The 288,358-nt window shown below is 43.7% G+C and overlaps 2 protein-coding genes across 3 annotated transcripts; one reads left to right on the forward strand and one right to left on the reverse strand.

Moving 5' to 3' along the window:
* The first annotated feature begins 250 nt into the window (after positions 1-250).
* OTULIN (OTU deubiquitinase with linear linkage specificity) lies at positions 251-38,546 on the forward strand. The gene is made up of 7 exons (XM_010374089.2): positions 251-560; positions 12,111-12,187; positions 17,931-18,025; positions 20,781-20,924; positions 27,180-27,305; positions 30,009-30,278; positions 32,792-38,546. The coding sequence occupies exons 1-7, from the start codon at positions 409-411 to the stop codon at positions 32,984-32,986; spliced, it is 1,059 nt and encodes a 352-aa protein (XP_010372391.1). The 5' UTR covers positions 251-408; the 3' UTR covers positions 32,987-38,546.
* A 6,127-nt stretch (positions 38,547-44,673) lies between these two features.
* ANKH (ANKH inorganic pyrophosphate transport regulator) lies at positions 44,674-208,505 on the reverse strand. 2 transcript variants are annotated; one of them, XM_010374091.2, is made up of 12 exons: positions 208,035-208,503; positions 106,248-106,464; positions 95,396-95,514; positions 92,782-92,865; positions 87,955-88,125; positions 85,736-85,870; positions 82,490-82,582; positions 78,404-78,499; positions 56,731-56,860; positions 53,472-53,595; positions 52,784-52,883; positions 44,674-51,230 (listed from the first exon to the last, which is right to left on the reverse strand). In XM_010374091.2, exons 1-12 carry the CDS (start codon positions 208,128-208,130, stop codon positions 51,117-51,119), a joined length of 1,479 nt encoding a protein of 492 aa, XP_010372393.1. In that variant the 5' UTR covers positions 208,131-208,503; the 3' UTR covers positions 44,674-51,116. The 2 variants fall into 2 exon arrangements, with proteins under 2 accessions (XP_010372393.1, XP_010372394.1); XM_010374092.2 differs by lacking the exon at positions 87,955-88,125 and having other exon boundaries at positions 49,669-51,230; positions 208,035-208,505.
* Positions 208,506-288,358: the final 79,853 nt, after the last annotated feature.

The following is a 288,358-nucleotide window of genomic DNA, read 5'->3' on the forward strand; positions in this document are numbered from 1 at the left end:
TTCCTCCTCCTCACTCAAGACGCTCCCCGCCACTCGTCTGGTAGTTTCCAGCTCTCACACCCTCTGCCAGTCCCCACACACACCTGACGAGAGACGCAAGCCAGGGGGGCGCGGGGACAGAGCATGCGCAGCAGCCGCATCGCGCGGTTCCCCCTCCATGCCCCGGCGGCTCAGCCCGCGCACGTGTGTGCGCATGCGCCGCGTCCGGGCCCCTCCGCCTCCGGCCGCACCTCCTCGCGCAGGGTCGGAGGCCGTGGGGCGGGGCGCGCTGACGCGCGCGGAAGCAGCCTGCGGACCCTCGAAAACCGCTCGAGCAGCTGAGCGGCTGCCACCACTGCCTGGCACCCCGACGGGAGGGGCTCCGGGTCGTTCGGAGCCGGCTGAACCCCTTCGGCCCCGAGCGGCCGCATGAGTCAGGGGACTATGCCCCAACCCGGAGCGTGGCCAGGCGCGAGCTGCGCCGAGACGCCGGCGCGGGAGGCTGGGGCCGCGGCGCGGGAGGGCGGGAAGGCGGCGGCCAGCGGGCAGCAGCTGCCCGGGATGCAGTGCCCGACCGAGCAGTGAGTGCGCGGGGCGCGGGCCGTGGGCGGCGGGCTCGGTCCTCTCCGGAAGCCGGGCTGGGGTGGGGAGTCGTCAGCAGAGGGTCCCTGGGCGTCCTCAATTCTGAGTGAGGCCGTTGGCGACAGGGAGGAATTGGCAGACAGTTTTGCCCAGTGTCCGAGTGCAGATTTCTTTCCAAGGGCCCCTCACAATTCTGGTCACACAGTGTCTCCCCTCCCGTCTCATTTTTGACATCTGCACGTCTGAAGTTAAAGAAAGTTCCAGAAACTTGGGAAGCAAACCCGAGAAGTGGTGTGTTTTATTACTATTTCCCTCTAGATCTTTCCTCCAGCCTGGCACAGGGAGGAAGTGAGGTCGCCCCTGCAGCAGCCGCGGGAGAACGGAGCCGCGCGACATGTTCTTTGAGGCGACGTCCCACCTGTTGGACAGACTTTGGACTGACCCATTCTTTTTGACCCTTTAACGGCCTGACTAGTATCCCTTCCCGCATTTCCTTTTAAAAAGGAAAGTCAGTGCTAGTTACATCAGTTCCTTACTGTATTGTGAAGAAGACGATTTGGAAAGAGTTCCTGATTTCTGCAAGGGTCTGGGGGTACGCGTGGAAGCAGAATAGAAACTCGAGTGAAACTTTTCTACACTCTCAAGTTCTAGGCACCTATAAATGCCCTTGGAATTTAAGAAATTATGAAACCACTCAGCCAGCCAGTTTGACAGATATTTTAATTGGCTGGAAAGTTAAATTTAAGATGTGTTTAAATGCCAAAAGCACTGCTAGAACTTTCGAAAAAAAAAAAATTCCTGAAAAGGGGTCTTTTGGGGCCCTGTTAGATAGATACTGTGTTATAATAACGTATTTGCGTAGTACTTAGACATTCTTATTTGTCGAGAACCGCCTTGGGATGGTGTTATTCACACTTAATGGGTTAATGGCCACTGGAAAATAAGATTGAGAGTCAGTGGTCTCAAGCTCCTGCCTCCAGAGCTAGGCAGTAAGTGAAGTAGTGAAGTTGGCTAGGACCTGGAGAGCTTGTCTCTGTTGAGAGGCAGGGTCCCCTAAGCTCAGGCCTGTAGTTGCTGCATCTTCTGTATTTAAAGAATCCAGCTATTTGGGCCTTGCATGAAATACGCTGCTTTTTAAATAGTGGCACCTTTTTTTTTTTTTTAAATTGAAGCCACTGTACAGGCCCATGTGTGAGCTGATGTGTCCTGTGGCGGCCAGTTTGCTCTCTGGGTTAGAGTCTGTATTAGGCCATTTTTGTGTTGCTATAAGGAAGTTCCTGAGGCTGGGTAATTTATAAAAAGAAAAGAGGTTTAATTGGCTCATAGTTCTGTAGGCTTTACATGAAGCTTGGTGCCTGTATCTGTTTGGCTTCTGGTGAGGCCTCAGGGGGCTTTATTTAACTTACCTCGGAAAGCCAAGTGGGACCAGGCAATCACGTGGTGAGAGAGGGAGGAAGAGAGAGGCTAGGGGTGCCACAAACTTTGAAACAACCAGATCTGGTGTGAACTTGGAGTCAGCAGTTGTCTGTCACCAAGGGCATGGCACTAAGCCATTCATGAGGGATCCAAATACCTCCCACCAGTCCCCACCTCCAATACTGGGGTTTATATTTTAATGTGAAATTTGGAGGGGACAAATATCCAGACTATATCATTCTTCTCCTGGCCCCCCAAATCTCATGTCTTTCTCATGTTGGTGAATATAATAATCTCTTTCCAGCCATTCCCCAAAGTCTTAACTCATTCTAGCATCAAGTCCAAAGCCCTAAGTCTCATCTATGACTCATCTCTTTCCACCTATGAGCTTGTGAAATCAGACAAGTTATTTAATTCCACAAATTCCTGGGACATGGACACAGTGCAGCCAAATTCTTTGCTAGGACGTAGCAGGGGTGATCCTTACTCCAGTTCCCAAGAACTTCTTCATTTCCATCTGAGCCTCATCAGCCCGGCCTTTACTGGCCACATTTATTTTATTTTATTTTAATATTATTATTTTTTATTGAGATGGAGTCCTGCTCTGTCACCCAGGCTGGAGTGCAGTGGCGCAGTCTTGGCTAACTGCTACCTCTGCCTCCCAGGTTCAAACAATTTTCCTGCCACAGCCTTTGGAGTAGCTGGGATTACAGGCGTCCACCACCATGCCTGGCTAATTTTTGTTTTTGATTTTAGTGGAGATGGGGTTTCACCATGTTGGCCAAGCTGGTTTCGAACTCCTGATCTCAAGTGATCTGCCCGCCTCGGCCTCCCAAAGTGCTAGGATTACAGGCATGAGCCATCGCGCCCAGCGCACTGTCCATATTTCTATCAGCATATTGGTCACAACCGTTTAGCCCATTTCTAAGAAGTTCCAAACTTTCCCTCGTTTTTCTGTCTTCTTCTGAGCCCTCCAGACTCTTCCAACTTCTGCCCATTACCCAGTTCTAAATCTGCTTCCACATTTTCAGGTGTCTTTATAGCAATACTCGAGCCCTCAGTACCAATTTTTTGTATTAGACTGCTTTCGCATTGCCATAAAGAAATACCCGAGGCTGGGTAATTTGTAAAGAAAAGATATTTAATTGGCTCATGGTTCTGCAGGCTGTACAGGAAGCTTAGTGCCTGGATCTACTTGGCTTCTGGTGAGGCCTCAGGGAGCTTTCACTCATGGCAGAAAGCCAGGTGGGACTAGGCGATCACATGGTGAGAGAGAGTGAGGTGGGGGTGAGGTGCTGCAGACTTTTTAGCAACCAGATCTTGCATGAACTCAGTAAGAACACACTCATCACCAAGGGCATGGTGCTAAAGCCATTCATGAGGGATCTACCCCCATGATCCAATCACCTCCCACAAGGCTCCTCTCGAACCATGGGGATTACATTTTAGTATGAGATTGGAGGGGAGAAATATCGAAATCATATCAGAGACTTAACCTCAGACTCTGCAGAGGGTTAAATAGGGGGTCTCTTGCCCCTAACGCCTGCTCCCCGGGCCCATGCTGGTTCCTAATTGCAGCTTCGCCTTCTTTCTACCCTGGTGGTGAGAACCATGCGCTTAATTTAATGCGCTGTCTCACGTGCTGCACCTTAGCCCCAGCCATGTCATGCTTCCTGAGCAATGCAGAAACTTTGAAGCTAGACCATGTTCTCAAAAGTATACATAGTTATTTGGCAAGTTTTCTGGTGGATGTGATTCTCATTCAGAACACCTATGAAAATAGACAATGGTAGGAAGAAGTGCTCTTTCTTGAAAAGTTTTTGTGGCACAGGTGCCTCTTCTGTCTGCTGCTAGTATAACTATATAGACTTAGAGCTGAAAGGAATGTAAAAAAAAAACTAGCCTAGGTTTGTCATTTTACACATTCACAGATTTTTTTAAGTGTAGCTTGATTGGAGAGACCCTGATGCGTCGATGGGAACCTCCCCCTACCTCTTCTGGGCTTCCTCAGCATAACCAGGCAGAGAGACATGATTTATAGTGACAGCCAACTTCACTTTTTTTTTTCCCTTGGTTTGCTTCCCACGTTTGCTTCCCAGTAGATGTTCCGGTTTGTTTGTGTTCCGGTTTTTCTTTTTTAGTAGGTTAATTTTGTTTTCTCTTTATTTTTGTTGTGTTTGATTATCTCATTCTCTTTCACATCTAAAGATGGGGCAGAACAAGAGAGGTGAGTTTAAGATGTCACCTTTTATTTATTTATTTATTTATTTATTTATTTATTTATTTATTTTTGAGACGGAGTCTTGCTCTGCCGCCCAGGCTGGAGTGCAGTGGCCGGCTCTCAGCTCACTGCAAGCTCCGCCTCCCGGGTTCACGCCATTCTCCTGTCTCAGCCTCCCGTGTAGCTGGGACTACAGGCGCCCGCCTCGTCGCCCGGCTAGTTTTTTGTATTTTTTAGTAGAGACGGGGTTTCACCGTATTAGCCAGGATGGTCTCGATCTCCTGACCTCATGATCCGCCCGTCTCGGCCTCCCAAAGTGCTGGGATTACAGGCTTGAGCCACCGCACCCGGCCAAGATGTCACCTTTTAAACATCATGTCTCAAGTTTTGGACTTTCTAGCCTTTTTCCATCTTTCTGACTCGGCAGTATCTGGGTAGTGAACTGTTTCTCTATGGTATTTTCTCATGGGCTAGAGAAACTGTACCATGGGTGTCATATAAACAAAGTTTGCAATATAAGGTGTTCATGTCAATTTCTGCATGATGATATATATAGCTTAATAGTTGAGTATCAATTTAAATAGTGTAATGTCCATTTTTAGTCTCCTTTTTTTGTCATTGGAGCCGAGGCCTTTCTTTCCACCCAGATAGTTGGGTTTGCTATGAGGAGGAATCATTTAAAATGTTTACGCTTAGAAGTATGAACACTGTAAGACTGTAGAAGTTTTGGGATATCCTATAGAGTCATTTGTAATACATTCAGTGGACAGTAATTACAAGTACAGAGCATAGCCCAACTTCTGCAGCTGAATTAGACATTCGGGATATGTCTCTGAAGGCTGTGGTGATGGGTAGAGAAAGAGATGGCTTATTTCCTAGGCAGCACAGTAGGTTACTCTGATTCCTTTCCACTAAGCTCATCACATTTCACAAGTGAGAGAAGGGGAAAAAAAACATAGAAACCACATGGATAAGCTGCTTTGTTTTCTTGTTTGTTGAGACAGGGTCTCTCTCTGTTGCCCATTCTAGAGTGCAGTGACAATCATGGCTCACTGTAGCCTCAACCTTCCGGGCTCAAGCGATCCTCCCACCTCAGCCTCCTAAGTAGCTGGGGCACCAGGTGCACGCCATCATACCCAGCTAATTTTTTTTTTTTACTTTTTGTAGAGACAGAATCTCACAATGTTGCCCAGGCTGGTCTCTAACTCTTGGGCTCAAGCAATCCTCTTGCCACAACTTCCTGAAATCCTGGGATTACAGGCGTGAGCCACAGTACCCAGTGATGAGCTACTTTGTATACATCTCATTGCAGTTTTTCTTTCCCTCCCTCCCTCCCTACCCTCCTTTTTTCCATCCACCCATCAGCCCATTTAAGAGCTGTGGTTGGCTCACATCTCCTAGACAAGCCCTAAGAATGGCTTGAAATATAACTTAGGGTCACATTTGAAGAAATCTTTTGTCAGACCAGATTACTTGGCCTTCTTCAAGCTCCCTCTGCTGCTCTCCTATGCTCTATCCCCTGCTCACTCCACCCCCAACATCTGACTCCTGCTGTATCTGGTCCTGGGACATGGTTGGTGACTAGGCCAGAAATGCTTAGGGAATTGAGAAGAGACTACTCCATGGCCCTTCTCTGCCTGTCTGAGGGTGAGACAGGGTTTGAATCTGTGGAGGCATTCTGTCGGTGAACCCCTCTGAAATTGAAAGCAATTTTATATATGTTTCTGGGCTTAGGTTCTGATGAAATCTGCATTCTCAAAGGGGCTGTGAACAAAAAAAGTGGCACACTGTTGTTCTTGTGGATGTATTTTCTGCCCCACCCCACCCCCAGATGCTGCTACAGTTTGGAGTAGGGATAAAGTCCACTTTCTCCCAACCTGATGAAGAGCCTGCTTTGGGGTCCAGAACTAGGATGTCTCTAAGAATCAAACCTTATTGAGAGTGGCTGCATTGACCCCAGATACCTCTGGAAGTCACGTGGAGTAGCATGAGCCAGTCGTGGAAAGTCCACTTGCGGAAGAGGGGTGGAATTTTGGCCTGGGTGCCGGTACTTTCCTGTATTTGATGTGTTGTTCACCCATGTCTGAACCACCGGAGAACGGCTGGGTTGGTGGTCTTTGCTTTTCCTGTGCCTGTGTGGGAAGGTGTGTTAGTGTCATATTGGTTGACACTGTCTCACCAACATTGCCTTAGTGTTGCCATTAGTCTCAAAGGACAGGCTAAGTTAAGTATGAACTGCAGGGTTCAAGTCCAGAGAGTTGAATTAAAAAGAGCCATACTTAGTTCTTTTAGACAAGTAAGGGGAACAATTTTTAAAAGGTTCATAATGGTGAGTGATTAAAATATTCTGTCTTGTTAGCTTTGCGTATGCATTAGAATTAATTTTTTTCCTATTACGTATTTACTTGAATCAAAAATTGAAAAATTGGCTTCACAGAAATGCCTTCTGCTTCACTAAGCTCTGCTTTTAACTCACGGCTTTTGCTCTTGGGAATAGTATAATTTTGTGTCTGTATAGTGAGCATGTTTAAAGTAAGTTTTCAAAAATTGGTTGGTATGCAGGTCTTTTTGAACAGAGCAAGTGGTACCAGTTATAATTTAGTATGTAATGTTATATAGCTTACTCAGTTGGATGTGTTGTCTTCATATCAAAAATAAAATATTTTATCTCTAGGTTAAGAGAAAATAGGTAAATAAGCTGGATGTGGTGGCTCATGCCTGTAATCCCAGCACTTTGGGAGGCCAAGGCAGGCAGATCACCTGAGGTCAGGAGTTTGAGAACAGCCTGACCAATGTGAAACCCTGTCTCTACTAAAAATACAAAAATTAGTTGGGCATGGTGGCACATGCCTATAATCCCAGTTACTCAGGAGGCTGAGGCAGGAGAATCTCTTGAACCCAGGAGGCGGAGGTTGCAGTGAGCCGAGACTGCACCATTGCACTCCAGCCTGTGCAATAAGAGCGAAACTCCGTCTCAAAAAACGAAAATAGGTAAATATTGTTTAATAGGAACTTGAAAATATACACTTTAAAATAATGCCATGGTGCAAAACTTAAGTATTTTCTAACTAGGAATTGTTAGCATTTGGTTTTAAAATTTAGGCTGAGGGGCCGGGCGCCGTGGCTCAAGCCTGTAATCCCAGCACTTTGGGAGGCCGAGATGGGCGGATCACGAGGTCAGGAGATCGAGACCATCCTGGCTAACACGGTGAAACCCCGTCTCTACTAAAAAAATACAAAAAATTAGCCGGGCTAGATGGCGGGGCGCCTGTAGTCCCAGCTACTCGGGAGGCTGAGGCGAGAGAATGGCGTAAACCCGGGAGGCGGAGCTTGCAGTGAGCTGAGATCTGGCCACTGCACTCCAGCCTGGGCGACAGAGCGAGACTCCGTCTCAAAAAAAAAAAAAAAAAAATTTAGGCTGAGCACGGTGGCTCACACCTGTCATCCCAGCTATTTGGGAGAGCAAGGTGGAAGGATCTCTTGAGCCCAGGACTTTGAGACCATCCTGGACAACAGAGTGAGACCCTGACTGTATAAAAAATTTTAAAAATTAGCCAGATGCGCTGGTGCATGCCTGTGGTCTCAGCTACTTGAGCCTGAGGTGGGAGGACTGCTTGAGTCCAGGAGATTGAGGCTGCAGGGAGCTGTGGTTGCACAGCTATAGTCTAGTCTGGGCAACAGAATGAGACCCTCTCTTAAAAAACATATATATATATATAAAATTTTTTAAATCGGCTTAATTATTTTTAAGTTGTATGTATTTATGGGGCACATAGTGATGTTTTGATACACGTAACTATAGTGATCAGGGTAATTAGCACGTCCATCATCTCAAACATGTATCATTTCTTTGTCTTAGGAACACTTAATATCCTTCTCCTAGCTGTTTGAATCTATGTTATAGATTATTAACTGTAGTGATCCTACAATGATATAGAACACTAGAACTTACTCCTTCTATCCAGCTGTAATTTTATCCTTTATTTGTATCCTTTAACAAATTTTAACTGTGGAATTGAGGGTGACTGCCAGAAAATCAAGTCGTTTAGACTTGGGCTTAACTTTATCACAAAACTGTTTGCTGTGGTGATCACCTGAGTCTCTGAGCTTCAGTGGTTTCTTTTGTGTCAGAGTGGGTACCTCCCCACTGCCACACCAACCTGACACACAAAAGGTTGCCAAATCCCTTTTCCTCTCATTGTTTTATTATCGTCCCATCCCATAACAAAAACTTAAACTTAACCTCTACTTGTTTCAGATTCCCGGCCTTTAGTATAATTTCATTTTGTCATTGTTTTCAGCTTTATTATTTTAATACATAAAAAATTAAAGCAAAAGTTTATTGAGTGAAGTATTTTTAAAATAAAATTATTATTTTTTGCTTTGTTTCTTCCTCTCTTTCTGTTTGCTTATCTTTTTTTTTTTTTTTTTTTTTTTTTTTTTTTTTTTTTGAGACGGAGTCTCGCTCTGCCGCCCAGGCTGGAGTGCAGTGGCCGGATCTCAGCTCACTACAAGCTCCACCTCCCGGGTTCACGCCATTCTCCTGCCTCAGCCTCCCGAGTAGCTGGGACTACAGGTGCCCGCCACCTCGCCCGGCTAGTTTTCTGTATTTTTTAGTAGAGACGGGGTTTCACCGTGTTAGCCAGGATGATCTCGATCTCCTGACCTCGTGATCCGCCCGTCTCGGCCTCCCAAAGTGCTGGGATTACAGGCTTGAGCCACCGCGCCCGGCCTGTTTGCTTATCTTTATATTAGACGGGTAACTATTTCATTCTGCCTGTGAAATGTCCTCCTTCCTGAATATATTGATTGAGCTTCATTGCTCAAACTTAAAACTTATTCTTCGGGATTGTTTTTAAAAATTTAATTAATTAATTAATTAATTTTTTTTAGTAACAGGGTCTCACTCTGTTGCCTGGGCTGGAGTGCAGTGGTGTGATCATAGCTCACTGCAGCCTGCAACTCCTAGGCTTAAGTGATCCTTTCTCCTCAGCCTCCTCTGTAGAGGGGATTGCAGGTGAGTGCCAGCATGTCCAATTAAAAAAATATTTTTTCTTTTTTTGTAGAGGCGGAGTCTTGCTTTATGCCCAGGCTGGTATTGAACTCCTGGCTTTAAGCAGGATTATTTTTATTTTAGTAGTGGCCTTTAGTAAAGGCTATATTACATTTTCTGTATGTTTGTGGTGACCATGAAGTTAGCAGATATTTGTGCACAGGATCTGAGTGAAATCCAGTTGTGGTTAAAGCAATTTGATTATACTCTGATTCTCTTATTCTTCCATTTCTGCTTTGCTTTTTTCATATATCTCGAGTCTCTTCTCTTTATTCCCAGTAATTTCCTGTTCAGCTTCCCTTTGTGTTTAGTTCTCCTGTTTGTTCTGCTGTTCGTTTCTTTCCTTTCCTTTCCTGTTGGCCTTTGTAGGAATTTGTACTTGTGGGACGGAGAGTTGCTTGTTTAGAGAACCTCCTCTGGGGATTGATGTTGGATTTTGGTTATTTTGTAGATTAAAAAGAGAACAAAGTGGAGCCAAATGTGCACACAGTATAGCCACAGATTTTGCTCGAAGTACAATTTTCATGACAAATTTATTCACAAACTTAGACTAAAGAACTGGAAGAGGAACCATTTATACGGCCTCTTTCAGTCTTCTCATTTTGAAGATAAGAAAACTGAGGCCTTGGGGAAGTGGTTTGCCCAGAGATATATGCCTCCAATAATGACACTGTGAAAGTGCTCTGCTTAAATGACTGTTTTACAGGATTAAAATTGTCTCTTATTTTATAAAGCCAGGAAAGAGGCTGAAAGATGTTGTTAAATGATTGAGAGAAGAACGAACACATTTGGTCACTTTTTATTTTAGGCGTTTGATGTATGGTCCCCATGAATCAGGTTTCTGTTTGTTTTTAACTCTGGCATGGGCTCTAAGGGTGACCTCACACTTTTTACTTGAAGTCTCACTGGAAGCAAGAGCACATGGAAAGTACCTTTTCCTGATACTTGTTCCCTCACCCCCACAACATTAAAATACACACAGTTTACACATTTATAGAGAAAAAAAGAAATAAAAATTGATAATTGGTCAGACTGTTCATTAATACTTTGCACCAGTGGATATAAAATGAGAATTAGAATAGCTTACTTAATTTTGAGTGCTAATTATTTTCCATGTATCTGTTCTTAAAATAGCCCTTTGAGGTGAATACTCTTACTGCCCTTTTGACAGGTAGTTAAATCTAGATGCCGAGAGGTGTAGTTACTCTAGTCATAGTTATACATACAGCTAATAAGGACCGGAATGAGGGCTAGGTAAATAAACCCTGGCAGTCTGATTCCCCACTCCAACCATTGCACTCTGCAGAGGGCTTACCCACATGGCGTGTATTGTGACATATTAGGCAGGGGCAGGTCAGGAGTTGTGGGCCATTCAGGAAGAGGGAACATCTGAGCAAATCACAGATGTACGGGCACACGATAGTGTTGGTCAGGCATTTGGACTGAAGTGTGAATACTGCATAGGGAAATAATGGGATACAGGCTAAAGTGGTGGGTAAGGTCCTAATTTTGACATTAGTTCCCTGAGTGTTTGGGAACCACTGAAAGGTTTTAGTGGGACATATGAGACTTCCTCAGTCTACCCCTCCCAGTACCCCTTCTTCATCTGTCTCTTGCCCTCTGACTCCTTCATCTTGCCCCCAGCTGTACTAGGCCATGTACCAGGAGCTGGGGTGATAAGGGAATTGGAGGTAGGGGTATCTCAGTCATTCACTGAAAAATTTTTTTAAGCCTGGCACTTCCTCCTTCCTGTGTTCCATTGGGTCTGCAGTCTTGTGTGAGGATGGGATATGCTCTCATGAGGCAGGAGTTTGGGGGAATCAGGGGTCTGATCATTGCTTATGTGAAGGTCAGCTAGTCTCCTTGTTTTCCGCTCAGTGTGTTACTCATGCTCCTGAAGGACTTGATGCCTCCAGTTCCTGAGCCTTTCTGGGGTTCTGCCAGGTTTTCTGGCTTGCCTGCCATGGATGCCCATCCACCAGCCTTGGCTTCCCTGTCCTGTGTCATTTACCATTCCATCTGCTTTCCAGCTTTTTGGACTTTCACCTGTCTTCTGGTTTCATGAAAGATAGAATTGGGGTTTCTGTTTCCCTTTATTGTCATTTTGGGGTGAATCTTGAAGGAAAAAGGGGGCATCTTCAAACCAGAAGTCCCATTCTTCATCTTTGTCTAGCATCTAGTGGATTTTTTCCCTTTGTAGTACTTAGTGGGCTCTTTAAACTAAAGTACTGGAGACTAGGAAGCTCGAGTAAGAAGTCGGTAGTAGTGGACAGTGGGAATATATGTAACAGCTGCATGTGTGGCTGGTTGAATGTGGGGTCAGGAAGCAGGAGGATTTCGAGGAGGCTTTTTAGCTTTGGCGATTTGTAGTAGTAACTGATAGTCTCTTCTTGTTTTTAAGGTAGCTGTTGTCAAGTTTGCTTGTGACATGTTACAAAGGTCGGCAGTGGGCCTGCATTCCTTTATAAATACTTTTATCAGCACTATCTCCATTCTTGGAACTTGACAGAATCAGTTCAGGAGCTTCATTAATAAGATGCATGCTGTGATGTCTAGGTATATAGTTGAGACATTAATAGGCATTGCAGTTAAAATGGCCTCAGAGCCACTTAGCAAATGAAGTGATGTAACTTGTCCTATTGAAAGTAAGAAATTCTGAAGTAGAAGAAAGTGGTGAGATAGAAACATAAGCATCTTTATTCTTAAGATATGAGACCCATATTTTATCAGGTTATCATCATGTAAAGTGAAAAAAGTTAAACCCTTAGTGTGTTATGCATTTTATAAGCAGCTGTATAATAGGATGGAAAATGTCAGTGCAACAAGTGTTTGAAAATGTCTGCTTTGGTGTGATTTCAGTGAGGAGGACATGTACCGTGCTGCAGATGAAATAGAAAAGGAGAAAGAATTGCTTATACATGAAAGAGGGGCATCAGGTATGTTTGGAATTGTTTTATTTATAGAGTTCTTATTGTTTATAGCAGAAAATGCAGTTAAATCAGTATATCCATTTTCATAAAATATCAATAAAATATTCTTATGTATATAGTCTTATCTACATTGATTGTTTTGCCAAAGTATGTTTAGAGACTGTTCCCTGAGGTTTTTAAATGTTCATGCAAGCATTCCCTCTGCATTCTTTACATTCATGTCATTTTTCACACCTATGAGGATTGTTTTGTTTAATCTCTTGACACCGTCCTCTCTCGGTTCTTGATTTCCTTATATTCTTAGAGGGAGAGTTCAGATTTGAAGTGCATTTTTCATTTCAAATGGAAAGACTTAACTGAGAAACTGGCTGTGTACATCTTTGCATGCAGATGGCTATATAAATGTGATTAATAAGAAAGACAGTGATGGGATCAGTAGCACAGTCTCATCGTTTTGTGATTTCATGTCTGTGTATTTCTTGTCTTGCCTGATCTTACCCCGACCAGGACCCATTGCTGCTGGAGTGAGGTGTTGCTCCTGGACCCCCCCACTGGTCCGTGGAGACTTGGCTGGCAAGGTTGCATGTGGTGCACATCCTTAGTTCCATGACTGGTCTCATGCAGGAGCTGCATAGGGATACTCTGATTTTGGGATACCTCATGAATAATCACAAGTAGCATGTTCTCTCTCATTACCTGTGTAATGTATCATTACCTGTGTAATGTATAAGGGGACTTCAAAAAGGTTGTGGAAAAATGGAATTAAAAGATAGAAGGCTGGGTGTGGTGGATCATGTCTGTAATCCCAGCACTTGGGGAGGCTGAGGTGGGCGGATTGCTTGAGTCCAGGAGTTCGAGACCAGCCTGGGCAAACAAGGAGACCTTGTGTCTACAAAAAATACAAAAATTAGGCGTGATGGTGCACATTTGTGGTGCCAGCTACTCAGGAGGCGGAGGTGGGAGGATCGCTTGAGCCTGGGAGTTTGAGGCTGTAGTGAGCCGTGATCTCATTACTGCACTTCCATCCTGGGTAACAGCAAGACCCTGTCTCAAAAAAAAAAAAAAAAAAAAGATAAAAATAAAAATGTAAACCTTATTTTTCAACATAAGCTCCATCAGTTTCAAGCCACTTTTAAATGATGATACCGGCCATTTGTTGAACTCATCCCTAAAGAACTGACAGGCCTGGGAATTTAACAGTGTGAATGCAGCAGTCTGTTTTGCATTACAAGCTGAAGAAAAATGTGTGTCCTTTAAGGGCTTCTTAAGATTAGGAAACAAAAGGAAGTCAGAAGGAGCCAGATCAGTACTGTAAGGTGGATGCCTAATGATTTCTCATCAAAATTCTTGCTGCTGTTTGAGAGGAAGGAGCAGGAGCATTGTTGGAATGCAGAAGGACTCTCAGTGAAGCTTTCTCTGGCATTTTTCTGCTAAAGCTTTTGCTTTCTCAAAACAGTCTCAGATATTAATTGTTGTTTGGCTCTTCGGAAAGTCAACAAGCAAAATGCTTTCAACATCCCAAAAAACTGTTGCCCACACCTTTGCTCTTGACCAGTCTGCTTTTGTTTTGATTGTACCCCTTCCGCCTCTTGGTGGCCATGGCTTGGAATGTGCTTTGTCTTCAGGATCGTACTGGTGAAGCCATGTTTCATCTCCCATTAGAATTCTTCGAAGAAATGCTTCGGGCTCTTGATCCCAATTGTTTAAAATTTCCCTTGAAAGCTTTGCTTCTGTTAGCAGCTGATCTGGGTACGGTGGTTTTGGCATCCACGGAGTAGAAAGTTTGCTCAACTGTAATTTTTTGGTCAGAGTTGTGTAGCTGAACCAGGTGAGTTGTCTGTGATGTTGGCTGTTGTTTCTGCTGTTCATTGTTTGTCCCCTTCAGTTAGGGCACAAACAAGATTCGTATTTTCCTCCTGAGTTGATATGGATGGTCTGACGCTGCAGGTTTCATCCTCAACATCGTCATGTTCCTTCTGAAAACGAGTTATCCATTTGTAAGCTGCTGATTTCACTGGGCCACTGTCCCTATAAACTGTTTATAAATCATAAGTGATTTCACCATTCTTTCACCTATGCTTCACCGTAAATTCAACATCAAATTTTAGCAGAACTCACGTTGCTCTATTAGGGCTCTTTTCAAACTGATGTCTTATCCTTCTTAGTGCGTTAGATGAGATCCTGTTCATACATGTTATAACAAGTTTGTATGAGTTTATCATGGTGCAAAAAAAAAAAAAAAAAAAATTGAAGTCCATCCATAGCTTTTTCGTAAAAGTCATTTTCCATGAACCTTAGAAGACCCTTGTCTGTGCTCTTCTGGTTTTGAGAACTGCCTTCTGTTTATGGTGAACAAAAGCATTGTCATGTGTGATTAGGAACAAATGATACACAGTGTGGTTTTTATAATACTTTTTGAGCCCTTCTCAAGGAATTGGTGAACTCTTCACTGTGGTAGCCACAGGAGATATTCTTTGTAGTGGTGTGTTCCGGGTCTGCACCGTTCCAGTCTTCCATGAAACTTCAGAGAATACTCTGTCTCTACTGCTGTGGTTGTTCAAAATTTCCTGTAGAGTGCAGTGTCCTCATTAGTCAGATTCCTAAGAAGAAAGTGCATATTCAGCTGGTGTTTGTTCCCGCTGACAGTCCTCCACCCTATAGGCTCTCTGTTGTGATTCTCTTCTGTCTGGCATTGTACCCCACACAGGCTATGAAGCTTTTTAGTGGGTCTTGTAACTCCTAGCTTTACTCTGAGAATGAAATGGATCCCTTTACACTTCTCACATCATCTCAGACCTTCTGGGTTCATTGTCCTTCCTGAAATAACATTTGCTATCCTCTCCCCTGAAGCAGAGCCCAGACTGAGGCAGAAAGTTTTCTTATCCTCTCTGTTAGTGAAAAGATTTTTTCCCACCTCGTCTGAGAGTCAGCAAACTATGGTTTCCAGGCCAAATTTGACTTGCCACCTGGGTTTGTAAATAAAGGTTTTTTTTGAAACGTATTAGTTTACATATTGTCTGTGGTGGCTTTCGTTCATGGTAAGGTTGAGTAACTGTGACAGAAACCTTATGGCCCTCAAAGCCTTAACTTATTTCCTATCTGGCCCATTACAAAGATTGAGATTCCTGTCCTATTCCACCCTATTTGAGAGTCCCTGCTTTCCGGAGGGGTTTCAGTTTTAACTTCCCACCTTCTGAGGGTCTGATTCTTGTCTTTATCACCCATGTGGTGGCTAAAGATCAAGCCTCTTGGTTACTTCAACTCCTGGCTTACCACTCTGGTTTTCAACTTCCCTATTTTTGTATTTTTTATTTTTTTGCCATTAGAAATGCCCTTTTTTGAAAACAGCAGAGTCTCTGTAGTTTGCAACTAAAGAAAGTTGCTTTTGAACTCCATAGTCTGCTCGAGGTCAGGTACTGCCTTGTCCTGCATCTCCAGCTCCTAGCCTGGTACCTGGCATGTAGTAGCCATTGGAGTCCTCCTCAGAGGACCACGGTAGAATGGGAATTCAGGTATTTGATGCTGCCAGCTGTGCCGGTACCCGTTTTCCCAACCCTCACTGCCCTACGTAGGCCTCCGATTCAGCACTCGACTGTGGCCTATGGCTTGATCTCTTGGCCTGTGTGAGGCTTGCACCTTCTCCCCTCAGTCATGGGGTGCTGGGCTTGCCCCACCTTGCCCAGGAGGCCAGGTCTTGTCCTGGTGTGCACAAGAATGAGGACTGCAGGGAGGAGAGCAGGAAGGTAGATTTCCTTCCCAGGAGGCCTCTTCTGAGCTGGACATGTGCTTTCTGTTCAGGCTCATAACCCTACCTGGAGGAAAATGTGAACCAGTAAGTGTCCTGACTCTGGATATTTACATTTCTTCCCTTTTGGGCAGGTGAATGGAAAGACAGATACATGAGAATGCTTCCATCCACTAAGTAGACACGCAAAAAAATAGTTCTCGAATTAAAAAAATGAAGGTTTTTTAAGGATTGGCTGTGCAGCATTGGTCTTTGTGGTCCCTGTATATTATACCTCAGGAGTCTGCTTCATTTTTAAGTGAATCCTAAGGTGTGCCACAGATAAATATGTCTATGTTATCTGTATATGTGTTATTTTCCCTTTTATGTAAAAGGTTACTTTTCTTTGTAAAAGGATTCACAATGAGATTTTTAAAAATCGGCAGTTCTTAAGAGTTTACTTCATTTTTTTTTTTTAATTTACCTAAACTGCAAGAAGGATTTAGGGCCTCTTTTGTGCTCCTAATCATCCTGGCACCCATCACACCCTGGTTTATAAGTGCTTGTTGTCTTTTCTTCTCCAGCAGTCCATAAGCCCCTTGAGGATAGAATCCTGTCTTCATCACCTTTGTATCCCCAGTTTCTAGCTCAGTGTTTGGTACATTTTAGACACTCAGTAAATATTTGTTGAATTTAGTTGAATAAAACATTTTTATTTTATGTACAACTTGCTCAGGAGTAAATATGTTGTCAGGTACTTCTGTATTTATATTCTAAAATCATCACTAGCATCTATGTCTTCAGTAATTTAAAAAGGAAGTGAAGATATGCCTGAGAATTTACCTCCTTTTCTTCCTGAAACATACACGCTAATATGTGCATGTGCGTGTATATGCACCTACCACAAAATCAAACCCCAAACCATATATATTAAACTAGGGAAAATATAAAGGCCATTTTGTTTTTTGCTGTAACATTTGTCTGATGGTGAGTTGTATTTTTAATTTTCGGGGATATGTTATTGTTAGAGTCAGATGAGGTCTGTGGATTAACAAACATGGAGAGTTCTGTTAGTTTCTGGTTTATTATCGACTACTTTTAGCTTTTTGGGATCAGGGAAGGACATAAATACATTAAGATAATTAAAAATAATTTTTGTTATAGTAGATGTTATTTCTTTGTATAATGGTTATAAAAAACTGATTACTCATTGTTAGAAGTGTTTTCTCATAGTTCAGACTGTCGCATCTTTAATTTGATTAGAAAAGTATTCATGAGCACCTGTGTGTCAGTGCAGCTCCAGATCCTGAGGACACAACACAACTGAGAAACAAAACAAAGTCCCTGCCCTCAAAGAGCTCGTGTTTTACTGTATTTTTGTATGGGTGTGTGTGGGGTGGGTGGGGCAGTGGTACAGAAAAATATGTCAGGCGTCGAGTTTAGCGCTAAGAAGAAAAACCAAATGGTATAAGAGGAATAGAGAGCAAAAGTGTATGTGATATTGTGATACAAGGTGCTAGCTGACCCTGGAGCAGAGGCCTGCATGGAGCTGGGGAGCAGCCCTGCAGGTGCGGGGAAAAGCAAGCCAGGTGTGTTGGAGAGTATTGGGAGGCTATAGCTGGGGCAGGAGTCTAGTCAGTGTGAGGAATGGTGGGAGGAGAGACCAGAGAGGCAGAGAGGGGGACTGTATGAGGAATAAGGCCATGAGGCAGGAGTCCCTGGAGCTCTCTGAGCCCAGGAGTGATCAGTACCATCTGTTTCATGTTTAGATGGATCATCCTGGCTAGCTACCATGTGGAGAATGGTCTGGAGAGTGTGGTGACAAGGGACACTCATTGGGAGACCCCCGTGGTTATCTAGGGGTGAGGTGATGGTGATCTGGACCAGTGGGTAGGCAGTGGTTGAATTCTGGATTTTTTGACATGAAGAAAGAAAATGAAGAGTGAAGGGTAACCCCCAACTGAAGCAATATTCTGATTATGCTTTTATTTATTATTTGCTTTTTTTTTAAAAATTCTTTAACAGAACCGAGATTAAGCGTAGCTCCTGAAATGGATATCATGGACTACTGCAAAAAAGAATGGAGGGGAAATACACAGAAAGCAACATGTATGAAAAAGGTACGCCACAGAGGTGCACGTATTTCAGGTCTTTCAAATCGTCTGTCGAAAGTTGTTTAATATGTCGTTTGATATTTTTAGACATTAGTTAAAATGACTGCTATAGACTTTATTATTGGTGTTCTAATCTTAGAGATAAGGAAATAGACTCCAAAGATCAGGATTTTGTTTTAAGTCACAGTGTTAATATAGAATCAGCATCAGTTATTCAGTGATGCAATTTCTTTGAAAAACACGTAAACGACTCTGCTGTTCAGAGTTGGGCCAGCCATTGGTTGTCCTCTTGGGGCCATTTGGGAATATCTTTTTTGGTCTGGTGCTGTAAAATAAAAGCCTCAGGGATGCCTCAGGCCGATTCTACACTCCTGCTTTCCACAGCACATTGGGTTTGCTTACACACCCTCTGGTCCTGGGGCCTAGAACCTTCTTGGACTCCCTACGCAGGGGAGTCAGGAACTGCTCTCTTCACTTAAGGTGTCCCAGGAGTTGCCCCCTCCCAGTCTCATTGCATAGACTGGTGATATGAAGATAGTCTCCAAGGCTGTGGGATGACATTGGGGATTCATATGATCTGGTCCTGCTGTGGCTGTTTGGGCCGGTTCATTACTCAGCTCAGACACCATGGCCTGCATATACTACGCAGCTGATCAAGTAGCAGGGCCTGTGGGCTCTACCCTCAGATGTATACCAGATCCAGTATTATCAGTAGGATGAAGCATGTGAATTGCTCAAAAACAGTCAAATAGCAGATTGAACCTAAGACTTCCTTGACCTCTTGAAACCTTTGCGTTTATTTTTTCTCATTTTTCTCTTGGGATTATTTACTAATATTATGAATTTGAATGAACTTCTTATATATTAGAGATACTGACCATCATATTTAATAGAAATATCTTTAAAATTTTTTTGGTTAGGATTTTAAATTTTTAAGTATTTGAATATTTAGCCTTTTTCTCAGAGCTCGTTTTTATAGAAGATAATTGCTTATCTTTCAGCATGTACCTCAACTGCCCATGGGCTGACCTTAGTAAAAATCTAGCTGCCACTTGTAAAGCTCTGAGAGCAGATGATAGCTCTCTGCAAATCCGAAATGTAGATGCTTTGTGTTTTAGGCGTTTGTTGGAGAACTCAATTATGAAACACCTGGAATTCTTAGTTCCTGCCAAGGTTAAGAACATTTATGTTTTTGCTGAACATGCTGTTGGTCACTTGCGGATTTTCCAACCTGTAGCCCATCACGACCCATGGCAGTAATTAGAACATCTCAGATGCCTGAAAACAGCTTCCACCTCCATTCTGTTTTAGTCGTTATTTGCGTAATTGTCTATTTTTGTTTCTAATATTCTTTTGGAAGTAAGTTTCCATAAATTCAGATTTAATTTTATTCTGAAATAGCGTGAGTAATTTATGCATTTGGAAAGGTACAATTGCAATTGAATTTGCCATCTAAGTATTCTGGGGTAATTGAGGTTTACCATAGGCAAGAAGTACATAATTATTAGTAGGTGTGATTCTGCCTGATGGAACCTTATGTGTTACAGTGGTTGGACCACTAAATAAAAATGCAGTCCTCAAAATGTTGTTATTGGGGGAAAAAAAGTACTTTTGTATTCACTTAAAATATCATCCTATGACTTGAACCTTGCAAATAGCTAATAATGAGGTTTTAGTACCTGGACACACAGGACAGGTGGTCTGCATTGCGCCCACTCCACAATGAGGGTAACACTTCTTTCTTTGTGTGAGTGCAGGGCAGGAAGTGGGTCTTCAGTAACTATCAAGGAAGAGTGGGATGAGTTAAGGGGCTGGCTGGACCCAGGGCCAGGGAGGTGGTGGGCAGCTCAGTCAGTCTCAAGGACTGTATGTGTCTAGCTGGAGAAGCCAGGCATCATGCATGCTGGGGAATCAGAGTCACTAGGATTTTATGGTGTCTTTTCAGGGTATGTTTCAGAATGGTCCATTGGATGGCTGTTTTTGAGTGCCCAAGCATGTCGCTGAACATTTTCATTTCCTTGTTTCACTTCCAGACTGAGCAAGAGTGACACTTCACTTAAAAGAAAAGAAGGCGGGGCATGGTGACTCACACCTGTAATCCCTGCACTTTGGGAGGCAGAGGCAGGTGGATCACCTGAGGTCAGGCGTTCAAGACTAGCCTGGCTAACATGATGAAATCCCGTCTCTACTAAAAATACAAAAAAATTAGCTGGGCGTGGTGGCTCATGCCTGTAATCCCAGTTACTCAGGAGGCTGAGGCAGGAGAATTGCTTGAACCTGGGACGCCAAGGTTGCAGTGAGCCGAGATCGCGCCATTGCACTCCAGCCTGGGCAATAAGAGCGAAACTCCATCTCATAAAAAGAAAAGAAAAGAAGCCTTACAGAATTATTCAGCCATCTCCTGGCATATAAACTTTTATATATACATGCACATACACAAAGCACCCCCGCCCTGCTTTGTGTTTTGGAAACTTGAGGTTTTTCTGTATTTTTTAAATATGAAAATATAAACTTAGTTTAGCTCTCTTTTTTCTTGCCTTTTTGTTAAAGAGTTTAGGGTTAACTGAAACACAGATTAAACTCTTCAAAATGTTGGTTGCCAGTGAGTAAGTGTTAAAACATTTGCCTAGGAAGGGACATAACACTCCAACTTTGGGTTTCCCAGTGGTCCCAGGCCAAGTTTTTTTCCACAGGAATGAAACTTTCTCTGCTATCTCAAGTCACTAACAACCATTTTGAATTCTTTCATACCTTTTCCCAGGGCTATGAGGAAGTGTCTCAGAAGTTCACCTCCATACGGCGAGTCCGTGGTGATAATTACTGTGCACTGAGGGCCACGCTGTTCCAGGCCATGAGCCAGGCTGCGGGGCTGCCGCCCTGGCTGCAGGATCCTGAGCTCATGCTGGTACGCTGCTGCTGCAGGTTTGAGTCCAAAATGTTTCAAACAATTTTTGTGAGAAAACTTTCCCTTTCTGTCCATGCCACCTGCTATTATCTTCTGCAGTATGATGTCAGCATGTGCATTTATTCAGTTTTGTGTGGCTGGGATGATTTCACATAGTTAAATGACCAAAAATAATTCGTATTTCCTAGAAGAGAAGAATGATAAAATTTATGTGAACAATTTAGTTGAATTAGAGAGCAGATGTTTGTGTAAAGCACTTAGGAACAGTTTGATTTCGATTTTGGTGTTTGTTTTAAGTAGGCTGTATATGTTACTGTTTGAGAACCTGCTGGGGTTTTAGAATACACATTTCTTCCGTTTCTAGCTATAATTCAAGAAATTAGTACTTTTGGCAAAGTGAAGATTGGCTTAGTAGGTGGCAGAACAGCAACACTAGAAGAGAGATGATAACTGTCACATGGAGAGGGACTTCCTGAGGAGCTGAGACTCAGCCTGTCGCAGGCCTGGCCCTCTTTAGCATTTTAAATGTACCACATGGCAGACCTGCACTGGAAAGTCATGTGTCTGCATGTCCTGACACAGATAAAGTCCTATAGTCGGGTGGGTGATAGACGACTACCTGAAGGATTTTTTGGTCAGGAATGGTTGGTCAGAGACAGCAATATACCCAGGTAACAAGTCTGCACATGTACCTTCTGTATCTAAAATAAAAGTTGAATTAAACAAAAGAAATGGCCACAGCCACCCAACCTTCAGCAGTCACCACCCTGCTCAGTCAGCAGCCGTCAACATTGAAGCAAGACCCTCTGCCAGCAAAAAGATGACAGCTTGCTGAAGGCCCAGATGATCATTAGCGTTGTTTTTTTTACCAACAAAATATTTTTAAATTAAAAAATAAAGGAAAGAAATGGCAATATGACATTAACTGGAAGAAAATTGAAAGTCTTGTGCTTAAATTTAAAAAATCCAAAACCCGGAAATGCCAGCTCTGGGAGATTGGCCTTATAGCAGTTTATGAAAAGAAGGAAAAAGATGTTAGGATTTTAATTGATTGCAAGCCCACTGTGAGCCTGTATGAAATGCGATGTCCAGCAATGATCACAAAGCCCTAGCTGCATTTTATTTTTATTATTTTTATTTTATATATTTTTAAAAAGACCAAGCTGGCTGCGTTTTAAAAGGAATGATTCTAAGAATTAGACTGTGACAGCCCCACCTTGAACTGGGCTGGTCAGAGGCCATCTCGAGCTCGGTATCTGTATCCTCAGCAGATGGATATGTGGCCAGGATGCTTCATCGCATTCTGGGAGCAGTTGAAGGAGCTGGGGCATTTTCCTAGAATAAAGAAGACCTTCAGAGGAACTTGTTGTTGGCTAAGGTAGAGGTCTTTTAAGTGGATGAGAGATCACATGCTCGGAAGGGCAAAACCAGGACTGGTGGGTAGAGGATACTCCCCGTCTATTCCACGATTATTTAATAAACCAGCATAAAATCACCAGACCTCTATCAACTGTCAAAATGACACCTGGAGCCAAGTGTGGTGGTGCCTGTAGTGTTAGCTACTCAGGAGGCTGGGGTGGGAGGATCACTTGAGCCAGGAGTTCAAGTCCAGCCTGGGCAACATAAGGAGGCCCCTTATGTTGGGGAGTCTATTAAAAAACAAAACCAAACCAACATCTGGGAAAGATATTTTCTTCTAAGCAAAGATGTATGCCATCTTAAGCAGATTTTTCAGCATTAGCTTATTTCTTTCATATAGAGGCACGAGAAATGGATATACTAGGCTGTTTTTTCTTTTGTAAATGATGCCATTTATTAGTAAAGTATTTCAGAATTGCTTGTCAGTTGGCAAAAGCATTCCTATGGTTGGATATAAGACCCAGCTAGAGAAGCAAACAATGATTTCACTGTTTTTGCTTTGCCTTGTTTTAACTTCTGTACATGACAACTGTAGCTCTATATGACACGATTTCTAGATTGTGGTGGTGTGTGCCTTTGTTCTTAGCTACTCAGGAGGCTGTGCTGACAGTTGTAGCTATATTATATTAATCCACAAATCTATATTTCTAGGTTGTGATGTAATATCCCCCTCAATTTAAGCAAAATTTTCCTTTTGAGGCTTTACCTTTAAGGAGTTATTTAGATTTATGGACTCACTTGACACTAAATTTGTATTTTTATTCTTTCTGAGAGTCTGGGGTAAATAGTGTCCTAAGTAATTAATTAAAGTATAAAATTGCTTTAAACAAAGTAAAGTACAGAGGCTGGGTGCGGTGGCTCATGCCTGTAATCCCAGCATTTTGGGAAGCTGAGGTGAGCGTATCATGAGGTCAGGAGATCGAGACCATCCTGGCGAATGTGGTGAAACCCTGTCTCTACTAAAAATACAAAAAAATTAGCCGGGTGTGGTGGCCGATGCCTGTAGTCCCAGCTACTTGGGAGGCTAAGGCAGGAAGAATGGCATGAACCTGGGAGGCGGAGCTTGCAGTGAGCGGAGATCACACCTATGCCCTCCAGCCTGGGCGACAGAGTGAGACTCCGTCTCAAAAAAAAAAAAAAAGTACAATGTCCCCCCCCCTTTTTTTGGCAGCGGGATATATTTGGGTAACATTATCTGCCATATTAAAAATAGTCTGAGTAGATTACATTCAAACTCTAATCGCTGTTAGAATGTGTTGCAAATGTGAGTGATGGGGTTTTAAGGTGGTTTTTCTGACTTAATTTGAGTAATGTGAAAACAGTTTTAAAATTCTTAAGTGTTCTTTCCAGTTTCTTTCCTTTTCTGTGTGTATCAGCTATTATATTTTTCTGGGATCATAATTTAATTAGTGGTCAGTGTGGTTTGGTTTTTGTCATCTAACTTTTATTGAATGCCAAGAGGCCTCGGTCAAAGAGAGAAAACACAGTGTACCTGCCTGTGGGTTTGGTATATATGTTTATTAAACGTTGGGTCTAAATGTTAGCTGAAGAATGTCTTTGTTCTTTCCTTGCTGTCATCCAGCCAGAGGACTTGTCCTTGTGTTCCTGTTCCAGTCCTCAGCAATTTAACATAGTTTGAAAACTTCCTTTACCCAGTTCGTTTTGTGGTATCATGTCTGAGACATGATTGGATGACAAATTCAAATTCAGCACATGCTTCGTGTTTGAGGGGCCCGTGAAGGAAGGAAGGGACCCATAAGCTTAGTCTGGCTGTGCAGATCTCCCAGGTGACCCGCAGACCCTCTTGTGGATGCCTTTCCACTCCTGTTCTCATTCTGGCACCCCTCGCCCCACAGCCCTTCCCTTGGAAGGTCCACTGTGACAAGGGCTTTGTTGAGTGAGCGTTTCTTGCAGTGTGACCGAAAGAAATCAGGGGTGGAACCTTTAGCTAGCTTTATCTGCTTCTGTTTGCAGATTGAGAGTTGTTCTCTGTGGCATGTTGCTGTCTTCTCTGTCTTTTAGAACATCATTTGGATTTAGGATATTAAAGGGAACTGGGAAAGCTAGACTAAGTGACCCTCCCCTTAATCTGTGGTCGGTGAAGGAGATCCGGGCTTCCTTTCTGCTGTTGCTGAGCTTTGCTGGCCTTGCTCTGTTCCCTGCCTGTGAGGCAGAGCTTTGTCCTTATTGCCCCTCTGACAGTTTGGCTGCCCCTCACCTGTCATCCTGCCCAGGCATCCTGTTTGTTGTTCCCATTTCTGCCCAGATCCCAGTCTCTGTGTTTGGCTGCAGCCAGATCACCTGACCCTCACCCCAGCTATGGAGATGGCCTAGTCTGGCTCTTAAATGTGGGACAGCAGTTTGGTCCCTGAGAGGGGGTGTCCTTTAGAGCAGGTGTCCTTTGGTTTCCAAGTTCGCTACGTTTTATAATGTCTCTGAACTGGTTAGACTGTGACAGTGTTTGCTTAGAGTGAGATAGACTGTGTATCAACATTTTTTTGTGAGTGAGTTTTGGGGATGACACATTTTTATTATTTGCTGTATGTTGTGGTATCAAGAATTACCAGCATATGCTAGAGAAAACAGGCTGTTGTATAGTTTAGTCACAAGCGAAATGACAGCTAAGCTAATTACCTACTTCATTCTTGAATATTTCCAATCACTGTTTCTTATTTAAATCTGGTTTCTTGCTTAAATTTTTTTTTTTATTCTATTAGAAGTCCAGTTTGTGCTTAGTGGAAAACTAAGGCTATTTACATGTGTTCCATGTGCTGTGACCTCTGAAAGCATTTAAAGTTGTATTCACTTTTTTCTTCTGAATAAATTTGACTTCATTCTTTTCTGATGGCTTTTTTCATGCTTCGTTTTTTAAAATTGTCTTAAGGATTTCTGCATTTCCTGGAAGTCTACAACCCTGAACTGTTTGACCAGTGTGTGAAAGGAATCAGAAACAGTTGTTTCTCTTTGTGTAGTTAGGTCTTCAGGGTCTCCTGAGTAATTCAGTTGAGTACTGCACCTACTTTTTAGGTAACTGTATCGTGTCCCCAGATGCTCAGCCTGTCTTCTGGGCTTCCCTTCACCTCGTTTCCCAGCTCACGTCTGTGTAACCAGTATTCTCTGCGCATTTGTAGTTCTTTGTGCCCAGCTGTAATTTTAGCTTGTTGCCACTTGAGGGCATGTGAGGTTCTTGTGATAAATCTGAGAGACCGAATTGAGGGTTTTGCCGCAGAGTTGCCACATGTTGCCTAAACGCAGGGCAGTGTGGGCACAGAGTGGGCTGGTGTAGCCCTTAGGTGAGTGGTCATTTGTTATTCTAATAAGATGAGGAGGAGAAGGCCCTCTCCACCCTTAGTGAGTGATGTAGTTCGCCATCACTGTGGTCACAGTGAAAAGTAATTTGCATCCCAATCGTGGTTCTGTGTTTTGTAGAAACCACCTTAGTTTCACATTGCTGTAGGCTGAGAAGGTACAACCAGAATTACTATTTATGAAAGGGTCTTTTAGTCTTACATTCCAGTTGAATGGAAGATTTGGCCTCATTTAAAACTGTATTTATTTTATTTTATGTATTTATTTTTATTCATTTCTTTCTTGCTATGTAAAGTTTGTAATTTTTTGGAGATGAGGTCTTGCTCTGTTGCTCAGGCTGAAGTGCAGTGGTACAGTCATAGCTAACTATAGCCTCAAACTCCTGGGCTCAAGTGATCCTCCTGCCTCAGTCTCCTGAGTAACTGGGAATACAGGCACATGCCACTGTGCCCAGTGAAGTTTTAGATTTTTTTTTTTAAATAGAAATGGGGTCTTGCTATGTTACCTGTTTTGGCAAAACTGTATTAATAACTGCTAAAGAAGGTTCCTCATAGGATATTGTAGGATTTAATTATTCTTTAATGATCTGTTGACTTGGAGGTGAACCTTTTTTCCTTTCTAAATTTTATAGCAGTGAAGTGACACACCTGTGCCCAGCCTAATTCTAGGATTTTTCTCCTGACACACCCAAGACTGTTGGAAGAGTCTTACTTCCCATGCTGTCATCAGGCTGTGCCTCAGCTTGCCTTTCAAACTGCAGATTCTGTTGATAACTAGAGGGAAACAAAGTAACAAATACTCCAGGAATTTAAAAAAAAACAGAAACTAGCAATGTAGTTCAGCTGTCACTTCTTTCATGAACTAAGTGAGCACAGCTCCCTTAACCCCTGCCTCTGATTTTCAATGTATGTTTTATCTTAATATTTCGATTAGACAGTTAAACTAGACATAGTATCATTTCTCTGAATGTTAAAACTTTGAGTATATGTGTTAACATTATTTAACAAACTTTTTCTACCTTTTTTTGGTGGATTTTTTAAATACCAGAAACTAGGTTTTATTTTTCTTATTGGGAAAGGAGCAGGTTTGGCTTCACCCTGGACCTTCTCACATGCTCAGAAGCACTGTCCTGAGCCATGTGTTAGGTGGTGGTTGAGAGGCTGCAGTGAGTCCTATAGCCTGAAGGTGGTTGGTGTGAGGACGTGCTGTGGGCATGGCCTTAGCTCATCTGTACAACTGCTGTGGAATGTCCTGGCCGTGGGTGGAGTCCTGCAAGGCAGATTGTGCTTTGGCATCTCAACCAAAAGCACCATTTCACTCCAGCAGCCCTCCTCAGGATGGTACTTTCTAAGTTCCTGACTTCTAGATTTAGGTCCTCCATCCTAAACCCACATGACAGATTTGCAGAATTAATTCTGGAAGCAAAGGTAGGTTTTATAGACTTTGTGGTATCTTATAGTTTGGATCGTGTGGTAGATTTCTTGGAATGTTAACACCTCTTTATCTCTTTGTTTCTTGATGTTGTAGTTACCAGAAAAACTCATAAGCAAATACAACTGGATCAAGCAATGGAAACTTGGACTGAAATTTGATGGGAAGAACGAGGACCTGGTTGATAAAATTAAAGAGTCCCTTACTCTGCTGAGGAAGAAGGTTTGGAACCTGTAGTGTCCTGTCTGATAAGGGTGAAGCTGTCATTCCTGCTTGCCCCAGAAGACCAGTTTTTAGTCTTCACTCAGTGGATTTTCAAATGCTCTTGGCTGATTTTTAGGCAAAATGTTTTTAAATGAACTCAAACTTTTCCCACAAGGGCTTTGGTAAAATGGGAAGTACCAACTTTATATATTCTTAGAGCAGATGCCATGTACTAGGGTATCAAATAATGAAGTGTTTAACTTTCTTAAAAGGAAATCTTAACAAATATAGTCTTTGGTCCAAGTCATATTTATGTTTCAAGAATATCATTTGGTTCCTATTTCTTATACTAATATCATTAGTAATTCACATTTATTCTTTCCAATTGTGCTCATGTTTTAAGATTCTGCCCATATTTATCAGACTTATTTTCTTTCTCAGTGATTTTCCAGTTAGTAGATTTAGTAACTTGTCTTTAGAAAACTGTCCTGAGAGTTTTTCTGAAACAGAATTGTAGGGAGAACTTGGTCTTCTGATTCCTATTGATTTGGCCTTTAAAATTCTGCCTTTCTGTGGCTTTCTGCTGTCTCCTCTGGGTTGGATGTCCTGCCTGCACACTGGCTTACATGACCCCTAGCTTGCCTGCATTGAGCAGCTTGGCGCTCTTCTCACCAAGAACCCTGATTGAGGGCCTGTCACTTGCGCCAGGGTGTCAGTGGAGGGTGGTCAGGTAGAGAGGGGGTCAAACATGGACTTTTCAAGGTCCTTCCTAGCACGTTTCAAGCAGTGATTTTTTACTCACATATGGTCTGCTGCTCCCATTAGACTTTCAGCTCCACGAGAGACTGTCCTGTGCATTCCTTGACACCCTGTGCCTAGCAGCAGGCCTGGCACATAATAGGTGTTCATTTAGTGCTTTATTGAGTTAGTGAACTGAGGGCCCTGACTTCTTGGAACCTAGTTTTTGCTTAGAAAGGTAAGAAATGTTTACTGGAAAATATACTGTCAAAGAAAGTCCAGTAGTTTTATCTTTCTTCTACTATAAAGAAATGGGAGCCAGAGAAGGGAAGGGGGAAATACTGTTCTTGTTACCTGTTGGACTAGAACGCAGGATTTTGTGTTCCTCAGTCCTTGGGTTAGTGGAAGGTTGAGGGCGGGGCTCTAGCCCTGTGGGAGTGAACGAGAGGGCCCTTCAGCGCAACCACAGGTCATCATTTCGTTTTCATTTTTTTAAGGTCTTGTGAAATTGCTATTTCTGCTTTATTAGGTGTTTCTACTATAATTAGACCCTCATTTTTGGGAATGCTTGAGTGGCGCCAATTTTCAATAAGATTAAAATTACTCACTAATAAGCTGAGCCACTTCTATGCCAGGCTCCAGACTAAAATTGCATGTGTTACTTAATTCTCACGACTATGAAGGTGGTGTTGCTGTGGTCATTCCTGTTTTTTTAGTTGAGGAAACTGAGGCCAGGAGCTCAGTTAAATGCCCTGCAAAAGCCACCGGCTGCTCTGTGGTGAAGCCTTGATTCCATCCCGACTGACTCTAGAGCCATGTCCATGATTGGTAACTTGGTCTAGTTTGGAAAATATGAGATATAGACAAACATGTACCAGCCTTCAGCCCAAATATTAGAGGGAATTGTATGTGGTCATTACCATTAAAATTCACTGTTGGATTTACAAATCCATAATGGTGTTTGAGAGGGGCACTAGTCATTGTTTATTCATAAGGAACGGTATTTATGTTGGCATCTCTTATTCTCACTCACTGTAACTTAAAAGCACATACATGTATAGGTTTTCTTTTTTTTTTTTTTTTTTTTGAGACAGAGTCTTGCTCTGTCGCCCAAACTGGAGTGTGGTGGCCGGATCTCAGCTCACTGCAAGCTCCGCCTTTCGGGTTCACACCATTCTCCTGCCTCAGCCTCCCGAGTAGCTGGGACTACAGGCGCCCGCCACCTCGCCCGGCTAGTTTTTTTGTATTTTTTAGTAGAGACGGGGTTTCACCGTGTTAGCCAGGATGGTCTTGATCTCCTGACCTCGTGATCCGCCCGTCTCGGCCTCCCAAAGTGCTGGGATTACAGGCTTGAGCCACCGCGCCCGGCCTAGGTTTTCTTTTTTAAAGAGTTTGCCTATATTCACTGAATACCTAACACATGACTTTATCTTAATCTGGAGTCAATAAGAGTTTCCTAAATGGATTTATTCATTTGAAGTTCATGTATATTTTTGAGGTTAGAGGGATAAGTGTAGTAAATTATTATTCAGGAGCCCCTAGGCTCTTCCTTGCCTCTCTTCCATTTTGGTGGGTTGGCTTTGTGTTTCTGGGTGCTAACCCTCCTGTAAGCCCCTTGTAATGGTAGCTGCCCTTCACAGCTTCACACACAGGCTTCACACATGTGTGTTAGCTCTTCTGTAAGTGTCTCTGATTGGCTAGTTCAATCTCATTGCCTGGGAGGTTAAGGGAGTAAAAATTTCCACAGCCTCAGTGCTTCTTACTGCATTGTATTTTTCTTTCAAATTAATGGGAGAAAAAGCTGAATAAGGAGTTTGTGTGCTTTAAAGTGTACCTTTTTTTAATCTGGAAACCTGAATATTGTAAGCATTGGTAAGTGACCCATGGTCACTTTTTAAAAATAATTTTGTGCTCGTAGTATGGTACTATACCAGGGATTTTTAGAACAAAAATTCTAATTATTACATAACTTTCTTATTGTAGTGGGCAGGCTTGGCTGAAATGAGAACTGCTGAAGCAAGACAGATAGCTTGTGATGAACTATTCACAAACGAGGAGGAGGAATATAGCCTCTATGAAGCTGTAAAATTTCTAATGCTAAACAGAGCCATTGAACTATATAATGATAAAGAGAAAGGAAAGGAAGTACCATTTTTCTCTGTGCTTCTGTTTGCTCGGGACACATCGAATGACCCAGGACAGCTTCTGAGGAACCACCTCAACCAGGTGGGACACACTGGTGGTCTTGAACAGGTAAGTTGTGCTTTTGAGCATGTATTACCCCAAAATAAAGCAGCTTTACCGATCAAACTTGATGTCATAGTTTTTGTAGGTTAGAAATTCAGGGGCAGCTTAGTTGGATGGTTCTGGCTCAGGATCTCATGCAGTTGTATGTTCACGGCTGCAGTCATCTGAAGGCTTGGCTGGGGCTGGGCTGGGGCTGGAAGATCTGCTTCCAATGTTGTTCACTCACGTGGCTGTGGGCAGGAGGCTTCAGTTCCTTACTGGTAGGTAGTAGGAGGGTTCAGTTCCTCACACATAGGCCTTCACAGGGCTGCCCGAGTGTACTTACAACATGGCAGCTGGCTTCTCAGAGTGATCTAAGCAGAGAGCAAGAAAGAAGCCAAAATGCCTTTTGTGACCTAATCTGGGATGTCACACACTGTTACTGTTTTCTACTTTTTAGAAACAAGTTACTTAATGCATTCCACTCTCAGGAGGGGAATTTGGCTCCACCTTTTGGAGTGAGGAGTAGCAAAGAATTGTGGACGTACTTTACAATCACCACTATTATCTCCACCTGGGCTTTATTCTTCAGCGGGGTGGATGGGATTAGTACTCTTGGCTCTGGGAGGCTACAAGTAAATGAAGTACTTGGAAGAGCCGTTCGAAGGATCTTGTTTAATCTTGACAACTGTAGCTGCATTAAAAAGAGAAATGGAGTCACCTTAGCCAGTAGAGTTCAGCCTGCTCTTGGATCTTTTACAGATAAGTGTGGAGTTTTACACAGAAACCCAGTGCAGTACTATCTCTAAGCCAGTATAGTTGAGTCACCACACCTTGTACTATCTTTGATGTGTTCATTTTCCTAAAAAGTCTTAATGAGGTTTTTTTTAGTGGAATAGTCAACCACTAAAGTAGCATTAAGGCTGTTCATCAAAGGGCCACCCTCCTACTTACATAATTGACTCTTGTACCAGCTTTTTTCTAAAAAGGACCAAGTGCCAGGACAGATACTGCAAGGATTAGAGAGCTGAGTTAGGTTCCATTCTGAGCTGTCCTGGAGTGTGAAGCTCTTCTTCTTATTGCCAAGTGTGTAGGAAGGAGTGTAGACTGATGGTCACTGCTGGGTCAGGCAGGGCTGATGATAGTTACTTTCAAAAGTTATCTGTACTCATAATGTGGGTTACTTATGTCTCCTGAACCATAGCAAGTACCTTGCAGTCAAAAGGCTTATAGAGGATGGTTTGCATATTAGACTAAAGTTAGTCTTTTCCGAGACCCTGTAAGGTCTGCTGTGACGGTAAGTTCATTCTTTTTTTTTTTAATAAAATATTTTCAATTTCTTTTTTGAAGTATATATACCATAAAGTTCATTCTTTTAAAGTTTCGCAGCCATCACTACAGTCTAATTTTAGAGCATTTTGTCAAAAGAAACCCCATGCCCATTAGTGACCACTTTCTCTTACTTCTAACCTTAGGCAGCCACTAATCTACTTTCTGTCTCAATGGGTTTGCCTGTTCTGGACATTTCATATGAATGGAATCATATAATATGTGGTCTTTTGTGTATGGCTTTTTGATTTAGCATAATGGTTTTTAAGATTTCATCCATATTGCACCATGTATTAGTACTTCATTCCTTTTTATTGATAAGTAATATCCCATTGTATGGATGGATCACATTTCATTCATCTGTTCAATAGTTTGATGGGTATTTGGATTGTGTCTACTTTTTAGTTCTGTGAATAACCCTGCTATGAACATTCATGTATAATTTTTTTATGTGAACATATGTTTTTAGTTCTCTTGGGTATACACTGAGAAGTGGAATTGCTGGGTCATATGGTAATTCTTTAACATTTTGAGGAACTGCCAGACTGTTTGCAAAGCAGCTGCACCATTTTACATTCCCACCAGCAGTATATCAGTGTCCTGTTTCACCATATCTTCACCAACACTTCTGACTTTTTTTTATTGGGGTGAAGTTCATGTAATATAAAATTGACCATTTTAAAGTGTACATCTCATTGACATTTAGTACACTGCCAGTGACCGCCACCTGTATAAAGTTCTAAAACATGTCACCAAAGAAAATCCTGTGCTCATGAAGCAGCCACTCCCCGTTATCATCTTATTGGTTATAGTCATTCTAGTGGGTGTGAGGTACTATCTCATTGTAGTTGGATTTGGATTTCTCTGATGACTCACAATGTTGAGCATCTTTCCATGGTCAGTTCTTTGGAGAGAGGTGTCTGTTCAGATCCTTTGCCTAATTTTTAAGATGGTTATTTGGTTTTTTGTTTTGTTAATTGTTGTAAGAGTTCTTTATTCTGGATACAGGACCCTTATCAGACATATGATCCATTCTTCGTTCTGCCTTTTTTTTTTTAGTAGAAAAGGATGGGGGCTGGGCCCAAAGCAGGAGGAAAAAAGGTTGTGGCTTCACCATTGCTGTGCACTGTGGGATAATGGGTGGAACATGGTGTTAAGCCACATCTTTCAGTGTGATCTTCCTCAGAATACCCATTTGTTCTTCTTCCCAGGTTGAAATGTTCCTTCTTGCCTATGCTGTGCGCCACACCATCCAGGTGTACCGGCTCTCCAAGTACAACACGGAAGAATTCATCACAGTCTACCCCACCGACCCACCCAAGGACTGGCCAGTGGTAACGCTCATTGCCGAGGATGATCGGCACTATAACATCCCCGTCAGAGTGTGTGAGGAGACCAGTCTATGAGAGACGCATGCTCCTGACAGCCTGGCGACGTGGTGAAGGTGCACAGGTGGCTCCTGGGCTTGGGCTGCAGGCTTGGGGGTCTCTCAGAACAATCACTGAGAAGAACCCTTGGGCCCTTGGGAGCCAAGTTGGACAGGATGTCCTGAAGACTCGCTTTTGATAAGAGAAATTAACCAAATCTTTCCCCTCATCTATGATGCGATATATTTCAGTGGGGGCCTTCAGAGCACACCTGTTCGATGGTGCACACCATATCTTCTCCAGAAGGCAAATACTTTTGTGTCAGAGGAAACTCAGTTTTGGAGAGGAATATGTTCTTTATATCTCACATCAAAACTCTCTGTAATGGTAAACTGGCTTCTCATTTTTTTTAAGACAGTATTGTTTTTCTTCTCTAGTAGTAATGGGTTTCTATAGATCTCCCTGTACAGTCTGCTTTAACTCAGGACCTTGAGGTTATGAGACTGACGTGCTGCCCACTGCACTAAGGGGGCCTCTAACAGTCTGCTTTAAGAGGTATAATTCTGGGATGGATCTGTTACTGGCATAGTCATGACAACCTCTGGTAATCTTATCTTCTCCTTCTTATGAGGAGAAGAGCAATAGTTTGGACTTGCATCTTAGTTAAGCCTATTTTAGGTTGATTGTTTTGCAGCAGATTAAGAATCGGGTCCCAAAGTGGGTTATTTCAAGGCATTTTTGAAGACTGGAGGAGCCATAGGAGGGAGTAGTGAGGGAACCTAGAACTTCTTGCTCCTTGTGACTATGACAGGTGTCTGATACCCCCAGCACACTGGAGTCTGGGGCTTGGTGCAGGTGGTGCCCCATCAGTGTGGACAGACACTACTTGCCTTTGTGGTTTAGTGTTGGAAACTTTAATTATTCTACAGTTCCATAGATTCACGATTTTATAGCCAGACAGTTTGTATCCACCTGTTTTCAGAGCAGGGCCCCAAGGCCGAATTACTATGAGGTAGGGCTTAGCTGGAGCTGGGTTTTCCTGTGCTCTTTTCATGCTGTGTTGAAGGGTGCGTCCATTGCCAGATCTATGTAACCCATCTGGGGCAGGGGTTGAGTGACAGCAAACCATCTTAAAATTTTTCATGAGTATTTAAGCAGAAGCATGTAGGAATATGAGTACAAAAGTGTGGCTGAGCCACGTATGCCCTTGATTGGTTTTGGGAAGCCTGAGGGAGGCAGCCTTCTTGGCTACGAGCCATCGCCTGCCCAGTCAGGCTAAGGGTGGTGGCTGGGGTGGTGAAGGGGCAGCTCTGCTGAGCATGGTCTGCCTTATGGCCTGAATTGTCCTCAAGGGGTGTGGACTGCAGATGGTGTTCACACGAACCGGAGACATCACTGTTTAGGATTCTACTGGCAGCCTCTGAATTGGCTCGACGTTCGTGGAGGTAGTGTTTCCCTGAAGTACTGAGCTTTGTTTTATAATAATTAAAATCTTTATTTGGTTCAATTTAATATAGTTTAGAAGCTATCTTTTTTTTTTTTTTGAGGCAAACCTTTTTTGAAAATGTAAATTTTGTTTTTAATTAAAAATAAAGTCTTAGTTAAGAAAACTCAGGATGCACAAAACTATTCAGACTGTTACTTTAGCTTTCTCCCATTACCTCATCAGTAATATTCACCACATTTTGCTAAATGTTTATTGATTAGAGTGTCGGAATCAAATTCTGCTCTAAGTGTGCGTGAATACATTGGAGAGGCTTCGTGTTTTTCACTGTGAAATGCAATTGTGCCTTGAATAGGAAGGTACCTAGAAGCCAAATTAAAGTAATAATAACTTCTTCTTGGCTTTGATTTTTCATTGTAGTATATGGGATTTTACAGCAGGAAATGCTTACCATTCATTTCTGATATTTTTTAAAGCACAACTCAAAACATTCAGATTGTACATACGTAGCAGTAGGGATCTGTGCCCTTCAGGTACATTGAATCTGACCATTAGTTCATATATGTCATCAAATTTTAAGAATTCTCATGTTAATAATAGTCATCTATCCTTGCAATTTGAAAATGTTCTTGTCTTTGTGAATTTGAATTGGATTTCTGGGCAAAAGAATGTGTTTCTTTTATGTGGCTTTCTGTCTGAAGGCCTTGTCAGAATCTGTCAGGCTCTTGTTTAAGTTTAGTGGGATCATGGCGTCAGAGAAGCAAAGCTTTCAAAGATACAGTACTTCAGGAAATAGAAATGATTGACCAACTTTAAAAATAAATATGCAGCTTCAGTTGCCCAGAATCTGAGTTCCATTTCTCATTCTTAGTCTTGAGCTGGTCAGGTGACATCAGCAGATTAGAAGTTGAATGGAGATTAAATGGATTCAGGAGGATGTTCCACTTAGAGCAGTCTTCAAAATGATAAGGTGTTCTAGAAGAAACGAATATAGTAGGAACTATACTTTGCCTAAGTTTCTATCCCAGAGTTTCTTGCAAGAGTTTAGGAGTTTTGGACCTTGTGTATTGGCAGAAAAGTTATCTCCATCTTTTGCAAGCATGACTTTTATACCTGTGAGCTCATTTAAGGTGCATTTAAACCTGAAATAATTTCCCTGTGTCATGCTTCATGGAATTAACATTGCTTTTCCAGAACATTTTCAGATTCCCCTCGTTACATCCTGAGCTGCTTCTGCGTATACATCTGTTGATTTTACCCATCCACGAGGAACAATGATAGTCACATTAGAGAACAAGAAACCAGTAATACATGGTCTCTAACTGATGATTTGGGCCTGGATTTGATTGAAAGTGTTTGCAGTTCCTCTTCCTTAGAATACAGAGTGGATGAAAATGTTTTCAATGCACAGAACAGGATGAATCCTTTTTTCTTTATATAGCGATTTACACTTTTGTTACTCTATTATATATTCAGTTAGTGTCTGATAAGATTTTCTTTGCTTAAGGAGAACAGACATTGCTTTGGTATGTTTTATTTTTTTCCCGCCACTTTTGGAGCTTAGGTAAAAATCTCAAGCCAGATGAATTGTTAACACCTCTGTTGGGAAAAGCCTTATTGAGTTTTTATGTACTAGTTCTTTGTTTTTGTTATTCATCCTGTGTTGTTATTCGTCGTGTCCTCCTTCTCTTCCCAATGTGCTGTTTTACCTAAGAGTTAGTCTACTTTCTGAAGATCTTTTAGAGAGAGGCTCTGGAGTGCTGAATCACCTTTAATGATACAGCACTCGTGCCATCTTGGCATCTACGTAGGAATTCCATAGACTTCCTGAATGTGTCTTCTTCAGACACTACAAGTACAGTTGGATCGTTTTCTTATCTCTTTTTCTTAAGCAGTACTTTGCAGGTACTCCCCTTTGAAAGCCAGAAGCATAAACCCTTGGGGAATCTAACTTGTAGACATGCAGAAAAAGAAATGCCTTTATGTGAGATCTGTGAGTACTTAAAAAGAAAGCCCTCAGTGTGTGTGAAGTGTATGAGAAATACATGGAATTCCCAAATAGTTTAGCAAAGGCAGGGCACAATATTAGATAATTTAAAAGTGGTCCAAGGAACTGTAAGAAGAAGGAACTAATTCTAGAAGAAATGTTAAAATGCCATTCAAGAACAAAACCATAGATGCCAGACAAACCTCCTGTGCTTAAATTATAGAAGAATAAAAATCTGAATGAATGGAAAGCCTTACGTGTATACAGTTTACAAATTCCTATTTCTAAAATTTAAGTCCCTGATTTAAAAGAAGTATATATTTTAATGCTTAACTGTCTTGGGAAACCTCATTTGTGACATCATCTAAGATGGAAGGACCAGGGAGCCAGTGCCACGTTGAACAGAACAGTGGTTTAGTGAATGTGTGAGGAAAGACACGGGCAACTGATTACTAATGTTTTTGTAATTCAGTTTATAACTTGGAGCCATGAAAAGCAACAAAACTAAACTGTTTTGACAGCCTGTCCCCTCTGACTTTTCCTGTAAGTCACTAGCAGTAGGTGTGAGGTGGGCTTGCCCATTACCAGAAGGGGTGTGTCTGTGTGTGTGCACGTGCATGTGTGTGCATGCATGTTGGTCTGCAGTCACAGCATAACCTTTATGTGCATGTGTCCTCGCAGCTTGGAACTCAGCAGTATTCTGGGAGGGTGGAGGTGAACTGTCCCATGTATTGTATTATATATTTTTTGAGATGGAGACTTGCTCTGTTGCCCAGGCTGGAGTGCAGTGGTGCGATCTCAGCTCACTGCAACTTTTGCCTCCTGGTTCAAGCAATTCTCCTGCCTCAGCCTCCCGAATAGCTGGGATTACAGGCATGCACCACCACTCCCAGCTAATTTTTGTATTTTTAGTAGAGATGGGGTTTCACCATGTTAGCCAGGCTGGTCTCGAGCTCCTGGCCTCAGGTGATCCACCTTCTTTGGCCTCCCAAAGTGCTGAGATTACAGGCGTGAGCTACCGTGTCTGGCCCCATGTATTGTATTTTTTTCAGGGTATTTTGAAATCTACTACTGGGAATGGTGGAATGGGTTTTGGTATGTATAATGGAAATACATAGAGTGGTTATTAAGTCTAGAAACACATACATTAATTGTATTGAAATGTTATATCAATACATGATTTATGATGTGTATCTGGTCCCAGATCTCATGGCCACCAGTTTGTTTAAGCATTTTGAATGCTTTTTAATAGCATTCAGTAGCATTAATGGAGGAGGACACTGTATTTTCTCAGTTAATCTCATTGATTGGTTTGGTATAACTTTGGGTCAGAAATGAAACTGCCAAAACATGGATCAGTACAAGGAAGGGACACAGGGCTTAAAATGTGCCACAGTCTAGGCAGTGGACTTGGCATTTCTCCCAGTAAGCAGAAGTACTTGAGCTTAAATCTGAATTTCAAAATAATATTTTATACTTAATTTTAGGAGCTTTCATTTACAGATTGAAAAATGCCTTGACTGTATTCACATAAATGGTGCTCAAACACTGTACCCCTTATAAGAACCACAGCAGTCCGCAGTAATGTTGGTTACTTCTGAGTATTTTGGTAAAGGAACAAAGTTAAAATGAATGTATTTAATAAGCTTCTTTATCATTTCCATTGTTTTTATAAAAATATTTTGGTATTGTTGCCTGCATTTTAGCCACTTCTAACTTTTTGTATTATGAATTCGGAGAGGACAACAAACCAACTTTAGACCTTCTGCTAGGGGCGATGGTGTTTTTCTTCCGTGGGTAAGCCATTGTGAATGGAGGCCGGCGGAGCAGCACACTGTGTGAACCTGGCAGTGCTCATCTTGGCTTGTTTAGCAGTCCCTCTGTTTACACCGTAAGATGTTCAGCATGGTTCCAAAATTTTGCCTGCTCTGAAAAACATGCCCCCGAGGCTCTGGGCAGTTTGGGGCCTTGGTTTCCACCTGCAGATGCGGTCAGATGCCTGGCTTCTGGGGCCAGAGTTCCCTTTGTTACTTGTTGAGTCTCTTGTCTTCGCTGTCAGAAGCTGAACCGACTTGGGGGCTTTACTGTTGATCCACTTTAGCAAACCCTGCTGCAGAGGACTGTAAAAACAAATAACTAAAAATAAACTTAGAAAATACAACTCAGAAGCCTGGCTGTGTTGCTGTGGTCAAATGCTTGCCTTTGAGGACTTTGGCAGATTGTGCTATTGCGTTGGGCTTTAACTTTCTGGCACCCGCAAGGCAGACCTATGATGTCCACATGGCTGACTCTTGACCCCTGGCTATTGTGAGCAGAGGAATCAAGGGTTTTGGGAGGCAGTATTGGGCAGTGCGGAAGAGTTAGATGAGATGAAGCAGTTAGCACAGTGCTTAACCCATACTAAGTGTCCCCAACCCTGCCAGCCAAATTAGGTGCATAGTTACCAGCTTGGGTCTGGATTCAACAGCATTCCCACTGCCCACTGAAAGGGTGGGCTTGGACAGTTCCTGAAGCTCCCTAAATCTGTGTCTTCATCTTTACCCCACATGGTCTGTCTCAGTGGTGGTGTGGATTAAGTGAGGTGCTAGCACTTATTAGGGGAAGATCCCCCAGACCTGCAAAGCAGGACCGCTGCTGCAATTCTGACCCAGTCTTGCTGTGTGTTTGCCACAAAGAGGTGTGGTGTGTGTGAGACATTTCTTTATGAACCATTTACACTGCTGGAAATGTACCCAGCAACGTGATGGCAAGAACTTCAACAAATTGCTAATGAATCAGGCTCTCACTGGAAGAAGTTAATCATCTGAAGATGGGGGAAGACTGGGCTTTCAGAGGTATCTTGGGGCTAGAGAATGAAGTTTGAGTCAGCCGAGCTCTGCCTTCCTGTTTGTCTAAGAACTGGAGTCTGGGAGTCTTGCAAAATGGAGCTGGGCTTCTGAAGAACCCACTGGGTAGGTACTGGGCATGCATTAGACAGCAGTGCTACGTTGGTCATGTGTAGCAGAAAGACCTCCCCACTGTGAACAGTAAACCACTTTCCTCCTCCACTGGCCCATTCATTTGGATTGATACACTTTTTCAGTGTCAGAAATGCACTTTCTCCCTCTGCCTCTCTGAATTACGGTGCTCTGCTCAACTCGGTGGCCAGTGTTTCTTGAATTTCCTTTTCCACCGCCTTCTCCCACTCAAGAAAGTAGAGAGAAAAACAGGGATGCAGGCTGTGGGTCTTGTGGAAGCCCTTTACAACCATTAAATAAAGAACACCAGCTGCATTATGTGTGTTTAAAACGAGAGGTTGTTTATACAATACTTTTCTATTGACCACTTCCATCTTGCCTGAAACCTGGGCATTCTTTCTGTAGTTTCTCTGACTTTTCTGTCCCACGTCCTCACCCCTACCCTTGCCTTTTGTCTGGGCTCGGTTCCCTGTTCGTATTCTTTTCCGACATTAAACTCTTGCTAGTGGAGTGTGTGCTTGAAATGTCTTACCAAGTTGTCCTCTAAGTGGTACCGTTGATGTACAGTCCCATTGGAGAGCACGTGTATGTTTCCTTAGGCCCTTCCAACACTGGCTTTATCAAACATTTTGATCTTTGCTGAGCTGATGGTTGGAAAAGTCTGATTTGCATTTCTTTACTTGAGAAAGGCTGAGCATGTTTTCATTTGTATAAATCATTTTCAGGTCCTTTCCTGGGAGCCATCTGTTCATGTCTTTTATAACCACTTGTGAGTGTTCTATCTGAATTTCACAGAAATGAGATAGACGTAGGGTGGGGGCAGCAGGAAGGAAAGGCGGACCAAGGAGTGTTAGGGATTCCATGTCAGGCCCTTTGGTTGCAAGTAACAAGAACTCAAGAGTATTTTAGTTCAAAAAGGGTTTGGCCTTTTGGTCACGGGAGGGAGGGCTGTCGTGCTGGTGTCCTAGAGTCGCCATGTTCAGGGTAGGAAGATGAGAATGCCTGCATCCATTCACCAAAGAGTGCCGACTCTGGGGCCAGGCATGGTTCCAAGCTTGGGGATGTAGGGGTGAGCTGGCTGAGGCACAGTCCTCCCAGCCCTCTCCATCCTCACCCCAGCCCTCCCCATCTGCACCTCCCGCTGTGCCCACCTTCCCCAGCCCTCCCTTCTGCAGCCCTCCCCACCTTTCACAGACTCTTGTGTATTTGTCACTGGTGAGCAGAACTGGCATGACTCCAGGATGGAGTCACAAAGCAACTATTTTTGTCTTTTGCTGTTTAAGACATAATTCAGTCGGAGACCTTCTCCTATCCCTGGTGAAAACTCAAACACGGGGCGACCCATCACCTTTTTGAGTGCTCTGGGGTAATAGACTTTATAGTCCTCTTAGGTCGCCAAATGCTTTCCTAACTCAGAAATTGGAATATCGCATCCGTGTGGGTGAAAGCTGTGACAGTTGCTCACTGCCCTGTCTAGCCCCCCAGAGTTAGAACAGGAAGAGGGAGCCAAGACAGGGAGGGAGCAGAGATCTCAGCCCTCCATAGGAACTGTCCTAAGTCGGCCGCACTTCCTGAGCTTCCAGGGTTTCGTTCTCTTCTCTTCTCTCATGGGGTCCTTTCAGGAATCTTTGAGGCCCCCTCTGCCTCCCCACTTCTTGTCCCCGGCTCAGGGCCTTCCCATGTGCCTTGACCAAGGCAACTCCTGGGATGTGCTAATGCTGTTGCTTCCGACCACCGCTTCCTCCTTTGCAGCTCCTAGGAAGCCAGTGATAGCTCCAGCTTCTTTCTGCTGAGCCCTGTCCACCCTGCTAGATGGCCTTTTGGGGCAGGCCTTAAGATGACTCCAGGCAAGCTTGTTGATCTGTGAGGCCAGGGTCTGGGCCAAGGGAAAGACTTTTGGACCCCCTGCCCTGTCAAACTCGGGATTTGCCAGTCGGCCCCAGTGCTCTTCTATTAGATTTGATGGGTGAGTCAGACACCAGCCCACTGAGTCTCCAGGACCCCATTTCAAGCTTTGAGTATTGCAACCCCCTGCTCCGGAAGGAGTGGGACTCAGTGTCGCTCTCTGCAAAGAAACCATCTCTACAAAGTCTTTTCAAATATCTACTCTTGGTCCTTTTTTGCCCTCCTCATGGTGAGGGATGGCAGAGTCAGGGATTTCAGACTCCTGCAGCAGGAGGCCGGGTGCCATCAGGAGTCCTCATTTTGTGGCCACGTTCTCTGGTGTGAGTGTCGTCCTGTCTAGCTGGGTTCTGATTTTCTACACAGTAGCCCAGGCGTAACCTGGTGCCCACCCGTGTTAAGTGTCAGACTGGTCCTGCAGCAGCCCAGTGCCTACAGTGAAGAAGGACCTGCCGGGCAAAGCAGGGTCTCTAGAACCATATCCCGGGCTGCTGAGAAAGGGTGTGTGGGTTGCGTGATGCAGAATTCCAGGAGATGTCATTTCCATCATAGTCCAAGGAAACACTTGAGCCTGGTGGAGGGAGATGGTTCTGGAGGGAAGCTTCTGTAGCATCCAAGCCCAAGGTGGGCCGGAGCCCCTGAGCCGAGCTGCTGGGACTGAAGAGGAAAGGGAGGGAGTGGGAGTGAGATGCTAGGAGGCAGCGCTGATGGGACTGAGAGGAGTGGGACATGGAGTGGGTTTCTGGGTGGGTGCCCCTGTGACTGCTCTAGATGGGGGAGACTGGAGAAAGTGTAGAAGGGGTGAGGAAAGAGTGTGCAGGGATGGGCTGAAGGCCACGGCCCTTCTCGGACCCTGAGGAGATGTTGGGAGGTGACTGGATACACCCAGTGACTGGTCTGAAGATTGGGAACAAGTTAGGGCTGGAAAAACAGACTTGGGCATCACTGCTGTATTTGGAGCTGGAAATAGGCCCAGATTAGGGAACCTGGGTGCATGAGGACTGGATTCCCAGTGAAGGTGGAAGTGGGCTTGCCAGCCATTTATATGTTTTTCTGAAGAGCATGAAATTAAATAGCATTGGGCGGGTTGGCATTGGGAGAAAGAGAAGAACCAGGCGAGGTTAGGACATGGCCTTGCTGGCATGATGGAGGAAACGCTCTTTACCTCAGACCACACATGAACTGCCAGCATCTGCCCTGATGGTGCCAGGGGCAGTGGAGATAACAGGCCACTCTTCTCAGCCATTTCCTTGAGACCAAGAGAACATTTATTGTGTAGCAGATGAAAGACCCGATGGAGAATTGGAGATTTATAGTATAATGTAAAGTTTGGAAATAATGATTGCATTTGTTAATTCTATTTTGGTCTTTGGAATCAAGGGTTTCTGAACCTGAGATAAGCCGGTTTTTCGTTTCATAAAAGCTCTAGTCATTTTTCTTTGTTGAAAGTGAACCACAGTAATGTTCATGGATTTGTTGGCTGAAGCACTTCCATGTGGCTTAGAAGCTTCGCAGACACAGCACCCCCGCCTTCCTGAACTGCCGTTGGCCACTCTGCAAATCCTGGTGGTACCGGAGATTAGAACGGTGTAGAAAAGATCTTGTTCTAGAGGAGAGGAGGCTGATCCAGAGGCATCTAGTCACTTGCCTGAATCACAGCTAATAAGCAGCAGGCGGATTGAGGACTCGCAGCTCCTGATTTGTTTTTTCCTTTTGTTCGAAGCCCAGTGTATTGAACTGGGCAATCGGCATGGTATTTACTGTCTTATATTGTCCAGGTAAGAAACCTGGAGCTTGTTGGAAGCAGAATTACAAATATATATATTTTATACTGACTGCTGTAGTTAATTTTAATCAAAAACTACGCAAATATTTTATTTGTATTTTAGAGACGGGGTTTTGCTCTGTTGCTTAGGCTGGATTCCAACTCCTGTGCCTGGAATTCCAGTTACAGCCTTCCCTGCACCTAAGCATTGCCTTTAATAGTGTCAAAAAAAAAAAAAAAAAAAAAAAAACTTAGAAGAAGGCATAGTTTTCTCCACGATTTTTGAGAAATTCTCCATGATTTATCTCCTGAGCTAAGCAAGTGAGACTACAGAGGATACAGAGGAAGGTGTGGAAGGCAGAGATACCAGGGGGCAGGGCTTGGTGGGACTCCACTGGCAGTGGGGGGTCGTGGAGGAGGTTTCCAGGTGGGAGGTAAATGTGCCGCCTCTAGATGGAGATGTCAGGGGAAAGCATGGGTTGGGGTGTAGATTTGCCCCTTGTGGTATTAACAGTACCACTCCCCACAGGGACAGTCAGTGATGCTGGGGCCAGCGCAGCTCTGCACTGTCTTTAAGGCAACCAGGAACTGAACACACCTGACCCGATAGCTAGGCCTGAGGACATGGCAAAGCCAATGCACTGGGGCCAGGAGCACAGCCCTGAAGCCTTCAAAAACATGGTTGGTGTTAGAGGCAGTAAGAGAGAAGCACAGTGGAGGTAGGACTGAGTTCTGGGATTTTAACAAAAGGAGCAGTAAGGAAGGATATAGGCAATCCCAAGTGAGTCTGTAGGATGCCTAGAATCTTACTGACTACAGGTATGTAATGAAACACTTTCTGTAATGTCTTATGAGGAGCTAAAAAAGGGTAGAGCCATCTTTCTTTGAGGTTAAAATGTGATGCTTTAAGAAAAGTGATGCTGGGCAGGCGCGGAGGCTCACGCCTGTAATCCCAGCACTGTGGGAGGCAGAGGTTGGTGGATCACGAGGTCAGGAGATTGAGACCATCCTGGCCAACATGGTGAAACCCCGTCTCTACTAAAAATACAAAAATTAGCTGGGTGTAGTGACGCATGCCTGTAGTCCCAGCTACTTGGGAGGCTGAGGGAGGAGAATCGCTTGAACCTGGGAGGCAGAGGTTGCAATGAACCGAGATCATGCCCTTGCACTCCAGCCTGGCAACAAAGCAAGAATCTGTCTTAAAAAAAAAAAAAAAAAAAAAAAAAAGTGATAGAAGAGTAATGCTTTTCCCATAAAGACTAAGAAGAGTAAGAATCTCTTAGATGTAGGCAGGAGGATTGTCGGGCTCTGCCCTTCTCAGGCTCACCAAACATTTGCCTCATTTTGGCATTCCCATTTGAGAAGGTGTATAGAGAAGTTGGAGAGGGTTCAGAGAAGCATTTTCAATATTACTGAAGTTATGGGAAGTAAAAGTAATTTTAATGCAGAATAAAATCTGAAGAAATAGGTTATATTTAAGACAGGGAGTTTTGAGAAATTTCCCAGTGGTTAGAAGTTTTAGCAACCAAGGCAAAGGGCAAAATGTTAATATCTCAGGTAAATTTGATTAAAAGGGAAACTAATTAGGATTAGAAAACCAAGTAATTGCAGTGAGTAAACAGATGCATGGTTAGAATAAAAAAAAAATCAAGAAACTAAAAGCAATCTCAATTGTATGCCAAGTGTTTTAGCTTTACTTAAAGTAAAATTAGAGTATGAAACCTATTTGACAATATATGAATACAAATCGATAAACCCTGAAACAAAGCATATATAAATGCTCTTACCAATGCAAAAAACTTCCATCTGTTAGATACATGAACAGCACTTCCTTAAAAGCGACATATATTTTATACTGACCGCTGTAGTCAATTTTAATCAAAAACGACACAAATATTTTATTTGTATTTTAGAGACGGGGTTTTGCTCTGTTGCTTAGGCTGAATTCCAACTCCTGTGCTTAAGTGATCCTCCTGCCTCAGCCTCCCGAGTAGCTGGGACTACAGATGCACACCACTGTGCTCAGCTAAATATTTTAGTGTGATTGGTTTCAACAGTTTATACCCACAGTTTTGATGTGAAACTGACAAACTATGAGCTGACAGCCACAGCCCATGTAGAGGAATGACTCTAAGCTCACTTAATTTTGTTTAAAAAAAAAAAAAATCTAGATGACTGCTAATGTTCAGATCTGAAATGAAGAATGAGGTAATTTTATTCTTCCATTGTAGGATCTCATACCACGTTCCAAATCCTAGATCATACATAGTGTTAGACCAGGAAGGGACCTTAGCAATAATGGCTTAAGCCTCCCACTGGACAGATGAGCGAGGTGAGGCCAAGAAGCGTGAATGATATGGAAGCCTCCAGCTTGAATACATTCCTTAAATGAATGATTGTTGGCATGAAACAGAATCACGCGCGTGGCTCTTGTCCACTTTCCCAAAGCCCTTCGATTAACTCCTTGGTCCTACTAGCTTCAGACAGTTCCCTGATCAGTACATCGTTAAGCAACCAAAATATCTCACTGCATCCAAGGAGCAGTGTATTTGCCACTGCAAGGCTTGTGGATGTGGCAGCCCTGGGGTAAGGGGCCTGCCGCAGTGACATGACCAACGCTGTGGGGTGCTGGGTGATTGGTGTTGATGTGTACCCTGTACTCCTTTGTTAGGCAAGGGTGGTTTGAACTTAGCTTTCAGAGGCTGGTTCATTCAAACCATGGGTCCCCGCATGTTTATGGCCCCACACTTCAGGGAACCAGCATCTACCCAGTTGTTATGTTCCCCAAATGTTCCCTAACTCCAGAGGTGCCGTTTCTTGCCCTGGCTCATAGCTAGGGAACGTTGCTCTAAATCTTATAGTAAGAATTTCCATGAGGTTGTACAGTGAGTAGTACAACCATTTTTAGCTGGTCTGTCCCCTTCTTTAACCTAAGGAAACCACCACTTAAACTCTTGGAGAGAGAAGGGTGCCTAGTTCTTGTGTGCTTTTGTTTACGTATACATATTGTAGACGCTGATGTCAAGTCTTGTTAGTGAAGTGCACTTTAAGTTACATAGTCTAACTTAAAACAGGTACTACATAAAAAACATTTGCTGAATCTGTGTGTAGCTGACAGCCGTCTATAAAAGTGCATATATCTTATGCAGTCTTTTAGAGATCCTGGTTGTTTGCAAATGAAGCCGAGAAAAACATTATCACTAAAATGAAATATTTTAAGAGATACTGGCTATAATTCTCCTGGAACCACTTGGACTTGACAAAGATTTTTCAAAAATGATTTAGGAGGCCCACCTTTGATGCTCTTCCCAGCGGAAAGTTGCAAGTTAATAGATTGAATGTCCCCTCGAGAAGAAAATAAAGTCTAAACTTACGGTCTCGTCAATCTCCTTTTTCCCTTTTGAGATCAGATAGTAGACTATGTATTTGTGACTTCTCTGACTTCTGAGTGCAGTTTGGGTTGATTGCACAATGCAGTTTCTCTCATTTTGAACATTTGCATGATTTTAGACATTGTGCCTTTAAAAGGGCAGGCAACAGGCCCTTTTACGTTTCTCTTCAGATTTTTCTCTACATCCTGTTTTAAGTGTGGTTAGATCAGTGGATGAGTCACATGATGTTTTTTGCTGCTTCAATGACAGAAATAGAGATTCAAAATAACCACACAGAAGAGTATCCTGAATGGTTACCAAACACATAGCTCAAAAACATGCTTTCCTACGGTTCCAGTGCTTTATGTGAGAGCCGTCAGAGGGCTGTGTGTGAGGGCGCTGTCTACAGAATGCAGGCAGGAGCTGCTGGCTTTGAACTGGCTGAATATGCAATGCAGACATCTCAACACCCCATGTCTTTCAAAGCCCTTCCTCACACTCCACTGCAATTTTGGTTCCAAAAGAAAGATGGGGAGCAGAACTTAGAAGATAAAGGACCCCTTTTCCTGGACGTGCAATGGTCTGATCGATGAAGACGTCATCCTAAGTTTAGAAGTCAGCTCACCTGCAAAGCTGGTACTAACCGGCACATGCTGTCCTGGGCACTGTTCTGCTGAGAGAGTTACTGAAGTAGAAAGATTTTTAAATACGAGAAAATATTTCTCAAGGAAATGTAATTACAACACTATAAATACTTGCTATTTTGCAAAACACACACTCTCTCCCACTTCAATTTGAAGGGGAAGAAAACCATTCAGCTACTGAGTCTGGAAATCGATGTGTTTCTAGAAACCAAGGGTATGGAAAAGTTACTCTCCCCTGCCCCTTCCCTCCAGAAGATCCCCAAATGGGGAACAAGAGCAGGGAGCTGTTAACATTTCACACTTCTTATTCTGAAGATTTAAGTGAATAAATTTTCTGAGAGTTATGATATGTAATGATTATTCCAACCAGGAGAGAGATCCAGAGGGCTGGGAGTGAGCACTCCTGAGCTGGCCCTGCTGCGATGCACCCTGGTGTCTGGAGAACTCAGCCCAGCTCTGTCATTACCCTGGGGGCTCCCAGGCCTCCCCATCTGGGCCCCCCCCACCCCCACCCCTTGCACCTCCCAAGGTTATTTATTGGGAAGACTGAGGGAGTGAAGTATAAAGTGCTTTTACTATTGTAAAGCAGTTTTATTTGGCCCCCTCTGATACGTCCTAAGCCAATATTAAATGTTTCAGTTTCTTAGGGAATCGGCTATCCAGGATATTTCCAAGCCAAACTACTGGCTAATGCTAAAAATCAAGGCAAAGTGAAAACAAGGGAAGAGTAACTTTGGTACAAGATAAACCCGATGCAGTCAGTCATGGGGGATGACTGGTTTTTACCCAGAAATGCAAACAAGTGGCCTTCCGTGCCCCATTTGAAGAATCTCAGATGGGAGAGTTTCCTGCCAATGTGCAAATCCGTCAATACTCCGTGAGCCATGTGGCCGGCAGGTCCAATCCTACCATGACTTTCCGAGTGCAAGCCTCGTCTAGTTCTTTTTGCTCAATTGTTGAGTGTCTCACTGACGCCCTTTGCCACTGAGATCCCTGTAAGTCACTACAGAACAAATGGCAACTGCACATTTAGGATGACCTCCCTTGTTTCCCTCAAATAGGCCACCAAAGGAGGAGCTCTAGCCTTGGCTTGCTCAGAGAAAATCCTCACTCTCTATTTTCTATGCTTTGAGTTGCCCAAACCTGTTTCTCAGCATCTGAATGAAAAACTACTTCATGGCCTTGTATTTTTAGATTGTATTCGTCCACAAGCAGTCACTCAATTTTGGAGAAAGTCACACCTGGTCTTTCCATGGTCTTTGACATGAGAATCTCACAGGTATGGTACCTTTCTAAATGCAGCTGTCAGCTGAACACCCTGCAATGAAAAATAAATGTTTTGGGGGAATGTTTCTTTGGTCACAAAAGTCAAAAGGTTGCCCGTAATGACTCTGAACAGTGGGAAGAAGAAAGGTCACTCTCCCTGGTTTGATCTCCTCTCATGTCTAGCTGGATGATGGGACTTGGTTAGAACAAATGCAGGAGAAAATGCCAATTCTCAGTTTTGCCTCAGAAGTTGTTAGGCTGTGACTTAAGCAGCCCAAGTGAAGAAAATGTATGAAGAAGGATCACGTGCTTTAAGGTGAACGGTTTGGACAAGCCCTGCCAAATCAGCTCCGTTGTGGTGGCCTGAGTGTGGCATTGCTTCCTGTGTTCTCAAAAACTCTTAACCAATATTATGGCCCACTGATCTTGATCACTGAAGGGATCTCTGGAGTTATATTTCCTCATCTCATAATGAGGAGGCCCTTACTGATCCTTCCTGGATTTAGAGGGAAAGGATTTGCTTTCTTTTTTTTTTTTTTTTTGGGACGAAGTTTTGCTCTTGTCACCCAGGCTGGAGTGCAATGGCGCTATCTCGGCTCACTGCAACCTCTGCCTCCCGGGATCAAGCGATTCTCCTGTCTCTGCCTCCTGAATAGCTGGGATTACAGGCATGTGCCACTGTGCCCAGCTAATTTTTATATTTTTAGTAGAGATGGGGTTTTGCCATGTTGGCCAGGCTGGTCTCGAACTCCTGACCTTAAGTGATCCACCCTTCTCGGCCTTCCAAAGTGCTGGGATTACAGGCGTGAGCCACTGTGCCTGGTCTGCTTTCTCAGTTTGGATCTTTAAGCTCCAACCCCAGAATCATGAAAGAGTCACACATGTTAAAAAATATTGGTTTAATTTTCTAGTAATGTCCTTTAAAAAAAGCTGATACATTGAGATTTTTTTTATCTTCTCAGATCTGCCTCTGAAACCACTGCAAAGCAGCTATGCAACTTAAGTTTTCAGCACTCATATATATATATTAATGGAGGAAAAGCCACTCTGAGGAAGCACACCAAGGACGTGTCCCCATGTGGGCACACCCCGTCGGCACTGGGTACCCAGGAATGTGAATGCAACCCTGGCATGCTCACAGCTAACTTCATGCCCTTGCATTCTTTTTCGCTCTGAGGAACAATATGATCACACAGCACTGAAAATGGTAGACACAAAGGGCCTACCTTTTTCTTTCTTTCTCATTTTTGCCCTTCCAGCTTACACTTCTATTCCTATTCCAGTGACCCGTTTATTCCCCAGTTACCCATAATGAAAAATAGTTCTGTCATTTACTAAGCCTTACATTCAAATGCAAATGACGGACTTTATAAAACTGCTGCAAATAAGGTACAATGTTCATTGATACAATACGTTTCAACTGCAGGTATGTTGAGCACACAAGCAATCACCGTATTGTATTAGAGACATTTTATTGAAAATGCGAAAATAGGAAATGTATTATAGCCTAAAATAAATTACATAACATATACAGCATATATTTATATCTTTAAAATATTTTTTTGTTTAGGTTCTTCAGTCTAGGAATTTTGACTAAATCAACAATTTAGTGAACTGTGTCTATAATTTTTTAAAGGAAAAAACCTGCTTTCCAAAACTTAGAAAAATATACTGCACTGCATGGATTTCGAATGCGTTATTTCAGGAAGGACCACATAGTGACTCTGGTATCATTATAAAATGTCTTGCTTTATCGTATGGTGTGCGAGGGAAGTACCGTAGTACATTCTGAATTACCTGTACCACAGAGTTATGACTTAAGGATGGCAGAACCAGGTAATACATCTACTTCAAAAGTTACCCTACAGCAACCTGGCATTAGAATGCTGGATGAGACTTAAAGCTTCAGTTCACTGTAAAAACTAAAATGCAAAGTTAGAATGCTCCATGTGACTCGCTCTAGTGCGACCTTCAGGAAAGGCGAGGGAAAAGCAAGCCTTCAGGAAAAGTCATGCGGCAGGGGCTGGAATCTGGAGATGCGCTTTTGTGACAACTTAAAAAAGTTAGCTCATGTATATACACGGTGGGGGTGAGAACTGACAGCTCGCTCGGATCTAGGAGAACACAGAGTGATATGCTATCATTCAACCGTGTCAGTTTGCTGCCCCCGGGGCATTTCAAACCTTTCTACAGGAGATTATGTCCGTCTGTCAGCCCGCTGTGGTCACAGGTCTCCCCGTTCCTCAGTGTGAACGGGGACTCTGGGCTGCAGCCTGCCGCCCACCTCCTGCATGTGTGGAGTAGATGGGTTCGAACTCTGTGGCGGAAGGGAAATTTAAGAGGCCACCGGGGCTCCATCTCTTTGTACAGCCATGTGACCGGGAAGCAAATCAAAGGAAGCCGAGTTTTAACCTGTTGATTCTTAAGAGCGATGAAGAGGGACAGGAGAGTCTGTGGCCTGCTGTGCGGGGTGGCCGAGAGGCGACGGCACAGCTGCATTCCTTTGGTTCCAAGAGGAGATTGTCCAGGGGAGGAGGACACACCGTCGAGCATGAGGCAGCTGTGTCTTCCGGGTTTTCGTGAGGCAGGGCATGAAGTCCGTTGTTGCGCTTGTTTTTACATAGCAACAGTGAAGACCATTCACCAGGTCCCCCCGTCAGTGTGAGCATACTCAGTATGCTAGAGAATTGACACGAAACCTTTAAATCAAGGCCTCTTTCATCACCAAAACAAAACAAAACAAAAAAGGGAACAAAATAACGACGGAAGAGGGAAGAGATGATGCCAAAGTGTCATCCTGACTGTCCCTGCAGTGCCCATGGCGTCCCATGCCTTATTCATTCTCCTCTCTCATTTCCACGATGTCTGTCACCTCCTCTGTGGGAGGCATGTCCGTCATGGCGGAGTCTTCCCCCTCCGTGGCCGACTCGTTCTCCATCTTCTTTTTCTAGACCAAAGAAGACTCATCAGTGTGGGGCTGTGGACGGGACAATGCACAGCAGAACCACGAGCAGGGAGACACCACCAGGGTCTTGGGGGACCCCCCGCTGTAGGCTTAAACCTTCTTATGGTTGGGGTGGCCTCACCTCTTTTGCATCTTAGTTCAGCGTGTTCCTTGCAATTTCGTGTCTGTGCGCCTGCCACTGAGCTAGGCAGGCACTTGGGAGGACACTGTGTCCCACCGCCCCGCCCCAGACAGCCCACCCCTGCTGCCCTTTCCAGTGAGGGCTCTGCTCTCCCCGACTCCTCAGTCACCTGCAGACTTCTTTTCCTTCCTCCTCCCTCAAGCCTCAAGCTTGGAATCTCACGTTATCAGAATATTCCACCTTGTACAGCCTCCATCAGTCACCTCTGGGACAGCTCCAGGCTTGCTGTCATTCTCTCCCACTTACTGCCTGTCCTAATTCCTGGTCACTTCCCTGCCATGTTGCCTGTTCTTACAATAAATGGCCTCTCAGGGATCAGGTTCACAGCCCCAGCCCCACTTCAGCCACTCCTGGGTCACTGCAGAACTTGCCATTATCGACACATTGGGCACCACCAACAGCCAAGGCAAAGACACTGTCCTCTGTCTGCTAACCCCGCTGGTCCCCCATCCACGGATCCCACCAGCCCTTCACTGTGGCCACCTTCTCGATGTCCTCCCTCCCCTGTCTCCTCAGCTTACATGACATGCTCAGTAATGACCATTTCCCTACCCTGCTTTTCTTCCATCATATTTGCCAGGCAAAGCCCCACCTGTGCTGAGGTTCAGATCTCTACCATCTCAGCCCACACCACTCAGCTGCCATGGCTGGGGAAACCCAACAGCAGGGGACAGCCAGTGTCCTGAGATGCGCGTCACGCACCGTGAGCAGGCCCTCTGAGTGGCCTGGCCGTCACCCTGCTGCCCCGGCCTGTTCACTCTGCCATTCTCCTGACCAACTGCTTCCCCACCCATGTGTCCTCGTTCTTCCACCCTCCAACACCTCCCTTTTCTCAGACGACGATCTGGCTTCCTACTTCACTGAGAAAAACAAAAGCGATCAGAAAGGCCCTTGCGCAAGCTCTCGGACTGCATCTCTGCTCCGCCCGTGACCGGAGAGGCCGCCTGAGTCCTGGCTTGGGCTGCCTGGTCCTCGTGTGCACAGACACATTCGTATCACTGTCCCCTCTCCCATTGGCAGCATCGCCTGTCAGTGGGTCATTTCCCCGAAGCAAGCCATAGGCTGAACTTTGCCCCGTCTTCGCTGGCTTTCTGAAATCCATGTCCACACCTCTCTCTCCTTTGGAGCAAAACTCTTCAAAGGGACTGCCTCTACTTGCTGCCTTCAGCTTTTCCCCTTTTCCCTTACCCCACTCCCATTAGGCTTCTAGCCACCCCAAGCCACGAGACTGGGCAAGGTCACCAAGGGTCCCCCACTGATGAGTGCCACCATCAACTCTGGTCAGCGGCTGCTCAGGTTCTCATGCACCCAGGAGGATGCACCCGGGAGGAGGCTCCCGGCGCAGCTGTCTCACCTGCTTCCGGTAGACATAGCACGCGGCGATGGCGACCATGGTGGATTCTCCCACAAAGCCCGCCAGGAGGGAGCCCACACCCAGGGTTGCACCGTGCACCCTGCAGATGAGAACACAAAGGCGATTTGTCTGTTAAGGCCAAGTCAAGGCACAACCATCCATGCCAAAACCCAGGAAAGTAAGTGTAGCCTCGAGACGGCTGAGACCAGCGGTGTTCTCCATCTGTTGGCTTCGTAAGGGCCGCAGCTAATAACCTAATGTGTGAGGGGAACCGGGAACTCGGGGTTGGGCTGCCTCCCTCCCGCAGCACATGGATCCTACAGCACACAGGACCCCACAGCCCTTCCTACCCTCCCAGGACACTGGGAGCTCCTGAGCGCGGGGACCATATCCTTATTCTCTTCTGGTTTTCACGTCCAGCATACGCTCGAGCCCGTGCAGGGCCAGCCACACCCCGACAGGAGCTCAGTGGCTATTACTCGTGTCTGGGCCTGACCCCAAAAGCCCTTTTCTAGAATGGATCCCAAGAGCCTCCACCTGGTGCCTGGGCAGACACACAAAACATCATTCTGAATTTCCGATTCTAGACAGGCCTGGGGATTTCCCGTGGAAATGTAGATCTTAAACCTCTGGACACAGTATTGAAGGGGCAGAAGGACCCACAGCCCCAAACTCCCTGACGACATACCCCAGGTAGGGCAGGACCACGAGGCTGGTGATGAGGACAATGATCCGCAGCACAGAGCTCGGGGCCAGGACGAAGGTTTTCTTCAGCGTCATCAGCCACCCAGTGAGATGCGCCCTCACTGTGACTGTGGGGAGGAGCAAAGGACTCGTCAGGCGTGCCCACGTCCCCTCCCCATCCTGCTGCCTCTGGACCAGGGCAGCACGTCCGAGAGCCAGAGGCTGCCTGGGACCCTGGTCTTGCTGCTGAGCCTCTAGCCACCCCGTCTTCCTGCCAGGGCTCCCCATCCCTGCTCCTGAGCCTACGCCCGCCTCGGCTCCCCGCCTCCTCACAGCCCTTTGGGTCTAAATGGCTGGGGACCGGCCGGCTCCTTGCTCCACTGGGATAGCATCTTCCAGGCAGCCTAGCTGCTCCTGTCCAGTCCTGTCCCCACACTTGCCCAGCCTCGCCCTCGATCATCCACCTCTAGAAGAGAACACTCAGAGAAAGGTGGCAATACGACGGCACTCTGGTGTGATGCTGGGTGAGCAGAAAAGCTGGCACCAGAAGTCATCTTCCCTGCCTGCGGTCAGAGGTATGGAGACCAGAGCAGTGGCGTAGGAGGAGGAAGCTGCACGTCCCCACTTCCCTTTGTTCCTTCCCTGAGCTGGTCCTGACCACTTCCACCGAGGTCACTTCCCTTTCTCCCTCTCCTGATGCTGTGGCCCTCGTTGGTGCGCTGCCATTGCACCACAGGCTGCGTGGCCTCCCCGTGCCTGCCTCCTCACTGGACCTCTGAGCTGCAGGAGGGCCGTGGGTGGACAGTGGGCAACTGTGGAGAGCATGGGGCTCGCCCTTGTCAGTAGGAAGGCCCTGAGCATCTAGATTCCATCTGAAACTGGAAAGGCTTGAGGAAGCGCAGGGCAGGGCCTGCTCCTTGAAGAGAGGGGCCTGTCACCTCCCTGTGGACAGCACCAGACAAAGGCTCTTGGAGGAGACAGTGCTCATTCCTGGGATACAGATTCCTTTCCAGGATATGCTGGTTTGGAAGGAAACCTCTGCCGTCTGCTTGGTCTAACAGTATGTCCTGCCTTCCTCTGGGTGGAAACCTTATATTAATACTAACAAGGCGAATTTTCTTCTCTTAGGCAGGCAGACCCACTGAGATTTTTGACCAAAGGAGAGAGTCGGTCCCAGGCATATGCTAAACTCGTTAGCCCAAATCCAACAGATTGCCAAGAGTGGCAGGGCCTGGCAGCCGTCTGGAAGCCCTTCATCTTAACAGACAAGAAAGTGGAGTCAAATGGAGATTAAAGGTGAATCGCATACCCAGCTATAGCCTGCTCCCAGCTGGGGCGCTCCAGGCCCCTCCTCTGGTCACTACCATAGGAAATTAGCTGCATGTGTCTCAATCTGCGAGTGCAGCTCCTTCTGGATGGTGACACCTTCCAGAGCTTGGTTCACCCTGTGTCTACCCAACAAGTCCAGATGCCATCCCGGTGCTGTGATCTTCCAGCCACTTCTCCATTTCTGCCACAGCCCAGAAAGTGATGCTGCAAGGCCTTAGAACAAGGGCTGCTCCATCAGCTCTGGCCTACCTGGGCTCCATGGCTCCTTTCTTTTTCTCTTTTTTTTCTTGTTTTTTTGAGACAGAGTTTCACTCTTACTGCATAGGCTGGAGTGCAGTGGCATAATCTCGGCTCACTGCAACCTCCGCCTCCTGGGTTCAAGCGATTCTCCTGCTTCGGCCTCCTCAGTAGCTGGGATTACAGGCATGTGCCACCATGCCCGGCTAATTTTTTGTATTTAGCGGAGATGGGGTTTCACCATGTTGGTCAGGCTGGTCTCTACCTCCTGACCTCAGATGATCCACCTGCCTCGGATTCCCAAAGTGCTGGAATTACAGGTGTGAGCCACTGTGCCCGGCCCATGGCTCCTTTCTTAACATGTGGCTTTGTAGATTCTGGCTTCCCAGTTTAATGACATAAGTGGATCTTTAGGGGAAACTGATATTTGACTAGGTGACACACCTGGTACAGAATTTAAAAGGTACAAAAGGGAATAGAGTACAAAGGTCTTCTTCCCAGTGGTGACTTCCCAGGCCCTTGTCCTGCTTCCCACAGGCAACCACTGTTAGCAGCTTGGTGAGTTACTTATAGAAAAAGAATGTAGCTATGCAAGCACTTAGCACATCCATATGACAATACAGACATACATGTGCTACATATTTGCTATGGAAATGGTTGCATACTAATCAACCATTCTGCAACCTGCTCTTCTCATTTAATCTAGAACGACCTCATTCTTGTCTGGCATACCTCACACCACTATATCGGCTTGGTGTAATAACTTTCCAACTGGCTTTTGTCTCAGCCATGAGCAGTTTCCTTTCTGACCATCCATCATCTGGCCTCAGGCTGCCCTGGAATCTTCCTTTCTCCAGCAGTCCTTCTCTGTCTTTGTATATCCCCAGGCTTTAGCAATATGCTCACTCTATTTTTCTTTTTTCATTTCACTTTTTAAATTAACATATTGTAAAACTGGCTTTTTGGTGCACGGTTCTGAGAATTTTAATACATGAACACATTTGTGTAACCACCACCACAATCAAGACAGAGGGCAGTTTTATTTTCTCCAAAACTCCACATGCTATCCTTTCGGGTCTACTTTCTTTTTACTGTTTTTGCAATCACTGCACTTTTAAAAACAAGTTATACGGCCAGGTGCAGTGGCTCATGCCTGTAATCCCAGCACTTTGGGACGCCAAAGAGGAGCACTTGAGGCCAGGAGTTCGAGACCAGCCTGGACAACGTGGTGAAACCCCATGTCTACTAAAAATACAAATATTAGCTGGGTGTGGTGGTGGGCGCCTGTAGTCCCAGCTACTTGGGAGGCTGAACAGGAGAAGTGCTTGAACCCGGGAGGCAGAGGTCGCAGTGAGCCGAGACTGCGCTACTACATTCCAGTCTGCATTCCAGACAGAGACTCTGTCTCAAAAAAAAAATATATATAAATATCTATAAATATATCTATAAATATATATAAACATATAAACATAAATATAATCACATATAAATATATAAATAAAAATATATAAAAACAAGTTATACCTATTGATTCATTTCTTGAACTTTCACCTTACTGGCTAATGTTTGTGCATCTTTCTAAGTCACAATGACATTTTACATTTGTGTTGGTGACATGATTGCAAACATTTCCAAAGAAAGATTTAATTAGGCGTGAGGATGAACAGGAACGTTTCTCTCATTCTGTTTTTCTTTACCTGGAACTGGGAAGAAGGAGAAGATCCGCAAAGGAACAACACAGAGCTCCGCGAAGGCGAAGTCCACTCCAATGATGTCGATCAAGATCTTCTCGGACACGTTGGGCGTCCAGAACATCACGAAGCAGAGCTGGGGGGAAAGACATCGAACAGGGCTGTGAGGAGAAGGTGGAAGCGAGTGAAATGAGCAGGTCAGGTGTGGCACAGTCCTTGGAGAGTTACGAAAGGGGGACAACGGGCCCGACTGGGTGGTGGGCATGCTGGTCCCAGATCTGCCACCTGCCTGCTTGGCTGTCTCCTGACCACAGAGGCCCTGGTCCATGAGCCAGGGCTGTACCCAGGGGACTCCCATGGCAGAGCAGATGTGGCTCCTCCAAGAGTGGGTCATTTATTTCTGAATGGGTGAGCAGGCCCGTTCAGAACCAACATGCTTTGGGGCAAGGCTTAAGGAGACTGCCACACAGCTTGGCCAGTTCCGCATGGACATGTTTATTCATATAATTTTTACAGCTTTAACAAATAAAAAAAAAGACCCGAAAGTTCTTGGATATGTACAGAACCACACAGAATCAGCACACATCATGAAAAGGGAAATGCTAGTGTTTAGAGTAGGGATCAGCCTATGAACCTTTTAAAGTCTGGTTACAAGAATAAGAGATGAGACAGCAACAGAATTGGCACACTGGAAAGCAGATGGGAGGTGGTAAACTGATGTAACAGATGCAGGAAAAGGGAATCCTGAACCCAATGGGGAAAGTGGAGCTCTCTCCCCACCTCCCTTCCCCGCAGATCAGAAAGTGAGGCACAGGTCCTTCCGGAGACGGGGTGAAGGCGGGGTCCAGAGCAGGATGGCTGGAAGTCAAGTTAGTAAGCAATCCATCCACAGCTCCCCTTGCACAGCTGGTGACTACATCTCCCCGAATTTGATAGGAAACAGGAGTTTAGTCTCCGGATGAGGTAAAACAGAGGGGTACCTGGCATGGCCCAGGGCAGACCTACTACAGGTTGAGTAACCCTTATCTGAAATGATTGGGACCAAAAGTGTTCTGGATTCTGAAGTTTTCAGATTTTAGAATATTTGCATTATATTTACAGGTTACGCATCCCTAATCCCCAAATACAAAGTCCAGAATGCTCCAATAAACATTTACGTTGAGAGTCATGTCAGCACTCAAAAGTTTCAGATTTTGGATTTTCCATTTTTGGATTAGGCATACTTAATCTGTAGTACATGGAAAACGGGGATTAAGAGAAGGATGACATTTGCGTGTTTGGGCTTCCTTCCTCTTCTATGCCCCCAGAACATGGGAAACTAGTTGAGGCCTTCCCAGGTAGGAGACCGGAAATGGTCTCTGAGGAATCTGACCAGCCCAAGAGAAAAGACGTCAAGTTCCTGAAAATTAGAGTCTCCCAATGAAGCAGCCATCAGTGAGGCCCTCACAGGTGAGAAACCTCATCCTGGTGTTCACAGCTTCCAATCAACTCCTAGTCTCTGGATAAGGTAAAATGGGTGGGGTGGGGAGTACCTGGCATGGTTGAGGGCAGAGTTACTACAGCTAGTAACCAGAGCCCCACTTATCAAAATGAGCAGGCAACCAGGGAAAAGCAGGCTTTGACAAAGGCCTCCAATGTGAGATCAAAACTATGGAAAAACCTGCAACTTAAGAGGAAAAAAAGACAATACAGAGAAAGAGAGAGGGAAAAAAAAGAAAACTTTTCTCCACTGACATCCCCAGAGAGATGGGAGAAGACACTGCACCTACGAAATAAGAACAGAAGGAGAATGTTATAAAAAAGACATTCACGCTGGACGCTGTGGCTCATGGCTGTAATCCGGCAGTTTGGGAGGCCGAGGCGGGTGGATTACCTGAGGTCAGGAGTTCAGGACCAGCCTGGCCAACATGGAGAAACCCCGTTTCTACTAAAAATACAAAATTAACTGGGCATGGTGGCGCATGTCTGTAATCCCAGCTACTTGGGAGGCTGAGGCAGGAGAATCGCTTGAACCCAGGAAGCGGAGGTTGTGGTGAGCTGAGATGGTGCCACTGCACTCCAGCCTGGGCAACAAAAGTGAAACTCCATCTCCCCCACCCCCGGGAAAAACAAAGACATTCACAGAACAAAAAAGATAAAAGCAGAAAGTAAAATTCATGAGTCAACGGTGAGATAAGTTTAGGGAAGCCTACCACAGAGACAGAGCAGAAGGGCGAAGGCGTGCAAATGAAGCACAGGAGAGGAGTTAAAGAAACAAAGTCCAACACCCAAATAACAGGATTTCCAGAAAGAGGCGACAGCGAACGTCTGAGACGGAAAGATACCAGTTTCAGAACTGAAAGGGCCCATCGTGGGAGGTGCTGCAGTGCGTGGGAAAAGCCCCATCAGGGCATGTCACCAAACACTACTGGGGACACAGCTTCCTATGGGCTTCCGGCCTCAGGCTTCTCAGTAGCACTGAAAGCTAGAAGACAAGGAGCAGTAAGTTTCGAAGGAAGATGATTTCTACCCTAGAACTCTAGGCCAAACTATCACTCAAGTGCGTTTAAAAGAAAAATATTTTCGATATTCAAGGCCTCAAAAGTTTTACCTCCCAGCACACTTCTTCAAGAAGCTATTGGTGAGGGTTGCTCTGCCAAGGCAAGCGAGTCATGGAGTGGAAAAGAGCAAGGCATGGGTGAAGCACAAGACAAAAGCCAGGGAAATCTCCGGGGCGGAGGGGAAGGCTGCGGTAGGCCCACAGGTCAGTTGATCTTTACTGGAGCAGGAAGAAAAAGGCTACGAGAGATGCTAACTACCTAGTGTGCTTGAACACTTGAAAAGAGATTTACACCACGAAGGGAAAATGTGGGAATAACTTAGTGAGAAGTACCCAGAAGGCTAAGAAAAATGATAATTGAGACAATTATTAAGTCCAGGAAAAACCAATGCTCTTTGAGAAAGGAAGGGCGTCAGGGCTGAGTGTCAGAGTTTATCATAGTCACAATCCATCAAGAGTTGGGGGTGCCTCTGGGAGCAGGAAAGGGACAGGGTGGAAGTGAGCAGCGCTGAAGAGGTGGGCTGGGGACATGCTACTGCGAGTTACAATCCTTACAGAGCTGACTTGGAAAACTTGGTGCTAATTTTAAAAACCTGAATTTTAAAATCCAACAACATCACTTTGGAAGATTCTGTTAAAAACTTGCCAGTTTCATCAAATATTTATCTCCTTTACTTAAAATGCAAGTGATTCTTCTCTAAAATAAAACTGAATACATTCTAAAATGAATTACAACAGTGTAAGAACAGAACACTGAAATTTCAGAATATAACATTCTTTCAGGCTCTGAGTACATTAAGTTTCATGGAATTAGCCACACTTTATTTACTATATCATGTTGAAATATTAAAAAAATACGCTGGAGATCTATTATAAATATATTTCACTTTATAAGTGCAATAGAGCCATTCCCCTATGTATTTTCTGCATCTGGCAAAGTATATTCCACTGTTTTCAAAAATGGCAGAGGTACTATCTCATTTAATCCTACTGCTTGATGACAGTACTCATACCCCATCTTTGACATGAAGGAAAAAATACTTCCTTAGATCTAGCAACTTGGAGCTCAGGGACTTTATTGCCTAAATGCCCTGGATAAGTGGCCCTGTCATCTTTTCCTGTACGGCTGAGACATCACACACAGTCATAGCCCTGGTATGGTGGCAACTTCACATTACAATTCTAAACAACACTGAGCATGGAGTTGGAGCACTATTTCCCTGTCCATGTCCTACCCCTACAAATACATGGATCATCCCCGCTTCCAGCTTTGCTTTATATTGGGCCCCCAATATATCCCATAGCAGTAAAACTGTAAAGAATTGAGCTAAGGGTTGACTGCCTTACAGGCTGGGCTGGCTCTGTGCCTTAGAAGCTACAGAAAGTGAGCCATTCTGTGTGTATCTAAGGGTTAGAGAGACCTAGGCCACATACTGCTAAAAACCTGAAGCTTCCAGGGGAACCATGAGCATGCTTTATTTATTTGGCAGCCAGCAATGATCTGAATGTGAGATAATGCCTCACACAAATGTTGCAATTCTCTAGGCTTTGCAAAATCCTTGTAAAGTGGCTCTTCAGTTATAAGAACCAAGGAAAAAGGAGGGTGTAACTGCAAGTCAGAGAGAAAGACGGCAGAAATGGGCCACTGTGGCCCTGCTCTGGGATCCCCAGTCAGGTCATGTTCACCCAGAGGCGTTTTCCCATCTTGTAGAAGATCGGTTAACCTTTGCAGCAGGGGGGGTCTAGTTTGAGGACACAACGATAGTGAGTGTGCCCACATCACCTGACACATTGACATCAGTATCAGCCAAGCTGTGTAGGTGACCACAGTTCTGGTACCTTGAACACAACCATGGAGTTAGGTAAGGTTTGATGGATTTCCAGTAGGAGCTTCCTGAGATGACGGCTCAATATTCCATTTCTAAAATTCCACAGTATGATCCAACTTGGCACCACTCAGTCACTCTGTTCTTTATCTGGCTCTGTCTCTGCTGAGCACACCCTACACGCCCCTTATCAAGGCCATGTGCCAACAGAGGTGCATCTTCAGTTTCAACCACACACACCTACAGCCCAGACTGGGTCTTCATGGGGTATCGGAACTGGAAGCGGTTAGTCTGATCCGGGGTTTGAACAATCACAGATAACTAAAGGAAAGGAATGCCACATTTATCAATGTCTCCTTTTTCTTCCTCCCTGAAGCTCTTGCTATGCTTCCAGTAGGAAAATGCCACTTCACTTTTCAGCAAGCTTTTCAATGAGTGGTTATTTCTTGCATATATAACTTAGGTACACATATAACTTACAAAGGAATACATTTAACTTAGAAGTGGATATGGTGGGCCAGGTGCATTGGCTTACACCTGTAATCCCAGCACTTTGGGAGGCCAAGGCGGGCGGATCACAAGGTCAGGAGATCGAGACCATCCTGGCAAACACGGTGAAACCCCATCTCTACAAAAAATACAAAACATTAGCCGGGCATGGTGGCAGATGCCTGTAGTCCCAGCTACTCGGGAGGCTGAGGCGGGAGAATGGCGTGAGCCTGGGAGGCGGAGCTTGCAGTGAGCCGAGATCGCGCCACTGCACCCCAGCCTGCGCGACAGAGCAAGACTCCGTCTCAAAAAAAAAAAAAAAAAAAAAGTGGATATGGTGTTTATTAAAAGCTGTAATACCTATCTTCAGGTGAGCTTTCCCGAAGCAAACTACTGAGCCCTAGCGTAATAATCAGATTACATTTAACCAGTCCATTTGAAAAAACAGGAAACTTTACAAGTTCCCTTGACAAAGAGTATTTCAGGAACAGTGTCATTTTAATGAGTTCACCCAGAGTAGTCTCAACGTAGAACATGCCTCCCAGTTGACTATGACGTGCTGTGTTCCTCAAATATTTGCAGAGCCTAATGACGTGGACTTTTCCAAACCAGAACACAACCCTAATAATCTCCCATCAATGAACAAGAGTCGTTCCTCTGAGCAGCTGCAGAGGTGGGTTTTCTGCTGTCGAGTTTACTGTCAACATTCCCTCATCAGGACGCAGCCTTCAAAATAGAATAGTCCACCCAGTGCCCAGATCTCGGTTTTTCTATTTATTCTTCAATAAAAGGAACTAGGACTCCTTGGAGAAATGACTCATTCTAGGAGCAAGGCAGAGAAAATGCAAGATGATTCGCTCGGAGCATCTGTGGTGTGAGAAGGAAGGGCGTGCCCCAAAATAAAACGGGAACACGGCAAAGGGACACAGAAGCCAGGCAGAAGGAGCTTCCGAATGGCCAAAGCAAAAACACTTTGGGCAACAAAATAAGTACCGTAGTATTGAATTATATCCCCAAGCAGCAAATAAATATCCATGGGTCCACAGGGATAGAAATTAAAAAATGGCAGAGAAGGGACAAATGTCCTGCACAGAACCCTAAATAATTCATTGGCTGCTCCCCTCTACGGTGGGCGGGAGCAGACCTTCCCGCTCCTTCGGAGGAACTTCCTTCTGAAGAGCGCAATGGGGAGACGGGAAATGCGTCCTGGCAGCAGAGGAACGCGGCAGACATGAACCCAGCCATGCAATCAAGGTCAACATCCACAGCGGTAAGTCGGGTTGACAGTCTGTGCCCTCGATAAGATGTGAGGACAGTGGCACTTTGTCTCTGTGGTCTTCCTTCCCAAATCCCTAAGCCCAGTCTTAACCATGAGACCAACCCCAGACAAACGCACACTGAGGGGTCCTCTACCAAATACCCGACCAGAACTCCTCAAAACTGTTGAGGCCTTAAAAACAAGGGAAGTCTAAGAAACTGTCAGAGACCAGAGGAGGCTATGGAGGCATGATGACTAGACATAATGTGGTGTCTTGGATGAGATCCTGGAACAGAAAGAGCTCATGAGAAAACAAACCAGTGAAATCCTAATAAATCATGGAGTTTGGTTCACAGTCGCGCACCAGGGCTGGCTCCTTGGCTGTGACATGCGTGCTGCAGTGAAGTAATGTGAGTGAGGGTGAGGGGTCTATGGCAACTCTGCGCCATCTCCACAAGGTTTCTATAAATCAGAAGTTATTCTTAAAAAAAAAAAAAGGTTAATTAAAAAAAGAAGGGCTGGGCATGGTGGCTGATGCCTATAATGCCAGCACTTTGGGACGTCAAGGTGGGAGGATTGCTTGAGGCCAGGAGTTCGAGACCAGTCGGGGCAACACAAGACCCCATCTCTACAAAAAAAATTTAGCCCTGTGTGGTGGTGCATGCCTTTAATCCCAGATACTTGGGAGGCTAAGGCAGGAGGGTTGCTTGAGCCCAGGAAGTTGCAGGCTGCAGTGAGCCAAGATCGCGCCACTGTACTCCAGCCTGAGTGACAAGATTCTGTCTCCAAAAATTAAAGGAGAAAAAAGGAAGAAGGAAGAAGAAGGAGGAGGAGAAGGAGGAGGAGAAGGAGGAGGAGAAGGAGGAGGAGAAGGAGGAGGAGAAGGAGGAAGAGAAGGAGGGAGAAAAAGAAGGAAGAAGAAGGAAGAAGAAGAAAGAGGAGGAAGAGGAGGAGGAGGAAAAAAATGGAATGACATGGAATTCCATCAGGACACACTCTCAGATTCCCAATTTAGAAGGAAAAACAATGTCATTTTACCAGGGTGAATTGCCGAAAGCAGGCAACGTGTGAAAGTAGCCAGTGACTCCCATTTCTGGGGATCGGCGCTTAAGGGGTGCATACCTGTAGCAACTGCCAGAAGGAATGGGCTCTTGGGATTGACTGACCTGTCCTTAGAAGGGTGAAAAGCCACATGTTTCTGAGACAGCATGTGAGGGGATGAGGGAGAGAGGGACGCTTCCACGTCCGCATCTTGCTCAGTGAGAGAAAGTAGGGAACCTCATAGGAGGGTTAATGATTATTGCCATCACAGGCAGTGGGGACACGGGGAGGACTTTTTACTTAAGGTCAGGCTAGAAAAATTCTAGTTGGCTAACGCAGGGGTAGCAAACCACAACTTACATTTACAATAGATGAAAGTAAATGACATCTATTACTGAGAGAAACAGAGCTTGGTTTTCTAGCTAAGGAGCTTGGAAGAGCATATTACAAAGTGTTTATGTAGAATTTGATACCTTCCATCTGGCTTGTTGATAATCATAATAATTATTATAAATCTATCTTGAATATTTAGAGTTGATGCAATCATCAACTGTTACAGCATATTCATGGTAAAAAAAAAATCAACATTTTTCACATGGAGTTTTATAATCAGCTTTTTGAAGAATATGAAAATTAAATCATCCCTGCTATCATCTAGGTTTAATGAAATTGCCAAATGCACACACTGCAGGAAAGCAAACTGTCTTTCAGGTATCTAAGATGACTTACTAATTCCTAGTAATGCCGCGTTGGTGGAAAGAGATGACATACCTCAAACAGCAGGGGGCGCCATGCACCAAGACCGCAGAGGGTTGTCCAACTCCTATTCCTTTTCTCTGCAGCTTTAATCCTTTCCTGGTTTTTCTCACAGGATCTGAAGACTATTGAGAAAGTTCCACACTCCAGCTTCTGTTTAGCCTTTCCTTCTCCTTGACTATTAATAGTCAACTTGGAATTTGTTTGGGGCTGGGGGAAGGGGACGTGGGGAGTGACTGTTTAATGGGTGTAGAGTTTCAGTTTTGCAACCCAGTTATGGACAGATGGTGATGACAAGCAGCAATGTGAATGGACTTCACTGGCCCTTTAAAAATGGTGAGGTTGGTAAATTGTATGTGTATTTTTCTACAATTAAAAAAAAATTAAAAACATTTGGAACCTGCTTATAACAGCACACTCTGTTCATTTGCTCGTTGTTTAAATGACACGTGTGCATCTGCCCTGGTGTCTTCTTATGAGGGCTTAGGTGGAGTTTTAGGGACTAGCCTTTATTGTCTTCATCTCACCTAAATTCCCCCAAAATAAACCAATCAACCCCTCAAATCTGCTATACGTGCTGACATAAAGAGCAAATGCTGGATTCCTGAAGCTTCCAGACAGAAGTGCGGAGGGAAGGCAGAGGGAAGGAACTCATTCTCACCAGTCACTCACTATGTGCCAACAGCGCTCCACATGTGATTCCATTTCATCTTCATACACTCCCCAGATAGATGCCTTATTGGTTGAGGAGGACACAGGGCCTACAGGGACTGCGTGACTTGCCCCAGGTCACTGGCTGGTAAAGAGGCAGGGGCAAGAGTTCAATCCAGGCCTTGGGGCCACAGAAGCCCTGCTTTCTCCCTGTTTCCGAGATGCCCTAGGCTGTTGAAGCATTCAGGCCCAAGGGTACTGTGAGGGGCATCAGATGGGAAAGTGGTGAATTCCATTAATTCACCTTTGGTTCTTTTTTCATCCCCATGCACAAGAGAGTCATTTTCTTCCAGCGGAGCCGGGAACAATGGGGCGGCAGTCTCCACCTCATGTTGTGGGGGTTGGGTGGCCCAGCATTAACAAAGCCTCAAACAGGCCGTCTTTGTTCCAGACAAAGGGTCAGCATGGTACCACCGCTGGAATATGGCCTGTAGGATCCGCCCAAGAGGGTTGAGTGACAGCTCTGGCTGGAGGGAAGGTTGCCACAGGAAGGTGAGACAGGGTCATTCTCATGAACGGAATTTCTAACTTGGAACACAGGGCCAGCCGGACAAAGTCCTGTTGGATGGCGAGTTTTACTACAGGCTCAGATTCTGTTGCCTTCTAGCACATGACAGGGGGACTCAGAACTAACACCCTTTACTGAGATGCAGCTGCAAATAATGGTGTGCAACCAAGAAGATGGAATCCTTGGGGTGCTAGCCCAAGCAGTGGCAAGACAGGAGCAGGACAAGCTCACCAGGGCACAGAAGGCCTCTCCATTACACATGGACAGTAGGTAAAAATGGGAGTGGAGGAGCCCATCTTGACCTGCAAGGTGCAAAATTGGCCCCGAAATGATGAAAAAAAAAGTCTTTTTTTTTTGAGGTAGTCTCGCTCTGTCAGCCAGGCTGGAGTGCAGTGGCACGATCTTGGCTCACTGCAACCTCTGCCTTCCGGGCTCAAGCAATTCTCCTACCTCAGCCTCCTGAGTAGCTGGGATTACCATGCCACCATGCCCGGCTAATTTTGTATTTTTAGTAGAGATGGGGTTTCTCCATGTTGGTCAGGCTGGTCTCGAACTCCCGACCTCAGGTGATTCACCCGCCTAATGGCCTCCCAAACTGCTGGGATTACAGGTGTGTGCCACTGCGCCTGACCAAAAAAAAAAGGTATTCTAATTGAGGAAACTGAGGATGCGAGAGGCAGTGCCATACCCAAACCTCTGACTTCTAGGAGGCGGTTCCTTTCCCTGTGCCTCCACCTCTATCTGCCAGCTGCACCTTCCAAGAAGAGGTGTCCAGAGCCTGGGTTCCACTGGGATGGGGGACACGGTGAATACTGAACCCGTCTGTGACCTGCCACCTTGCAGTGGTGGGGCAGGCTCTGGTGGGGAGAAAAGGGGCGGAGCCAGAATTCTGGTTTCTAGCTTTGGGAATGGCACTTCCCAGCAAGCACAGAGAGGTGTTAGCTCAGTGTGTCCAAGAGAAAGACCCGGACAGAGTGGATTCTTTAGGCTGCTTCCTTTTCTGATGCCGCCGCTCTTTGTTTTCTTTCCCTCCCGAGTTGCTTTCTCTGCGGCCTGAAGTTCTGAAGCTTTAGGACGAAGATGTTTTAAACACTAAACACCTTTATCCTCAGTTCCACGGGGGCGCCTGCTCTGGGATGGCACCTACTTCCCTCCGACAGGCGGTGGAGCCCAACAGAAGCAGCCCGCTGTGCTGTGATCCATGCTGGGATTCTACAGAAACAGCACGCAAGGAGAGGATCTGACCATGCTGGGTTCTACAGAAACAGCAGCAAGGAGGGGAACTGACCAGGCCACTAAGCCCCTCTCCTCTCTGGCAGCCTCCAACCTAATCCCTTCTCCCTGACAAAGTTTCTCCCTGGAAGCTAGAGCAGGGGGGCTCACAGCCTTGCCGGCGGGGACAATCCTGGGCTGCTGACAAAGAGAGTGGCCATGGCTTTTTCGCATTCACAGGAATCAGGGAATTTTTTTTTTTTTTTTTAAAGAAATTAAGGAAAACAGATTTCAAAACTTATGGAAAAGAGACAAATATGATTGAATAGCACCAAAGATTCTAAAAGAGGTTGACAAACTCTCAGAAGACAAATTCTCTCCCAACAACCAGAAAACAGGCCCCGAGGAGGAAAACAGAAGGCATCTGAAGGCCTCGTGGTCCCCAGGTGTGGAAGAGGGTACTGGGGACAGCAAAACATGCATCCATGCCTGCAGCTACCCTCTTGCAGGTCTTCCTCACCCAGGTCCTGGGACGCCTCATGCAGAGTCTACCTTCAAGGGCTTGCAGCCTTGAGGATGGCGCCGACGTGTATGTAGATGTGCCCAGTGTACTTGCCAGCAAGAAGCAGGTGCCAGGAGTGCAGGAGAAGGGGTGCCTGTCTGTGCCAGGGAAAGGTTGATAAGGAAGCACCTGCCTGCCAAGAAGCCCGACGGGGCACTCAATGCCAAGGCAGCAGCCACCGAGGCAAAACACAGAGCAAGGGGACACCGCTGCATGGGGAGCTGGAGAGGTGGCCCAACACGGGTGAGAAAAGCGGGCAGCCTGGTGCACACAGGTGTCATGTCTATGGCAGGGTCTATGGTGGTACCACACGATGTATCCATAAGAACGTAAGAACCCCCATAAGAACAAGGTCAGGAGGTGAAAGCCCGAGTGCTCAGATCAAGAAAAACAGCTGTAAAAAAATGTGCCACGAGAAAGAAGGGAAAAGGGAAAGAGCTGCCAGGGGCTGGGCGTACCTTCCAAACCCCCGCTCTCTGTCTGCCTTCTCCAACAAGGACAGTCACCTCTAAACTCGCCAGGGAGCGCAAACCTAGCCAAGTGGGATCTGAAGACTGACAGTGACAAGAGGGAGCAAAGCATTCTGTTGATAACGGTAAAAGCGTGCAAGGTTCCCAGCATGAACGCATCTGTGGTGGAAAGAAAGCTTAGAGAATCAGGGAGAGGCCGGGAGCCTCGAGGCTGGAAATCCTAAGGATGGATTCTAGAAGGGCCTAGTCCTGGACTGGAGCTTATGGGTCTCATGTTTATCCTGAGAACAGTGCCAGGCAGCTAATTTAAAAAGCGGATATAGCCTTAGGCTGCGTTAGTGAAGGTGATGGGCTGACGTGTCCTGCTCCACTGCCTAGGCGTTCGATGACTTCGGCGATGCATACGGCCACACCTGTGTGGGACAGGGCAATGTGGGGAGAGACGAGACACACAGGAGGCCCAGGGAGCTGTGAGTGTCATGCGAACAAGGGTCGTGAGGGGTCCCTAGGAAGCATCATGTGTGCCCCACAGGACCCAGGTTTCTGCGGACACACAGGTGTTCTTTCTCATCTGAGGACTTCCAAATGTGAACACGCTTCCTAGGCCCAGGTGCAACTTAAAATTGGTCCTTACTGGCATTTTCTACTATGTGGTTGTGTCTGTGGTTCTATCAGATGTCTAGTCAGAGGACTCAACCTATTCATTCCCCTTTATGTGCTCACTACAGCTTGATGGAGAACTGGCATCTCTGTGTTAGCAAGAAGATGGGGCTCGGGTAGCGCCATCTGTGCCTGGGGTTGGGAGGCTGTAAACAGCAGGGGGTGATGGCTCAACCAAGGAGCTTCCGCAGGGAGAAGAGTGGTGCATACAGGGGTCATGACTGTGGCAGGGTCTGTCTATTGAAAGTGTGTGTAAATCTAACAATCAAGAGACTGGCTTTTAAAAAAACAATCCCTCCCAACAAAACCCACAAAAATGTGAAGACTATAAACTTTATATTTATCTATAAGATATAGATATAATTCATAAAATTATTCCTTGGCATAAAATATACCCCTAGTCACTTAGGTACATGTGCAGCCCTCTTTCCCTGTGTTAGGGACCACCGAGTGCCCCGGTGGTGGAGCTGGTGGCCGAGGACAGCTGGCATTCTTTGCTTATAGCACATGCTAGGTATCTCACTAAGCTTTTACTCCTTTTAAAATCTTAAAAGGTGAGCAATTCTTATTATCTCTGTGTGGCATCTGGGGAAACTGAAACTTGCAGTTTTGAGCGACTTTCCTGAAGCCACTCAGCTAGTGAGTGGTGGAGCTTGGATTTGAACCCAAGCCCTGTGGCTCCAGGGCTCACGCCTATAAGCACCAAGCTATGTGGCCAATTCCAGCTTGATCTAAATCCCTCTGCCTCCATCCCTCTTCCCTCTTTAAGTCAACAGACACAGACAGGGCAGTCAGCTGTCATGAGAGCCACAGGCGTGACAGGCAGCCCCCCATCTGAACTCATCTCCAGTTTCAAAGGTGGGAACTTGAAAGAGATCAGTGGTGTCAGCTCCAGTGCGTGCACCCTGGCCCTCTGGAAACTTCTTTTTTGGTAATCATCTGTTCATTCTTCAAGCCACATCAGTTAAGAGCCATCTCCAGGGAGGACTACAGGCCATTGAAAACTGTCTGGTGCCTGATTCATAGTGAGCAGGTTTCAAGGCACTGTTGTTTGCCATATGTGCTTTCTCGGCAGCGCTTTGTGGTTCTTTTAGCCTTGCACTGGGCTCAGAAGATACAAAAAGACCCTAGAATAATTTCATGGCACCATTCAAACCCGTTTACCTTACTGTGCCTGAGCAAGTGGGACATCTGACCCAGAGATAGGGATACAGTAGCGAGCCTTTAAGAGAAAATGAAGACCCTTTTGAGAAAAGACCACAGACTAGCTAAAAGCACCTAACGCGTGCTGCCCAGAGATGCAGGAGACACCCAGGCCTGGGAGAGGGAAGCCAGTGAAGTCTCTCCTGTGATCAGAGTGTTTTTTTGATTGTTTTCTTTTGTTCCTGTGTCAAATGATAGGTTACTTCATTAAACTTACACAACGGCCACTTAGCATGCTAATCAGCTGTTTTAGATCCTCACTGTGCTCATTTCACACACTGCTTCATGTAATTACCTCTATTTGGTAATTTTTGAGGTATTTTGAGATCATTTACATGGGGTTTGCTGGGCTCCCTGCCTGCTGCACCCAAGGGAATAGCAGGCCATCGGGTGTTTCAGGCCGTGGAGAAGGTGCTCGTGTGCGGAGCCCGGGGTGCCTCAGCGCCTCCGAGCTGGTGCTGGGCTTGGAAAGCCGAGAGGCCAGGGGCACCGCATCCTTGCTTTCTCCACGTTGATGGTGCGTGCATGTCGGGAGGGTCTGGACTAAGCACCCGGTCAAACTGATGTCGGGTTTCTGTACACTGTCTTTAAGCTGAGACTAAGAAAACCAATTTTTAAAAAACCTGTAGGGAATCATAAGGTATTAATCATGGAAATCGATCAATGAAGCCCTACTGAGTGACTTCACCATTAGTGTGGGATGGCAGTTTGTGACTGACCTCTCCCTATTGCTAGATATGAGTTCTAAACTGCTCTTCAAAGAATCAGTATGTCAGTATGTTCAATTCTTTGCCTTCTACTTTTAAACTTAAATTCCTTGTAAAGCAACCTTTTCTGATTACCTGCTCCACCCTGACTCATTCCGATTTCCTGCTCTGCCATAACCATTTTTTCCAGCAAACCACTCACCCGCGTCACTCTCTTCAAATTAGCCAATCGGAATTAGTTTAGCCTGTGTGGTCTAACCCTAGCCAATAGGGGAACAACACAGCAGCAGGGGCCATGTGCGTCAGGGATAAGAACCCCTTCCCCTCCCTTGTCCAAGTGTGCGCTCACCATTGCTCCACCTGTAAGGGCGCACCCTTCTATAGAAGTACATTGCCTTGCTGAGAATTAAAAAGAAAATTTTATATTCGAGTGCTATGTCTTCTTCGGCACTGAAACTTTGTTTATAACACTGTGATAGCTCTGCTTCCACAGCAGTGAAAACCGAAAGAGCGGGGTTGGGCACCTGCCTCTTTGAGGTGGGACTTGGGTCAGGCGGCACTCAGCAGGTGCAGGGATCCGTGGGGCCCAGGCTTTACTTCCTTAAGGGATTGGAGGGGCTGGTGAGCAGTGAGTGTCTGCAGGCCCAGGGTATAAACAAGCTGTCTTCCCTGTTGCTTTCAAACTCATGCAGGTGGTGGGCCCCACGTGGGTTCTTGGCAGAACACGGGTGTGTATTGATACGTTAAAATGAAAAATGAGTAATTTTTATAATTTTGTGCCAAATTAGATTATCCTTTATAAGGTTCAAGTGGTAAATAGTAGAAGAGATCAAGATTTTGAGGCAATCTGGTGGGGGGGATAAATACAAATGAATAAAATTCTAGCAACTTATTTTGTTTCCTGAAAATTGGAAAAATATTTCAGTTTTTGAATGTTTGTAGTGGCACAGGTTAGTCCTGGGCTCTGCAAAGACCTTGTTGAGGGGCACTGCATTATTCGATGAATAAAAAGCAGAATAAAAATAAGAAGCAAAGTAACTTAAATCTAGTCCTGGTACTTCTATCAGATGCTACAATGTCAATACCCCTGTCCCCAAAGAAACCTTTGGCAAAAATATCATTAAGCACGTAAGTGCTGGCACAGGTTACCTGTATCAAAATAGCGCATGTTCCCTATAAATATGTACACCTACTAGGTACCCACACAAAAAAATTAAACTAAAAAAATGCAGACACAGGGCCACACTGCATAAAGTATTATATTTCTAAGCAAATCCTCTACTCACATGGAGAATCTGGAAATAAAATAATAGAGATGTCTCAAGAAACTAAAAGGAGATAGACTCTAGCAAAAAACAAAAACAAGTGAGTTGAATTGTCAGAAGTCTGGTTCATCAATCCATGTGGCCTTAAGTGACAAGAAGATTCATTGCTTTCAGAAATCATAGTTGTTAGCTTGCCAGGCACCCAAAACAAAATAACACAAACTGGGTGACTGAGCAACAGAAAATTACTGTCCCACAGTTCTGGAGACCGAAATCAAGGTGTGAGCAGAGCCACGGGTCCTCTGAAGGTGCTAGGAAAGGGTCTGTTCCAGGTCTTTCCTGGCTTCTGGTAGCTCTTGGGCTGAGGCAGCGAAACGCCAACCTACACATGGCGCTTCCCCTGTGTGCATGTCTGTATTCAAATTTCTTCCTCTAAAAAGGCACCAGTCATATGGGATTATGGGCCCACCCTACTCACCTACCAGAACCTCATCTTAACCCTATTTCCAAGTAAGGTCACATTCTGAGGTACCAGGGGTTAGCACTTTAACATAAGAATGTTTGGCGAATCCTATTCAACCCATAACAATAAAGATAGAAGGTTCCGGGTTGAATGCAGGTTCACAGTCTCCCTTTAACTGCCCACTGACTGCAAAAAGCAAGGCTCAGAAACATCCAGAGTAAAAACCTATTTTAACTTTTTTTTTTTTAAAGAATCAGATCCTTAAATACAAACAGCCACTGACCTCAGATACCCTTGCACTCTATTGCGTGAGGCCACGTGGTTTGATTGGCACACTGTGGCAGCGTGGCCAGGCTTCCTTCTCTCTCTGCCTCAAGTGACAGCAACACCTCCACATCAAGCAGCCTCCATGTGTTGAAGCCAGTGAAGTCAGTTATTCGGGGGCCAGTGGATGCAGTCTGGGGGTCCTGGCATAGTCCCATGACCTCAGCGTAATCGGAATATGGGTGTGCGGGGCCACCTGCCATCTCGAAACAGGTCAGCTCACCAAAAATCAACCGTTGGATAACCAATTTGACCAACCAACAATCTGTCAAATTTTCTGAGTTTTAAGATCTTGTCTCTTTTAAACTCTTCTAAAATATATAGCAATTTTTTACTGGAAGGATTGGCAGGGCCCAAGGGCTGGGAGGGCCCCAGGGTCTCTGGGACCTCCACATTCTCCCTGTCTGTACCCCCACCTCTGCCATTCCGCTCCAGTTTTCTCTGACTCGTCACCTCCCCTCTTTTTCTGATCAGTCTCTCTTCCGTCTCCTTCTGACCTTCATGCTACTCCACCTCTCTGACCTTCAGTCACTCTCCTTTCCCTGATACTCGTTCTCCCCCTTCTCTGACTTTCTCTGAATGTGGCATCCCAGGGGTGCTGGGTATGGTCGTGTAGGTTGTGCACTGCACAAAAGTGCCCAGTTGGCTCTACTTGCCAAGATCCGTCTGGAGAGATGCCCATTTCTATTGTGTGCTAATGGTTTGGGGAGACCTTAGCAGAGGCCAAGTCTGTGCTTTGCATGGATCCTTCTCTATGTCTCCTCAAGCAGAGGGCCCCCTTTTGGCACTAACTCCCCAGAGTAGAGCAGAGCAGGGAGCTTGAGAAGAGAAACACCAAATGTTCTGAAAATGTGATTGTGAAATCAAAATGGAAACTAGTCAACTAAAAGCATCCAAAGGTGTTAAAAACTTCTGTTTATTAAAATATGATTGGCTATGGACTTCAGAAATGGTTTTTAAAAGTCATGTTTTGGGTAAATTGGCACATTTGGTAAACTTAGCAGCCTGATGGGCTGGCTTTCACCACTGGGCCTGGCATCCAGGAATAGGGAGGTCCGTTACTCTTTTGGGACAATTCTTCACCACCAAAAGGACTGTTGGAAGATATAGCCCATGACGGTGAGTGGTTTCTATCTTATCGCCACATCTAGAGTCCGGGAGGGCACCATGACAGGTCCCAAGGGTTTGGAGGAGGTTGGGTTTCTGTAAGGTCAGCACTGCCGGCTGCCTTCCCCACCTAAGAGGAAGGACTGTGGTGCCTGCTCCTTTCTGTGAGCTCACTGCCGGCTCAGCCTGTGGCTCCAGGAGTGTCTACCTAGAAAAGCACAGCCTTTTAGGGCACTCTCACTGTCACTGTGTTTTACAGCCGGTCACATGAGAGACAGCGGCCACAGCTGTCCGGGAAGGCTCAGGGCAAGGCGGCCACCGGCTCTGATTCCAGCACTGGCGGAGGCACCTTGCATGGCGAGGCTGTGGCGCAGTCTCCTCTGCCTGGCTGCAACCCCGCTCGCTTCCCGTGAAAGCAGACCCTCTGAAGCTGTTCTTCCAAATGGCTTTCAGCCGCATTTGAACTGTGCTTCCCTTCACCCCAAACAGCTGCTTGTCAGTCCGCAGGCGCCTTGCTAACCTGGGTTTACACTGTGTCTGCGCCCTCATTGCTATCAAGGGGATTCCGTTTCATCTGACAGTTCTACTGTTTTGAAGTTAATCTTTTGGATCAACTAAAGGTACCCCCTTTTCTCATCCTCATGCCCATCAGACGGTTTAGAGAGACCAATCCATCAACCTCCGGCTGAGCATGCCTAACCGCAGCTCTGAAAGACTGAAAGCAAGATGCTAATGGAAAACGCGAACACTTCCATTTTCCTACTCCACACCCCTCTGACTTCAGCCCTTCTTCCACACTGGGCAGAAGACATCTGCTGCTTTTCTGAAAACTCAGTGATCAACAACACTGCTGGATAAGAGTACAAGGGCAGAACCAACTTCTGGAGTAGGACAGATACTCTAAATTTAAATAGAAAATGTGTAATAGGGAATAAACCAACACATCATTGTAGCATGCTGAAATGAGCCTCTTACTAACGGTCAGCAGTGACACCGCGGTGTTTTTCACAGGCAAAGGCAGGTGTTGAACTCCAAATGTCAGGGCCTGGAGAGGGGGCCGTTCTGAGGGAAGGACGCATTTTGATTCTGGACCGTATACGTTTTCTTTTGAATCACTGAGTCATTGGGTGTCTACAGGATCCTGGGGGTCAGCTCTTCTCAAAGACTCAGGGACAAAAGTTGATTTTCCCAAAGCAGCCGAGTGCAGGAAAGCGTGCTAACGTTGGGCAATGTGTGGAGGGCTGTGGCATCATCATGCAGCTCCTACTGTATACACAGAATCATCTGCTGAAATAAACACTAAGTGTGCTGCTTTCAAGTGTTTCAATGACCTCTGCTTCATTATTTCCTGACATTAAGAAGTTTCAAAATTCAAAAAACAAAAACAGGCCAGGTATAGTGGCTCATGCCTCAGATCCCAGCATTTTAGGAGGCCAGGAATTCGACATCAGCCTGAGCAACATAGTGAGACCCCTTCTATACAAAAAGTTAAAAAAAAATAAACTCCAAAACCAAGAAAAAAGAAAGTAGACTAGAAAATCAAGGGCCTTTTAAAAGCTTTTAAGATAGTACAAATGGAGCATAAATGAGAAGATAGCCGTTCACAAGGGTGAATGCTGTTGGTACCTTACCGACCGTTGTCTCATAATTAAGGATTAGTTGATTCCTGTGTTTGTTAACCTGTTACTGTGACCTTTCTCAGTGTCAAGAAGGATGCTAAGCCCTGGGGATAAAAGATGACATTGTAGACCCTGCCTCATGAAGTTTGGGGCCCAAGAGCAGCAAAAGATGTACAAGAATGAATACAGTAAGAGATAAAATAAGGTGTGTACTCATTACAGGGACAGTTTAATGTTTAATTTAGAAAGAAAAATCTCCGGCTGGGCGTGGTGGTTCATGTCTGTAATCCCAGCACTTTGAGAAGCTAAGGCGGGCAGATCACTTGAGGTCAGGAGTTCGAGACCAGCCTGGCCGATATAGTGAAACCCCCATCTCTACTAAAAACACAAAAATCAGCCGGGTGTGGTGGGGGGCGCCTGCAATCCCAGCTACTCGGGAGGCTGAGGCAGAAGAATCACTTGAACCTGGGAAGCAGAGGTTGCAGTGAGCCAAGATCATGCCACTGCACTCCAGTCTGGGCGACAGAGTGAGACTTTATCGCAAAAAAGAAAAAAAAGAAAGAAAAATCTCCCTCTATATATTTTTTTCTATGTGTCTTTCAGTGAAAATTCCTTTAGCCAAGATGTTGGATCAACTGACTGAATCATCGTAAGGATGGTGTATGTGAGACTCTTCCTAAACCACAAACTCAAATACTATGGTTTTTAATGGGCAAGAAACCACCGCTTCAGGCATGGTGGTGAGTGCCCCGATCTGGAGGCCTAAGGGCCAATATTTGTTCCTACTCTCTGGGAACAGTGAGGTTCAGAGGACAGGGTCCTGGAGAGCACGCCCTGAAGGCTGGGCTGTAGCCGGTTCTATTACTGGATACTTGGACGAGTCACTTGTCCGGTGTGAATCATTTCCTCTTCTGAAAAATTATGGGTTTTGACTAGTTCATCTCCAAGTTCCTTTCCGACAAAGGGTTCTGAATCTCTATTTCTAGAAGGTGAAAATTTACCCTGAGAAACTTCAAGTCACAGATGGTTTTCAGATAGAGGATTAGAATAATAAATAAAGCCTCTACCTGGGAAATGTAAGCACTTTCCCAGATTATAAGTCATCATCATTTCAAAATAAACTTGCTGCAGAGTAATTTTTTTAGAAGTACAAATTACTGCCTGTGAACTGAAAGAGAGGAGAATGTCCTTAAGCTCAATCCGGTAAAGCTCTCCATCAGATTCAACTCTAGCTGCGGGAAGGTGTTAGTTAAACAGTGTGAAAGAAGAGAGAGGAGGCAAGTTTCTGGACTGCAGAGCCAGCGGCAGCCAGGAGTTGTCAGCTTTATAAGCAGGTGAGGTCCAAGTCATAGGGCCTCACAGCAGTCAGTCCAACCTTGGACTTCTAGCCATTAACACAGTCTCCAAATGCTGAGGCCTGTTCCTGGAATAGAAACCTGCTCTGTTCTGCCTAAAATGCTCTTCTAAATGGTTTCAAAGTTGCTCAGTGTTTTGCTAATGTTTTAGGGAACTATGGAAAAGCTTAAACACCACAGAGAGAAATCATGCTAACAGGGGAGCAGGGCTGCCTGGGGAACCGGCCCCACTCAAACAGGCATTGCTATCAGAAATTCTTCTGCAGTGAGGCAGTGCTGGAATAGGTTCCCAACGCCCCCATGTTCCACAGGGACAGGCTGGCAAAAGGGGCTGTGTTGGTGGTGACAAGGGCAGCTGAGGACACGAGGTCATGACTTGGCAGTGTCAGAGGTCTTCTGTGATGGGCACTGCCCTTGTGACAATCTAATTAGGTGTTGGATCAACGGATCAAATATTAAGCTGCAGGCTTTCAAAATGTCCATTAAAGGTTTAAAATGTATGCAGGCCTTGATTTTAATGGCCCACTAACAGAGCTCATCAAGCTCCACGGTTCTTGTGATGATGGTAAGAAGGACCCAGCTCCTGTGTTCCCGTTACTGGCATAATCCAACGTCTTCATGGCCTTCGGTCCTCTTTATTAGTTATTGACAATGACAACTGCACACATCTTGACATTTCTGCAAGTACTTCTATTGTATATGTGAATGTATGTTTCTACAGGATTTCATAGGACATGTGTTGTCGCAACAATAAACATAGAAAGCAGAACCAAGTTCAAAAGACCTTTATTTCTTTTTATCCTCTTCTCATCTCCATCTTTATAACCCAGAGGGCACAGTCTCCAATGGAAGGCTGTTTATAAACGGTAGGTTTTTTGCCACTGTTGATAAATACTCTAAATAACCTTAAATTATATACCACGTCCTTTGGACTATAAAGCATGCACCTAATTTCTCCATGTTTTTTGAACATGAGCAATGTTCAAACACACCTGAATTACTCGCAGGGGCTTGATAATGAAGGATTTGTGTTGTTTATTTAAGGTTGTGCATAGAAATACTGACAGGCTTTGCTGCTGACACACTGTCACACATGCTTGCTCACAGCTGTATCCTCAGCAGATAGATGGGCCTGGGATCCCACAGGGGCTCAATGCCTTTGGGCATGCAATGGCCAAGTAAGTAGGCTATGTCAGCACAAACATAACTGGAAAGGAATTTTCACTGGGGAAAACTGAAATAATGCTGATTAAATTTGGAAAAGAGACAGGGATGGTTGTAAAGTTGACTCTTGATGTTTAAAAAGTGGGCTGGAAATTTTTCAGCAAGACAAGTGTATTATTCCAATTAAAGACAACCTCTTCCTTTCTGCAGCATTTGAGAAGTCCCAAGAAACGCCTGAAGTAGGTCCTTTATTCTAGACTCAAGGGCCTCCTTGAATAACAATTGTTCACATTTGAAGAAGAACATGTATTGAAGAGGTTGCTAATTAATCTAGCATCACGTTACATCGTGGAAAATAAGATTTCCCCCTTTAAAATAGCAACTTGCCCCTTCACAAAAACCAAACAGAGAGAAGAGACAGAGAGAGCCTCTGTCCTTACCGTGAGTGACAGAGCCATGCAGACAAACGTGAACTTCTTGATGTGGGCTGCGGTGACTGTGTTGCTCGTGCTCACCAGTTTGTTGCTGGGGTTATTCTGGGGAAAGAAAACCACAGTCATGAATGGGCCCGGCTTATCCTTGGCTGAACCCACCAGGGGATCTTGAAGAGCATCTTGCTTTTGTTTTATCTGATGTGTCTGAATTAGAGGTTTCAAGTGACAGCTTGCCAGGCGGCTGTCACGTTGAGTGTCTCTCGGGCAGCTGTCAGGTCCCTGCACAGGATCATTAACCTGAGAGAATTCTCGACTCAACACCCTGCAGCATCGTCCAACTCAGTCACCTCCCCTAGGCCTGGGCAGCCCACCTCGCCCAGTCCTGGAGCTTCAGCTCTGAAGCCTGCTCCTGCCCCATGCACCCCACTTCTGGTCTCAGCAGACCCTGTATCTGGCCACCATCGGCATCTCCCTAAATGCCGTGGCCCTGCTCAGGGGCCTCCAGGGCTCCTCTCCTCCCTACCAAATGGACTGTAAATCCCACCGGGCATTCAAGGCCTTGTGCAATCTGACACAGACTCACCTTCCAGCCGTGACTTCTCTACTTCTAGCCCAAATGGGGCTTCCTGCTCTTCCCCGACACACCTGGGGCTTTTGTTCCTCCTGCCATTGAATCCTGATTTTCAAAAACATCCCTCTTTCGAAGGCCCATCATCTTCACAGCCCATCTGTTCCCTAAAGCCTCTCTGACCTTTGACCTCCAAGCTGGGCCCTACCTCCTGTAAAGCCCGATGACCCTGGAGCTCTCTGAGGGCAGGCATCACGTCCTGTCATGCGTCCAACCCCGGTGAGGCTGTGCTTGCTGAGATAACGCCCTGCATGTCTCCCCTAGAAGCACTCAGCACAACATTTGAGTAGAAGAGACACCCCAAGAGCATCTGTTGCACTGGATTTCAAGCAGGACTATGGGGGGCTCAGATGTCCCCCAGTTTAGCAGTCAAAGGGGCCTGCCGAGGCTCTCCAGTTGCAATGCTAAGCGTGCTTCTCACCTCCGCAAAATGAGGGTCTGGCCCCCGGACCACAAAAACTGGCAGAGAAAAATAACCCTGGCCTCATTATGGACCTAATTAGTCCCAGAGCCGACTCACAAAAACAAACCCTGAACACTTGGCTCCGCATCCAGCCTCGTGAAACACACACCCACAGCTACTACAGGATCCACTTGGAAAAGAGCTTGTGATTTTCCTTTAGTGGGAGGCTAAGGTCATTTCTCAAATCCCTGCCACCACCAGGACCAACCTCTGAATGAGTATACGTTTTCTTAATTCTAGTCTCTAAAACATATCTGTTTTCTAGACTGCTCTGTGGCAAAGTACAAGTCCCAGTGGTTGGAGACCTCCATCTCCATTCACCCTGGATCTGTTAAGAGGACCACTCTCTGTAAGAGCAGTGCCCTGCTGGGTACGATGAGAAGGCGGCCTATGTTGGAAAGAATTAGGGAACCTCAGCAAAACACACATACTGCCATGGGGAGAGCAACGTACCACAGGTCCTTCAGGAGCACTGTGATTTGCAAAATGGCACATATTCACATGAAGATCGTTGGAATAAACCAGCAGGTATCATTAGATTAGCACTGGCGTTTCCGTTTGTTTGCCCAGTTGGCTCAGAAGCATCATTTTTTGCAGATAACTGAACATTAGAGAGAATCTGCACTAGTGGAAACCTCTCTCAGCTCATACTTAGCTAGAACTCCCAGAAGGTATGTGAGAAATTTTAAATCTCTGATTCTGGAGCCCACAAAGAAGCTAAGGATTTCAACTGTCAATGCAGCAAATTCTGGAAGTCCACATGGAGGTGCCTGAGATTTTGGTGAATAGACGGTATTCACATAAATGGCTGGCGTGGCTCGCTGGAATGCTTGGAAACAATGGGCGAGGTTTTAAAAGGATTTGGAGTAACTTGAAGTTCTGGCTAGAGGTACGCTCGTTAAAGGAATTTCTTTTATAGCTCCTAGCCTCTGTGATCAAGAATAAAACAATGTTTTTGTTGGACGCTCTTACTGAAACCATACACTGTTGTATTGTTAAATTTTATGATTTCAAGGTGGCCAGAAATAATCTCAGATGAGACCTAGGCAGCCAGAAGGTTCTAACACTTCAGCACTTGCCCTTCTCATCAGTTTCATCAGATGATCACCTTATTCATCAGGAGCTAGAAGTGAAATTTAGCAAAAAGACATACATTCATGCTGGTTTTCTAGTATTTACTTCTATACACACGTGCCTTGAAATGAAAACAATGATTTCTATCTATAGACTGAATTAAACCCACTCAAACACAGTGTCTGCTCTCTCCAGCAAGTGACTCATGCCTTCTGAGTCCACTCTCAGAGGCCTATGAAGCAGGAACCAAAAGCATTTCTTGGGAGATCTCTGCATCCTGATGCTGCAACAGAATATTCCCAGTAGGTGACGGGTCCTAACTCACAGTCCAGTAGGTGAGGGGTCCTAACTCACAGTCCAGTAGGTGACGGGTCCTAACTAATGGTCCACTGAGGAAATTCCACACTCAGTACAGGGTTCGGGGCCTATTGCCCATTAGCTTAGGCAGGGAAATCCCTCACTGGTTTTCAGGTGGGTTACCCTTCCCATGTGATCCTCTATCTCTAGGGAAATACAGGATGCAAGTGATAGAGACAGGGAAGAGTGGCCTGGGCGCTGGCAGTGGAAGAATGTCCTGATGGGGAAGTGGGAGCAGGCTGTGTGTGGGGGTGGATGTGTGTCTGTGTTTGTATAAGCATGCCCTAACAGAGAAACTGCTCGGGAACTGCAGGAGCAGAGGAGGAGGAGGGCAGATGTGGGTGATACTCCAGACTTGATCCTCCGTCCCCATCTCACACTTTCAGAGATGCTTGGGGGGATGCCCTTGGGCCACGCTGTAAGGTGTGGTGGGGGAGAGGGGGTCCCCCAGTCCCTGCTCCACAGGCCTCGCCCCTCCCAGAACCCACAAACGGTCTCAGGGGGGCATTCTGGAAGCTGGTGGCCATGTGAAGAAAGGAGGGAAGCCCGCAGCCTGTGGCCTAGCCTTGTTGTGTGGCTTCCCAGGGCTTCCTGTGCCCAGGAGAGGTTAGGCCGGTGGTGGGGGAAGGCGGGAGGGGCCAGCATTATCCAGGGTCCAATGCCAAGCTGCCCATTCTGCCAGAGTTGAGCGCTGTGGCTAGGAGGTTTCCTTTCCTCACTTCACAGGCTCTGGCTGGGATAAGACAGCGTGATGCCGGCAGTGGCTGCTAGTTCTGCCGACATTCAAGGCACAACAGGCGCCCTTCACGGTAAGAAGTGGCAGCCTGTTTGCCTCTTTCCAACGTATCATTTCAAAACACTGTAGACTATTTTTGGAGTATATTTCACCAGCCATTTGTTTTAGAGTATTAATAAAAGTCTATAGGTTTAAATCATAACGCTATAAAATAGACTTTTATTGAATGACAGCAGGACAGTGCTGACTGGGTCACAAGTTACAGGGCAGAAGGGTTATGTGACTCTTGTGGCTGGGGAGACACAGCAGCTGTCAACAGAGGCTTTCCACTGGAATACATCTGCCATATCAAAACACTGGACCCAGGTCTTGCTACAGCCAGCTTGAGCACGCAGGTAGGCCAGCCCACAGAAAGAGAGCCACATCCCCATGAAGCCAGGAGCACGGCTTCCTGCCTACACCTCAGTCATCTGGTAGGGGGTCAACAAAGTATTCGTTTAAAGAAACAAACCACAGAAATAAAATTCCATAAATTGATTTTGGGGGAAGTTTTTTTTCCCTTTCGCAAACAAATCATTTCTCAATGAGAATAACCTGAAAGTAACTACAGACGCTCACTTTGGAAAAGCATCGTGGGATCAGTGTCAAGGCAAGCTTCAACTTGCCCCTGTTATTTTCTGAGGAAAATATTCCTTCAACGCCCCCAACGTCACATTAACCTTACAAAGGGAAGCAGGACTGAGGAGCAACAAAGTGTCCCTTGTCAGAGAGCCCTGTCTATCAAGCAGTCATTTCAAAAGCGTGTTTCAGACACGACACCGCACGGGTTCTCACCTTGTCGAAAGCAGGATAGACAGCACGGATCTCCGTCAACCAGCCGTATGGCATGTGACCCACGGGGTACGTGGCTGTCAAAATCGCCACGGCCTGCAACAGGAAGAGGTGTCAGAGTTAGCAGGGTATCAGCAGAAAGTCCTCCAGGAGCTACAGTAGGTGACAAAGCACGCCGGCTCAGGTGCAGCCACTGAGGACAGAGCCCCCCACACTGGGGGACACACATCAGGCAGGCACAGGACAGCCCGGGACGGGGGGAACTGACAGCAAACTGGACTCCTAGGGGCAGGCACTCCACCGCATCCCTGGGAGTAGAATGAGCCAGCCAACATGGACGCGAAACAACGGGGATGCATCATGTTTTACGCGGATGCAACGAGAAACAGGTGCAGACCACTGGCTGGGAAGCCAAAATTCCTTTTATTTTTTCTCTCTTTTTTTTTTTCTTTTTGAGGGAGACCAGAGTTTTATTATTATTCAAATCAGTCTCCCTGAGCACTGGGGTCAGAGATGAAATCATAGGAAGTCAGAGGTGTCTTCTTGTGCTCAGTCAGTTCCTGGGTGAGGGCCACAAGCTCAGATGAGCCAGCTGATTGATCTGTGTGGGGCCAGCTGATCCATCAAGTGCAGGGTCTGCAAAGTAAGCACTGATCTTTGGAGCAGCTTAGGGAGGGTGAGAATGTTGTAGCCTCCAGATGCATGACCCCTAAAGCATAATTTCTAATCTTGTGGCTAATGTTAGTTCTACAAAGGCAGTCTAGTCCCCAGGCAAGAAGGAGGTCTGCTTTGCTCTTACCATCTTTGTTTAAACTATAAACTATAAGTTTCTCCCAAAGTTAGTTCGGCCTATGCCCAGGAAAGAACAAGGATAGCTGGGAGGCTAGAAGCAAGATGGAGCCAGTTAAGTCAGATCTCTTTCACTGTCTCAGTCGTATTTTTGCAAAGACAGTTTCAATCTTTCCCTTTGGGTTTTATTACACCTTAATCTTAAAGTGTAGGCTATGAAGATGGGAACAGACCATCCACTGCTCTGAGACGCCAAGATTTCAACCCAGGTCCACCCGACTCCAGAATCTTTGCTCATTCCATTGAGCCACACAGAACCCTCTAGTCTAGCCCTATTTATTCTGGATTCTCAAAATGAAACTGCGAGCCCTCCCTCCTCTCCGGAGGGTCTCTTCCTTGGGATCCACCTCTAAGCCTCCACTCCATCCTTCAGGGATGCTGACATTTTGCGTGGTTGTTGATGGCTCTGTGCTACTCTCCTTCCAACCCAACTCACTCCCAGTCTGTTTGGTCAGTAAGGCTCAATTTAGATTTTTAATTTAAGAAAATTAAATACACATTTTGTGCAGAAAGCTATCAATGTGTTTCCATGAAAATATGAGTTTCTGACCAGACATGGTAGCTCATGCCTATAATTCCAGCACTTTGGGAGGCTGAGGTTGGAGAATTGCTTGAGCCAAGGAGTTTGAGACCACCCTGGACAACAAAGCGAGACACCATCTCTACAAAAGAAATTAAAATATTAGTTGGGCATGGTGGCTCAGGAGGCTGAGGTGGGAGGATTGCTTTAGCCCAGGAGATCGAGGCTGCAGTGAGCTATGATCGTGCCACCACTGCACTCCTACCTGGGTGACAAAGCAAGACCCTGCCTCTTAAAGGAGAAAAATACAATGACAGTTCCTTCCCTACGTGAATGAAAAGGAAGAAAAGTGAAAACAAAGCATCTAAACCTACAACCTGGCAGTGTTCAACTCTCTGCCTAGCCTGTGAAGGAGGAAAGCGAGCTTCATCTGTTTTAATTAACGAAACGGCAATGCCCAGAGGTTCCAGGAACATGAAGCAAGTCCCCAGCAGTGTGACGAAAGTGTGGTGTGGCGTGGTGTGCTAGAACAAAAAGGAGCGCTGGGATCAGGCAGACCTGAATCCAAACCTTCACCTCATCGCTCCCCAGCTGTGCAAAGCACCACGTCTCCCATAGCTCCCCTTCTTGCTCCTCTGGTGGAACAGTAAGGAAAATATCCATCCCATAGGGTTATCGGGGAGTCAAGGAAATGTACATAAATGCCTGGCACATGAGCAGATGACCAATAAATGCCAGCACTGTACCCCACGTGCTGTTCCTATATGCCATCGAGGGCAATTTTCAGATGGTTCTAACGTATATTTGTCCTTTTTCTTTTGTTAAAGGGGAGGATGGAATTCTAGCACCCGGGGGTCCCATACTTTTTATGAGAAACTTGAACTGAAGTATTCAAGAACAAAAACCGTGTGTTACAGTAGCCACCCAAGATGACGCTCATGACTCAAAAAACAAAATCCAGGAACACACTGAAGCAAGAGAAAGTGTTCTGCTTTGGATTTATGTGCTTCTCTTTCCAGGAGAACATGAGCAGCTTCCCAGGACATGGAAACTGGCAGGGACTCTGGCTGGAGACATGCTGACAGTGCAGTTAGGGCTCCAGACCGCTCCCCGCAAGGCAGCCCCTGGACAGGGGGCCCTCGTGGGCAGCCATCAGGCTTCCTCAGGAGCAGCAGTTCCAGAGTTGGAATTAATTCTCCAGAGGGCAGTGGAGGAGGAAGCCAATGAAGTAATTCTATTTGTTCAAACCCAACTTGAAAGAGGGAAAAATGAGTCAACTCTTTCTTTGGAGTGGCTGCCAGTTTCCAGAGAAAGTCTGTTCAATCAAGGAGCTCCCCATCTGAGGTGGGCAGGCCAGGCGGGTGTGGTGGTGACAGGTGGGGTGGCACATGCATGACGATGAAGGGCAGGTAAGGGCAGGCTGGGTCAACACAGAGGCAGCGGCCCTGCAGCCGCTGGGTGCGTCCCACTCGGCTGCCACGTGGCATGCTCCATTGTCCTCTGCCACCACGGTGAAGAGGCCGGTGCCGACTCCGTGGACATGGAAAACGGAGTAGGAGTCAGAAAACCTGGATTCTAACACTAGCCCCGCTTCCAGCGAGTTCTGTGTCTTTAACCTTTTCTTTCTGTGCCTCAGTTCCTCATATGATAAGCAAGAAGGATGTATGACACGCACGACAGGTTTTCTCCCATAATCATAAAAATACACAATTACACGATTATACGTCACTGAACGAGATCTTTATGGTTTCCTAGGGTGACTGTCATGTAATTTAAAATTGGAGAATTACTTGAGCTCTCAAGAAGAACTGGAAATCAGTTTCAGCACCCCCTGCCCCACCAGGACGATTATAAGCCCACATCCCCGAAGCATGGCCTACCTCTGTGGCTGCAGAACTGCCACCAAGGTCCCGGGAAACAAACAGGTTGACAATAGGCCGACTGATTCTCTGTGTGGCCAGAATTAGAGCCAAAGGCCACCAGAAGCTCAGCATCTTTCTTATTGTTGCATCTCCCTACATTAAGAAATGAAGATAAAAGTTACCTAAACTCTACAAGTAGAATGGAAAAAAAGATTCAGAATCAAAGCTTTTACTTCGTATGTTAATCACGAGCCAATTCATTATACTTGAAATATAAGGAAAAGTGTCTGTAGACAAGCCAAGTTGAATTAAAATAAAATGTTCAGTCTTAATAGAAATTAACTGAGACAGCTGGCAAGCTGCTCTGAAATTAAAACACACACTGAAATTTAATGGATCCCAACCACTCTTTTCCATACGGGGACTCAGGGAATCTCTGACCAAGGTAGAACCCACATCTAGGGCCTGAGAAACAGGTTTGAAATTAAGTCTTTGTTAATCTCATCAAATGGGCTGGCTAGAAGCCATGTCAGGAAGAGGTAACTCTTAGAAATAAAAAAGTTATTATAATTTATTTTGGAATCAGCTCACAAAAATGTGCCTAATTATTTTGGCAGTGTAGAAATTGACTACAGAGGTTCTTATTCTCGGAGCTCTCATAGACGTCAGGTAAACTGTTCAAAAGCATAACCAAAATAAAGGCGTGTAAAGAACAAGGGATTTCTAAGACTTCTGCGGCAAAGGTGTGGGATATCTTTAAAGCCTGGCTTTCATTATGCAATTTTGGTTTTGATTGTTCACAAGGGTGAGAATTACATCACAGAACCATCGTGGCCACTTTATTTCCTTTTGCTGGTGGCTAAATGTTAAGAGACGGATTGTTACCATCAAGACCAATTTGTGGTTGGCCTAGTGATGGGATAACTAGATAGGATTTCACTGACAGCCTGACCTTGGATGGAGGTAAGTGGTCAAAACAATTACTGCTTGATACGACAAAGTAATGTGTGGCCCAAGTGGGGATCAGGGTAAGGTGAGGGGATGAATTTAGGGCTGTAGATGCCTTACAGCTAAATGCAGACGAACCGAATGATGTCTCATACCTATGGGAAGGGAAAATTAGCACACACAGAAATCAGATACGGTTTATACTTACAACAAACAGAATGCTTTGGTCATCTCTCTAAGGTTCTCTGTCTCACTCCTACTTGTTTCTTATTCAACTTTCAGGGCACAGCAAGATCAACCTCCTCCAAGGAGGCATCTTACACTACATCACTACGATCCTTCTCCCAGTGTTAGTGGCTCCTAAATCCTCATGCAGGTGATGTGCTGTCTCAGATGACTGTTTAATTGTTGCTACTGTATTGTTCTGAACTGCCAAATGGGATATGGTGCTGCTTGAGGGTAGAGACCATATCTCAAAATTTTCTGTGTTGCCCTATGGTACCTAATGTTGTACTTGGTCCCCAGGAGGTACCTGAATAAGGGACTGGGATTGGTCATTGAAGAAAGTATAAACAAAGCCTGGATCCCTGCTATAAAATTAAACACAGTGAAATGTAAACTCAAAGGTAACGTGGGCCCTGAAACCTTTGTTGACTGCATAATAACTTAGAAGAGCAAAAGAAACCACGAATGTCGTATCTATTCCTTGGCCACAGATTCTCTGTGCCTCTGTCTCCTCCTGTGGGATAAGGAGACTGGACAGTGACATCTCAGATCACATCCATCTGTTTGAGTTCATTAATTCTCCAACTGTCTTTCCCGGCAGACAGCTAGCACTCGGCCTCTGGGTATGACATCCTGGCTAATTTCATGTTTTGACGTCACTGATTTCTCATTTTCTTTTTCTTTTTTTTTTTTTTTTTTTGAGACAGAGTCTCACTCTGTCACCCAGGCTGGAGTGCAGTGGCCAGATCTCAGCTCACTGCAAGCTCCGCCTCCCGGGTTCACGCCATTCTCCTGCCTCAGCCTCCCGAGTAGCTGGGACTACAGGCGCCGCCACCTCGCCCGGCTAGTTTTTTGTATTTTTAGTAGAGACGGGGTTTCACCGTATTAGCCAGGATGGTGTCGATCTCCCGACCTCGTGATCTGCCCGTCTCGGCCTCCCAAAGTGCTGGGATTACAGGCTTGAGCCACCGCGCCCGGCCTGATTTCTCATTTTGTACAGAGTAGAACACAGCTTTATTCTACTCCGAGTCTCAGACAGACCGCGGTTGGGTTGGCAGACGTACCCCCAGCTCCGGGCCACTTCTGTCGGGGATGATGTCGTGGATGTTCTTGTAGTAGCCCAGGCACAGGGTGGTGCAGCGCACAAGTGCGCCCATGTACAAGGAGAGGATGGGGATGAGCAGGGGCTCCCGGCATTCCAGGTGGCTGTGAAGCAAAATGGCTACAAAAACAACCTGAGAGAAGGGAGAACGGGAACAGGTCAGAGGGGAGAAGCGGGAACCGATCGGCAGAAGCACAGGGCCACGCTCTGGAACCTGAGACAGACCTCCGAGCCAAGATCTTGACTTTTAGGCAGAGAGAAGCGAAAACTGGATGATGGCCTAGTGTCGCTCTCATGTAACTCAGGTGCCGATGTTTGCAGTTCACTGGACGGACACACTGATCATTCTGTTACACCCACCATGAAAATTCTTTCAAGCAACTACAAACATCTTTCAAGGCATCGTTTTTAAGGTTATTGCTTAAAAAACAATCTCTGCAATATGTTTTCACAAATCCCTTGGCAATGACTGACTGGAACATGTAACTTAAAATAATGACGGCACAGAAAAGCACTGCATGTTTGCACCAAACCAAGAGATTTTTTGTACTATTGTGTGAAACCCATTAACTTAGTAAAATTAAACAAAAACAAAACAAAAAAACACCCCTCGAGAATTGCCACTGAAATTGGAGGCATTATAAATAATTTCCATTTTACCTTTGGTGATTGGTGATTACTTGCTATTTATGCCAAGATGGTATTTCAAAGTACTGTGCATGGAATCTATTTACTCATTACCAACTTAATGTAGCTTTTCCCTCTCGAGGCTGGACACTCAGGTGTGTATGTAACACACACCAGAGAACTAGGCTACATTTAACAAAGAAAAACACACAAGTGATCAATGATGTATACAGGAAAACACACATTAATGTTTATGGGATCGAAGGCACTAAAAATGGGCTGGGTGCCATGGCTCATACCTGTGATCTCAGTGCTTTGGGAGGCTGAGGCTGGAGGATTGCTGGAGGCCAGCAGTTCCAGACCAGCCTGGGCAACATAGTGAGACCCCATCTCTATAAAAGATTTTTTAAAATGAGCCAGGTGTGGTGGTGCACACCTGTAGTCCTAGCTACTTTGGAAGTTGAGGTGGGAGGTTCACTTGAGCACAGGAGTTTCAGGTTACAGTGAGTTTTAATTGTGTCACTGCACTCCAGCCTGGGTAACAGTGAGACCCTACCTCAAAAACGAGCCACTGAAAATGCTGCCAAGAAACACCAACAGTGATAATTATAAAACAACTTACATTAACATTTAAAATAGTAACCTATAAAAGTAGAATAGGTTGAAATAACCAGAGTCAGGAGAGAATGAAATTACAATAATGTTTATATCTCTATTCAATGGTACAGTCTCTAAAGCAAGCTTCACAATGTATTAACTTCCCTGTCCTGCAAAAATCAGAGAATCAGCCCAGCTTTTGTCTAGAGTCCTCCTGGGATCCAGTCATTCCAAAGACCTCACAAGCATACTGAGAAGAAAGGTAGGACAATGCCTATTCCTGAGCTACATCAACCTTAATGGCCAAGTATCAATGGAAAAAACAAGCTGAAGCACGTAAAAAGCAGGACTGCAACGGTGGGAGGGCCGGTGGGAAGGAGTGTGTGACTGAGGAGGGGGTAGTCAACAGAGAGAAGATCAGGGAAGCTGCCTGCTGCGTTTAATGGCAGGAAAGTCATTAGTAAGAACCATCTAGGTGGACTGATGGGGGTGGAAGTCAGCCTCGAGTAGGTAGAGAATGAAAGGGAAGTGAAAAAGTGAGTAGAAGCCACCCACCCAGGAAGTTTGGCTATAAAGTGATAGAGAAGTGTAGCTAAAGAGTTAGGTGAAATACACAGGAAGCTTCTTGTTGCTGTGTTAACATGGCAGAGATTTGAGCACGACAGGACAAGTGAAACGATGCATGAGAAAGCAGGGAACAAGTTCCTGAGAAAGCAGCACAGGCCAGGACCCAGAGGAGTGGCCCTGGATGGGGGGAGGGACACCTCACCTCCTCCCTTACAATGAGAAGAGAATGGGGAGGATGCAGGGCTGGAAGGTAAGTGTGTAGGTTTGTTGGCTGGAAGGTGATGAATTTGGTTGCTGCAACTGACTCTGTGAGGTGGGAAATCAGGTTATAAGTTGGGAGGTGAGAGGCAGAGAAACACCCTCTGAAATAGTTCCTACAGAGTCAGCAGAGGTGAGGGATAAGATTGTGCATTTACAGTTTGATCAGTTTGTTCCATGGTGTAACCTTTTGCAGAAGCACCACAGAAGTGGAGGAAGATGCGTAACACAGGGTTGGTTCAGAGGAATTTTCTTGGAAGGCTGAGATGAAAAGGTAGGAGATAAGGGAATTTACAGGAATGCAGGGGATGTACACATTATGATCTGACCAGTCTTGGAATGTCAGCTGACCTTGAAAGGCAAGGGCTGATGATAGCAGAGGAGTTACAGGATGGAAAGTCTGAAGACGGCAAACAACCTTGAGATTTCTCACCTTGATATCAAGCAAGCTAAGAAGGTCCAGGTGACCAGGGAATAAAACAAAAACAGCAATATGTTTTCACAAATCCCTTGGCAATGACTGACTGGAACATATAACTGTTAAAATAATGACGGCACAGAAAAGCACTGCATGTTTGCACCAAACCAAGAGGTTTTTCGTACTATTGTGTGAAACCCATTAACTTAGTAAAACTTGAAAACAAAACAAAACAAAACAGCCCCCCCTCCCTCGAGAATTGGCATTGAAATTTGAGGCATTATAAATGATTTCCATTTTATGACTGGTGATTGGTGATTATGTGCTATTTATGCCAAGGTGGTATTTCAAAGTACTTTGCATGGAATCTATTTACTCATTACCAACTTAGGTATGTTTTCATACCTAACAAATGTTTTCAGGTAATAAGCACAAGCCTGAGGGTAAAACACTTTAAAAAGAGAATTTATTGTCCTAGCCAAAGTGTGGTAGGAACTCAAGCAACAAGGTTTAAAATAACTACACCACCAGGCACAGCCTGAAGCCAGATGGCATCTGAAGTTGGCTTCCACGCTCCCACTAACCAGATCTGTTTATTCTGAACTTGCAGGCCTTCCCTCAACAGGCAAGGGCCAGGATCAGGTTTAAAACAGAGGAGGAAAATGGCTGTAGGTGTATTGGCAAAGTCTTTTTCAGAGATACGCTTTTCTTCTTCTGTCCTTGGATGGCTACTATGTTTATTTCAGGCAAAGTTAAGGGTTTTTTTTTTTTTTTGCCTTTAAAGAAACACACATCTACAAATGTGTACTCACAAATGCTCACCAACTTGCTGATGCCAGTGTTTGAAATTAGAGAGGCTTACTGAATTTCAAATGAAGTGATTAGAGTGAATAAGGCAGTCTAGTTCATCTCCCAGAGGATACAGACAGTAAGACTGGGACAAAATTCTCTACTCACTCTTAAGAAACTTAACAAAGACATACCAAAGAATGATGGTTGGTAGTATTGCTAGTATTTACACACACACACACACACACACAATGTGTTAGTAGAAATCCATTTAAACTACTTATAATAGTGATCCATGGAGTAAACATAATTAATCTGAAAATTACTGGTCTTTATACTAACAGTTCAACGGTAGATTATTTCAAGAAGGTGGCTAAGAGATCAGGGTGTTCAAGAAAGGAAAAATGTATGGAAATGTTCATAGAATAGAAATGAGACTGGGCGTGGTGGCTCACGCCTGTAATCCCAGCACTTTGGGAGGCTGAGGTGGGCAGATCACCTAAGGTCAGGAGTTTGAGACCAACCTGGCCCACATGGAGAAGCCCCGTCTCTACTAAAAATACAAAAATTAGCTGGGCATGGTGGCAGGTGCCTATAATCCCAGCTACTCAGGAGGCTGAGGCAGCTACTCAGGAGGCTGAGGCAGGAGAATCACTTGAACCTGGGAAGTGGAGGTTGCAGTGAGCCAAGATCATGCCATTTGACAACAGTGAAACTCCATCTCAAAAAAAAAAAAAGAAAAAAAAGAAAGAAATGAGAATTTGGAAGGGCATGTAGGGATATAGTCTAACCTCCTCCTCTATGAAGAAATCATTCTCCCAAATCCCTGACTGTAGGAACTTAGTCTAACTTATAAATCATAGGAATTCAATCTAATTTGCCACTAAAATTGTTCATGCGCTATCCTTGGTAAAAGAAGAAAGGACAGAAAGCCAGGGCTGAGTGCCAGGGCTCAGAGAATTGGACCCAACAGAGAGTGGGATGTAGGCCTTCTTCTCAGACAGCGTGGAAAGGTAGCTGAATCAACTTCCTGGTTCTTTCTACATGTGGGGAAGTGACCTGTGAATGGCAGCCCTGTATGGTAACAACAGAGGATTATAAGAACATTTAAGAATAATTCCTAAGAGCCCTCTCTCTAGAACAGAGTGACAGACTTCATAGTGTTAAGCCACGTAGAGGGCACACCCAGGCAAGTGCACAGTGACCCTAAGACATGCCAAAAGGTACTAGACATGACTTTAGAGTCATCTCACATGCATGCTCTTTAAAAATAAAGGTCAAAACCCCTGTATTTAAATTTAAATTCTTACAACTGGTATTCTAGCAAGATTATACATACTTTTATTACAGCGAGTTTCCTTTTCTCATTCATTTAACAAATATTTATTGAGGTCCCTATGTGATATAACAGTGCTGGAAAACCAGGTTGAATGCAGAATGTACTGCACAGTGAATGAATGTAAATCACACATCAGTTACACATGCCAGAAGGTGACTCTGAGGAGCTCTGATTGACACACAGACCATATTTACCTGAGCTATGACATCTGAGATTGAGGCACATCCCACCAGGAAACTGTATTTGTGTTTTAAGAGAATGCCAGCATGGGTCCATGCCTGCCAGAAAGAAAAGAATTTGGCATGAGATACACCTTCAGGATTATGCTGTTTCTGGTTGATGCGATTTACTGGACATTCCTGAAATACACTTTATAGCCCCTCAAAGCCTTAGCGCCAAGGTCTGATAAATCTTTGGTTGGTAAAATTACTGTAACTTGATCTGGTGGCTGGCTCCACGTTAGAGTTTTCCAGTGGAGTGAAGGACTGCACGCAGGTATTTATTTAGCACCAACTGCATGCAGACTAGTGTGCTATTAGGTTTGTATGCCTGGCAGGAAAGCTGAAGGAATACCAAGAATGGAGGAAACGCAATCTCTCTCTCTCAAGCATCTCAGTCCCAAAGCAGCATCCTTCCCACGTGATGCACGTCACCATGAGGGCTCTCATTTGGGTCTGAGTTATTACAGTCATTACCGGCGCTCACTGACTGATTAGGGTCTACTGTTTTCTTGCCTTCAAGTTTGGGCAGGATCTGACCTGACACTTTGGGAGATGAGGAGGAAGGTGCTATGACGGCAGCAGATGAAAAGCCCGGGGAACAGCAGGTCTGGAGAAGGTTTCAAGTTCATGACGGGCTCTGTTTAAGGATCATTCTTCTTACCTTCAAAGTTGATTTGGACTGACACAGAAATGACATTTCATCTGAGCTACGCACAATGCGACAAGCAGGGTCTATTCCTCAGGTCCCTATCAAGACTTAGCAGAGCAACAGCTAATTCCCTGCCCATCTGCAAATCACGGCTGTGGGCTGGCTTTGTTGTCTGACAGCCACCATATAATAAGCTTCCTGGCTTTAAACATTCTCTCTCCAACCAATACATCAGCGCCATGCTGCCACGGGTGAGGGGTTGGGGAGGGAAGAGTTGATCTGGTCCTTATAAATGTTCATTATTTTCATTTTTATTAGCCATCTCGTGCTGTTATGCCAGGGTTTTTGGGGGAACTTACAGAAGAAACATGGAAGAAAAGGGTACCAATTACAAATGCTCTGGTGTTCTGTTTGATTTCAGAAAGTCTCTTATGGCAAATAAATACAGCTGAAGGGACATGGACTACCAGGTCCTTAAGAATCTGCAATTCACTTTTACTAACAGTCCTGAGTTCCTGGAATTCACCGTACAACTGTAATTCTTCTATGTGTGTACAGTCCCACTTCCAACACAGCTTGGAGGACAGACCTCAGAGCAACAGCATGGACCTGGCCAGGAAGCTGGGCTTCGACACTTTAGGGATGTCAGAAAGGCCACTTCCTTCAGTTCTCTAACTGGGCTACCACCAAGGGCTGGTTCAGGCACTGCAGGGAAGCCAGTTATGCACTTACATCATGCATCTAACTGCATATAAACTTGAGGTGGGGGTGGTAAAAAACTATACAGACTAACATATTTTTAAGTCTCCTTCCAAGAATAATTCAAAATGGAGCCAAAGGAAAGGGTTTACTTTCCAGCACTGGACCTTATTGGAAAACATATACATATATCTATGTTTTTCGTTTTTTGCTAAGTCTTTTTTATATTTATAAGACAGCAGAAGAGAATGAAAGCACTGTTTAAGCACTCCTCAGTATCATGACAAAGAATTTATGGAAGTGGGCAGCCCTGAGCTAACGGGGTAAAGCTGGTTATTAAAATAATGAATCCCTGCCAGTATGTTCAACAGATTCTTACTCTGAAACTGTGGGTGTCTGTGCCACACAAGTGGTAAGTTTATCAGAAAGTGATTCTGATCCTTTGATCCTGAGTATATCAGAAAAGAACTGTGTATCTGCATCAAAATTTTCAAATGGGCTTTCCTGCCACCTACCAGAACTTGTGGCAAAATTAAATAAATTGACAAGATGGACTGGTTAAAAGTTAACAGACAATTGGAACCTGAATACTCTGCTGGTGGTATAGCTGCTATGAAAATCAGTCTGCTAATTCCTCAAGAAATTAAAAATAAAATTTCCATATGATCCAGCAATTCCACTTCTGGGTATATACCCCAAAGAACCAAAACCAGGGACTCAGATATTTGCACACTCATGTTTATAGCAGCATTACTCACAAGAACCCAAAGGCGGAAGCAATGCAAGTGTCCATCAGCTGATGAACGGATATACAAGATGTGGCCTAGACATTCCCTGGAAAGTGACTCAGCCTTAAAAAGGAAGGAAATTCTGACACCTGCGACTACATTGATAAACCCTGAAGACATGCTCAGTGAAATAAGTCAGTCACAAAAGGACAAGTGCTGTATGATTCCACTCTTTTGAGGTATCTCAAGTAGTCGAATTTCTAGAGTTACAAAGTAGAATGGAGGTTGCCCAGAGCTGGGGAGGGGGCAGATGAGGATTACTGTTGAATGAGGACAGAATCTCAGTTTTGCAAGACAAAGAGTTCTGAAGATTGGTTACACAACAATGTGAATGTACTTCTTGCCATTAAGCTGTACACACAAAAATAGCTAAAATGGTAAATTTTATATTATGCATATTTTACCACCAGCTAAAGAAAAAGAAAGAAAGCCAATGATCTTCTCTACTCACCATTGCATCCATGAAAGGAAAGGCGGCGAGGTACAGGAAGGCCCTTCTCGTCTTGCTCCCCACCGACTCGTCCACATGGTGCAGTTTATTGATAATGTAGTATCCTAAATCACTATAAGCTGCAACGGGTCGAAAGGCATATGTGGAAATATTTAGAAAAGGATATCTTTATATTCTTTTTATTTCAAAAGCTTAAAAACAATTTTAAATGTATTTGTTCGTTGCAGAAAAATGAGATACGCAAATAGAAAAAAATGGTCTATAATCTCATCCCTCTACCCAGAGTGCGTCACAGCCAACGCTCTGGGTTCTAATCACCAAGCTATTTTATTGTTCTGTGTTTTAACATAAAAATGAGATTGTATCACACACACTCTTTTGTAAACCATGAACATCTTTCCACGATATGCTTCTACATTTTATTTCTTTGAATTCCCTTCAATGAACTGAATTTCTTTTTGAGAGTTTGCTGAGTATCAGCTTGCCCAGTCTCCTCCTGTTACACAGTTAGGTGGTTTCCACCATTTTGATACTACAAAAGAATGCTTGGTGGCTAGGTTTGAAGCTAAATGTTTACACATATTCTTAATTATTTACTAAGAGAAAATTTCTAGATGTTAATATGCCTTTCCATAAAACTTTAAAGCTAGCTTTTTCACACTTGCCAGTTCTTTTATTTCACTTTTTGGGAAGAGGGTGGCAGCTTAGGGTATAGTCCTGCATGCTGGAAAATGACATTGCGGAGGTGCTTTTGTAGTCCTTCCAATATCAGAATTTGTTACCAGTGACTAGAACATAGTAGGCAGTAAGCCAGTACGGGCTGAATGAATGCATATGTGTCAGATAGGAATAGGGAAGAAGGAGAAAGGTCTCCTAATGTATTCGTCAGGAATCCTGACAGATCTTATTACCAAAGGTTAAATACAATATTGAGCTATTTTTTTACCTCACTGATAGAGGTTTAGATTATATATAAAAATAACAGGCCAGGCAAGATGGGTGACGCCTGTAATCCTAGCATTTCAGGAGGCTGAGGTAGAAAGATTGCTTAGCCTCAGAGTTCAAGACTAGCCTGGGCAACATAGTGAGACTTGGTCTCTAGCAAAAAAAAAAAAATTTTAAATTAGCCAGGCATAGTGGGACATGCCGGTAGTCCCAGCTACTTGGGAGGTGGAGGCAGGAGGATTGCTTGACCCCAGGAGTTCAAGGGTACAGTGAGTTATGATCGTGCCACTGTCCTTCACCCTGGGTGACAGAGTGAAACCCTGTCTTTATAAGAAAGAAAAGAAAAAGGAAGAGGAGAGGAGAGGGGAGGGGAGGGAAGGGGAGGGAAAAAAACAAAAGGAAAGGAAAGGAAAGGAAACAGGAAAGGGAAGGGAAGGAAAGGGGAAAGAGAAGAGAAGGAAAGAGAAGGAAAGGAAAGGGAAGGAAAGGAAAAGACAGACAAGAAAATAATAATCTTCATGTTTTTCACAGTGTCTTATGAATGTTGTAACAGTAGGTGTGCCTACAGTTTTCATTCTCTTACAACTATGGATATTAGAGGTGTGAGTAAGTGGTTTCAAGAGGTGGGAGGCTGGAATGACTACAATCTTCAGAGAGCGAGGTGGGACAGGTCGAGGAGAGTGCAGGAGGAAAGCTCCTAGTCCTTCCAGGCAGGGTAGAGGTGAACAACCAGAAGGTCAGCTGCCAGGTGAACAAAGGTGCCAGGTGTCATGGTAGCAGGGCCATCAGAACCATTGAGGCATCAAGAAGAGAAATCCAAGAGAGGACATGTCACGTGGCAGAAAGAAAACAGACCTGGGAAGATGGGATTAGTTATAGCAAGGGACATGGATGGAAGGAGGCAGCTGTGACGTCCCTGCCGTTTGGATCAGAAGCTGTGCAGAGATGAAAAGGGGATTAGTAGAGGTTTGACCTGGGAAGGCAGGGAGGGATAGCTCCTGTCTGATTTTTGCAGCCAGGTAAGAATTGCATTCAGACATGAGCTAAGCTGGCTTAAACACAAAGCCAGAATGAAGATGTTACTTAATCATACAAATGGTCTACTTTGGGTGCTGAACTGTGGAAATTTTGTTCAAAGTTTATTGTTGCCGCTGCTGTTTATTTGTACATGTGTTTTCATTCAGTGAACAAATGTTCACTGTGCAGGGATCTGCAAGGAGACCATCCTGACCTTGCCCACATTGCTGTCCCCACACCCACCTCTCAGCTGAGGCCACTGGCAATGGTAAAGGCAGCTGTGCCAGGCGAGTAGAGCAACGAACACAATGCCAAGTGCAAGAGCACGGGGCTGGCTAGGAATAGCTCATGAGCTCAAATCCCCCGGTGAAGGTTACAGCCACTCTAAAACACCAGCTGAGGGGACCTGACTGCTGTGGCTGAAGCTGGGGACTATGGAATTCGTGAAAGGGCGGTGTTATAAGCTGAACTATGTCCCTTCAAAATTCAGATGTTGAAATCCTAACCCCTGGCGTCTCAGGATGTGACCTTATCTAGCAATAAGGTCATTGCAGATATAACTGGCTAAGATGAGGTCATACTGGAGTAGAGTGGGCTTTCAATCCAACGACCGATGTTCTTACAAAATGGACATTCAGATACAGAGATAGATGCACACAGGGAGAACGCCATGTGAAGATGAAGGCAGAAACCGGGGTGAGTCTTCTACAAGCCAAGGAATGCCAAAGATTGCCAGCAAACACCCAGAAGCTAGGGGAGAGGCCTGGAAGACAGTCTTCCTCATATCTCTCAGAAGGAGCCACCCCTGCAACACCCTGACCTCAGACTTCCAGCATCCAGAACTGTGAAACGCTCAATTTCTGTTGCTTAAACCACCTGGTTTATGATACTTTGTTACGGCAGCCCTGGAACACAGGTACAAGTAGCTTCTGAGAGAGGGAGAGAGAGGCTTATTTTCATGTTAAACTCTGGGGTGGCAGGAAGATCAGATGGGACATGTGAGTTTCAGCAGCTGAGAGGAGGGCATGCAGTCTGCTTGAAGTACCCAGAAATACAGAGATCAATATACATAAGCTTCCCCCTGCTGAGAAGAAAAAGAAACTCATCTGAGGAAGGGCAGCCCCTTTAATTATCAGGCCTAGAGATGCACTGAAATGTGACAATGTGTGACAGCGGTCACGTCTCACTCCCACCTTGAGCTAATAATGACCTTGAAGCCACTTACTATGTGGGCTCCAGATGAACTGATGCCAAGTAGCCATAAAATGCCATATGCTGGACACCACAATCCATACCCTATACCGTAAATCAATGAGTATTCCCGTCAAGCGACTTCGTGTCGGCCCGTTCCTTGTCCCCTTTTGCCTTTTTTCTTTTGAGACGGAGTCTCGCTCTGTCTCGCCCAGGGTGGAATGCAGTGGCACAATCTCAGCTCACTGCAACCTCCACCCGAGTTCAAGCAATTCTCCTATCTCAAGTAGCTGGGATTACAGACATGCGCCACCACACCTAGCTAATTTTGTGTTTTTAGTAGAGGTGGGGTTTCACCATGTTGGCCAGGCTAGTCTTGAACTCCTGACCTCAGGTGATCCACCCACCTCAGCCTCCCAAAGTGCTGGGGATTACAGGCATGAGCCACTGTACCCAGCCCCTTTTGCCTTTAAAAACCTGCTTGTAACAAAGGTTGAAAGGAGCACTCCCCAAGGCCACTGGGAAGTGTGTCCCAGGTGGCGATCCTCAATCTTGGCCCAAATAAACTCTCTATATAATTTAACCTCAGTTTCTTAAATGTAGCTACTTATTACAATAGTTTAACAGAAACATCAAAAACTATGCCTTCATGCAGAGTAACAGGGCTAAACATGTAATATTTACAGGGTCTAAGGACTGCTGGGGCATTTGCCATCCATTCTCCTGGGGATGAGCCCAGCCCAGCTTTCTGGTTCTGTGGGAAGGTGTCCCCAAACTCTTGCCTTCTTTAGCATCCAGGGCTTGTCCTAGCTCCCTGGGTTTCAGAGTACTGTGGGACCTATGAAGCTTGAGGCTGCCTTTGCTTCTTTTAACTTCTTTTTATTTCAGTCTCTTCCTCTTTCAGTTACTCCAGGAGAAACCTGAAGGCCATGGGAAGAAGCTTTTCCTCCCAGGTTTTCTAACTTCCTTCTACACTTCCCCTACATGATAGAGGAGTCTGATTATAACTACAGAGGTTACTTTACCCTGGGAGCTGTGAGTAGAAAATCCCAACAACTGTTTTCACCCACTCTCTTGGGGTGACTCCCTACCTCCCATGCCCCTGAGCTATTTCCAGTTAGAGCTATTAGGGGGGTGAGGGGCAGGTAATTTGTTTAAAGTGCTTTGCATAGAGTCCATAATTACCAGGCTAGCTGCCTTAGCAATATTTAGCAACCTTCAGTTTCTATAAACTGACTTACCAAGACTGTTCTAAAACAGCTTGTATTCCTTATGAAGAGCAGAACATTACAAAAAAAATTAAACAAGGTTTTTGAACAGATGTAAACAAATTTTATGACACTGCAACAGCAAGAAGACAGTGACTTGACCTGTTTACAGGTTGACAGTTTTGACCCTCCTAAACAAGGGACACAGAAAGTGCCCTTCAGATTCACGGGTCCACTGACCTCAGCCAGCCAGGGCCATGGGCCCTTTCTGAATCAGTGGTTCTCAAACCTGTTCATCCAGGAGCTATTACAAACCATAAAATGTCAGTATTAACCGAAATAAGTCTAGATACATTTTTCCACATCCAATAGGCAAATTTGAGAACCATTATTCTAATTCAAATTCCCAAGTTCTCAATGTTTAAAAGTCTCACAGGTGCTGTTACTGACCCACTGTGACCAGCTTGCGAGGCTTTTCATGGGAGCAGGTAATTTCACCCCAGTGCTTCTAGGGTATTATTTCCAAGGTATGTGTGTTTATATGGCTGATAGGCCATATTTAAATCACTTCAATAAATACGTGTTGAGTAACTTGTATGCATCAGGTACTACACACACTAACACAGCTGTGAAGGGGACAGTTTCCTGCATCTGGGCTGGGATACAACATTTAATATCACCCATCTATAATCTATACTAGGCAACACGTGTCCAGTGTTGGGGATGGGAGGCATAAATATCACATAGGTCTTGAAGAGATACCATAAACCCATGCACAATGTAAGTAAAGTAACTGTGAAATTTTAACGCAAGAACAAGAATTCTGTCTCACCGGCATCAAGACTTGGTGGAGTGGGGTTCAGAATAATTTATTGCAGGAGATCTGCTTCTTTCTAGAGAACATTTCTTATTCATGTTTGAATTCTCAGGATCTAGCCCAGTGTGCTGATCGAATAAATGCTGAAATCCATAACCCCTAAAAGAAGTGACTGGGAGGCTGGGTGCGGTGGCTCACGCCTGTAATCCCAGCACTTTGGGAGGCCGAGGCGGGCGGATCACCTGAGGTCTGGAGTTCGAGACTAGCCTGGCCAACACAGTGAAACCCCGTCTCTACTAAAAATACAAAAATTAGCCAGGTGTGGTGGCAGATGCCTGTAATCCCAACTACTTGGGAGGCTGAGGCAGGAGAATCACCTGAGCCTGGGAGGCAGAGGTTGCAATAACCCGAGATCACACTACTGAACTCTAGCCTGAGTGACACAGCAAAAAATAAAGAATAAATAAATAAATAAATAAGTAAGTAAATAAAGTGACTGGGATATACTGGTAGCAAAAATATCCCTGAGTCTTCCCTCCTACTTATATCCCCACTCTTTGTCACATGATTTGGCAGCTCCTCATACCAAAAGTCAGGGTCTGTTCCCTACCCCGTGAATCTGGGCTGGCCTGTGATTTGTTTGGGTCAGCAGTGTGGGTGGGAGTGACGGTGGGCCGGTTCTGATTCCTGGCCTCAGGAAGTCATCAGGTGTGCTTCTGTCCCTTCACCTGGAGCATCACCACAGCCGTCTAAAAGAGCCGTCTAAAAACGCCCAGGCAAAGCTAGTGGAGGATGAGAGACTATACGGAGGAGAGCTCAGCTGTTCCAACAGAGGCCATCTAGGTTGGCCGGATGTTTGCTAACAAGGAGCCCACCAAGGTCAGCAGAGCAACCTCCTGACCCCCAGTTGACCACAGAGGCATGAGCCTCGTCAAATTCCAAAGATCCACCCAGCCAACCTATAGTCTTGCAAACAAAAATAAATGCTTGTGTTTTAAGCTGCTGAGGATCGGGTGGTTTTCTACATGGCAATAAATTGTAAGACTATACTGACACTTTCTGTTCACTCCTAGCACCCTCGTTGGTTTAAATTATGGCAAATTATACTAATTTACTCTTTATAGAGCTGGTTAATAACCCATGAATAATGGAAAAGTTTGAAAAGAGAAGTCTGGCAAACAGAACTGGGCCAGAAATTACTTCAGTGGCTCACTGGAAGGGCACAGGAACATGCAGTTTTGTTCCCCTGAATTCTGCTGCCTACCCAGGCAGCTTCAGAACATGGCAAGGGCCTCACAGGTCACTGTTAAGAATAAACGTGTAAAGAAAGTTAAAATCCACAGCAGCGGTTTCGACATCTTCGTGAATTAGGAGGTTAGGCAATACTAATTTCCATGCACACGAAATTAATTTGGACCCAAATGGGGTCAAATGCAAGGTCAGCATGCTTTCCTCCATGCACCACAACCACTGGCCTAAATGAAGGTGTGGTGATGGCAAACCCTGGGCTCTGTACTCTTGGTTTCTGTGTAACTGAATCTAGCAGGACAATGCAGTTTTAAAAAATGGTGTCTATGACAGATCATGGCTCTAGTTAAGCTAAAAAAGAGATACTTGCAGCTGCTCAACAAGGGCCAAGAAACACTCCCAAGGCTTGTGCACTTTGGGTATCTCGAGCCAGGCTATGGGTGTGCACAGAATGGACAGTAACTCTTGTCCGGTAGACCTTCTAGACTTCAACTCTCTCAATCCAACACAATTCCAAGTGTCTGCTCTATTGGCTTATTGCACAAGGTTTGGCTGGGTGGGAAGAGTTGCTGGACACATTCTCTGGGGCCATCTCTCCCTCGCAATCTCCACCAAGCATTCCCAGGGAAGTGTCTGAGTGGTCAGTGGAATCTACCCCAGCCTTGTCTGGGGAAATCCATTACCAAGTGCAAAGTTTTCAAAGATGGGAGAATGCCTAGCTCAATAGTGGGGTCAAGAAAAAAAAAAAAGAAAGAAATGTAAGGAAAAATAATTCCTTTTTTTTTTTTGAGACGGAGTCTTGCTCTGTCGCCCAGGCTGGAGTGCAGTGGCCGGATCTCAACTCACTGCAAGCTTCGCCTCCTGGGTTTACGCCATTCTCCCGCCTCAGCCTCCCGAGTAGCTGGGACTACAGGCGCCCGCCACCTCGCCCAGCTAGTTTTTTGTATTTTTTAGTACAGACGGGGTTTCACCGTGTTAGTCAGGATGGTCTTGATCTCCTGACCTCGTGATCCGCCCGTCTCAGCCTCCCAAAGTGCTGGGATTACAGGCTTGAGCCACCGCGCCCAGCCGGAAAAATAATTCCTTAACTACAGTAAATCTAATGAAAAGGACCTAGTAAAAGGTTCTTTCCTTCTTTCCTTTATTGGGGCAAACCCAATGAATGAGGGATGACACTACAAAAGCTTTTAGTGCTCTTTGACCTGAGCCTATTTCAATCATCCTACTGTGACCCATTAACTGATGCACAGAGGGGACACCGCGTTAGTGAAAGTGAGAAGACACATCTGCAACTGATTTTTCAGAGATGGTAATGTCCACACTGAAAATCCCTTGTAAGTGAAGAAGATCCTCCAGGGATTGGTAAATTGTTAGTAAACAGTGAAAAGTACGAAGTGTTGAGGTTCCTCCAGACTGGGGAGAAAAAGTCTAACATAGAGAACATCACGTTGGGATGATTTTAGATGACTGTAGCAAAATATTCATTATAGCGGGCAGGGCAAATTCTTGACTCCGTTCTGTAACAAAGATAAAGAAAAATTAGACAGTGTTGTGCTGGCTGGGTGTGGTGGTTCATGCTTGTAATCCCAGCACTTTGGAGGGCTCAGGTAGGCAGATCGCTTGAACTCAGGAATTCAAGACCAGCCTGGGCAACATGGCAAAACCCCATCTCTACAAAAAAAAAAAAAAAAAAAAAAAAATTAGCCAGATGTGGTGGCGTGCAACTGTAGTCCCAGCTACTTAAAGAGGCTGAGGTGGGAGAATTGATCAAGCCCAGGAGGTCAAGGTTGTGGTGAGTTGTGATCGCACCACTGCACTCCTGGCTGGGCAGCAGAGCAAGACTCTGTCTCAAAAACAAACAAAGAAACAAACAAACTGAAGAAAGTGCTGAAATGCACCTCATCCTTCAGAGGCGGTTAGAAATAACTCAATTCATGAGGCCTGTCCCAACCCCAAAAAGAAAATTTCTTCCTGCTCTGTGCTCTCACATGTCAAAAATAAATGCCTTTGAAAAATCAGAAGAATTTGCTAAAGGAAATACATTCATTAAGGTGATGGGAAACTAGCACTTAAAGAAATGTTGAAGCCAATTCAACTACTTTTGCTTGGACAAAAGACTAGAAAGAAATCAGTTTAAACCTCGATGTATCTCATTTATATTCCCACTCTGAATTCAGCATGATGAATTTATAATACAAGGCTTCCTGTACTTACTGTAGGCCCCACCCAGGAGCTGTACATGTAGGGAATATATGCTCATTTCAATATCAGCCTAAGCAAATATAATTGGAAGACTGCTTGAAATCATACAATGGCTTTTCAAGTCAAATATACTGGGAGTATTTCCTTTCCTGTTTTATCTACGTCAGTGTTCCCCTGTCACACACATAGTTATCCAGGAGCTGATTGCTGAAGTAGAAATATAAGTAGCTGTTTTCAGGATTACTAGGAAGTGAAAATGGGAGCAAGCGTCAAATATACGTGGTGCATAGAGACTGCCATTGGAAGGGCAACGTTCAATGACGTAGGAAAGCGGTGGGAAGAATGGCTAGGGGGTGGAGAGACAGCAACATCCCATCATGGAGCTTGTGGCCATGATTACGGGAAAGAAAACGGGCAGGATCTGGATATAGAAAAGCTTACAGGATTACTAAAAACAGAAGGAGGCAGAAAGGTGAGCAAAGATGCCCGACGTAGCAGATGGCAGAGGCAGGAGAGTGGCTAAAGACTTAGGCAGAAAACAGTAAGGAGGCCAACACTCTAGAAAAGGGTACGTCATTAAAATCTGATTTTCAAATGTTCCAAAGAAATTCATATGTGCTTTCATAGCAACTGTGGAAAACATTTGTTTGGTGGATGGAAAAATGCTGTGATTGCAAAAGTATAAAAACAAATAATGACTATTAAATATATATGAGATATAGAAAACCATTAAAATTTTGTAATTATATTTTAAAATTGAAAAACTAAAATGACACTGATTTTTATTTCAATGACCATCTTTTCTTCCTGACAACTGCAATAACATGGGATGCTTAGCTTTTCTCTTCCAGAATTACTGACAACTGATAACTAGCTGTTTAGTCCCAAAGTCTCATTCAACCACGGCTAAATAGGGAATGTTGGATTATTTATAAGTCCAAGTAAAAAAAGAGCTAGCAGCAAAGGGAACTCATTTGCTCATTTAAGGAAGCCCCTTATTTTACAAAATATATGGCTTTTTTTTTTTTTCAAATACTATACATGTACTCTTCGAAAACGGCTCACATCAAATGTAGCAGAAATTTACTTCAAATACAGGTACCCGTGCAAACACTCAGTCCACAGTCAGCATTCAGGGCATAAACTGAGGAAATCAGAGGCAGCTCCTCTTTACTCCATGCCCTGAAGCTCTGAGCACAAATTAAAGGATCAATATCAACGCTTTGGCTGAATGTCTGGTCCATCAGCAGGCACACTCTCTTCCACACTGTTCTTAGCACAAAATTTTATGCCACATTAAAAAGGAAAACCACAAAGGTCTTTCCTTATTTACATTCAGATTTGCAGTTATGTGAGTAAGCATTAGCTGCCATGCAAACACATTGCAAATGGTCTGGGTTAATCTTTTGGTTCCTTTATTCACCACTGACAGCCATGCGTTTTATACAATCAGCAGCAATTTTAAGGTACACAATGGGTTTATGAGGTGTCATTCACAGTGTTTTATGTAACTGGCTTCAATAGAGGTACCACTCAATTTTTATGCCAGGTAAGCAAAGCTGCTTTAAAGCCACGACATTCAGAAATCATGCCCTTAAGGCTTTATTCCCACCAAGAAAGCAGCAGCAGCAGAAGTCCAGCCCTGAAGGAGAGCTGCTTTTCCAGGGTCTTGGTTAAACTGGAGGCCAGTCATTGTATGTATGATACAGCTTTCCTGTTGTTTCATGGAAAGAATGCTATGACGAAAGTATTTAGTCTTGTCTTTGAATAAAATGGAGTAAGATCCTAGAACAAATTAATTTAATAAATAGAACAATCTGACATTTGTTCTCACTGCTAATAAGCATTAATTCTAAATAACAGTCATTCTATTTTTATTCTTAAGATTCAATGACCCAGTACAGTGATGCACACATATCTCTAATTAAAGCACCTGCTATTTTATTGGCCTTACCAAATGTTATTCCTAGGTGTAATCGCCCACTAATGAAATCACTCCCTTTTACTTTGGGAATCAGAGACACAAAAACTACAGCTCCCCAGAAAAAACACATTATTGTCTTAAGCTAGGAGCACAAGCACTTTCCTTCTATTCCCTGAAAATTTCATAAGAAATGTGATAATTAGTGAAGAAACCACTTATCTCAATAAATATATTTAAATCAACGAAAAGGAATAAGAAATTGCCAAAGCTAGATTCGTCAGTGGCAGTAGGCGGCCTCACCTATCAGTGTGTGAAAGACGGCAGCGATGGCCCCCGCCACGACCATACACAGGACGGCTTTGGTCCTGTCTCGCTTGCTGTTCACAAACACCAGGCCCACATTTTTGAAGTCACTCATAGGACCCGTGAAGAACTTCATGAGGGAGTACGCCAGCCCGTAGCTGGCCAGCATCTCAACTGCATCCTCCTTGACAGCAGCAATGCCCCGGTTCAAGGCCTGGGAAGGGGGAAAAAAACCCACAAGTATTAGAAATGTCGTCTCTTCTCTGGGGAATCATACCTCTAAGATGAAACTTAGCAGATCACGTTTCTATAGAAACACGAAGAACTTATAGGGTACATCTCATGTAATTGGATAAAGGTGATTGGTTTTCATTTTCATCTACATCAGCTTCAGTTTGAGTTTCTTTTTGTGAAGGAGATACCTGTCCACTGCCGTTAAAATAATAGCAAAACACCAACAAATATTTTATGCTAATATTGAAAAATAATTCTAAGAAGCTTTGGTAAAAAGTTGATTTTTTTAAAAAAACTAAAATGTTAAATTTTGTTTGCAGGCTGAATCGACATAATGGCAACAGACACTCTGGAAGTGAGTCTAATGGTTTATATCAAGGGGATGGGTTCTTTTTTCTTTAAAGAAGGGGTGTATGTGTGTGTTCATGTGTGCACATGTAATTTTTTTTTTTTTTTTGAGACGGAGTCTTGCTCTCTCGCCCAGGCTGGAGTACAGTGGCCAGATCTCAGCTCACTGCAAGCTCCGCCTCCCGGGTTCACGCTATTCTCCTGCCTCAGCCTACGTTATGTATTCTTCATAGCAGAGTTCTATGCTACGAAAAAAGTACTGAAGGAATGTATTATATTCTTCATGAATGCATGTTGTTTACCTGATTCCTGCATTTTGACCTGAAATACATTCCTGAGCTCTGTGCAGACACATGTGAAAAGAACACCTTTAGACTAAAAAACACATGTTTTTGGATAATGGTTATACAGGAAGATGCGGTCGTAAAATACCCTGACTACTTTAGACATCCTCCAAGACAGACCCTCTTAGGCACTGCAGGCCTTGTTGGGATGGTACTTCCAAACTAACTTTCCCACCCCGGAGACAAATCAGTAACAGCAGACCAGTGGGAATGGATGTCCAGGTAGAGACAGCTTTCTGACTAAAATGCCTCTAGAACACTGCCTCTGTCATGAGGAACAGGCAACTAAGCAGAAGAGTGGGCTTTCTGTATAGTTATATATTTGTAAAAAATAGACTGTTTTTAAGGCAGTTTTAGGTTCATAGTAAAATTGAGCAGAAAGTACAGAGCGTTCCCATATATCCTTTGCCCCCCACAAACATGGAGCCTCCCCTGCTATCAACATCCCACACCAGAGTGGTACATGTCTTACAATCAATGAATCTACGCTGATACATCATTATTACTCAAAGACCAGACAGTAGTCCCCTCTTATCCTTAGGGGATACATTCTAAGACCCCCAGTGAATGCCTGAAACTATGGAAAGTACCCATGTTTTTTCCTATATATACATACCTATGAGAAAGTTTAATTTATAAATTAGGCACAGTAAGAGATTAACAACAATAATCAACAGATTATAACCATATACTATAATAAAAGTTATAGGAATGTGATCTTTCTCTCAAAATACCTTACTGTACTCCTTGTGATGAGGAAGAGAGGAAGCAAGATGGTGAGAGACTTCATTATACTACTCGGAATGGCGTGCAATTTAAAACTATGAATTGTTTATTTCTGGAACTTTCCATTTAATATTTCTGAACCTTGGTCAACCACGGATAATTGTAACCATGGATAGTAAAACTGTGGATAGGGGTGACTAGTGTAATGTAGTTTACATTGGGGCTCACTCTTGTTATATTGTACATTCTGTGGATTCTGACAAATGCAGAATGACATATATCCACAACATATTTTTAAGAAAAAAGATATGCTAAAGTCTTGGCCTGCCATTTGTCACTCATCCAATAGAGACACGATCACATTCACAGAATTCACACTCAGTCTCTGCTATGTAAACTGAAAGAAGAAGAAAGAAATTCACTTTTCCTATTTCTATTAATCAAGACAGCTGTTGATAATTTTCCCTACAAATACATGGTTATAGCCATAGTCTGAGAGCTACCTTGCTATACTGGGTAAAGCTAATCTCAACAATACCAAAGGAGCCAATGGCTGCTTGAAAGAGGAAAGACTGAATACAACAAAAGATTCAAGAACTAATCTTCAAACATATAGGAGAATCATACTACATTATAACAAAACAAAGTAAACTCAATCCACCATTATGTTTCACTGAATCTGATACTATAGACTGTAAGCGTATGGCAGACACATCTGATAGCAATAACTTCAGCATACCCTGAGAATGACCCTGCATGGTAGATGCACCTGATAAGAATAATAACTTAAACATATCCTGAGAATGCTGATGCACCTGATCTACGTAAACTGCATGCTTTTTACAAATGGTAGCAGCTCTCCTGTCGGGCCTGCCACCACTGGACTTCCCTGTATGTAAGTCCCCTTGGTAAACAGGGTTTAGGTCTCAATCACTGGCTCTGGGTCTCTTCTTTGGCCTCTTGAACGTGGTGTCATCCCTACTGAAGTCAATATGGGTCTGACACAACAGTAAGGTACATTATTAGTTATATGCCACTAAGAAAGAAAAAAATGTTCCAGCCGGGCGCGGTGATTCACGTCTGTAATCCCAGCACTTCTAGAGGCCGAAGTGGGCAGATCCCTTGAGGTCAGGAGTTCAAGACAAGCCTGGCCAACATGGTGAAACCCCGTCTCTACTAAAAATACAAAAATTAGCTGGGCGTGGTGGCGCGAGCCTGTAATGCCAGCTACTCTGGAGACTGAAGCAGAAGAATCAGTTGAATCTGGGAGGTGGAGGTTGCGACGAACTGAGATCGTGTCACTGCACTCCAAAAAAAGAAAAAAGACAAAATATTCCCAATTGTAATCGGATGTCATTGATTATAAAATGTATCCAGATTTCCAAGTTGCTAAAATATGGAGGTGGAAGGAGTGTGCCTCAGAATCTATGAAAGGAGGTATTTCATTTTACTCTTCATTTACTTTATTCCTTAGTTTCAAGGGGTGATGTAGTTTGTGGGCCCTACATGTAATCCAGTGTCAGCAGACTTTGGCAGAAGCGCTGGCAGAGCTACTCGGCAAAACTCGAGGGCTTCACATTCTGTGCCTTTGTTTCATTCCTTTACCAGGAGACACAGCTGACTGGTAGAATGAAAACTTAAGGGTTGACATTCTCTGCAAAGCACTGTTAGGAAAAAATGCATTTATAGGAAAATACCAATGTGAAAATACAATTAAAAAAAATCTAGAATAAAAATGTATGCTAGCCGTAGGAACTCATTATCATTTTTCTCACTCAGTTGGTATTATATAAGCTAGCTTCTGATAATTGTTTCCAATTTTATCTCTAATTGTTTTCCTTTTTTCCACTAATAACGGTGAAAACTTCCATAAGAACCTTCTTAGCCTCTGCAGAGCACACCTGCCGTGATGCCTTTCTTAGAAACAAATTTTCCCTGATGGAATACATTAACATCCTAAAACAAAATAAAAACCAAAAACCTCCTTTATATCAAGTGCCTGTGTTTAATAAACATCTCTAGTCTACGGGCTCCTCCTGTCTATGTGCAAAACTTACCACTTGACAATCTACCAAATTAACTCCCTTTCGCCTTCTGCAGGGGACACTGTTGGTGTCTCACCCAGATCCCCTATCTTTACCTGGCAGGGCACCCATCCCCAGATGCTGGGAGCTGGCCACTAATGGCTCACAGCTGTCTTCTTGTCAGGGCGAAGTACTCCTAGCCACTTTGCCTCAGTGAAACTCATCTGACGCGTCCACCATAGATCCAATCAGCACGCAGCCACTGGCTGATCTTACACACTTGGGTGATAAGATCAGTGTCCTGCCTCCAAGCAGGACCACTGTGGTACAATTCATGCTCCAGAGTTCTCCCTGGGATCAGCGTGAAGCCAGTCTCCAGTGGGGACCACATCGTCGCTTCACTTTTCCCCACCGCCTACCCTGCTTCCTCCCATACACACAGGTTTTGCTTCTAGAGAACTCCATTTAGGACAGCTTCTAATCACCTATTTGTCAGACGTCAAGAATAGTGTATGGTTTGTTTTCTTTCCTATCCTTCCCCAAATCTAGGATTGTGAATTGTTTACTTGTTTTTATTGCTCGAATGTGTTAAATCTTGGATGATATCTATTATTTAGCAAAATTTTAAAAGCATCTCATAGGGCACCTAAAAAATGGAGGACTAGACATTTTATGTGTCTTCTTGGCAAAGCATTCTTTATTTTATTTTTTTGCTAAAAACACACCAGCCTGGGCTGAGGCATCCACTGAAATGCTTTCTATTTCCACCAACAGTTCCCAAACTTGAGTCCTCAAGCCAGTGCTGAGGCAGTTGGGAAGAGAGAGGGCCCAGGTAATGATAGCTCTGTCAGTGAGACGAAGTGAGTAAGTTTCATTTAGCCTGACAATTACGGTAATTTGAGGAAAGAGCACAGGGTTTAAAGCCATGCAGGCTTGAGTTGGAATCTGCTTCTATCACTTAACCGCTGAGTGGCCTTGGCTAAAGTACTTATTCTCCCTAAAATAACCCAACTGATTTGAGAAGCAAGGTAGGTAGTGCGCAGGGCATGAAGCAGTGGCTGGCTGACAGGCGCTTGAAAGCAAGGATTTTTGCCGCTTTTGTTTACTGCTGTTCACCTACCACCTTGTTGCCAAGGCGACATTGTAAACACTCCATTATTTGTTGAATGAACGAATGAAATGGCTATTTTCTAAGGAGAACTTAAGAGTACATATTAATTGTATGAACTAATTTTTAAAGAAACACTTCTTAAAATCACATTTTAATTGCAAGATATTATTGCTTGTAAGAGATGCCATTGATTTCATGTTTTTAATGACTGTATTAAATATACACATTATTTGAAAATCATCCTGATTTCAAGAAACATTCAAAAGCATGAAAAAAGCTGCAGAATTGAGGACATGAGCTACATTCATATTACTAGCACTTTGCTATCCCCATCTGGAGCAAATGTTTCCCCCAGTGTGTTCACTGCTTAGTTCCATGTTTTCTTTTGATACCAGAAACATTGTTATGCAGTCTGTCAATCATTTTATGGAGTTTTTTTCTATGCTTTTGGATTTGCCATTCTTACCCCGCCATAGATAGGATAATTTTGTTCTAATTTACAGCTTCATTTGCACACTTTTTAATCTTCCTGAAACTTATGAAGTGAGTTATGGATTAAAACTAATTGCCTCCAACTAGTTTATTACTTCAAAAACACTTATTGAATAAAGCACCTGTGGCCCATTTATTTGTGGTGATTTCTTCCCATTCATTAAGGTTTTTTGTTTTGTTTTGTTTTTTCTCCTTGAGACAGAGTTGTGCTCTGTCGCCCAGGCTTGGAGTACAGTGGTGTGATCTTGGCTCACTGCAATCTCCACCTCCCAGGCTCAAGCAAATCTCCTGCCTCAGCCTCCCGAGTAACTAGGATTACAGAAGCCCGCCACAATGCCTGGCTAATCATTAAGTTATTATACATCCTTCAGTTACCTACAGTTTCCTTTATCTGTCTGTTTGCTCACCCTGTTTTTCATCGTCACATGTTCACTTCCTAACGTTGTATCACAACTTTGTTATTTATTTTCTTGCCTGACTGCCCTACCTGAATGTAAGCTCCAGGAAGCAGAGACCTTCGTTTCACTGCTACATCTGCAGACCTACAACCTGGGGGCAGGGGGCATCTCAAGATAGATGATCAATAAATATTTGGAAGAATGAAATAAAATGTACACAAATAGAATAAACATTTACTGTGATATGTACTGAAGACAAAAAAGTACATAGGTGCCCCTTATTCACAGAAAGTATGTTTTAAGACCCCAAATGGATGCCTGAAACTTTGGATGGTACCCAACTCTATATATACTATGTTTTTTCCTACACATACACACACCTGTGATAAAGTCCCTTTTTTTTTTTTTTTTTGAGATGGGGCCTTTCTCTGTCACCCAAGCTGTAGTACTGTGGCAAAATCACAGCTCACCCTGCTGCCTCAACCTTCTGAGCTCAAGTGATCCTCCTGTCTCAGTCTCCCGAGCAGCTGGCACTACAGGTGTGCACCATCACACTCGGCTAATTTTTTATTTTTATTTAATTTTTTTTTTATAGAGTTGGGGTCTTGCTGTGTGGCCCAGGCTGGTTTTGGCTGAACTCCTGGGCTCAAGTGATCCTTCTGCCTCTGCCTCCCAAAGCATGACAAAGTCTAATTTATAAATTAGGCACAGTAAGAGTAACAACAACAATAATAAAATAGGACAATTATAACAATATACTGTAATAAAAGTTATGTCAATGTGGTCTATCTCTCAAAATACTGCACAATTTTCAGACTGTGGTTGACTGCAGGTAGCTGAACCTGCAGATGTGAACCCATGGATAAGGGGGCCTGCTATATGCCAATGGCTGGACATTTTTTGCAGGAGCTCATTTAGGTAGACAAGGCAACCCCTCTAAATAGGTGATGTTTGAGCTGGGACCCAAAGACCAAGAGTGAGCCAGGTGCATAAAGAGGTGGAGGCAGGTTCAGGCCTGCAGGAGGGCTTAGTATGTTTAAGGAACAGAAGGGAGGCCAGTAAGAGAAATAGAGAGGGGTAGAAGGTGGATCTGGAAAAGCAGGCAATGGTGAGATCATTCTAGGTGGCGGTGAAGAACATGTATGTTACTGCAAGAGCAGTAGGAAGCCATTAAAGGTCTGGGCAGAGGCGGGACAGGGGCTGCCACTGGCCTTGGTGATAGAAGTGGGTTGGAGAGGGATGTGAGACACAGAGGCCAAGGGCCCCACGGTAACCCAGGCCAGACAAGGTGCGGCTTGGGCGAGGGTGAGTAGTGGAGAGGGAGAGTGGCCTGACTGGAGAGCTCGTGGGAGGGAAAGCAAATGGGTGTGGCAGGAACTACACTTGGCTTGGGTCCTGATGCCTGCCTGGCTCATGCTTCCCACGTTTCTTCCCAGGGAGCAGAGTGTGGGCAGGGGGCCGCCCCCCGCATCCTCCCAGGCATGAGAAAGAGGCAGAACTTGATGATGACTGTGGAGCTTTCTGGCTTGAGTCACTCATCAAGTGCTGCAGCAATTCTCTGGGTTGAGGAATTGAGAGAGGGAAGGTTTGAGAGGAAAAAGCAAGAGCTCCACTGGCAGCCTCATAATGGATTTGAGATTCTAAAGAGCGAAGTTGTGTGAGAGACTCAGCTCTGTGAGTCTGGAGTCCGGAGGGTCTGTCTGGGCTGTGGATATATATTTGGAGGTCATCGGCCTACAGATAGAAATTAAAGCCAGGGGACTGAACAAGATCATGTAGAAAGAACTGAGATAGGAAAAAAGAGTCCATGTTTCAGCCCCCCAGCGCACTAGGAGTAAATCTAAACATACGAAGGATGTGGGGAGCCTTCTAGGTCATGCCGGTGTTGTGAGTGTGCTGTAGTTCAGTCAGTTAGATAGGAAGTGTTCTTCGGTTAATGTCAATCCCAAATACTGCTGCATCTCTAGCCAACACCAGGAAGAAGTTGCTGTGTCTGGTAAAGAGGAATAGCTATGGTCATGAAATTCAGCTAAAAAAGTGTCTAGGATGTCTCCAGCATGTATTAGGCCTTGAGGCAGATGGCCAAGACATTCACCAGGGCAGAGGTTCACTGTTTAAAGGCGAGTCTCTAAACATTCATGGGGCTTCCAAAGTAAAGACACTTTAGATTAGAGCCAGATTTAACAGCACTCCAACAATTGTAAATATGAAGCTGCCCTTTAATCACAGCCTGGGTCTGGCCCCAGGTGCACGACATAAGGCATTTCAGATCAGTCTTCTTTACACAATGGGTACTTAGCAACATGGAATGGCTGACTTAAAAACATATCTGGGGTCGGGGCAGTGGCTCACGCCTATAATCCCAGCACTTTGGGAGGCTGAGGCAGGTGGATCACCTGAAGTCAGGAGTTTGGGACCCGCCTGCCAAACATGGCAAAACCCTGTCTCTACTAAAAGTACAAAAAACGTTAGCCGGGCATGGTGGCGGGAGCCTGTAATCCTAGCTACTCTGGAGGCTGAGGCAGGAAAATTGCTTGAACTCGGGAGGAGGAGGTTGCAGTGAGCTGAGATTGCACCACTGCACTCCAGCCTGGGCAGCAAGAGCAAAACTCCATCTCAAAAACAAAAACAAACAAACAAAAAAACCCAAACATATCTGGGTCCAGAAAGCACTGAGTGGGTCATGCAAGGCTTTGTATCTCCCAGTATCTACCAGGTTCACTGTGTTCTGTTGCCTGATTTTTTTTTTTCCACAGTAAGTTAACAAAACCACAGGATATTAAAAAGTAAAAAATATAACCTCCACGGAAATGTTTACCAAATCCCACAGATATGAACTGATCTCCCTGGTATGAGCTGTCTAGATCATTAAATCCTAAAAGAGATGCCAACATTGTAAACTTCAGATCTAGAGACCGGAAATATCTTTATACTGCAGTCTGAGATTCCTCAGGACAGGAGGCCCAATTCACCCCCGATCCTGCCAGTCATTTTATGCTCATGCTAGCAACAAGCATTCCTTGCCAAGTGGGAAGGAGTGCTGTGCCCCTGGGGCATGGGTTCAGGTGGTAACCCATCCTCCCTGAGAGGTCTGGTGTACAAACTGCTCAGCTCATCTCCTGTCTGGGAAACCTGCGAAGCACTGATGTGTAGACAGGTTATCTTTTGGGGTTCAATACATAAGTTGGGCCCATGAGCCCACCCCGGCCACAGTAACAGAGTGGTCACCTAGTCTGATTCCTCTGGGCCTTTGGAGGAGAATGTTCCTTTCCATGCTTCCTGCAGGTTCCATCGTGGTTATAAGGCCCTGGGCAAAAGCCCTGCAGTCCTGCTCCAATGAACAGCACGTCCCTGCCTCTGCCACTTGTGTCACCTCCACCTGAGATGGCACTACGTGGGCCTTTGACTGCTGCTGTCCACCCAGCAGCCGAAATTCCTGGCAACCCCAGAGCTGGGCAACAGGAGGGTGAGGGCACCTGTAGCACCCGGCCAGGGGTCCTCCAGATCCTCGCAGTCCTAGAGGTAGGTGTGCATTCTTGCTGTCCACACCATTCCAGCCGATGCATCTCTACTCTCCTGTAAACTCCCTGCTTTTTTGAGATTCATACCCCTAGCCATATTCCTCTCTCATCTTAGAGTTCCAAATGGAGAAGTCAATCCCTTCTGGTCCCTTAGATTTTCACTGGGGACCCTGCCACTTGGCTCAGAGTCTCCTCTGCATCTCAACTCTGCAGGGAAGGCAATTCAGTATCCATCTGGTCAACCCACCCAACGCCCTCTGAGTTCTTTGACTTCATGCATGCCAGTGTCCTTCTCTACTCTGCTTCAAGCACCCACTCTTGTGGCCACACCTTTGCCTTCATCATCCAGAGTTGCTCCACTTGTCAAATTTCAGTTAAAATCTCCGGCTGCAATTTCTGCCCTTTCAGCTCTCTCTGTTTCTCCCACTCCCTCAATTCTAAACTTCATTAAGCTTGGCACTCTCTTGACTCCCCACTTTCCCTCTCATTGCTCCTCCTGTCTTCCCTTCCTTACTATTGCAGCCCGCACTTCTACCCTTGCCAAAACCCACAACTCATTGCCTGCAAATCTCTAGCCTTGGATTCACCTGACTGACCTATTCCACCCTTAACTGTATTTGTAGAATTCTACTTGGGCTTTGAGAGTTGCTGGAAATGAATACACAGTCACACAGTCTGCTGCCACTGCACACTCACGGTTTCCAACGCCCCCCACATGCTGTCAGCTGCCCAATTACCTCTCTAGTCTTTCCCATTCCCGGCTCTCAGTAGTCTTAAGCTGGGAAGACTTTGAGATGTGCTCCTTCTTACTCAGCAGATAACCTCACCTCTTATTCATCTGGAATGTGGAACCTATCTGGTAGAAACTAAATGTTTTATTGCTTCTCTCTCTGAAACTGCAAAACTCAACGAAGCACATCTGACCTAAGCTCTTCCTCACCTCCTCCCTCCTGTCACAAAGGAAAGGTGGGCCTGACCAGGGTGAGAGTGGGGCCATCCATCTGGGGCTCTACCTTTATGTTCCTCTGACCGTTTCAGGAGCCTTGTTCAAATCCACCATCTTCCTCTTTTTTTTGTCTGATCTTTGCTACTTGACTGGCCTTCCCACCAATGTTTACACAGGCAAAAGTCTCTTCCATCGTATTAAGAAACCCTCTCTTGACTCCCAATATCCTCTAGGTCCCCCGCTCTTTCCTGGCTTCCCTCCTCTGTGCTCTGCAGCCCCCTGTGCGGATCCGAGACCCTGTTATTGCCCTCATCAGGTGTACAGCGGTTACCTGCTCACCTGACCACCCATATCACCAGTCTGTTACCTCCTTGAGGCAGGGACTAGGCTTATTTGTCACCAGTTTTTCTGCATTTACTTAGCACAATGCTTGAAACCCAATACATGTACAAATGAATGTGTATTAACTGTGATACAAAACTTATATCTGGCCATTCGTAAATAAAGTCTTCTAACTGTAGGTTTAGACTTCTGGATGAAAAACCCATACTTTTTTTGGGGTGGAATCTATGAACTTAAAATATGCAAAGTGCTGACAATGTCACTGTACCTATTCATGTAGTTCTGATCGTTTCTCAATAGATGGGTAGGTCTTCCATGACCATTTCCACCAAGCCACGCTAAACACCCAGGTTGCTTAACTGCAGACACACGGACATGAACAGAATGCAGCAATGGGCCACATAATTAGCCGCCTTGGTGTAAAGTGAAAGTAAAGACTTTTTTCAACTCTTTTTGGATGTCAACTGGGACAGAGGACAAGCTGTTCCATTATGGAGTCAAATCTTGTAACAGAAGTTGGTCGCCATGAGGAGGAAATCAGAAGTTCACATTCAAAGGATAACAGCTTTTTTTTTTTTTTTTTTCTGACCAGACCCTGGAGAAGCTGAGTGTGCTGCTGACAGAGAACCACCTTTCACTGTGAATGATGTGTGCCTGGACGGGCGACAGGGCGTTCAGGAGAGGTGGCCATGCAAGTCAAGACCTGCCAAGGGCTGCAATTTCTGCCCTTTCAGCTCTCTCTGTTTCTCCCACTCCCTCAATTCTAAACTTCATTAAGCTTGGCACTCTCTTGACTCCCCACTTTCCCTCTCATTGCTCCTCCTGTCTTCCCTTCCTTACTATTGCAGCCTGCACTTCAGGGTCATCACTTAACCCCACCCTTGCCAAAACCCACGACTCATTGCACCTTGTTATACACATTCATAACCACATGGTTAGAAAATAAAATCATAGGCCAGACACAGTGGCTCACGTCTGTAATCCTAGCACTTTGGGAGGCCGAGCTGCGTGGATCACATGAGGTCAGGAGTTCAAGACCAGCCTGGCCAACGTGGCGAAACCCTGTCTCTACTAAAAATACAAAAATTAGCTGGGCGTGGTGGCACATGCCTATAATCCCAGCTACTCATGAGGCTGAGGCAGGAGAATTGCTTGAACCCAGGAGGCAGAGGTTGCAGTGAGCGGAGATTGCACCACTGTACTCTAGCCTAGCCAAAAGAGTTAGACTCTGTCTCAGAACAAAACAAAACAAAACCATGTTTCTCATATGGAAACATCTTTTCAAATTCTTCCACAAAAAAAGGGTGTCCAGTTGGAAGCTGATACTGTTCCCTAAAATAGCAAGAGATTATTATGTGAAATGTTGAAAGTTGCATTTTTGACTTTCAGTAAGATGAATACTTCCTTCACTTGCTTCATCCTGGACTAGAAAAAACAATGATACCTAAGAGCCAGGTAATTATTTTATCTCGTTCGGAACCAGCCTGGGCTGCCATCTAATCTTTTTGACAAAAGACAACTCTTCCATCTACAGCTTCAACGGTCTCATTATACTTATGAAGACATCAAGGAAACGGACCATTGTAGTAGATGAAATCTAGTTTTAAAATCTGCCTTACACCCTAAGTCCTCAGAAAATGTACATGTGTGGACCTGTGGAAAAGTCAGAAGTACATGTGCAGGCACAGTTACCTGTGGGAAGAGCTTCCTCCAAAGATGAGGAGAATCAGCAATTTTGGATTTCGGTCCTCTCAAGGAGCCTGGGTTCCTGTAATTTTCCACTGTTATTGTTCTGCTGGTCTGAGTTTTGAAAAGTGGCTTGGGTTAAATTGGATCATTTGTCTTCCCGGTAGTTTTCCAGCCATGCTTTATTTTCCCAGGGATCTATACAGCTCTAAATGAGACTCCCTCACTCTGTTTAGCTAGAGCTTCAGCCAAGAACTTCACGCCCACACATGAGGTTGTGGTTCAGGGGGAGCAGCAGTCAAATGGAACCTGGTCCCTCTAGGAGTCAAAGTGACTGCTCTGTGTGGTGCTGTCCATATTTAGTGCTTCCTGAAAACCCCAAGACAACATTGGGCAAGTCCAAAATACAACACTGGTGTTTTCAGTCACCTCCCACACCTGGAGAGGAGCTTCCATAAAGAACAGGGACAAACAACTAGGCAGGGTATGACGACGTTTGGCTAACTCACCTTTCTCCTGTTGGTGTCTTCAACATGTCAGGAGAAAACAAAAAGCATTTTCCTGTATGACCTCTTAATATGAAAATATGTTCCATCATGAAAGGCTAGACTTAGTGTCCTAAGACCCTCTTTGAATCCTCCTGATCTCTCATGAAACATGAAGCTTATTCACCCAGCTACATTTAACTTCAATTCAAGATGGTAGAAGGCCTAACAAGAAAGGATTGCTACCATGAAAGTTGTAGTGTATTTAAACCCCCAAAGCTTCCTGTGCCATTTAAGAATGCTTATTCCCCACCTCAATCTCGCAGCTTTCCTGTTAGTGAAATGCTCACATATCCTGATTTTTATACTTATAAAGAGAGATGGTTCTCAAATGGTATTGCTTAGTTAATATCTCAAGATTCTGCCCAAATTTTGAAACACTAGCACCAACTCCATAAACAACAATCTGGAATACAGGTTTACGTCTGGGATCCTGGGAGTCTTTTAACCAACTCTCTCTACCTACTGTCTCCCTGCTTGGTGGTAGACTTTTTTCTTGATGACCCCAGTGCCTTAACTGTGGTTATGGATCCTGAGCAGCTCAGAATCTCCATTCCTTCTTCTGACTCAAGTGCAACTTCAAGCTGTATCATCTACTGCCTTCCATGGACATTTGTAAGTGTGTTTATACGAAGTAAAAAAAGAGTGAAGGCCCATTTGCATTTGGACCTTAAGAAATCCAGTGACCATGATAATGATGATGATGATGATCTCAGCAGCTAGCACTGACTGAGTGCTCACCCTGTGGCAGACTCTGTTCTAAGATCTTACCTTCCCCTGACAACACGGTGAGGGAGATATTTTTATTCCCCAGTTTACTGGGGAGGAAACTGATGTATGGAGAGGCGAAATCACTCATCCAGGCAGACACAAAGCTCAGAGAAAAATCCAGAGAGCCTGGCTTCACAGCTAGCGATCCTAACCCTCATTCTATTATACTAAAACCAAAGTAAAATGAAACCCTTTACTTTGAATTAGAGATTATAGTTGGTGCTGAATTCTGCCTACTAGCAATACTTTAAACAGAGAGGACTAGCTATCAGATCAAAGAGAACTTTTGACTAAAGACTATCTTTACAAAAAATTCCAAAGATCCTAAAGTAAAGATTATTTTTTAAACAGTACTATACAACAGGCATTACGGCATAGATGTAAAGGCTGAACTGAGTGTGACTAAAGACGTATTTAATATATCTGAGCCATGCCAAGAAAATGAGAATAAAAGAAATCAGGTCAATTATATTGTGCAATCATGACTGTGAAGCTTGGTGAAGAGTTTGAAACCTGTAAATCCAGCACCACACAGGTCATCTTGCAAAGCTCATGCACCTGCTCACCATCACCAGAGCAGTGGGGATGCCAAGAAAACCCCTATAGCAGCCTACTGAAGATAAGGACAAGAACCTTTAGCAGCTCCTTTTGTATATGGCAGAGCATATTATACAAGGATGTTTAATTTGTCCAAAGTTTTCTTCACTTCTCAGCTGCAGGGTTCATTTACTTCTGCGTGAGGGATCCATTAGAACTCATTGTTGATATTTATGTAACTGGCACACATCAAGTTTTGTGAATGAGTTCTAAGGGTCTGGGGTGCTTGATCTGGTTGTTTTCAGGAGGTGAGAGAGAGTTAGAAGCAGTCATTAAACAAAATAATCTGCTCAGCCCATGACTAGTCTCACTGAGCCAACTGTTAGGAATCAGTAACACCGCCTACAACTATCAGGACAAGAGAAGACACCGCGGCACAGAAGAGAGTCTCCACCATTCTAAACACACACACACACACACACACACACACACACACACACACACACACACACGGAGATAGGAATCTCAGCAAAATAAAAATAGCACTATTTTACTTAATTGTGACAAGGCTGTCTTCAGCATTTGCTTTGCTGTGTGCAAGTAGGAATGTCATTACCTCGCCATCCCACGCTGCTATTATTGGTTTAAATTATTGATGCATGGTATTCCAGGTGAAGTAAAATTATCTCACTGAATTAAGCTGTTCAGAACACAATACAAGAAAGGACAAAGGATATGATCATGGCACCCCAAAAATGTGCAGAGTCAACAGTGTCACTGGTTGCAACAGCAATTTGAGAATTATATGTCCTGAATTTATTTTGTCTTTATGATGATATCCATGCTTTACCTAAGGTTTTTCACCTTAAAAAGTGACATGATAATGTAATAAGCTAGAGAATAATGTGAATAAAATTAAAGTGCTTTGAAAATTGCTAAAGATGGGAAAATGAATTCATTTTTATCACTTGCTATTTCATGCCTACATGATACAGGAGGTATAGTAAGTGCCCATGCTGTGCTTCACTCTGTAAATCCAGATTCACTGTGACTCAGACCTTGTTTCTGAAAATTAGAGTAGCCGAAGAGGTGTCTTGCTCCAGCCCTTTCATCTACATGGGTAAGGGGACCAAGGAGACCCAGTGAAAGGAGGAAGCTTTGTCCTCCACCTTGCCCTCAGGGCCCTGGGGGGACGCTGCAGCATCAGAAGGCGTATTTGTTGGTGGAGTACATGAATTCATCCAAGAAACATTTACAGATCCCATGAAGAGTAACAACCTCTTACATATGCAGTACTGCACATTCTTGAACATGACTTCACATTCTTGGACATGACTTCACATGTTACCTTACTGGTTTTTTCTAACAAGATAACAAGGTAAGTTTTATCTAACAACATAACAGGGTAAGAACTGAAAATTCCCATGATGTGGATACGGAAATTGAGGCTCAAAAAGATTCCACGCCCTGCCCCAGGTTCCTGGTTAATATATGGTACTGCAGAATAGAACCAGTGAGACTGCCAGCCTGCCTGGTGCTCCTTCCTCCTCACCTCAACACTGGACTGAAGAAGGTGGGGTGGTGGGGGTAGGATAAACAAGTCCCTACCATTATCAGGCTGGCAAAGCTGGTGAGCAGCAGTGCATGGCCTCACAAAGAAATGCTTTATTACCTGCCCAGGCAATTAAGTATGAAAAATAATTATCATTAAAAGAAGTGGTTATTTTAATGTCATGGTTACCTAGTTTGGGGAACTGGAGTGCCCTCATAAAGAATGTAAGTCATGCTGTTGGAGACATTTCCCTCTAAACAGAGTAAGGAGCAGGGTCATGGTATCTAGTGACAGAGTGTTGGCCTGGCCAACCTCTACCTGGAAGTCTGGGTAAAGAAATCCTCCAGGACAAGCAGCTCAAGAACACTCCCAGGACTGAAGCTTCCAGGGAGATCTCCAAAGAAAAGGAAGGTATCTCAGTGATGGATTACTCTTCTCTGCCTCCTAATTCTCACCTAAAATGAGCAAGTGAAGCCCTGGAAAAGGCACTTGCTGAAGTTAGCACAATGTGTGTAACTGGCACACATCAAGTTTTGTGAATGAGTTCTAAGGGTCTGGGGTGCTTATCGAGGCCTTAACGATTCCAAACAGAGGAAGATTTGTGATGTGCCCACTGACAGCAGGACAGTGGACTGTGGAAAGCTCCATTGGTCAGCACCCTTCCAGTGATTCTGAATACCACCTTCAATCTGCCACGTGTGGTGGCTTGGACTTTTCTTTTTTTTTTTCCTGGGTTTATGCCATTCTCCTGCCTCAGCCTCCCAAGCAGCTGGGACTACAGGCGCCCACCACGTCGCCCGGCTAGTTTTTTTGTATTTTTTTTTTTAGTAGAGACGGGTTTCATCATGTTAGCCAGGATGGTCTCGATCTCCTGACCTCGTGATCCGCCCGTCTCGGCCTCCCAAAGTGCTGGGATTACAGGCTTGAGCCACCGTGCCCGGCCGGCTTGGACTTTTCCTTCATTTCTGCTCAGTTTTCTGACAGCTGAGGGTTGAGAGTAGACAGTGAAGCTCTCCCCCAAAATATCCACTGCCCAAACACAGTTATTTAAGCCTTTTTGAGATCTGTGAGATTTCTACTCAGAGACCCCAAAACAAAAAAAGACAAATATCCATAGGTACAAATACTAAATCCTACCAGGTGATATGGTTTGGATGTTTGTTCCTTCCAAATCTCACACTGAAATGTGATTCCCAGTGTGGGAGCTGAGGCCTGGAGGGAGGTGAGAGGATCTTAGGGGTGGATCCCTCAGGAATGGTTCAGCACCAGGGTGATGAGTGAGTTCTCGCTCAATTCATGCAAGATCTGGTTGTTTAAAAGTCTGGGGCCTTCCCCTCCTCCCTCTCTTTCTCTCACCATGTGGTTAGACTACTCCCCCTTCACGTTCTGCCATGATTGGAAGCTTCCTGAGGCCTCCCCAGAAGCCAAACAGATGTCAGCACTATGCTTCCTGTACAGTCTGCAGCACCATGAGCCAGTTAAACCTCTTCTCATTATAAGTTACCTAGTCTCAGGCATTTCCTTACAGCAATGCAAAAACTAATACACCAGTTGAAACTGAAATTGTTATTTTAAAACATCATGTAAGAAAATTTTAATATAAATATGTTAAGAGAAAAACTCTCTTTGTATTCCAATAAAACTCCTTAGTATATGTTTATTATTTAAAAGTAATCTGTATCGGCCAGGCACAGTGGCTCATGCCTGTAATCCCAGCACTTTGGGAGGCAGAGGCAGGTGGATTATGAGGTCAGGAGTTCAAGACCAGCCTGGCTAAGATGGTGAAACCCCATCTCTACTAAAAACAAAAAAAAAAATTAGCCAGGCGTGGTGGTGAACGCCTGTAACCCCAGCTACTCAGGAGGCTGCGGCAGGACAATCGCTTGAACCCAGGAGGCGGAGGTTGCAGTGAGCTGAGATCACGCCACTGCACTCTAGCCTGGGTGAGAAAGTGAGACTCTGTCTCAAAAAAAAAAAAAAAAAATTCGGTATCAGGGAGAAAAAGAAAAAAAGTCTATTTTTCTTTCTCTTTGATGGCACATTCTTGGGTCTTATTAGACTGATATCAGACTCATAAACTGTGTCACTCCCAGTATAAAAGAGAGAAAACTATAAAATTCCTGGAAATAAATTAAAGAAGTAGTTCCTAAATAAAGAAAACCACAGCATTTTATTAAAGTTCATAAAATGAGACCTGAATAAATGGAGAGGCAAACTATGTTCCTTGATGAGAAGACATAATCTCATAAACATGTCAGAGTTCTTTCTGAACTCATTTGTAAATTTGATGGCGTTCCAGTCAGAATTCTAGCGATTCACATTTTTATTTGGACTTGGGCAGAATGAGTTTTAACTCCACATGGGAGGAAAAAACAAGAAAAATGTGATTGAGGAGACTAGTGAGGGATGCTTCCCTTAGCAGATATTAAACTAACTACAGAGAAGGCAGCTCCCAGAAGGAAGTAATGCTCACAGGGCACAGACACATTAAAGACACTGCCTCAGCCAAAGTCAGAGAAGGAAAAACTGAAACAAGATTGCTGTCGAATTTTAAAAATTAAAATAACTGGTAAAACCTAGCGCTAGCAAAGGCAAGGAGTAATGGGAAATGTCAGATAGTATTGATGGGTGTGTAAACTGCTATAATTGTGTGGAAAAGGAATATATCAAGAGGTATTACAATTAAAAGTGTGACAACTCCTTGACCCAGTAATCCCCCATGAGAAATCCATCTAAACAAAAGCCCCAGTACACAATGACATGTACAAATAGACATTCACGAAAGCTTTCTTTGTCATGACACACAACTGATAATCCATGTGTCCACCGACATAGGAAAGGTTAAATAATTATGGTTCATCCAGAGGGCAGAAGGTTACCCACAAAACATGAAGTGAAAGTCAATGTTCTGAAGTAGAAAGAGGTCCAAGAAACAGGCTGGGCATGGTGGCTCACGCCTGTAATCCCAGCACTTTGGGAGACTGAGGCGGGTGGATCACCTGAGGTTAGGAGTTCAAGACCAGCCTAACCAACATGGTAAAACCGTCTCTACTAAAAATACAAAAGTTAGCCTGGCATGGTGGCACACGCCTGTAATCCCAGCTACTTGGGAAGCTGAGGCAGGAGAATTGCTTGAACCTGGGAGGTGGAGGTTGCAGCGAGCCAAGATAGCACCACTGTACTCCAGCCTGGGCAACAGAGGGAGACTTCATCTCAAAAAAAGAAAAAAAGAAAGAGGCCCAAGAAATAGTATCAAGTAGAAGTAAGTTGCAAGTCAAGCAATATAGAACATTCTCATTCTGTTAAAAACATAAAAAAAAAAGACCCTAAAAAATGTGTGAGTATATTTGTATGAGCAGAGAGACAGCTGGAGACTAACATACACCAAGCTGTTGATCCTGGTTATTTTAGGAGAAGTGGGATTAAGAGGGGCAGGAATGGGACAATTATTAACTTGATACACTTCCATATCGTTTCACCTATGACAAAGAGCAGAGCAGATGCTACTTTTATTAATTTAAAATGAAAAAAATGAAAGCACCTTTATCAAGGCAGACAAAATAAATGAAACGCCTAATTTTCTAGGGTGCAAAGCCGAGGAAGCACCCGGCAAAGCAAAGATTAACAGGTCACTGCCATGCTTTGAGTAATCACCTGCGATGGGATCTCTAAGCAGAAGCCTCTCTGCTCATCTCACTTGAAAAACACTATGAATCCTGACGGTTTGAAACACAAGGCTACATATCACGAGTTATGTGCCGGCCAAAAGACAGCCATGAGGCTCCCAAACCCCCAACTTTGGCCATGAGAAAAGAGGAATCTTCTCCCTGTTGGACTTACTTTCCTGTTGGTGCTGGTTTAAGCCCTTCATGACTTACTTCCCTTTTTTGGACTTTAGCACCTAAATCATGATTGGTTTACAAATAGGTACAAATAGGTAAAACAACGCTAACAGTCTGATTAGAGCATGAAGGCACTGAGTCCAGTCTGCTGGGTCCAAGAAGGCTTCTTGGAGCCCTAAAAACTTATCAGGACTATTAGTGCTGCCCCTGTTAGAACTCTAAGTTATCAAGTCCAACCTCTGGATTTCCTGGCTGTGCTATCTTCACCCAGACGAATGCCAGCAGAATGGCTTCTTCTTGTCTTCTACCCATCCTCTGAGAACAAGGTCAATTCCTTCCTCCCTCAGGAAACTTCCTTAACCCGCCTGAGCCACATGATTGCTCCTATCCCAGGGATTATCACTGTCATGTATTGACTCAAAGAACTACTTCATGTATTCAAATATACTTCATGATTGTGGCGTATCTGCCTGACACCATCTCTTGGTTGATGAATGTGCATGACGTGGTGGCCAAACAAACCGTTAATTTTTTATGGCTATCACATCATGTACATTGTTCATGAAAGAGCATGGTGCCAGGCAAATACGCCACACACACTAAGTATATTTGAACATTTCTTTATATCCCTCAAAGCCTTAGAATTAGGGGCTTGCATCTGTTCATTACTGACGAATTAACTGCCGTTAGGATTAGGCACTTTCATATGACAAGAAGGAGGATGAACTCAGGAGCTGAAGATGGAAAAAGTGGTGGAGAAGGCAGTAGAAAGGCAGAGAGAAATACACAGAGAAGGACTGTCACTGTAACAAAGGCTAAGACAGAAACACAGGAGGATAGCTATGCAAGTCACACAGGTTAACAACGCTGACCAAAATGAGTGGAAAGGGAACTTTAGAACGAAGGTATGTGGAATGCTCCCTGAGCAGCTGTGCAAAAACGAAAAAAAAAAAAAAAAAAAGGTGCTTCACATGCCTTAGTGCCACTTGGATTCTTCGGACGTAACTACATCTAAACTTACTGGGGCCAGATGCAGTGGCTCACATCTGTAATCCCAGCACTTTGGGAGGCTGAGGCAGGTGCATCACCTGAGCCCAGGAGTTAGAGAGCAGCCTGGCCAACATGGTGAAACTCCATCTCTACAAAAATACAAAAATTAGTCAGGCATGGTGGTGCGTGCCTGTAGTCCCAGCTACTCGGGAGGCTGAGGCAGAAGAATCGCTTGAACCTTGGAGGCGGAGGTTACAATGAGCCGAGATTGCGCCACTGCACTCCAGCCTGGGCGACGGGAATGAAACCCTGTCTCCAACAACAACAACAACAACAACAACAACAACAACAACAACAACTCAGTTAGCATATATACCATAGTGTTTACATAAGAATGTAAGAATGGATCCAACCTCAATGTTAGAATTGTTTTACAAAGTCTGACTTTTGAGCTTCCCTATGAGTTAAATGCATTTTTTAAAAACAAATTTAATATCCTTGCATCACATTGAGGTCCCATTCAACTATCCTAAATTCATGTTGTGCTTCCAGAATGGTGGTGATTAAAAAAAAAAAAAAAAAAAAAAAAAGCTAGGCTCCATTTCTAAGCTGTGTTTATCTAGAAATTTTCTAAAGTATTTAGTGTTTGGCTTGGTAACCTCTCTTTAACAGTAAGGAATAAACCACAGTAAATATTTCTTTCTATTTGACTGAGAGTAAAAGAGAATCTCCTAAAATTACTTGTTAACTTTCAAGATGGCAAAGTGTAGATTTTTAAAACTGTACTTTAAGAATAAAACAATGATAATTTTGGATTTTGAGCAGTACTCTTGCTCTCTCTCTCTCTCTCTCTCTCTCTCTCTCTGAGACAGGATCTCACTCTGTTGCCTGGCTGGAGTGCAGCGGCGCAATCTCAGCTCACTGCAACCTCCACTTCCAGGGCTCAAGTGATTCTCCAGCCTCAGTCTCCCCAGTAGTTGGGATTATAGTTGCATTGTCACCACGCCTGGCTAATTTTGTATTTTTAGTAGAGATGGGGTTTCACCATGTTGTCCAGGCTGGTCTCAAACTCCTGGGTGCAAGTGATCTACCTGCCTCGGCCTCCCAAAGTGCTGGGATTACAGGTATGAGCCACCACACTCGGCTCACATTTACACATTTTGTGTAAAATTAACAGCTCTGACAATACAGTTTAGTGTGCTTTAAAGTAAGTCTTATGATACCTTCCAATTCCCCAGTATCGAATATGATGCTTCTTCACAAGCTGAAATGCATTAAGATTTCTATTCCGCCTCTCTCCCCACATCATTCTAAAAGTACAGAACAAAAATGTTTCTCCATAATTACTTACTACCATATGAAGATAAAAGTACACTAAACAGATAAAACATGACATAAACCACTATATCACCTAATTTTTAAACCCCTCAAACATACTTGGAACTTAAGACTAGTCGCATATGAATGTGTTCTTGGCTGATGCAAAAAATGAAGAATTAAAGAAGAAAAACACAGATCGGGAAAAACAGGAAGTCCTAACTTTGAAAAACACTCAGTCCACCTTCTATGCAAACCTCAAAAAGATTAGACAAACCAAGTATTTGTTGACATTGGCTGTAAATTTTGAAAAGGGAGAGAACATTAAAATATATCTGGAGTGAGACTCAAATCACTTATCCACTGGTTCTCTTCTTTTTCTTTCTTTTCGTAAAATATATTTTAAAGAAATTGCTCTGTGGAAACCTAAAATTAATTTCATATTCATCCCTGAGTCTCACTCAGTCCCCCAGGCTGGAGTGCAGTGGTGCGATCTCGGCTCACTGCAACCTTTGCTTCGGGGGTTCCAGTGATTCTCCTGTCTCAGCCTCCCTGAGTAGGTTGGACTACAGACGAGCGTCACCATGCCCAGTTAATTTTTTGTATTTTTAGTAGAGATAGGGTTTTTGTCATGTTGGCCAGGCTGGTCTTGAACTCCTGACCTCAAGAGATCCGCCTGCCTTGGCCTCCCAAAGCACTAGGATCACAGGCGTGAGCCACCACGCCTGGCCAAGATCCAACTCTTTTCACTCACCGTCCTGTGTGTATTAGGGTCTGTGCTGGGCATTTTCTCATGAGGTACCACACTTCATTAATCCTCCTGAAAAATCTAGCAAGGTAGAGAGTCTTAGCTCTTGTGAAGGACAAGATGATTGAGACTCACAGGGGAAAAAACAATTTACCCAAGGCCATAAAGCTATTAGTGGCAGAAGTGGGACTTTGGCCTCTAAATCCAGCCACATAAGTTGGAAATCATGTGGACCATCAGGCTGATATCTGAGTTTCCCCCTACTACCTGTGTTATCTTAGGCCCCTTCAGGTGCCTGGAGAGGGATGTGAAGAACCTTAACTCCAGGGTGGGTGCATGAGCTCAGTCTTAAAGAGGCGGCCATGCTGACCCAAACTGCCTGAGATCTCATGACTCCTCATTCAGCAGGGAGGTGAGGAACAGCAAAATGAGGAACTGTGGTAGTTGCTTAGTGATCTCCATAAAAAATGCAAAGATCTAGACTCAAGGAAGTAGTTTCAAAAGCACCTTCTACACCAAGTCCGTCTGCTGCCTACCCAAGCTCCTACGGCTGTAATAAGCCTTTTCTTAGCTTCGTTTTCTTTTTATACAAATGGTTCCCTGACTGTAAAAAAATGCATAAAAATTGGTTTCGAATAAATCAGCTACCCCAAAGTCAGCTTTTGACTTTTGCCTAGTCAAAAGCTAAGCAAAATCAAGCCCACTTATTTCTCAGTATTTATCCTCATTGAATTTGACAGCTTTGGAAGGAAAGCACCCAGTGTGTACAAAGAATGCCAGTTTTGCATTTTCAAAAGCAGCTTCCAGTGATAGTTCATGAAGTCAAAAGTCTACCCCAGCCTCTCCCTGGGGAGCCCTCCCAACTTTTACCTTCTACTCCAGCAAACCTCTGCCACGCAGATGCTATCCTGGAAGGGGCTCATCCAGCAATTGCTTGGCTAAGAAGGATTTGTTCAGTACCTGTTGTGCCTGGTACTGTACTAGGCAAGAACCATGGACCACACACAAGACGTTTAAAAGCTGGTCCCTGCCTTCAAGGAGGTCATGATGAGAATATGGAACAGGCACAGGAAAAAAATGGTGGTACCGATTCGATCAGCAAGAGTAAGCTGCCTGTGCTGAAGATGGTGAGGGTCCTGGATCCCTTGGGAAGAGGGCGGAGGGCTCTGAGGGGGTACAGGGAGTGCCCGGGCTCAGCGTGCTCTGGGCTCAGAGAGGAACAGAGGCTGGCTCAAGGAAGGGTCCATGGAGTGGAGAGAAATTAGGTCAGGTGTCTAGAGTCGAGTCCCATTATACTGGGCAGGGGAATTGAGATTGGATATGACTGCGATAGGAAAGGCTGCAAGCTTGTGAGTGGAGGATTTATGAAGACCGATCTGGGAAGAATGTGCATAGTGGACTAGAGTGGCAAAAAACAGAGTCAGGAAACCAATTATTGCCAGAGTGGCAGGGAAGAGGTGCTAGGTCTGGGACCCAGACTGGTGATGATGGGACAGGAGGGTGAAAGCCAACATTTATTTGGACTTGAGAACTAAGATCTGTTTCTTGTCTGCAGCCAGTGGCCCTCCTCTCCAGGTGAATCTCCCTCACAGTGGGGAACGCACCTCCTTCACCGCTCTATCTAGACTGATGAACACTGATGAAAGGAAAGAACCATCTGGGGTTTTCTAGCTGAGAAGGCAGCTGGGTGCTGGCGAACACAAGCTAAAAACACTACCCCGAACTGACCACGCATCCTTGAAGTTACGTGAAATAAAAATAAAACAGGGCTGGGCAAGGTGGCTCATGCCTGTAATCCTAGCATTTTGGGAGGCTGAGGCAGGTGGATCACTTGAGTTCAGGAGTTCGAGACCAGCCTGACCAACATGGTAAAACCCTGACTCTACTAAAAAAACAAAAAATTAGCCAGATGTGGTGGCAGACACCTGTAATCCCAGCTACTCGGGAGGCTGAGGCAGGAGAATCGCTTGAACCCGGGACTCGCAGGTTGCAGCGAGCCGAGGTTGCACCACTGTACTCCAGCCTAGGCAACAAGAGAGAAAGTCTGTCTCATGTATGTGTGTGTGTGTGTATATATATATGTGTGTGTGTATATATATATAAATAAAACAACACTTAGTTACAACAAAGCCTAAAATAAGAGAGGTGGACACTCTTACCAAAGTTTGAGGAGGGAGGGATGCATCAGCAAAGCCAGGCTGCCTTGGACTTGGTCTGCTCTGATCCTGATATCTAAGAGTTCTGGGGCTGGAAAGAGGCCCACAGGGACACTCTGGGCTGCTGTAGACCCAGCGAGGACTCACCTCTGCCACTCAGTCATAGCCAAAGACCTAACCCCTAAATGTCCCTCAGCCATGGTGGCTTTGCCCAGTAGCTCTTGGGTATTTCTCCAATTCTCAGGGGCTGTGCCCATGTTAAACTGGCAGCGTGGTGAGGACTGCAGGGGATCAGAGGCAGTGAGACCACCACACACCCGGTGGCTGGTTCTCTGGCCTCCGGAGCAGCAAGGTAAGTGGGAAGAGGCTGAGTAATGGGAGATGCACCAGGGTGAAGAGGCAGAATAAACAGGCAAAGGGCAAGCAGCCAGGCCGGGAGTCTTGCAGGAATGGTGGCTGCAAATCTCAATGGGGCTGTTCTCGCCTTCACTGCTGCAGCTCCTCTTGCCCTGGAGAAACCCAATCCCAAGTGAGTTTGTCCTGGAAGTTTGCAAGTGACACCTAACGGCCCAGCCAGCTGTATGGCCTTGGGTGGGGGCAGTAAGCGAGGCCCTGGCAGGATCATTTCCCTGCCCTGTTTGCTCTCTCGTGGGGCAGTAAATCCTCTCCCTTTTCATTTGCTATCACTGCATTTCTGTGTGGCTGACTGCTGAACAATGAATGGGACGACCGCCCACTGGGAGAAAAATGTTTTTCTGTAAGTAGAAGAAGTAATGCTATCCACTGATCCATTCTGGCCTGCAAAGCAAATGTGTTTGCTAAGCCAACACTTATCTGATGGCGAACTTCTGTTGGGATAAACAGAAATATCACTAAGATCTCTTTACACTGGTGAGAACCAAACCTCGTAGGATGTAGACAGAGTCAATGCAACTAACTGCATGGCTTTATTCACTAGGATGTCCTGACGGCTTTGGGCAGTGAGGCATTGTTGGGAAGTGTACTGGGAAAGCCAGCCTATTCTAGAGCAGCAGAGTCTATTTTCAAAGGACACTTATTTTAGCCACAGAGGAGACCTGGAAAAAGCTGAATTTCTCATACTGGAACTATACCCTGCAGCTTCCTGTGTGCTCAGCACTGACAGTGAATCCATGATGTAGCTATAGTGGGGACCACAGAAAGGAGGCAGGTGAAGTGCAGAGAGGGGCCCTGGCCATGAACGTGGGCTAAAGACAGCTTGGGGAGCACAGGGAGCATGTGTAAGAGGCTCTGGGGATGTTCCATTGAATGCCTCTTCTCTCCCTCTCGTTTATTCTTTTGTATCCTCATTATCTGATAGTTCTACTATCAAAGAAAACCCTTTTGCTTACTGTTGGATCACAGTCTTAAGATAAATGTCCCTAGGTTTACTAACTGCTCTAATTTGGAAATGTGCTGTGGTGAAAAGCTGACTCCCAAAGGCAGAGTGCTTCTTCCAGTACTGTTCAATTATTTTTCCCACAGAGGTGACCAGCTTCAGAAGCAGATGAGAGAGCTTGCTGCAAGTCATATAAGAAGCTTGCTCCTGAACAGATGGGGCCTTGAGATTGGTAAACCAACATGTGGATTGTTTTCTTTCCTAGAATGATGTTAGGGTTGCACTGAGAACTGCACTGCCCTTTGAAGATATATATATATGGCATTTGCCTCTGCACGAGGTGAGGCAATGAAAACGGAATTCTGTTGGTGCTTTGTAAGGCATGGTCTGGTGTTTTCCTTTGCTGTACTGTGTATGTTCTGAGATAATGGAAGTAGGAGGTGGTACACAGAAACAACGTGTGCTTGGCACTACTTGTCTGAGTGACAGAAAAATGCCTGGATGCAAGTCTGGTCCAACGTGCATCCACCCACAGTATCTCACTCATCACACATCACTGCAGGCAGCTGCTCTTTTCGGAAGCTGATCCTTCACGTGTGTGCACAGAAACATTTTCCATTTTCTTGGTGGCATGCTAATAGCAAAGCAAAATCCAGTTGCTGACTTGGAGCCATTACCACCAGCCATGAAAAGGGAGTCAGCAAAAAGAGAGTGGAAAAAATGTATCTTCAACAATGGTAGTAAAATCTAATTGTGACCTACTAAACACTGGTGTTTATTACTTGAACAGTGAACATTTTCTGCATTTGGGAAAAAAACAGATGCAGCTTTTATTCTGAACTAGAGAGATTCCTATAATAATACGTTGTGGTTCTTAAACTCATCTTAAGTTAAAATAATCCCCAAATCATGTGCAATTGATTGATAGGATATAAAAAACCAAGAAGAAAAAATTCTGGATTCCTTCAGCAAACCTTCACCCTTTTCAAATGAGAACTATATAAAGGACGCTGTAAAAGCAGATTAAAAGCTGGGTGCGGTGGCTCTCGCCTGGAATCCCAGCACTTTGGGAGGTGGAGGCAGGTGGATCACTTGAGGCCAGGAGTTTGAGACCAGCCTGGCCAACATGGTGAAATTCCATTTTTAGTCTCTACTAAAAATACAAAACAATTAGTTGGCATAGTGGCACATGCCTGTAATTCCAGCTCCTCGGGAGGCTGAGGCACAAGGGCCAGTTGAACTTGGGAGGTGGAAGCTGCAGTGAGCCAAGAATACACCATTGCACTCCATCTTGGGTGACCGAGTGAGACTGTGTCTCAAAAAAAAAAAAAAAAAGCAAATTATAGCCCAACATATATAAAAGCGAATATCCTAAGATGAGCCCTGAGACCGTGAGACTGGTTAATTATTCCTTTAGCAACGTGACACCTTATTAGTGTCCTGTTCCTTGGAGGCTTTGATAGTTAAAATTATTTTGAACATAGTTTCCTTCCCAATTGTTAGAGTAGATCTTAGCTGAAAAAATTCTTTTTGACGTGATATTTTTACAGAGAAATTTGTATCTGTGTCTTTTGGGTACAGACATATTCAGACCTTGTTTTATTGAGCTTCACTTTCTTGTGCATTGCAAATGTGGGTGTTTTGTTTTGTTTTGTTTTGTTTTGTTTTGTTTTGTTTTACAAATTGAAGGTTTGTGGCAACCCTGTGTCAAGCAAGTCTATTGGCACCAGTTTACCAAAAGCACATGCTCACTTTGTGTCTCTTTGTGTCACATTTTGGTAACTCTTACAATATTTCAAACTTTTTCATTATTATTATATCTGGTATATATGTGTGATAGGTGATCTTTAATGTGACTACTTTAATTGTTTTGGCACACCACAAACTGCACCCATATTAGATGGCAAACGTAATAAACGTGTGTGTCCTGACTGCTCTACCCACTGGCCTCTCCCTTCTCCCTCGCCTCCAGGTCTCCGTGTTCCCTGAAACAAAACAATACTGAAATTGGGCCAATTAATAACCCTACAATGGCCTCTAAGTGTTCAGGTGAAAGGAACAGTCACACCTCTCTCATGGTAAATCAACAGCATTGCTTAGTGAGGAAGGCTTGCTACAAGCTGAGTTAGGCCGAGAAAGCTAGGCTGCCTCTATCAGCCAAGTTGTGCATGTAGAGGGAAAGTTCTTAAAGGAAATTTTAAAATGTTACTTCAGTGGATACGAGAATAATAAGAAAGTGCAACAGCCTTATTGCTGATACGGAGAAAGTTTGAGTGGTCTGGATGGAAGATCAAACCACCCACAGCATTCCCTTAAGCGAAAGCCTACTCCAGAGCAAGGCCCTTGCTCTTTAATTCCATGAATGCTGGGAGAGGTAAAGAAGTTGCAAAAGAAAAGCTGGAAGCTAACAGAGGTTGGTTCATGCGGTTTGAGGAAAGAAGCTGTCTCCAAAATATAAAAGTGCAAGGTAAAGCAGCAAGTGCTTATGAAGAAGCTGCAGCAACTTATCCAGAAGATCTAGCTAAGATCACTAACGAAGGTGGCTACATTATACAACAGATTTTCAAGTAGACAAAACAGCCTTTTATCGGAAGAAGGTGCCATCTAGGACTTTCACAGCTAGAAAAGAGAGGTCAATGTCTGGCTTCAAAGTTGCAAAGGACAGGCTGATTCTCTTGTTAGGGGCCAATGCTCATTTACCATGCAGAAAGTCCTCAGGCCCTTAAGAACTATGCTGAGTCAACTCTGCCTGTGTTACAACAAAGCCTGGATGACAGCACATCTGTATACAGCATGCCTTACTGAAAATACTTTAAGCCCACTGCTGAGACCTACTGTTCAGAAAAAAGATTTCTTTCAAATATTACTGCTCATTGACAATGCACCTGGTTTCCCAAGAGCTCTTATGGAGAGGTACAAGGAGATTAATGTTGTTTTCATGCCTGCTAACACAACATCCATTCTGCAGACCATGGGATCAAGGAGTAATTTCTACTTTCAAGTCTTATTATTTAAGAAATACATTTCACAAGGCCACAGCTGCCATAGACAGTGATTCCGCTGATGGATCTGGGCAAAGGATAGTGAAAAATCTTCTGGAAAGAAGTCACTATTCTAGATGCCATTAAGAACATTCCTGATTCATGGGAGGAGGTAAAACTATCCACATTAACAGGAGTTTGGAAGAAGTTGATTTCGACCCTCATGGATGACTTTGAGGGGTTCAAGACTTCAGTGGGGAAGGTAACTACACATGTGGTAGAAATAGCAAGAGAACTAGATTTAGAAGTGGAGTCTGAAGATGGGACTGAATTGCTGTAATCTCATGATCCAACTTCAACAGATGAGGAGCTGCTTCTTATGGATGAGCAAAGAAAGTGTCTGAGATGAAATCTATACCTGGTGAAGATGCTGTGAATGTTGTTGAAGTGACAACAAATGACTTAGAATATTACATAAGCTTAGTGGATAAAGCAAAAGCAGGGTTTGAGAGGACTGATTTCAATTTTGAAAGAAGTTCTACTGGGAGTAAAATGCTATCAAACAGTATCTCATGCTATGGAAAAATGTTTCATGAAAGGAAGAGTCAACTGATGTGGCAAACTTCATTCCTGTCTTAAGAAATTGCTACAACCAGTCCAACCTTCAGGAACCACCACCCTGATCTCAGTCAGCCCCCATCAATACCGAGGCAAGATCCTGTACCCGCAAAAAGATTACAACTCTTTGAAGGCTCAGATGATCATTAGCATTTTTTAGCAAGGAAGTATCTTTTAGTTAAGGTACATACACTGTTTTTTAAGTCATAATATATTGCACACTTAATTGACTATAGTATAGAGCAAATGTAACTTTTTTTTTTTTTTTTTGAGACAGGGTCTTGCTCCTTTGCCCAGGTTGGAGTGCAGTGATGTGAACACGGCTCACTGCAGCCTTGACCTCCTGGACTCAAGCAATCCTCCCACCTCAGCCTCGGGTAGCTTAGATCACAGGCATGCTACCACCACACCTGGCTAGTCACATTATTTTTTTGTAAAGATGAGGTCTTGGCATGATGCCCAGGCTGATCTCAAACTCCTGGGCTCAAGCGATCCTGCTGCCTCGGCCTCCCAAAGTGCTAGGCTTATAGGCATGAGCCACCACACGCAGCCCAAACATAACTTCTATATGCATTGGAAAACCAAAAAATGTGTGTGACTTGCTTTCTTGCAGAGGTGGTCTGGAACCAAAGACACAATAGCTCCAAGGGAGGCCTATATAATTTCATGTATGTATCTTGGAAGATTTAACAGAATTACTGGACTAAAAGGTTTCTTACCTGATTTAGTTGTCGCTTATCTTTATATAGAACCCTATTAGATGCCTTCTTGATCTTTAAGTCCTTAAATTCCCTATGACCTCCCTAAAAATAAATCCCACTGCTTCCAATCCTTTCCCAGTGCCTACCATGATGATTATCAACACTCATTCTAAAACAGTCTAAGTCTGGAAATGGACAAGCTAATGCTATGTTACTGAAAGTATACTCTAAGGAACACTATTTCTTCCAGATGTTAATAGGTGTTGTGTATAAAAAACTCTTTACATTGAAATAACTTTAGAAAACAAAGTTAAACTCCTTTTTTTTTTTTTTTGCTATAGAATTTCTCAAAGACTTTGTCAATGTATGCTAAAAATCTCCAAAGGGACAATGGCATTAGAGAATTTCCCAAATGTTTTTGTCTACAGAACCTTGTTTTTGAGGTTCATGTTACAAAGTCCTCCGTGGGACATTCTGAGAAATGCTGCCAAGACGTCACCTCTACTGTGACATGAAGCAGGGTGTGGTTAAGTGGATCCAAAAGGAAAACAAGAAAACAGAACATCTGTGTCAGTCCTTGAAAGCTCAGCTCTTGACTTTCACCTCTCTTCTCATTCTGCATATTCCCTAAGACATTAGTGTGTCCTGAAAACAATTTAGAATATTACAACCAACAAATTTTATAAACAGAATAGAAAAATGCCATCATGCATGCAGTGGGGATATGCCTGTTGTAGGAGTGTGTGTGCACTAATGTGTCTGTAGACTGGACTGCAGGACAGGATGCATTTCCTACTGTGCACTGCTGGCAGCCATTTCCTCCGGAGATCTCTCATCTACTCCTGCAGTTTTTTTTTTTTTTTTTTTTTTTTGAGACGGAGTCTCGCTCTGTCGCCCAAGCCGGAGTGCAGTGGCCGGATCTCAGCTCACTGCAAGCTCTGCCTCCCGGGTTTACGCCATTCTCCTGCCTCAGCCTCCTGAGTAGCTGGGACTACAGGCACCTGCCACCTCGCCCGGCTAGTTTTTTGTATTTTTTTAGTAGAGATGGGGTTTCACTGGGTTAGCCAGGATGGTCTTGATCTCCTGACCTCGTGATCCGCCCGTCTCGGCCTCCCAAAGTGCTGGGATTACAGGCTTGAGCCACCGCGCCCGGCCCCTCCTGCAGTTTCAATTCCTTTCTTCCTGTTGACAGTGCCAACACGGGGTCAGTGTTCCTACCTGAGGCTTCTCTCCCTGGCCTGAAATAGGCAAAGTCAACTGCCCACCAACTAGCGCTAGTTGGGTGGCTGGCAGGTGCCTCAGTCTCAGTGTGTTCAGAAATGAATACATCATTTAGCCTCCACAAGGCTGCTCCTTCAATGGTCCATTTCTTAATGGCTCTCCTCACCAAGACTTGGCATTATCTCTCATGCTTCTCTCGCCCCTATTCCTCCATTTTCAATCAATCACCTTGTCCAGTTGATTCTGTCTTCTAAATATCAATTATATCCATCTATCACTTCCCAGACCCACTGCCTAGTGCAGACCAGTATTACTTCTCATGGAGTTTGCTGAATCCCTATTACTACTTGATCTCTCTTGACCTTATCGTTGTCCCCTCTGGTCCATTTTGCTTCACAGCTGGAGGGATCCTCTGAAAATGTGGCTCTGACCCTGTCTCTCCTCCACAGCTTCCCATCATCCCTTGGCCAAATCCCAGTCTCATTTTTCTTTTGAGGCCCTCCATGGTCTGGTCCTCACCTCCTCTTCTTCCCCATTCTAGATTCTGGACACACGGCGTCTCCTTGAGAGCTGCAGATTCTTCCCTCCCCCTCAGCCATCCCATTCTCCCTCCCACCTGCTTCCCCCTGGCTGCTCCTATGCATCCTCGTCTCAATGTCAGCTCTTCTGAAGCCTTTCTCTGATCCCTGGGCTGGGTGAGCTCCCCACCCCCGTTCCTTCTCCCACGATGTAAGCTGCCCATCGTGATCCAATCATAGCTTACTTGGCACAGAGCAGGTGCTCAATAAAGACTTGTTGAATGGGAGCATGACTCTCACCCATCTTCCAGCAGGGATGTTAAAGTAAGCAACTTGTTGGCTCTGGAACCAACGTGCAGAGTGATGTCTGATAAATACTGTAATCCTCTAGTTTGGTGTCTTCCATACCGTGAATTGCAGTCCAAGGTGGATCATGAAATTGGTTTGACAGGTCACATCCAGCATGTAAGCATCTTTTAGTTGTTTGAATGTTGGTGTGTGTATACTGGGCTGCAATGAAAGATCTATTACTGTGTCAGGTGGTGGAAAAGTTTGAAAGTCCCTCCTGCAAATCTCTTTCCTTAGATACGGGCTGAAGGCCATGGACTTCTCTAAAGGTCTTTTAGTCTCTATCTCTATTGTATTTTATTTTTATTTGTTTGTTTATTTTTTTGAGAAACATTGTTGCTCTGTTGCCCGGGCTGGAGTGCACTGGCACGATCTTGGCTCACTACAACCTCCACCTCCTGGGTTCAAGCAATTCTTGTGCCTCAGCCTCCTGAGTAGCTGGGACTACAGGCACGCACCTCCACGCCCAACTACTTTTTGTGTTTTTCATAGAGTCGAGGTTTTGCCATCTTGGCCAGGCTGGTCTCAAACTCCTTATCTCAAGTACCCGCCTGCCTCAGCTTCCCGAAGTTCTGGGATTACAGGCATAAGCCACCATGCCCGGCTGCCATCTCTTTTTTAATTTTTATTTTTCTCTTTGGCCTTAATTTTTTTTTTTTTTTTTTTTTTTTTTTTTTTTTTTTTTGAGACAGAGTCTCGCTCTGTCCACCAGGCTGGAGTGCGGTGGCGCTATCTCAGCTCACTGCAGGCTCCACCTCCTGGGTTCCCGCCATTCTCCTGCCTCAGCCTCCCGAGTAGCTGGGACTACAGGCGCCCACCACGGCGCCCGACTAACTTTTTTTTGTATTTTTAGTAGAGATGGGGTTTCACCGTGGTCTCGATCTCCTGACCTTGTGATCCGCCTGCCTTGGCCTCCCAAAGTGCTGGGATTACAGGCGTGAGCCACCGCGCCCGGCCTTAAATTTTTATAATTTACACTTCTTCTTCTTCTATACTCCCTTGATCTTAGCGAAATCAAGGTTTCGGTTCATTCTATGATCTTGGCGATGTGCACATCTAGCCCCTCTCCAGCCACGTGCTGTTTCCTGAGCTCCTCACATGACGTCTCTCACTCTACATGTCTAGAATCAACAACAGCAGCAACCGTAACTATCATGTGTTATTGCCAAGGAATGTGGGGAGAGCTTTATCATTTGGTCCTGTGATAATCTTACAAAGCAGATTCTATTAGTTCTCTCTCCTCAACTTTGTTTTTTTAGACAGAGTTTCACTCTTGTTGCCCAGGCTGGAGTGCGATGGCATGGTATCGGCTCACCGCAACCTTCGTCTCCTGGGTTCAAGCGATTCTCCTGCCTCAGCCTCCCAAGTAGCTGGGATTACAGGTGCCCGCCACCAAGTCCAGCTAATTTTTGTAATTTTAGTAGAGACAGGGTTTCACCATGTCGGCCAAGCTGGTCTCAAACTTCTGACCTCTGGTGATCCGCCCACTTCAGCCTCCCAAAGGGCTGGGATTATAGATGTGAGCCACCGGGCCCGGCTAGTTCCCATTCTACAGATATGAACGAACGGAGGCAGAGAGAATTTCATTAATCACCCCAGGTCACACAGCGAGGGCCCATCTGCAACCTGGTCTGCAATGTATGTCCCCAGCTCTGCGCCTCCAGCATCAGAGCAGCCCTCCCACCACACCGTAATGGGTCGCTTGTGTCCCTCGGTTAACAACTGCAAGTTCCAGGAATGCAGGCGTCCTCTTTCCTTTGTGCTCCCTGCACCCAGAACAATTCTAGGCCCCAGATAAGCAGTGCTGAATGGCAGAATGAATGAATGAATGTGTCAAAGTCTATGACTGACTGGCAGGTAAGAGGCTGGGAGAGTCTATGTCTACTTTATGCTTCCTTTGTTTCTTCTGTAAAAATAATGTGATTGTCAGTGATGGACTGAAAACTGTTGCTGGAGTCTCCCAGGGGTTGAAAATAGAATAAAATGTTGTGAAAGTCCTGCTGACTTCTCTAATTAAGGTATTACTCTTGCTAGGTTTATATCCAGAGTTGAGGAATGGATATTTTCTATGTTTTTTAAGCAGAGAAATAAAGACTCTATCAGCACTCACTGGCATTTCAAACAGGGTGAGACTGGATGGGGAATCCCCAGGCATAGGATTTAGTTCTTTCTCTGGCACAACTGGCTTTGGGATATTAATCACTGGGTCGCCTTGTGTGAGTCTGATGGCCTCTAAGGTCCTCCAATGACGTGATTCTCAGTGTATTTGTATGGCAGCTTGAAGAAGCTGGAGATGACCAAGGTTTGACTCTACTCTTTCTTGCTGAGATGGTTAACACTGAGTGTCAACTTAATTGGACTGAAGGATACAAAGTACTGATTTCTGGTGTGTCTGTGAGGGTGCTGCTGAAAGAGATGAACATTTGACTCGGTGGCCTGGGGAAGGCAGACCCATCCTTAATCTGGTGGGCACAATCTAATCAGCTGCCAGTGAATATAAAGCAGGCAGAAAAATGTGAAAAGGAGAGACTGGCCTAGCTTCCCAGCCTACATCTTTCTCCCATGCTGGACGCTTCCTGCCCTCAAACATTGGACTCCAAGTTCTGCAGTTTTGGGAGTTGGACTGGCTCTCCTTGCTCCTCGGCTTGCAGATGGCCTATTGTAGGACCTTGTGATCACGTAAGTTAGCACTTAATAAACTCGCCTATATATGTGTGTGTGTGTGTATATATGTCTGTGTGTATATATACATATATATCCTATAGGATACACACACTTGTGTATATATACACACACATATATCCTATAGGATATATAGACACATACACGCACATATATATACACACACACATATATCTATATATCTCCTATCAGTTCTGTCCCTCTAAGAGAACCCTAATACACTTGCTTTAGGTGTTTAACCTAAGGTATCTTTTTTATGTGAAACTTGTCTTATTTTTCTTAGTTACCTTGTTGTTGTTCACAGACCCAATCCATACATTTCTTTCTCTGTTAGACAGTAGCTCACACTGATTACCTGACACAATGTTATTAAAGCTGGATGCCTAACGGCCCTGCAGATGGTTCCAACCCATTGCAGAGACATTCACCTTCTCTTGCCACTCGAGAGTATGACCACTCATCCTCACACTGGAGAGCACGCACTGCTGCTGCCTTGATAAAGCCGGACTCCTGGACTCACCAGGTGTCACTCAAAAGGCCATTTCGACTGCGCTTCGAAGTCTGTGCTTGTAACTACTCTGCTGAGCACCAAAGGTGTTTTGAGGCGATACACAGAACATTAACAGGTAACTTCTGATTTGTTCACAATTGAGATGGGAAGACAAGATAATTGTATAAAACTTGTACACGTGAGGAGACATGAGCAATATACAACTCGGCGCAACTGTGCAAGAATAATTTTCAATTCTTCCACCTTCTGCCACTTCAACACATTTGTTCTGGAAAACACTAAAGGCACAGACTGCCTAATTCAATAGTTGTTGAATAAAGTGAAAACATTAATCAGTTAAAGAGAATTGTCTCCTATGCAGCACCTCTTGCCCCTCACAACCTGCACCATCCCCAACCCCCCCAAAACACTCTAAACATCTCAACATAAAACATATTTAGGTGGGTAAAAAAAATACCCAATCCAGAGAAGACTACTGCTTAGTCAGGGCTAAATAAAACAAGAGACTTTAATGCTTTAAATGGAATGTTGATCACAATTTCAATAATTGCCACTGAATAATTATCTTGGAGTCCAGCAGAACCCTCCCTGCACGGCAGTCTCTGATGAGTGTTTGCTATTTTATCCCCATTCACGCTACAAACCCTTTTTCTAGGTGGTCAGGGGAGTGGCTGTGGCTGTGGCTGTGGCAGGAGGTCACGCTCCTCCTGCTCGAAGGGCAAGGGTAACTGTGGACCATCAAGAGAAGAGCAGGCGAGTTCCTGTGTGTGTTGTTCTTGGAGGCCCTTCTAATGGGAACCGGCTGCGGCGGCTCTTCTATTACGTGTGATCAGTCCTTAGGCGTCATCAGTTTTAACTGTCCTCTTGTGACCTCTTGCAAATATCAAAAGGAGATGCTGGGAAAGACACAATGAATCCCTGAACTGATGCCTATGCAGTCACAAAGGAGAAACACGGCATGCAGTGTCTGCCCTGGAGAATCTCCACTCCAGGATGCCCACTTCATTTTAGGTATAAAATGAATTATCCACATTCTGAACAATAGTGGTTGTCATAAATTCAGAAAATACAGTTCTAATTTTTAAACTCCTTTTTAACGTTTTAATCTCACATGATCAAACGTTTCTTGTGTCTCTTTCTTCCTGACCAAGTATTAAACCAACTGCCACAAAGAGTCGTAGCTAATCAGTTATAGTTACAGATTGTACTGTGTGGTTTACCATGATATTTCTTTTTCTTTTTCTTTTTTTTTTTTTTTGAGGTAGGGCCTCACTCTGTCCCCTAGTCTAGAGTGCAGTGGCATGATCTCAGCTCACTGAAACCTCCACCTCCTGAGCTCAAGTGATCCTCCCACCTCTGCCTCCGAGTAGCTGGGGTTATAGGCACACGCCATCATGCCTGGCTAATTTTTGCATTTTTGGTAGAGAGGGGGTTTCACCATGTTGGCCAGGCTGGTCTCGAACTCCTGAGCTCAGATGATCCACCCACCTTGGCCTCCAAGTGCTGGGATCACAGGCATGAGCCACAGCACCCAGCCTGCCATGATATTCCTTACAGTGTTGTGGAGTCAGCACAGTGAGTTTGTGAGGGTTTAAGAATTCTAATACTTCTTGAGCATTGTTTCCCTAGGTACTGATCCTTAACCTGAACTGCTGTGAGAACGGTAAACCTATTAAAATACAATGTTTGTATGCATCATCTTACAAGCACCTGCACTACTGACACCTGTTTTAGATTATAAATCTCTGAGAGGTAGACCCTGTGTTCCCCTATAGTAAGTCTATATGTCAGCAAAGTGGCACATGCAAGGGGAGTGATTTCATGAGATGTGTAAATATAACAGGGCTACAATCTCAACCTGACGTCATTGGGTTCAAGTCAAGGAGGTCTGAGTTACAGAGTTCGAGAACTGGATAACCTTAAACATGATCTTTTATTTTGCCCTTTGCTGCAGATGTTCCTTGATGACGGGTCGGGGGGGTTACTTGAATCCATTCATTTAAGATCAATTTCAGAAAAAACGGTAAATTAGACATGTATGTAACTTTTAGTCTCTCTTTCTGCATTAGCTCCTTTAAAAAATTGGAGTTAATAATTTTAGGCACCAAAATGATATTGCTGGTCATTTATGAAATTGTTTTGCAAAGAGTAACTTTCTCCATGCTCTGAAATCAGTGCCACCTTGCACTTCCAATAAAGTTTTATAAATTTTTTTAAAAACTGTTTTTTTGAATAAACTTATATATGCCCACTGCGTTAAACACAGAAAAGTATACAAAGGAAGGAATAATCAGCCATATTTATACCACTCAGCAATAACTGTCCACTGTGAAGAGTTGAGCATATTTTCTTCCAGCATTTTTTCCTACATGTACGTATTTGTTTTTACACTATTGAGTGTAGAGTTTGTAAATCTTATAGTGATCTCTGACCAAAAGCCATCAAGTTTAAGACTTTATAAATAGAAGATAAAGCTGTACCTTCCAAAAGGAAACACCCAATGATTTGGGGATGTCTTTTTGGCTTCTGGGTAATTAAAAAAATTTTCTACTCATTCTCTTCACTTATATTCTGAAGTTACCTTTTCAAACAGCAAAGTTTAAAAAGAGAGGCCGGGTGCGGTGGCTCACACCTGTAATCCCAGAACTTTAGGAGGCCGAGGTGGGCGGATCACTTGAGCCCAGGAGTTCAAGACCAGCCTGGCCAACATGGCGATACCCTGTCTCTACTAAAAACACAAAAATTAGATAGGCGTGCTAGTGTGTGCTGTAATCCCAGCTACTTGAAAGTTTCAGGCAGGAGGACGACTTGAGTCCAGGAAGTTACTGCAGTGAGCTGTGATTGTGCCACTGCACTCCAACCTGGGAGACATAGTGAAACTCTGTCTCAATCAATCAATCAATAAATGTCGTAACAGAAAGCTCTGAGTTTTTTCCGCCACAGCTTTCTATCTCTCCTTGACATAAACTGTTCATGGGATGAAATGATGCCTTTCTATAGGTACGAAATGTAGAAGCAAATATGACCTGAAAATGTTCAATTCTCACCTTTCTGCATTTCCCAGACCTTTCAGGCTAAGGCCAGGGACCACTTGAATGAGAAGTCTCCAAAGAAAACTCTGGACCCACAGGAAGTAGGCGATGACTCAACAGGAGGGATCCTTCCTCTGAGTCAGACCCGTCTCGGTGACCCTAGAGCAGGCACTGGGCTCTCAAAGCCACAACAGAATTAAGATCTAAAACCCAGATTTTGCTCATGAAGGAGTCTACACAGGAAGTTAGTTTCTGGGTGCCAGCTGAATTCAAGCCACGGACACGGACTCTTTGTGTTCCCTGGTGGCACTGGTGCCTGTTTTCCTGACTCTGATTTCCTGGGTCTCGGAACCACAGACAGCTTCTGCGTTTCTTTATGGGAGGGAAGAAGCAATCTGCAATTCTGAGCTTCGTGAGGGAGGAGAATAACTACTATGAAAGCATAAAAACGATTCATTTTTTTTTTTTTTTTTTTTTTTGAGACAGAGTTTCAGTCTTGTCACCCAGGCTGGAGTACAGCGGCATAATCTTGGCTCACTGCAACCTCCTCTTGGGCTCAAGAGATTCTCCTGCCTCAGCCTCCCAAATAGCTGGGATTATAGGTGCCCGCCATGAGGCTGGCTAATTTTTCTGTATTTTTAGTAGAGACAGGGTTTCACCATGTTGGGCTGGATGGTCTCAAACTCCCAACCTCAAGTGATCCGCCTGCCTCGGCCTCCCAAAGTGCTGGGATTACAGGAGTGAGCCACCATGCCCGGCCAAAAATTGATTGACTTCTAAAGTAGAATAACAATGAACATGTTTGTACATGCCTGCACTGATAAGTCAGTTCACAATTAACCTTCATTGATTTAGAGTTTAAAGTACCCAAGAGACATGACTAATTACAGTCACCATGAATTCAGGGCCTGGCCATTTATCCTAGCAATTCCAAGTTTCAGGAATCTCTTGCAGCACTAAGAAACCAGAGAGACAACTGTATGTTTAGCTTCTACCTTCTGTCCCCTGAGAAGCCACTACTCATCTTGCTTCCCTCAGGATGAACTTTTTGTTTCTATGTTTAAAAGTCTGCAAAATAAATTAAAAAAAAAAAAAAAGCAGACTCAGTATGAGATCAAACCTTACGAATCACTGTCAAGGTCATTTTTTATCTCTTCTATACCTAGACTACGGGGTGGGATAGCGCATTCATAACATTCCAGATTCAATGCTATCATTTCCATCATGACAAAATGCCACTTTATGAAGAATTATGATTTCTCCAGGGTGCTGTGGGGTGAAGAAGGGGGGGGGGATAAATAGACCATAAAAAGCAAAAGATAAATCATGTTCCTGCAAGTGCAGATCAGGGTCCCTCCAGCAGACCGTACAGACTCCTCACTAAGTTAACCTCATTGCCCCAAGCAGCATATTGCATTCTGAACACTTTACTTTGGCTGGTAACAAAACAGTCACTCGGCTTTCAAGAGTCTCGGCTCTGCCAGTGAAACAAGCTCAGTCACTTCATATTCCTTCACATTCCTTATTCATACACGACAAAAAGACAGCGCTGACCAATAACTACAGCACAGCGACAGGGAAGGGGGAAAAGAAGAGAAACCTGTGGGGTCTTAACAGGCACCAGGACTGTTCTCTGACCTTTCCACTGGCCACTCAGACACACACTTTCCACACGAAGCCTCCATGTGCAATTGTATGACGTCAGTGGGAGGCAGGATAGCTGGTTTCAGCTAATAAAAATCTCAGTATACTGTAGGTCCTTTTCAATTGCCTGCTGGTGTGTACTATTGGAACTAACCGCTTAAGAGCATTCCAATTATGGTACACGCTGTCCCCAAGTACAAACAACCTTGTGTGATATGACAACAACAAAAAGAATACTGAAATACGGATGTTCAATCCCCTTGATTTTTAGTTTCCTAACATTTTAACATATTTCAATTTCAGACGAAACCTCAGAACATCTTTCCTTGTAGTCTCCTGGGTCTAACTCAAAGAAGAACTTGACTGCTTTCTCTTCAGTTCCTGTTTTCTACTAAAAAAATTCCTGAGCAATTAATCCTTTTCCAAGCAAAACAATGAAATTAGCCATGGCAGCAAGGCACCCGGGCTGGGATGTCTCATTTACCTTTTCATAAAGATTCCACGCTTGATATTATCCACCTTAATTCAGTTCTCCTACCCTTAAGCCTTCAAGGTCTGAAGACCACAGGACAAATTAATAACACCACTGTGGCTCATTAGAAGCAACTTTTAAAAGTCTCAACGTAGAAAATAATCTATCGTCCTACTTCAATTCATGGCACTATCATAGTCCATTCTTCCCTCTCTATTTTCCTTTATAAAATTCTTGCTGAGCTACTTTTAATCACTGGATCCTGAAGGTAGTTGTTTCTGTTAAAAGTATTTATCTTAAAAAGCAAACAAACAAACAAACAAAAAAACAGAATAAAAGAAAGGATCCTAATAAGGTTGAAAAACTACCAAGGGAAAACCGATTTACCTTTAAGGGTTAATGCATTCTCAAATTAAAACCAAAACCCCAAACTTAATATTTTTTTTTTACCAAAATATAAGTAAATTGAGTAGTCCAGTTTGGAGCAAATGTGTCTGATGGGGACCATGCTCTCAAAATCCCCTTTCCTCTGCACCTGTTAACGCACTGGCCGCCTCCTTCACTGAGGGTCCCCCTGACTATGATGACACAGTCTCTCGTGAGGCTTCCTGATCTGGAAACAAATTTTGCATGGTCATTACAGAACACTCCACCCCGTAACTACATGTTTTCCAGTTTTAATACATGTAACAAGCAGTGGTTTGGGGGTGACGAAGACTCTCTTCCTTGAGCAAACCTTAATGGGGCCCCTCTGAGCCCTCTTCCTTGCCCTTGAGCCCTGTCTTCAGCCTGCTTATTCATAGCAATAATCCTGCTAAGTCAGTACAGCCAGAATCCCCGCACTCCTGATATCTGATCACCCTTGATAACTGATCAAGTTCCTTATCTTCCACCCTTGGTGTCTATGCCCTTGGCCTGCCTTCAGCAAGAATCCTGTTAATAAAGTCTTCCTTACGGTTTTAGTAAGTGTCAGAATAATTTTTCTTTAACACAGGAACCGTTCGAAAGATAAATAAAGTACAATCTTTGTACTCAAGTAACTGACTATCTAGAAACAGACATGCAATAAACCAACATAAATACAAGGCAGCCTCAAATGCGTGCTACTACAGTAATAAAATAAGCAGAGTACTACATTTTCTTTTTATTCAATGTAATCATCCTGGTCATATTAACATATGGTTGAAGCACTCTGGGAGGTTAGGGTGGGAGGATGACTTGAGGCCAGATGTTTGAGACCAGCCTGGGCAACACAGTGAAACCCCATATCTACCCCATATCTACTGGGCATGGTGGCACATACCTGTAGTCCTAGCTACTCATGAGGCTGAAGCAGGAGGATCACCTGGGGCCAAGAGTTCAAGGTTATAGTAAGCTATGATCAGACCACTGCACCTCAGCCTGGGCGACAGAGAGAAACGGCAATTAAAAAAAAAAAAAAGCAGGGTTGAATGGGTCTTTATTAGCAGAACCTATTTCTCAATGCAGTAAAGGTTTTGGGATGATACAGGATGGTGTTAAAGATAGGCCCATAGATACTCACAGGGTATCGGCAAAAGTACTTGCAGATTAGTAATGTGAATTGTTACCTGAATGCCACAGAGAAATGTTAAGTTCCAATGGCTCTTAAAGAGTTATTTTGACCAAAATATAAATACAGAAGAGTCACACACACACACACAAAAAAAAAAAGGAGGAGAAAAACAAATTAAAACGTGCAACAGTGTCCTCAGCTTTGTAGTGTGAAGGTGATCCTGGAAACCCCCAATGTGAAGATGATCTGTACTGACGTGTGCCACAGTGACCGTCAATGCCTGGGTCCTTACTGCAGCCCCTGCCCACGGCGTCTATCAGAGGCTAAGCTTCACTGGGACCTGGTCCCTAATCTGTGTCTGCCACAGCCATCAATCCAGCTCTACCTCTCAGCTCTCCGTTGCTTCTCGCCATTGCTCCAGCATCATCTTCTTAAAACATGGACAAGATCAAGCCACCTCCATCTTCAGAACCCATTAAGGACTCTTACCCCTATAACATGAGGCTAAACTCCTGCCACAGATGATCTGTGCCATATTCTTCCAGCTTCCTCTCCCACCAATGTTCCCGCATCCTATGTTCTGGCTTCCCCTGACAACTTGCCAGTCCCCAAGCATCACCCCTGCCACTTCCCCTCTCCCTGGCTCAGATTCCTCAGGCTAGACACCCCTCCCTCCTAATTTCCACCTTATCCCAGTTCTTCTTATTCTTCAAGGTCAAGTTCAGATGCTAACGTCCTTGAGACAGCATTCCATCTCTCACACCAGAATCAATGATCCCTTTTCCCAATGTTTTCATAGACAATTGTTATTCTCTGCATGACATTTTGACATTTATTTCATTCTCATATAGCTTTATCGTTAGTTATTTATCTTTGTCTCCTCCACTAGATCATAAATAATGTGAGGGCAGGAGACTGGTATATGTCATCAATGTATCAGTTCAGCTTCTGGCGAAGAGCAGGTATTAAAAAATGTAAATAGGCTGGGTGCGGTGGCACACGCCTGTAATCCCAGCACTTTGGAAGGCTGAGGCAGAAGGACTGTTTGAATCCAGGAGCTTGAGACCAGCCTGAGCAACATACCAAGACCTTGTCTCTACAGAAACAAATGTTTTTTAATTAGGATGCATGCTGGGACACATCTGTGGTCCCAGCTACTCAGGAGGCTGAGGTGGTAGGACGGCTTGAGCCTGGGAGGCTGAGGCTGCAGTGAGCCATGACTGTGCCACTGTACTCCAGCCTGGGCAACACAGTGAGACCTTGTCTCAAAAAATTAAAATTAAAATTAAAATGTAACTAAATGGACCCAGAGTGGATAAATTAAGTCAGACGCTTTTTATTTTATTTTGCAATTCAATAGTCTGTTTCCAGCACTAAGTTGTGTCTTATGGCATTCCTTGACTCCGACTCAAGGATATACCTTGGACCAATCCATCTCAGAATCTATCTGAAGAGTGCACACTGTCAACCTACAGCACCTCTTGGAGTCAATCCGGTTTTCTCTCCCTTCCTCCTCTCTCTAAATAAAAGTTTTACTTTCTTCAAATTTCACAAGTTTGGGAACAGGTGTCCTAATTTCAGAAAGCCAGTATTGTACTAAACAAGGCTCTTTTACTCTATCCATATTTCAAAACAGAGTTGGAATGTTTAACAGAGCCTTCGCCTTTCCAGTCTGAGGAATCCTGAGCCTTGAAATTGGTTCTTACCCACCAGCATTGTGTCTCTGTCCTTTTGAACATGTCACCTGTCCCTCTCTGAAAATTCTGTAATTCTGTAAACTGTGTAGAATATTCTAGGTCTGTGGCTTTCTAGAAAACTAAGTGAACATTTTGTTTCACTTGCAATATCCTCCATCTAATGATACCTACTGAACTGTAGCAGAAACTCTGGGCTGATGTCTTCAAGAGACCACAGGCAAGTCTCCCGATTTTTCTGCATATGAGGATTTAAAAATTAATGCCCACTGTGCGGTAATGAGAGAGATTTCCCCCCATAAACCCACTAGTTAACAGGTGTCTGGGCTGCAGCTCATCTGTATGCATGTCAGTGTGTATGGATATACTTGTTTGAGTAACAAGAACACTGCCACTGCCTTGAAATTGTTCATTCATAGTCATTCTTGTCACCTGCAATCTTAGCTATTTTACTACTTACTTTCTCCCATCGATCATTCTAAAAATATGGATGATGTGGAGGTCTACCAGGGCCTCCAGGGAACTCCATGGTTTCTACACTTCCCCAGTGTTGTGCTATTTCTTTGCTTCTTGTGCCTAAGTCAGTTCTCATGGATGACAAAGTACTCATTAGTCCCTATGAAGGAGTATTCTTTATGCAATAATAACCACACCCAGGCCATCCCAGACAAATAGAAAAAGGAATGCCAAAGTATACATACAAAGATAGGGCCCATGAGCCACACAGACACCATGACCACAAGTGTCCAGGAGCACAGAGGCATTGGCCAATGCAGAGACTTAATACTGCCAAATACAAGCCAAACACGATTGGGAATTTTGCATGGCGGAGTCTAGTGACTCTTAAGGCACAGATCAAGGGTGCTGGCTAGTAAGCCAGACCAGGCCAAAGTGGGCAGTTATTGTTGTGAATGACCATTCTGAATTCCAGCCCCTATTTTTCTGTTTGCTCATCCTTGTTTACTTGATTGTCCAATCCTGGTTTCCAGCTAAAGACATTTTTTGGCATATCAGTTTGACTAAGCATTGGGGAAAAGCTGAAGAATAAATATTCCTGACCTACAAAACATCCTAGTTGCCATTCCAATGGGGAGAGCACATTAGGCTAAATTCCTTTCTTTTCCAAATCCAAAAACATTTTTTTTTACTTTGTTGATCTAAAGAGGTTGAAGGGCAGAGGACAGAGGTCACTGTCTTAGGAGAGGATGCCTGAGCGTCACCTTTAGTGAGTGACCTCTGCAGGACTCAGTATCCTCACATGCAAAATCAAAGAAGATTGGTTTAGAAGCTTTAAGAAAAGAGAGAGAAGCCACTTCAAATGGGTGTAACTGTAATTTCCTCTAAACCTCAAAGTGTTGTGTGGATGATTCTTTTTTCTCACAATCCTTTTATTTGAACGACCTGATGTAGCATCGGAGAGTGACTTGGAGTGTCAGAGAGGAACAGGACCCAGTATGAGAGGAAGGGGATGATTCCATTAGAACTTGTCAAGCTCAGAAGGGAGAATAAATCACGATCATCTTATAAAAGCGACATAAATGCCTTGGAGATGACTCCTGTTTCTGGCTCTATTCTCTCACAAAAGGTTTTTATTTGGACATCAACATTTTCAGGAGGCCAGTGTTTCAGCGGACTTTCTTGGAATGTTCATGTCAAGTACACCTGACTGTTCTTCAGTAGAGTCTCTGGAACAGGTTGGTCTGGCACCAAGAGAAAGCTTCTCAAAAATTCACCCAACCAACAGGCAGGACAGTCAACACTGCAAGCTATGAGCTTTGGCCAGGATGAACACGATGGCAAACTCTCCCACGGAGAAAAGAAAAACACTCATTTGGGATGTGACCAAAGGAAGGACCAGGGACTGGGAGCTCGTACTTTTACCTCGTTCCACAGATCTCAGCCTTTTTAGATGGATTGCCGTGAGTTGCTGTTGGATACAATTTTTAAATTAAAAAATAACATAATCGCTTTGATGATCCCATACCATGGCATTTTCTAAGTTCAAATACTTCACTGAATAAAGTGTTTCAATTCTTTTAGACAAGAGCTCCCATTTTTTCTGTTGTTTTTGCCAAATAGGCAGATGGAAAGGATGTATCGTGCAAGAGTCTAGGATTGGGCACCACGGGGTAGAAATGATGAATCAAAGCTTACTGATTCTGTTTGGCTTTCTGTGGTGCATTTTGGCAGCCCTGTGTGGATGTGTCAGAGGCTGTCTGACCACACGTGAGGCTCGTTGATGGTGATAGGTTTCTACATGTGACACTAAAATGCCAGGAAAGAAAAGGATAGAAACTGCTAGACATGAGTGGAAATGAGTGAAATGGAAGGATGAAAATAAGAAAGGCTAAAAGGGGTGAAAGAAAAAACAAAAAATCTGGTGAATTTAAGAAGGAATATAGGTGTTTCTGAACTACCATGAGATGGATGAAATGGAATACAATTGTCATGTTAAATGAATCTTCTCCCAGTCACATACTCTGTGCTCCCCAGAGACCAGCTTTCTCCTTACTCCTCAATCCTCCTGCTGTATACAGAACCAGTCAAGAAGACAGACTTGACTTGATAAAGTGTGACACCTGCTATTACTTCTGATGTTTAGGTTCACAAGTGTGAAGAAGTAAAAGGCTGTGAATTTTCCCAGGGTATTCTATCTAGAGAATGTTCCCTCTGACATGGCTATATAACCTACAGATATAGGCTTCACCTGGAGAGAGCTGTGTCAACCCTCTCTTTCATTGTAAAGAATAAAGGGTTCACTCTAAGAGGGGAGTTAACAATTGTAGTGTAAAAGCTAATGCAAAAACGAAAAAGTAAGATTTAAAGTAACCAGTGGACTTGGTCAACACGGCAAAACCCCATCTCTACTAAAAATACAAAAATTATCCAGGCATGATGGTATGGGCCTGTAGTCCCAGCTACTCGGGAGGCTGAGGCATGAGAATTGCTTGAACCGGGGAGGTGGAGATTGCAGTAAGCTGAGATTGCATCACTGCACTCCAGCCTGGGTGACAGTGCAAGACTTTGTCTCAAAAAAAAAAAAAAAAAAAAACCAAAAGACAAAAAAAAGGAAAAAGAAAGGAAAAAACCCAATGGCTAGGAGTATCTGTCACTTATCTCATTAGTCTACCCATACTGGTTATAATTCACCACGCATCCTGATGAAACCTTTAGTTCTTTTCTCTCACCTACCTTATTCCACGTGGAAGCCCAGGATTTGCCCATACTCCATATTTAAGTCTTAAACTCTCCAGCAGGATCAAGTAGGAGGAGAAAGTCCTACCCTCCCTTCTCCTCCTCTCCCTCTTAGTGCTATTTCATCTTTTTTTTTTTTTTTTTTTTTAATAAGGCAGAAGCTGCTGGGCACGGTGGCTCATGCCTGTAATCCCAAAACTTCGGTGGGCTGAGGCAGGTGTGGATCACCTGAGGTCAGGAGTTCGAGAGCAGCCTGGCCAACATGGTGAAATCCTCTCTCTACTAAAAATACAAAAAATTATCCAGGCACGGTGGCGGGCACCTGTAGTCTCAACTACTCAGGAGGCTAAGGCAGGAGAATTGCTTGAACCCGGGAGGCAGAGGTTGCAGTGAGCTGAGATTGTGCCATTGCACTCCAGCCTGGACGACAAGAGCGAAACTCCATCTCAAAAAAAAAAAAAAAAAAAAAAAGGCAGAAGCAGAAAAAAGAATTAGACTCCTGTGTGCACACTGGGCTTCCACATCAACCCTAGTCTCAAGGTTGCCACTTCTAATGGAAACAGCAATTCTGCCCTTGATTCTTTTACAAAGAAATAAAAAGCTTCACTGAAACCTCATCTTTCTGGTCTCTGACTCTTTGAAATGTGCACACAATGGACACTTAGTAGAGGATACCTTCAGCAAAGACCTTAACCTAGAACTTATATTGAATCGCTGCTGAAGAGCTACTTTTGAAAAAAGCTAATTTTCTGAAATAATACAACACTGTGTTCTAAAAACAATTAAACAGAAATCTACTGAGGTTTTGACATAGAGATTGAAAGTGGCTTCACCATAAAGCGTCAAAGGCTCAACTCTGAATATGGAGTTAATGACTGAGTTGCCAGCATGAGCTACCCCTCGTCTGGCATGAATGGCACTGTGGTCCAGTGTCCAGAAAGAGCTGATGTCTTCCTGGAAAGTAACTCTCTGGGGAGTTTCCAAAATTATCTTCAGAAAAAATGAAACCCTGGAACTGCCTTTTATTCTGCTGTCTCAACCTTTCTCTTTCTCTTGCATAACTCATAAAATAAGCATTGAGGAAAGACATATGGGCAGAAAACAGGTTGATACACAAGTCCAGGAACCCATGTGGGACTACACTGCTGTAATGCAGTCATGAAAATCTGCGGTGAGGGCCTGGACTTTCTTAATTCAATAAGCCCTCTGGGTGGGAGCCAACATTTCTACAAGGAGGTCCTCTCTGCAGTAAAAGTGGTTCGATAATGTTACAGAGTAATTCTGTATCACCTTTATTTCAGTCTGCTATAGAAAGAGCTACTTTCGGTGCAAGCTCCCATTGCCTTCTTACAAGTGGATTAAAATACATTAAGCCTCCGCTGGGCACAGTGACTTATGCCTGTAATCCCAGCACTTTGGGAGGCCAAGGACAGCAGATCTCTTGAGCCCAGGAATTGAAGACTAGCCTGGGCAACATGGCAAAACCCCGTCTCTACCAAAAATACAAAAATGAGCCAGGCATGGTAGTGTGCGCCTATAGTCCCAACTACTTGGGAGGCTGAGGCAGGAGGATCCCTGGAACCTGGGAAGTCGAGGCTATAGCAAGCTGAGATGGCACCACTGCACTACAGCCTGGATGACAGAGTGAAACCTTCCCTCAAAAAACAACAACAACAACAACATTAAGCCTAATCTCTAACAACCTTTGCAACTCAGTATATAATGCCAACAGGAGATACATGCCCACATATTTTGGACCAAACACTGTGGTGTAAATTAAGATCTCACGCCTGTAGAAATAATTCTGACTACAGAGAAACCAGTATTTTATAAGAAAGTATTTTATAAAATTTTAGGCCAGATTTTGCACTTTGGTTGTAAGCATAATAAAACGTCCACATAATATAACAGTAATAAACAATGAATTTTCTAAGTAAATATAAACTTCAGTTCTAACCAGAGTTTATTTTAGCCTGCCTAATATAGTGTTTTTTTTAGTTTCATGAATGAGATGAAATAAGAACTTACTCTGCACCATTTTAAAATAAAATTGTCCCTAAAGTGCTAATACATGGGCTTCCTACGCAACTTATTATTTTATCATAGAAAAAAGTTACTCTGACACTTGTTAAAATGGTAAGGAAGGACTTTATTTGGGACTATTGCGATAGGGGAAAGAGATGGAGCTCAACTCTGAGTACAAGAACAAGGGAGAATGACAGCCAACAAGCAGAGTGAGGGGATTGGTGGATGGAAAATTACTAAGAGGAGACATCACAAGTAGGGAGATTCTTACAAAACTCACCTAACAGGACTCCTGCTGAGGGCAGGCCAAAGGCCTAACATCAAGGGTGAGGGAATGAGGAACTTGATCAGATATTAAGGGTGATCAGATACCAAGGGTAGGAGGATTCCCACTAAACTGACTTGGAAGAATTCTTGCTAAAGGCAGACCAGGAGGGAGAGACAAGACGGTAAAGAAGAAGGCTCAGGGGAGCCTAACTAAAATTTGGTAAAGGAGAGAATTTTTGTCAGTTTTGACCATATGGAAAATTTAAGTTATTACAGCCGGGTGCAGTGGCTCACGCCTGTAATCCCAGCATTCTGGGAGGCCAAGGCAGGTGGATCTCTCAAGCCCAGGAGTTCGAGACCAGGCTGGGAAACATGATGAAAACATGTCTCTACTAGAAATACAAAAAAATTAGCTGGGGGTGGTGGTAACACTGTCAAGGGGGCTGAGGTGGGAGGATTGCTTGAGCTTGGGAGATGGAGGCTGCAGTGAGCCCCGATCATGCCATTGTACTCCAGCCTGGGTGACAGAATGAGACTCTGTCTCAAAAGAAAAAAAAAAAAAAAATTCAGTTATTAAATTTCAAAACATGCCAAGACCTCATTAAAGCCCAACATCATATAAATGATAGATGTGTGAGTTTGTAGATACCTTCCAAGTTAATTCTGAGAACATGCCTCTATTACCAATCCCTTGAGGGTAATAATCTAGCAAAACTTCCTTCTCCAATCAACAGTAATAAACCCAAAGGTCACAGCTTCTTCAAAATGAGGGCCATTTGGTTGACAATAACCTGTTTAAATTGGCCAGGAAGACACAGTATGTTATCATCTCACTTAGAATTACAGTAACGGCTCTTTTACTCTGAAAATGGAAAGACATAAAACAGTTCGTATTCCAGATCAGAGGGAGGAAAATCCAATCAGACAAAGACTCTGTGACATGTTCCCGTTATGAATTAACACTGACTGTTTCTGGTAATTATGGTTTATACTTGCTGTAAGGGCTTTGAAGCATTTGAAATGGCATTAATGTGCCATCTTTCCACTGCCCATACGAAACCAAAACATAAACATTCACTAAGCAAAACTTCCACATTTTCAGGGGAAAAAGCTTGATACAGTAAAAACAGCCTTTGGCTGAAAAGTAGTCTGTTAACTAAAGAAAGCACTGTGACTATAACTGGAGTCTTTAATTTCTGCCGCATCCCATCCATGTGGCTATGGCAACAGTAGAACCAGATAAATGAGTGAAAAAAGGAATCCTTTACATTAAGGACCTCTGATGTGGATTTTTAATTTCCTTTAGGAAATGACTAACATTAGATCAGTGTTTGGGTCTTTTTTTTTTTTCTTTCCATAAAAATAAAGTTAAACCCTGCTATGGAACAGCATTTGATCTGTGCAAATAAACATCAGAAGGTTATATTTTCCAGACAGTTCTGTCAACATTTTCCTTTTCAAGATCTGACATTTAGTTTTCTGCAAGGGAACAGACATTTCACATGATCCCTTTCTTTCTCCTATCTGAAGCTGCAGTCAAGCCACTGACGGACCTTGCTGTCCAATACAGCAACCTGGATGACGTGCAGCTAGGAGCATTTGAAAAGTAGCTAGTCTGAACTGCGATGTGTTGTATGTGTACACACTAGATTTCCATGACTCAGTACAGAAAAAGAAGAAATATTTCAATAATAATTTTATTTTGATGACATACAGGAATAATAGTATTTGGACATATTGAGTTAAATATAGTACTAAAAATTTTAACTATTTGTTTTTAATTTTTAAATAAGGCTACTAGAAAATTTTAAGTTATATATGTGGCTCACATTACTTCTGTTGGACAGCTGCATGAGACACTTCCTTGGAGGAGGCTGTTTTTCCTAGCCATCTGAACAGAATGAATATTTCACACTTCAGAAATAGCACTACCAGCAGAATCACATAATGACCCTACATTGGGCCCATCTGCTCAAATAAGGATTCAACTCTGTTATGTAATCTTTTTATTGTGTATAAAAAGGTAGTGGCCTTCATTTTTCATGACATACAGCACACATTCAGAAGCAATGTTAACCACAATAGTAAAAACTCTGCCAATAAACAACAGAAATTTCACGACCACAAATACTCAAATCCCAGAAATACATGAAAACCACATTTGCCCTTTTCTTGTGCTCTAAGAACCTGCCATTAAACATTACTAATACTGTAATTAATTTAAGGTTATCTGGACTTGGTAATATAAAATACACTATTATGTAATTTTATAACACTAAATAAAACCAAACATTCAACTACACTTCTGACATTGACTGTATTTGTTAAAATGGGCAAAGTGTGAACTTCAGTGTTTACTGGTAACAGTTTCGCGAGTAGTCAGAAAGCCTAATATATACTATTTTATACCTATATGACAAGAAAATAAGTTTAGTTCATTTATTTTATTAGTCATAAGTGCTTTGAACTGTGAGTCACTGAAATATCAGTGTCTCTATCTCCCAGAATATCAGGAATAACAACAACAATTTTAAAATAAAAAGAACTTTTAAAAAGGAGAGATCCTGTTTATAAAATGAACAATTTGCAGTGGAAATGAACAATTTACAACATTGTATAGCAAGAAGGCAATCATAGCATGGTGTGTGAGTGGGTGATCCTTCTAGAAATAATTCAGGAATTGGGAGACTGAGAGAGAAAAAGTGGGTATTTTCAAGCAAACTGGAGATCGAAACTCACAAATGACTTTCAAGTTCACAGCCTCTGACGCATGAGAAGTCATTTCCACATTTAAACCTTTCTTCAGCAGGGCGCGGTGGCTGACGCCTGTAATCCCAGCACTTTGGAAGGCCAAGGCGGGTGGATCACTTGAGGTCAGGAGTTCGAGACCAGCCTGGCCAACATAGTGAAATCCTGTCTCCACTAAAAATATAAAAATTAGCCAGGCATGGTGGTGCATGCCTGTAATCTCAGCTGCTTGGAAGGCTGAGGCAGGAGGGTTGAGGTTTGAACCTAGGAGGCAGAGGTTGCAGAGAGTGGCGATCACGGCACTACACTCCAGCCTAGGTGACAAAGACAGACTCCATCTCAAAAAACAAACAAACAAATCTTTCTTTCTCCCTGTGGTGCTGCTGCCCAGATAAACAGGCAGCAGAGAGAAACCCACTGCACAAGTACGTGGTATGCAAGAATACCTTACCCCAACCAAGAGTCTGCAGAGCCCTCAGATAGCTGTGACTGCAGACAAAAACCCATCACCATGACATTTTATCTCCACAGCTATAGAGGCTGAAACAATCTGTTCCCAGCAGGACCATCCTTCCTTGAAAGAAGGAAAAAAAAAACCAGTCTCTGATGAAATGTAAATAGGAAAAAATTAAAAGTGATTTATTTTTCAGATTCTTTTGGAAAAAAAAAAGTAGTCAAGTTAGTTGAGCAGACCTAGCCTAGAAATGACATGTCCGCTGCATACAACGTATTCTCGTTTGAAAACAAAAACAAAAACTGGACTAGAAGCCTAAAGGGCAATAATGACTGAGTGATTTTTTCCAATAATAGAGATATAAAAAAGCGGTTTCTTTTTTAATGTTAAAATTAACTTGCATTTAAATTAGGAAGGAATGTTCACGGTCACGAATTCTAAAACACAACAGTGTTTTAGGTTCAATGTGCCATAGAATCAAAAGGTACCCTCAATATTGGTTCACAGAACGAGAATAGCTGTGTTATGTTAATCATAATACAAAATAAGCAGTCATTTCTAAACAATACAAGTTAATAAATACAACGAACAGTTCTGCAGTTTGTGAGATCATTTCATCAGCGGACAGGAGCGACTGCCAACACTCCTGGTTCCCAATGTGGTGCTGAGGTCCCAAGTCTGAAGTCCCTATTAAATTACCACCATTTACAGCCCAAGGAGTCAGCCCTGATACTTCCATTTTCTGCCTGCTCCTGACTTTTGCTTGGCCTGTCAGGGGGCATATCAGTGGCCTCCCACCTCCGACAGCTCTGGTTACACACCCCAAAAGGTGAGCAATATCACTTTCTCAACGCAATGAAAATAACTTTGAAGAACAGATGTGACAAAGAATATTCTAACTTTGCACAGTGGAAAATGGTTTCAGATCTAGAGGTAAAGGCAAGAGATTATCACCTGTTAGCAATAGACAGATGGACAGTCTGCCTAATTGTTCCCTATGTTTTTATTTATTTTTTTATTTTATTATTTTTGAGACGGAGTCTGGCTCTATCTCCCAGGCTGGAGTGCAGTGGCCGGATCTCAGCTCACTGCAAGCTCCGCCTCCTGGGTTTACACCATTCTCCTGCCTCAGCCTCCAGAGTAGCTGGGACCACAGGCGCCCGCCATCTTGCCCGGCTAGTTTTTTTTTTTTTTTGTATTTTTAGTAGAGACGGGGTTTCACCGTGTTAGCCAGGATGGTCTCAATCTCCTGACCTCGTGATCCGCCCGTCTCGGCCTCCCAAAGTGCTGGGATTACAGGCTTGAGCCACCGCGCCCAGCCATGTTCCCTATGTTTTGATAAAACTGAAACAAAACAGTGTGGAAAAGAAAAGACAAATATTGAAGAATAGGTGCTTCCCTCATTGGGCTACCATTACCAAGATTTTCAAAAGACACATGAGGACACACAAAAACAACTGGGCAAATACTGCCTCGTGGCTTGGCCAAAAGTCTTTAAGGTATGCTGGTATACAGAAATTCTAACTACTCAGCTATTTCATGGCCTATCAAAACTCTTTGTACTACCATACATCCACTGCTTCTATCTGACATCTGTTTAAATATCTACTTCTCGGTGGTGGTTTTTTTTTTTTTTTTTTTTTTTTTTTTTTTTTTTGGAGACAGGATCTCCCTCTGTTGCCCAGGCTGGAGTGCAGTGGCACAATCTCGGCTCACTGCAACCTTGACCTCTTGGGCTCAAGCAATCCTCCCATCTCAGCCTTCTGAGTAGCCAAGACTACAGGTGTGCACCACCACGCCTGATTACTTTTTATATTTTTTGTAGAGACAGGGTCTCACTATGTTGCTCAGGTTGATCCTAAACCCCTGGGCTCAAGCAACCCTCCTGCACCAGCCTCTCAAAGTGCTGGGACTTAAGATGTGAGCCACCATGCCCAGTCTCAAGCCTTTTAATAAACATATCTTAGTGCCTTACAGGAACCTGAAATCTATGGAATTGATAGAGATGGCAATGAGCTGACTCATCTGAACTGATCATCTGAACTCATCTCTTAAGAAAATAAGTGCCTAATCTTAACGTTGTCTGTGTACAGGGGCTCACAGAATTGTGCCTTCATCTTTTCTTTCTTTAGTGCTATACTCAAAAAATTAAAACACAAGTACCAGTGACATCACGTTATGTAACCTCTATAATTAAAATCTAGAGGTTAGGGTTAGAACCCTCATTTGAATCCGCAGTTAGTACTAAAAACTAACTAAATACAATCTACGATTTAAATACTAACTGCAGATCCAAGTAAGGGTCCTAACTAATTTTTCAAGGACGAACTAAACAGATATCAGAGGTTAAGATACTAAAACCTCTTTTCCAGACTAACGCAATGCATGCATGGTTAACCTGATAATAACCATAGCATGTTTCTCTAAGCAAATAAGTTAAAGTAAACCAAAGGATAAAGTACACATTGATGTGTGTTTTTCCATGCACATGTGTATTAGGTTTTCTTGACACACCACCCAGCTCATGACAAATTAAAGGGTGCTGTATTAGGCAGGGTGAACACCTCGTATGGGATTAAGTCTTAAGCTGTATATCTGGATTTAGTCTCCCAAGAAAGAAAACAGAGTTGGTGACTAAGTTATCTCTTTACCAAATCTTGTCAGATTACAGATTAAAGGGACAGCAAAAAAGACCAACCAGCAGTTTTGTTCATCCTGTTTGTGCTTCTTCATCAACTCATATTTGTCATTTGGATTCATGCCTTTTTGGTAATTTCGTTTCTTCATCTGTCAAAGGGGAATAATTCTGGTACCTACTTCATAAGGGCTGTGGTGGGAATTAGTAAATTAATTTCATCTTACTAAATAAGATCAAATAAGTATGTCAAGTCCTTGGTATTTTGGTACACAGCAAACACTCCCTACATGTTAGCTTTCATTATTTTATTCAGAAATGATAACACAGCTGAATTTCAGCATGAACACTGGAATTTGACTGTTGCATGCCAAGTAAGAGAGCAGATTTTCACATTAATTCTTAAAATTAAACTGAAAAATGGTTCTGCTTTAGAGTGAAACCATAAACCAAAGTCAAAACCATCGATTTGGTATCCATATGTTCTGACTAATATCCACGTTCTTCTCTGCTTCCTGGGTCCCCCGCTAACCTGCGTTTCCCACGTCCCCCTGCAGTTAGGTGGGGCCGTGTGACCACTTCTGGCCAATGGACTGTGGGAGTTTTGAGAGTGTGAGAATGTGGGAAGTCTGGTCTCTAAAAACTCCTGAGCAAACCTCTTCCCTCACCTGCCGGCTAGAGGCTGAAAGTCAGTGAAGAACTTGGAGGGCCTAGAGTACAGCAGAACCAATGTCTCTGAAGAATCTCACTGACCTGGGCTAAGCAGCTTAGCGATCACCACTGTGCACTCTGGCAGTTCACACACTCTAGTCCATGGCTGCTGCTTCTTTACGCGTGACTCTAGCATATTCCTGTAACAGTAACACCTAAGACTTTTACCATGGGCCACTGCTCTAAGTACTGTATATACATGTTAGCTCTTTCAATTTTCTCAACAATCCTCTGAGCCAGGTATTTCTTACAGCTGAGGAAGGTAAAAACAAATATTTTAAGTGATCTGTCTCAGGTGCACAGCCAAAGTAAGCTGATGAACTGGGGGTGGATGCAAATAGCAGTCCAGCCAGCCCTAGAGTCCATATTCTGAGTTGCTAGTCTAGGCCTTTTAAGGACAAATGCACACATCCGGGACGCGCCGCTGTGGTATTATTCACCTGAGTGTTATGCAGGGTCAGTCCAGACATACTTGAGAAGAAGGCTGTGGTTGTCAATAAGGGATCCCCAAAGCCCCTGCTGCAGGCACATCCCATTCCTTTGTTAACCAGGTATCTCATCAGGTAGCAGACAATTGGGTGTCTCATCACCTCTTTTGGTTTCCTAGGGCTCCCAACTTAAAGGATCCTCTCTGGGCATCACTGAGGTTTTTGGACCTTTGTTGTATTTCTCCTTGTATCAAAACTACTGTCCTAAGACCTATTTTTTTGGGATATCCTACTCACTGAATGCTGATAACTCAGTGATCTGACATGTTATATGAATGTTCTCTTTCTCTCAGATTATCTTTTATTTCAGAGGCCTTCAGGGACAATGCCATAATCTGAAACGGTAACTTGATTGTCAACAATTTGCAACATTCCCAGGTAGGTGTAGCAGCCATATGTGTTTGGATAAAGAAGAGTATTTGCATACCTCAGATCACACCATGTGGGCACCTGTTCCGGCATAAGATAAATCATATCAATTACAGACAAACTAAAACATGTTGCTTTGTTTCTAGGCTGTGGCTGCAACACTTTGATGTTAGGCACTACCATGTGCTTTATGCCATTTAGAAAAAGAAACCATGGGCCGGGCGCGGTGGCTCAAGCCTGTAATCCCAGCACTTTGGGAGGCCGAGGCGGGCGGATCACGAGGTCAGGAGATCGAGACCATCCTGGCTAACACGGTGAAACCCCGTGTCTACTAAAAACTACAAAAAACTAGCCGGGCGAGGTAGTGGCGCCTGTAGTCCCAGCTACCCGGGAGGCTGAGGCAGGAGAATGGCGTGAACCCGGGAGGCGGAGCTTGCAGTGAGCTGAGATCCGGCCACAGCACTCCAGCTCGGGTGACAGAGCGAGACTCCGTCTCAAAAAAAAAAAAAAAAAAAAAAACCCATGGTAATCTCACCACATGATGAGGTGTGTGTGACAGGTCGGCTTGGACGTCAAGCAAGGGTATTTCCTAACATTACAAACAAGCTTCTGGCTGGGCGTGGTGACTCATGCCTGTAATCCCAGCACTTTGGGAGGCCGAGGCGGGCAGATCACTTGAAGTCAGGAGTTTGAGACCAGCCTGGCCAACATGGTGAAACCACGTCTCTACTTAAAAAAAAAAAAAAATTACAAAAATTAGCCAGGCATGGTGGCAGGTGCCTGTAATCCCAGCTACTCAAGAGGCTGAGGCAGGAGAATGGAGGTTGAACTTAAACTCAGGAGGTGGAGGTTGCAGTGAGCCGAGATTGCACCACTGGACTCCCGCCTGGGCAACAGAGTGAGACTCCGTCTCAAAAACAAACAAACAAACACACAAACAACAACAAAAAGTTTCCTCTTCTTTTCTTTCATCTTTTTTTTTTTTAATACCATAATGCAGTTCTTTACACCTATGCCATGGAATGAAACCATCAGCAATATGCCTTCTAATAAGAATCTCACCACATGGAAAATTTACTTGTGAAAATATATTTAATGGCCTGGACTCTAGACATATAATTGGAAAATATCAGCTTATTAAAATAAAGCTCATCCCCTGGCACTATATCCAAATCAGAGGGAGAAGAACAAGCTAGAAAACAACGTTGCCGAAGTCATAGGTACATATCTTTAAGATCTGAATTACTCAAGAGAATTCCTTACATAGTAACGTTCAGAAGAAGCAATTTCTGGCTGGGTGCAGTGGCTCACGCCTGTAATCCCAGCACTTTGGGAGGCCGAGGCGGGCAGGTCATGTGGTCAGCAGATCGAGACCAGCCTGGCCAACATGGTGAAACCCCATCTCTATTAAAAATAGCCAGGCGTGGTGCGGGCACCTGTAATCCCAGCTCCTCGGGAGGCTGAGGCAGGAGAATCGCTTGAACCTGGGAGGTGGAGGTTGCAGTGAGCCCAGACTGCGCCATTGCACACCAGCCTGGGTGACAGAGAGAGACCCTGTCTCAAAAAAATAAAAAAGAAGAAGAAGAAGAAGAAGAAGCAATTTCAAAGCATGTACCTCTACTACAGTTTTTGTTAATCGATGACTCTTCCTGTCCATTGTAATGAAGAGAACAAGAGAATCCGGAAAGGCTTACCCAGAAATACTTATTTTGCTATACAGATGCCTGAAGTCCCTCTGTTCTCCTTCTTCAAGCTTGAGGGTCAAATTTCTAGAATAATTTATCAAACAATCAAAAGCTGAATGTGCTACACAGTTAAGATTCAGCTTCTACTGAAAAATGTCAAAGTTTTACAAATAATACAGGTTCCGAGATATGAAAGAAAAAAGTGTCAAATACTTACTTTATAAATAAACTACCAAATGCTTAGGAAGAATGCATGTGGGCAAGTTGCCTGTTCTCCTGCAGCAAACCAACAGAAACGCCTGACACATGATCTAGAATTCACTTCTGCCAGGCTAGTGCTGCCCAACCATGACACATCTTGAGTGTCTTAAGAAGCAGTCTTCTGAGAAAACCTCATCACAATATCATTACATAAAAAGACTTGTTGCACATTTCCTACGTGTTATTTAGACAGGTACCTGAGACCGATATAATCTGTCCTCCCCATCCTCAGGATAAACAGAAAACGTAACACATGAATAAGTTTTGTGTTTTCATCAGAGTTTATAATCTCATAACTGAATAATTTCAGCAAGCAAAACATCAACCTAGCCTCTAAAATGACCATTCTCAATATTAGCAAATTAACCATTTCATATAAACCCAGGGAATTATCAATATTCTATTTCTGATTCCGGTTTTGCAATTTCTGGATTGGGCAAGGAGAGTCACTTATCTTTTGTCTGTATGAGAGATGGAGGCATGAATTAATGTGAAGAAAGTCCAGTGTTTTACCTTGGAAAGCACCTCACTAGAGGATACACTAAAATCACAGCAGACTGAACACATACCTATGGACAACTACGAAGCAAGATATTTTTATGTGAAGGTAGTAAGCAAAATTGTTACACGGAAGTCCTGCTGTGTATTTGAGGCTGCCTTTCAAAATCATCCTCTTTTATTCCTGGGCTCACTGGGCAGCCATATCAGACTGAGAAGACATTGTTGTGGCTTGCCCCATGTTGGACTTACCTCCTGCCCAGTACACGCACCCACACAGGCCGGAATAACCGAAGGTGGGGACAGCATGAGTGGGAGGTAATGAAAACGTGTCCTAGTGCCGGGAAGAGGCCAAACCAAACACAGTCCTAGGCTGCAGTGAGGGAAGGAAGTGGCTGGAAAGTTATTCCCTGATGGCTTGGATATTTAAACATTGTAAGGTAGCAGGAGTGTGTGTGTGTGTGTGTGTGTGTGTGTGTGTGTGTGTGTGTGTGTGTGTGTGTGCAGCCTTAGGAATAAAAAACAACACTGCTAACTTAGAAAAATAATTTGGTCATAACTGAAAGAGAATAACAGAAAGTCTGACTAAGACAGTACAGAGCTGCTTGAGAGCTCCAGGCTGCAGCCCTGTTTTGTATGTCTATTTTCTCAAACTGCCTCTCCACTGACCATTTTCCCAAGCACTGCCCAGAAAGGAATGTCACTGGCCCTACTGGTGAAACACTAAATCTGATTCACCACTTTACCCCCAACATCTAGTCTGGTTCTTGGCATCCAGAAGGCACCAACAGTCCTGCTTTGCCTGGGACTTGCCTGGCTTCAGGACTGAGAGTCACAGCCCAGGAAACCCTTGGTCCTGGACAAACGGGGTCAGTTGGTCACTCTACAAGATGCCCCATGTAGAATCCCTTCCTCAGTATGCCTTCATAGACAGTTAAATCATTCTTTTTTTTTTAAGGGCAAAAAAAGAATTTTTTGAATTTCAGCCCCAGGTACTTCCTCTGGAGTCACTCAGAATGAGTACAAGGATAGTTCCTGCTGAACAGCTCCTGGCTGGGTCACAAATGCAGCTTTCTACTAAGTGACACTGTGGTGCCCAGCTCAGGAGACCTTGGAGAGTGACAGGGAGCCCTAAAATGAAGGGTGTGAAAACTTCACAAAACTGGAATTGGACAGCCAGCCAACCCTCTGCATTCCTATTGGAGGAATTCTAAAGTTTCAATAAATATCATCCCATCATGAATGTTTGTATGAGGAGCTACTTAAGTGAAAAGCTGCCTAAAAATGCCCCTATTTGGCATTTTTATTATTATTTTGTCTCTCTTAGCTAAGTCATTAAATGCCTAAGATAAAGCAACTTTTCTGTGTTTCTCATATCTCTGCACCTTGCTGTAGTTGAGTTCACTGGTGACTCAAGGCACTAGAATGACATTTGCTGAAACTGATATCATCCAGTTCCAAGATCCCCCTGGGGGATGACAGGGAGCCTTTACGGTATTTACAGCTGTGATTGCCACAGTGCCAAAGGGATCCAAGGTCAAATGCTCACAAGGGGCGCCCTGCACACCATCCACACCACAGAAATCCTGTAGTACAGGAAACCATCTTCACCGTGGTCAGCTCAGCAGTATTCAGATTTACTTGATCACAGGGTCCAATTTTCACCCCAAACTTATTATCCTGCAGAGAACTTTGAAAAACTTGCTTAACTAAGGCACAGAATTGAAAACAGTGTTTTCCTCAACCTACATATTCACCGTGCTAATTAAGGAAAAGGAGTTACCAAACCATGGACTATTTCCCATATATGAATCTTTTTCATCACCAAATTAAATTATTAAGAAAGATAAGGAAGATGAAGGAACTTTCGGGAACAAAGATTAATAAATTACTAGACATACTTTGCTTTTGAAACTTTCCCTAAAATTTTTCGGGAAAAGGTTCTGGCCCAGCAAAATATTCAATTCTTGATGGTATTTCTCAACAGCTCATAATACCAGCAGTGCACACAGCTCTACTCAAAATTACAGTGAAATTTCCTGGCAGCCCCCTTCTAAGAAAAGCAATTTTTAGATCAATAACCTCCAAATACAGGTGGTTTTATATATATTTATATATATGTGTGTGTTTTTTTTTTCTGGTCTGAAAAGTCATACCAAGAAATCAGTCCTTAAGCAGTTATCTTTACAAAGTTGGACATAATTTAAAAACTAAAAACATAACAAAAATACTTAAAAGCTATTAAAAAGTTGCTGCCACAGACATACATTTTATTATCTCTGGGAATTCTGATAGCTCTCCATGTGCAAATAAGTATTATTTCCACTATTGTGGTTTTTTATAAACTCCCAAAATAGTTACAGTGCGGGATAAAAAACATTTCTGGATTATAAACAAGCAGCATCCTTTTCAAAAAACTCAATAACCAAAGTCAATTATCAAATTGCTAGTTCATGGTCCTAAGGGTAGAGGGGAAGTCAAAATAAACAGATTACATTCAGTAAGTAATAGAGTTATAGAACCATTCAAGTCACCTAGAAAACATAGTATGAGAATTTAAAACAAATTCTAATAGATTTATTTAAAAATTCCGAAGAAGGAGTTAGAGGAAGTATGCTTCCAAGAATGGATAAATTCAATTTTAATTACTATTCATGCTTTATTTTCTAGTTTTCAAGTTACCATTTATTTCCCTGTAGAGTTTGTTGGGCTGTTAAAAATAACAATCTTTGTAACATTTGGAGCAAGGAAAGCTGAAATAAGATTCACAATGGGGAGAAAATATCTGTTCCACTGTGACAGCAATGAAAAATCTGGAAAAAATATGGCTATTGAGATACTGGAAAACATACCAACACCTAACCTTTCTGAAAAGGAGAAATTTGTTTGCAAAAATTATTACTAGCTGACCTTGCCATGGACTACTAAAAGGTAGCCAGTCACAACTGAATGCCTAACAATTTCTGGTGCTGCATGTTTTCAATTTCTTGATGAAATTACGGTGCTGCTTTGAAGGACCCCAAGCTTGGCCCCACTGACCTGTGGGGGACAATGTGCACTATTGTTCCTATTGTCTCAGATGGATCAACTGGCAACAAACAGAACCACTCTAGGCGTGATGGCTTCCCTTCTGCTCACATTAAGGCTTGCAATGGATTATGTCTTCAGATGTTCAGAGGCAGGTAAATATTCATTCCATTCTTAAATTATAGCATTGCCATATATTTTGGAAGTTCTATCAGAGGAATTAAGACTCAAAGAACTAGCTTGGCATGCTCGTTAAATATGAGCTGTCTGTCTTGATATTCCAACATGCCTGCTCTCTAAAGCTCAGGTCTTGAGGAGGTTTCATTCATTCACACACAAGGGTGTTCGCTATTCATGGGCATGAGCAATAGACTAGTAAAAGCTCTAATCTCCTACCCTGCAGAGCTTGTTAGGCTCTTAGACATACCAATCTTTACGGCATCTAGAGCACAGGAGGCCGAAACAAGATTCTTGCCTGCCCCTCCCCCAGTCTGGGTATATGGTGCAGGATGGACTCCCAAAGCTATGGGAGAAAAGGGTGAGGACTACCTTAAGTACTCAGGGTGAAAAAGGCTGCTGCACAACCTCAAAGACAAGTAGTGAGATCTGCCAGAGACCTTTCAAAATAGCCAAGATGTCACTCTTTGTGGATGGCCGATGCTGGGCCTGAGGGAAGTGAACCAAACTGACCTGAAGGCCCTGCCTTGCTTACAGTATAATGCAAAGCAGAAAGCTACCTCATGCATAGTTACATCCCCTTATGGACCATTTCTTTACTCAAGAAACTCAACTATCTACGTGCAAAGGAACTGCTGGGGCCCTGCAGTCCTCCAACAGCACTCCACCTTGTCTCTCACATGAACACTCTTTTCAGTAATGCAACTGCCTCAGAGTTGGCAACACGAAACAATGAGGAAACCAAACAGAATCGTCGCACGGGGATTCCGTGGGACTCGTGCTGACCTGCATTCACCCACATACAAATCTGACCTACATGCAGAGCACGGCTCACCTTCCACAAAATCCACTGGCATCTTTAAAGTACAGGGGCAGACTTCAGTTATTTTATATAAAATTGAAAGGTACAATGAAAGGAGGACTAATGCAGTGGTAAAGAACAGGAGCTCTACGCTTAGCCTGTCTGGGCACAGATAAGAGCTCCACTGTCTTGACTCTAGACCAGTGATCTCACATCTTTGACCTCAGTTTCTCTATCTGTAAAATGGAGACAATGACAGGACCTGCGTCACAGGAGAAAGCAGTGGTAAATGCTCAGTCTATGAATGGTCTGGAGTGATGAAGCCTCCACAGAAGGCGATGCCTGTTATGATTACTATTGCTAATTACATTCAAGGTAAGCATGACCCAAAGACTACAGGAGAAAGGACACTGTAACGTTAGAGGAAAAACTCATAAATTTACTAGGGAATTTCTTAAGATTATTTAAAAAATAACAAAGATCTGGCCAGGTGCAGTGGCTCATGCCTGTAATCCTAGCACTTTGGGAGGCTGAGGTAGGCAGATCACATGAAGCCAGGAGCTTAAGATCAGCCTGACCAACATGGTGAAACTCTGTCTCTAAAACAAATACAAAAATTAGCTAGGTGTGGTGGTGCACACCTGTAATCCCAGCTACCTGGGAGGGTGAGGCAGGAGAATCACTTGAACCCAGGAGGCTGAGGCTGCAGTGAGCAGAGATCGTACCACTACACTCCAGCCTGGGTGACAGAGTGAGACCGTGTCTCAAAATAAATAAATAAAGATCTATCGTGTCATCTTGGGCAAGTGAATTTACCCTCTCTGTGCCTTAGTTTCCTCATCTGGAGAAAGAACATAATAACAGTGACTGCTTCATAGGATTATTTAGAAGATTAATGAATTAATAGACTGATAAAGCACTCGGAGCAGTTACCTGGAACACTGTCAGGGCTACATAACTGCTTGTTTTAGTACCATCATTAAGACAAAAGCAGGGTTCTCAAATAAAACAGCCAAAGCAGGAAAGAAAAGGTTATTTACTTCAGTAACATTACTTGAATCAAGCAAGGTTAACCATTACTTCTGATACTAGTACAATTCATTTACATTTTTATGGTGATGTAATCTTTACAAGTTTTTAAAAAAATAATTCTGGATTAGTGCAGAGCTTGTTAAATTTTAAAGTGCTTCACATATGTATATTTTATGACCAGACTTAACTGGAAACCACATATATTTTTAATGCTGTTGAGACTGAAAGAGATGACTGTTGCTCAGCAAGATGACTGCTGTCCCTCTGGTTAGTTATGGGAATAACCTGCCTCTTGGAAGAGTCTGTTCCATTGTAAAAGAAGCCCTTTGAAAAACCTGCAGTGCGTGCCCACAGACAGGTTGAAATGCTTCCTGAGTCCAGCACTACTGACTTGAAACCATTTTTGTAATCAGGCCCTTCATCTTTCCAGACATCTCAGTGCATTCAGTGGTGAAAGCCTCATGAATCCTACACTCTTCCCTAAGAGACTGAGGGTCCTGCTTCCCACCCAGAAACTCTGATGCCAGGTTACTATGTGTTTCTGGCTGGTGAGATTCTGGCAGATGCTCCTGCTGCCTACTAATCACTTTTCCTGTTTGTCTTTCTGCTTAACTAGTCATGCTCTGTCTTCCGACAAAATCACAGCCCAGAGGTACAAAGAGGAACTGGTACCATTCCTTCTGAAACTATTCCAATCAACAGAAAAAGAGGGAATCCTCCCTAAACTCATTTTATGAGGTCAGGGTCATCCTGATACCAAAGCCTGGCAGAGACACAACAACAACAAAAAGAGAATTTTAGAACAATATCCCTGATGAACATCGATGCAAAAATCCTCAATAAAATATTGGCAAACTGAGTCCAGCAGCACATCAAAAAGCTTATCCACCATGATCAAGTTGGCTTCATCCCTGGGATGCAAGGCTGGTTCAACATATGCAAATCAATAAATGTAATCCATCACGTAAACAGAACCAAAGACAAAAGCCACATGATTATCTCAATAGATGCAGAAAAGGCCTTTGACAAAATTCAACAGCCCTTCATAACAACTCCCAATAAACTAGGTATTGATGGGACATCTCTCAAAATAATAAGAGCTATTTATGACAAACCCACAGTCAGTATCATACGGAATGAGCAAAACTGGAAGCATTCCCTTTGAAAACTGGCACAAGACAGGGATGCCCTCTCTCACCACTCCTATTCAACACAGTGTTGGAAGTTCTGGCCAGAGCAATCAGGCAGGAGAAAGAAATAAAAGGTATTCAAGTAGGAAAAGAGGAAGTCAAATTGTCCCTGTCTGCAGATAACATGATTGAATATTTAGAAAACCCCATCGTCTCAGCCCAAAATCTCCTTTAGCTGATAAGCAACTTCAGCAAAGTCTCAGGATACAAAATCAATGTGCAAAAATCACAAGCATTCCTATACACCAAGAACAGACAAACAGAGAACCAAATCATGAGTGAACTCCCATTCACAACTGCTTCAAAGAGAATAAAATACCTAAGAATCCAACTTACAAGAGATGTGAAGGACCTCTTCAAGGAGAACTACAAACCACTGCTCAGTGAAATAAAAGAGGACACAAATGTAAGAACATTCCATGCTCATGGACAGGAAGAATCAATATCGTGAAAATGGCCATACTGCCCAAGGTAATTTGTAGATTCAATGTCATCACCATCAAGCTACCAATGACTTTCTTCACAGAATTTGAAAAAACTACTTTAAAGTTCATATGGAACCAAGAAAGAGCCCGCATTCTCAAGACAATCCTAAGCCAAAAGAACAAAGCTGGAGGCATCACGCTACCTGACTTCACACTATACTAAAAGACCAAAACAGCATGGTACTGGTACCAAAACAGAGATATAGACCAGTGGAACAGAACAGTGGCCTCAGAAATAATACCACACATCTACAACCATCTGATCTTTGACAAACCTGACAAAAACAAGAAATGGGCAAAGGATTCCCTATTTAATAAATGGTGCTGGGAAAACTGGCTAGCCTTATGTAGAAAGCTGAAACTGGATTCCTTCCTTACACCTTATAAAAAAATTAATTCAAGATGGATTAAAGACTTAAATGTCAGACCTAAAATCATAAAAACCTTAGAAGAAAACCTAGGCAATACCATTCAGGACATAGGCATGGGCAAGGACCTCATGACTAAAACACCAAAAGCAATGGCAACAAAAGCCAAAATTGACAAATGGGATCTAATTAAACTAAAGCGCTTCTGCACATCAAAAGAAACTACCATCAGAGTGAAGAGGCAACTTACAGAATGGGAGAAAATTTTAAAAATTAATGCATCTGACAAAGGGCTAATATCCAGAATCTACAAAGAACTTAAATTTACAAGAAAAAATCAAACAATCCCATCAGAAAGTGGGCAAAGGATATGAACAAACACTTCTCAAAAGAAGACATTTATGCAGTCAACAGACACATGAAAAAATGCTCATCATCACTGGCCATCAGAGAAATGCAAATCAAAACCACAATGAGATACCATCTCACACCAGTTAGAATGGCAATCATTCAAAAGTCAGGAAACAACAGGTGCTGGAGAGGATGTGGAGAAACAGGAACGTTTTTACACTGTTGGTGGGACTGTAAACTAGTTCAACCATTGTGGAAGACAGTGTGGCGATTCCTCAAGGGTCTAGAACTAGAAATACCATTTGACGCAGCCATCCCATTACTGGGTATATACCCAAAGGATTACAAATCATGCTGCTATAAAGACACATGCACACGTATGTTTACTGCGGCACTTGAATTCACAATAACAAAGACTTGGAACCAACCCAAATGTCCATCAATGGTAGACTGGATTAAGAAAATGTGGCACATACACACCATGGAATACTATGCAGCCATAAAAAGGATGAGTTCATGTCCTTTGTAGGGACATAGATGAAGCTGGAAACCATCATTCTGAGCAAACTATCGCAAGGACAGAAAACCAAACACCGCAGGTTCTCACTCATAGATGGGAATTGAACAATGAGATCACTTGGACACAGGGTGGGGAACATTACACACCGGGGCCATCGTGGGGAGGGGAGAGGGATAGCATTAGGAGAAATACCTAATGTAAATGACGAGTTAATGGGTGCAGCACACCAACATGGCACATGTATACATATAACAAACCTGCACATTGTGCATATGCACCCTAGAACTTAAAGTATATTAATAAAAAAGATTTTTAAAAGTATAATAAGTAAATAAACAAGAAAAAGAAAGAAAAACAAAATAACAGCCTGGAGCAGTGCTCTCCAACTCCAGAAAACAAGTCTTTGGACTCAAGGGGTGTGTATGCTCTTCTTAGTGCGGGCCTGAAACTGGAAAGCCCTGCTGGGGCACATGTGAGTGGCAGCCCCTGGGGGACCACACCCCTGCTGCTCGGGGTGACCAGAGAGGAGGCAGAGGATGGGACACGCTGCAACACAAATACCCAGTCCTGAGGGGAGCTTCGCTTAATTCCAACTGTATTATTTTGTTTGGCAGATGACTCTGCACACTTTCTGATAATGGAGGGTTTCAAAATGGTTTATTTTTTCAATAAATCACTTAATGAGCATAACAAAACACTCCGTGGTGTGAATTTTTCTGCCAGTGTATACAAACTGCAGGTGTGCCCAGGCCAAAACCCAGCCAAGTCCCTCCCAGCCCCTAAGGTGTGCGTATGTTGGCCAAGGAACCAAATCGCTATCCACGTGAAGGCAAAGACCTGAAGATCTGGGTATTTTTTAATGCTAAACGACATCACACTCCCTTTGAACAACAACCCAAGTGAAAAACTATTCATAAAAATCTTAGCAAAGATCCTTAAAGTGATTTTCACCCAGTTATCCAATAGACCCTTACCTCACTTTTAGCAAACTGAGCCTCGTGCCACGTTAGCTTAATGGGGGGGAAGGTCTTCAAAGTAAAACATGGGACATATGAGGGAGTGATGTATGTATGCAGCCATAGCGACCACAGCAGTCACAATCTTCACATCCTGACTTGAATCCTTGGATTTAAACCTAAGTGCCAAATTCAGAAATATGTAGACTAATTTTTTATTTCTGGAAAGATTATGTTCTTTCATTATAGTCTTTAATATAAAGAGTAGCAAAGACAAGCAAAAAAAGCTAACATAGATAAGTTAAAACTTCATAACTTGAACACATGCAGACGCTCAAGCACAGACAGGGTTTTGGCTCCATGTCATACTTGATCTTCTCAAAGAAGCGGCATCACAATACATTCTGCCAAGCTGAGGCTAGATGCTTCTAGCCTCAACTCAAAGTCCTATCAGTTAAAACAAAAAACAAACAAAAAAAAAACCCAAAGAGATTCCTTTCTTTCTTCTTCAGTATAAGAAAGGGTTTTTGTTTCATTTTGTTTTCAAGGCTTGCTAGATTTTGATCGGTCTCCAAACTCATGTTACCTTCAGGCTGAAATCAAGACCACTAAAGGTCAAGTCGTCAACTTTGTCTTTCCTAGAAGAAACTTCAAGACACTGGAAAACAGAATGAAAGTCCTAATGGCACTCATTTTTAGTCTTTCATCTTCAATATTCTAATTTTGCACTGTAAATAAGATACTTCATGCATTTGAGGGTGTCTGCGGGACACAGTATTTATTGTGATGTGGGAAGGGATGTAAAGATGCAAGTACGTTCCCCATCAGAGGCAGAAACATTACCTCGACTGGCAAGTACCATCTCACCAACAGCAGCTCAAATCATAGAAAATTACCAATGTCTGGTTTTTGTGATCAAACCTAATAAATGTTCAGGCTGACCTTGTCTAAGACACTTAAGCACCCCGCTGTGAATATCACAGAAATCATCTGAGAATAAGCAAAGGAATATTCAAGAAGTTCTTAAATGTTTTAAAAAGGGACTCATTGCCTTACAAAGGATGGAAGAGAACATTTGCTCTCATCCTTATCACGCCTCTCTGAACATGCTGGGTTTGCTCATGAAGAGATCCAATGCTCTTCTATCCTCCACAAGTGAAGTGTCTGGCCAGGGCGAGGAATTTCCATAGCACTTTTTAAGAATAGTTTATTTTTTCCTCTTTCTGTATTCAAGATATAGTTTAAAGATTTTTAAGAAGGAAAGGTATAGCAATCCAGCAGGGTATAAGTGTCCACCATTTTCTATTTTGCCCTAGGACAAAACCAAATAAGAAAGTTGTTTGTGCTGCATTTTTTTTAGGAAGAAGGTGACTGTTGAATGTGGAAAAATAAAAAAAAACAGGGTATTCTTTTTTGGACCCAGAGCTCTACCAAATTCTGATTTTCAGAATCTGGATTTTACCATATTAGATTTGGGATCCAAAGTATATTAAGTTGTGCATTTTCTTGATTTGTGACAGTTGTTCTAATGGTTTACTTAGCTGCCCGTTTCAAGCCAAAGTGGATACTTATGAATTTGCTTCGTGAGGTGGTTTCTAGAAATGACAAATGATCTGATTTAGCAAGTATTATTATACATTTTCAAATTATCTGCTTCAAAATTCTACTGATATATCCGGTTAAATGAGCTCTCCCTGGCTTTCTAATGATGCCCAGGCATTTACATCCTCCTCACAGTCAGTAGGAAAGGGGAAGGTTCTGATACCTAAAAACAGCCAAGGGGCATCCTGGAAGGTGACTGCAAGGGCATCTATGGAAAGGGAAAACAAATGGGAAAACAGGACATTTCTGAGTGGAGCCTCAGACAAAAAAATCATAGCTGCTCCACTATACTATGCCATTTGTTTTTTGTTTTTGTTTTTTATTATACTTTAAGTTCTAGGGTACATGTGCATAACGTGCAGGTTTGTTACATATGTATACTTGTGCCATGTTGGTGTGCTGCACCCATCAACTCGTCAGCACCCATCAACTCGTCATTTACATCAGGTATAACTCCCAATGCAATCCCTCCCCCCTCCCCCTCCCCGTGATAGGCCCCAGTGTGTGATGTTCCCCTTCCCGAGTCCAAGTGATCTCATTGTTCAGTTCCCACCTATGAGTGAGAACATGCGGTGTTTGGTTTTCTGTTCTTGTGATAGTTTGCTGAGAATGATGGTTTCCAGCTGCATCCATGTCCCTACAAAGGACTCAAACTCATCCTTTTTTATGGCTGCATAGTATTCCATGGTGTATATGTGCCACATTTTCTTAATCCAGTCTGTCACTCATGGACATTGGGGTTGATTCCAAGTCTTTGCTATTGTGAATAATGCCGCAATAAACATACGTGTGCATGTGTCTTTATAGCACCATGATTTGTAATCCTTTGGGTATATACCCAGTAATGGGATGGCTGGGTCATATGGTACTTCTAGTTCTAGATCCTTGAGGAATCGCCATACTGTTTTCCATAATGGTTGAACTAGTTTACAATCCCACCAACAGTGTAAAAGTGTTCCTGTTTCTCCACATCCTCTCCAGCACCTGTTGTTTCCTGACTTTTTAATGATTGCCATTCTAACTGGTGTGAGATGGTATTTCATTGTGGTTTTGATTTGCTTAAATGTTAGACCTAATACCATAAAAACCCTAGAAGAAAACCTAGGTAATACCATTCAGGACATAGGCATGGGCAAGAACTTCATGTCTAAAACACCAAAAGCAACAGCAACAGAAGCCAAAATTGACAAATGGGATCTAATTAAACTAAAGAGCTTCTGCACAGCAAAAGAAACTACCATCAGAGTGAACAGGCAACCTACAGAATGGGAGAAAATTTTTGCAATCTGCTCCTCTGACAAAGGGCTAATATCCAGAACCTACAAAGAACTCAAACAAATTTACAAGAAAAAAACAAACAACCCCATCAAAAAGTGGGCAAAGGATATGAACAGACATTTCTCAAAAGAAGACATTCATACAGCCAACAGACACATGAAAAAATGCTCATCATCACTGGCCATCAGAGAAATGCAAGCCATTTCGTTTTTTATAACTTGACAGGCTAACACCTTAATCACGGTCTTTTCTCCTTCAGCCTACAACTCATATCTGAAAGTTTTGAGTGGGGATATATACGACTAATATGCATGAGGATACTAATTGTCACTACTGAGAGGACAGGTTTTACAATCGTCAGGTAGAACTGAGCAAACAAAATGGGTAGAGGAATGAAGAGCTGACAAAGTTTTATTTAAAAAACAAAAGAGAAAACTTAGGCCTCTTAAGAGCTCCAAGGGAAAATAATTAATGCATAAAATCTGTGATAATCTTTTAAACTTATTCTTTAAATCATGATAAAATATACATAACATAAAATATAACATTTGTTTTGTTTCTTCTTAGATGAAGTCTAGCTCTGTCACCCAGGCAAAAGTGCAATGGTCCGATCTCGGGTCACTGCAACCTCTGCCTCCCGGATTCAAGCGACTCTCCTGCTTCAGCCTCCCAAGTAGCTGGGATTACAGGCATTTGCCCCAACACCTGGATAATTTTTGCATTTTTAGTAGAGATGGGATTTTGCCATGTTGGCCAGGCTGGTCTCGAATTCCTCACCTCAGGTGATCCAACCCCCTGGGCCTCCCAAAGTGCTAGGATTATAGGCGTGAGCCACTGCATCAGGCCAAAATTTACCATTTTTAAGTGTGAAGTTCAGAGGCACCAAATTCATTCACATTGTTTGGCAACCATCCACACCATCCATTTCCAGAACCTTTTCTGCCTTGCAAAACTGAAACTCTGTCCCCATTAAACACTAACCCCCAGTTGTCTTTTCCCCAAACCCCAGCAACCCCTACTCTACTTTCTGTCTTCATGAATTTGACTACTCTAAGTACCATATATGAATAAAATCAGACAGTATTTGTCTATTTGTGACCAGCTTATTTCACCTATCATAGTCTGGAAGGGTCACCTATATTGTGGCATGTGTCAATACGTGATTATTTAGTTCACCAAAATCCTAGAATTCCAGAATTAGGTGTCAATTCCAAAGTTCTAGAGAGTTAGTCTTAAGAAAAATAAAAAGGATTAGTCCTTTACAAAGGGATAATAAACCTTGAGCAATCTGTACCCCAAGAAGATAATAAAAGGCTAAACAGATAACTGCTTTCACTAAAATTAGATGAATTCCTAGGAAAGAGATATATAGGAGGCTATTTCCTGGGAGGAAATTTACACCACCATTTCAGCCTGCTGTAAGGTGGAGATGGCAGACAGCTAATTAGGGTCCTCTCTATAATACTGACTGATGATGGGGGTGGGGTTTCTTACTTGGCTGAGTGCCTTGCCAGCCATTTCTGCACCCTCTGGGCCTGGAGATTGCTGATGTGCTTCAGGCATAAGCAAATCACATCAAAGGCTCAGCTCACTGGCATACCTGATGGTCAAGGACAGAGACCTGCTCTGACCAAGGAATACCCCAATGAGACTGGCCTGGAGGGTCCAAGCCAGTTCGGCAATGTCTTATGGAGTCCTAGGATAGTCCTGGTTATTCAGTTTGGAGAGCATGGTTTGGCCTACAGGACACAGACTCTCTTCTACAGCCTTCCTTAGGGACCAGCTGTGTCTCAATCTGCATAAGACTTGGGGGAACTAAAATGGACTGATCATCCCAGCCTACAGAGTATCAAAGCCCTTAGTTTACAGTGTCCTGAGAAAACACTCACCCAAGTTTCTTGGGCTGGACTTGGAACAGATGAAGACTGCAGAGACAGGGAGTGGGGGGTTTTCTTCTACCAAGCCCAAGTATGAACGACACACTGAAGTTCTCTTCGTTCACTGGGTGCTCACGAGCCATGCAGGAGCAATCATATCACCCACTGGTGGTGATTTTCTTCCCTTTCTTCTCTCAGTACTGGCACTGAGAACAGGATGTTCTGAACATTATAAGGCAGAACACATGAAAATTCCTAGAGAGAAGATCTGTTCTATCCACTCCTCTCCTCCATTCGGCATGCTGTGTTCCCATTGTGATTCTGCTGTTGGACGGCAAAGTCTGTTTCGAGAGCTTCAAGGTAAGAGGGTCTTAAGTTGTGGCCAGATGCCCAGGAGTGATTAAGTAATTAGAACATTCAGACACTGCTAACTGCCTACAATTCAGCAGCAACAGCCCATCTCCTGGGCCACTCAGCTCCCTAACAAACGAGACCTTTAAAGAGACACCAGGGTTCCCTTTTCTTTTCTCTTTTCTTTTCTTTTCTTTTTGAGACAGAGACTCCTTCTTTTGCCCAGGCCAGAGTGTGATGGCACAATTTTGGCTCACTGCAACCTTCGCCTCATGGGTTCCAGTGGCTTTCCTGCCTCAGCCTCCTGAGTAGCTGGGACTACAGGCGTGTACCACCATGCCCGGCTAATTTTTGCATTTTTAGTAGAGATGGCATTTCACCATATTGGTCAGGCTGATCTTGAACTCCTGACCTCAGGCAATCTGCCCGCCTTGGCCTCCCAAAGTGCTGGGATTACAGGCGTGAGCCACCACCATGCCTGGCTGGCTCTAATTTTTTATAATGCACCAGACCCTAACAAAAGAGTCCTCCTCCCAAACAACTATCAGGGGATTAGCAAAAAAAAAAAAAAAAAAAAAAAAGAGCCTATCTGACAGTAGCAGAAAAAGTGAATTAGGCAATGCCGAAACCAGGGCAGACTGACAGACCCTGAGCACGAAGGGAGAAGACTCAACCTTAACGTGCATTTCTCTCCTATTACCTCGCCCTAACAACCTTCCGCTAACCTCCTCAGTGTATGCTCCCTCGTGAGTTATTCTCTGGATGAGGGAGGATGATGGAAAAGAGGCAGTAAGGATAACTTAAGGGTTACAACAATGAAATCTCGACTTCCTAAATGACAGAGCCCAGACAGTACCATTCACACACAGTGGGCACCCATTTTGCATATACAGTATGTAAATATAAACATGAACTACTGTAGAAACCAGGATATCACGTTTTTTTGGTGGATACCACATTTTTCTCTTCCTCCTGTAACTCCAAGGAGAGAGGGATAAAAGGGAAAAACCGTGTTCCTGTGTCATCCACAAGATTTGACCTGGAGTCAAGTTCACATTCACCTTAGAGCCAATAAGACACTTGGTTGCAGAGAGAACAACTTCATTCACTAAGCGGCAGTGATTTGTTTCACTCTGCCTTGTGCCTTAGTACTCCCCGAGTGTGGTGTAACATAAAGCCTTTAAAATATAGATATCCCCAAGGTTGCAAGTCTTGGGACAGTTCTGATGTCTTATGTACCTCTCCTATAGACCTATCTTTCTCTGCACAATAAGTGAATAGGCATGCTTATTTTCTAAAAGCACAATTGTTTCACTTGCCAAGCTTCTCTGACCTTACTTTTGGCCTAACGTGTTTCTAGCGAAATATAGTATATTTCAGTGCTTTTGCCAAATTTCTTGGCTACTGGCTCAAAAGAAGCAAACTTTCACTTAGAAGAGGTCCTTCACCTCAAGAAAGACAGGAATGCTCTAAACTGCAACCTTCTGAGGCTTCAGCCTTGCTCTCACTTTGCTAAGCGCTCACGGTGGCTATATTCAGGTTTTTATTAGGGTGTTTTAGCTACAAGTTAGAGATCTGGAGAAACAACAGAGGTCAGAGAGAACCTTCTATTTTCTTGGTTTGTAACTGCAACAGGAAGGTGGTCACAGGTGGTTATTTAACGGTGAACCCCTTTCACTGTCTGTGACTGCTCTGCAGTAGTACAACTGGAGCTGCAGGTTTGGGATTTGTTTGGCAGCACACTCCTGAGACTTGAGGGATTTTTCATGTTTCTTTTGAGTTTGAGAGTTATTTCTGCCTTTCCTGTTTCTCCCCACCCCTCTTTTCTTTGTGCATAACAAGCTCATTGTCTTGGTCTCAGAGAACTCCCAAGCTTCTAGGAGCATCTTTCAGGGAGGATTGGAGCCATAGGGTTGGTATCAACTTTCTATTTAAAAATGTTGCCCTCAGGGGAGAAATTACTTACCAAGCTATCATATTATCAACTTCTTCCTGCTCTTTTGTTCCTGTTTACCTCAGCATGCAAGAAAAAAAAAAAAGAAAGTCCTTTTTCTACAACTGAATTTTCAAAGAGGACTTTAATGAGGTATCCGACCCTTCCACATCCAGATTAATGCTGTTGACAGAAGCTTGCTTTCCAGTAATGCCTCTATTTTGTTATTCTGGCAAAAACCAAAAATGGGTATTGTTTTACTTCTTTATTTAACGAGTATATATGGTAAGAGTCTAGCCTGGATGAATAATGAGTCCAGAACTGTCTTTCTTCCATCTGTCCTGTGCCTGAAACCACTATGCTGAGATTTGAATTCATCATTGTTGGCAGAAGAAACCCTGCTAGTTTCATATTTTTTTTTCTTTTCTTTTCTTTTTTTTTTTACCTTTCTGGTTTTATTAAGAAAAAAAGACAGTTATATAAAATAAACAAAATGGTGTGTTTAGAAGTACATGTCCCGGAGGAGCTATCTTGGGATCTTCTTATAAGATTTTTGTGACCTTACCATAGAGTGTAATTCTCTGACAGGGACTTCTGAACCCCCTATACAAGGACTTGGGTTGACAACGACTTGAGAGGAAGTTGTTTTGGAACCAGCCCTTGCAGAAGAAACATAGAGAGTGCTGGTGTTTCTCTTGGGTTTCAATCCACCCAGGGTGCTAGGCAGTGCCTAATTTGACTCTCTCCACCTTGGGCTCTGTGGGGTGCCTTTAATGTCCTACAACCCTGGTCAATTACCACAGGTGCTGGGCAACCAAGGACATGTCTAATTAGCTATGAGCCAAAGGTAACAGATTACTACATCAGTACTGCAAACTGGTCAGAGAAAATCTCTATGCATGCTTTTTTTTTTTTTTTTTTTTTTTTTAAACCAACTAAGAGATTCTAGTCAACTTTTTCTTTTCTTTTTTTGGTGATAGAGTTTCACTCTTGTTGCCCACGCTGGAGTGATATGGTGCCATCTTAGCTCACCACAACCTCCACCTCCCAGGTTCAAGCAATTCTCCTGCCGTAGCCTCCCAAATAGCTGGGATTACAGGCACCTGCCACCACGCCCAGCTAATTTTTTGTATTTTTAGCAGAGACAGGGTTTCACCATGTTGGCCAGGCTGGTCTCGAACTCCTGGCCTCAAGTGATTCACCTGCCTCGGCCTCCCAAAGTGCTGGGATTACAAGCATGAGCCACCACGCCCAGTCGTAAAATTTACTTTGATGCAGCCAAATCCTAATCTCTGAGCATCTTTTGGTAAATATGCTTAAGGCAGTGTGTCAAACTGCCAGGAGGAGGTCATAATCTTAAAAGATTAAAGACTGTTACTTAAGTGTCTACTATTTCCATGATACAAGGATTCCCGCTGCTTTCCTTTAATTTTCCGTACAGGCAATGCGTGCTATTCCTCATTATAGAGCAGTGGGAAAACAGCCATATTTACAATGACATTTACGTATATCCATCTTAACAGCTAGTAGAGTTTGGACTAGGATAAGAAGTGGACAACAAGACTTGTTTAATAATTAATTTCATGTGGATTTTAGTCCCTCAGCTTTTCAAAGGATGTCTTTTTGAATTATTTCATATATAAGCAATGGAATGGTTCAAGAGCAAGTGACAAAGTCCCAGAGAAGCAACTGAGTATTGTCTCTTGGGCTGTTTCTACTGGAGACCTGTTGTACATCACCCAATACAATTAACTTAGGAGAGAGTACACACATTTGACACCCAGGGAAGAGCATGGTTAAGAAAGAAACCTCAAGGGCCAGGGGTGGTGGCTCACCCCTGTAATTCCAATATTTTGGGAGGCCGAGGCAGACGGATTACTTGAGATCAGGAGTTCGAGCCCAGCCTGGCCAACATGGTAAAACTGTGTCTCTACTAAAAATACAAAAAAAAAAAAAAAAAAAAAAAAACCTAGCCAGGCACGGTGATATGCACCTGTAGTCTCAGCTACTCGGGAGGCTGAGGCAGGAGAATTGCTTGAACTCTGGAGACGGAGGTTGCAGTGAGCCAAGATCGTGCCACAGCAGTCCAGCCTGGGAAAGATCACTAAGAGGAAAAAAGGCGCTGTTACTGGTTTGGAAATAAAGTCTCCTTTGCTGCAGAGGCTGAGGATGTGGCTCTGAAAAACAGTTGTGCTAGTGCATCCTGACTGTATTGAGTCCTGACTGTGGGAGAAAGGTTCCACTCGGAAATCCCTGGAACCTGCATGTTGCAGCAGACAAGGAGCAAGGTCCCAGGGCTGCTCAGCGGACAAAGTGTCGTCGCTGAGAAGGAGGGCACATCCAGGCCTCCATCGGGACTCCTGTGAGCCTGGTCTGGGCAGGCCTGGTCCTTCTAGCTATCCTTTGGATTAGTAAAAACTGCATGGGGCCACATCAGCTGGGTGACAATCTACTGCTCAGGCTGCCAAAGCACAAAGCATATGGATTGGCACAGTAAAGAGCTATTTATTTTGTGCCTATAGATATGGACCCAGTCTCTCTGACAATCTTAGGATAAAGAGATTTTCTCCTACCCAATATGGGAAGACCATATGCTTTCAAATAACCATGGCTTCTTACGAGACACTAGGAAAATGACAGGAAAAAATTAGAATTTTAAATTTGTTTTCAAAGTTTTACACTCTGGGCCAGGTGCAGTGGCTCACGCCTGTAATCCCAGCACTTTGGGAAGCTGAGACGGGTGGATAACTTGAGGTCAGGAGTTTGAGACCAGCCTGGCCAATGTGGTGAAACCCCAGCTCTACTGAAAATAAAAATTAGCCGGGTGTGGTGGCTTCCACCTGTAATTCCAGCTTCTCAGGAGGCTGGGGCAGGAGAATCACTTGAACCCAGGAAGCAGAGGTCGCAGTGAGCTGAGACTGTGCCACTACACTCCAGCCTGGGTGATGGAGCGAGATTCTGTTGAGAGACAGGACTAGCGGGATTTCCTAGGCCGACTAAGAATTCCTAAGCCTAGCTGAGGAAGGTGACTGCACCCACCTTTAAACACAGGGCTTGTAACTCAGCTCACACTCGACCAATCAGGTAGTAAAGAGAGCTCACTAAAATACCAATTAGGCTAAAAGCAGGAGGTAAAGAAATAGTCAATCATCTATCGCCTGAGAGCACAGGGAGAGGGACAATGATAGGGATATAAACCCAGGGGTTGGAGCCGGCAGTGGCAACCCCCTTTGGGTCCCCTCCTGTTGTATGGGCGCTCTGTTTTCACTCTATTAAATAATCTTGCAACTGCACACTCTTCTGCTCCGTGTTTGTTCCGGCTCGAGCTGAGCTTTTGCTGGCCATCCACCACTGCTGATCACTGCCATTGCAGACTGGCTGCTGACTTCCACCCCTCCACATCCAGTGGGGAGTCCGCTGCACTTCTGATCCAGCGAGGTGCCCACTGCTGCTCCCGATCGGGTGAGAAGCTCGCCATTGTTCCTGCGCAGCTAAGTGCCCAATTTGTCCTAATCGAGCTGAACACTAGTGGCTGGGTTCCACGGTTCTCTTCCGTGACCCACGGCTTCTAATAGAGCTAATAGAGCTATAACACTCATCCACCGCCGGGCCCAAGGTTCCATTCCTTGGAATCCATGAGGCCAAGAACCCCAGGTCAGAGAACAAACGGCTTGCCACCATCTTGGGAGCTCTAAGAACAAAGACCCGCCAGGTAACAGCATGTTTTTAAAACAGCATTGTTTTATAAACTAAAACGCTGTCCCCCTTCTCCCTCCTGCTTTTAGCCTAATTGGTATTTTAGTGAGCACTCTTTACTACCTGATTGGTTGGGTGTGAGCTGAGTTACAAGCCCCGTGTTTAAGGGTGGGTGCGGTCACCTTCCCCAGCTAGGCTTAGGAATTCTTAGTCGGCCTAGGAAATCCAGCTAGTCCTGTCTCTCGGTGCCACGCTTACTTCCATCCTTTCCCCTTTGGACTTCGCCTCAACCTCAGTCGCTAAGAAACTAGTACATACTTGAGATCAGATTTCTTCTTTGTCAGGTATGTATGGCAGGTAAGTCCCAAAAGTCTTTTCTCTTCCATCTTCTCATTTATTTGGAAGAGGGAAAGCAGCCTATTTTTTGACCACATTCTTTCCGTTTGGGTAATGGGAAGTAATGTAACAAAGTCGGGATCCCTTAAAGCAAAGCAGTTTTCTCCTCATAATGTTAGCTGTATACACGTATTCCACAAACTGTGGTTGTTCACATTATTTGCAGAGAAAATTATTATGGGTTATTAAACTATTTATTAGATAGATGCAGGGAGGGTGGGAAGGTGAGCTCGACAGACGGTACTGTTTGCTAGCTCTTACATCATTATCACTTCCATGTTATTCTCTGTTCGGGTCTCATTGCCATGATATACAATATGACACATTAAAAGGCTTTTGGTTTAGCCACAGCCCACCCTGATGATCAAAAGTGCAAAGTCAGCCCAGAATGCTCTTTACTAGCCATAAAATCACAAAGTCTTCTCGTGAAATGTTGCTCTTCACATCTGGGTCTATTGAGCTCATTCTAATCATAGCTGTGCCGGACGATCCCTCTGCCCTGGATGAGAATACACACTTGTTACACTGTCATCCAGGCAGACGCTGCTTGTCACGGTCACTGGAACCTGCATCGTCAAAAGAAGGTGGTCTTCTGTGTGGACTTTCAGGGCTGGGGGCGTGAACTAGGGTGGTCAGGAGCCTTCCTCCGCACCCTTTCCTGACTTACATCTCACCTCCCTAGGATGTACCCTCCAGCTTAAACCTGCTCCTAACAGGCACCACTTCAGTACTCAAATCACCCTGACTTCGTTCCTTCAGGCAAAATCGCCTCACAGGAAAGGTATGTTTTTGCATATTTCCTTTCACCACAAAAGGATTGCTCAACAAACCCAAGAATAATTGTCTTTCAAAGTAGCTGGGCTCACTGGCTTGACAGGAACCCGAACATCAAGTCCAAGCCAAGGCTAACCCTGCCCCGCAACACTCCCACCTGCTTCCAGATGCGGCCTGAGAGGAGCTGCCCCGCTGCCTGGGTGGGGAAGGTGGGCCACGGCTGCACATTCATGCATCGTGGGTTTCCCTGCTGCTGGCCCTGAGCTAAATGTGTGTACCAAGGTATTGTGTCTAGGAAGTCATCTAATAAACTCAGCTTGTTATACTTCCATTTAGAGGGAGAAATGCACTCTGGCCCACAGGAGATGGGGACATCTGTACTAACCTTAAGCAAACTGCATTTGAAAGCTTATATTTTCAGGCATTCAGCCGCTGATTTCCTGCAAGCCCTCTGAAGTCCCTACTGTGTGCTGAGTATGGAAGCCAGAAGCCAGGCCAGTATGCTGGAATCACAACTCAGCCCCCCTCCGGGGTTCATGGTAAGATGGGGACAGAGTGTGGCACTGCCAACAGTTCTACAATGGCACCTCCTGGAAGGGCGGGGTGAATGCTGTGATGTCCTCTCTCCCTCTCCTAGAGCTGCCTGCCGTGCAGAGGAAAGGAACCCTTTACAAAGGCAAGCTGAGCAACTTAATCTGAAACTAATGAGTGCTCGGAAGCAGGAAAAATCTTTGAAACAGACCTGATTTATGAAAAGGTGCTGAAAAGCAGAGAATCTGCGACTGTCTGCCAGAAGGCACAACCGATTAAAGCCCAGAGAGCCCTCATTGAGTTTTTTTTTCTCCTGATGATTAGATTAGAAGAAAGTCATGCTCTGCGGTAGAGATAAGGAACTGTGAGGTGCTCCCACTAGCTTAGGAGAGGGCAGTGGGGGCAGGCAGAGGCGTGGTGATGTTATGAAGGTTTAAGGAGGAAAACAGCAGTGTATATAAGAAGAGAATTCCAGGTGGACTGCGGAACCTGCCCATGACATGGAATCCTGCTAAGGCTGTGCTATGACCCACACAATGTTGCCAGGAAGCCTCGCTCTCTGTCCCAACAGTGCATGATTCTCAAAGGGGACAAACAGGAGGCTTAAGACACCAACACTCAGAGAAAAGGAAGGTTGGCTGCAGGCTGGGGCCTTTGATCCCAGGCTATCTGTGGCTCTGCCTCTCACTGCCTCTGCGTGCAGTTCTCTGTAACACCGAGACTGGACTCTGCCTTCCTCTGTGCTCCAAGAGAAGCTCTGCACAGAAGTGCCATTCCGGGCTCAGAAGGAAGACAGGTTCATCTCAGAGGACGGAAAGAAACGTGGCCAGTGGGATCTCACACCCCCTGGGGACAGCCCCACTCTTCTTATGGGTGGGGTCATCCCCAGTGCCTCTGGATTGTGGAACTATTGCGTTTAATGAAAATATATTTTACAAACTGTGAAGTGTTCTACAAATGTGAATTGTGCACCAGGGAAGGGAAAGGCAATGTTCATTTTGTTGCATCCTGAAATAAGACTGTCCATTTCTGCTGAACTAAAAAGAAGAAAAAACTAGATTAAGCACTTACTTTCCACTTCCCTCAATCTAAAGCATTTGCCTTACATTGGAGATGACTTGAACAATTCTCAGAAACAAAAACAAAAAAAGGAATGTAAGTAAGCATTGGATGTAACATACAAAATTGATATGGTCCAATCATGGAAAGTATTTTCACTTCCCCAAATTCCCATTTAAATGCTGAGCTTCCTAGCAGCTTATGGGTCTCTCAGTAATGTAAATGTAAACACTGCTTTTGACATTATTTTGTAAGACGATTTCAATTGAATGAAGGTATGCCTAAATCAATGGATACAGTTAGGTGTTTTAAAATTTTATCCTCACTAGAAAACATAGCAATAACACGCTTAAAAATAGAATTTGGGGCTGGGTGCAGTGGCGCACACCTGTAATTCCAGCACTTTCGGAGGCTAAGGTGGGAGGACTGCATGAGTCCAGGAGTTTGAAACCAGCTTGGACAACACAGCAGGATCCCGTCTCTACAAAAAATTTAAAAATTAGCCATGAGTGGTGACACATGTCTGTAGTCCCAGCTACCTGGGAGGCCAAGTCAGGAGGATCACTTGAGCCCAGGAGTTCAAGGCTGCAGTGAGCAGTGATTGTGCCACTGCACTCCAGCCTAGGTGACAGAGTGAGACCTTGTCCCTCAAAAAAAAGAAAAAAGAAACGGAATGTCCCTTAAGGACTAATTAAGGAAAAGGAAACATGATATGGAACAGGCAAGGCCCCTGGAAATTAGCCTGGCACATAGCATATGATTAGGTCACAACAAATTACAGGACAGAGAACACAAATTTTAAAGTCCAAGCAGCTACTGATAGTGACATTCAGAACAAGCCTTTTTCTTGTTTTTTGTTTTTTGTTTTTTTTTTTTTTTTTGAGACGGAGTCTCGCTCTATCGCCCAGGCTGGAGTGCAGTGGCCGGATCTCAGCTCACTGCAAGCTCCGCCTCCCGGGTTCACGCCATTCTCCTGCCTCAGCCTCCCAAGTAGCTGGGACTACAGGCGCCCGCCACCGCGCCCGGCTAGTTTTTTGTATTTTTTTAGTAGAGACGGGGTTTCACCGTGTTAGCCAGGATGATCTCGATCTCCTGACCTCGTGATCCACCCGTCTCGGCCTCCCAAAGTGCTGGGATTACAGGCTTGAGCCACCGCGCCCGGCCGCCTTTTTCTAACCATACTGAAATGAGTTATTTTCGACGCAAAAACATTAATTTTTTTAAATTTAACTTTTAAGTTCAGGGGTACACGTGCAGGTTTGTTAATACAGGTAAGCTTGTGTCATGGGGGTTTGTGGTACAGATTATTTTGTCACCTGGAGTGTAAATTAGTTCAAAAACATTTTAAACTGCCTTACATGTGTCCCTAGTGGCAGACAACTGGCCACTACTATACTTTAGATTATATCAAGTTACAGGCAACAACTTTATATTGCCCATCCCCCAAAAATGTCTTTCACGTGCAATTGGAAGAATGCACAGTATTTCCTTTTACCTTACTCACCATCCCAGCCCACTCAAGCTGTCCTGAGTTCATGATGCCAGCAGAGCACAGGTGTCCTGTGGGATCCTGCAGAAGATCTAGCCTCACCCAGGAGAATTCATTCCCATCACACCCATTAATTCCACCCAAGCAGATCTGTTTCACACCCACCCTCCTATCTGTTAAATCGTGTCAAGGTACCCCCGGGAGTGTGCAACACTCATCTCTCATCGGTGAGTTTTCAGATAATCATAACCATGCTTATGAGCCACGTGCATCCTTAGTTTAAAACTAAGCCCTTGGCACCAACCTTCCCACAAACTACCACCATACAATGCAATTAAATCAACAGTTCTTAAGGTACAATTAATCAAGACAAATAATACATTTCAACCATACTGCTTTTCCCAATTACTACTATTTTAACAGCATGGCTGTCCACTCCTCATTGCAAATATAGAATACCTAAATAACGTTAGGAGTTACATAACTTAGGTGGTTGGGTGTGGTGGCTCACACCTGTAATCCCAACATTTTGAGACACCAAGGCAGGAGAATCACTTGAGCCCTGGGGTTTGAGAGAGAACATAGTGAGTATGTTACCTGGGTAACATAGTGAGACCCTGTCTCCACAAAAAAATAAAAAAATTAGCTGGGTGTGGCAGCACGGACCTATGGTCACGGCTACTCAGGTGGCTGAGGTGAGAGGATCGCTTGAGCCCAGGAGGTCACTGAGGTCACAGTGAGCTGAGATTGTGCCACTGCACTGCAGCCTGAGCGACAGAACAAGACCCTGTCTCAATAAAATAAAATAATTTAGGTGGAGGGGCCTGGAAACCTAAACATGATTTATATATTATTTCTGTAGAAAGATGTGTGTTTTTTGTTTGTTTCAGATGGAGTTTTGCTCTTTTTGCCCAGGCTGGAGTGCAGTGGCATGATAGAAAGGTGTATTTTAAGTGAATTTTATGAACCAAAACCAGATGGTAAGCTATAGACAATATTAAAAACAAACAAACATGCAAACAAATATAAAGCCATACAAGGAAGCCCTCTAAGGTGAGTCTACTCCCTACTGTTTACATGGTAAACATTTACTATACACAAAGATAGAGCAAACCCAGGAGCCTCATCAAATTCAATTCCAGATGGTTCTCTCCGCTGTCACCAGGCACCTGGTCTATCTGTAATGTTATCCTTAGCAGAGCACAACGATGATACAGAGAAATTTGTATCCTCCAAAACCCTAATGTATTCCAGTGCCAAACATTCATAAATAGTTTTGAATTTTCTACATCACTATTTCTATTTCTGTTTATCACTATACTTCTATTTCATTAAGGCAAATGGTGGAGAACTAACTATTATAATAGAACATTTTTATATTTTAAAGGGATAAATGAATATTCATAGCATTTGCAGGTAGGAAAAATGAATTCCACTATGGCTCCCACTGACAAAGAATGTCCTGAAGAGAGAGATCCAACGCCAAGTATTCCTTGCAGTTCCCACTGTTTATTCATAACTTGTATTCTCTCAGGCAAGCAAGTTAAAACATTTCACTAAATCTAACAAATTAACACGACTGAAACAGAATTCATTCTCTTTGCCACAACCCAGCTCTTTTAAAGCTTGGTGGCAGCTGGGCATGGTGGCTCACACCTGTAATCCCAGCACTTTGGGAGGTTGAGGCAGAAGGATCTCTTGGGCCTAAGAGTTTGAGATCAGCCTGGACAACATAACAGGACCCAGTCTCTACCAAGAAAAAAAAAAAAAAACACTTTAAAAATTAGCCAGGCATGGTGGCATGCACCTGTGGTCCCAGCTACTCTGGAGGCTGAGGTGGATCACTTGAGCCCCAGAGTGTGCCAAGATCGTGCCACTGCACTCCAGCCTGCGTGACAGAGTGAGACCCTGTTTCTAAAATAAATAAATAAAATAAAACTTGGTGGCATCATCAACTGCCCCAGCCTCTCCCACCCCATCTGATCAGAGCCAAGTCCATTTGATTGTAGGTTATTTCTCTTCCAGCCCTCCGAACCAGGCCACCACTGTCTCTCTGGTAGTTGCCATAGTAGCCTCTTAATTGATCTCCATGCCTTTGGTCTCACCTCCCTCTAATTCAGTAGCTATATTGAAACCAAATTATCTTTCAAATATGTAAATCTGAGCACAGCACACCCTACTAAGAAAGCTCTCCACTTTGAGGAGGACCAAGTCCACGTTCCTTACCCTGAATGACTGGGCCCTTCCCAGTCCGGGTTCACTTACCCAGCCATCCTCTCCTCCTGCCATTCCCCTGGTCTTATTCCCTGTTCCAGTCACACTAAGCATCTTTCATTCCTCCACTGGATCTGTCTTGCTTTCCAGAATGGGGCGCAGTATTCTCTTTAGGCCTCAGCTGGAACAAAAAGCCTCCCTGATTCTGAGGATGGGCGAAGGATTCCTCCCATAGGATCCCAGAGCAAAGCCCCTGGTCTCCTCCTCCCAGCCTTGATCCTATTTCTTGCTAAGTGCCTCCTAGTCTATTTGCCCTCCTATTAATAGATAGACTCACTTGAAGGCAAGGACTGCATTTGTCCTTTTGCTGACTCCATTCAGTGACTAGCACATCAGAAATGTTCAAGAAACAATTGTTGAATGAACAAATTCATGAATATACTCTTGCCCTCTGTGTTCCATACTCCCCATTATTTAATAATGAAAATACTCCAAAACTGTATACTAAGCACTTTGGGAAGTGAATTGCAACTTTTATCTCATTAAGCAACCATTGTACACTGTGTCAAAACACCATGGTGTGTTATCATAATTGTCAACAACATTGAGAAAGACTTGGTCCCTCTTGAATGACTTGATTACTGAAGGAGTCCATGGTACATGGTAGCTACCCTCCCTCTAAGCCCGTGTCAAATAGCAGCCTATAATTAAATGAAGATTAAATTTAGTCTATCATTTCAAAAAGCATATGTTATTTAAATCTTAGTAACTCAGTTTTTAAAAGGCACACTACTGAGAAAATCCAGCTTTAAAGGCCTTTTCCCGAAAGTGAAAAAAAAAAAAAAAAGGCGGCATGCTGACACACATGCTGTAATATCTGAGTGTCCCAATCATCTGTCATTTGCTTGCTTCTGCTTGCCCCTAACCAGTTGGCTCTGGCTTAAAGATAACCCCTTAAGGCAATTCATTGAATGAATACAAAGCAAGAAAAGTCAGTTAGTCAAGAAAGCATAAAAACAAGCGGGGTGTGGTGGCTCAAGCCCCCAGCACTTTGGGAAGCCAAAGTGGGCAGGCTAATCGCTTGAGTCCAGGAGTTTGAGACCAGCCTGGGTAACATGGCAAAGCCCCATCTCTACAAAAAATAGAAGAGGCGGAGGCTGCAGTGAGCCATGATCACATCACTGTACTCTAGCCTGGGAGACAGAGCCTGACCCTGTCTCAAAAAAAAAGAAAAAAGAAAGAAAGAAACCATAAAAATAAAACAGGTATAGCAGCTGCACACCAAACTCAAAGTCTCTGCAATACTATCATACATACATGCACCATTTCACACTTTTCAAAGCACTTTCACATCCAGTCTGTTTGGCCCAGATCTCCAAAAGAAGGTATATCAATCCTTTACCCCTATTTACAATTGAAAAAATTGAAGCCTACAGAGGTCAAGTTCTCTGTTCAAGGTCACAGAGCCAGTGGGTGCAGAGGTCCTGACTATCAGGTGCCCGTGATTTTTCTATCCACCATGCGGTGATCAGCTTGCACCACTGATACTGGGAGAGCACAGGACAGGCCCTGGGAACTCAGTTCACTTCTGGATGACGATGAACCATTTCCCCTCTCCTTCCTCTTTTGCTCCTTTTCTCTGATATAGACTTGCAATAGCAAGACCAGGTGAAATGGATAAAAACATGGTCAGCCTGGTAGAAAAGGAAAAAGAACGTTTTTCTCTTTGATTTTCCCTAAATATCACCAGCTCTGCTTTTCTCTCACAGGCTGTCAACACCAAAATTCACCTATGAGACTCTAAGCATGAGCCACGAGTCAGACAAGCCTGATTCCATATGCCAGAAGCTATTCACCTATTCATCTTCGAAATGGGGAAGATGACTCTCCACAGTGCATGCCCCATACCGAGGGTCTGGCATGTAGGAAGGTCTGCACGTTTTTTTTTCCTTTCCCACCCACATGTTCACAGGGAAGCAAAACTTCTTGAGCACCAGTGAACTCACTTAAAGAAAGTGCTGTTCTCTGTCTGGAACCATGCAGGAACTGAGATCTTCCCAAATATACAGGGGAGTAAAACCAATACAGTCCCTGCCCACCCCACGCGTATGCCTAACCACACTTGCAGTACATGTTTGGTCCAAAAGGTACCAGGCATCCAAACATCCTCCCTTTAACTAGAGACAAAGCAGTTCCTTGCAGGAAATGAGATCTTCCCAGATATACAGGGAAGTAAAACCAAACAGTCCCTGCCCTCCCCGCAAGTATGCCTAGCCACAGATGCAGCATATATTTGGTCCAAAAGGTATTTATTTTAAAAAATGAAAGTCCAGAGGCAGTTTAAAAGTATTACATTAAGAAGAACTGCTGGGTGCAATGGCTCATGCCTGAAATCCCAGCACTCTGGGAGGCCAAGGCAGGCAGATCACTTGAGGTCAGGAGTTCAAGATCAACCTGGCCAACATGGTAAAACCCCATCTCTACTAAAAAAAAATACAAAAATTAGCCAGGCATGGTGGTGGGTGCCTGTGATCCCAGCTACTTGGGAGGCTGAGGCAGGAGAATCGCTTGAACCTGGGAGGCGGAGGTTGCGGTGAGCCGAGCCCGTGCCACTGCACTCCAGCCTGACTGACAGAGACTCCATCTCAAAAAAAAAAAAAAATAAAAATAAAAACTTAGTAGATCTCTCAGCATTAAACAATACCTTTAACAAAATTACAGTGAAGGAGTTCAACATGGTGTGGCTGGAGAGAACTAAAATGCAGATTCTCAAAGTCACAGGGCAATAAAATAGCTTCAAGGGAGGAACACCCACCACGTGCCAGGATCAGGGACACAGGCTCATCCAGACCCAGCATCTCTAAGGAAAGCTGGAACAATGTCTACACAGGGGTGTGGGGCCGCCCTGCAGAAGCCTAGCAAACGGGGGCATTGTGACCAGTAATATTAATCCAAAGAAATAATCAGATGTGTACAAAGATTTCTGTAGAAAAAATGTTTCATAGCATTATTTATAATAGGAATAAAACAAATAGTTTGAAAATTAACTACAGATAATTGGTTAAATAAATGATGGAATATCCATGTGATGGAAGCTAGGAGCATTAATCATCACATTTTATTTTACTTTTTTCTAATTTTAATTTTTATTTCAATAATTTTTGGAGTACAGGTGGTTTTTGCTTACATGGGTAAGTTCTTTAGTGGTGATTTCTGAGATTTTGGTGTGCCTGTCACCTGAGCAGTGCACACTGTACCCAGTGTGTAGTCTTTATCCCTCACCCACTTCCCACCCTTCCCCCAGAGTCTCCAAAGTCCTTTGTATCATTCTTATGTCTTTATAACCTTACAGCATAGCTCCCGATTCATCAAATTTTAGATGAATATTTAAAAGCAAGAAAAACTGTCTATGATAAAAAGTAGGGAAAGGTTACAATATTGTTTTAAAATACATGCATAGTGCCAAACATGGTGGCTCGTGCCTGTAATCCTAACACTTTGGGAGGCTAAGGGGGGTGAATCACAAGGTCAAAAGTTCGAGACAAGCCTGGCCAGCACAGTAAAACCCTGTCTCTATTAAAGATAAAAAAATTGGCCTGGCATGGTGGTTAGTGCCTGTAGTCCCAGTTACTCAGGAGGCTGAGGCAGGAAAATCGCTTAAACCTGGGAGGTAGAGGTTGCAGTGAACTGAGATCGCACCACTGCACTCCAGCCTGGGCAACAGAGTGAAACTCCACCTCAAAAAACAAACAAATAAATAAAATAAAATACATTCGTAGAAAAGAGGTAAGAAGATTATGCACTAAAATAAGATACAGATTTCTAGGTGGTGGGCTTGCATAAGATTCTTATTTTCTTTTTGATACTTTTGATTTCCTTCTTTTTAAAATGAAAATGAATTGGATCTATAAATACAACACAATTAATATATTTAGTCTTTTTTTTTAAAGGGAGTTCCTCTTCAAATACCACAGGCTTTTCCAGTAGCTTATGGTGTTAACTGAAAGTTTTTAATTTTGATAAAATATACATAAAATTTATCATTTTAATAATTTTTAAGTGTACGATTCAGTGGTATTAAGTATGTGCACATCAATGCCATCCATCTCTAGAGCTTTATCATCACCTCAAATTGAAACTCTATGTCCATTAAACAACAGCTCCCTATTCTCCTCTCCCCTGGCCTCTGCTAACTACTATTCTATCATCTATCTCTACAAACTTGACTATTCTGCATACCTCATATAAATGCCATCAATTATGCAACAGTTGTCTTTTTGTGTCTGGCTTATTTTATTCAGCATAATATCTTCAGGGTTTGCCTATGTTGTAGCATACATCATAATTTAATTCCTTTTTAAGGCTGTGTAATAGTCCATTGTATGTACATGCCCCATTTTGTTGTAGACGTTAGTTTTTTAATGCAGGCTTTTCAAACCATGTCTGAACATCAAAATGATCAACAGTACACATAATTTAAGATGTGTACAGTTGGAAACAATTATTTTACAAACTCTCCACCTGCTGAAAAGCCACTAAAATACTCGATATTAAGCTATATTTTGCAATAAGAAAGAATAAGGTGCTAGACACTGTAATAACAATGCACATGTGTCATTTTCACGAGCAGTTACAAGGGCTGGCACAGGAATCAGAACAGTGGTTGGCTAGGAAGACTGCTAAGGGGCACTGTGGATGTATCGGGCTGATGGAAATGTCCCATATCCTCATGGTGTGGATTACACACAGGTATGCATCTGCCATTTGACAGAACTCATAGACCTATACACTTAAGATCTGTACATTTCACGTACAGCCTAAAGGAAAACAGAGTAAATATGAATTTTACAAAAACAAAGGAGATTCTACAGTTCAGCTACTGAGGCTTACTGCCATCCACCACTTTAGGGCCTTCGGCAGGTCTCCACTATACCTGGAATTAAGCTCAAGCTCCTTGCTATTCAGTGCGGAAACACTGGTTTGTCTAGGAGAGGCTGGGAAACACGTGGTGGCCTAACTACCTACAATGCCAGGAAATCTGCCCACGTTTAGGAGACAGCCCAATAGGCGTGAGCCCCAGGTGGTGGAATGTCTCTGCGTGGGGGTAGAAATGAGGTACCACCGGCTGCACGCCAGGCTCCAGGCCAGGTGTCTTCTCAGGTGATGCAAGGCTGCATCCAAAACCATCCCAAAGAGACAAGGTCTCTCTCCAGAAGGTGGTGAGGACATTCGAACACAGAAACCTGCAGAGGAGGAGGGCGCTGTCTTGACTCCCTTGTCAGGCTGGCTGTGAGTTGTCTTTCCACTCACTGTGGCATTGGACTTGGCTGGAATCACGAAGAGCTGAAAGTTAGTGCCCCCTTATTAAGTGTGGTTATTTGTTACTCTCCTCTGTGCAGTTTGCCTTTATAAAACGTCAAGTTTAGGCCACACATGGTGGGAGGCCTCAGTGTCTTAGCCATGGTGAATTTCCTCTAAACCATTTAAAGCACTGAGAAGTCAGAGAATTTTTTGTTGTTGTTTTTACTATTTTATATTCTCCACACTACTATTCCCCTCTATTAAAATGCAAGACCCAGTGGCCAGTCGATCTCTGGGTGGTTCACAGGGCAGCATAAAAAAGCATACAAACTTCTTATCACCTTAAAAACAGTTTTGGAAACACAAAGCAGCCCCAGCTAAGTCAAATGGCAAATTAGAAAACGGCAGGCAGAAACTCAAATACTCTTCTCCGCTTAAATGTTATATATATTTTTATTTTATTATTAATGTATTTTGAGATGGAGTCTCACTGTGACGCCCAGGCTGGAGTGCAGCGGCGCGACCTCGGCTCACTGCAACCTCCACCTCCCGGGCTCAAGCGATTCTCCTGCCTCAGCCTCCCAAGTAGCTGGGACCACAGGTGCCCACCACCACACCTGGCTAATTTTTGTGTTTTTAGTAGAGACAGAGTTTCACCATGTTGGTCAGGCTGGCCTTGAACTCCTGAACTCAAGTGATCTGCCCACTTTGGCCTCCCAAAGCACTGGGATTAAAAGCATAAGCCACCATGCCCGGCCTATGTATATTTTTTAAGTGAAGTAAGGGTTCTGAAAAGCTTACTGATATGGACTCACTATAATTTGAATGAAAGGCAGTAACCTGAAGCAACTAGTTCTCACAACATAAATGCTCGCACAGGATGACTGAACCTCCAAGACTCCAGGCACACAATATTCCTCTTTGGGTCACGCACAGAATAAAAGCCACCTTTCCTTCTCACGTCCTCAGAGCTGATAACCACAGAGCTGACCTCTGCCCCTCCTGGTTGCTGGTTCATCTGGCTCACTAGGAAAAGCCTAATTAACCTGTCAGCAGACATTCTGCTTTCCAGCCATTTAATCAGGACAACGAAATGTCCTAAGAAGCCTCAACCTCACTTTTGAAGTCATCTTTGAAACTCCCTATCTGGGGACTCTGCTCTATTTTTGGATTTCTCCCCAGCCTGGACCCAGAGGTCCTCACTGGCATATTTCTGCCCAGGTGAGATAGCCTGGTGGGTGTGGTGTGTGCAATGCCTGTCACCTCCTCATGCTCCAGACTACAGAGCCACACATGTACAGCCCCTCCTCTGTCCCCCAGGCTGGGGACAGTGACATCAGCCCATCTTACTGAGGAGAGTGTAGATTTTTATCTACACTCTCTTTTTATCAACCCACTTTTCAGTGCCTCTGGAAAATGCCATTACTGATCTAAAAACCACCTAGGACCTGCGAACTAACTTAAGCCAAAATATCCTCCCCCTAACTAGAGACAAAGCTGGTCAGTCTGTCCCTAGGGACCCTGAACCAGATGTAGACTGTCTTTTGATAACATTTTATCTAGCGGAATAAATATTGCCCCCAACCTTTGCCCTGACAAATAACCAAGTTACTTTCCTTCCCTGGATGGACTTTAAGAGCATTTCTGGGGCTGGGCATGGTGGCTCACACCTGTAATCCCAGCACTTTGTGAGTCCCAGGCAGGTGGATCACTTGAGGTCAGGAGTTTGAGACCAGCCTGGCCAACATGGTGAAACCCATCTCTACTAAAAATATGGAAATTAGCTGGGCATGGTGGCACGCGCCTCTAATCCCAGCTACTCAGGAGGCTGAGGCAGGGGAATGGCTCAACGTTGCAGGGGAGGCAGACGTTGCAGCGAGCTGAGACCACGTCACTGCACTCCAGCCTGGGCAACAAGAGCGAAACTCTGTCTCAAACAAACAAACAAACAAACAAAAAGGGCATTTTTGGTATGAAGAAGCAACTACATAGGAGAAACAGTAAATTCTGATGATTAAACCTTCTAGTTGACTGAAATCCCTCCTAAATGTTGTCTTTGCAATTTTAAGCTCATTTGTTCTCAGAGCATCATGACTGATATTTGGTTGTTGGAACTGTAACTGAATGATCCCAAAACCATGGAAAACCAACCAACAAACAAAAACAACACCTGGGCTGATACAGACCTATCTAATGGACCTATCTTGCAATTCTATCTTCATTTTGCAGACCACAGCTCTCCACATTCCCCAGCAGAGCATTTAGAGAGGAAAAGCAGGAGGTGGGAACATCCAGATGAGAACTATGTCCAAACATCTTGCTGTTTCATGACCACAGACTTACTGCTCGGCTGCAATTACTGAGCAACTCGTCCTGTGTCATGATAAACTGTGCTGTATAATCAGACATTTTGCTCTGTGCTGCTCCGATTGCAAAAAGGTGCTTCATGTGTGTTTTCTTAACCAGGATCTAAACAATTTGAGGGCAGGGGCTGGGTGGAATATGTCCATGCTTCCTTGCCTTGTTCAAAAATCACTTCACTGCCATTGGCCCTAGAATCTCGCTAGAACAGATGCAAAATGAGAGCAGGAAAACGAGTGTCATAAAGTATAAATACTTTTCCCAAAGGAAGCCACCAAAGTTACTCCTTCATTTTTCCTGGAATTCTAGTGAATTTTAGCTGCCTGGGCCCAGAGCAAGTCCACAGCAGAACATTAAAAACCAAGAATTCAAAAAATATTAGCTATGTCTATGGTGTTTGTGTTATCATTAAGTGGTTACACGGGTATACTGCACAGCAAGAAGAGGAAACTGAGTCCACAGTAACCAGTTACTGAAACCAGTAGCAACTGACTACTACTAACCAGTTGACTGGCAACTGGTTAGTATTAAAATGATAAAAGCAGGCACATGGCCTATAAAAAGTTTTATTAAACCCTACCACACACTTAAGAGTCCCAAGAAGGCCACAACACTGCTGCTGGTCATGCAGGGCTCAGGACTGGCCAAAGTCAGCTCCCACTGGTTGGTGCCAATCCCTTGGTTAAGAATTTTGAATCTCACGTGACTTCCCGGCACAATGGACATTCACAGCCTCCAAAGATGCTACATTATGCTTTGCCATATGATAGTCATTTAATAAGGTAGATAAATGTGCAGTATAGGTTAGATTTCCAACAATACTAGTTTTCATACTAAAAAAAGAGGAAAAACCCAGTGACTTCCACTTTGAAGTATTAGCTTCAGTTATCAAGCAATTTCACTCATGTGGGTAGCTCAGACCAAGATAAGGCTGTAGAAAACTGGATTTTTCTCTATTACATCTCTACAGAAACTAATAAGAATCATAGGTGTTCAAAAAATACCTGATTTTTTCTTTTTTTAATGTAGACACCACCCAAGTCACTCTGGTATGCTATACCAGGAGCTTAACGAGGTTTATTTACTCACACAAGACAATAAGGAATGGTTCTCCACCCATGCTCTCTCCTCCTGCCACCTAACATAACCTGCTCCATTGTCCCAAACCAAATATGGAAACCAAATTATTCACCGCTAATATAAAACTGGGCTTGTCTCATCTAAAAAGTGGTTTCCATAAACAGTATCACACTGTACCCTTTAAAAACTGTTTTTAGGCTGGATGTGGTGGCTCATGCCTTATAATCCCAGCAGTTTGGGAGGCTGAGATGGGAGGATTGCTTAAACCCAGGAGTTCGAGACCAGCCTGGGCAACATCACAAGACCCCATCTCTACAAAAATAAAAAAATTAGGCAGACGTGGTTGCATATGCCTGGAATTCGAGCTACTTGGAGGCTGAGGCTGAAGGATGGCTTTAGCCCAGAATTTGAGGCTGCAGTAAGCTGGTATTTGTACCACTGTTCTCCAGCCTGGGCCACAGTGTGAGACTTGTCTCAAAACAAAACAAAATAAAAACTGCTTTCAAAGAATTTGATTACTAGAAAGAGATTTAAATATTGTTTCTGTATGATTGATATGCTTGTAAGTATTTAGAGCAGTATCTAGGCTGGTCATCAAACCACCTTAATAAATAAATGAATGAGTAAATGAGTAAACAAACCAACCTCAGGATTATACCTCTATGGCTCTAAAAACAACCTGCTTACCTAAGTCATCTTAAGAGATGTATTTTAAATGCAGATGGACATCTAAAGAAAACTGGGAAACACAGCAGGGAAGTAAGTACCAGTTGGACTAAGGAGGTCACAGTGTCCTTGACTAAATATGGACTGCAAGAAAGGCATGACCTCATTTTCTATGTATGAATCGGAAACTGAAATAGGCACCAAATTATGCCAGGCATAAAGCCCAAGGTAGTCAGAGAAAACACATTATCTACTTATTACACAAAGATGTTCATTGAAACTTTATATTGCAAAAACAAACAAATCTTTGTTTAACAATAAGGTAATACACGCAAAAGGAATTACAGCATGCTCTCATAACCACATAATAAGCTGCAATTTAAAATCATACTTAAATACTTGTAAATAGTTTAGGGAAAATGCTTCTGTGTTTTGTGAAACATACACACATACACCATTTTATATATATAATGTGTGTATATATACACATACACACCATTTTTATATGTGTGTATATATATAATGTATACACACACACACACCCCACATACACACATACTTCCTCAATTATGTTATAAAAATAAATTGGCAGCCAGGCACAGTGGCTCACACCTGTGATCCCAGCACTTTGGGAGGCCGAGACGGGAGGATGACATGAGGTTGGGAGTTTGAGACCAGCCTGACCAACATGGAGAAACCCCGTCTCTACTAAAAATACAAAATTAGCCAGGCGTGCTGGCGCATGCCTGTAATCCCAGCTACTTGGGAGGCTGAGGCACAAGAATCACTTGAATCTGGGAGGCGGAGGTTGCGGTGAGTTGAGATCACACCATTGCACTCTAGCCTGGGCAACAAGAACAAAACTCCTTCTCAAAAAATAATAGTAATAAAATAAAATAAAAGAATAAATTGGTAGGAGATACCCAAATTGTTAAAGGAGCTTTAGGAGTGAAATTAGAGGTACTTTTTCCCATTTAAAAAATATTTACCAAACTTTAAACAATTAGCTGATATTACTTCTATTTATAATTAGGAAAAATAATTATTTTGAAATGTATTCTGTTACTACAGAATAGACTGGAGGGGGAAAAGTCTCCCTCACAGTGACTCAGAGCCTTAGCCTGAGATTTCCATTTCTTTCTTTAAGCGCTTTGGGAAGTGAATCTTACAACAGATTCCTGTCTTGTTCCTCAAGGCAAGCGCTTAAGCACTGTCAAAGGAGGTCCTCTCCATTGCTCAGTGACCTTGGATGAAGAGGCTCTTCCCTGCTGGAGCCAGTGCCATAGACTGCACCTGTGCTTTTTAGTCCTGTTCCTCCTAATCGAATGAAATACTTCTGTTGTACTTTGGGAGGAGGTGTGGAGAGGGTGCGCTTCTCCAAGCTATTTTTCCTGGGCGTCTCTTTTTGTCCGTCTTGTGATATTAATAACTTGGAACCCTCTTATACTGTGGAAGCCTAACTCTAGGTTTCCTAAATAGAAAGGGCTGAAGATATATGAACACTCCTATTACACATCTAACTCCAGGAATTCTCACAATTCATGTGCAAAACTCTCCATTCACAGATAAACAGCTCTGGTCTTCGAATTATCATATTAGACCCAACCAAATTCAGTAAATCATACAAGGCAATTTGAAATATCTAAAGTATTTGAAAGGTACTGAGGTATTCGGTGCGGTCTCAGCTCACTGCAACCTCCGCCTCCCTGGTTCAAACAATTATCCTGCCTCAGCCTCCTAAGTAGCTGAGATTACAGGCGCCCGCCACCATGCCTGGCTAATTTTGTATTTTTAGTAGAGACAGGGTTTCTCCATGTTGTCCAGGCTGGTCTCAGGCAATCTGCCTGCCTCGGCCTCCCAAAGTGCTGGGATTAAAGGTGTGAGCCACCACACCCAGTCCCATTTCTCCTTTGAGCGTAAAAGAGTAGATTACCTGCCCCTAGGCAGAACACATTTCTTAAGTGAGAACAATTTCAACTTTCTTTTCTCCTTCAAGGTCTTCACAGCAACGTTGCCCTTAACATTTTAAGTAATACTGAGTACCTTTTTAAAAAGTTCAGGCCAGGCACAGTGACTCACGCCTGTAATCCCAGCACTTTGGAAGGCTGAGGCAGGCGGATCACAAGGTCAGGAGATCGAGAACATCCTGACTAACACAGTGAAACCTTGTCTCTGCTAAAAATACAAAAAATTAGCCGGGTATGGTGGCGGGTGCCTGTAGTCCCAGCTACTCGGGAGGCTGAGGCGGGAGAATGGCGTGAACCCGGCAGGCAGAGCTTGCAATGAGCTGAGATCGCACCACTGCACTCCAGCCTGGGCGACAGAGCGAGACTCCATCTCAAAAAAAAAAAAAAAAAGTTCACTAATTTGTTCTATGTCATTTGGTGAATTTGGCTTTTAAGGAAATTGGGGACTTTGAACCAAATTTAAACAGAATAACAATTCTTTGGACATGGTGAGATCAAATGAACATTTGCAGATACTTTAAAAGAAATATATTGTTTAAAGACTATCTCAATATGTTCCTTTCCTTAGCAATCTGTATTGTTCTAATGATAAAGACCAAGTGACTTCTAAACAACTTTATTGTGAGGTATCAGTTGTTTCTTCCCCCCACCCCCACTCTGACCAAAAGCTATGCCAACCTTGTTAACATAAGATACAGTGTTGACTTAATTATCTGGGTAATTCAGCTTTTCTTAAAATGAACTTATTTGTCATAATATCCCTTTCCTGGAAGCCCTCCTTTTAATCATCCTACATCTGTTGAGTTTTTAAAATTCAACACACAGGCTGGACGTGGTGGCTCTCGTTTTGGAAGGCCAAGGTAGGCGGATCACGTGAGCTCAGGAGTTCAAGACCAGCCTGGGCAACGTGGTGAAACTCCATCTCTACAAAAAATACAAAAATTAGCCGGGGGTGGTGGTGCACGCCTGTAGTCCCCGTTACTTGGGGGACTGAGGCAGGAGAATCGTTTGAGCCTGGGAAATGGTGGCTGTAGTGAGCCAAGATCACACCACTGCACTCTAGCCTGGGCAACAAGCGAGATTCGGTCTCAAAAAAAAAAAAAAAATTTTCAATATACGACAGTTAAGATTAAATTTAGACATAGTCTGGGAATCAGAAAAGCTAGAACTTATTCCTAAATTTGTAAGGGCCAGGGGGGTATGGGCTTGAACCTTAGCTCTGCCATTTACTGCTTGTGTCATCTTGAACAAGTACCTTACCATGCATAGGCCTCTCATTCTTTCCTTGTATATATCATATGCTGAGATATAGGCACATACTAGGTGTTCAATTAATGGAAGTGATTAATACTTTTGATTCTCAATCTGTAAACATTGAGATAAAATAATTCTAGATATACAATGATCATAAAGTATTTTATATACCTATAGCGCTCTATAATACAAACGTTATTTCAGTTTCTGCAAAAGGAGATGTGTTCCCATTTTCTCTGGTGCCTATGTAGAGACAGGGCAGATCATTTTATTCCATAGAGCTTTTTTTAGTATAAAAATTCAACCTCTCCCCCTCACCACCTCAAATTACTGCCACTACCAAAACTGAAAAAACGTGATAATAGGTTTTGCTAGTTTTGTTAGAGGAAATAGTCCATAATATTTGGTTTCCTCCCTGACTGAGCTATAAAATGGCTAAGAAATCTGTATACAACAGGTAATTTTCATGGAGAAAATCAGAAGTTTCTGGAGAGACTGTTACAGGCTCTTTCCTTAGCCCCTCCACACACTCTGGCTCTGGGGTCATTAACAGGCAATTTCTTTACATGGTCTCATATGTGCAGCTTACTTAACTTTCAGTGGAATCTTGTACATAGCTGGATTTCCATTTCAAAAGATCTGTACATGTTTTTTAAAGAAACCATGAACTGTTATATTTATCATCATAAAACACCTCATCTAAGAAACATTTAATATAATTTTGCTATTGTTTTGTTCTTGACAAGCCAGGAACTTAAAAGCTCATGAGAGGTTTTATTTTCTAATTTTGCATTTCTTTTTTTTTTTTTTTTTAAGACAGAGTCTTGCTCTGTCACCCAGGCTGGAGTGTGTAGTGGTACAGTCTTGGCTTACTGCAACCTCTGCCTCCTAGAGTTCAATGCAATTCTCCCACCTCAGCCTCCTGAGTAGCTAGGACTACAGGCATGCAACACCATGCCTGGCTAATTTTTGTTTGTTTGTTTGTATTTTTTAGTAGAGATAGAATTTCGTCATGTTGGCCAGGCTGGTCTCGAACTCCTGACCTCAACTGATCCATCCACCTTGCCTCCCAAAGTGATGGGATTACAGGTGTGAGCTATTGTGCCTGGCCTCTTTTTTTTTTTTTCTTTTTTTTCTTTTTTTTTTTTTTTTAATAGAGATGAGGTTTCACTATGTTGCCCAGGCTGGTTTTTAATTCCTGAGCTAAAGCGATCCTCCCACCTTAGCCTAAGCAATCCTCTAGCCTAAGCCCCCCAAAGATTGCCCTCCCAAAGTGCTACGATCATAGATAGGCATAAGCCACCTTGCCCAGCCTAATTTTGCATATCTTAATCATCTCAAAAGCATGTGAACCTGAGGCTGCATTGACCTTTGTACTCCCGTGCTACCTCTCCATCTTAGGATTTGTAAATCGCTGACAAATATGCCACCATTCACTCCCAGCAAGGTGTAATACACCTGCCCACTCAGCAGCAGGACCTACATGTGTCTGTCTAGAACTCCATATAAACTCAAGGACTGCATATTTCCAGCTAACGTAGACCTACTCTTGCAAACTGGTTCATTTCTCCTCCTCTTTACTGTGCTTCAGAAAAGTTGGGGTAAAATGTTCTTCTATTCATCACCCACACATATCAGGCCACTCTTCAGCTCCCACTGTAATTCTTTCCCTCCAGTTTAATGCTGAGAAAGAGTAAGCAAGTCTCGCTCTCTCTCACCCTGCAACATTTTGCAAAACAATTATCATCTGACACCAGAAGGCAAAGCAATGTTCGGAAAACCTATCAATTTCTTCCCCACATTTCTCCACCCTTAATTCTGTGATAAAATATCTCCGCCCGCCAGGCAGCCTATAACCTCATAAATACTCTGGTGTTTTCGGGAAAAGGACCTCAAATGACACTTGTTGATAACATTTCGCTTCTCTGCAAAAACACAACTCCGTTAAGTACTGTGCTTACATCAGCCATGATAATCAGGTTAGCAATGTTTTAAGGATGAGTTAGAATTATTAGACCCGTGAGGATAAACCATCTAGATAGTTGTCTCTTATGTTTAACCTCCCTTTTGTGACTTCAGGAGATTCTTTTTCTTATACTAAAATCAAACCTAGTTATGTCAACCTTTCATTAAATCAAGGCAAAAGGGAGGCAATATTGTGGTATGCATCAGGTGGTTTAATGATGACACAGACTACTCTTATTTCCACTAGTTATCTCTATATGATTCTTACATGCACACAAACACACACCAGTTCAGATGAGCGGCCTGGGCTTTCTGACAACCTTTGGGACAGCTTCAAGAAGGTAAGCCTTAAAATAGGAAAGGCTCGAGTGAATATACAGCATTTGACTCATCTAAAATGGGCCATGTAGTAAATTCAAGTCTAAAAGCTTTTCTACAGACTGTAGGAAATGTTTAAAGTAACCAGTTACTATAGAAAGAAGGGAAGGTGGGTAGGTACAGGGTGGAGCAGGGAAGGAGAAGCCCTTGGGGTACCCTTGTGAGGCACTGGCAGGACACAGTGGCAATAGAACAGACAAGATTTTATCAAAGGACATTGGTTGGCTCTGTAAACAAAGGTCTCTAGAGAATATGCCATACTGTGAACACCTATCATCAACAAAATTCAAAGTAAAAAGTAGCTTACAATGTGGGCTACATATTAGGGAGCTTATAGAGTTGCAATTATTCAAAAGTTCTGAGCACAGAGAGAAAAATCCAAACAGATATTCGTCAAACGAAGGAGTCAAACAAATCTCCGGTTTGTAACTGCCTCCTGAAAGCTGTTTGGCTTTTACAGTGAGTACTGCATCAAAACAGGCGCATATTCTATATAAATATCCGTTTAAGTCTCTTGACTTGAAAGAAGACAGACAGTACCACAATACGGGAGCGCCGCTCGTCACACGCTCTGGCCACTTGGGACACCTGCCCATCAGGGTGGCATGTCACTGCCTCCCCATCACCAAATCCTCTCCCCGGCCTTAGGACGGAGCTGCATCCCGCTGGTGGCCCTGCCAAAACGGTCCCCACATGCAAACTGCAGGGTGCCAATGCCCCATCGCTGGAGAGCCTGCAGCGCTAGATTTGCAATGACGCCACATGGAGAAAACGTGAAAAGAAACAAGGACGAGAAGGCGACACCAAACAAAAATGTGCTCCCCTTCTTTAGTGGTCCATGGAAAAAAAAAAAGAAAAGAAAAGAAAGTAGGAAAGGAAAAGGAAAAAAAAGAAATCCCAAACTAGAAATGGTCAAGACCGGCTTATCAGGACACATTCGGGATACCCCTAATCCTTACCTGGACTACGAAACAGATGTTTAAAAATTAGAAGTACCTGGGAAATCAACTTGGACGCATTATAAAACAGAATTTCCCCACCGTCACCATTACCACCAGCCACGGGTAAATAAAAACCCAGCACTTAAGCTACTAGAAACTACATTTTAATTACAGAGCTGAGGTTTACATAATTGCAAATTACATAATACTGCCGTGCACTAAAAACCCTTCCATACATAGGTGAAGCTTCACACCATTCAGTCTTTAACATTTTCCAGAGAGGGCTGGAAAAGTCTGCTGAATAATTGAGGGGACGGAGGGAGGGAATGGGGTGCTAGAAAAGTCACCCTTGACAAGCTGCACATCCGACCAAATGTTCCAGGATAAAGAGGGACTCGGAGCAGGTGACTCCCCTCCGCCCCAGTGTCCAGGCGTGTAAGGCCAAGGCAGGGCGAGAGGGCGCGGGGCGCGGGGCCGGGCTTACCTGCTCCCCGAAGTCGATGGCTATGTTGGTGATGCCCAGGGGCACCAAGAACCGGATCAGGGGCCAGTAGTGCGTGAGCGCCGGGAATTTCACCATAGTCCCCGCCGTGGGCTGACCCCACACACATCTGCTGCCGCGAGGGGACTCTGCGGGAGGCGAAGGGCGACGGGGCGAGCGGGGCGCGGGCCGACAGAGGCCGCGGGCGGCGGGGCCTCGGGCGCGGCGGCGGCGGCTCCTCCTCGCGGCTGCGACGCCTTCTCCGAGCGCGGCTGCTCTAGCAGGGGATCCGCAAGCTCAAGTCCATCCCTGCTGCCCTCCCACACAACAAAGATCTGCCGGGAAAAAAAAGAGGAGGGACGGCGGCGGCGGCGGCGGCGGCAGAAGGTTCTGCTGACAGCGGCTCCATTATAAGCGCTCTGGGGCCCGGAAATAAATAACCTCGCGCACGAGGCGCCGCCGCCGCCGCCGCCGCCGCCCGGAGGAAATCAGGGGCGGGCGCGGAGGCGCGGACACCGCCAGCAGCCCCGGGGGCGGGCTGGGGAGGGGGCCGGGCCGGGCGCGCCGCGGCCTCCTTCCCTGTGCCGTCGCCTGCGCTCGGCGCGGCCGCGGGGGGCGCTGCGCAAGCTCAGGCCGTGGGGCCGGCGCCTCTTGGGCGCTGGGCGGGACTCGCCGCGGAGCGTCGGCTGGCCCGGGGGTGGTGGCGCTGAGGGCGCGGCGGGGACTGGTCTGGGGGCGCGGGGGCGTCGGTGGGGGGCGGGGGCGGTGGGCCGCCTCGAGGCCCCGGGTGCCCTGGCTCGCTGGCCCGGCCTCGTACCCCGCGTCCCGCGGGGCCGGGGGCTGGGGTTCCCGCGCTGTGCCGGGAGGGCCCGGACGTCTGGAAGACTTTGCAGCCGGGGCAAGCGACGTGGGCGCGGACGCGCGAGGAGGGCTAGGGCGCGGGACTGAGAAGGGCGCCGTCCGGCGGTGGCCGGGCTGGCGGCTGGCGGGGACTGCGGAGGAGGCAGCTTGCGCCGGGGCCGGGGCCTGCTTTGGGGGACTAGCGGCCCGGGAGGTATAGAGGTGCCGCTCCGGGGGGGCGAAAGAAACGAGGAAAGGTCGCCAGGAGGGAGCCTGTCCCCCAGGGTTTCCAGGGGCAACGGTGTCCCGTGTCCCTGGGGGACATGCTCCAGGGCAGCAGGGAGTGGTCCCCGCAGGCTTCCAGGCTGGGGCCGGCCGCCTTCTGGGGCGCTCAGACCTGTCTGCTGCAGTTTGCAATCAGTACTCCCGAATTCTTTTCATTGTAAAAAGGCGCTATTAAAAAAATAACTCGTAAAGCCTATCATCTCTTTTAAATAAAGGGGAAGAAAGAGAAAAGTGTACTGTGGTTTGTAATACTGGGCCTTAGTGATTTCAGGGTAACTAGTCGCGGTGCTGAGAGTTTGACCTAAAGCTCGGCAGTGTGACAGCCACGCCAGCATCCATCCCCACACCCCAGCACTGTGACACGAGGGAGGAGGACCGGGTGAATGAAAAGGGACTCTGGGCAGGGCTGGCTTCACGGGCGTGCGATCTGTGCAGTCAGAAAGGGCCCGCACTGAAAAGGACTAACGCACTCTTGAATTTGAACAAGGGTCTCTGCATTTTCATTTTGTACTGGGCATGCATAGTATGTAGCCTATCCTGGTCTTACTATTTTGTACCCGCTCTCACACACATCTCTTTGCATTTAATAAACATAATGAAGTAATTTATTGTTAAACGTAAGAAAGTATCTTGTACCTAGAATGAACCTGTTAACTCACCATTTAGCTTTGTAAAGCTTTTGTAAATAGTGAGCTTGAGACCTTAATATCCTGGGTTCAGGTGTTTCCCAACTACTTTGAAAGTATTAAATGTTTCCATAGGCCAGGCATGAGTGGTGAGCGTCTGTAGTCCCAGCTACTCGAGAGGCTGAGGCAGGAGAATCACTTGAACCCAGGAGACGAAGGTTGCAGCGTCACCCACGGCACTCAAGCCTGGGTGACAGAGTGAGACTACCTCTCAAAAAATAATAAATAAATGTTTCCATATTTTACATCCTTTTAAAATGCTTTTTTGAAATTCCACACAATTTGAGCAGACTTTGAGAAATAGGAAGCTAATTTACCTTGTAGCTCTGTTGTAACCTCAAATTACATTCCCTATCATTAAACTTTGATAAGTATTTATTGTGTTAAGTGTGTCAAATAGCAATACTGTATTTAAAAGATTTCCCAGCAAAACAGGAGGTTCATGTGGACAGGACTATCTTCAGGAGCAAGTTCTTGAAAGGTGTGTTTTAATATATTTGAATGTAACCTAAATATACAAAAAGGGAGCCTGTTATTAAAGGAATTCTCTGGGAAAGAGGTTTTTTTTTTTCCCTAAAACAAATATCACCTCATGGTTTATCATTCTGTTATTCTAGGTTTCATGGGCTCATTTTACTTAGAGCAATCTAATTACACTGACCTTTGTCTAGAATGTGGGATTGATGAGGTCCTAGATCGATCTCAATCAAGTCCAGTTTGCTTTCATTGGTCTCTGGACAAGGACAGCCACAGCCCCGGCTGCCTGATGCAAACGCACACCTTTGGTCTTTAGAGACAATGGTGAGAAAATTCCAGTGAATCAATGAAAGGTCATCATCCTTGTTTGAGTGTTCTAAAAGTGCATTTTTTAAATGAGTGATTTGGAAGTGTCATCTCTGATTATGGCAAAGAGCCCTTTTTAGATTTTAAAGGCCTATGAATTTCAGTAACACTATGGCAACATGGAAACGAATGAGACATTTCATTATTTTTTGTCACAGTCAAAATCTGAAACAGATTTCAAAGAGAGTTTTGGCTCCTCTTTATATTTTTTGTTTTTTTAATGATCATAATAGACATTTATTTAAAGTAAAACGTTGGCAGACCAAATAATTCTGAAATTATATGTTTCAGGTTTAACCATCTTCATAAAAATACTTGAAGAACAGCTGCATCCAGACTTCAAATATGTGATGACTTCTTTGACCATTCTTCTCAGTCTTTTCTTTCCCAAATAAGCGCTTTCAGTTATGGCTCATGGTAGAATTTATTCTATAGATGTTTGGTCCACTGCTCTTAAGGCAAGGTCTGCTGTCTCTTAGTCAGGTCCAGTGTTCTAATGCGAAACATCCTGCCATTAGAAAGCCCTCGTATGGCTTCCTTTACGTCTTCATCCTCATATATCGTCTCATCTCACGTTGACTCTAGTTTCTCAAATCCTGCAGCATTGTCATACCATTTTCAAATACCATCCAGCCACCTGTCTGGTGCTGCGGTAGCCAGCCTGCTAGCCATCTTGACCCAAACGCGAAATGTTGCCTTCTGCCTCTGTCTTTTTATTTATTTATTTATCTAATTTATTTTATTTTATTTTTGAGATGGAGTTTCGCTCTTGTCGCTGGACCCAGGCTGGAATGCAATGGTGCTGTCTCAGCTCACTGCAGCCTCCACCTCCCAGATTCAAGCGATTCTCCTGCCTCAGCCTCACAAGTACCTGGGATTACAGGCATGCACTACCACACCTGGCTAGTTTTTTGTATTTTTAGTAGAGACAGGGTTTCACCATGTTGGCCAGGCTGGTCTTGAACTCCTGACCTCAGGTGATCTGCCCACCTCGGCCTCCCAAATTTCTGGGATTACAGGTGTGAGCCATTGCACCCGGCCTCTCTTTTTAAACTTTGTTGTTTGAAAAGATAACTGAAGAATGTAAGTGATGAGAATGAGTAGGAAAATTTTTTAATTACCCAGAAGCCAAAAAGACATCCCCAAATCATTAGATGTTTTCTTTTGGAAGGTGCAGCCTTATCTTCTATTTATAAAGTCTTAGACTTGATGGTTTTTGGTCAAAAATCACTATAAGATTTACAAACTACACCCAATAGTGTAAGAAAAAATATGTATATGTAGAAAAAATGCTGGAAGAAAATATGCTCAACTATTCACGGTGGATAGTTATTGCTGAGTGGTATGAATATGGCTGATTATTCCTTCCTTTGTATACTTTTCTGTGTTTAATGCAGTGGGCATGTATGTTTATTTTTATCAAGTTTTTAAAAATTATAAAACTTTTGGAAGTGCAAGGTAGCACTGATTTCAGAGCATGGAAAAAGTTACTCTTTGCAAAACAATTTCATAAATAACCAGCAATATCATTTGGGTGCCTACAATTATTAACTCTAATTTTTTAAAGGAGCTTATGCAGAAAGAAAGACTAAAAGTTACATACATGTCTAATTTATCTTTTTTTCTGAAATTGATCTTAAATGAATGGATTCAAGTAACCCCCTGCAACCCGTCACCAAGGAACATCTGCAGCAAAGGGCAAAATAAAAGATCATGTTTAAGGTTATCCAGTTTTCGAACTCTGTAACTCAGACCTCCTTGACTTGAGGAACCCAATGATGTCAAGTTGGGATTGTAGCAGTGAACATGGTTTGGGAGCAGATGCCATATTGATCTGTGTAAGCTTGACCCAACAGGGTTATCTTCATTGATTTTATGCAGTGATCCAATGTCATGTATTTAGTATAGCCAAGTTATTTAACAACTTTGATGGAAGGCTTGGTCCTACAGATTGGTGTCTAGTTTTGAGTCGCAAACCTCCAATATAGGGTAGACTAGGTATAAATTTAAGCCTCACAGTTCTATATTTGGGCCTCGAGTAATTTTGCTCCATGTCTCTTTGGGGATGTGATAAGGGGAAGTCTACGTTTTCAGCCTACTTAATTGTGTTCATATGAACATCATCCTATTGATAAAGTCATTATTTCTGCCCAGTTGCCAGATTCCAAGACAGCAAAAAGAGAAGTTATTTGCTTCCTCCCAATTGTTAAGTTTTACTTTTGCTATTCCAGCCCAAAGCCTATGTGTAATTTGCCTGGGCTAATTATTAAAGTCAGTTTCTGTACTCTCAGCACATGCCAGAAGTGGAGGTAGGAGGTGAGGGGAATGGGTAAATGATCCTGAAACTGTCGCTGGCTGTAGATAAACTAGAATTAGCTAGCTAAATTCTGCCAAGAGTTATAGTTCTCACTTTTAATGATTTCCTTAATAATATTTTTAAAGGGACCACACAGATGCTTCAAAATGTGTGCTGTAAAAAGGAATGGGGAAGAATTCTTTATACTTATATGGAATAATCTGTAGAATATTTTGTTAAGTGAGAAAAGCAAGGTGCCAAACCATAAAATGGTATTATGCTATTTTGGGGGCAAAAAGGGAGAGAAATATGAATATGGGTGTAGGTGTGTGTGTGCATGTGAATTTGCTTATATTTGTGAAAAGAAACACTCACTGGTAGGATAAGCCAAAAATTAATTAAATGTTTATGAGAGAAGGAAGAGAACAGGTTGGATTTGGGATGGAAGAATGATTTCTCTGAATGTACCTTAGAATCTAATTTTGGCTTTGGAAACATTTTACATGTTGAAAAAACAAAATCAAAGAAAAATTGACAGCAGATACATTTCACGCAAGTGTTTTTCTTGCTTAGTCCCCTTTTATTCTGAGGCAAGAATTTAAGGCAGCTTAAATCAGAGCGCAGATATATACCTTATGCACTTTGATACATTTTGATTTTTCTGTAACTGCTGGAGAATAAAACTGTTTGGAGAGACTCTTGCCAGGGTAACTATGTAATCTGGTGGCATTGTGCATTGGTAACTACAAACTCACTCCTTCCTCTGAAAAGCAGCCTAAAAAACAAGAGTAAGTTTTAGGATAGATTCTGCCTGTGCCCCTGAGAAATGACACTGCAACGAACTGACTTTCAGGATTCTTGAAGTAATGTACTTTATACAGGTAAACATTTGATAATTTACTGACTTATATTTGGCTCATAATGATGCAACATAAAAGGTGAACATGTACGTAATTCATCCTGGCTCTGCAAACCTCAGGTCTGGCAATGCTTAATGAGGAGAGTGAAATGAGCTGCAACTAAGACTAAAATAACACTACTTTTTGTTCCCCTTTTTCCCTCTTTCTTCAACTTCTGATTGTTTTGTTTAAATGACCAGAATAAGATAGAATGCCTGTAATTAAAAATATTTAATAACACTTACGTTATTATCTTTGCCACCTATTCAAAATCTTTTTAAATTTTTTTCCCACCATCTAAAGGAGATACTGTTTAATTATATAAAAGGTAGGTAATAAAATACATTTCTCTTTTTCTAATCAGGCAGTGAGGCATAGACTGCTGGGACATACCACTCAGGGCCCCAGCTGTCTGGGACTAAAACACTGGTCTGTATGGAGAGCTTTAACATTCTTGCTTCCTTTTCCAGTCACTGCCCCAGCATGCTTGCTCTGAAGCAAATTCAACCATCTCATCAGTATTTCTAGATCTTTAAATGCTTTTTTGTCTTTCACGTCTTCTGCAGGGCATTTACCAAATTCACCATTGATTTCGGTGTTAGGGAAGGTTTCCTCTGGCTGCTCAGTTTCCATTTTCTTGTATTAAATGGACACACCAGGCCGGGCGCGGTGGTTCACGCCTGTAATCCCAGCACTTTGGGAGGCCGAGGCGGGTGGATCACGAGGTCAGGAGACTGAGACCATCCTGGCTAACACGGTGAAACCCTGTCTCTACTAAAAATACAAAAAAAATTAGCTGGGCGTGGTGGCGGCCGCCTGTAGTCCCAGCTACTTGGGAGGCTGAGGCAGGAGAATGGCGTGAACCCGGGAGGCAGAGCTTGCAGTGAGCCAAGATTGTGCCACTGCACTCCAGCCTGGGCCACAGAGCGAGACTCTATCTCAAAAAAAAAAAAAAAAATTAAGACTCTCTTTTTAAATTTGTCAAAGCTCTTTTGGAATATCATTTCTTTCATAAAGATTTCCTGGCTAATTCTAGCTCACTTTGGTCACTTCTCTTCCGTTTAATATTTTGGCAGTCAGAGTCAGGGCTCTATTCATTTCTATTTCTAGTGTATAAGTCTGATATCTACCACAGAATATTATATTTCCTGAGGTTGGAACTATTTAGAGAAGGGATTCCCAACCCCTGGGCCATGGACAGGTATAGGTTTGTGGCCTTTTAGGAACTGGGCCGCACAGTAGGAGGTGAATGACGGGCAAGCAGGCAAAATTTCATCTGTATTTACAGCCACTCCCCATCACTCACATTACCACCTGCGCTCTGCGCTCTGCCTCCTATCAGATCAGTGGTGGTATTAGATTTTTTTTTTTTCTTTCTTTTTTTTTTTTTTTTTGAGATGGATTCTCACTCTTTCACCAGGCTGGAGTGCAGTGGCATGATCTCCGCTCACTGCAACCTCCGCCTCCCCGGTTCAAGCGATTCTCTTGCCTCAGCTTCCCGAGTAGCTGGGACTATAGGTGCTTGCCACCATGCCCAGCTAATTTTTGTATTTGTAGTGGAGACAGGGTTTCACCATTTTGGCCAGCATGGTCTGGATCTCTGGACCTCGTAATCTGTCCACCTCGGCCTCCAAAAGTGCTGGGATTACAGGCGTGAGCCACTGCGCCCAGCTGGCATTAGATTTTCATAGGAGTGTGAACCCTATTGTGAACTGTGCATGTGAGGAATCTGGGTTATGGGCTCCTTTTGAGAATCTAATGCCTGATGATCTATCACTATCTCGCATCACCCCCAGATGGGACTGTCTAGTTACAGGAAAACGAGCTCAGGGCTCCCGCTGATTCTACGTTATGGTGAGTTATATAATTATTTCATTATGTATTGTAGTGTAATAATAATAGAAATAAAGTGCACAATAAATATAATGCACTGGGATTATCCTGAAACCACTCTGCCCCCAGTCAGTGGAAAAATTGTCTTTCATGAAACTGGTCCCTGGTGCCAAAAAGATTGGGGACAGATGATTTAGCGTACTGTTACATCTCCTTTCACCCTTCTTCTCCTGTATCCCTAAAGCAGTAATAGACACTAAATAATATGTTTTGAGTTGAGTGTTTTATGTTTTGTGTGTGTCTGTGGTTTTTGTTGTTGTTGTTGTTTGTTTTGGTTTCACTCTGTCACCCAGGCTGGAGTGCAGTGGCGCCATCTCGGCTCACTGCATCCTCTGCCTCCCAGGTTCAAGCAATTCTCCTGCCTTAGCCTCCAGGGTAGCTGGGACTACAGGCACCTGCCACCAGGCCTGGCTAATTTTTTTTTTTTTTTTTTTTTTTTTGTATTTTTAGTAGAGACGAGGTTTCACCATATTGGCCAGGCTGGTCTTGAACTCCTGACCTTGTGGTCTGCCCACCTCAGCCTCCCAAAGTGTTGGGATTACAGGCATGAGCCACTGCACCCAGCCATGTTTTTATGTTTAATCTCCAAGCTGGCAAGTATGTTATCATTTCCGTTATATAGTTAATACTAATTGGACATCTTTAGCATTTTGAGAATATATGAAAATCAGATTTTCTTGTTTTTCAGATTTTACTATCCCAGAGAAAGGTAGACAATTGTACTTTAAATTGTTACTGCATTCTAAATCACATCTGTTTGTTTTCAGTGTTACTAATTATATTTTAGTAGGTATCAATTAATCAAACAAGTAGTGGATTTTACCTTCTATTTTTATTTTTTATTTTTTTTGAGACACAGTCTCACACTGTCACCCAGGCTGGAGTGCAGTGGTGTGATCTTGGTGCACTGCAACCTCCGCCTCCCAGGTTCAAGCAATTCTCCTGCCTCAGCCTCCTGAGTAGCTGGGATTACAGGTGTGCACCACCCAGCCCAGCTAATTTTTTGTATTTTTAATAGAGACAGGATTTCCCCATGTTGGCCAGGCTGGTCTCAAACTTCTGACCTCAGTTGATCTGCCCACATCCGCCTCCCAAAATTCTGGAATTACCAGCGTGAGCCACCACACCCAGCCCCTATTTTACCTTTACATTAAGCATGTAGCTTATCCCTAAGTTTCTTTACCCCCCAACCAGAGGATTTTTATGCTTGAAAATATTTCTGATTTCAAGATGGTATCCCCCTACTTTATTTCATAATTTTGCTTATGACTCAATAAATTGATCAGTTGGACAATGTTGCTAATGAAACCAATGTCATTTTTAATCTCCATATAAATTGGTTAACTTTGTTTTCATTCATTTAGCAATCTCTTTTGAGTGGCTACTGTGTGCCAGACATGGTGCAAAGTGCTGGGTAAAAAGTGCTGAGCAAACCAAACATGACCCCCTAAGACTAGGAACTGTGCAAGATGAGCTCTCTCAACACTCCTATTCAACACCAGAGTGGAAGTCCTAGCCAATGCAATCAAGCAAGCAAAAGAAATAAAAGGCATATACAGTGGAAAGAAAGAAGTAATCTTTTAGTTCACAGATGATGTGATAGTTTGCATAGAAAAATCTGAAAGCTTCAACAAGAACGCTACCAGAACTAATATGTGAGCTTAGCAAGGCCACGGGATACAATCTCCTCGTCTCATTTAATCTTCAAAGTAATCCTATGAATTTGCTGCTTTTACTTTTTGAGGGCAGGGAGATAGGAAAACAGAAGCATAAACACAAAGGTTAAGTAAACCGTCTTAGATCTCACAACTAACAAGCAGCACAGTTGGTACTTCAACCCAGATATACATGACAAAAAATGTTAATTACCGTGCCAGGGCATTTTAAATTTAGTATGCTTAAAATGCAAAGTCTCAGCCCTTACCCAGAGATTGTGATTCGGATGGTGAAATAGGGGTAAGTCCTGGGAAGCCGTGTGTTCACAAGCACCCTGGGAGATTTTGATGCAAGTTGTACAAAGAACCTCCCATTGTATGGACTATATAGTCCCTATGCATGTATAGTATACTGTATGCATATACTACTTCACATGGTACCTCTAACCCAGGAAAAATGATCTCTCAGTCGAAGCTCAATGTGATAGAAATGAAACCAACCTTTTTTCTGGTCTCATCGTTGGATTTAAAGAGAAGCTAAACAAACCTAAAAGGGCTGGTAGAATCCACAGCTGAGATGGCAAGGAAGAAAAGACATTTCCAAGGGCTGATCCCTCTGCGAGGCCCACGGATGAGTTCTTGAGTGCAAGTTCCTTTTTTTTTTTTTTTTTCTGAGATGGAGTCTTGCTCTGTCACCCAGGCTGGAAAGCAGTGGCGCGATCTTGGCTCACTGCAACCTCCACCTCCCGCGTTCAAGCAATGCTCTGGCTTCAGCCTCCCAAGTAGCCGGGATTACAGGCAGCCACCACCGTGCCTGGCTAATTGAGTGCAAGTTCTATGCAGAGAACCTTGCAGAGAATTTCACAGCCCACTGCAGTAGAGGGGCATCCCAGTAGAAGCCAAAACACTGGTGGTCTAGAGAGAAAGGGGAACTTGAAGAGTGAGTTCAGGGGTTCAGCGAGGGTACTGGGGGATAAGACTATGGAACTGTGTATTTAGAGCTCAGACAGCTAGTGAAGGATCCATAAGGATGAGGGAGGGGCCGGGTGCAGTGACTTATGGCTATAATCTCAGCAATTTGGGAGGCGAAGCTGGGAGGATCGCTTGAGCTCAGGAGTTTGAGATCAACCTGGGCAATATAGTGAAACCCCATCTCTATTTTTAAAAATTAAAAAAAGGATACTAAACAAAAAGATGAGGGAGGGATTGGAGTGTGCATTGCCCATTTTATTTTATTTTTTAATCATAATTATTAACTATTCCTGGATTGAGCATTTTCCATGTGCCAGGAATGTTAGGCACCTCACATGTGCTGTGACGTGCAATCTTCAGAGCAACTCCCTGAGGGAGGGACTGTTCATTATCACCCAGTAATGAATCTGATCAGAGGAGTTCGGCAGACCATGAAAGAGACGCAGGATCACAAAATAGCAAATCTACAAGGAATTTTAGAGATGATTTAGTCCAAGGGTATATCCTGTGCTTTAGTTTAAGAAGAGACAGAAAGGACTGGGTGCAGTGGCTCATGCCTGTAATCCCAGCACTTCAGGAGGTCTAAGCAGGGGGATCCCTTGAGCCCCGGAGTTCAAGGTTACAGTGAGCTATGATTACGTCACTGTACTGTAGCCTGAGCAACAGAATGAGACTCTGTCTAAAGAAAAAGAAAAAAAAAAGGAGAGAGAGAGAGAGAAGAAAAGGCAAAGCATTCATGGAAGGACAGCAGCTATGTGGGTAGTTTCTCAAAAATGAGGAAACAGGATAGTTTGGGACAGGGGCCTGTGCCACAGGCTTTGGAGAAGAGACAGTGGGATTAGGGCTCCTCAGAGCAGGAGCAAAGTCACCGCTAGAGCAGTGATGGGGGCTGCCTTGATCATAATTGTGCAACTAGCCTCTCTAGGGCACTGCATGGTTTCCAATCTACTTTTCATATCAAGTATAGTAGTTCCTCAAACCTCATCTATGAGAAGGTCTTTCAGTTGAAGTCTTTTGGTAGAATCTAAGAAAAATCTGCTTAAACTAGCCTAAGCTGAAAAGAGGGATTTATTATGAAGATATAGTATGTTCCACAGAACCCAAGTCAAAGGCAAAGTGGCCTCAGGAAGGAACTGGTACTAGAGACTCAGCTATTGCTAGGACTTGCCCTGCCTCTCTAATTACTATTCCCCCTGACCTCCTGCCTGTTACCTTTTGCTTGTCTGGTCCAGATGGAGGTAGAAAAATGCCCAACCAATAGCTTCTGAGCTTAAATATTAGGTCCTTTTTCCCTTAGATCTATATGTCAACAAAAGAGACTCTGAGTGGTCCAGCTTGGATCAGGTTCCCATCCTGATGCAATCAGATGAGTCAGGGAATGAGGTCATGTTGTCCATCATGACTCCTGGGTGCCCCAGGGAGAAGTGGCCGAGCAGACAACTCAACAGATGTCTTACCCACGGCAGCCTGCTGTGTAACACAAGTATACATTATCCCATATGTACAAATTTTCAAAGATGCATCTGCCTAACAAGGCTCAGCTACTCCAGTGACAATCCCAAATGTACTTTCTCTTTCCCCAACAGAAGACAATTGAACTCAGTAACTCATATCCAGCCACTGTAAGCAATACTGGGGTCCTGGCACCAGGGTTCATAGACAGTGCCATATTTTTCCATATAAGGGAGTATTGACCTCTTTGCCATATAACATGATGGTCTCAGGGTCCAGGGCTTAGGAAGTGGATCTGTTTGGATACCATTATTTAGCCTATCACAAGTAGCTTCATTAAAAAGGTAAAGCAGGCCAGGCACAGTGGCTCATGCCTGTAATCCTAGCACTTTGGGGGGCTGAGGCAGGCAGATCACCTGAGGTCAGGAGTTCAAGACCAGCCTGGCCAACATGGTGAGACCCCATCTCTACTAAAAATACAAAAAGTAGCTGGACGTGGTGATGGGCACCTGTAGTCCCAGCTAATTGGGAGGCTGAGGCAGGAGAATCACTTGAACCTGTGAGGCAGGGGTTGCAGTGAGCGGAGATTGTACCATTGCACTCCACCCTGGGTAACAAAGTGAGACTCCATCTCAAAAAAAAAAAGTAAAACAAAACAGGTGAAATTGATTTTTAATATATTTTGTTTAACCTAATGTATCCAAGGCATTATTATTATTACAACATGTGATCAATATAAAAATATCAATGAGATATCTTACATTCTTTTTTTCCGACTAGGTCTTCAAAACCCTGTGTGTCTGCACAGGCTTTCTCTTCTGTCTGCATCTCGTGGTGAGTTGTTCTTGCACTGGGGCACAGCTGCACACACCATGGGGTCATGTTCTGCTAGAGGGACCCACCCAGGATCTCTGCTTTCATAGGGAAGGGTGGCTTTGCCCAGGAGAATAAGCACCTTGGGCTCAGCTGCCTGGCACCCTGCGACTCGGTGCCAGATATTCAGAGGCCATGTGCCTGCCCTGGCTCAATCAGTTGGCAAAGACCCTCTGTCTGGCACCTGGAGACCCTGGCCGTGACTTTTCCCATGGGAAGTTGAATCCAGGCGCAACCCCTTTCTCTGGCAGTTGTGTGTGTGGAGAGGGTGGCCTGGCAGGGCTGAGTCCTTGCACCTCACTTCCTGTTGCCAGGAAATGGAACCAAGGAAGAGTACTCATAGTCACCCATTGCGCAGGCCTGGACTTCTGCTCAGTTGAAAATGGTAGAAATAGGATGTTAGGTCTAATTCCAAAACCAGTTCTCTCAGCTACACATTCTTCTGCTCCTTCCCATGGGAAAAGGCACAGCCAGCATCTCCGAGTGCCAGATAGAGGGCCTTTCCCGACTGATTGAGCCGGAGCGGGCACCTGACCTCTGAACAGCTGGCATCTGGTGCAGGGTGCCTTTTCTTGTGTGGTCCAGACAGGAGGTAGAAAATGCCCATCCCATAGTGTCTGAGCTTAGATATTAGGGCCTTTTCTCCCAGGTCTATTTGTCAGCAAAAGAGAGCCTGAGTCAGGGGATGGGGTCATGTTGCCACCGTGACTACTGGCTTGATAGGTGGTGACCCTACCACCACCTATGGTGCCCTGAGACAGGGAGTGCTTTGCAAGGCAGTCCCCACTTAGACTGAGGTAGGACAGCAGGCAGGCAGGGGCAGGTCAGGAATCGGGACAAACCAGGATGTGGTCCACATGGCCAAGGTAAAGACAGGAGCTTCAGGAAGAGCCTTCGGGTGTGGCCAGACCCGAGCTGGAGGCCATGGCCGGGCTGCTCACAGACAGACCTGTTCTGGATGGAGACGAACTGTTAAGTTGTTTGTTTTTCAGTGTACTGCTCCACCCGAGAATGTTCCAGTCATGTCTTAAAAGGCTTGGCCCCTCCAGAGAGGGTCTGGTTTCCCTGAGTCAGTGATTTTTGTCTCCTTCTGTCTAAGAATCCTGCCAGTTTGTCTCCAAAAGAGTGTTTGCCCTCGGGGTGGATGGGGGCTCAGCCGGCTCTGGACTGAGACTCAGTCCTCTTAGGCTTTGATTCAGTAACTTTCCAATTCCCTCCCACAGCACTGGGACCACAGGTGGGCGTTTGGCTTAAACCTGACACTAACCCCATGGACTCCAGTCACTGGAGCTGTCTGCACATAACAGGTATCCATGCATGTTGCCAACCAACAGCTCTTATCTTGAGGTGGCTTGGCTGTCAACCAGGCCAGGGGAACTGATTGCCGGAGGCCTCATCTCAGAAGCAAAGAAAAGCACCGTGTCCTTGCTCTAGTGTTTTCCAAGGACTCTAGCAAGTGCCTGATATGGTTTGGCTGTGTCCCCACTTAAATCTCATCTTGAATTCTCACATGTTGTGGGAGGGACCTGGTGGGAGGTAATTGAATAATAGGGGCAAGTCTTTCCCGTGCTGTTCTTGTGATAGTGAATAAGTCTCATGAGATCTGATGGTTTTATAAAGAGGAGTTCCCCTGCACAAGTTCTCTCTCTTTGCTTGCTGCTATTCATATAAGACATGACTTGCTCCTTCTTGCCTTCCGCCATGATTGTGAGGCCTCCTCAGCCATGTGGAACTGTAAGTCCATTGAACCTCTTTCTTTTGTAAACTGCCCAGTCTCAGGTATATCTTTATCAGCAGCATGAGAACAGACTAATACAGTGCTTTTAAAACATGTTTACAGTGATGTTTTCAGTGTGTGCCCACCTCTCTTTGGTGAATCCATGAAGAACATTTAGCACAAGTCTCAACACTTGTGTAGATCAAGAACAAGTTAGATTGGTATCCCAGTTTCCAATTAAAATAACAGCACAAGTTTATTTGGCTTGATTTTCCCAGGGCTTACCCTTTTCCCACAAAATTTCATATATTTAAATATGTACAATCTCCAAAACAGCATAATAGTCATTACAGAGAAGGTTGATAGTGTTTTCTGAACAAAAAGTACAATTTTTGCTACTTTTTAGAGTCAGTCTAGGAGGTGTAATTGGAGGCAGAAAATTTAAGTTTGGGCTGCTCTATTAAAAGATCACAGAACACAGTATTTGAATTGTGCCTGCCCCGAAAGTACATTCAGGTCATTTGATCGTGATCCTGGCATCCACTGAGTCCAACATTCACCCCACCTTTTGTGTGTATCTGGCAGAAGCACACTCAGTAACAATATAGGAAGCCTAGCCAGTAACATTCTTTCTTGCCATAGTAATCTCTATTTCTTTCTTCTTATTGTTCTTGGAGTCCCAGTAGAGAAGATTGGGCATGAAAGTGAAAAAGCTAAAACGGGTGAAGGGCCAGGAGGAAAGGCAGGATGTGTAAAGTTCCTGGACAAATAATAATTAGTAATAAAAATAAGAACGAGCACAGCAATAGGTAGTACTTACCACTTATATGCTACGTGCCATACTATGCTGGATGCTTGACAGGATTACCTCGTTCATTCATCCAATTGTTCAGCAGTTACGAATGTGTCAAGCAGCATTCCAGGTACCAAGGGCACAGCAATAAATAAAACAAAGTCCTTGCTCTTGTGGAGTTTGCATTCTAGTAGGGAGATAGACAACAAACAAATACGTATATAATGCCAAGGAGATGAGTGCTAAGAAGGAAAATAAATCTGAGCATGGGAGAGAGGGGGCCGGAGGGTCCCAGGGGAGGTCACTCTGTTGAATAGGTATCTGTCTGCTTTGCAGGCAGTCAACAACAGGCCCTAAGCCTGGGAAGGGCTTCACAATGCATGGTAGGGGATGAAGGCCATGGGGTAGCTAGGGATCCCAGTGAAATGGAGAAGCCACTAGAGATTGTTGAGCAGGGATATATTTTGAGATTATCTTTGAAGGAATCACTCTGCCTGCTTGGTGGAGAAGAGGCTGGAGAAGGGACGGGAGGAGGCCAGGAGACTGGTTCACAGGCTACTCCAATAGTTGAGGAACAGATGGTGATGGCATGAAGCTTGAGCTAAAACTGGAGGAGGTGAGAAATGGTGGGTTGGGGTCTTCTCTGGAGTTATGATGGTGGCAAAATAGCTGATGGACTTGAATGTGGTGTGAGAGCAAGAGAAGAGTCAGGGATGTCATCTAAGTTTTTGGCTGGAGCTCAAACTAAGGGTACCATTTCTAACATGAGTGCCCGACGGAGGAGCTGATCTGGAAATGGAAATCAAGCGTTTGGAGTTGATATACTGCCTTTGTGCTGCTCTCCAGACATCAGGTGGAGATTTCATAGACAGAGCTGAGTGCCTAAACTAGTCTGGAGCTCAGAGGGGAGGCTCGAGATTGAGATTTAGGAGCCATCAGCAGAAATGTAGTCCCTGAGGTCAGAGGCCTGGATGACCAACAAAGGAGGGAGAAGACGTGAGGTCCAAGAACCAACTTCTCGGTACTTCACACATACGAAAGGGGCAGATATTGAGGGGAGTTGAAGGAGGGGAGGAAACCAGAAGACAGTGCTTATTTTGATACCAAATGGAGCAAGTGCACTAATAAGCTGAGTACGATGAGTACTGAGAATTGACCACAGGGTTTAGCAATGTGGATTTCATTCGTCTCAAAACCTTATGTGGTAGACACTGTTATTTTCCTCATCTTTCTCTCTCTCTCTCTCTCTCTCTTCCTTTCTTTCTTTCTTTTTCTTTTTTTTTTTTTTTTTTTTGAGATGGAGTCTCACTCTGTTGCCCAGGCTGGAGTGCAGTGGCGTGATCTCAGCTCCCTGCAACCTCCGCCTCCCGGATGCAAATTCTCCTGCTTCAGGCTCCCAAGTAGCTGGGATTACAAGTGCCTACCAGCATGCCTGGCTTTTTTTTTTTTTTTTTTTTTTTTTTTTGTATTTTTTTAGTAGAGACAGGGTTTCACCATGTTGGCTAGGCTGGTTTTGAACTCCTGACCTCAAGTGATCTCCCCGCCTCAGCCTCCTAAAGTGCTAGGATTACAGGCATGAGCCACTGTGCCCAGCCATTTTCCTCATTTTTCAGAGGAGAAAGCCAAGACTCAGAGAGGCTTAAGTAACTTGCCTGTATGGAAAACAGTATGGAGGCTCCTCAAAAAATTAAAAATAGAATACCATATGATCCAGCACCCCCACTACTGGGTATCTATCCAGAGGAAATATACTCAGTATATCAAAGAGATGTCTGCACTCCCATGTTCATTGCAGCACTATTTACAATTGCTGAGAGATGAAATCAACCAAAGTGTCCATCAATGGATGAATGAATAAAGGAGATACGGTATACAAACACTGTAGAATACCATTCAGCCTTTAAAAAGAAGAAAATCTTGTCATTTCCTAAAACATAGATGAACCTGGAGAATATTATATTAAGTGAAATAAGTCCGGCATAGAAAGACAAACACCACGTAATCTCACTTATATGTGAAATATAAACAAGTCAAAGTCATAGAACTAGAGAGTAGATTGGTGGTTACCATTGTGGGGAAGACTCGGGAGATGCTGGTCAAAGGACATAAAGCTTCACTTGAATGGGAAGAGTAATTTCAGCAAATCCATTGTACATCACGGTAACTACAGTTAATAACATATGTAGTATGTAAGAGAGTAGATTTTAGGGCTGGCCACAGTGGCTCATGCCTGTAATCCCAGCACTTTGGGAGGCCAAGGTGGGAGGATCACGAGGTCAGGAGATCGAGACCACCCTGGCTAATACAGTGAAACCCCCGTCTCTACTAAAAACTCAAAAAAAATCAGCTGGGCATGGTGGTGTGCGCCTGTAGTTCCAGCTACTCAGGAGCCTGAGGCAGGAGAATCACTTCAAGTCAGGAGGCGGAAGTTGCAGTGAGCCAAGATGGCGCCACTGCACTCCAGCCTGGGTGACAGAGTGAGACTCCGTCTCAAAAAAAAAAAAGAGAGATAAAGATTTTAAATGTTCTTACCACAAAAAAGGTAAGTATGTGAGGTAATGCATATATATATCAGAGGCTGCCAGCTTCATGCCCAGAGTTACTCTGGAGACGCACATTTCCCTTCTTACTACCAGTTGTAGAGTCCTGGGCTTTTTACCTCAACTCCCAGGTAAACAGCAGCAGTGCTCCAGGGAAGAAGCCTAGCTTACTTCACCTCCGATTGCAGGATGATAGATTCCTGCCGAATTTTCAGAGAATGATTTGAAATGAGGCCAGAGAGAGGATAATGGAGAGCATTTAGGAGAAGCCTGCCTTACCACTTATCTTTGGTTTTAGCTCGCGATTGCTTTAAAAATTTCTTATTAGCATGAGAGAGAGAGAGGGAAAGAAGATTGAAAATAAAATTTTTTTACACCAAAAAATGTAGTGGGAGATTTGTAGGCTTTTCTGCCAGACTGCAGGCTACAAAACAGATTTGTGGGTAAAACCTAAGCTCTTTGTGTTTGTTCTTTCTCATTTTGTTTCTTGTATGCTTAATGCACATTAAAGAAAAGCTAATTAGGCTACAATAGGAACAGCACAAATAATCCTCATTCCTAAACAATGCTATCTATTCACTGCAAAATATTTTGCATGAATAGGAATTTTCTTATTTTCAGGAAAAAAAAAAGGTAGCAAATGAATTGCCCTACTTTATATTTTAGTTTCTGACTGCATATTCTTAAAATGTCTCAATAATCTGAACACAGATTTTCCAATCTGAGTTTCCCAATCCAAAGCCAAATGGATTGAGAATAGGTTTTATAGGCCCTTGGTGCCAATACAGTTTTCTAGAAGATAGTTATAACACTATATATATATATATATTTTTTTTTTTTTTTAATTTTTTTGAAGCAGAGTCTCCCTCTGTTGCCTGGGCTGGAGTGCAGTGGTGTGATCTTGGCTCACTGAAACCTCTGCCTACTGGGGTTACATGGCCCTCCCACCTTACCCTCCCAAGTAGCTGGGACCACAGGCACATGCCACCATACCCAGCTAATTTTTGGTAGAGACGGAGTTTCGCCCTGTTGCCCAGGCTGGTCTCAAACTCCTGAGCTCAAATGAACCACCCACCTCTGCCTCCTAAAATGCTGGGATTACAGGCGTGAGCCACCGCGCCTGCCAAGATTCTTAATTGCAGTGTAAATTCATTTCCTAGGGCTTCCACAACAAGTTACCAAACCCTGGGTGGCTTACAACAACAAGATTTCAGGTTCTCGTCACCTGGAGGTCTGAAATCTGGAGTCAAGGAATCAGCAGGGCTCTGCTCCCTCCGAGGGCTCCAGGAGAGAACCTTTCTTTGCTTCTTCTAGCATCTGGTGGCTGCAGGCATTCCCTGGCTTGTGGCAATGTAAATCCTGTTTCTGCTTCTGTCTTTATATGGTTTCTTCTCTGTGTGTTAAATCTGTCTCTGCCTTTCTCTGATGAGGACACTGTGATTGGATTTAGGGCCCACTCTAAATCTGGGATGGTCTCATTTTGAGATCATTAGTTATGTCTGCAAACACCATTTTCCAAATAAGATCACATTCACAAGTTTTGATGCTTAGGATTTGAATATATGTTTTGAGGTCACTGTATTTTGGGGATATATATTTATGGATCACTATTGGGGTGACCCATAGTGGATCACCATTCCACCCGCTATACCATGTTACCCCTGAAGGTGGTGGGAAGGAATTAGAGGTTTGGGGTGTGGTCTTCCTCTGATGTCCACTTCTTAAATGTTTGCACACAATGCCACATTCAACAGAATATCATACACATGTGAAAGGAGTCTAGAGAAACAAATGAGAGATCGAGAACGAGGTGGTTCACTTTGTGGTCCCTCGTTGCAGGTGTCTGGGGCAACAGCAGAGTGGAAAGAAAATGTGTGGATTAGACATACCTGGGTGGAAACTGACTCTACCAACGACTGGCTGGCTGCAAGACCTTGGCGATTATCCTTAACCTAGCCTCAGTCTCAACTTGTGGTAAGTGAGTCCTAATCCTGACCTCAGAATGTCCTGTCCCTGGGAAATCAGAGGTGCCAAATGTGGAACCCGTTGCACAATGCCTACATGATTCCACAAATGTCAGTGCCTCCCTTCTCTCCGTGCTAAGCCAGGACGTCTGTCTTCCCACCTGGTACCATTTCAGCATTCAGTTTTTCACCCTTGGAGCTCCCCAGCTACAGGAAGAAGCGGGAGCCCTGGTCTGGTTCCTTGTATCTTTGGCCAGTGAGTCTGCTCAAGCCCTCTGTTCCACCAGGATGCTTCCAGTCCATGTATGCAGTCCTTCCTATTTGGCTGCCTCTGTCTCTTGCCCAGAGACTGTAGTAGCTTTTCTCATCTGTTCATTAGGACCCCTGGATATTCATCCTATCTCCTCCGTAAGGCATCCAGTAGGCTTGTGAGGAATACAAGGATGAGTCCCATAGTCCTTGCCTGCGGGATGGGACCGTGTTAATGGCTTCTGATGTCTCTAAGCTAGTTCATGAGGGGATCCCAAGCTGGGCTTCGGGAGACTATGTGTGAAATGGATTTAAAGGGCAAAGAATTGGAAGTAGCAAGGAGTAGGTCTATCTGGCAGTTTAGGAACTGTGGACTGAACGAGGCTGCTGGTAACGGGAAGGAAAAAGAAGGGTCTGGAGATAAGAGCCACAGATTACACAGTTGATTGGTGCTGGGCCACGGGCCGTCCGAGTGGTACAGGTGGTACCATCTTCTCAGCCGTGGCAAATGGCGGGCTGCTCGGCTTGAGGAAGGAGCCTTGGACTACTGTGTGTGAGCCCAGCAGGTCCCCTAATGTCTCTGAGCTCCTCTGTAAAATAATAAATAAATAAATAAAAACACAAAGCCCCAGAAATTATAGGTTGTTTGGAAATACAACTAAGATCATGGGCATAGATCCAAGTAAATGTTATTAAGCTCTTTTGTAACATAATATAGGGCAATTTTAAGTCAGATACCTCTAGGACAGAGCCCATCTCTCTGTTCCACCATCATTATCCTTTAAGACATCTAGAGGAGCAATGAATGCGATCAAATGAATGTAAAGTAATTTCAAATCAGTACCAAGGCTCTGATGCCCGTCATATCCAGTCCAGTTGTTGACTTTTTTCACAAGAATTGGGCTGGGGCAGCGCTTCCCAAACCCTAATCGATTTCCCAATCCTCTGAGGATCTTGTTAAAATTCAGACTTTGATTCAGCCACTGTTGGCCAGGGCCCAAAATTCTGCATTTCTAGCAAATTCCCAGATGATACCAATATTGCAGCTCAGCGGACCACACTGTGAGTGGTAGGAGCGAGGTAGCACCTGGGATTCAGTCATTTAAATACTCTACACCTAGGATTTCTTGAAAGCTATCAGCTGTGACTTCTCTCTCCTTTTTCACTGAAAGCTCATCTTTTTTTTTTTTTTTTTTTTTTTTTGAGACAGAGTCTCACTCTGTCACCCAGGCTGGAGTGCAGTGACGAAATCTTGGCTCACTGCAACCTCTGCCTCCCAAGTTTAAGCGATTCTCCTGCCTCAGCCTCCAGAGTAGCTGGGACTACAGGCATGTGCCACCAAGGCTAACTTTTGTGTTTTTAGTAGACCCGGGGTTTCGCCATGTTGACCAGGCTGGTCTCAAACTTCTGACCTCAAGTGATCCATCTACCTCAGCCTCCCAACGTGCTGGAGTTACCTCACCCGGCTTCATCTTCTTTAGGTCAGAATTGACAGAGAAGAATTTCCTTAAAGCAACTTATAGAAGGGAGCCAGGGAGGCAAAGGAAAATTAAAGATTTGTGGGAAGCCATTTCTTCAAGCAGTTAACACGGTGACCCACGATTACAGAAAGAAGTTTAGTCTGCCAGACTTTCATCCGCATGTTTTAGGTATGGCAGTATGACTTGGTCTGATTCTCATCTGAAAGCCTAATTGATAATTTTATTTTGTATTAGTCTTGTGTCCTGTAAGATTTTCCTTAGATTCCACCTCCTCTGAGAGGCCTCTCCTTTTCGATTTTCTTTTCCTAACTCTCAATCCTCTATAACAGGAACCACCAGTGCCCAGGGTTGTGGACCTGTACTGGTCTGTGGCCTGTTAGGAACCCAGCTACACAGCAGGAGGTGAGTGGCAGGCAAGTGAGCATGACCACCTGAGCTCCGCCTCCTTCACATCGGTGGTGGCACTGGATTCTCATAGGAGTGAAAACCCTATTGTGAACTGCACTTGCGAGAGACGCAGGTTGCATGCTTCTTATGAGAATCTAACTAATGCCTGATGATACAAGGTGGAACAGTTTTATCCTGAAACCAGCCTCCCCTACTCCGTCCGTGGAAAAATTGTCTTCCACGGAACTGGTCCCTGGTGCCAAAAAGGTTGGGGACCTCTGCTCTATAATCTCCTTGGCCTCCAGTGTCTACCTGTATCTGGCCACCCTTTTATGGTTCTCCTTCAGAGCGTAATCTCCTTGAAGGCAAAAAGGAGACTCTAGCCTCTGTAGTCAGGGGTCTTAGAGAATGTCTGGCATATTCATAGACACTCCAGGTCTAGTGACAGTTATATCAATAGTTACAAATTTGTTGAAGCAAAGACCCATTGCTAATCCTCATTTAATCCTAACATCTTGATGAATTTTTGCTGTCTCTCCATTTTGTAGACACGGCAGTGGCAGTTTAGAGAGGTTAAGTAAGCTACTTGGGTCACACCCTTGTCAGATGGCGGAGCTGAACCTTGGATGCAGGAGTATCTGTCTCTACTGTCTGAACTCTTCCTAACTGCTTTGGAATGACAGAATGAGGAAACGCGCCCAATGTGAATTTTGTGTTCACCATTACCTGCAAAATGTCAGTGGCTAATCCCAACTTTGGCTGACCATCCTGATATCTGGAGCAATGGTTCCTAAATTTTGGTCCATGGTCCACTGCCAGCTTAGGACCAAGGATTCACCAGTCTTTGATGTGAGGAAAATAAGAACATAAAATTGGCCTGGCGCAGTGGCTCACAGCTGTAATCCCAACAATTTGGGAGGCTGAGGCTGGCGGATCACCTGAGGTTGGGAGTTTGAGACCAGCCTGAACAACATGGTGAAACCCCATCTCTACTAAAAATACAAAAATTAGCTGGGCGTGGTGGCGCACACCTGTAATCCCAGCTACTCAGGAGGCTGAGGCAGGAGAATCACTTGAACCTGGGAGGTGGAGGTTGCAGTGAGCTGAGATCAAGCCCCTGCACTCCAGCCTGGGTGACAGGGTGAGACTCCATCTCAAAACAAACAAACACCCCATAAAATTACATTTATTAAATTAAATAACTGCCTTAACTACGAGATCATGTTCATTCGTTTTTGAGAGTCAAGTGACCCTTCCTTTCATGAAATAATGGTGATACCCTGAGGTCAGGAGTTCAAGACCAGCCTGGCCAACATGGCGAAACCCTGTCTCTACTAAAAATACAGAAATGAGTGGTGTGTGGTGGCAGATGCCTGTAATCCCAGCTACTCAGGAGGCTGAGGCAGGAGAATCGCTTGAACCTGGGAAGTGGGTGGGGAGGGGGTTGCAGTGAGCAATACCACTGCACTCCAGCCTGGGCAACAGAGCAAAACTCCATCTCAAAAATAAATAAATAAATGAAATAATGGTGATAGGAATTCGTAGTTTTTTGTTGTTGTTTTTAAGTGTTCTTACTTGGCAAAATAAACTTATCATACTGAGTTGAAATCCCACTTTTTTTAGACTACTGTGGAATCCCAATGCCTGAGAATGATTGCTGTGGAGAAAGGAGGAAGCAATAAAGTTCTGGGCCTCTGAGAGCAAACAGGGAGGTGCCTTTCACGGATGATTTTAGTGGAGACTGCAATAACAATTCCTGTTCATAAATACCATCCTTTCCACTGTGCCCAGATTACTTTGAGTAGCCCTTGAAAATAGGACCTAAAATTCATGAAAGAACTTCCCCTTTTATTTAAACAAAATGATTGAGGGCTTCATCTTTGAAGCAATTCTGTTCAGATGGGCACCCTGCTAGGGTGACTTGGATGGGAAAAGGATGTGGGTGTTGTGTGCCTTTCTCCCACTGGCACATTGTCTCAGTCCCTTTGGGCTGCTGTAACAAGATGCATAGACTGAGTGCTTTGACACAACAGATATTTATTTCCCATAGTTCTGGAGGCTAGGAAGTTCAAGATCAAAGTGCTCATAGTTTTGGTGTTTGGTGAGAGCTCGATCTCGTCCTTAAAGGTGGTGCCTTCTTGTGGTGTCCACACGGCAGGAGGGGTGAACAGCTTCCCTCCGGCTTTTCTTTTCTTTTCTTTTTTTTTGAGATGGAGTTTCGCTCTTGTTGCCCAGACTGGAGTGCAGTGGTGCCATCTTAGCTCACTACAGCCTCTGCCTCCTGGGTTCAAGTGATTCTCCTGCCTCAGCCTCCCAAGTAGCTGGGATTGCAGGCATGTGCCACCATGCCTGGCTAATTTTGTATTTTTAGTAGAGATAGGGTTTCAGCACATTGGTCAGGCTGGTCTGGAACTCCTGACCTCAGGTGATCCACCTGCCTTGGCCTCCCAAAGTGCTGGGATTACAGGTGTGAGCCACCATGCCCGGTCAAGGCCTTTTTTTATAAGAGCCCCAATCTCATTTCTGAGGGTGGAGCCCTCATGACATCATCATCTCCCAAAGACCTCACCTCCTAATGCCATCACCTTGGTGATTAGGTTTCAACGTATGAATTCTGTGGGGACATAAACATTCAGACCATAGCACACAGTTGACTTAATTTTCTTGGAAATGATAGGAGACTCTTGCTTGGGGAGCACACATTTCTGAAGGATTTGAGCAAGGCAGCCAGAATTTCTGTGTAGGGGGATGGATAGGAAGTGAGGGGGTTGGGTGTGGGGAGACCAGAGCACTGCCTAGGAAGGCCAAGGATATTTAGCTGAGAGAACAGGGGTAGTGAGAGAAAGTCTTACATGAAGAGGATGTCCGGAGGCATATTGAACAAGTGCAAAAAGAGACAATAATAGGGAAATCAGATTTTACCTATTAATCTACCTTGAAGCAAAATCCCAAACCAAAACAAACACAGAAACCAAAAAGCGAAACTCCCACAATGTCATCAGAAATGGGCTATTTCCACATGGAGTGGCAGATGAGCTGATGGAATTCTTACAGTTTCTCTATTTCAGGAAGAATAGAGTCATGAGGGATGTCTTTCTCACTGTGTTCATATCATTGTCTGATGATTAGAATGACTGACATGATAAATGCAGGTAATTACAATCCTTTTCTTACACACATTTCACAACATTCAGCCCTACACAACAGAATTGATCTTGTATTCACAACTGCAAAAAGAATATCCTTGTGTGGCTGGGCATGGTGCCTCATGCCTGTAATTCCAGCACTTTGGGAGGCCGAGGTGGGTGGATCACTCGAGGTCAGGAGTTTGAGACCAGCCTGGCCAACTTGGTGAAACAATGTCTCTACTAAAAATACGAAAATTAGCTGGGCATGGTGGTGGGCACGTGTAATCCCAGCTACTCAGGTGGCTGAGGCAGAATTGCTTGAACCCAGGAAGCGGAGGTTGCAGTGAGCCAAGATCGAGCCATTGCACTCCAGCCTGGGTCACAAGAATGAAACGCCACCTCAAAAAAATAAAATAAAATAAAATAAAATAAAATAAAATAAAATAAAATAAAATAAAATAAAAAGAAATAATCCCTGTATAATGCAGTAGATCACAGAATATAATGTAGTTATCCACGTACCATGACCCCAGAAAGGGCTTGGTGTGTGGCTGATCTCTTCTTTATTGCCCCCTGGGTGAGTCAAGGATCATTGCACCCAAGAAACTCTGACACACTTTCTAGCAAGTAGTATTCACCATCACGATAGTGTAACTACCATTCGCTGCTAAGTAGTGCAAAAATTAAAAAAGAAAAACCGCCTTTTTGAGGTAACAAGCTTTAGAGCAACAGCAGATTGTATGTGATTATAGCAACTGAAATGATTTTGCCATGTAATGGGCTTATGATGTCTGTTGTATAGTGGCTTTTTTTCTGAGCCATATAAAGTTAAAATTAGCAATGGTCAAGTATCAAATCTGCTGGCATTTCACATATCTAAATGTTTCAGTAATTAAAAGGAGACAAGGACTCTGGCTGTCAAAGGAAAGAATGACCCAGGAATATATATATATATATATATATATATTCTTGAAATATATATATATTTTTGAAACTGAGACTTGCTCTGTCACCCAGGCTGGTGCAATCTTGGCTCACTGCTACCTCCGCCTCCTGGGTTCAAGCAATTCTCCTGTCTCAGCTTCCCCAGTAGCTGTGACTAGAGGCACGTGCCACCACGTCTGGCTAATTTTTGTATTTTTAGTAGAGATGGTGTTTCGCCATATTGGTCAGGATGGTCTCCAACTCCTGACTTCAGGTGATCCACCCGCTTGGGCCTCCCAAAGTGCAGGGATTATAGGCATGAGCCACCAAGCCCAACTTTTTTTTTTTTTTTTTGAGACGGAGTCAGAGTCCTGACCCAGGACAGTCTCACTTTTCTCCATTGAGGCAGGGGAGAGGTGAGGCCATAAAGAGGGCAATGAGATAAGGATAGGAAGCAGCAGAGGATTTCAGGGTGTGGACTTTAGAGTCGCACTGTCTGGGTTTGGGTCCAGCTCGGCCTCTTATCAGTTGTGTGACCTTGAGCAAGTTACCTAACCTCTCCACGCCTCATTCCCCCAAGTGAAAACTGAGAATAACCATGGTACTAAGTCATAGGTTGTTGTGAGAATTAAACAAGTTTATAAGGTGGTTGTGTTCAGCATACTATGCAAATTGAATGTTTGCTACTTCTGGAGGAGGCATAGCAAGAAAACTGCTCTGGTGTAAAGGTGCAGGGCAGATTGGAGGGTGCCTGGGAAGTGGTGTCCTTGTCTGGGCTAAATACCTGAGATTGTTGTCTCATGGCCATAGAAAACTAGGATGCAGACACACAAAGAGTGAGGTTCAGAGTAGAAGTCTAATAGGTGAAAGAGCTCTTTGCGGCAGAGAGGGGTCCCAGAGAAATGGGTTGCTGCTTCCGCAGTGAAAGGCAGAGCATTTTATAGATGAGCTTGAGGAGGCGGTGTCTGATTTACATAGGGCACAAAAGATTGGTTGGACCAGGTGTGTCATTTGCCATAGGGTGTGAAAAACTGGTTAGGGCTAGGTATGTCATTTGCATAGGACATGAAAACCTGGCCACCCTCACCCTGATACTTTTTTATGCAGACGGATTCTCCACCTGTCTGGAGCCATGTTTTTTTTTGAGACGGAGTCTCGCTCTGTCGCCCAGGCTGGAGTTCAGTGGTGTGATCTTGGCTCACTGCAACCTCCGCCTCCCGGGTTCAAGCTATTCTCCTGCCTCAGCCTCTTGAGTAGCTGGGATCACAGGCGCCCACCACCACACCTGGCTAATTTTTGTATTTTTAGTAGAGATGGGGGTTCGCCTTGTTGGCCAGGCTGATCTTGAATTGCTGACCTCAGGTGATCCACTTGCCTCGGCCTCCCAAAGTGCTGGGATTACAGGCCTTTGCCACCGCGCCTGGCTGCCTGTTTCTTTACTGCACACATGGTGACAAAAGGAAGACGGAGCCTCTATGTTGAATATACCTGGACCCCAGGTAGCCCTTTTCTATTGGCACAGCAGTCGGGGTTCACCGGTGCAAGCTTCCAGCTTGCTTATCTATGTTAACAGCTCGATTTTTCAGGTTACTCTTTGTTAGAAAATAAGCAATTTTGGGGACTGTTTTTGTTCAAAGGGAAATTCCGGCCGGGCAAGGTGGCTCACGCCTGTAATCTCAGCCCTTTGGGAGGCCGAGGCGGGCGGATTGCCTGAGCTCAAGAGTTCGAAACCGACCTGGGCAACATGGCGAAACCTGGTTTCTACTAAAAGGAAAAAAAAATTATCCGGGCGTGGTGGCAGGGTGCCTGTAATCCCAGTTACTTGGGAGACTGAAGCAGGAGAACTTGAACTCGGGAGGCGGAGGTTTCCATGAGTGGAGATTGCCCCATTGCACTCCACCCTGGGCGAGAGAGCGAGACTCTGTCTCAAAAACAAAAACAAAAAAGGCTGAATGCGTTGACTCACATCTGTAATCCTAGCACTTTGGGAGGCCGAGGTAGGCGGATCACGAGGCCAGGAGATCAAGACTATCTTGGCTAACACGGTGAAACTCCGTCTCTACTAAAAATACAAAAATAAAAAAATAAAATAAAAAATAAAAAAAAATTAGCAGGGCGTGGTGTGGTGGTGGGCGCCTGTAGTCCCAGCTACTCAGGAGGCTGAGGCAGGGGAATTGCTTGAACCTGGGAGGTGGAGCTTGCAGTGAGCCGAGATCACGCCACTGCACTCCAGCCTGGGCCACAGAGAGAGTCTCTGTCTCACAAAAAAAAAAAAAAAAAGAAAAAAAAAAGAAAAAAAAAGGGAAATTCCGCCGAGGGCTCTGTTGCCCTTACTATCTGCTTAAACAATTTCTTTCTAGCTCCTGTATCACCTGGTCAGGGACCTCTGGGTCCTGGCACCACCTTCACGGCATCACAGAGGGCCCTCCGGACCGTAAGCAAGAAACCCAAGTCTGGGGAGTGGAAGCGTCCTTTTTACCAGACTTAGCAGTATCCTCCCTCTTTTTCTCTATGGTTTATATTGTTGGTGTTTTAAATGTAAAGACGTTTTTCCTGATTATGAAGGTCCGGAGTAACTGCAGCACTATTTGTAATAGCTAAAAATTGGAAACAACCTAAATGAATCATTCCCATAAATGTTCAGTTCCCCATAAGGGAATGAACAAGCTAATTATGGGATATTTGTTTGAGAAATACTCCACAGCAGTTAAAATAAATGAATTGGTTCAATACAGAGCATCCTGAGTGGCTCTCAAAAATCTAATGTTTAGTGAAAAAAAGTAAATCACAGTGTGATAAAATTTGTGTAAGTTTTGAAGAACACCAGAAGGAACACTATGGGATGTTTATGAAGTTTCCTAGAAACTTCTAGGAAAGTGTGCAAACAGTCTGGGTACCGTGCCTCATGCCTGTAATCCCAGCACTTTGGGAGGCTGAGGTGGGCGGATCACTTGAGGTCAGGAGTTTGAGACCAACCAGGCCAGCATGGTGAAACCCCATCTGTACAAAAATACAAAAATTAGCCGGGTGTGCTGGCATGTGCCTGTAGTCCCAGGTACTTGAGAGGCTGAGGCAGGAGAATTGCTTGAATCCAGGCGGTAGAGGTTGCAGTGAGACAAGATCATGCCATTGCACTCCAGCCTGGGTGCCACAGCGAGACTCTGTCTCAAAAAAGAAAAGTGTGCAAACACAGACTAGATGGCTACATGCTGAAGAAGAGACGGGTCTGGGATGGGGAGCAAAGAAGACTGAAACTCCATCAATGATGTTCTATTCCTTTATTAGATATCTGAAGCAGAAACAACAGTTAATTCTGGGTAGGGGAGTCATTATTTTTCTGTTTAAAACTTTCCCCTATTAAAAACTTTTTCATGCCCATACTAGAAAATTTAGAAAATACATTTATTTTTATTTATTTATTTATTTTGAGACAGAGTCTTGCTTTGTCGCCCAGGCTGGAGTGTAGTGGTGTGATGTTGGCTCACTGCAAGCTCCACCCCTGGGTTCATGCCGTTCTCCTGCCTCAGCCTCCCCAGTAGCTAGGACTACAGGCGCCTGCCACCTCGCCCAGCTAATTTTTGTATATATATATATTTTTTAGTAGAGACAGTTTTACCGTGTTAGCCAGGATGGTCTCGATCTCCTGATCTTGTGATCCACCTGCCTCGGCTTCCCAAAGTGCTGGGATTACAGGCATGAGCCACTGTGCCCAGCCTATTTTTATTTTTTATTATACTTTAAGTTCTAGAATACATGTGCAGAAAGTACAGGTTTGTTACATAGGTATACATGCGCCATGGTGATTTGCTGCACCCATCAATCCGTCATCTACATTAGGTATTTCTCTTAATGCTATCCCTCCCCTAGTCTCCCCACATCCCGACAGGCCCTGGTGTGTGATGTTCCCCTCCCTGTGCCCACATGTTGTCATTGTTCAACTCCCATTTATGAGTGAGAACATGTGTTGTTTGGTTTTCTGTTCCTGTGTTAGTTTGCTGAGAATGATGGTTTCCAGCTTCATCCATGTCCCTGCAAAGGACATGAACTCATCCTTTTTTATGGCTGCATAGTATTCCATGGTGCATATATGCCACATTTCCCTTATCCAGTCTATCATTGATGGGCATTTGGGTTGGTTCCAAGTCTTTGCTATTGTGAACAGTGCTGCAATAAAAAAAAAAAAAGGGGGGGGGGGCTGGGCGAGGTGGCTCATGCCTGCAATCCCCACACTTTGAGAGGCCGAGGTGGGTGGATCACCTGAGGTCAGGAGTTTGAGACCAGCCTGGCCAACATGGTGAAACCCCGTCTCTACTAAAATACAAGAACAAAAACAAATTTATCTGGGCATGGTGGCAGGCTCCTGTAATCCCAGCTACTCAGGAGGCTGGGGCAGGAGAATCGCTTGAACTTGGAAGGCAGAGGTAGCAGTGAGCCAAGATCGTGCCATTGCACTGCAACCTGGCAACAAGAGCGAGGCTCTGTCTCAAAAAAAAAAAAAAAAAAAAGGAAAAGAAAAGAAAAGAAAAGAAAAGAAAAGAAAAGAAAAGAAAAGAAAAAAGCATAAAAAGTAAGTAACTAGCATTTAGATGTAATGACCATCATCACTTTTCTCTGCTGTGATGTGTGTAGATGTGCATTAGAAATTGTAGTGTGTATATAGTTTGGTAAATTGCCTTTTAAAACATAATGTATTATATTTTCCTATGTTAAATGTTCTATAAACACATGCTTAGCAGCAGCTACAAAATAGTTCATCTTCTGTACACACCGAAATTTATTCTATCATTTTTCTATAGGTAGATATACAAACTGTTTCCAACCTTCTGTCACTATAAATAATAGGCTGTGAACATGTACATTTCTGATTATTTCCTTAAGATACATTTCTCTCTACATATTTTTATATAGATATATTTATATTTAATATTATATTTATATTTAATATATTTTTTTCTCTATATATTTCTATATTTCTAGGAAGAAATGCTGGCCAGACAGGTTCAAAATGTATGGGCATTTTTAAGGCAATTGATACACATTGTCAAACTGGTTTCCCAAAAGGTTGAATCAATTTAAGCTTCTTTAATTGGGTATCAAGTCGCCTGAACTCACCCCACCTCTATAGCTAATTTGTTTTTCCTGGGCCTCTGGGCTTATTTTCTTTTGGATTTCCTCTAGCAGTGGTTCAGACCTCAGGAAGGGAGTGGCTTCTGGCTGGAGAACAGGCTTGGTGGGCGATTTCCCTAATATTTGCTCCTGTGGGAACCTCAAAGCCAACCCCCTCCTCCCATGATTTCAGTCACTTCCAGTCATTAGGTTGAAGGCCTGTCTTGTTACTGCTCACCACCTCCTACGCTGTGGCTGACACATGTACTGGACTCCTTCAGAGAGGAAGGACAACCCGTTATTTGGTAGTTTGCTGTCTTTTAGGAAGCTAAGGACAATACTCAGCAAAAACACAGATTCACCCTGAGTGACTATCCCTCTCTAAGTGTCATAATCCAGCCCTGATGTTCACTGTCACTGGCAAAAATCCTTTCCAAATGGGAACACTGCTCCCTATCTGAAATTGATTCTAGTTAAGGGGCCACTGATGAGTATCATCTGGCTCAGCAGGAGAATGAACGGGTTAGTCCTGGTCTGTTAACATTTACAGATATTTGTTATCACCCACATTCCGGGGAATTTGTTGACATAAGCCCCGACTATTTTGAAAGAGCATTCCACCTTGGGATACTGTACTGCTTTTAAACTTGTGTCTATATAAGGCAGTAGTTATTTGCACATTCAATGGTAAGATTTCCATCCATTCAACATTTAAAGTAAAAAATTAGCTGCCTCCCACTGTTCTCAGGATAAATAGCTACAACCTCACCATGAGCCACAAGCCTGTCTGGTTTCCTCTCATGAGAACGCTCCTCTCCCGCCTCCTCGACTTTCTTTCTGGCTCTCAAACACAGCACGTTCCCCCTGCCTTGGGGTCTTTGCATGTACGATTTCCTTTGCCTAGGAGTGGTCTCCTTCCTCCTAGAAATTGCTCCTGACTCAGCAGATTCCACTCCAGCACCCTCCTTTGCCCAGTCTTATTAGAATCCTTTGGAGGAACTCCAAAACCACATCTACAGGCAAGGCTTCCCTGATGCCCCAGACGAGGTCTGGACTCTGGTTTATATTATCACAGCATCTGGTGGTTTTGCTTGTGGTGCTTTGCAATTTGTAATTCTATGTTTATCTGTGTCATCAGAGTTGAATGTCTGTCTCTCTCATTGGTATATGAGGTCTAGGCAGGAAGGGACAGCTTTTTCTTATCACCAAAAGCACGTGGCCACCAGCACAATGCTGACCAGATAGATGCTGAATTGATGCTTGCAAATTGACATGCTGCAGCTGATGGCTGGGGTGGGGTTAGTGGGGTGACTGAGTGTCCTGGCATGCAGTGTTTTTTCTATTTTATTTTCATTTTTTGCAGGGGGATACGTTATTTCTCATGCCATATAAGAGTGCCTCTCAGGGTGGAGACATTTTTGAGACAGAGTCTCGTTCTGTCAGCCCAGGCTGGAGTGCAGTGGTGCGATCTCGGCTCACTGCAAGCTCTGTCTCCCAGGTTCAAGCAATTCTCTGCCTCAGCCTCCTGAGTAACTGGGATTACAGGTGCGCACCACCAGGGCCCAGCTAATTTTTGTATTTTTAGTAGAGATGGGGTTTCACCATCTTGGCCAGGCTAGTTTAGGATAGTATCTTACATTTTCTTCATCCTAAGACACCACTGACTTTAAGATGATCATCATTTAATAATTTTTCAGTGAAAAAAATCCAAACCAGACCAAATAAATAAATAATATGATAAAACACCTCACTATAGCTCCTGCATGTTGATTTTAAAACACATATTGATTGTAAAACGTACCCAATTTCTAGGCATGTTAACGTGTTAAAAAAAAATGAACATCTTTAGAATTTAGACAAAACGTGGCAATGCCTACCCAAAAGGATGACGGTCCAAAGAGATGATGCATGTTCATCATTTTGCCGTGTGCCTGGTATACCTGAAGCATTTATGACTGTGAATACTATCTTTTCCTTTGAAAGGGTTCACTTGTTTTCAGTCTGTGGGTTGTGTATTCCCAAGGATGTTAAAGGGCTCATGTCTTCTATTTCTTTATAAATTCCATCTCCCCTGCCCCCGCTCAGTATTTGGTAAGCTGTGGTGAACACACCGTAGACGTGAGTAGTGGAGACTGATGGAGGTATCTGTGCCATGAAGAGAAAGGCTGTTTTGGACCCTGCTTCCTGCTTGGGAGGAGTGAAGGGGAAGAAGCCAAAAAGTGGGGAACTGGCCTTCCTCAGACCGTCTGTGCTCAGGATCTGGCTCCTTTGCTAAACAATCAAGGGAAGAAAAGCCCCTGTTTGGTGGGACTGCATTGAAGAAAAGCCCCTGTTTGGTGGGACTGCATTGAAGAAAAGCCCCTGTTTGGTGGGACTGCATTGAAGAAAAGCCCCTGTTTGGTGGGACTGCATTGAAGAAAAGCCCCTGTTTGGTGGGACTGCATTGGAGAAAAGCCCCTGTTTGGTGGGACTGCATTGGAGAAAAGCCCCTGTTTGGTGGGACTGCATTGGAGAAAAGCCCCTGTTTGGTGGGACTGCATTGGAGAAAAGCCCCTGTTTGGTGGGACTGCATTGGAGAAAAGCCCCTGTTTGGTGGGACTGCATTGGAGAAAAGCCCCTGTTTGGTGGGACTGCATTGGAGAAAAGCCCCTGTTTGGTGGGACTGCATTGGAGAAAAGCCCCTGTTTGGTGGGACTGCATTGGAGAAAAGCCCCTGTTTGGTGGGACTGCATTGGAGAAAAGCCCCTGTTTGGTGGGACTGCATTGGAGAAAAGCCCCTGTTTGGTGGGACTGCATTGGAGAAAAGCCCCTGTTTGGTGGGACTGCATTGGAGAAAAGCCCCTGTTTGGTGGGACTGCATTGGAGAAAAGCCCCTGTTTGGTGGGACTGCATTGGAGAAAAGCCCCTGTTTGGTGGGACTGCATTGGAGAAAAGCCCCTGTTTGGTGGGACTGCATTGGAGAAAAGCCCCTGTTTGGTGGGACTGCATTGAAGAAAAGCCCCTGTTTGGTGGGACTGCATTGAAGAAAGCCCCTGTTTGGTGGGACTGCATTGGAGAAAAGCCCCTGTTTGGTGGGACTGCATTGGAGAAAAGCCCTGTTTGGTGGGACTGCATTGGAGAAAAGCCCCTGTTTGGTGGGACTGCATTGGAGAAAAGCCCCTGTTTGGTGGGACTGCATTGGAGAAAAGCCCCTGTTTGGTGGGACTGCATTGGAGAAAAGCCCCTGTTTGGTGGGACTGCATTGGAGAAAAGCCCCTGTTTGGTGGGACTGCATTGGAGAAAAGCCCCTGTTTGGTGGGACTGCATTGGAGAAAGCCCCTGTTTGGTGGGAACTGCATTGGAGAAAAGCCCCTGTTTGGTGGGACTGCTTGGAGGAAAAGCCCCTGTTTGGTGGGACTGCATTGGAGAAAAGCCCCTGTTTGGTGGACTGCATTGGAGAAAAGCCCCTGTTTGGTGGGACTCATTGGAGAAAAAGCCCCTGTTTGGTGACCTGACTGCATTGAGAAAAGCCCCTGTTTGGGGGACTCATTGGAGAAAAGCCCCTGTTTGGTGGGACTGCATTTGAAGAGAAAGCCCCTGTTTGGTGGGACTTGCATGAAGAAAGGCCCCTGGTTGGTGGGACTTGCATTGAAGAAAAGCCCCCTGTTTGGTGGGACTGCATGAAAGCCGTGGGACGATTGAAGAAAAGACCCTGTTTGGTGGGGACTGCATTGAAGAAAAGCCCCTGTTTGGTGGGACTGCATTGAAGAAAAGCCCCTGTTTGGTGGGACTGCATTGAAGAAAAGCCCCTGTTTGGTGGACTGCATTGAAGAAAAGCCCCTGTTTGGTGGGACTGCATTGAAGAAAAGCCCCTGTTTGGTGGGACTGCATTGAAGAAAAGCCCCTGTTTGGTGGGACTGCATTGAAGAAAAGCCCCTGTTTGGTGGGACTGCATTGAAGAAAAGCCCCTGTTTGGTGGGACTGCATTGAAGAAAAGCCCCTGTTTGGTGGGACTGCATTGAAGAAAAGCCCCTGTTTGGTGGGACTGCATTGAAGAAAAGCCCCTGTTTGGTGGGACTGCATTGAAGAAAAGCCCCTGTTTGGTGGGACTGCATTCTCTGTTGTGGTCAGGATGCTATTGTTGTCTTTTCTGTGTTTTCACGGAATAACATGACAGCATGTTTATTCTCAGAGATCTTTGTTGGCTGTTTCCAGTCCCACTGCCACTGCCTGGCCCAGGCCTTCATGACTTCTTGCTTGTCCCATGCAGTTGCCTCCCAGAGAGTTTCCTGCTGGTAGACATTCCTCTCTGCAGCCAGCCCGATTTAATTCAGACGAGATCAGGCGTGTTTGGGGTGGTACGGCAATAGACTGACCCAATTTAATTCAATTCCATATGAATGAGTGAGGTACTGTCGCTGGGTTCATCATCTAAGTTGTGAAGTTGCTCATCTCACTCCCCTGGTCTCCTGCAGAGACTCGTTAAGCTGCAAATGCTGGTAGAAAGCATTATTCTCATGAACATGTAGAGAGTAAAGCACGGTCTGGTGAACAAAGCTTTGCTTTCTGAAGTTGGGTCTCATTCCAACATCCTTGGGTTCCTTCTCTTCTCAGCCTTGATTTGTTCCTGACTTCCTGCCCAGCCTCAGGGTCTTGTTTGGTCAAGCCTCAGTTGCCTCTGATTTCTGGAAAAATCTCCTTTGCTTTTATCTCACTCAGCACACTGTCTAGGCTTGCCACACAGCACATTATTCCATTTTCCTATTTTGGAATATACTCAGACAAGCACAAAGCTGATATCTTTTCTAGACTATAAACTCCTTGAGAGCAGGAGCTCCATCTCATTTACCTTTATATTGTAGTTTTTACATGGAGCATGCATAAAATGAGGAAGTTGCTTAATGGTGACTGAAACATCACAAGGAATGTATTATAGGGTTTCAGCTCAGGTGCTGAAAAGCAGTAAGAAGATATTTCTTTTTCTTCTTCTTTTTTTTTTTTTTTTTTTTTGAGATGGAGCTTCCCTCTTGTTTCCCAGGCTGCAGTGCAGTGGCACAATATCAGCTCACTGCAACCTCCGCCTCCCAGGTTCAAGCAATTCTCCTGCCTCAGCCTCCTGAGTAGCTGGGATTACAAGCATGCGCTACCATGCCCGGCTGATTTTGTCTTTTTAGTAGAGATGGGGTTTCTCCCTGTTGGTCAGCCTGGTCTCAAACTCCCGACTTCAGGTGACCCACCCGCCTTGGCCTCCCAAAGTGCTGGGATTACAGCCGTGAGCCACCGCGCCCAGCCGTAACAAGGTATTTCTTACGTGTCCCATAAATTAAATCTGGGGAAAAAACGATCCCTACACAGTGAAGGGATCTTTCTTTTGCAACAATCATTTCTTTTTTTGTGTGTTCTTCCTTTGAACTAATGTAATGGTGCAAAGGGGCCTTTCTTTTCTCTGATGGACAGAGGAGGGATGTACATACTGTCAGATATACTATTTTAGCAATGCGTCCATTTATGCATGTATCCAGTGCTCAGAATGCAGCCAGTATATATTTTAAAACCAACACTAGTGCTTTATGAAGGGTGGGTTGAATTCAGACGTAGGCGCAAGGAGGCAAAGGCAGGATCAGCTATGGCTTGGTGACCTGGACTTAGGTCCCAGATGGGTGAGGCCAAGCCTCGCTGCCTTCTTCTCAGCGGTGGTTCCCGGGGCACAGTGTGAGAATGTTAAACAGCCTCACCCTTCAGAACTATCAGCTTTCAAGAAAACAGGTAGCACAGAGAATGGCTCTAAGCCAATGACCTTGTGGCATCTGGAAGCGGAAATTCAGTGTTTCGGGGTGCGCTAACAAAATAACTCGGTAAGCAATGTAGCCTGTTGGGGTTTCCATGTTACATTTTATGGATTCCTCAAGTTTTAGGTGATTTTTTGAAAATAATAATTTATGGCACATTTAAAACTTATGTATGGATGTAATTTCTAAATCCAATCTCTTCTTTTTTTCAGTAACCAAATTAGATTGCCATCTTTATCTCGTGGCAGACACGTGTTTCCACGTGCAAATAGTCACCCAACAAAAAACGATTTGGTTTTACTGCCTGATAGATGATTTCCAGGTTTTTGAAAATTATCAAAAAGTCAAAATAGCAATTAAATTTTTTTAAAAGTGTGGAAAAGCCTTTGTAAATATTTGAATAGGCTCAGGGGTCAATGGATGTGGGTTTCAACCTCAGTGTGGAGTGGATTGAACTTCATGGTCTTGAGGATCTTTCCTCCTCTCAGTATCTGCCTCTGCAGATATAAAACAGAAATGAAGATGACAGACAGCCCCTACACACTGAAAGGATGTGAAGTAAATAAAATAATGCATGGAAACATATCCTTAGACCAACGGTCACTTCTAGGTTTGAATTAAATCATGATCCTAAGTTGTCTTAGGTGCTGTTCTTTCTGCATAGATCCCTTATAAAAGATTTCTTTCTCAGTGACAGATGACGAGTAGCCATCTGTCAAAAACTATTCTGTAAAATTCATTTATCTTTCCATCCTTCCCTGCATTATTGCCTTTATTTTTCAGGCACTGCAAAAGTGGCCTCATTTTCAATGGCAGGCATTACTAGAGGGGTCATCCTGTCTGTGTGTGTTCCATGTCACCCCTACCTGCTGGTAGCCGTGAGTGGGTCCCCAGTGCTGGAGACATGGTTTTCTCTTCTCAGTGCTGGCCTCACAGGTAATGGTAAGCCCTAGAATTGCTCCAAGGCAAAGAGGTTTTAGGGCAAGACCTTCTCTAGTCTAATTTTTCTTGCATTATTTCTACTGGATGCTAACAGAAACCAGCAGGTGAGTAACCTCTTATCAACCTTTGGGAAATGCCTACCTGGTTTCCTAGGTAGAAGCTATTCAATGAGAAATGTCATTCTGTAGTTCTTTCTGAGTTTTGCGATTTTTATCACAGCCAAGTTATTTGCCTTAAGGACTTTTCCAAACCCATTACTTTCCTATAAAATATCCTCAATTGAAATAATACACTTCTCATTATGTAGTTACTTTCATTGCTGGAGACTCAAAAATACTTGAAAAATCTTTTAGACTCCTCTTCAAGGACTATTTTTACCATTGTAAAATTTACATATGGTGATATATAGCAACTGTTTTAATAGCTTACAGCCATATTAATAAAATCTAGACATAATAAGACAAAAAGGATTATATCTTAATAATAGTGCAGTGCTCACTTAGAAATGCTGAATAATCACTCTGGCTGGAATTGGAGCAGCAAAGGCATTAAGTGAAGAGCATTATATGATGCCTAATGACCTAGAGAAAGTATGACCAAGCTTTCTATCTAATTGGAAAAAAACCCTTCCTTCTGATCGGGTTTGTGGGGACAATGCTGCTGAATGCCACATTTTCTCATTTGCCTTTTTCTTTTTATTTATTTATTTATTTATTTATGTATTTAATTATTTTATTATACTTTAAGTTCTAGGGTACATGTGCACAACGTGCAGGTTTGTTACATTTGTATACGTGTGCCATGTTGGTGTGCTGCACCCATTAACTCATCATTTACATTAGGTATATCTCCTAATGCTATCCCTCCCCCCTCCCCACTCCCCACAATAGGCCCTGGTGTGTGATGTTCCCCTTCCTGTGCTTCAGCAAAATCAATGTGCCTTTTTCTTACACTTACATAAAGGATACCGGCTTTAGGGTAGATCTCATATAATCACTGGTGAAGTATTGCATCTCAACCCCTTCCTCCTAGACTGCAAAGCCCATCTTTGAAGGGTTCCAACCTTACCTACCCAGAGGTCTGCTTAATCCACTGGAGCGGCCAACCTTGCAGGGGGTGTGATATGAGGGGTAACCTAGCCTAATGCTTTATCACTCTAGCCTTGCCAAAAACCCACTACCATCATTCAAAATAATCCTTTGTAAATTTCAGCACTGGTATGGTTTGGATATGTGTCCCCACCCAAACCTCATGTTGAGTCATAATCCCCAGTGTTGGCGGTGGGGCTTGGTGGGAGGTGACTGGATCATGGGGGCAGATGTCTCATGAATGGTTTAGTAGCATCCTCTTGGTACTGCCCTCAGGATAGTGAGTTCTCATGAGATCAGCTCATTTAAAATTGTGTAGCACCTCCTCACCCGCTCTCTTACTCCTGCTCTGGCCATGTGAGGTGCCTGGTCCCACTTCACCTTCTGCCATGATTGCAAATTTTCTGAGGCCTTCCCAGAAGCTGAGCAGATGCCAGCATCATCCTGCCTGTACAGCCTGCAGAACTGTGAGCCACTTAAACTTTTTTATTACAAATTACCCGGTCTCAGGTATTTCTTTATAGCAATGCAGGAATGGACTAATACAAGCACATTTTCTTTAATATATTTAAAATTGTGACACCTGTAATCCCAGCACTTTGGGAGGCCGAGGCCGGCGGATCTCCTGAGGTCAGGAGTTCAAGACCAGCCTGGCCAATATGGTGAAACCCTGTCTCTACTAAAAATTCAAAACAATTGGCTGGGCATGGTGGCAGGTGCCTGTAATCCCAGCTACTTGGGAGGCTGAGGCAGGAGAATCGCTTGAACCTAGGAGGTGGACGTTGCAGTGAGCCGAGATTGCACCATTGCACTTCAGCCTGGGCAACAAGAGTGAAACTCCATCTCAAAAAAAAAAAAATTGTGTTATAGCAAGTAATTTTTTAGTATTTACATGTGAATAGAGGAAACTATTTGCTCTATGTGAGTGTATACTGCTATACTATATCGTTAGAAAAGGAACCTCAACAAGGACTTGCTCTAGCAAAATGGGCTTTTCTAGAACCAATATTTTTTACTTAAAAATAGTTGATAAGTCAATGTTTAATTCCATCCACCCTTCCCCCAGTGGAAAGACTTCCTGGGCATTAAGAATATTTTGTAATGGCCAGGCATGGTGGCTTATGCCTGGCCTGTAATCCCAGCACTTTGGGAGGCCGAGGCAGGCGGATCACGAGGTCAGGCGATTGAGACCATGCTGGCTAACACGGTGAAATCTCGTCTCTACTAAAAATACAAAAAAATTAGCCGGGCCTGGTGGCGGGAGCCTGTAGTCCCAGCTACTCGGGAGGCTGAGGCAGGAGAATGGCCTGAACCCGGGAGGCGGAGCTTGCAGTGAGCCAAGATTGCACCACTGCACTCCAGCCTGGACGAAAGAGGGAGACTCCGTCTCAGAAAAAAAAAGGAATATTTTGTAATTACATAGTTATTTTATTCTTAGGATGTCAATGCCTGAAATAATTCATTCCAATAGAGAAAGAATGTTTCCTTTCAACTTTAGCAGTAAATTATGATTTTTACTTAAGATTGAAATCAAGTTGATGATAATTGTGTGGCTGAAATACCTAGAGTCTTTTATGTTTTTTACCATGCATTTTAACAAAGGATTTATATTGGTCTTAGTATTGTCCAACTGGTATATATACATTTTAGTTAGTATTTATTTATTTAGAGACAGAGTCTTGCTCTGTCACCCAGGCTGCAGTGCAGTGGCCTAATCTTGGCTAACTGCAACCTCCGCCTTCCAGGTTCAAGCGATTCTCTTACCTCAGTCTCCTGAGTAGCTGGGACTACAGGTGTGCACCACCATGCCTGACTAATTTTTGTATTTTTAGTATAGATGAGGTTTCACCATGTTGGTCAGGCTGGTCTTGAGCTCCTGACTTTGTGATCCGCCCACCTTGGCCTCCCAAAGTGCTGGGATTACAGGCATGAGCCACCGTGCCTGACCTGGTATATTTTTACCCAAGGACTAGATTATTCGTTGCTAGTGGGTAAGGAAAACAACTTAAAGTTCCTTTGCAAGTTGTCTTTCAGCACGTGGAGAGGTGGGAGTGCAGCCCATACTTACCGTAGGAGATAAGCCAGATGTCTGGCACTGAAATGGAACATCTGTCAGCATTTGATTGTGTCATAGACAATGCCCTTGCCACACCTGTACGTTAATGCTTGAAGAAAAACTGTGACGTGTATTTAAGGGAATGTAGGTGTGCCAAATGAAAACAAAAATTTAAGGATTCTGGAGATCATATTTATACTTGTGTTACTATTTCTTTTTTTGAAATGTGTGTGAAGGAATTAACAATTATATAGTAATACAAAAATTATCCTGTGGGCCGGGCGCGGTGGCTCACGCCTGTAATCCCAGCACTTTGGGAGGCCGAGGCGGGCGGATCACGAGGTCAGGAGATCAAGACCATCCTGGCTAACACAGTGAAACCCCGTCTGTACTAAAAATCCAAAAAAATTAGCTGGGCATGGTGGTGGGCGCCTGTAGTCCCAGCTACTTGGGAGGCTGAGGCAGGAGAATGGCGTGGACCTGGGAGGTGGAGCTTGCAGTGAGCTGAGATCGCGCCACTGCGCTTCAGCCTGGGTGACAGAGCAAGACTCAGCCTCAAAAAAAAAAAAAAAAAAAGAAAAAAAGAAAATTATCCTGTGAATGCACCCAGTAATATGACATATAACTTGACAACCAGTGGTGATAAATAATTGCTATAAGTTTCTTCAGTTTTTTTTTAAGATTCCCTTCCTACCAATATTCTGTCTGTGAGACACCAGATCTTCTATAAGCCTGTGGTCTACGGTAGCATTTCCCCAGAGGGTTATTCTTCTGAGAACTCTAGTGTCTCGTGAAATGGTATGTTAATAGTTATTTCATGAAAAAAGGAGATATGTATTCATGCAGACGACTGATGGTTTGACTTAACAATTTTTGTACTTTACAGTGGGTTTATGAAGGTATTAAATGCATTTTTGACTCAATGTTATTTTCAATTTATGATTGGTTTAATAGGACATAACCCCATCATCACTTCAAGAGCATCTCTCTCTGTCTCTCTGTGTGTATATATATGTATATGTGTGTGTGTGTGTGTATATATATATATCTCACAAAAAGACTTATTATAGGGAATTGGCTTGTGTGATTATGGAGGCTAGCAAGTCCCAAATTTGTGATATGAGCTGTCAGGTTCAAGACCCAGGAGAGCCAATGGTGCAGATGAAGTTCAGAGGCAGTTTATTGAAGAATTCCCTCTTGCTTTGGGAGGCCAGTCTTTTTGTTCTGTTCAGGCTGCTTGAATGAGACCCACCATATTATGGAGAGCAAGCGCTTTACTCAGAGTTCACTGACTTAAATGTTAATCTCATCCAAAAACACTCTTCAACTTGGCACATAAAATTAACCATCACACTGGCAAAAAACAAGGGGTGGTGGGAGTGGGAGGGAGAGGAATACGGCATGTTACGTGATGGTCTCCTCATGGAGGGGGAATCACAATACACATGAACATAAAGCCCCTGAGAAGTCCTGCAGTGAAGATGTCTTTTTATATTTGTATAACCCCATCTTTCCCAAATTTATTTGCTCATGGAAACTCCCCCTAACCCCAATGTTTTTTCTGTGAAAATGTATTACCATTGTGCTAGATTACTAGTGTTCAGAGGAACACAGGTAGAAAACCTGGTCGATAGGACACTATCTGTTCAGGCAACTGGATCATTTGGAGATAAAATTGATAATATGAGCTTCATTAACTGAACCTAGTAGCCTAGATGGGTATTTATCCATTTAATGTATTGGCTATATACTCAAGTGTATGTAGCGCGTCTCCTGCATTGAGATTCCATACACGGCGGGTAACATATGAAACACTAGTGCACTTATGAGTATCATCACCCGAACACAAAATAAGCATCTGAGAAAGATGCCAAAATAAAGGGAACCATAAGTAAAGAAAAACAACATCGCCACTTGCATATTCATAGGCTTATGATGTATATATTTTTTAACTTAAGGAGATAACAAAGCATCTTTAATCCTATCATCCTGGAAAACTTGAGTATCTCAATGCAGAAAGGCATGAAAATATCGTATTATTTGATAAAAATTTTCTGAAGCCTACATCCAAGTATGTGACAATCCTAGGTGAATCACTGAAACTCTCAAGCTGTATAACTTTATATGAAAACAAATGGTAAATTTGTACAGTTAATTCTTAGATGACTATCACATTGAGATAGTGATCATTTCACCATGAATATTACCAGGTTGGTGCAAAAGTAATTGTGTTTTTTGCCATGGTGAAAGTAATGGCAAAAATCGCAATTACTTTTGCATCAACCTAATAACTCCTTTTAGTCCCTTTCTCCTCTATCCATCCCCAGTCATTAACTCTGGCACGCAGCAGCAGAAGAGAGCATTGGAAAGAGTCCAGTGGAGCAGAGAAAGGTGGGGAGTGGACGATCAAGGACAGCCAGGTCTTGATTTGGAAAAGATGCCCGTGGAAAGGACACTCACTGAAAAGGTGACCTGTGTACTAAATAATGAAACATAGATTTTACCCGCCATGAACACGTGTAGAAGCCCTGAAGGCTTTTCAGCCAGGAGTGATGAGAATAGACTGGCATTACAATCATTCTGACATCCACTGAAACAGGTTAGTGAGTGGGGGTTATGGGAATTTGGGAGAGAGTAAGTCTTAGTATGCTTTTTGGGGTACCTATCCTACCTATCTTATATATTTAATAAGAACATGGCTTCTCGAGGGCAGGTACATGTGTTTATTTATGGCTGATAAAAGAAAAACTTCAGCTGAATTAAATTTAAAGGAGTTGGGCCGGGCACAGTGGCTCACACCTGTAATCCCAGCACTTTGGGAGGTTGAGGCAGGAGGATCACTGAGCTCACGGGTTCAAGACCAGCCTGGGCAACATGGTGAAATCCTGTCTCTCCAAAAAGTACAAAAATTAGCCAGGAGTGGTGGCATGCGCCTATAGTCCCAGCTACTAGAGAGGCTGGAGCAGGAGAATCACTTGAGCCTGGGAAGTGTAGGTTGCAGTGAGCCAAGATCACGCCACTGCACTTCAGCATGGGCAACAGAGCAAGACCCTGTCTCAAAATAAATAAATAAATAAGTAAATTTAAAGGAGTTTAATTGAGCAATGAACAATTCGTGAATCGGGTAGCCTCCTAAGCAGGTGTAGGCTCAGAGACTCCAGCGAAGCCACGTGATAGAAGATTTATGGACAGAAAAAGGACAGTGATGTACACAAAATGGAAGTGAGGTACAAAACAGCCAGATTGGTTACAGGTCGGCATGTGCTTTATTTAAGTGTGGTTCAAACAGTTGGCTACATTTGATTGGCCAAAACTTGGTGAATTGGCACAGGTGTGGGCTACGATCTGTTTACACTTCCATTGGCTATAGTACACAATGTCCCGAACTTAAAATATTTCAGGTTGAGCTTAAAATATGTAAGGAGGAAAATTTAGACTAAACTTGATTAAACACAGTGCAGTCTGTTCTGCTATAATGTGAGCTTTTAGGGCAAAATTTTGCTCAAGTGCAATTTGTAAATAAGGGAATAATGTCGGTACTGAACCCAGTTTTGTGTCCTTCCTAATGTTCTCCGCACCTGCAACCCCCTCTTCCTGGCCAGACAGGCTTTCAGACAGCTCATGCAGCTACCTGGTCTTCCAGCAGAGCTGGTTGTCTCATCCTCTCATCCTCCCCTGGATGTGAGGCCATGGTCAGGGTCTAGAGGCTATGAGAGTGATGACATTCTGTCCAACTGGACCCTCAGGGGCTCCGGTTTCCCTGGCGGCTATCTGGGGTGGGATGCCACCTGGACGTTAACAGAATTCTTGCACTGTGAGGTAAACCTTAGCAATGTGGGACAGGAGGCAAGAAGAAACTGGCAGGTCAATTGCCTACCTTCCTTCCGCCATATTTCCTGAAATGTAGTAATTCCCTGTGACCTTTCGGGAGATGGCCCACATGACCCAGAAACTGTGGCCGTCTTGGTAACACAACTTTAAATTCCTTCCCTCTTCCCCTGATTCATTCCCCTTCCCCCATCACTCCTCCAAACACCCACCCCCAGTAACCTGAAAGTTTTGCCTCAGGGCTGTTTTCCAGAGAAGGAGGTGAAGACGATGTCAGTGTAAGACCGCGGAAGTAATTTCGGTTCTTAAGTGATTTTTCTTACACAAGGGAAGCTAGAATAGATCATGGGAGTGGAATTATAACCTTCATCAGGAAGCGGGTAAGCCTCCAACTCAGTGGCTGCCCAAGCAGTAAAGGCCTTTTGGCTGAATTTTGAGAAAATTAAAATGAGGGCCTGTTTCTGGAGCCCCACCTTGAGAGACACAGCTCTCGGCTAGGTTAGATGGGGCTGCCTCTGAGCCGAGATTTGCCACAGTCCCACCCGCCAGGAGCGACCCCTACATTTGCATTCCTCAGCACTCCCAGCTGTGCTCTTAACTGAAGTGTGGCTAACATGTTTACTGTGTTGTTTCTGTGCTTTTTTTGGAGACGGAATCTTGCTTTGTCGCCCAGGCTGGAGTGCAGTGGCACAATCTTGGCTCACTGACCTCAGCCTGCCAGGTTCAAGCAATTCTCAGTCTCAGCCTCCCGAATAACTGGGATTACAGGTGCCTGCCACCATGCCCAGCTAATTTTTGTATTTTTAGTGAAGATAGGGTTTCACCATGTTGGCTAGGCTGTTCGTGAACTCCTGGCCTCAAGGGATCAGCCTGCCTCAGCCTCCCAAAGTTCTGGGATTACAGGCCTAAGTCACCGCACCCAGTCAATGTTTCTGTGCATTTTTAACCGCCCAGTGGCAGCCTCCAGCCAGGCTGAGCTGCCTGCATGGTGGGTTCCAGTTGTCTCCCCAGGAACCAATTACCGTTTTTGTGAGTACTCTGGTTACAAAGTTGCATAGGTTTGGAGTGCTCTGCCTAATACTATTTTTCCCGGAAAGGCTGTAGTAAGTGTGATTTTTGAGAATGTTGAGGTATATTCAGGTATGCCTATGTTGCAATCTAGCAGAAATGTTGGTTTCTCAAGCAGATGAAAAAAGACCTGTGGAATGAATAAAATGCTTTAAAAATTATTCCTAGGGATATGGAAAGTGACATTCACATGATAGTATGAATATTTTTAAAAACTTTTTGTTTAGAGAGGATTTTAAGCCCTTACATTGTAGCTATTTTTAAAAAAGCAAACATTTCCCCATTGCAGCGCTGCATCACTGGATAATGAGATAAGAATACTATGATGAACATCTTTCCGTAGCCCCTCTGAATCCATACTTCCCTGTTTTTCGGTGTGTTCTGTGCCCTGGAAGGCTGGAACTGGAAGGCTGACTACCTCAGGGACGACTCTCTTGCTGTAGGGCTTCTTGTTGAGTCCAGCCAATGCCAGACAAATGAGGGAATCCAAAGGTGGGAGAAGAGCGAGGTGGGCCCACTCCTTTGTTTTTTTGTTTGTTTTTTTTTGAGACGGAATTTTGCTCTTGTTGCCCAGGCTGGAGTGCAATGGCGCAGTCTCGGCTCACCACAACCTCCATCTCCCGGGTTCAAGCAATTCTCCTGCCTCAGTGTCCTAAGTAGCTGGGATTACAGGCATGTGCCACTACGCTTGGCTAATTCTTTTTTTTTTTTTTTTTTTTTTTTAGTAGAGACGGGGTTTCTCAATGTTGGTCAGGCTGGTCTCGAACTCCTGACCTCAGGTGATCCGCCTGCCTTGGCCTCCCAAAGTGCTGGGATTACAGGTGTGAGCCACCGTGCCCGGCCTGCCCACTCCTTTGTTAAGACGCCTGGTCTGTCTGTGCCACCTATTTCCTCCTGGTGAGGGAGGAGAATAGGGTCTGGAGGCAGGGAACCTGAGGCCGATTCACGCTGACTTCCTAGAACTAAATCAAAAGGAAGCCTCCAACTTTCCACACCTAAGTAACAAAAAAACACGTGGCTACTCACCGCACCCCCCCCCCCCCCCCATTTTCTGGGTGGCAGATGGAAAATTGAAAGTATCTCTGGTTGGCTGCTTTCTGCAACCAATCAGACTGATAGCCGCCCAAGTTTTCTTTGCCTAGAAGCGTAACTTTGTAACTTTACTTGTGCCTCTGACTGGTTGCTTTCCACAACCAATCAGATGCTTGCACAGGGTGTGACCTTTGTAACTTCACTTCAGCCTCTGATTGGTTGCTTTCTGCAACCAGTCAGATGATTGCCGGCCATTACTTATCTACATAGGGTGTACCCCAAGTAAGGAATGGGAAACTTAGAGGGTATTTAAACCCCAGAAAATTCTGTAAAGGGTCGCTTGAGCCCTTGTGCTCGAGCCGTCCCCACACTGAGGAGTGTACTTTTATTTTCAGTACATCTCTGCTTTTGTTGCTTCATGCCTGCCTTGCTTTGTGCGTTTTGTCCAATTCTTTGTTCAAGATGCAGGTAACGTGGACACCCACTGGTGACACTGGGACCCTGACTAGGAAACACCTTTCTTTGAAGGTTTGTGTATTTTCTAACCTTCAGCAGATGAATGAGTGAGGCAACTTCAATAACCCTTGTCATATTCATTCTCTGTACAGGAAGCATGTAGTTAGAAATTAATAACTGGGGAAATGGGAGATATTTCACTCTGCCTTCAATGAACAGTAGAGTATCTCTTCTTTGGCAAATGTGTAACCATAAAACATTATAAAATGCATTTGAAAAAGTGCCACTTAAAACATAAGTGAATCTGTTTTTCGATGATTCAGAATATACGTTAGTAGCCCGCAGTGTCTCAGGAGTCATGGTTATGACTAATTGTACTAAAGACGTGTGGAAAGTCTGGTTCATGGGATATAGAGAACAGAATTTTCTATATTTTGGGTGTGCTAATCCTGCATGTCTGCTGTAAAAAATCCCTTATGAACACTGTTAAATTATAATAAAACAGGGACCCAGCAAAATGACTCCATCAAAAGTTCTGTACTTTTAAAATAAAATCAGAAATATTATCAAATGTCTCCTACATTCCAGACACTATTATGGTTTGCTTACCATATTTCCTTTCATCTTCAGGACAACCCAACAAAGTGGATTTTATCATCTCTCTTTTGTAGATGAAGGAACGGGCTCAGAGAAGTCACAGGTCCAAGGTGACACACCCAGTAAGGGGCAAAGCCTGGATTAGAGGCCGGGCCTATTTGCTTCCAAAGTTCATTCCCTTTCATGAGACCAACCGCCATTTCGAGGATCATCAAAAGGGAATTCTAGAACTCAGAACTTTTTGGCTTTTCTGAGCTTTCACGGTTTTGAGTGATCCTGAGTAGGTGCATCCCAGCAGACTGTGGAAGTGAGTCCTTCTCTTTCTGTTCTTCTAGAGAAGCCGATTCTTATGATTTAGGCATCGCTATGTGTCATTACCCACTGCAATGGCATAACCTACCGAGATTAGCTCGCAAGACAATCCTTCATGGTGATGGCCGGCAGGCGCCACACTGTGAGATCCTGGGACTGAGATTTTCACCTGAAGAAATGCAGGAAGCTTCCCTGTCGGGCAGTCACTTACAGTGCTGTGCCTTGGATCATGGAGTTTTAGAGCTGGAGGGGAATGCCTATAATGAAAGCAATAATTTTTATTTACTCGCAAAGACCTGTCTCAAAATAGTAGGCTACGCTTGGCAGGCAAAAAGGCAATCTTGATTTTTCATGTCCCATAAACAAGGCAACAAGCTCTTGTGTGAGAAGGTAAAATAAAGGCTTAGTTTTTCAGTATTTTATGTTCCTCAGGTGTACATCTGAGTATGTCTTAAATCCTGAAGGCTGGCCCAGACCTGGAGAATTAATCCCAGCTGGTCTGGGGGCTGTGGTGAGCAGTGATCAAGCAGGATAGCACACGAGAAGGAGGCAAGTTGCTGGGTTTCCATGTGTGCTTTGCGTGGAGCTTGCAGCTGACCAGCCAGCAAGAAGGAGAAGCAGTTGAGAGCATGGGCTCTGAAGAGAGACTGCCTGGGTTCCTATCTTGACTCTGCCACCCACCTCTCTGAGCTCAGTTTCCTCCCCTGTAAAATGGCAGTAACAAGCACATGCACCTCAAGGGGTTGTCCTGAGCCTTGCTCAGGTAACACATGTGAAGCATGGAGAATGATGCTTTGCACAGGGTAAGCCATCTGTGTTAGTGACAATTCTTATGATTTTCATGTTTTCAGAGGCTCAGAAATATGAATCAACCTGTGATATGGTTTGGCTGTGTCCCCACCCAAGTCTCATCTTGAATTGTAACTCCCATAATTCTCAAATGTTGTGGGAGGGACCCCATGTGAGATAATTGAATAATGGGGGTGGTTTCCCCCATACTGTTCTCCTGGTAGTGAATAAGTCTAATGAGATCTGATGGTTTTATAAGGGAAAATTCCTTTCTCTTGGCTCTTATTCTCTCTTGTCTGCCACCATGTAAGATGTGCCTTTTGCCTTCCGCTATGATTGTGAGGCCTCCCCAGCCATATGGGACTGTGATTCCATTAAGCCACTTTTTTTTTTTTTTTTAATAAAGTATCCAGTCTTGGGTGTGTATCAGCAGCATGAGAATGGATTAATACAACCTGTCTGAGGTCCCACAGCTTGTAAGTGCGTGCATTGGGACTGGCGCTGCCCAGAATAGGTGGAGGGTGTAAGTGTCCCCCATCCTGAGACTGTCTAGGAGACCCTGAAGTTAGACCAGGGGAAACCAGAGACAAGTTCACGGTGCCAAATGCAAGAGTCAATATTGAAAACCAGTTCCATGTGAGATTCTCCCTGAAGAGAATGCTGCAGACCTGTGGTTTCAGGTACGCCAATTTTGAAATATTCTTTCTTTCTGCTTCCATGATTCTTCTGCGGAGAGAATTTGCTCTGCTGAGAAAGGTTGTGGGTCATGGCAGTAAGCCATCAGGAATAAAGGTATTCACAGTCTTTCCAGTGTCTGTTCAGTGTGGAATCCCCAGCTCCTAGAACACTGCCTGGCATGTATTAGTATTCACTCATGTTTATTAAATGAATATTTATTAAACAAGTGAATGAATGGATGAAGGGAGAGAGAAATGACTTAATGAATCCAAGTTTTGCATACCAGGGGAAGACAGACTGGAGCTTAACAATCACTACTCAGTGTTCCCCAGGCTGAGGCCAAATATGGCCCCAGGGGAGCTGGCTGAGAGACCAAAGCAGGGTGTATGAATGGCAGGTTCTCTTCAAAGACTGCATACTCCCCTTCTTCTCTGCTCCTGGGGTGGCTGCTCAGTGTGTGGACAGTGGACCCACCCACGTGGGACCCACAGAAGGGCTTTCAGGACATGCAAAGAGAATCCCTGGTAGATCCATTTTTCACTTCCGTGGGTCACAGTGGGTCCTGGGACATAACCAAAAAACACATGGTGGCCTCCATCCGGAGATGGGGGTGGCAGAGAGAGTCTGGCCCAGATATACCGGTTGGAAGGCTGTTTCAGGAATTCAGGTGAGAACTGAAGAGGGCTTGCATTCAAACACAGGTGGTGAGAACGACCTGGAGGGGATGTGTTCTGGAAATCTTTGTAGGGTGGATTGTCAGCATTGATTGGATTCATCACATCCTGCCCTGAAGCCTTAGATGTCCCCAAATAAAGTGAGTTTATAGTTTCCAGCTAAGAATGTTGGCCAGCTACCAGCTATTGCTAGGAACTGGCTTTTTTAGAATGGCCACTATAGTTGTTGTTTTTGAGTTTCTGAGTTGCCATCTGTTTGGTTCTACAGTGTGTTTCTTTCCACACTTTATAGAGATCTATTGAAATGGCGTTTAATTCAGGATTTTTGCACCTGTGAAGTCACTGTACCTTTTCCCATTAACATAATATTGCATCTCTTCCCCTCCCGCAAACTTCTCTCTCTCTGTCCCTCTCTCTCTCTACCTCCCATCCCATCTCCTTTAGTTATGAATGGCTCCATACATTTCAGGAGCACCTTGCCCTGTAACTTTGATTCCAGTGCAAGGAATGGAAAACCTTTGTAGCTCAGAAGCATCTTAAAATTCCTTCATGATTCCCTTGACCTTAATCCATAGGGTAGAAGGAGTCTTTGGCTCTGGTAAAGACAGGTATGTCTGGTGTCAGGGACCCCTGTCATTCTAAAAGCAGGTTATCCCTCACTCCTATGCTCCTCCTTTGAAGTCTCTAGTTCTTGGCTAGAACCAGGAAGCTTCCTCAGAGATTTGCTGCAATTGCTGACAGCTTCTGGGTCTGTCCTTGTTCTAGTAGTAACACCTGACTGCCAGCCACCATTTGCCCACACCAGGAAGGTTGCTTAAAACCAGGCAGAGAGCAGGCCATGATAAGTCCACTCCAAGATCCTGCTTCACGCTTTCCCCTGGGGGCTTGCCTTCTTGCTATCACCAGTTTTCTGTGCTCAGTTCAAGCCTCAGGCTGTCTGATGTGGGCCTTTCTGCTTTACCTGGGCTTTGGTGCTGGCTTCCTGGTCTCAGTTCTGCCCGAGTTCCAACCTGAACCTCCCTGCCCAGCCCAGACCTGTGAGTGCCGTATTCTAATTTATCCACTGGGACTTAGAAACTTCTCTGTGCCCTCTGGTTAGGTTTGGGAAACTGGGCTCTGACTTTGCCACTGCCTTTTCCATGATCCTTTCCTGTGGTGCTTCATGCCCCTGCGTGACAATGGAAGTCATTTGATCTGACTATCACCAAATGAGCCTGTTTGGCTAAAAGAGAAGCTAAGCTCTCGTTCCCCGAATCATTATGTAGGACACCTCTTTTGGCCACCGTTCAGTCATTTCACATTTGGACCTGAGATTTCTAAGTTCAACTTCTTTCATCATTCATCAAATTTTGAAACCCAACTATCTATCTATCTATCTATCTATCTATCTATCTATCTATCTATCTATCTATCTATCTATCTATCTTCTATCTATGATCTGTCATCTATCTATCTATCTATCTATCTATCTATCTATCTATCTATCTATCTATCTATCTATCTATCTTCTATCTATGATCTGTCATCTATCTATCTATCTATCTATCTATCTATCTATCTATCTATCTATCTATCTATCTATCTTTCAGAGACAGGATCTTGCTCTGTCACTCAGGCTGGAGTGCAGTGGTACAATAGTAGCTCACTGCAGACTTAGCTTCCTAGGCTCAGGCAATTCTCCCACCTCAGCCTCCCAAGTAGCCGGACCACAAGCGTGTCATATGATGCCTGGCCCCCAACAATTTATCTGGCAATTTTATTTGATGAACCTAACTACTTTGATTACATCTTTTAGATTTAAGCTGCGATCACTAGTTTGTGTTTAAGGAGTATATCTGTTCCTTGGGTTTGATGGGGCTCAGGACATGAAACCCCAAAATATGACACCTTGGCCTTTGAGAAAACAGTAGAAGCAAGAAGGCCACTCTGACCTTCCCTTACCTTGCTCCTCCAAAGTGGATCAAAAGACTCTGGTTTGGGAGGGGCCTTCATTATTTTGGGAGGAAAGGAACATTCTTATATCTGAAAACACAGTGACACAGAGAAGAATCTGAACCAACTGGCCTTGCTAAGTTCCCCCCAGTTTATTACCACTGGATTATACCCCTTCATTCAATTACACTTCTCCACGACTACCCACTTCTTCATCAAACCTAGGGTAAAAAGATATACAAATTTACCTGCATTGAAAGACAAAATTATAACAAATTTAGTTTAAAAATCTTAATTGGTTTTTATTTGCAATCCCAGATTCAGGCAGCATCTCATTCTATAAAATAGAGATGAGCAGGGGAGATTGGCTTTATAGACAAAAAAGGGCTGAGGAAAGCAAAAGTAGAACAAAAAGTAAATTGGTCATTTCAAAGTAACTTTTCTTGTAAAAGTTAAAGGGAAGAGGGCTTCCTTATTATGCCAGCTAAAACTGGCCTGTTTGGGGATTTGGCTCTTCTCTCTCTGTCTTGGGATTTCCTGCAAGTTCAGATAAACAACTTAGCTAGGTGGCATGAAACTTTAGCATGAGTAACCCCATTTTGGTTTGGTTTGTTGGGCCTAGTGCAGGAGCTCAGTCTAAACCAATGGCCTCCTGTCCATTTTTCAGAGAAGCACTGGTGTCTTGGGTCTACATTTCTGAAGGCTCTCCTGCCATGTAAAAGTTACATTAAATAAATCTGTATGCTTCTCTCTTGATAATCTGCCTTTAGTTATGGGGGGCTCAGCCATGAACCTAGTGATGGAAAAGATGTTCCCTATAGGTACCTCCCATTTTCCTTTGTAGGGCAGGAATTACTTTTCTGCTTGAATTACTTTATAGTGTAACTGTTGGGCCTCAGAAAATGATACTCTGAAATGAAAGCCCCAGAAGCAGCTTCCGAATCAAAAGTGTTTCTCTGACCACCTTTCTCCTGTCTCTCAGTCCCATTCTCCTACAAGGCCAGCCATAGAAACTAGAATCCCTTTTCTCCAAGGCAGGTTATCAAAACCAGAATACCCTCCCCCAAAGTCAGCCATAAAACCTGAAAATATTACTGTAACTTCCCCCACATCCCTGTGTAAAAATTGGCCACAAAGAAATTATCTGACCTGCCTTGGTTGATTGTAAGTCATAAGACCCCCATTCCAGGGAGGGTCCTGCCCTGTACTCAGCAAAAAGGAATGCTGGCCAGGCACAGGGCTCATGCCTGTAATCCCAGCACTTTGGGAGACCGAGGCGGGCGGATCATATGAGATCAGGAGTTCAAGGCCAGCCTGGCCAACATGGCAAAACCCCATCTCTACTAAAAATATAAAAATTAGCCAGGCGTGGTGGCACATGCCTATAGTCCTAGTTACTCAGGAGGCTGAGGCAGGAGAATCACTTGAACCCGGGAGGCGGAGGTTGCAGGGGGCCGAGATCATGCCACTGCACTCCAGTCTGGGCAACAGAATGAGATTCTGTCTCAAATGAAAAAAAAAAAAAAAGAAGAAAAAGAAAAAGGAATGTTACACAGAGAGGCCAAAAAAAAAAAATCTAAGCAGTCAGGACTTGCTGGACTTCCCTTCACTCTATTGACCTTAGATCATACCCTTTTTGTTCACTTATATTTCTGCATGGCTGTTCCCACTTTGTTGAACCTAAGCATAAAAAAATGCAATTGCCCTTGTATCTTTAGGTCTTCATTCTGAAGGTTCTTGTGTTGTGGAAAACTATGATCAAACATATTTGTATGCCTTATTTTCCCCATTTTCTGTGTTTTGTCAGTTTTGGTTTTCAGTGAATCATTAGAGGGCAAAGGGGACTTTTTCCCTTATCCCCCTCATAATCAATGCACTCAAGTATGTTCTAATGCAACCAAGAATACATTTGGAGAAAATTAATGCTTTTGATGATTACTAAAAAGTGGCTCACGCCTGTAATCCCAGCACTTTGGGAGGCCGAGGTGGGAGGATCACCTGAGGTCAGGAGTTTGAGACCAGCCTGCCCAATATGGAGAAACCCTGTCTCTACTGAAAATACAAAAATTAGCCAGGCATGGTGGCAATCCCAGCTACTCGGGAGGCTGAGGCAAGAGAATCGCTTGAACCCAGGAGGCAGAGGTTGCAGTGAGCTGAGATCATGCACTGTGTTCCACCCTGGGCGACAGAGTGAGACTCTGTCTCAAAAAAAAAAAAAAGAAAAGAAAAGAAAGTTGTTTCTTTGTGAAACAGAGGTACTATTAGAAAGCATTTTAATGTGCTTTCTGTTTGTACTTTGGGTATGCTACTTATCCCTGCTCAGCCCAAGGTAAGGTACAGTTCTGGGGTAAGTAAATGGTATTTCCAAGGGAAATACCAAGGGAAACAAAAGTTAATAGTCAACTCCTGACATTCAAAATAGGTTTTTGCTGCCAAACAATAGATTTGAAACCAGGTTTGCCTAGAGAAGATTCCCCAAATTAGCACATAGGAGAGAACAACAGAAAAGGTAAGGAAGAAGACACGTTGTCTCGATCATGTATTTCCAGAACAGAGTCCAGAGAAAGCAGGGGTGCCACTGGAGCTGAGGGGAATGCTGAGAGCTTGAGGCGTTTGCTCCGTTTTAATGTTTGGAACCCTGGGAGGAGATCGTCTTAAGGGTTGCTCCCTTGTGGACCTGGGGGAAAGCGACTTTGAAGTAGACTAGGAAACAGAGAGTGGGCCGGATCTAATTTGCCTGAGTTGTTCTTGCTTCTGGAGGGTCATGGAAGCGACCTAGAATTTATCTCCTGCTCATGGGGTTGGAGGTGGGGAGGGAGACACAGAAGGTGGCTGTTTCCAGACAGCAGGTCTTGGCCCGGGGCTCACGGTGGAGAGGAGCCAGAGGCCAAGGAGAACACTCAGGCTAAGAGCTAACAGAGGATGGGCGGGCCTCCTGTGCCTCGGAGAGACAGGGAGGCCAGCTCAACGAGAAAGGAGCACCTGGCCAGGTAATGGTAATCATTTATTTTTACCTGATAAAGGAAGATGATAGCACAGTACCTGCGTGATCGCATTTTCCTCAACAGCGGAACCTGGAAGGACAGGCTTCAAGAACTCGATGGTGGATGCAGTGGTTGTTAGGATTGTAGATAATCTTGACTTTCTTCCTTCTGCTTCTCTGTTTTTCTGATATATATTGTAATGACAAAGTGTTAATTTTATGAAAAGAAGAAGTAAAGCTATCTTAAAAAAAAAAGAATCAGACTAGACACATTACTCTGAAACTTTTTAATCTTTCAAAGCCATCCTTATAAGTTTGTAGACATATCTCTTTTCTGATTTTTATTTATTTATTTATTTTGAAACAGAGTCTAACTCTGTCATCCAGGCTGGAGTACAGTGGTGGGATCTCAGCTCACTGCAACCTCCGCCTCCTGGGCTCAAGCAGTTCTCACATCTGAGCCTCTTGAGTAGCTAGCGTTACAGGCATGTGCCACTATGCCCAGCTAATTTTTGTGTTTTTAATAGAGACGCGGTTTTGCTGTGTTGGCCAGGCTGGTCTCGAGCTCCTGACTTCGAGTGATCTGCTTGCCTTGGCCTCCCAAAGAGCTGGGATTACAGATATGAGCCAATGTTTCTGGACTTTTTCTTTTTTCTAAAAAGCATACATATACTTTTACACAAGTACAATCATAATTTTTGGTTCAGTCTCCTTTTTCCTTTCCTTTTGCCCTCTATTGTCCCCACCCTCCAGTTTCCTAGGAAAAGTGTTAGCCACCTGGTGTACTCTTTAGTACTTTTTTTCTATCTAACCATATGCCTTATGACCATATATGACTATGCGTATAGACTTGCATACATAATATACTTGTATAAAAACATTTAGATTCACACATATGTAAACACATTTATAAGTGGGTATTTTGTTACATTACAAAGATGGGATCATACTATGAACTTATCTCTGCATCTTATCTTTTGTATTCACTTATTCACTATCACCTCCTAGAAATTCTCCAAGTCAACTGGCATAACTCCTGTTCATTTTTTTTGAATGGCTCTTTAATACTCTATGATGTTGTCATTCATCCATCTGTAAGAGTCCCTAGCACTTCTTTTATTATTGATTCTTGAAGATGGTGGCTGTTTGGCCACTATGACTTGAAAGCTTATGATATGTTCTATGTTTTAAATAAGTATAGCATTTTTAAAGTTAATTTGATGATGTTAATATACCTAGATTTTTATCTGCTTATTTCTAATGACATTCAAATATGCTTTTCTTTCTTTCTTTCTCTCTCTTTTCTTCCTTCCTTCCTTCCTTCCTTCCTTCCTTTCTTTCTTTCTTTCTTTCTTTCTTTCTTTCTTTCTTTCTTTCTTTCTTTCTTTCTTTCTTTCTTTCTTTCTTTCTTTCTTTCTTTCTTTTCTCTCTCTCTCTCTCTCTCTCTCTCTCTTTCTTTCTTTCTCTCTCTCTCTCTCTCTCTTTCTTTCTCTCTTTATCTCTTTCTTTCTTTCTTACAAGTTCTTGTTCTCTATCCCAAGCTGGAGTGCAGTGGTGCCATCAGAGCTCACTGCAGCCTTGACCTCCTGGGCTCAAGTTGATCCTCCCACTCCAGTCTCCTGAGTAGTTAGGGCTACAGGCATGAGACACACACCTGGCTACTTCTTAAAAAAATATTTTAGAGCCAGGATCTTGCTTTGTTGCCCAGGATAATCTTGAACTCCTGGTCTCCAGCAATCCTCCCACTTCAGCCTCCCAAAGCTCTGCAGGGATTACAGTTGTGAGCTACTGCCTCCAGCCTCAAATATGTTTTTCTATTCCAGGGCCAAGATAATATTCTTTGGTTAATACAAGCCCTAGAGCATAACAATGAAGGATAATTAATCAACAAATATTTGAGAATCTCTATTATGTCAGATACAAACTTCTCTTTAATTAGTGGTTTGTCACAAAAGTCTTTAATAGGACTTGTGCAGTTTTCTGTGGAGAAACTAACAATGGGCCCAAATCAAGGAGGTGGACACTTTCATTTGAATTAACTCACTAGTAGAAAATGGGCTTGATCTTCAGAAGGCAATAAGATTTTTTATGGTTTTACTAAAATTTTCATTGCAATTATTACAGAGTGTTTTGCATTCAGGTATAGCCCATATCTGGTTTTTAGAGGTTAGTAAAAGAACAGCTTCCTATTGTTAATCTCTCTTTAATCTCTCTAGCAATTAGCTTATTTTCTAAAGATTTGAGTTATAGACCATCAATGCTAAATTAAGATAACTCCTGGTTATGCATGTAAGTCTAAATTTTAAAAAGATTTTATACATCTATATCCTTATTTAAGTCTTATGACTTTTTTGGGTAATGAATCTCATCGTTTGACAACAGATGAAGATTACGCTTTTCATTTTAGTTTGCCAAGAGTTTTAGATCATGCTAACAAAGCCAATATCACTTAGCTGAGCTAACTCTAATGACAGTTTATAAATCACTTCCTATCATTTTAACCATGGGAAGAAGAAGTTGTTAGCCTGTTATACTTGCTTTAAATGTCTAACTGTGGCTTCCATTACAAACAAAAGTTATGAAACATACTCATCCACTGTCATGAACTTTTGACTATTAAAAACAAGTACATAATAAAACCTTTTACTCTTAAGCTTAATTTTAAAACCAGGTGTGAGGGCAAAGAGTTTTGTTGAACACAGGTCTTCAATCACAGGGACAATTTGTAGTGTGTGATGGATGAGGTTGATATATTTTTTTAAAAATTCTACTTTATTCTTTGCAGGAAATAAAATCAGAATTAACCGAGAATCTGTCCCATGGTCTCTTGACTATATCAGTCATTTGACAATGGATAGAAGTCACAGCATCTTTAACAGACAGTCAAGAGACTTAAATGGGGGGCACTGGATTGCTGGGAAAGCTAATGGCTTGTCGAGAGTGGTAGGGTCCCTTTTGATTACAAGGCCTAATCACCACCTTTGCCTTCTGAATGTTTTGCTTCTCATTGCGTCTCGTCTCCGAGGATGACAGAGAAGGTGAAATGCAGGCAGCTGTGGTGAAAGATCTGGTGTGAGGGAGCGTTCTCCACCACCCACACATCCTTACCCAGTGTGGGCTGAGTTCCGGCTGGCTGCTTTTCCTAACCTCCAGCCTGACTCACTCTGGGCTTGTAACCTCGTCATAGCCTCAGTCTCTGCCTTATTTGTCCCACAGGCAGGGCTGGCCCCCTGGCTTACCAGTACCGGGAAGGCATCAAAGCCTTCTTAGGGTCTTCTAGTGCTGGAACTGGAAGAGATCTTTGCACATCCCCTCAGTCCCCTGGCTTTGCTGATGATGGAGTTGAAGCCCGAGAGAAGGTTTTGTGGTCAAGTCTAAGTGGGTTCAGATTTCCTATCTCCAAATATGTCGCTTTTTTTGAGTCTCACTCTGTCACCCAGGCTGGAGTGCAGTGGCACAATCTCGGCTCACTGCAACCTCTGCCTCCTGGGTTCAAGCTATTCTCCTGCCTCAGCCTCTTGAGTAGCTGGGATCACAGGTGCCCACCACCGCACCCGGCTAATTTTTGTATTTTTAGTAGAGACAGGGTTTCACCATGTTGGCCAGGCTGGTCTCGAACTCCTGACTTCAAGTGATCCACCTGCCTTGGCCTCCCAAAGTGCTGGGATTACAGGCATGAACCACCGCGCCTGGCCTACCAGATAGGTTATTTCTACTCCACTAGGTTCGTTATACTTGTTCACAATTCTTCCTAATAGAGACTCATCCCTTTGGAATTACTACAGTCCTGAGTCAAACACCCTTTGGGAGAGGCCAACCTGGGTGAGAAATTGTCAGACAACTATCTTATTAGAGAAGATGGTGATAGGGTACTGAGTGTATGGAACCTTTGTTGAGCAAGATGACAAGATTTCCTCCAGGACAGGAGGCTCTGGCCTGGGTTGCTGCTGCAGGTGACTGGCTGAGAAGAGAGAAGGGGCAAAATGGAAGCTGTCCTTTTGTCTACATCATGGTCTCCTCTGTGGCTTTCTTCCCATCCAAGCCTGCCCTACTACCAGCACTTACCAGCAACTTTCACAATGTGGAGTGCTAATCTGTGCGTCTCAAGGATGTGTAGGGACCGTTGTGTCTCCGACTATGTCCATCTTTGAGCTTCTTGGCTGAGAGTTCCTCCATGGAGATGCCTTTGGATCATGAAGACTTCCAGCTGCATTCACTGCTCAACTCCTTTTAGCCTCTATTGTCTCCAAAATATTTTTGTTACCTAAAATGAAGGAAAATTGATTTCTAATTCTGGATGATGTTAAATTGTGACAATGCCATCAGGATTTAGGTAGGATTACATTTCCTTATAAATAGTATATACAGTTTAAATTCTGAATGGACCGAAATGACTTCCTTATATTTTTTTTTTTGTTTGTTTACTTCAAAAAATCAGAAAGCAAGCTGCATTTTACCGTGTTCTCTTGGAACTTTCCAAAGAAAACTCTACTAGTGTGGACTGCCAGGTACAAGTAGTGACTGAAATAAAGGAACTTTTGGAAACACAGAGCCTTTATAATAGAACTAGTGACTATGTTAAGTAAAAGAGGTAAGCACACCTTAGCTGTAGACAGCATCTGAGCTCCCCTTTCTGCAATGTCTTTCACTGATCCCCGCTCAGGCTGGAGAGACTCATGACCAGGATTCCAAGTGAGTCCTTTTTTTCCTTTTTTTCTTTTCAACAAAGTCTGTCTCTGTTGCCCAGGCTGGAGTGCAGTGGCGCAACCTTGGCTCACTGCAACCTCTCCCTTCCAGACTCAAGCCATTCTCCTGCCTCAGCCTCTCGATAGCTGGGACCACAGGTGCACCCCAACATGCCTGGCTAATTTTCTTGTATTTTCGGTAGAGATATGTTTTTGCCACGTTGACCAGGCTGGTCTGAAACTCCTGATCTCAGGCGATCTGCCCACCTTGGCCTCCCAAAGTGCTGGAATTACAGGCATGAGCCACCATGCCCCACCTAAGTGAATCTTAATTCAAGTTACTTAAACATTTTCCCAAATGGGTTTTATGAGATACCATAGGTTATTTTGTAAAAAAAAAAAAAAAAAAAAAAAAAAAAAAAAAAAAAATACTAGGCATGATTTTTTTTTTTTTTTTTTTTTGCCCTTTAAATTGTGTTTTAGGCTGGGCATGGTGGCTCACGCCTGTAATTCCAGCACTTTGGAAGGCCAACGCAGGCAGATCACAAGGTCAAGAGATCAAGACCATCCTGGCCAACATGGTGAAACCCCATCTCTACTAAAAATACAAAAATTAGCTGCGCATGGTGGTGGCCCACCTATAGTCCCAGCTACTCGGGAGGCTGAGGCAGGAGAATTGCTTGAACCACAGAGGCGGAGGTTGCAGTGAGTCGAGATCGCATCACTGCACTCCAGCCTAGCGACACAGCGAGACTCCATCTCAAAAATAAATAAATAAATAAATAAATAAATAAATAAATAAATAAAATAAATTGTATTTTAAAAGTAGATGAGGCCGGATGTGGTGGCTCATACCCGTAATCCCAGCACTTTGGGAGGCTGAAGGGGGAGGATCACTTGAGCCCAGGAGTTCGAGATAAGCCTGGGCAATATGGCAAGAACTCATCTCTGCAAAGCATGTAAAAAAGTGACCTGGGTGTAGTGGTGTGTGCCTGTGGTCCCAGCTACTTGGGAGACTGAGGCAGGAGGATTGCCTGAGCCCCAGGGATTGAGACTGCAGTGAGTCGTGTTCAGGCCACTGCACTCCAGCCTGGGGTGACACAGCGAGACCCTGTCTCCAAAAAAAAAAAAAAAAAAAAAAAAGATGTAAGAAATCTGTTTAACACATAGAATGTTCCATCCATCAATGACAGTGAGACAGCCTTTTATTGGCATACTGTCAAATGGACATGAGTACTGTCTTGGACGACCAATGATCTATGCTGTGTACTACATTCCTCAGCTTCAATATATATTAGTCATGCTATTTCATGCACTTAGGATACTAAACAATTATATTACACTGTGTTGTTATATATATGTTTTTAATCCACGGTTCCTTGCTTGCCACTCCCATCGTTTTTGTTACAATATGGGGGTACTTTAGTACTCAGTAGACCCCAGAAAACAGAATCTTTCTCTCTGATCTTCCCCTGCCCTCCTTTCACCTGCTTTCTTTTTCTTCCCAAGGCAGAAATCTTCTCCCACCTTTTTGTCTTGGAGCTGTCCATAAAGAAATTCCCTGACGTACCTTGTTTGATTATAGGTCCTAAGACCCTCCTTCTAAAGAGGGTTCTACCCCATACCCTGGAGGAAGGACTGCTGCACAGAGAGACCAGGAAGAATGTGAACAGACAGGCCTTGCGGGCTTTTTCTTCTCCGCTTATTCGTATTAGACCATACCCTTTGTGTCCAATGCTATTTCCGCACAATGGTCAATCATGCTTATCCAGTGAAGTCTCCATAGAAGGCCCAAGAGGACTGCTGAACGCGCGGATGCTGACCAAGAACTGATCCAAGTGCCGGGAGGGTGGTGCCCCTCAGCTCCATGGGGAGAGAAGCTCCTCTGCTTGGGACCCGTCCAGACCTCATCCTGTGTGTCTCCATCTGGCTGTTTATTTGTATCCTTTAAGATACCCTTCGTAATAAACTGGTAAACTTAAGTAGGTGTTTCCTTGAGTTGTGAGCCACTCTAACAAGTTAAACCCCAAAAAGGAGAACCCCAACTTGAAGTCCTAAGTTCCAGAGGCCTGGACTTTGGATTGGTGGGAAAGAGGGGGTGGCCTTGTGGGACTGAGCCCTTAACCTTGGGTTCCAAGGCTATCTCCAGGTAGATAGCGTCAGAATTGAATGGACTTGGAGGACACCCAGCTGGTGCCTGCTGCAGAATCGGTTGGTTGCTTGGTGTGTGAAGAGAGCTCCCCCACATTTGGTCACAGAAGTCCGTGTTGTTGTTGAGTGAGAATAGAGAAAAAACACTTTGGGTGTGAGTTTTTTGCACACATATGCAAACCTCCTTCCCAAGATCTATAGCTGACAGAGGAAGATTACATGAAAAGTGAGGTATTGTGAAACTCAAACTATATCGGATATAAATGAGCCAAAACAGGTATTTGATTTTTTTGTTGTTGTTGTTGTTTGTTTGTTGAGACGGAGTCTCACTCTGTTGCCCAGGCTGGAGTGCACTAGCATGACCTTGGCTCACTGCAACCTCTTCCTCCTGGGTTCAAGTGATTGTCCTGCCTCAGCCTCCCGAGTAGCTGGGATTACAGGCATGCACCACCACACCTGGCTAATTTTTGTATTTTTAGTAGAAATGGGGGTTTCACCATGTTGGCCAGGCTGGTCTCGAACTCCTGACCTCAAGTGATCCACTCGCCTCAGCCTTCCAAAATGCTGGGATTACAGGTGTGAGCTATCAGGCCCAGCCAAAATAGGACTATTTTAAAGAGAATATTAATAGTCATAGTCTTTGATTTCTATAGAAATTACTCAACATAAACAATACATTTAAAAGCAACCTAATTAATGATTACCCAATTATTGTAATACCAGAAGGTCACATCTCTCCGTTTGCTACCATGTACTTGTAGGAAATAGGATTTTTCATATTGTTCTTTAGTGTTGTTGCTGGGATCCTTGGGTTTAGTATAACCAAATGAGTTCATAGTCAGACTGTAGCTGAGGCAGGAAAATAGGGTCCGGAGGCAGGGAACATAAGGTCGATTCACACTTCAGCTATGACAGGAAACATCCTCTCTATTTACATAGGGCGTACACCAAGTCACCAATGAGATCCTCTAGAGGGTATTTAAGCCACTCACAATTCTGTAGCTGGGTCCTGGAGCCCCTGTGCTTGACCTGCTCCCACACTCTGGAGTGTACTTTCAATACATTTCTGCTTTTGTTGCTTCATTCTTTCCTTGCTTTGTGCATTTTGTTCAATTCTTCGTTCAGGACGCCAAGAACCTGGATACCCTCCACCGGTAACATAGCTACTTACTCTCACTTTGAGCAAATTATCTAATCTTACTAAACTTTATTATAGAGCTTTTTTTTTCTTTTTTTCTTTTTTTTTTGAGACGGAGTCTTGCTCTGTCACCCAGACTGGAGTGCAGTAGCATGATCTTGGCTTACTGCAACCTCTGCCTCTCGGGTTCAAGGGATTCTCCTGCCTCAGCCTCTGGGGTAGCTAGCTGGGATTACAAGCATGTGCCACCACGACCGGCTAATTTTTGTATTTTTAGTAGAGAAAGGGTTTTGCCATGTTGGCCAGGCTGGTCCTGAACTCCTGACCTCAGGTGATCTGCCCACCTCAGCCTCCCAAAGTGCTAGGATTATAGGCGTGAGCCACCACGCCTGGCTTATAGAGCACGTTTTTATTTATAAATTAAAAAAAAAAAATCAGCAACAGATATCCCAAAGGATTATTTTGAGGGTGACATGTAAACTGTTTAGTGCAGTGTCTGGTATGTAATAAATAGTCACTGCGGATTAGCTGTTTTTATTAGTTATTATTTATGCTGTAGCATATATCAAGATTGGTTCATGTTTCCTTCCAGGAGCATATTAAAAGATACACAATTTTAAATTCTCACTTTATTTTTTGCTGTATTAAAAAAGTTTACAAATATAAATTAAATTGGGGGTCATTTCTTTATTTCTGAGATGAATTCTCGCTCTTGTCACTCAGGCTGGAGTGCAATGACGCGATCTCAGCTCACTGCAACCTCCGCCTCCTGAGTTCAAGAGATTCTCCTGCCTCAGCCTCTTGAGTAACTGGGATTACAGATGTGTGCCACCACGCCTGGCTAATTTTTGTATTTTTAGCAGAGACAACGTTTCACCATGTTGGCCAGGCTGGTCTCAAACTCCTGACCTCAGGCAATCTGCCTGCCTCCACCTCCCAAAGTGCTGGGATTACAGGTGTGAGCCACTGTGCCTGGCCAATTGGAGGTCATTTCTTGTAGCAACACAGGTTTGTATTTTATCTAAACAATTGTTAGCTTTTAAGAGTTTTTCTTGGTTTGGGTGCAGTGGCTGTAATTCTAGCACTTTGGGAGGTCAAGGCGGGAGGATTGCTTGAGGCCAGGAGTTTGAGACTAGCCTAGGCAATAAAAGTGAGACCTCCATCTCTGAAAAAAAAAAAAAATAGCTGAGCATGGTGGTTTGTGCCTGTAGTCTTAACTAACTTCTCGGGAGGCTGAGGCAGAAGGATCACTTGAGCCCAGGAATTCCAGGCTTCAGTGTGCTATGACCACTCCACTGTACTCTGGCCTGGGTGACAGACTGAGACCCTATCTCTAAAAGAAAATTGAAACAAAAGCCAAGAGTGTTTTTTGGTCAAATGAGCTTGGGAAGTAATGAGATAAGCTTTTTTTTTTTTTTTTTTTTTTTTTTTTTTTTTTTTTTTAAGACAGAGTCTCACTCTGTCACCCAGGCTGGAGTGTAGTGGCGTGATCTCGGCTCACTGCAACCTCTACCTCCCGGGTTCAAGCAATTCTCTGCCTCAGCCTCCTGAGTAACTGGGATTACAGGCACGCGCCACCACGCCCAGCTAATTTTTGTATGTTTAGTAGAGACGGGGTTTCACCATCTTGGCCAGACTGGTCTTGAACTCCTGACCTCGTGATCCACCCACCTTGGCCTCCCAAAGTGCTAGGATTACAGGTGTGAACCACTGCACCCAGACCTGAGATAAACTTTTATTTATCTATATCAAGAGAAAAAAATGCTGAACATAGTAATAAGACTGAAATGACTTTTCTATGCCCTCATACACCATATTTGATTTAAACAATCTCCTATAGATAAACGTGCAAGTTGTTTGTCACTTTTTGGCACCATGAATAGTGCAGAACATGCATAGTTGATAGAAAATGAAATACAAAATCGTATCAGTTGAAAACTCTTTTCAAATGACTATAAAATGGACCCCAAAGCTTAAAGACATATGACTCATTTGTTGTTAGTGGGAATATGAAATAGTGCAACCACTGTGGAAAACAGTTTGGTGGCTCCTCAAAATGTTAAACATAGAATATTGTTTGACTCAGCAGTTCCATTCCTAGGCGTATACCCAAGACAATCAAGAACAGATGTTCAAACAAGAACTTGTACAGGAAAGTTTAGAGCAGCCCAATTTATAATAGCCAAAAGGTGGAAAACCCTCAAATTATCCATCAAGAAATTAATGGATAACAAATTGTCATATATTCATACAACGAAATATTACTCATACAGTGAAATAGTATTCATACAATGAAATATTATTCATCTATAAAAAGGAATGAAGGCCGGGCGCGGTGGCTCAAGCCTGTAATCCCAGCACTTTGGGAGGCCGAGACGGGCGGATCACGAGGTCAGGAGATCGAGACCATCCTGGCTAACACAGTGAAACCCCGTCTCTACTAAAAATACAAAAACTAGCCGGGCGAGGTGGCGGGCGCCTGTAGTCCCAGCTACTCGGGAGGCTGAGGCGGGAGAATGGCGCAAACCCGGGAGGCGGAGCTTGCAGTGAGCTGAGATCGGGCCACTGCACTCCAGTCCGGGCGACAGAGCGAGACTCCGCCTCAAAAAAAAAAAAAAAAAAAAAAAAGGAATGAAGTACTGACGCTTGTTACAATGTAAACATGCTCAGTTAAAGAAGCCAGGCACAAAAGGTCACATGTTGTTTGCTTCCTTTTATAAAAAATATCCATAATAGGTAAATCCATGGAGGCAGAAAACAGATTCGTGGCTGTGTGGGACTGAAGGGAAGCAGAGGAGAGTAGCTCCTTAATGAACACAGGTTTCCTTTTGGAGTGATAAAAATGTTTGGGAACTTGATAGTGGTAATGGTTGTATACCATTGTAAATGTAAAAAAATAATACTGAGTTGTACACTTTTAAATGGTTAAAAAGGTACATTTTTATGTGTATTTACCACCATAAAAAACCAGAAAATTGCTTCATGGTACCCCCAAAATACCAATATGTGAAAAACTTGAATTCAGCTGGAGTTGTATTTTCAAGTCATTTGTTTTTGTGATCCAGTGGCCGTCTCACTCAAATTGCTTTTGTCTGAATTATTTCCTGCTAAACTGTGAGGGATCCTTCTTCTGGGAATGGTATTAGGCATTTTTGCCCCAATCTCCTGAACTGGAGTTAATTGAAACGCATTTTGATCAAAGTAAGAAATCTGTAGTTAAACGAGGTGCTGTCATAGAAATCCATTTCCCAACAGACACCTCTTGTTTATACTCCTCTTTTTATTCCTTCTTTTAATTTTTTCTTTTCCCTCTCCCTCTTTGCATTTTCCCCTTGATTGTTGCTTATATTTAAGGCTGTCCAGGAATATGCAAGAACATTGTTTTTGTGGCACCAAGAATTTGGAGTGGATGGTATTCTTGCCTCTTAGATTGAGACAATCCAGTCCTTAAAAACACTCAGTAGACAAATTGGGCTCTGATAAAGAATTTTCTGGGTTCGGATTCATGTCAATATGTATATATTATGAACACAACTTTCTTTTTAAAACAATAGGGAAATGTCTCTATTTCTGGTCAATTCTTTTCACAATTTACTGTTGGGTAGCTTTAAAAGAAACATGCTAGCAGGGCATGGTGGCTCACACCTATAATCCTGCACTTTGGGAGGTCGAGGTAAGTGGATTGCTTGAGGCCAGAAATTCAAAACCAGCCTGGACCACATGACGAAACCCCATCTCTGCAAAAAGTACAGCTGCACGTGGTGGCGTGGACCTGTAGTCCCAGCTACTCAGGATCCCAAGAGGTTGAGGCTGCAGTGAGCCATAATGATGCCACTGCACTCCAGCCTGGCTGACACAATGAGACCCTGTCTCAAAAAAAAAAAAAAAAAAAAAAAAAAAAAAAAAAAAAAGAAAGAAAGAAAAAGAAAAGAAAAGATAACATGATGTTTATTGCTTTTTAAACTTTTCCCTGAAAGTGGTTTTTAAAAAGCTAATGTGACTGATATTTAACATGAGAGAATATGAGAGCTAGAACTATCGAATTGGAATTTTAAAAATATACTATGATTTACCAAGTAAAGGATTTTTTATTAAAGTGAAATTCACAAGACATACAACTAATCATTTCAGAGCGCACAATTCAGTAGCATTCAGTGCATTCACACATGGGGCAACCACCACCTCTCTGTTATTTGGAGACTTGTTCATCACTGCAGAATAGCCTGCACCCATTAAGTAATCACTCTCTGTTTCCCTCCGTCCCCATCCCCTGGGAACCATTAATCTGCTTTCTGCCTCTATGGACTTACCTGCTTTTGACATTTCATATGAAAGGAATCATACAGGTATGTGATTTTTTGTGCCTGGCTTCTTTCACTTAGCATGTTTTCAAGGTTCATCTATGTTGTAGCAATTGTCAGTAGTAACATTATTCCTTTTTATGGCAGAATAATATTTCATTGTATGAATATGCCACAATTTGTTATCCATTAATTTCTTGATGGATAATTTGAGAGGTTTTCACCTTTTGGCTATTGTAAAGAGTGTTGCTACAAACATTCCTGTACAAGTTTTTGTTTGAACATCCGGTTTTGATTGTCTTTGGTAATACCTAGGAATGGAATTGCTGGGTTAAACAATGTTCTATGTTTAACATTTTGAGGAACCACCAAACTGTTTTCCACACTGGCTGCAAAATTTTAAATTTCCACCAGCAATGTATGAGGGTTCCTATTTCTTCACGTTATACTGATTCTTTTTTTTTTGATTATAGACATCCTAGCAGGTGCAAAGTAGTATATTAAAAGTATTTTTGTGTGATTGTTGGCTATATGTATACCTTCTTTAGAGACATGTCTATCCAAATTCTTTGTCCATGTGTAAATTTGATTTTTTTGTCTTTTTGTTCTTGAGTCATAACAGTGGTTTATATATATGATTCAAAAATATTTTCTCCCATTCTGTAAGTTGACTGTTTAGTTTCTTGATAATGTTTTTTAATGTACAAAATGTTCTAAGGTTTATGAAGTCCAGTGTATCTATTTTTTCTTTTGTTGCTCATGCTTTTTGTGTCAAATATAAGAACCCACTTCCAAATCTGACTTCATGAAGATTTACTCCTATGTTTTACTCCTTAAGCTTTTGTTTTGTTTAGGTCATTGATTTTCTTTCAGTTAATCTTTGATTATGGAGTGAGGTAAGAATTCAACTTTAATTTTTTGCAGTGTTCACACAATTTTCACAGAATCATTTGTTGAAGAGGCTATTCTTTCCTCATTGAATGATCTTGGCACCCTTGACAAAAAGAAATTGGCCATAGATGTTTGGGTTTATTTCTGGACCATTAATTTCATTACATTGTGCTATATCTATGTTGATGCCAGCACCACACTGTTTGGATTACTGTAGCTTTGTAGTAAGTTTGAAATCAATCAGTGTGAGTCTTCCAACTTTATTTTTTCTTTTTTCAACATTGTTTTGGCTATTTGTAATTCCACATGGATTTGAGGATTGACTTTTCCATTTTTGCAAAAAAATGCAAAATTGGCATTTTGATAGGGATTGCATTTAACCTATGGATTGCTTTGGGGACTATTGACATCTTCATCACAATATTAAGTCTTCCTATTCATTATTCTTTTCATTTACTTAGGTCTTTTAAAATCTCCTCCAGTAATATTTTGTAGTCTTCAGTGCACAAGTCTTTCATCTCCTTGATTAATTTTATTGCAAGGGTTTTATTCTTTTGGATGCAATTGTAAATGGAATTGTTTTCTTTCTTTTTTTCTAATATTAGCAGGAGTTGACAGGAAGGAACCAGTTTTCTTAATTTCCTCTTTGAATTGTTTGTTGCTGATGTATAAAATCCCAGCTTAGTTTTGCACGTTGATCTTGTACCCTGTAACTTTGCTGAATTTGTTCATCAGTTCTTGTCATTTTTTGGTGGATTCTTTGGGATTTTCTTATAATATATAAAATCATGTCATCTGGAAATATATGTTGTTTTAAAACTTCCTTCTCGATCTGGATATCTGGATGTCTTTTATTTATTTATTCTTGCCAAATTGCCCTGGCTAGGACTTCTGCTACAATATTGAATAGCAATGGTGAAGATGGGAATGAGATGAGAATACTTGCTTCCACCACTACTATTCAATATCCCACTGAAAGTAACGGATTTTGCAGGACATCTTTCATGTATTACAGTTCACAAAGTAAAGCCAGTGGCTCAATAATGCCCCACCTTTTCTGAGATTATATTGTTTTTTGGCAAATTTATGGTACAGAATATACATATTTTGGAACATAGACGTATTGGAATAGTCCTCTTAGGAGGAAGACAATGAATATCTCAAAGCCATATGTCTCACTCTAAAAGCAGACCTAGCTCTGCTTTCTGAAAAATCCCCAGTGACTCAGAGTTGTTCCTTAAATTAGGGCTATTGATTTACTCAGGGCGTTTTCCTTAGACACGTCTGGTTCTGTCTTATAATGTATAATGCATTCAAAGGGAGGATGGAGAATAGGGAACTGCCAGCAGCTGACAGTGGGAGAAATGGCCATTGGCAACAAGGGACAATGTGGAAGAAAAGTTGAGTGAGATGGAGTTCAGGGAAAGGGCAAGCTAAATGCTAATTACTGCAGTGGTCTTTGTGGTGTCACCATGTCGCTCCACAATGCAATGAATCACTTTTTTTTTTTTTTTTCTGAGTTCATTTTCTAGCCCCATTTCTGGACACTCTTGAATATCCTCTCTGCAGCCCCCTGGCCAGTGCAGAGGAGGGCAATGGGGACTGGGACATGGGATGCTGCTGGGGGCCAGGAGAGCACAGTCAATAACTTTTATATGACCTTGAGTTAGATGAAAGACTAAATTGTATTTAGTATAAATCATTCAATACATTTAACAAAAAGTCTTATAAACATAAAATTTAAAAGTTCTTGGAAGGGAAGGGCTCACTTTCATGGATTTTATATTTATAGCATATATTTCATTTCTTATCAATGCCAGGGAAATTAATTATTATATGAAATGATGAAGCAATCTTTTACAGTAGAGTTCTTCTGGCCAGGCATGGTGGCTCACGCCTGCAATCCCAGCACTTTGGGAGGCTGAGGCGGGAGAATCAGGAGTTCAAGACCTTGCGTGGCCAATGTGGTAAAATCCCATCTCTACTAAAAATACAAAAATTAGCTGGGCATGGTGGCACATGCCTGTAGTCCCAGCTACTCAGGAGGCTGAGACAGGAGAATCACTTGAACCTAGGAAGCAGAGGTTGCTGTGAGCTGAGATCGTGCCACTACACTCCAGTCTAGGGATAGAGTAAGACCCTGCCTCAAAAATAAAAACAAAAAAAAAAGTTATTCTGACACATTTCTGATGAAAAGGATAGAGAAAGAATGTGAAACTTCTCAGTAACTTGTCCCTGTAAAAATGGATTGATGATTTTCTTCTATGAGAGCCTTCATGGGGGGTGATCTGAGTAAGTTCCACCAGTAAAAATTTAGACCAATGAGTAAAAGTTCATTTCCTAAGCAACTCAAGGTTGGGGATCACATAATTTATTGTCCAAACCAGGAAACTTTTGAGAAAAGAGTGGTGCACTGTGAATTATGCCAGGATGACAGGCATAAACCAGTACTGTCTTGGGCAAACTGAGATGGATGGTCATTCCGACTAAAACCATTAGGACCACTGGAGTTTTTTTGTTTGTTTGTTTGTTTTTTGTGTTTTTTTTTTGAGATGGAGTTTATCTTTGTTGCCCAGGCTGGAGTATGGAGTGCAATGTTGGCTCACGGCAACCTCCGCCTCCTGGGTTCAAGCAATTCTTGTGCCTTAGCCTTCTGAGTAGCTGGGATTACAGGCACCCGCCATCACTCCCGACTAATTTTCGTATTTTTAGTAGAGACGGATTTTCATATGTTGGCAAGGCTGGTCTCAAAGTCGTGACCTCAATTGATCTGCCTGTCTCAGCCTCCCAAACTGCTAGGATTACAGGTGTGAGTCACCATGCCTGGTTAAGTTTTTATTCTTATTGTTACCACTGCTTCATTATGGAAAAAAATTAGCAGCAGGAGAAACTTTTATTCTGTAAAGCGCTAAACCAGATTTTCAATGGAGAGGAAAACAAGGTAACAATCCACTGTTGTAATGGTTGCCCTTTCCGGTTCTCCCACAGTTTTTTAGAGTGGCCTATTTGGGTGATATGAGACTGGACTGAAGTCAATCCAAATCAACTTGATACTGAGTATGGCCAAGACAGAGCTGCCTAGTGGGTTTAGGTTCACACAAAGACCAGGGTGAAGAGGAGCTGGTTTCAGCCCAGATCTTTTGGGCCATTCTTGTGCACCGTCTCCACTCCAGACTTCTACCAATGAGGCAGCCTGGGACCCTCTCACTTTTACCAGGGCCTACCAAGTGTGGGAAAGTCCTAAGATTCGGCTGTAACTGGACTTGTTTCCAGGAATTAGCAGGAACTGAGTGGGATAATTCTTTTCATTAGGAATACATTTACTTCCTCACACTTTGTTGATAAGTAAATTTCACAGCAAAGCAATAACCAAAATAATGAAAGCTATTCCATGAACATACTTAATCATGTGAATGTAATGCATGATTCCAAAGGCTAAAGGTAATGATGGTTAAAAATCAGAAACAATTAGTTTCTGATTTGTAAATCAGAATCACTTACTTAAAACCAAAGTAAGTAATTAGGCACATGTTCTAAAGGTTACTTTTCTGGCATCAGCAGGACCTTACATTTAATAATTCGTTTTCAGTATATGATTATGAGTTTGTGGACCCCTATAATGAAGACATAGTGGACAAGGATGGCTATTGGAGCAATGATAAAAGTAATGGAAACCATCTGGGAGCATCTATTGTCTACCAGGCAAAAGTAGTTGGTTTAAAGTAATGTGGTTAGTTAGTAGCAGTTTGGAGCAGAGCTGGAATTAAAAGTTCATGCCCTTTCCGCTCTGTTTCAGTGACCCTCAATTCACAGATATTGTAGATAATGGAAAAATACATTGAGATGCAAAGCAGGGACCTAGGCCCTAGCCATAGATGTGTCTTCAGTAATGGCAAGTCCTACAATCTTTCTGAATCATAGTTTCTTCATTTGTTAAAAAAGGAAGGTTATATAGGTCTTAACTGAATCTCAGAATGGTAGTAAAAATCAAACGTGATGTATATGACAACACTTTGAAAATAGTTTTCATGGCGTAAAGCACTGTGAAAAGTTATTCAGAAGATTCTGTCTCAATCACACTTGTATTATGACCTGTAGGAAAAAAAAAAAAAACATTCAGCCTTTAAAAATTCTTTTCTCTATTTTTAGATGTGCAAAAGACAGGGAAAAAAGAGATCTTTCCCCCTCACTCATCCCAGGCAGTCTTCACAAACACTTTTCCAAGTGGTTTCTATGGCTAACTTTTTTTTTTTTTTTTTTGAAACATATTTTCACTCTTGTTGCCCAGGCTGGAGTGCAATGGCACAATCTTGGCTCACTGCAACCTCTGCCTCCTGGGTTCAAGTGATTCTCCTACTTCAGACTCCTGAGTAGCTGGTGCATGCCACCATGCCCAGATAATTTTGTATTTTTAGTAGAGACAGGGTTTCACCATGTTGCCCAGGCTGGTCTCTAACTCCTGACCTCAGGTGATCCAACTGTTTCTGCTTCCTAAAGTACTGGGATTATAGGTGTGAGCCACCATGCCCAGCCATGGCTGACTACTTTATCTATTGTTTGCAGGTACTAATTGCTAGGTGGATCAGCGTGATTCTGAATGCATCCTGCCATCCTTAGTGATTATTAAGGATCCCTGAGATTTTAAATATTAAGTGAGGCATGAGGATCACTTTGGTTTTAAGTAACATAAATTTTCAACTCAAAATGATTTAAACATTAGGAGACATCAGGAACCATTTCATCTCACTTAACCAGAATTTCATAGGCACAGCAGCTCTTGCTGTGGTATCTCAGTGTCCTAATTTGTTTTCTGGCAATTGTATCTACTTTGACCTTCGCTATGTGTCGACATCATGGTTGTAGTTCTAGGTATTGAAGCATACAAGGCATCAGTCTCATGGAAGAAAGACAAATTTTCCCCACCTTTTTTTTTGGCCAGGATTGGATGGCACATCACATCTAAGCCAATTGCCAGCAAGGGGAAAAGATCATCGTGGCTGACCATTTGAAGTAGGGTGTATTTTTGGGAGCCAACCACCAAGACCATTGCAATAAGGCAGATTGGAAGGAAGGATGGAGTCACTTGACACTGTGTAAACTCCATTCAAACTCTGCAGAGTAGACTCTTTGTAAGGCTACTTGGTTGATGGAGATGGCAGCACATCTGCTGTTTTGTACTTCTTGTTACCAGGCAGATCATGACCATTTTATAGTTTCTGTTCTGTGGCCACTATAATTGGCTTATTTTGAGATTCCTATGTAGCTTTTCTCTCTTTTTGATTTTTTAAAGAGACTGAGTCTACAGTTGCAATGGAAGACATTGAGATGAAAGAAAATCTCTACTCCTTTTGATTTGCAGAAAACTACAGGTTGTATCTTAGTGACTATTGCAGAAAATAATGAGCCTCCAGATCTTGGTTTAAAAAAAAGGTGCCTCTGATGAATCTCTTTCCTGGGCAATTTGTTGACTCTGTTTTAATTGCCACCCTTGTATCAGCCTGTAGTTAATTCAGACTAGAATACGAATACCAGTGTTAAAAGGACAAATAACTAGTTAGGGGACATCCCAATCTGTTCCTTGATTAAGGAAACAATTTTCATCGCATAAGAGAGGAAATAATCCGCAAGATGTGATGTATGTTTTGAGACAATGAAAAGTGTTCTTCCTGATGAAAGTTTGTTGAATTAAGACAAACCCCTGTTTATTTTGTGTCTTCATGTACAAATCCATGACATCAGCTGCTTAGGTGCTTATAGTCAGAGCCACACCAGAATGAAGAAATATTTCTATCATTCAGTTTCCTGAAGGAAATATGTGAGAACTCAAAACTCCCACTATTAATTGAGATAATCTTCTGGTAAATTCCTGGTCTGGCCGGGCAAGGTGGCTCATGCCTGTAATCCCAGCACTTTGGGAGGCTGAGGCAGGCAGATTACTCGAGGTCAGGAGTTTGAGACCAGCCTGGCCAACATGGTGAAACCCTGTCTCTACTAAAAATACAAAAATTAGCCGGGTGTGGTGGCGCACACCTGTAATCCCAGCTACTCAGGAGGCTGAGGCATGAGAATTGCTTGAACCTAGGAGGCAGAGGTTGCAGTGAGCCGAGATTGTGCCACTGCACTCTAGCCTGTGCGACAGAGTGAGACACTGTTTCCCCCACCCCCACCCCCCAAAAAAAAACTTGGTCTGAACAGCCTACCTAAACTGTTTAGTAATTTGTTTTTCTGAACGATTGCAATCTGTTTAAAATGCCATGTGCAACTGAGCTGAGGGGTAAGTGCTCAGCCTCTGCCTTTCTCTTTTACTGACTTCTGGCCCCTTTTCCTACAAATGAATGAACATTTGATGTTGCAGCAGGAACAACTCATTATGCTCATGACAAAGCACAAAAACTGTCTAGGAAAATATCTACTGATCATTTAACCATGAGCCATGACTAACAGTTATCTAAATGGAATTAAGGGTAATGACTCCAAGAGGTTCCTAGGAAAAATGTGCCGTTTCCTAGCAGTGACGATTTAGTAGTTTTTTTCCTCTTACTTTCATAGAAACTTTTATCCCTCAGTCTCCAAATGCCTAGCAAGAGTTGTTTTATATTCCGGGGAATATGTACTTCTAAAAAGCTTTGTAATACTGTCCTCAGAAACATGATATGGAGAAATTAAAATCATAAGGCTTGAAGTTGACCAAATAAGTAAAAAGAGATTTACTTTTTTAATTAAAAAAAATTTTTGACAATAAACATCATTTAATTATAATTTCCATGATAACACATCATTTCATAAAAACTTAATCCTATGCGAGCACAGCTGGGAGTTGCCAAGTCCCCACCTATAAGATTTACCATTAAACTCACGCATCCAGATAACAGGATACAAAGCAGAGTTGTCCCCTGTCACAGATTCTCCATCCTGCACGACAGGGGCTCATGTTTTGGTAATTTTGTAATTTGCCAATTTGAGATGATTTTTAAATACTCCTAACTCAAGTCATGAATGGCATTAACTTTCCCCCCTCTGTTGGGAACAGCAGCTGTTTCATATGCATTCGTAAAAATATTTTCTAACTGTTCAATTCAGGGCATGTTTCCTGCCTTTTAATTTTGTTTTTAATATAGTTAGGGAAGGCAGAGATCTCTGATAGACGCCATTCTTCCACTGTGCTTTGGAATTAAAAAAGATGAGAGTGGTAGATACTTCTTTTGCTGAAGTCACCTTTTGAGCTTTATATTTAGAGTCAAAGGAAAATTAATTCTTCACAGAGTACATTTTGCCTTGAAGGTACAAGGAAGTGAAGTACTGGGCGTAATATCCTGAAACAGGTGCCTGGATACTCCGCTTCTGCTCAGCACCTCTGTGGATAAATGGAGATGTGTCTAACTGAAAAACTCACTCCTGTGCTTACAGACCCAGGGCACCCAGAGCCATCGAGAGCATTTTCTTCATTTTCTGTGGAAAATTAACTTATCATGTCCAATCAAATGTACTTTTTATCTTAGACATTATTTCTGGGTTATCTAATTGTGAATTATTTATTTTTTTGGGACAGTCTCACCCTGTTGCCTAGGCTGGAGTGTAGTGGCACGATTTCAGCTCACTGCAGCCTCTGCCTCCCAGGTTCAAGCAATTCACCTGCCTCAGCCTTCTAAGTAGCTGGGATTACAGGTGTGTGCCACCCACCCCCCCTAATTTTTTGTATTTTTAGTAGAGACGGGGTTTTGTCATGTTGGCCAGGCTGGTCTGGAACTCCTGGCCTCAAGTGATCCTCCTGCTTCAGCCTCCCAAAGTGCTGGGATGACAGGTGTGAGCCACTGTGCCCGGCTAATTTTTTGTGTTTTTAGTAGAGACGGGATTTCATCATGTTGGCCAGGCTGATCTGGAACTCCTGGCCTCAAGTGATCCACCAGCCTCGGCCTCACAAAGTGCTGGGATTACAGCCATGAGCCACTGTGCCTGGTTATTTCTGGGTTATCTTTTTTACTTCTCAGCATAAATGATGGCTCAGCAGGTTAGAAACGATGACATCAGCTTGGTTCAGAAATAACCTTCTGAGTTCATTATCTTGTTTCTGTTTAACAAGCAGAATTTGAGAAAAAGATCATTTGATATATTTTTAAATTTTATGTCTTAGTTCTGTTAAGAACCAAATAGAAATAGAAATAAACAGTAGTTAAGATGAACTGAAAGCCCAAAGTCGACTTGACAGTACAAATCAAAGCCCCAGTATTCACAGAGTTCTAACTTCCCAAATTCGTGGTCTCAAGAGAGAGTTGCCTCCTTGATTGGTATTCATATAGGCAGGCGCTAAAGGATTACCTGGCTTCAGATCCCCAACCTGACATCTCCTTACATCTGTCACATTAAATATAGTTCTGTTTCTTCACCTTACTCACTGATGTGGCATTTATCAAATCCTCACACAAAGGCGTAGGTTGGAAAAAGTGACAAGATCACATTATTTAATAGACTCCTAAAATCTACTAAAAATAATGAAGTTTAACTTTAGAGGTCTTTTTTTTTTTTTTTTTTTTTTTTTTTTTTTTTTTTTTTTTTACAGTTAGGGCTCAAATGAGTGTTTGGCAACATACACATATCAATGGGGGAGTTTGTAATTCAGCAGAGGGGTATTATCTGGAGTGATCTGTGCTTTCAAATATTGGTGTACGGGGGAATTGTGTCAATGATCAGTTTTTCATAGAAATGACAAGACCGCCTATTTTATTAACCATAGAAAATGTAACTGAAGAGAAACATTATAGCCTTAAAAGCACATGCAGTAATTAAATGCTGTGTCCCTATAACCGATCATGTAAAGTTGCATTTAGAATTATATCATATCATGCATTGTTCAAAATTGTCATCTTCCACAATTCTGCCTAGTTTTCCTATAACAATGCATTAGATGAGTAAACAAATATGTCCAGATCACAGAATGAAGAAAGGGTTTTCTTGAAGCAAATTTCTTAGGTATATGATTACCCAAGCTGCCGCTCCTGGGAGCTTTCCTCTGATGTTATACAAAGCATATCTATTATTTACACAGAATTATTTATCTTTTCATCTCTCACAAGGAAGTTGTTTCTTCCAAAAGTCAAAACTCCCACTGGACATAAGCGATGGCCAGCTTTAAGGTGCACAGCCCTGAAGGCGGTGCTGCGTCTCCAAAGCAAGGCTTTCTGCCCAACTCACAACCTGGTATTTTTTTTCTGGGCCGTTTTCAGCTGTTTTTCCTTTTGTTGTTTATTATTAGAGAAACAGATGACATAAGTCATTGGATTTATTTTAAACAAGCATAGCAATATATGCACCCATCCTCAAAGTGGGCATTGTACTTGTTCAAATAATGGAACGTTTTTGGAATTCTCTTCAGAGGGCTTATTGCCCACTCAAGGGTATGATGGCTCATCATTTCCTATTTAAGATTCCGGTCTCTGGTTGTCTCACCCCCTCCCATGTCACTCACCTGGGCTTCATCCAACCTCGCCCAACTTTCTTGGCACTTGAGTTGACTGTTGTTGAGTCTGTGAGCAAGCTGATCCTTTCTGTGAACTCCTCTGGAATCTACAACCACAAAAAAAGCTTCCTGGGAACTGAGTCAAGCTTTTCCTACCATTCAGCCTAAACCAAACATCCAAGAGAACGATTTCTCTCCTCTGTTAATCAGAACATCTTCTGAACTCCGTTTTCCTGAATGTCTTAGATGTCTTAAATGTCACAGGTTTCTTCCCTGCATCCCCACTTCCCATGCTTTACCCAAGGAGGTGACACAGTCTCGTACTTCAATTTGCATCTCTTCATGTCTTCTCCAGGAAAAATATTAGAGTCCCCAAATCTCAATAGTCATTACTTAGTTAACGACCACACTGAGAGTACTCATTATTTTTATCTGACTGCTTTTCTGCTGCATATAATGCTTTTGCATTGACATCCTTCAAATACCATATGGTGGGTACCATTAACATAGAAGCAACCTTAAATGATAACACTAATATTTAGAAGCCTTGGAATTACCTTTCTTTCCCTACCTCCCAAGTCCTGTTCCTTTGTATATACAATTAATGAGATCTTTTAAAAACTGAAAGTGTATGCAGGTCTTTTACTTGGTCAAAGGAAACTTATGGTTATTCTATACTTTTTAAAGATGGTCCTGGAGTGTTATTTCCATGAATTCAACAGTTGTTGTGTCTGTTTGTGCTCACCATTGTGGATCTCATGCTCAGAGCAGTGTTTGGCACCTAGTAAGCTCTCAAGGACTGCGTAGTCTGCCCTTGGGCTGCTCAGAGAAGTTTAAAGCTACTATTGACAGTGCCTGTTTGCGAACGAGAATATGGGAGAGTGGGCATTTCATACCTGGTCCTCAATAATAGGGCACTTATAATCATGTCGGGCATAGCTTCCTCAGAGTGATTAAGGTTGGAAGCTGTCTAACGTGTTTGTACAGGGAGCATTCCATTTCTATCACATGTTAATTGGATACAGATTTTTAATTTTGCCCAGAACACTTTAAAATACTTTTGATTAGAAGTCACATCCTGTCCAAACATTTGGGAAAACAGAAGTAAAAATTTCCCTCCTGTTTAACGACTATCTGACCAATTGGATTAAGAATTGTGCTGATTTTTTGCTCCATTTAAGCATTCTGTTTGTTGCTATGCACTGGTACAGTCAGTGATGTGTGAAAACCAAATAACCAGAAGTCATGGGCTTAAAGAGCACGATTGCCTAGTTGAGGCTCTAGCAGAAGGGACACAGTCTTAGTTTCTTGAAACACAACTTACCTGCAAAGAACGAATGAAGAACCGTGGCGTTTCAACATGTCTAGGCAACATTCCAGCATATGTGACAAAGCATTGGCATATGTCGTCCAGCTGAGGGCACCAGTACTTAGTTTGGTTTTAGAGCCTATGCCTGTATCAATGTCGAGTTTAAAACAAAATGAAAAAATTACCTTAAGGGAGTCACCAGAGTATCAAAGAACATTTGCACTCTCAAAGGGCTTAGTGACCATCCAGCCAGATGTCTGTTTTTGGACAAAGACAGTAAGTGCTGAGAGGTCCTTGAGCTGGTCAGCACCAAACAATTAGTTAGGAACAGAGACAGAACTCACAGTCAGTAGCATTTCCCCACGATACTACTACCTGTTCCTTTCTTGCTTCTCCTCTGAACATGATTGACCCAGACCCTAACTAGGAAGAACTGGTTTCTGCAGTGGGATCTACACAGGCTACATTGGAACAGCCAGGGTGAGGCAACATTCTTCCTGTTGAGGGATTTTGCCCTGGAAGCCTTGCCCTTTGAAATACCACAATGTGCCTTTGTGGCATTCTTCAGGGAAATGGCCAAGACACTCATTTCCATTTCTGGGCCATTGTGGTGCCTTGGATGGCACTGAGATAGTTGGGAGAAGATTTGGGCTTAAGATTTTAATTATTTTTGCTCAAGCCTTGATGTGGTGTCTATGGGCCAGGAACAAACAGCACCTTTTGTTTATTGTACTGTGTAGATTTCATTAGGGAATTTGGAAAATGGAGTGGAAACAACGGAATGAAAAATAAAACAACAAAAGGTCACTATGAATGCTCAAAGTCTTTGGAACATTTGAATAATGTCATTGGAAGTAATTTTCTGTAAAGTCCTCTGGTCTTCCTAAGCTCCTAATTCAAATCTCAGGCAAAAATCAACACCTTCCATAGTCCTACATCTACATATTTTTGAAGAAATAACTGTCCTCCCTACATGTCTATTGTTATTCTTATACAACAGTAAACGTACATTTTTGGTACATTAAAAATAAACCTTTTATTAAAATATAACAAAAATAGAGAAAAGTATGTAATAAATTTTCACAAGGTGAACACAAATGATAAATGTCATCCAGGCCAAGATATAGAACATTACTGTCCATGCAGAAGCCTTCCCCAAGACCTCTTCCATTTACTCCCCACAGTCCCACACCCCTGCCCACAAAGGTACCG

The sequence above is a fragment of the Rhinopithecus roxellana genome, chromosome 3 (assembly GCF_007565055.1).
Source record: "Rhinopithecus roxellana isolate Shanxi Qingling chromosome 3, ASM756505v1, whole genome shotgun sequence".
Lineage (NCBI taxonomy): Eukaryota > Metazoa > Chordata > Mammalia > Primates > Cercopithecidae > Rhinopithecus > Rhinopithecus roxellana.

Coding starts and splice junctions, on each gene's coding strand:
- ANKH (XM_010374091.2), bottom strand. CDS start 208,130: ATGGTGAAATTCCCGGCGCTCACGCACTACTGGCCCCTGATCCGGTTC. Junction 95,515..106,247: donor CGTCTTTCACACACTGATAG/GTGAGGCCGCCT, acceptor GACCCGTTGCAG/CTTATAGTGATTTAGGATAC. Junction 51,231..52,783: donor GCTATGTCTACCGGAAGCAG/GTGAGACAGCTG, acceptor TCTTTGGTCTAG/AAAAAGAAGATGGAGAACGA.
- OTULIN (XM_010374089.2), top strand. CDS start 409: ATGAGTCAGGGGACTATGCCCCAACCCGGAGCGTGGCCAGGCGCGAGC. Junction 18,026..20,780: donor AAGCAACATGTATGAAAAAG/GTACGCCACAGA, acceptor ACCTTTTCCCAG/GGCTATGAGGAAGTGTCTCA. Junction 30,279..32,791: donor ACACTGGTGGTCTTGAACAG/GTAAGTTGTGCT, acceptor TCTTCTTCCCAG/GTTGAAATGTTCCTTCTTGC.